This window comes from Nomascus leucogenys, chromosome 1a, assembly GCF_006542625.1.
Source record: "Nomascus leucogenys isolate Asia chromosome 1a, Asia_NLE_v1, whole genome shotgun sequence".
In the NCBI taxonomy this organism is placed as follows: Eukaryota; Metazoa; Chordata; class Mammalia; order Primates; family Hylobatidae; genus Nomascus; species Nomascus leucogenys.
In genome coordinates, this window is record NC_044381.1 from 23,050,388 (window position 1) to 23,338,745 (window position 288,358).

The window sequence follows — 288,358 nt, forward strand, 5'->3', positions numbered from 1 at the left end:
ATGCCTGTAATTCCAGCACTTTGGGAGGCTGAGGTGGGCGGATCATGAGGTCAGGAGTTCCAGACCAACCTGACCAACATGGTGAAAAACCGTCTCTACTAAAAATACAAAAATTAGCTGAGTGTGGTGGCACATGCCTGTAATCCCAGCCTCTTGGGAGGCTGAGGCAGCAGACTCACTTGAACCCGGGAGGCGGAAGTTGCAGTGAGCCGAGATTGCGCCACTGTCCTCCGGCCTGGGCAACAGAGGGACACTCCATCTTTTTTTTTTTTTTTGAGACGGAGTCTCACTCTGTTGCCCAGGCCGGAGGACAGTGGCGCAATCTCGGCTCACCGCAACCTCTGCCTCCCAGGTTCACACCATTCTCCTGCCTCAGCCTCCTGAGTAGCTGGGACTACAGGCGCCCGCCTCCACACCCGGCTAATTTTTTGTATTTTTAGTAGAAACGGGGTTTCACCATGTTAGCCAAGATGGTCTTGATCTCCTGACCTCGTGATCCACCCGCCTCGGCCTCCCAAAGTGCTGGGATTACAGGCGTGAGCCACCGCACCCAGCCCACTCCATCTCAAAAAAAAAAAAAAAAAAGTTCACTGCTTCTGTGACCTTAGACTTCTGATTTTTCGTCTTTAAAGTGAGGATAATAACATCTGTTTCATATACATGTTATACATTTATTTAAAACACCAGCATAGGCTGGGCGCGGTGGCTCACACCTGTAATCCCAGCACTTTTGGAGGCAGAGGCGAGGTCAGGAGTTCAAGACCAGCGTGGCCAACATGGCGAGACCCTGTCTCTACTAAAAATACAAAAATTAGCTGGGCATGGTAGCAGGTGCCTGTAATCCCAGCTACTCAAGAGGCTGAGGCAGGAAAATCACTTGAACCCAGGAGGCAGAGGTTGCAGTGAGCCGATATCATGCCATTGCACTCCAGCTTGGGCAACAAAAGAAAAACTCCATCTCAGAAAAAAACAAAACAAAACAAAACAACACCAGCATAATGCCTGGCATATATTAGGTAAGTGTTAGCTACCTCCCTCCCGGTATCAGTGATTTTGAAGTCTTAAGATTACCACCCCTATTGCTTGTGATTATGCCAGAGGAAATAATCACTGCAGGCGTACAGGGCTCTTAGGGCCAGTCCATACTGGTCCTCTACAGATGAGTCTAATTATTCAACAGACCAAAGAAGGAATCTGTCATTCACAAGAGCTGCACAAAAGATAACACACGGGAATGTCTATACATCTACAAAAATGTGAAAGATTTCTATGAAGAAAAACTTAAAACATTACTGAGGGGCCAGGCATAGTGACTCACACCTGTAATCCCAGCTCTTTGGGAGGTCAAGGTGAGAAGATCATTAGAGTCCAGGAGTTTGAGACCAGACTGGACAATACCCCGTATCTGCAAAATGTTCAGACAGCATTAGCTGGGTGTGGTGGTGTGTGCCTATAGTCCCAGCTACTTGGGAGGCTGAGGCAGGAGGATCACTTGAGACCAGGAGTCTGAGGTTGCAATGAGCTGTGACTGTATCACTGCACTCCAGCATGGGCAGCAGAGTAAGACCCTGTGTCTAAAACAAATTAAAAACAAAACAACAACAACAAAAGCAATATTACTGATGAACACAAAAGAAGACTTGAACATATGGAAAGGTACCATGCTCTTGGACAGGAAGAGTCTATATATATATATATATATATATATATATTTTTTTTTTTTTAGATGGAGTCTCACTCTGTCGCCCAGGCTGGAGTGCAGTGGTGCCATCTCCACTCACTGCAACCTCTGCCACCCAGGTTCAAGCGATTCTTCTGCCTCAGCCCCCTGAGTAGCTGGGATTACAGGCATGAGCCACCATGCCTGGCTAATTTTTTGTATTTTTAGTAGAGACAGGGTTTCACCATGTTGGTCAGGCTGGTCTTGAACTCTTGACCTTGTGATCTGCCCACCTTGGCCTCCCAAGGTGCTGGGATTATAGGCGTGAGCCACCGTGCACAGTGATTTTTTTTTTTTTTTTTGAGACGGTATCTCTGTCTCCCAGGCTGAAGCGCAGTAGCATGATCTCCGCTCACTGCAACCTCCGCCTCCCAGGTTCAAGAAATTCTCCTGCCTTATCCTTCCAAGTAGCTGGGATTACAGGCGCCTGCCACCATGCCCGGCTAATCGTTTTTTTTTTTTTTTTTGGGGGGGGGATGGAGTCTCGCTCTGTTGCCCAGGCTGGAGTGCAGTGGCCTGATCTTGGCTCACTGCAACCTCCGCCTCCCAGGTTCACGCCATTCTCCTGCCTCAGCCTCCCGAGTAGCTGGGAATACAGGCGCCCGCCACCACGCCTGGCTAATTTTTTGTATTTTTAGTAGAGACACCCTGTGTTAGCCAGGATGGTCTTGATCTCCTGACCTCCTGATACACCTGCCTCAGCCTCCCAACGTGCTGGGATTACAGGTGTGAGCCACCGCGCCCAGCCTAATTTTTGTATTTTTAGTAGTGATGGGGTTTTGCCATGTTGGCCAGGCTGGTCTCGACCTCCTGACCTCAGCTGATCCACCCACCTCGGCCTCCCAAAGTGCTGGGATGAGGCACTTTGGGAGGCATGAGCCACCGTGCCTGGCCAGAAGATTCAATATCAGTCAGAAAGATGTCAATTCTATTGATCAATTCTGCCATCATAGAGATAAGGGGTTAAATAAATTGTAGTACAATGAAACAATGGGGAGAAGAGTGTCTGTACAAAAACTCTGGAAAGATGTAATAAACTTCTAATATGGTTTGTCTTCAAGGAAGTTAACTGAGGAACGCCTGAAGGACAGGGATAAGAGAAAAAAAGTCCCTGCCCGTGTCCTCTTTTCTTACCAAACTATTCAATCCTAAAGACATTAGATGGAGCCAAGTAAGGTGACTGTCTGCTGAGGTATGGGGTGGGAGAGCCTCTATGGCCCACAGCAGAGCAAAGAGGTCATGCACCGAGGCTGGCTGCCCGGCACAGGGAGTCAAAGCCCAGCACTGTGTATGTGTGTGTTGTGTGTGTGTTATATATGTGTGTATGTTGTGTGTGTGTGTGTGTGTGTGTGTTATATATGTGTGTATGTTGTGTGTGTGTTATATGTGTGTTGTGTTGTGTGTGTGTGTGTGTGGACACTGGTGAGCAGGAAGAAGGAGGGGTTGGGCAGTGTGTTGTGGCCTGATGAGGGGAGTTGAAGCCCAAGCAAAATGAACATGGCTCGAGTCATAGCAGGGCTTCCCAGATGGTGTATCAGAGCCCAAGAACAGTGAAGTCATCCGTGTGGGTAGGGGAGGGACAGCAGGGCCTGACTGAGGGTGTCAGAGTCCAAGGAGGGTGAGAAGAGCATTGGAATTGCAGGGCTGCCTGGTGTGAGGAGTCAAAGTCCTGGAGTATGGAGGGCATCGCGCCCTGGGGGCAGCTCGGCATGGAGTGTAAGGGCCCAGAGTAAGGAAGGTGTGCATGTGAAGGGATGGCCTGGTGTGGAGTATGTGATCCCCAGCAGGGGTAAGAGGGTACCACGTGGGAGTAAGTGACCTAGTATGGGCGGTTGGATCCCAAGGAGGCTGAGGAGGTGCTGATGCATGGATAGCTTGGCACAGAGGTCAGAGCCTGAGGGGAGCTTCTACCTGGCAGCATGGCCCAGCATGAGCGGACAGAGCTTTGGCAAGGAAAGACTAACCACATGGGGAGGCCAGAGTAGGGGCCAGGAGCTGCAGGATGTCAGAGCTTGAGAGGAATGGAGGAGCATCTGCAGGAGTGGGGGTAGTGGTGGTGATAGAAGATGGTTACATACAGAAGGTTTGATCAAACAAGTAAATTAAAGATAAAGGAAGTCAGAGTTTCTTTCTCACTGTCAGAGAAGGGAGTTACAAACATGGGAAGAACCTTGTGGTGGTAGATTGGAATTGAAGGTATTGGTATGAACTCATGAATTTCAATGTATATGAGACAAAAAAATAGATGTGTGTGTGTATATATCATACGTACATAGACACACATATAAATCAATGTGTGTGCACATATATATATAACTCTGCCCACTAAGAGGCCCTGAAAGTAATGACACTCCAATAGCAATGAGCACACCTAAATTCCAGATTGTGGCTTTTATATATTATTCTCTACTAAAAGGAACCAGAAATGGCTTGTTCTGGGGCTGGGGTAGGGAAGATACAAGATGAGCTTGCAACATTTTCAGTTTTCTTTTTTTAAGAGGAGTCTTGCTATGTTGTCCAGGCTGACTTCAAACTCCCAGGCTAAAGCGATCCTCCTGCCTCAACCTCCCAACTAGCTGAGACAACAGGCATGTGCCACCATGCCCAGCCTGGAGCATCTTATACCATAAATCAAAGAAGTGCTCAGAGAATAATGAGGTCATGTCAAAAGAACACAGCCAATTTGAAAGGGCTCCCACTAGACAAATCATGGAAAATTTGAGCTCCATGTAGATAATGATAATTACAGATTATATACCATTGAATTAAAAAGGGAAACCATGAGTCCATACTGAGATAAATACCTGAATACACTGAAAGCTTGATGAGGAATGGAGTACTTCCATAGTTTTTGTTTTTTCCGAGACAGAGTCTTGCTCTGTCACTCAGGCTGGAGTGCAGTGGTGCGATCTTGGCTCAGTGCAAACTCCGCCTCTCGGGTTCAAGCAATTTTCCTGCCTCAGCCTCCTGAGTAGCTGGGACTACAGGCTCACACCACCATGCCTGGCTAATTTTTGTATTTTTAGTAGAGACAGAGTTCCACTATGTTGGCCAGGCTGGCCTCGAACTCTTAACCTCGTGATCTGCCTGCCTCGGCCTCCCAAAGCGCTGGGATTACAGGCATGAGCTACCACGCCCGGCCCTACTTCCATAGTTTTAACGTACTTCACCACAGAATACTTTTTAATTACCAAGGGTAAAGAAGTTTAAAGTGAAGAAGCCTACAACCACTTAATCAAGTGGTCAAGGTTAACATCATCAACAGAGACAAATCGGCCAGGCGTGGTGTCTCACACCTGTAATTCCAGCACTTCGGAAGGCTGAGGCAGGTGGATCATGAGGTCAGGAGTTTAAGACCAGCCTGTCCAACACAGTGAAACCCTGTCTCTACTAAAATACAAAAAGTAGCAGGGCATGGTGGCACATGCCTGTAATCTCAGCCACTCGGGAGGCTGAGGCATGAGAATCACTTGAACCCAGGAGGCGGAGGTTGCAGAGAGCTGAGATCAACGCCATTGCACTCCAGCCTGACAGAGCGAGACTCCGTCTCCAAAAAAAAAAAAAAAAAGATATTGAGTCTTCCTGTCCAATGGCATGGTACCTTTCCATGTGTTCAAGTCTTTTTTTTTTTTTTTACTGGAGACGGAGTTTCGCTCTGTTGCCCAAGCTGGAGTGCACTGGCACCATCTCAGCTCACTGCAACCTCTGCCTCCCAGGTTCAAGCAATTCTCCCACCTCAGCCTCCCAAGTAGCTGGGATTACAGGTGTGTGCCACCATGCCCGGCTAATTTTTGGATTTTTAGTAGAGATGCGGTTTCACCCCATTAGCCACTCCATGTGGTAGAAAAGAAAAATCCATTTTCTGGGGAGGAATTCAAGAAGGCTGCAGAAATTCTGCAGGAGGAGCCGAATGTTAATAGCCAAGACAATGGAGAAAATGCTTCCAGGGCATTTCAGAGATCTTCGCAGCAGCCCTTTCCATCAAACGCCTGGAGGCCTAGGAAATAAAAATGGGTTTTCACAGGCCAGGCCCAGGGCCGCACTGCTCTGTGCAGCGTCAGGACACAGAACCATGCATTGTGGCCACTCCAGCTCCAGCCATGGCTAACACAGGTGAAGGTATAGCTTGGGCTTAATTGACTCACAGTTCCACAGGCTATACAGGAAGCATGGCTGGGGGGCCTCAGGAAACTTACAATCAAGGCAGAAGGGCAAAGGGGAAGCAAGCACATCTTCATATGGCAGCAGGGGAGAGCAAAAAGGGGGAAGTGCTACACACTTTTAAACAACCAGATCTCATGAGAACTCACTATCATGAGAACAACAGGAGGGAAATCTGCCACCATGATCCCATCACCTCCCACCAGGTCCCTCCCGCAGCATTAGATACAAGCCCTAAACCTTGGCAGCTTCCATGTGGTGTTCACCGGCAGGTGCACAGAAGACAAGAGTTGAGGTTTGGGAGCCTCTGCCTAGATTTCAGAGAATGTATGGAAACGCCTGGATGTCCAGGCAGAAGTCTGCTGCAGGAGCACAGCCTTTGTGGAGAACCTCTACTAGGGCAGTGCAGAGAGATAATGTGGGGATGGAGCCCCCACACAGTGGAGCTGTGAGAAGATGGCCACCATCCTCCACACCCCAGAATGGTAGATCCACCAACAGCTTGTGCCATGCACCTGGAAAAGTCACAGGCACACAACAACAGCCTTTGAGAGCAGCCATGGGAATTGTACCCTGCAGAGTAACAAGGGTGGAGGTGCCCAAGACCTTGGAAGCCCACCCTTTGCATCAGCATGCCCTAGATGTGAGACATGGAGTCAAAGATTATTATGGAGCTATAAGATTAAATGACTGCCCCGCTAGGTTTTGGACTTGCATGGGGCCTGTAGCCCCTTTGTCTTGGCCAATCTCTCCTTCTTGGAATGGGAGCATTTACCCAATGTCTGTACCCCTGTTCTATCTTGGAAGTAACTAACTTGTTTTTGACTTGTGATTTTACAAGCTCATAGGTGGAACAGACTTGCCTTGTGTCAGAGGAGACTTTGGACTTGGACTTTTGAGTTAATGCTAGAATGAGTTAAGACTTTAAGGGACTATTGGGAAGACATGATTAGCTTTGAAATGTGAGAAAGGACATGAGATTTGCAAGGGGCCAGGGTGGAATGATATAGTTTGGCTCTGTGTCCCCACCCAAATCTGCTGTTGAACTATAATCCACAATGCTGCGGGAGGGACCTGGTGGGAGGTGACGGGATCATGGTGGCAGATTTCCCTCCTGTTGTTCTCATGACAGTTCTCATGAGATCTGGTTGTTTAAAAGTGTGTAGCACTTCCCCCTTTTTGCTCTCCCCTGCTGCCATGTGAAGATGTGCTTGCTTCCCCTTTGCCCTTCTGCCTTGATTGTAAGTTTCCTGAGGCCTCCCAGCCATGCTTCCTGTATAGCCTGCGGAACTGTGAGTCAATTAAGCCTCTTCATAAATTACCCAGTCTCAGGTAGTTCCTTATAGCAGTGTGAGAACAGACTAATACACATATTGTTTAGAGGAAAAATTTTATTAACAGAGCACAGTAGAAAATAGCACAACTGCCTTCTGATGGAGTACTAATGAAATATGGAAAGATTTAGGAGGTGGAGGCATCAGGTTTTCTGGAAGTAGGGAGGAAATCAGAGGCTAAAAAGAGTTCGAAAATGTGCATAGAACAGTTTGAGCTCAAAATGCCACTCCTACCTTATTTTGCCAGGTGATTATCAATTCACCACAATTCCCACAGGAAATGAGAGGCATTATCTTTTACCAAATAGAACTTGATAGGCTATTAACTTGGGTACCCTGGGCATGGAGGATAGAAATAAGATAGAAAACTAAAAACAGGATACTAAGTGGAAGTCTGAATAAAAGGGGATGAACTCCTATCTCACCATGTGGCATGCCTATGCCTGCTCCCCAGTAATGGTAGCCTGGCCAACAGTAACTGCTTACTATACAATGCCAGGCTGTGGTGTGAGCCGTAGTCCGCTACTCAGGAGGCTGAGGCAGGAAATGCTTGACCGGAGGGGGTTGCACTGAGCAGATCGCCACTGCACTCCAGCTGAGTGACGAGCAGACTCTGTTCGGAAAAACAAAACTATGAATCCATTCTCATCAGCTTTAGTTTATATATCCCATGCTGACTAGAACATCCTTCTCTGGGGGAAATTATAGAGCAGACCTCTGGGGAAATTACACTTCTCAAAGAAAAATTAACAGGCACTGACATTTAGGGTCCCAAAGGCAAAAAGTAGGTCACACTCAAAGCGTCTAACTCAAAAACCCTGGACTTCAGTTGTAAATCCTGAGCAGATTAGACTTTGGATTGTCTCTTTTGGGTAAAATACAGCAGTCTCCCCTTACCCAAAGTTTCACTTTCTGTGGTTTCAGTTACCCTCAATCAATCTTGGCCCCAAAATTTTAAATAGAAAATTCCAGAAATAAACAATTCCTAAGTTTCAAATTGTGTGTTGTTCTCAGTAGCTTGATGAAACTCTTTTTAGCCTCTGATTTCCTCCCTACTTCCAGAAAACCTGATGCCTCCACCTCCTAAATCTTTCCATATTTCATTAGTACTCCATCAGAAGGCAGTTGTGCTATTTTCTACTGTGCTGTTAATAAAATTTTTCCTCTAAACAATATGTGTATTAGTCTGTTCTCACACTGCTATAAGGAACTACCTGAGACTGGGTAATTTATGAAGAGGCTTAATTGACTCACAGTTCCGCAGGATATGCGGGAAGCATGGCTGGGAGGCCTCAGGAAACTTACAATCAAGGCAGAAGGGCAAAGGGGAAGCAAGCACATCTTCACATGGCAGCAGGGGAGAGCAAAAAGGTGGGGGTGCTACACACTTTTAAACAACACGGAGCATGCTGCTCCGTGCCTCCTAGGACACAGATTATCCCTTTGTCCAGCGTATCCACGTCATCTACACTATCTGTCTGTTAGTCACTTAGTAGCCTTCTTGGTTATCAGACTGACAAAACATAGAACACACAGGGTTTGGTACTGAGGTTGCAGGCATCCACTCGGGGTCTTGGAGCATATCCCCCATGGATAAGGGGGCTACTGTATGCATTATGTGTGGGAAGAGTTTGGTGACCGAAAGAACAGACTGTGGTAGAAATAATCTACGTGCTCACCACAACGAGGGGAAAGCTGTATTTCAAGCCTCCCTTTAAGTTAGGTTAGGGTTATATGATTAATCTCTGGGCAACGGAAGAGTAGAAGTGACTTCTAAGACAGAGGTTCACAAACTTTCTTAGTTACACGATCTGTAGTACCATGGCCATTTTTCCACAATGCTCCCAGGCAAACAAACAAAAAACCCATTAACTACCAATTCCATTTACTAAGTAGTTAGTTCCAGTAACATAATAGTAGTAGTTTGTGATGTCAATAGTAGTTGTGATAATCTCAAGATTTTAAAATATCCTGGGAAGCCCATGTGAGATCTCTACAGTGGAATGGGAAACTTTGGCACCTAGTTTGAAACCCGTGGTTCTCAGCTGTTTCTAGGCTAGTGCTTAAAAACACTGCACAATGCTCCAGTTCTTCCTTTCCCTGCCTCTGGGACGTTGGAAGTCATGTGCTCCACACAGCACGGCTACAAAATATGGGAAAGCAACAAAATGCTGGAAAGACCCCTGGGGAATAAACTTTCAGTTAAGCTACTCCAATTTGTTGGGTTCTCTGTGGCTAGGATTGCGTACAGCAACTTAATATGGTAGTCACTTGAGGCTAACGAGAAATGGAAATGCACACAGTGCCACATTTCACAATTTTAAAAACAGAAGCAGAGTCAAATACTTTTCCACTAAATGTATCTTTATTTTGATAGAGCTAAAATTCACTTTAACCACTGCATTGCATAGGACACTGTTGTATTATAATGCTTGTACAGGAACGTGCATTATCACTAGTGTTACACGTAAACACGTCACCAATCTAGTCAGTATCAACAGATTGATTGAGTTCAGATGATTTTTTTCTATGCACGGATGTAAAATCACAATGTGTTTACTTGGATATTTTATGCAGATAGCACAAGATAGAGTATACCTATGCAAACAGCACAAGTTACAGTGATACCTATGTAAATCAGAATCCTAAAATGAGATACTTAATATTTTCATTATAATTATTTTCTAGGTTAAAAAAATATGAAAAAATATTTAAATTTTAAACAAAGGCATATTACTGAGGCAGAATTCAGTGCAGATACAGAAGCTGGTACTACAACTGGCATAGTCAAGAAAGAAGACTAGAAGACAGTATAGTGCACATTTGATGAATGGCAATTGCAATTTACTGCAGCAGAGCAAAATGGAAAAGCTGTGTTGTATTCAAAAGTGTTAAAGATATATAGTAGATAATACTTAAGACAATATTTAAGACGTAATTTTTAGCAACCATTTATGAGTGTAAGTCAAAAAAGAATACACAAAATTACTCACGAACTGCAAGTTAAATTTCTAATGAAACAATTTAAACAGCTTTTAAAAGGGTCTGAGTTTGTAAACCTGGCAAGCTATAAAATAGCTTCTTATACATGCATATACAAAGAACCTTAGATGGAGAGATGAAGAAATTATCACTTTATCGTATTTAGAAAATTATGAGGAAAAGACCTTAAAAGACATTCACGAAAATTGAAAACGTCAACGAAACCATTAAACAATTTTGCTCTTGGATATACATGAACAAAATATATTTTTGCTAGTAGAATATTTATATTTTAATAATAAAGACCAATTAATTCAAAATTTGAAAAATTTCAAGTATTTTTCTTAAGCCTTAGATGAACTGTTTGATGTAAGACACTGCCCAAAGAAAACTCTGGGTATATTCTGTCTCAAAGAACCTCCAAATTTACAATGTCGATTCATGTAAAGGCAATGAAATGTGAATTCATTGCCTAAAGGCTCAAACTCATGGCAGATATTTTTGACAATCTTCCATCTGCCAAAGAATTTCAGTTAGAGACAGAAAAGTTCATTTCTATCACAAGGATGGAACTCCAGCTAAGTCAAAAGACCATCCGTGTTGGAATTTTAAAGCAAGAGGATAACTTTTCCCTCATTGCTTTATTCTATTGCATGATACATATTGAAAATATTTGTGTTCAATTTTCTGAAGCAGACTCCAAGAAACAAGTCATGGATACGTGTGTTATAATTCTTCAGTACATATGCACAAAAGCTACAGAATGTTGACAGTTTATGAAACTTCTGAAAAAAAAGATAATGTATCTAACGATCTTGTTTCTTTACCAGTGTTATTTGGATGACTTACAAAAAGAATTTTATAAGGATTTCCTGTACCAGAAAATCCAATTCAAGATTTCCTTGAAACAAAAGAAATGCTTACCAAATATTCAAAGACAAAAAGTAGCACTGTGATTCACATTTTCTCCCTAATATCACGCTGCATATGAACAAGCTAAATTTGAAGCTCCTAAAATGGGAAAAACTTGTGACCTGGCTAGACAGGTAAAAGAATTTATTTACAATAGAAACATTTCATAATACAAATAAAACAGAATAACTCACATATTTTTCAAATGAGTCAATATGCAGAAAATTTAAATGTAATAAATGGCTGCAAAAAATAAGCAAAACCTGAAGAATGGTATGTTGTACTGATAAACTGTTTTGTTTCCATTTATGCAATGCTTCATCAAATAAACTGAATTGATATGAGTTACTGAATGTACTTAAAAATAGTTTTGAAAGTGATATACTTTTGCCTAGATATTAAATGAATTTTGCTAATAAAAGTTTTGTTAATGTGGATGCAAATATCAAAAAAAATTGGGGTTGCGTGGGGCGGTTCACACCTGTAATCCCGGCACTTTGGGAGGCCAAGACAGGCAGATTGCCTGAGCTTAGGAGTTGGAGAAAAGCCTGGGCAACACGGTGAAACCCCGCCTCTACTAAAATAACTAGCCAGGCGTGGCAGCGTGCACCAGTAATCTCAGCTACTGGGGAGGCTGAGGCAGGAGAATCGCTGGAACCCAGGAGGTGGAGGTTGCAGTGGGCTGAGATCGTGTCACTGCACTCCAGCCTGGGCAACAAGAGTGAGACTCCATCTCAAAAAAAAAAAAAAAAATTGGATACTTGATTCAGTTATTGGAAAATTAAGTCTATTTAGAACAACAACGAAGTATGTTTGGAAGAACTACGTGAATCTACTTATCAACTCTACATTTTATAAATCTAAATGTGAGTTACGTTTTACAAATGAAAATTTTGTGTGTAGATTAAGACATGCTGTAACACATTACATACCAGATTTCAAAAATAGTGCAAAAAACAAAATGTCTCGGTAATTTTTTACATTGATTACATGATGAAATAATATTATGGATATACTGGATGAAGTAAAATACATTTTTAATTTTACCTGTTTTATTTTCTAAAAGTGGCTACTAGAAAATTTGAAATTATGTATGTGGCTCACATTGTATCACTGCTGGATGGTGCTGAAGTACCTAAAACACCTTCCAATCAGCTTTTTAGAGCTCTGCTCTTAAATATAAATAGTCAAAGATCACCAGAGGCTTCAGGAAAGCCTCCAGTGTGAGAGACAGAAAACAGGTAAAAACAACTCAAAGGAAACAGAGATAATGCAGGGAGCAGAGTAACACAGAAAGACACTATAATTAATATGCTCAGAGAAAAAAATATTTCACCTATGAAACAAAACCAATTAGAAAAAAGGAACAAAGAATCAGATAATGCACTTGGAAATAAAAATATGACAGCAGAGATAAAACATTCACAACATTTAATAGTAGAGCTGGAAGATAAAGTTGAAGAAATCTTCAAGAAAGTAGGAAAAATCAAAGACATGGAGAGAGTGGCCCAGGAATCCACCTCTCCACCTAAATAATAATTACACTGGCAGAAATTTCCTAAAGTGATTATTTTGGGAGCACATGAGTCCATCTGAACGCTTGTAGCTTCTAGGGGAAATCCTGACTGGTAAATTGCAGTTAACATTGGTGGATTTCAGCCTTCACTGAAGTAGCAGCTACCCGTCCCCACCCACTCCACGGGAGGCAGCTGTGGAGACACAACCCCACATTTCTGGGTCAGCTTGCTGCAGCCAGGGTGGACAATAAAAGCCACTTCCTCCAAATATCAGGGTTCTGATTGCAAATATCTACTTCTCATCACAGAGAAAGAGCAGACACAGAAGCAAGCTACCATTCTCCCAACACCCAACTGGCTAAAGTGGCTTCCAGGAGAAAAAGGGGATGACATCTGTTTTTCTGGACATTCAAAAAACTGTGTATCTAGGAGAATTCAGAAAGCCATTGCCCCTGCCCAGGGAAAAACGCAGGCTCTGAAAAGAATTGAGACAACTTTTGGCATTCAACACAGGCTGATCCCTAGCACAGAGACAGCCTATGACAGTAAAACAAAAATGAAAACAAAAAACACACAACACAAAAAACAACAACAAAAAAATAAACCCTGGGGGAAAAGGAATAATCTGATTTCCAGAGCTGCCACATTATAAAATTCAAATGTCTAGTTGTCAACAAAAACAATCACAATGCACACAAAGAAACAAGTATGGACCATTCAAAGGCACAAAATAAACCAACAAAACATGGACATGAGGAAGACCAAACATTGACTCGCTAGAAAGACTTTAAAGCAACTGCCTTAAAGATGCTCAAAGAGCTAAATGTTCTCATTGTGTTGACAGATCAAAAGAGAAAATGAAGACTAAAGCTTCAAAGCAGAAAAATGAGGGGAATATGTATCATTCACCATTACCTTAGAAGGCAAGGGTCTACTTTACAAAAGGACTCCAAACATTTAGAAAATCAATGAGGAACCCTGCCGCCGCCACCACCACCACCACCACCACCACCACTGCCACTCCAGAGGAGTTACAGGTAGGTTTAGCAAAGCTCGTAGATTATCGACCCACTCTGATAATCTACAAGGTAGAGAGACCTGAGAACTCCAACCTGGAAGAACCTCTCAACATCGGACTTCATAAAAAAGACTCTGAGAGAGAGATATCTCACCAACTTCTCAGGGTGAAAAACACTTGCTTGGAAATCACGACTTACTGAGCACCAAAAGATTCATTCAGCAGAGGAACCTCACATGTGTTCTGGATTGAGAGAAGTTCAGACCTTTATGGACACTAACATTTCCACACAAGGGAGAAACCCTAAAATGTGCTACATTTTATGAAAAGCATTTTGACAGTGTGTTTTCAGAATCGTAAGATTATTTCTCACCAGTGATCAAGAAATTCCTCATCTGATAAACTATTCCGAGGGGAAAACAAAAGAGCAAAACAAAATTAAATCTTTATTTATACACTCACACACACAGAGAACCTCCAGTGACTCTCTATTGCACTGATAATAAAGCAATAAACCACTCTACAGAACTGGAAAGGTCTTTGTGGTGCAGGTTCTGAACTATGGCAACAAGCACTGCAATTGACTCCTACCCTCACCCCACAGAGACACCAAGACAAGTTATAATCAAGCTGTTGAAATCCAAAGGCAAAAGGAGAATCTCAAAAGTATCAAGAGAGAAGCAAATCATCACATAAAAGGGATGCTCAGTGAGACTGCTGATTGCTCATCAAAAACCTTGGAAGCCAGAAGGCTGTGGCGTTGTTATACTCTTAATGCAGAAAGAAAAAAAAAAAAACTGTCAACTGAGAATTCTATATCCAGCAAAACTGTCCTTCAAACAGGAATTTATCAATAAAAGGAAATTACCTCAACATAATAAAGGTCAAATATGAAAAGACCACAGCTAACATCATATGGAATGATATAAAATTGAAAGCATTTCAGGAAAAGGCACAGATGCCTGCTCTTGCTACTTCTATTCAACACAGTACTGGAAGTCCTAGCCAGAGCAATTGGCAAGTTAAAGCCACCCAAATTAGGAAGAAGGAAAAATTATCTATTTGCAGATGCCATAATTTTATATTTAAAAATCCCAAAAATTTCACAAGAAACTATTAAGATTAATAAACAAATTCGGCAAAGTTGCAAGATACAAAATCAACACTCAAAACTCAGTTATGCTTCACTAACAAAGAGTCATTTACAACAGCATTAAAAACAATAAAATACTCAAGAATAAACTTGACCAAGGAGGCAAAAGGCTTGTACAATGACAACTATAACACATTGCTGAAAAAATTAAAGATGGCACAAATACATGGAAAGACACCTTGGGTTCACAGACTGCAATGTTTGATATTGTTAATATGTCCACATTACCCAAAGTGATCTACAAATTCAATGCAAGCCCAATCTCCATGCCATTTTCCACAAAAACAAACAAATCATCTTAAAATTCATTTGAAATCTTAAGGACCCCCGAATAACCAAAACAATTTGGGAAAGAACAAAGCTGGAGGCCTCACACTTCCTCATTTCAAAAACATACTACAGGAAACATAGTGTAATCCTGATTACAAAACATTACTGGAGTAATCAAAATAGCATGGTACTGGCATAAAGACAAACATATAGACCAAAGGAACAGACCAGACAGCCAGAAATAAACATGCATGTATATGGTCAAATGACCTTTGACAAGAGTGCAAAGAATACATGACGTGGAAAGGATAGTCTCTTCAACAGATGGGGCTGGGAAAACTGGATATTCACATGCAAAAAAATGAAGATGTACCCTTTACCATACATAAAAATCAAAATGGTTAAAAGACTTAAACATAAGACCTGAAACTATAAAACTCCTAGAACAGGAGAAAAGCTTCATGACATTGGATTTGGCCATGGTTTCTTGGGTATGACCAGAAAAGCACAGGGAACAAAAGAAAAAACAGAACAATTGAACTTCACCAAAATTAAAACCTTTTTTCAAAGGGCATTAGCAACAGAATGAAAAGGCAACCCACACAGAATGGAAGAAAGTATTTGCAAATCATTTATCTGAAAAGTTCTTTATATATTCTGGATATATAAAGAACTTCTACACCTAAACAACAACGGCAACAAAACCAATTAAAAAATGGGCAAAGGACTTCAATAAACATTTCTCCAAAGAAGAGATACAAATGGTCAATAAGCACATAAAAAGACAGTTAACATCACTAATCACTAGGGAAATGCAAAACAAAACTAGAATAAGATGCCACTTCATACCCATTAGGATGTCTATTATAAAAAAGAAAATAAGTGTTAGCAAGGGTGGGGATATTGAAACCCTTGTACATAGCTGGTGAGAATTTAAAATAGTGTAGTTGCACTTCCTCAAGAAGTTAAATATAGAATCATCATAAGATCTAGCAATTCCATTTCTAGGTGTATACTTAAAAGAACAGAAAGCACCACTGATTACAGCAATGTTATTCTTGATAGCCAAAATAGTGAAACAAATTAAATGTCCATTGGCAGATAAAAGGATAAACAAAATGTGGTATACAAGTAAAATGGAGTATTATTCAGCCTTAAAAAGGAATTAAATTCTGATATGTGCTACAACACAGTAGAACCTTGAAAACATAATGCTAAGTGGAATAAGCCACACACAAAAGGGCAAATATCGTATGATTCCATTCGTACCAAGTAATTAGAACAGTCAAATCTGTACAGACAGGAAGTAGAACAGTGGTTACCAGGAGCCTGAGGAGGAGAAAATGGGGAGTTATTGTTTAAGGAGTACAGAGTTTTAGTTTGGGATGATGAAAAAGTTCTGGAGATGGATAGTGGTGATGACTGCACAAAATGTCAATCTATCTAAATGCTACTGAGTTGTATAACCAAAAAGTATTTACATGGTTAATTTTATGCTATATATATTTTACTATATTAAAAAATAATTCTAAAATAAATAAAGTGACTTTATTGACCAAAACCTTGCCTTGTCCTGTGACGTGAAAAAAATTTATACAAGCTCATTAAGAAGAAACATTATTTAAAGCAAGGACTTCATTTTAAAGTAAAATGTGTCACAGTGCTCTTAATAAAAGCAATCCTATAATGAAATCAAAAGACATTTAAAGCCTTTTGATAATCTGACTTAATCCAAGAGTGAATTTAAATATTTGGGTGATGGGCCAGACTGAATGTGCTGCAGGCAATTATACAGACTTAGCTACTGGAATCAAGACTTTGATAAATATTATCCAACAGAGTTTGAGGCTGCCCTCTGTAGCTAGTACATGGTATTCAGAAAGTTCATATTGGATAAAGGACTTATATCCAGAATAAAAAGGACTAGAACACAATATCAGCAACTCCATTTTTAAATGGACAAAAAATCTGAATAAACATTTCACTAAGATACATGAATGGCTGAAGAGCACATAAAAGATGCTTTGACATTATTCACCATCAGGAAAATCAAAGTTAAAACCACAAAGGAATATTATTTCAAACACTAGGATGGGTATAATTTTTAAAAAACACACAACAATGACTGGCAAGACTGCAGAGAAATGGGAACCCTCGCACATTACTAGTCTGAACGTAAAATAATGCGGTCACTTTCAAAAACAATTTGGCAGTTTCCTAACAAAGTTAAACAAAAATTTACCGTATGACCTAGCAACTCCCCTCAGGCACCTGCCTCAGAAAAATGAAAACATGTCCACACAAAGACTTGGACACTAATGTTCAAAACACTTGCATACCAATGTTCAAAGCAGCATTATTTCTAACAGGCAAAAACTGGAAAAACCTCAAATGTTCTTCAACTAGTGAATGCACAAGGGATCCACATAATGTAATATTATTTATGATAAAAAGGAATAAAGTACTAGTATGTTACAACATGGATGAACTTAAAACACATTAATAAAAAACACAGATCACACATAAACATAAAATGTACAGAAAAAGACAACTCTAGAGACACAAAGTAGACTGAGTAGTGGGTATCTGGGATTAGACATTGGAAGGGAGATTAACTGTAAACTGGAATAAGGTATCTTACTGGGATGATGTTATAAAAAAATGGATTATGGTAATGGTTGCACAACTCAGCATATTTACTAAAACTCACTGAATTGTACACTTGAAATGGTTTTAATGATATGTAATTTGTACCTCAATAAATTCCTTTAAAAAAAGTTTATACTCCAGATTCCCAATGGATACTGGGATAAAACATTGTTATGAATGTTCGGAAGTCTAAGACTAATCATCCTGGAACAAGCCTCTTCTGAAGACTTTTACGTATTTCTTCAAGTCTTTCTATAAATTATATTTTTCAGAAAACAAAACTTAAACCAAGTTTTTTGTCTTTTCAGAAAAAAACTTAAAACCATTATGAATGATTCTCATAATAAACATTCCTTTCATGGCTAGAATGTGATTGGTTGGTCTGCTCAGCAATAACTATGCAGACCAATTTATCACACAGCAATATTTAAACTGCAGGCTTGGGGTTGGGGAGGCACCAAAAACCTTCTCCCAGAGGTAGCATTTCACACCTACATACGTTAGTCACAGTAAATGTTCCTGAGTCTAAGATCAGCATTAAGGATTGCTTTACTTCCATAAACCAAGAGTTTTCTGGTTTAGCTCTCTTTTTATAGGAGCTGTCTACAATTTCAACTTTAGGAACTTATTTCTAGACCACTGTTGAGTCCATGAAGTTCCTCCAGAACCCTATGACCTGAAGCCAAAACCTCACTCATTCAGGGCCTTAAGTTCCTTTTTCAGTTGGAAATTATTATTCAGACTCCATCAATGAAATTTATAAGGAATAATCCACCAATACCCGTATATTCCATTCCTCTGAGGTCTAATTTCACAAAAGAAAACTTAACTGAAAATTTTTTCTCTATCAATTCTACATTCATTCCCTGAACTTTACTTGCTATCAGTGGGGTCTCTTTAGATTTTAGGGTACCTATTCTCCAAATGGTAGGGGTTGTAATAGAACATTCCTACAGTGGGAAAGTTAGGTTACATACATGAGAGAACTAGCTAAGTCAGAAAGTCAATTCCCCATCAAAAGGTGGCAGCTGCTACCCAGGACCAGCTGAGTGCTTTACAGAAATATAAGCCTAGTGTCATTAGCCCTTATAATTTTTTTAAGACAAGCTTTGTTTTTAGTATGAAATGCCCTAAGTTTAGATAGCGGCAATAACGTGTACACACACACACACACACGCCCCAAGTAAATTGTTAGAACAGCTTTTAACTGTTGCCATACAGAATGTTTACACTCCAATTGCAAAAAAATGTACTTGCTACAGGCAAAATTGTTTAAGTAGAATTTTTGCAAACCAAAATCCATTCAGAACAGCTGTCTTCAGCACACTTCCTTACCCCCAGCCCCCATCTATTTTCCTAGGACTCTTACTCTCATGGCTGAGATGGCTCAGGTGCAAGCTCTCTGGTTTCTCAGTCCCCTTGGCCAATGCCAAAAGAGAGTACCCTTGTCCAATTACAATACTCCCTCAAGGAAAAGTCGTTTGAGCTTCACTGACCTATTCCTAATTACAGCATTTGAGGGATTCCTGCACGAAGTTTTCAAAAAGTATACTGCATTCTCACTAAGCTAGAAGTCCAGCATCCTAGGAAGCAGGCTTGGTGGAGTGTATCTGTAATGTCAGCTACTCAGGAAACTGAGATGGAAGGATCACTTGAGCCCAGGAGTTCAAGACCACTCTGGGCAACATAGTGAGACTCCATCCCAAAAAAGAAAAATGGAAAAAAAAAAAAAGAAAAGAAAAGAAGTCCAGCATCCTGAATAGTGGTATTTTTTACTACAGAAACTTGAAAGTAATGACAAATAAAAAAAATAAAACTTATGTCCACAGCTTCAGAGATTATCAGGAATACCAAAAAAACAAAAACTAAAAAACCAAAAAAGGCAAAAATCATTAGTCCCATCCCTTCATTCTGCTGGTGATGAAAAAAAAATTCTGAAAGGTCAAATGATTTGTCCAGGGTATATACAGCAAGTTAGTTGGCAAACTGGGACAGAATCCAAGTTCTCTGACTGCAGTCAAGTTCTCTTTCCATCACACTACATGGTAGTGGAAGAAATCAGAGGGAAATTCCCTGAAGAAAAGAGCTTTTCCAATTCGTTTGGCCTCAGAATCATTTTGCATTCTTCCCTTTCCAGTGACTTTACCAACTAATTACTGTTTACCAGCCGCTGCCATCCTTGAAAAGAAGAGGGATGAATGGGCAAAAGAATATTTTTCCTAACTGCCAATTTATGAAAGTTGCAGCTACTGATCAATATTGTAAGTTTACATCCCAGAGTTTCAGTAACTGACAATTTGAATTAAATTCCCCCCTCTTTAATGTAGCTCCATGATTACTCTGCAGAGTGAAATCCCCGATGTCTAATGAGGCCTGAATTACTTTTAAATGTCTTCTCACATTCGTTACATTCATATTCTCTCCTTCCGGTATGAATTTTTAGGTGTTCTACAAGGATTGAGCTTCGACTAAAGGTTGCACCACAATAGTTACACTCATAGGGTTTCTCTCCTGTATGAATTCGGTGGTGCTCATTAAGAGATGAACTCTGACTGAAGGACTTCCCACATTCTTTACATTTATAAGGTTTTACACCAGTATGAATTCTCTGATGACGACTAAGCAGTGAATGGGTTGGGAAGGCTTTCTCACACTGGTTACATTTGTAGGGTTTTTCTCCTGAATGAAGTCTTTGATGATAAATCACAGACGTAAAATGGCTAAAAGTCATTCCGCAATCATTACACAAATACGGTTTTTCTCCAGTGTGAATTCTCTGATGCCGGGTAAGGCATGAATTCTGTCTAAAGGCTTTTCCACATTCGCCACATTTATAGGGTTTCTCTCCAGTATGAATTCTCTGATGTTTGGAAAGGGATGAGCTATGACTGAAGGATTTTCCACAATTGTTACATGTATAGGGTTTTTCTCCAGTATGAATTCGCTGGTGTTGAATAAGAGATGAACTGTCACTGAAGGGTCTCCCACAGTCTTTACATTTATAAGGTTTTTCTCCAGTATGAATTCTCTGATGTTTAATGAGGTGAGCACTTAGGGTGAAACCTTTCCCACAATCATCACATTTGAAGGGTTTCTCTCCACTATGAGTTCTATGATGTGGCGTGAGTGATGAACTATCACTAAAAGCTTTTCCACATTCATTACACATATAGGGTTTTTCTCCAGTGTGAATTCTCCGATGTTTGGTGAGTGAGGCGCTATAGCCAAAGGCTTTTCCACATTTACTACATTTATGAGTTTTTTCTCCAGTCTCATTTCCCTCATCTTTCTTTAAGGCTGCTTCTTGACATGAATCTTTCCGACATTTCTCACACATAGGGATTTTTCTCCTAGAAAGAGTTGATCTTCTAATAAAGATTATCCCACACTTACTGCATTTTTGGGACCTATCCCCCAAATGAATCTTCTGACGTTTCTGATGTTCAGTAAGAGCTGAAGAGTGACTCAAGACTTTCCCACCGTCATTAGATTTCCATGACTTTTCTCCGGCGGTTTTCTCCTTGCGGTTCAGAACAAGGTCTGAATGAAAACTGAAGGGTTTCTTGCTTTCATTATACCTCCGAGATTTCTTCCTCAAATAGCCTCTCAGATGTTTAATTAAGTCTGAAGTTTCTTTGAAATTATGTCCAAAGGGGCTTTTATCTGGGTCAAATTTCTTACCCCTATTGCTGCTCCCAAGAGTTTTGTTTTGTGTGACTGTTCCCTTTGAATTTCCCTGATTACCGTGATCCTTCTCTGAGCTGCCACAATATTGCTGGAATTCTTCCATCAAGCCATGATCATCATCCCTGAGACATCTTTGTATTATTTTATCTAAAGCTGATTCATCTAAAAGAAATAAGAAATAGAGTATTTCCTGTTTGCAAGAAAGGAAGCTGTTGTATTTTGGGTCAGAAATAGGAACACATTAATAACTATAAGGAATACAGTTTTGATGGTTCTCAAAAAGAGCTTCATAAAATAGAAAAGGAAAAGGCAATATAGGGAAACAATGTAAACATATGGGTTAAGAAAAATATTGAGAAAGATGAAAAGTTTGTGCTTTATAGTTAGATGCAAGTTCTCACCCTGATTTTGAATTTTTGTAAGAGGTTCAGGATGGGTGCGGTGGCTCGTGCCTGTAATCTCAGCACTTTGGGAGGCCAAGGCAGGGAGATCATGAGGTCAGGAGATCGAGACCATCCTGGCTAACATGGTGAAACCCCATCTCTACTAAAAATACAAAAAATTAGCCGGGTGTGGTGGCATGCACCTGTGGTCCCAGCTACTTGGGAGGCTGAGGCAGGAGAATCACTTAAACCCAGGAGGCAGAAGTTACAGGGAGCCAAGATTGCGGCACTGCGCTCCAGCCAAGGCAACAGAGCAAGGCTCCACCTCAAAAAAAAAAAAAAAAAAAGTTCAAACCTATTGTCCCTATATCCTAACTTTTCTCTTTCCAACAATGATAGCACAAACATTTGTTGAATATTTACCAAATGCCAGGTCCCGCACCAAGCACGGTGTAATACAAGTAAGTACAATACACTGCACTTAATCTTCACAATAACCCTATGGAGTAGATTTTATTACCGTCTCGGTTTTATGGATGTGACAACTGGGAACACAGAGTATTAAGTAGCCTGCCCACGGTCACATGTATAATATGTGATAGAGCCAGATTTTCAACTTAGTCTGAAACCAAAGCCCATGCTCTTGATCCTTATATCATATCACCTCTCCCCAAAGCAGACAAATAACACTAATTTTGTTGAAAACGTTAAACACATCACAGACATGCAGCACCACCAATGTAGACTTTCAAAGATTACCACAAGCTGGCCCTATCAGCCTTATAGATAACACTAATCAGGCATCCATTTTAAGTCTCTCCTACACTGCTGCAGTTCCAGTACTATTCTTCTGACCTGCATACTTCCTACTACCTAGAATGCATTCCCACAGCACCCTCACTATCAAAAACATAAATTCAACAGGGCCTAGGGTTCAATTCCAACAATCTCCAGAGCTTTCTCCCATACCATACTCTCACTGATTATGCTATTCTCAGAATTCTGAATTCACTAATTAACTACATCCTGGCTTTTTACCACGAGGTCACACTGTCACTTTTACAAAACTATTTTTTCAACGGATAATTATAAAATACAAAATTACTCAAAGTCATATTACCTAGAAGTTAACTAATAGCTAATACACAATTCTGTGTATTTCCTTCAATGTTTCTATATAGTTTAAAACAGAAAAACTGCATAATTTGTATTGTTATTCTTTTCACTTTGTATTGTTACTCTTTTATGATTATTTCCCATTTTACTGCTAATTTTTCTTTTTAAAAATTTTTTAGAGACAGGGTCTTACTCTGTTGCCTAGGCTGGAGTGCAGTGGCATGATCACAGCTCACTGCAGCCTCAATCTCCCCAGCTCAAGCAATCCTCCCACCTCAGCCTTCCAAGTAGCTGGAACCACAGGCAGGTGCCACCACACCTGGCTAATTTTTTAAAATTATCTGTAGAGATGGGATCTCCCTGTGCGGATCAGGCTGGTCTCGAACTCCTGGCCTCAAGTGATTCTCCCACCACAGCCTCCCAAAGTGCTGGGATTACCGGTATGAGCCACTGCACCTAACTCATTAATTCTTCATAAAGATAATTTTAATTAGTGACATGATAATCATCATATAGATATAATTGTTCATTCTCTTTTTTTTTTTTTGAGACAGAGTTTTGCTCTTGTTGCCCAGGCTGGATGCAATGTGCGATCTTGGCTCACCGCAATCTCTGCCTCCCAGGTTCAAGCAATTCTCCTGCCTCAGCCTCCCGAGTAGCCGGGATTACAGGCATGTACCACCACGCCCAGCTAACTTTGTATTTTTAGTAGAGATGGGGTTTCTCCATGTCAGTCAGGCTGGTCTTCAATTCCTGACCTCAGGTGATCCACCTGCCTCAGCCTCCCTAAGTGCTGGAATTACAGGCATGAGCCACCGCACCCAGCCTCATTCTCTTATTGAACCTTTATCAAATAACACTTCCTAAAAAAGAGTCATAAAAGCAGAATTACTAAACCAAAGGGTAGAGAGGTTATACTGCTTTACATGACACATGAGGAGCAGAAGCCCCTGAGTACTATCTCTGGTCAAATATTCTTTAAATCTTTGCAAATTTAATTCATAATAAATAGTATTACTGCTTTACATGTACACTGCATTGTTAACCAATGAGTTTGAACATTTTTTCATGTTCGCAAGCTAAGCTATTTAAATTTTAAATTTTGTTCGTGATCCATTCAAGTTAGCCCATTTTCCTAACAGACTTAGTGTTCCTTATTGATTTGAATGAGGGTTTTTTTTTTTTTTTTTTTTTTTGAGACAGAGTCTTGCTCTGTCGCCCAGGCTGGAGTGCAGTGGCACAATCTCGGCTCACTGCAAGCTCCGCCTCCTGGGTTCATGTCATTCTCCTGCTTCAGCCTCCCAAGCAGCTGGCGCCCACTACCACGCCTGGCTAATTTTTGCATTTTTTAGTAGAGACAGGGTTTTACCATGTTGGCCAGGTTGGTCTCAAACTCCTGACCTCAGGTGATCCACCTGCCTCAGCCTCCCAAAGTGCTGGGATTATAGGTGAGCCACCACACCTGGCTGAGTTTTTTTTTTTTTTTTTTAATTATTGCCATTGACTCTGCTGTATCTGTCAAAAACTTTTTTCTCTGGTGTGTCATAAATAACTTTTAAAACAAGCTGTATATCAACATGAGGCATTTTTTTTTTATGTAAGATAATCAGGGAAGGGACACATATTTATACCAGTGCTGCTAGAACTACTCAAAACACTTTTAGAATCCATTTTTTAAATTCCTCTCCAAAATGCTACTTAAATATGATAAAACAAATGTTGTCCTTTATTTATGTAATCACAGTTGACCCTTGAACAACACAGATTTGAACTGCAAGTGTCCACTTACAGGTGTTTTTTTTTTCTAAGAGATGGGGTCTTGTTCTGTCATCCAGGCTGGAGTACAGTGGCATGATTATAGCTCACTGCAACCTCTAACACCTGGACTCAAGCAATCCTCTCACCTCGGCACACACCACCGCGCCTGGCTGATGTTTAAATTTTTTGTAGAAACAGGGTCTCACTATGCTGCCCAGGCTGGTCTCAAACTCCTGGCTTCAAGTGGTCTTCCTGCTTTGGCCTCCCAAAGTGTTGATTAGAGGTGGGAGCTGCCAGGCCCAGCCCGTGGATTTTTTTCAATAAACATGTTAGAAAAATTTTTGGAGATTTGTGACAATTTGAAACATTTGCAGACAAATTGAGTAGCCTAGACATGTCAAAAAAAAAAAACCCAAAAAATGTATGTCATGAATTTTTAAGATATATAGATAGACACAAGTCTATTTTGTCATTTGCTACTATAAAATGTACACAAATTATAAAGTTAAAATTTATCAAAACATACACACACACTTACAGGCCGTACTTAGCGTCATTCACAGTCAAGAGAAATGTAAACAAATGTAAAGATACAGTATTAAACAATAACTGGGCCAGACGCATTGGCTCACCCCCATAATCCCACCACTTTGGGAGGCCAAGGCAGGCAGTTTGTTTAAGCCCAGGAGTTGGAGACCAGCCTGAACAACATGACAAAACTCTGTCTCTACAAAAAATACAAAAATTAGCTGAACATGGTGGCATGTGCCTGTAATACCAGCTACTCAAGAAGCTGAGGTGAGAGGATTGCTTGAGCCCAGGAGGTAGAGGCTGTAGTGAGCCGTGATCATGCCACTGTACCCTAGCCTGGATGACAGAGCAAGACCCTGTCACAAAATAATAATAATAATAATAACAACTGCATAAAACTAACTATAGTACATACTATACACTGTAATAATTTCATAGGCACCTCTTGTTGGTACTGCAATGAGCTCAAATGTCTGCTCTAAGTATCCACTTAAAATGCCAGGTAGGCCAGGCGCAGTGGCTCACACCTGTAATCCCAGCACTCTGGGAAGCCAAGGCAGGCAGATCACTTGAGGTCAGGAGCTGGAGACCAACGTGATTAAACCCCGTCTCTACTGAAAATACAAAATTTAGCTGGGCGTGGTGGTGCATGCCTGTAATCACAGCTACTCGGTGGGCTGAGGCAGGAGAATCACTTGAACTCAGGAGGCGGAGGCTGCAGTGAGCTGACATCATGCCATTGCACTCCAGCCTGGGTGACAGAGTGAGACTCTGTCTCCAAAAAAAAAAAAAAGCCACGTAATGCTAATCATCTCCTTATAAGCAGTTTATGTCTCCAGGAAATTGCCTATCACAGTAAAAATGGATCTCTTGCAGTTCTCTCCTATTTTTCACTGTGTTTAGTGCAATACTGTAAATCTTGAATAACATCATGGGACCCATACAAAGTGCTGCTAGTGATGCTGGAAGTGCTCCCAACGAGCACAGAATAGTCATGATACTTCAAGAAAAAGCTGAACTGCTTGATATGTACCATAGACTGAGGTCTGCAGCTGCAATTGTCTGCCATTTCAGACAGACAACATAAACTTAGTGATCGATACACACAGTACAGTACTGTAAATGTATTTTCTCTTTCTTGTCTTAATAGCGTTTTTCTCTAGCTTACTAGAATATAGTATAAAACACACATAACATATGTAATTATGTTTATGTTATCAATAAGGCTTCAGGTCAACAGTAGGCTATTAGTAGTCACGTTTTTGGAGAGTTAACGGTTATATATGGATTTTCAACTGTATGGGGCGGGTGGGGGGGGGCACGGTCAGTTCCCCTAATCCTCATGTTGTTCAAGGGTCAACTGTATACTGGAAACAGCCAATAAGTTGACTACAATAAATGTTTGAGAAGATGGAATAGAGCAAGATGGATCATTGCTTCTTTCAAGATAAACCAAGGTATCGATACATGTAATAACTTATTTTTATTTTTATTTTTTTAGATGGAGTCTCGCTCTGTCGCCCAGGCTGGAGTGCTGTGGTGCGATCTTGGCTCAGTGCAAGCTCCACTTACCAGGTTCAAGAGATTCTCCTGCCTCAGCCTCCAGAGTAGCTAGGATTACAGGCGCCCGCCACCAAGCCTGGCTAATTTTTTTTGTATTTTTAGTAGAGACAGGGTTTCACCATGTTAGCCAGGATGGTCTTGATCTCCTGACCTCATGATCTGCCCACCTCGGCCTCCCAAAGTGCTGGGATTACAGGTGTGAGCCACCATGCTCGGCCTATTTTTTTTTTTTAATGTAAATTAAATATATATAAATTGTGGCCGGGCATGGTGGCTCACGCCTGTAATCCCAGTACTTTGGGAGGCCAAGGCAGGTGGGTCACTTGAGGTCAAAAGTGATCCACCTCCTTTCCATGGGGAAACGCCATCTATACTAAAAAAAAATACAAAAAAAATTAGCTGGGCGTGGTCCCAGCTAGCTGGGAGGCTAAGGCAGGAGAGAATTGCTTGAACCCAGGAGGCAGAGGTTGCAGTGAGCCAAGATCACGGCACTGCACTCCAGCCTGGGTAACTCTGTCTCAAAAAAATAAAAATAATAATAATATATATAAATTGTAAGATATAAGTATTAAAAAACCTAATCCTGGCCGGGCATGGTGGCTCATGCCTGTAATCCTAGCACTTTGGGAGGCCAAGGTAGGAGGACCACGAGGTCAGGAGATCAAGACCATCCTGGCCAATATGGTGAAACCCCGCCTCTATGAAAAATACAAAAAAAATTAGCCTGGCCTGGTGGCACATGCTTGTAGTTCCAGCTACTTGGGAGGCTGAGGCAAGAGAATCACTTGAACCTGGGAGGTGGAGGTTGCAGTGAGCTGAGACTGCGCCACTGCACTCCAGCCTGGCGACAGAGCAAGACTCCATCTCAAGAAAAAACAAAACAAAACAAAACAAAACCTAATTCTTCAAAGATAACCAGTGTTAACATGAATGTTTTCCAGATATTAAAAATCCATATATTCTATGTATTCAGGCATGTATTTATATGTATATTTTTTCCCTTTAACAAAAATGGAATTATTATACATGCTGTCCACTGGGTGAATTCCTACTTACCCTTCAAGATTCAACTCAAATGCGAATTAAAACCTTGCTCCTGTATATTCCCACAGCTCCTTATACACGTGCTTGATATAGTACGCATCAGTGTTAACACTCTTGTTTCGATACATCCTCTAGTGTCCATAAAAATGCACCACTCACACCTCCTCCTGTGGGGATATTACCTGACAATCCCTGCTGCTGCTCTATGAATCCAACACTGCATCCACACCAATTCCTACGAGCTGCTCCCAGTCAATGACGGAGTACAGGATACTTACACAGGCCCATTTCTTTGAGATACAGGACTCCTCTGATAGGTAACTATGGCAAGGACTCCTGTTTGGCCTTGCCTAAACTTTTTTAGAACTACACTTCAGCCGGGCATGGTGGCTCATGCCTGTAATCCCAGCACTTTGGGAGGCTGAGGTGGGTGGATCATGAGGTCAGGAGTTCGAGACCAGCTTGGACAACAAGGTGAAACCCCGTCTCTACTAAAAATACAAAAAATTAGCTAGGCGTGGTGGCGGGCGCCTGTAATCTCAGCTACTCGGGAGGCGGAGGCAGGAGAATCACTTGAACCCAGGAGGTGGAGGTTGCAGTGAGCCGAGATTGTGCCATTGCACTCTAGCTCGGGAGACAGTGCGAGACTCCAACTCAAAAAAAAAAGAAAAAAAAAGATAGAACGACACTTTAGTCTAAGACTTTTCCTACCCAATCTGCCCTCCTCCCTGTTCTCATTCACAGGGGTTAGACCAGCATTATGCTCTGATAGCTCTTCCGGCTTCTAGTTCCTTCCTCATTTTCCTTCACTGAATCTTTCTCCAGTAAAGATCTTACACGGCTAATCATGTCCTGGCATCTATTCAGAGGACCCAAACCAAGTCTCCCCCATTAAAATGAACACATTTCAGAAAGGCAAGGGCTCTATTCTAATCATCTTTGTATTTTAGTATCTAGGCAGCCCAACATTTCAAAGAGTCTTCTCAACAGACTTGTTAAACAACTGTTTTCATTTCGTTGTGTATTTTTCACCAACTCACCTGTTCGGGAGCCTTTTGAGACTTCTTCCAGCAGCCATGGCAATTCAACCCACTTTAGCTGGGAAATCAACTCTAATTTTGAAACTGGAAAGTCTGCTCATAGAGAAAAGAACAGAAAATTGCGGTTTTGCATAGAATAAAGATATCCCAGCATTCATATATAGCCTCTGGTTCTCCAAGGAAGATAAAACATGCTACCAAAATACACAGACATAAATACTGAAACTTGAGACAAAAATGGGAAAAGGTATTCCACTGATGAAATAAAAATGATGCTTCGCATTTCCAATTCAATAAAGCAAAGACCTTTTCTAGAAGATACACTGCAGAAAAGCACATTTTCATAACCGGTTTTTAGGATTAGTCCTATCAGTGACTGGGTCCCCAGCCAAAACCAAGTACTTCACATAGCACTTACCTTTCAATAAAAGGGGACAAAAAGAGACCCAAGGTTAAACGCTAGGTAATGAAGAAAAGGTGTCTTTACCCAGAAATTCTAGGTTCCTGAGGTTTTCCAGTAGCACTTCCTTATATAGCTCCTTTTGAAAAGGCTCCAGCTTCTTCCACTCTCCTCTTGAAAAGTTCACAGCTACATCCTTCAATGTTATAGATTCCTAGAACACCAAACAGCTCTTTTGTATTGGATTATTCCCAAATAGAATCTAAGTATTTTTTTCTTTTCTTTTTTTTTTTTTTTTTTGAGACAGGCTATTATTGCTCTGTCGCCCATGTTAGAGTGCAGTGGTGCTTCATGGTTCACTGCAGGCTCAACCTCCTGGGCTCAAGTGATCCTCCCACCAGTAGCTGGGACTGCAGGCACGTGCCACCATGCTTGGCTTATTTTTAAATTTTTCGTAGAGGCATGTCTCACTATGTTGCCCAGGCTGGTCTTGAACTCTTGCGCTCAAGTAATCCTCTGTCCTCTTACCTCCCAGAGCACTGGGATTACAGGCCTGAGCCACTGTGCCCAGCCTGGATAGGATATAAAGAATGGTTTTGATAGCATGCAAGTTTTTAAGAATTCCAAAGTAAGTTATGGAGCAGCTATTCATTCTATGACTGTTATAAGTGATTCAGAACAAGGGTATTACATAATCCCTGCTTCTTCCATTCAGTCTCTAGTGTTAAATACTGTAAAAGAATTATCTGGAATGTGTAACATTGATCAAGTTCACCCTAACACATCGATTTCTAGGACTAAAATATTAAATGAAGGGTATGATTTACATTCCTGAACCCTAAATTTGCAGAATTAATGTAAGCTTACTACAGGTAATAACTGTATAATAATATCTGCAACTACATTCCAAATTTTAACTTCCAATTATGAGCAGCAATTATCTTCCATCATATTCAGAGAATCTATGTACAACAACATACTCACACTTGCAATTACTTCACAATTACAAACAAGAATACTGACTCAGTAAAAATACACTTTCCTTTTTTTCTTTTTTTTTTTTTTTTGAGATAGAGTCTCACTGTGTTGCCTGGGCTGGAGTGCAGTAGCATGATCTCGGCTCACTGCAACCTCCGCCTCCCAGGTTCAAGCGATTCTCATGCCTCAGCATCTCAAGTGGCTGGGATTACAGGCATGCACCAACACACCTGGCTAATTTTTGAAATACACTTTCTATAGCATTCTCTGCATGCTTTTTGTAAGGCAGTAGAGCCGAATGGCTATTGGTACGTGTATTACCTTCCTCTGGAAGCTGTAACAAATTACCATAACCTTGGTCACTCAAAATAAGAATTTGTTCTCTCACAGTTCTAGAGGCCAGAAGTCTGAGATCTAGGTGTTGGCAGGGCTGTGATCCCTTCAGAGGCTCTGGGGGATAATCTGTTCCTTGCCTCTTCCTGCTTCTGGTGGCTGCCACAGTTCCTTGTCTTATGGCCCTATCACTCCAAACTCTGCCTAACTCTTCACATCACCTTCTCTTTGTGTTTTCAATCTCCTCCTCTTTGTGTTTTCAATCTCCTCCTGCCTCTCTAGCAAGGACACTTGGGATGGCATTTAAGGCCTACCTATATAATCCAGAATAAATTCCTCATCTTGTTTTCTTTTTGTGAGACAGGGTCTCACTTTGTTACCCAGGCTAGAGTACAGTGGCACAATCATAGCTCACTGCAGCCTCAACCTCCCAGGCTCAAGTGAAAGACTGTCTTTCCCCCTTACAGCTCTACCACCTCAGATCCCAGGTAACTGAGACCACAGGTATGTGACTGTGCCCCGCTAATTTTTAAAATTTTTTATATAGACAAGGGTCTCGCTATGTTGCCCAGACTGGTCTCGAACTTCCAGGCTCAAGCAATCCTCCCACCTCCGCCTCCCAAAGTGATGGGATTACAGGCATGAGCCACTGCACCCAGCCAAGGGTGTTCTTTATCATGTTAAGATTTAAGGACATGTATTTCTGGCTGGGCACAGTGGCTCATGCCTGTAATCACAATGCTGTGGGAGGCCAAGGGAGAGGACTGCTTGAGGTCAAGAGTTCAAGACTGGCCTGGGCAACACAGCAAGACCCCAACTCTACAAAAAATATTTTAAAATGAGCTGGGCACAGTGACGTGCACCTGTTGTCCCAGCTACTCATGAGGCTGAGGAGGGAGGATGGCTTGAGCCCAGGACTTCGAGGTTGCAGAGAGCTATGCTTGCACCACTGCACTCCACTCCAGTCTGGATGACAGAACAAGACCCCATCTCTTAAAAAGAAAAAAAAAGGAAGGCCGGGTGCAGTGGCTCACACCTGTAATCCCAGCACTTCAGGAGGCTGAGGTGGGTGGATCACCTAGGTCAGGAGTTTGAGATCAGCCTGGCCAACATGGTGAAATCCCGTCTCTACTAAAAATACAAAAATTAGCCGGGCATGGTGGCAGGAGCCTATAATCCCAGCTACTCAGGAGGCTGAGGCAGGAGAATCGCTTGAACCTGGGAGGCGGAGGCTGCGGTGAGCCGAGATCCCGCCACTGCACTCTAGCCTGGGCAATGGAGTGAAACTCTGTCTCAAGAAAAAAAAAAAAAGAAGGAGATGAACTTCTATTTCACCTAATTTTAACAGTGGTAACTGCTTGTTTCACTACAATCAGACTCATGGCATTCTGTGAACTGAAACAAAATTACAAGTGGAAAATGAGGCGTCAGTTCCTTGAAAGGGAGACTATATTTATTTTATTTTTTTAGAGATAGGGTCTTGCTCTGTTGCCCAGGCTGGAAGGCAGCAGTGGCGTGATCATAGCTCACTGCAAACCCTGAACTCTTGGGCTCAAGCGATCTTCCTGCCTCAGCCTCCCAAAGTGCTGGGATTACAGGTGTAAGCCACCATGCCTAGCCTTTTATTTTTATATCTTTATACCACTCAGTAGGAGCTCGATTAAGTATTCACTTAGGAATAAAAACCATCGAAGGAAACTTACACAGGACTCAGTATTGGGACAAACAGCGACCATTTTATCCTCTTTTGAGTTCTCCTCTTGGGACACAGTAGAATCTTGAGAGACTGGATCTAGGAAAGGGGAGAAAACCAGTCCAGTCGTTCATACAGATTCCTCAGACTAAAAATCATTATATATATATATATATATATATATATACACACTTCTAAGTGATGAACAGGAAAAAAACTAAGTCAGTTTCTCCTACTATACTCACAACACAAAATAATTCTCCAGATATGTGGGGGGTGTTTCTCCCATACCCAGCAGGCAATTCTGTGTTAGACTCCCCAGCAGGCACCAGCTGGGTGTCCTCTAATTCATTTCTAACACTATCTACCTGGAGATAGCATCAGTTCCCAAAGGTTAAGGCCTCAGTCTCACAAGACCGACCTCGACTTCAGATGCCAGTCTCATGTCCGACCCTCCAGGGCTTTTGACCAACAAGATACAAATTGGGGTTCCCATGAGCCCCTCCCTGGGTTCCAATAATTTGCTAGAGTGGCTCACGTAACACTTTACTTACGTTTACTGGTTTATTGTAAAGGGTATTACAAAGGATACAGATGAACAGCCAGATGGATGAGGCACTGCACAGGGCAAGGGGCTTGCTGCTTCCATACCATCTCTGGGTACACAGCTCTCCAGGAACTGCCACGTGGTTAGCTATCTGGAAACTCTCATGAGCTGTGTCCTTTTGGGTTTTTATGGAAGCTTCATAGACAGGCATGACTGATTAAATCACTGGTCCTGTGATCAACTCAACCTTCAGTCCCTCTCCCCTTTGACAGGTTGGGGGTGGGGCTGAGTTCCAACCCTCTAAGCACCAGGTTGGTTCCCCTGGCAACCAGCACCCTCCCCCAATTCCAGGGTTATCTAAGGACTTTCCAAAAATCACCTCATTAACATAAACTCCAGTGTGGTTAAAAGGGGCTTATCATAAATAACAAAAAGACTGTCTTTCTCCTTTATAGCTCAGGAGCTGTTTCAGGAACCACAGACAAAAGGCCAAATATTTTAACAAAAGATACTCTTACTGCTCTAATCACCCAGGAAATTACAAGGGTTCTAAGAGCTCTGAGCCTCTCTGGGTAAAAAGCTCAGAAGACACAAAAAGTTGTCCCACTCTTTTAAAACAGAGAACAGCCATAGATAAGTTTCCTGTGAAAACCTAGGCATTTCCTCTTAGCTCATATAAAAATCCTTCCAAATCCTAAGCTCACGAAAACTGGTTTTCTTCTTTCTATATACCCTCAGTTTAAAAATATTTAATTTGAACAATAATGAATTTTGAAGTATCCTAATTTAAAAGATGTGGTAAGGTAAAACTGTGTATTCTTCACAGTCCTAGTACAATGCCTTGCTCAAGAGTTGCTCAAACCTGATGACTGAATGAAAGCACCAGGTTAGTCTCAAGAGTTGACTCCACCAGATTCCTTAAGACAGAGAAGAGGCATCTAATAAACTCATAGGAACTAAATGTATCCAGTACCTTCAGATTGGCCCATTCTGGGCATACTGCCTATGAGTGATCCCTGCTCCACAAGAAGCAGTAAAAAATAAATACATAAAAACCCTCGGATGTCAACAGCTCTTTTTCAAATAAGAAAAATTATTTTTTCAAATCATACTCTACCTTCTTACGAAAAGAATTTTAGGCAACTTTAGTGATTAGACAATCAATAAAAATTAAGAATTAGAATTATGCAATCAAAGAGAAAAGTGGGGTGAATTTAAGAAAACTGGTTTTTGTTTGTTTGTTTTTTTTTTTTGAGGAGTCTCACTTTCACCCAGGCTGGAGTGCAGTGGTGTGATCTTGGCTCACTGCAGGCTCCGCCCCCCGGGGTTCACGCCATTCTCCTGCCTCAGCCTCCCACGTAGCTGGGACTCCAGGCGCCCGCCACCTCGCCCGGCTAATTTTTTGTATTTTTAGTAGAGACGGGGTTTCACCGGGTTAGCCAGGATGGTCTCGATCTCCTGACCTCGTGATCCGCCCGCCTCGGCCTCCCAAAGTGCTGGGATTACAGGTGTGAGCCACCGCGCCCGGCCAAGAAAACTGTTATACCCTACAGAATCCTAGAAATAAATCCTTTTTTTTTCTTTTGAGACGGAGTTTCGCTGTTGTTGCCCAGGCTGGGGTGCAATGGCGCGATCTTGGCTCACTCCAACCACCACCTCCCAGGTTCAAGAGATTCTCCTGCCTCAGTCTCCAGAGTAGCTGGGATTACAGGCGTGCACCACCACGCCTGGCTGAGTTTGTATTTTTGTAGAGACGGGGTTTCTCCATGTTGGTATGGCTGGTCTCAAACTCCTGACCTCGGGTGATCTACCCGCCTAGGCCTCCCAAAGTGCTGGGATTACAGGTGTGAGCCACCGTACCCGGCCCGAAATCAATTCTGTATTGCAGGGGCCTCCACAAAGAGGCCCTAATTTTGTAAAAGCATGACACTGCGGTGACAAATCACAGAAGAGTCAGGAAACCCAAATTTGAGATACACTAATTAGCTGCGTAATGGCAAATTAAGTGTATGGAGGTAAATACTATTTATTTCCCTATCTCAGAACTCTTCCAGAATACAAACTGTCACACATATATATCAGGAGCCCTATGGTAAATAATATGCTACAAATATTCCGAATATATTTGGAATGCAAATATTCCAAGTATTTGTAGCATATTACACTGCAAAATACAAATATTTGTATCATATTTGAGAACATGAATAGCTACAAATTTGAGAAAAAAGGCGAGCCACATTCCGTGAAAGGACTACTCACCCTAGAAGACTTTACATCAATATTTTATAATGATATCACTGTAATTCAGTTTATAGTTTATACATTTATATTCATAATACGTAATTACATACATATAATCCAGGTTTTCCTGCTCTAAGGCTGTGGAACTGCACTATAAAATAGTTACTAGTCGCATGTGGCTATTTAAACTTTAAATTTGATTTAAAAAATTCAGTTCCTTATTTGCAGTAGCTGCTTTTCATGTACTTAACCTGAATTGCAAAACAGTGCAGAAACATTTCCATCAGCAAAGACCCTGACAGCCATGCTCTAGCAACGTGCTAGTCCAAACAGTGGAACTAGACATTAGGGCCTGAGCTGGTTGATCTGCCTGTGACTCCAAACACTTTCACAGATAACTTGTGTTCTTGAAGGGGATGGGAAAGAAATTACTATTTCTTGAGCGTCCACCATATATTATATCCTATCTTGTCTCACCTTTACAAGAAAACTACAAGAAAGATAAAATCCCTTTTTAACAGATAAAAATATTTACATTCTGAGAGTTTACACAGCTTGCCCAAAATCACACAGTAAATGGCAGGGCTGATTCAAACCCAGTCCCAACTTCTAACCTCAGTAAATTGCTTTCTTTTGAGGAATTTACTTTCGGATTTTGAGGCAATGTCTCCCGCTTCCTCCCTCCATCTATAAATCTCACCTTCTTTTTCTTCAAGCATCTGGGTCAAATCTTCTATTAGGGTCACCACTTCCTCACTACTCTCAGGATGTTGCGACTTTACCCAAATCCTGATCTCCCCAGGCAAAATGGTCAGGAACTGCTCAAACACCAGAAGCTCTAAAATCTGTTCTTTCGTGTGAATGTCTGGTCTCAGCCACTGATTGCAGAGCTCCCAGAGTTGACTCAGAGCTTTCCTGGGTCCAGCTACTTCTGAGTAACAAAACCACCTAAACCTCTGTCTGAAAGACTCTGCATCAGCAGCATTTCCTCTTAAAGTAGCTTCTTGCTCCCCAGAAGTAACCACTCTTGGGACCTCATTTTGTTCAGTCGAGGCCAGAGTTTGAGGGTCTGGTGAGATGGCTGTCATCTTGTTCAAGGGTACTACAGCTTGTACTGTGTCTCAGGGGCAGGAATCCAGTCCCTTCACACTCTAGTTGAGTATCAGTACAGTCCACCAACAGGCACTATACACAGCCAGGAATATCAAAGGTTCCAGGAATCCAGTATACAGTCCTGCAGAAACTGTCAAGAAGAAATATTAAGGCATTAAATAAGTAAAACAAACTGTTGTTAGTCCTAAAAACATCATTCTTGGTTTGGTTCAGAGAAATATATCCACACACATACCAGCAAAGGCCTAGAAAAGCCCTGCTCAATTAAAAGGATAATTTTCCTTCTTTTTTTTTTTTGAGACGGAGTTTCGCTCTTGGTGCCCAGGCTGGAGTGAAGTGGTGCGATCTCGGCTCACTGCAAATCTCTGCCCCGGCCAGGTTCCAGTGATTCTCCTGCCTCAGCCTCCCAAGTAGCTGGGATTATAGGCGCCCACGACCACGCCCGGCTAAGTTTTGTATTTTTAGTAGAGAAGGGGTTTCGCAATGTTGGCCAGGCTAGTCTCGAACTCCTGACTTCAGGTGATCCACCCACCTCAGCCTCCCAAAGTGTCAGGATTACAGGCATGAGCCACCGTGCCCAGCCATAATTTTCTTTATAGTCAAAAGCCAGGGAGCTACTTAAGGGTTAAGGAAACAGTTGCTTTAGATTCAATACTCCTCCTAAACAAAATGTTACCAGAAAAGGTTCACAAGGGGACCCAGTCACAAAGCTATTTAACAACTCCTACCCTTTCTTAATGAAAGGGCACACATTTCTCACCAGTTGCTCAACTCAGAAGCCCAATTTAATATTTGACTTTCAAATTTCTCTTCCTCCTTACTTCTCCCATCATCGATAACCAAGTTCTGGCGATTTTATTTCCTAAGAACCTCTCCATTCTATCCCACTGAAACTGCCTAAGTACACGGTTCTTCAATCCAGTCTCACACTGTAGCCAAAAAATTCCTTCTAACCTGCAAAATATGATCTTATCATTCCCCGGCTTACAGTCCGTCACCAGCCACCAAACTGTCTCTTGATAAAGTTCAAATGCAGGGACCATGGCATCGTGATCTAGAGACACTGTCTGATGACCTCACCTCTTGAGCTCTAGCTACCCGACTGACACTACAGCCATAAATTATTATCTCCTCTTTCTCTACATACCCTCCTAGCCTTTGCACCAAGGCTATTCCCTCTCCTCGGATGTTGCTTTCTTTCTCCTACCAAACTTGTATTCGTTCTTTCAAGCCTGACTCCTTTCAACTGTCACTTCTTGTGTGATGCTCTGCTTGATCCCAAAGCACTCCTTTGCACACAGACTGCCCTGTGTTGCATGCATTCATTCATTCTACAAGTGACTGAGCAACTACAATGAGCTGGAACGGGACCAGGGGCCATGAGCTGCGGGGCCAGGCATGGATAGGCCTGAAAGGGTCCTCACGCTCACAGAGGGTCCAGGAAATGACAATACAGCCAGAGCGGGACTACAATGCGACAAGTGAAGGATGTGACAGCCTCGCATTGCAACTACCATACCAATAACAACCCACTTCCGAGTACAGCGCCCGGCACACAGCAGCATGACGTCATTTATTCCTCTGCCAAATATTAAGCGCCCACCATGTACCTGGCGCAGTGCTGGGCACCTGGGGCTCCGCGATGACTAAGACACTCGGCTCCGTCTACAGGGAGTTTACATTGGAGGCCCGGTGAAAATGTGACGCAGCCAGAGGATCTCAACCGGAGGGAGGAAAAAAGGAGAGATTTCACCCCCCAGCGGTCCTCTGGCAATGTCTGGACACATTTTTGGTTAGCGCGACTGGGAAGAGAGGTGGTACTGTTATCTAACGGGCAGAACCGGTGACGCTGTTACACATCCTGCAATAACGGGAGAGCCTCCCCTTCACCGCCACACCACACAAACAAAACAAGGCATTATCCCGCCCAAAATGTCAACAGTGCCCAAGTGGCGCAGAGAGGAATGGAGGGAAGCCAACGGCCCCATCCCGCAGCGGAGTGCGCACCTCCCACAGAAGCAGCAGCAGCGCAGCGCACAGCCCGTTGGTAGGCTGCTCCCGGCCCCCATCCCGCCCCAGGTGAGCCCTCGGAGCCGGCGACCCGGCCACGGCCCCGAAACTCGGGGCCCGGGACGACCAATACCTGCACCAGCATCCGCAAACAGCACCAACGCCACCGCAAAGAGCTTCCAGAAGCTTGTCCCGCAGCGAGTGCGCGCGCAAGCCCGCGGAGACCATTGCGCCTGCGCAGAGGCGCTGAACCGGACTCCCCGAACGCGCTCGTGCCGCTTTCCGAAAGTCCGCGCTTTCCATAGGCTCCCACCTGCCTGTTGCGCATGGTCACTGGGAAGCGGCTAGTGGGCTCGGCTGCAGAATTATTGCTGCGCCAGAGGCTCAGAGGCCTAGCATCACATGAGGTTTGCAGATCCAGGAGGCTCCATCTCTTTAGTAACCCCAGACTTTCCCTACCCGCTCCCATCACTTCCATTCCCTGAAATCTAAGGTGGAAAAATCCACCGCAGAGGCATATTAGCGATGCATTTAATGCAAGCCATAATTAACGCCACAACTTGAGTTAAACACTCAAAACATATTAATCTTAGGACTTCCACACCTGCCCCCATGGTCCACTCCACCCTCATGGCTCACCTGGATTATGGCAATAGCTTCTTGATTACACCTTACTTCTCTTGGTTATTCTCCACACCACAGCCAGACAGACGTTTTAAAAACGTCAAATTATGACCCTCCTTTGCTTAAAACCCTGCAATGGTTTCCCATTTCACTCAGAGTGAAAACCCAAGTCTTTATAGGGGCCTACAAGGCCTGATGGAATCTAGCCACCTGTAACCTCCCGCACCTCTTCCCCCACTTTCCTGCTCCAATCTTGGTAGACCCCTTCCTCTTCTTCTAACCTGCCGGGTACTTCCGGCTGACCTGCTCCTTCCCTAAGTGGCCATGCGGCCTGCTCTCCCATCCCTTCAGGTCTTCTCAATGAAGCTCTCCCACTATTCCACTTAAATAGGAATCCCACCTTACTCTCGTTTCCTCTTCTAACATGCCCTATAGGTTTGTTTGTTAATTTATTTTTTTACTACTTGTCCGCCTTCTCCACTAGAATACTAATTTCACAAGAGTAAGTATTTTTATTTCATTTGTTCTAGGTTGTGTGTTTAGGTCCTGGAACAGTACTTGGCCCTGGCAGGCACTCAATAGATATTTGTTGAGCTTATGAATATTTGCATAGATTATGGGGGGCATCGCAAAAAGGGCCGAAGAACTCCAGAAAAATTGTTCGGAGGGTTCAAATAACTGGATGATCCCTGAAGGGGTGGAGCTGGGAGGGAAAGACTAGATTCATTCTAGACTGAAGGAGCAAGGTGATTCAAGGCCCTGAGACTTTAAAAGGGCAGAGCAAGCTCAACTAAATGAATCATTCCTCTCAAAAGGAGTGGGCTTATCACAGGCAGCAAGTCAAGCTGAAGAAACAGGGCTGAGAATGGCCGGGCGCGGTGGCTCATGCTTGTAATCCCAGCACTTTGGGAGGCTGAGGCGGGTGGATCACCTGTAGGTCGGGAGTTTGAGACCAGCCTGACCCACATGGAGAAACCCCGTCGCTACTAAAAATACAAAAAATTAGCCAGGTGTGGTGGCACATGCCTATAATTCCAGCTACTCGGGAATCACTTGAACCTGGAAAGTGGAGGTTGCGGTGAGCCGAGATCAGGCTATTGCGCTTTAGCCTGGGTAACAAGAGTGAAACTCTGTCTCAAAAAAGAAACAAAACGGGCTGAGAATGAAGACAAAAGTTTTCTCAGTCCCGAGTCCCACGGCATATTCTCCTTTACCCACCTCCCCTTGGCTGGCTTTAGACACATCAGGAAGAAGCTGGAGAAAGCAAAGGAACAGGAAATGTCTATTGACTCATTATTTTAACCAGGCAAGTCAGAGGCACTTTACTTAGTGGTTCTCAAGCTTTACTGTACTTTAGAATCACATGGTGTTCTTTATTTGAATACAAATTTTGGAACTTTCTGGCCCTCCCCACCCATCAGCTTGTTGCAGGTGATCTTGTATTTTGAGAAACACAGTACTAGTTGAAATATTCTGTAAGTAAATGACATGCTGCCTATGAATAAATTACCAAGAAAGAATGGCATTTTTTTGGAACTGGTAGTCAAACTATAACTTTTGATTAAAAGTAACCATCATGGTAAGGAGTGAGGGACTGTGCATTAGGAAGGAAGCAGGAACTACAAATCAGTTAGTTTCACTGGTAAGCAATCTGGTGGGATCTCTAAACAGGAAAACATACTTAGGAAAACTTTAAATGAGCTGTTTATTTGTTCGTTTAACTGTTCTGGCTTCAGTATGGAGAGTAGATTAGAAAGAAGTAACACCAGAGATAAAAAACTTTGTCTTATCAAAATCCAGGTAGCATGATGGTGGCATAAAATAAAGGTGGTTTAAAAGGTGATGAAAGGCCCGGGCATGGTGGCTAACGCCTGTAATCCCAGCACTTTAGGAGGCCGAAGTGGGCGGATCACGAGGTCAGGAGATTGAGACCATCCTGGCTAACACGGTGAAACCCCATCTCTACTAAAAATACAAAACTTAGCCGGGCATGGTGGCGCCTGCCTGTAATCCCAGCTACTCAGGAGGCTGAGGCAGGAGAATCGCTTGAATCGCTTGAACCCAGGGGGGCGGAGGTTGCAGTGGGCCGAGATTGCGCCGCTGCACTCCAGCCTGGGTGACAGAGTGAGACTTCATCTCAAAAAAAAAAAAAAAAAAAAAAAAGAAGAAAGTAAAATCCTACAGTATATATTCTTCGTATATGATGACTTGTTTCAACATTATGTCTGTGAGGTTTATCAATATTGTTGCATGTAATTATACAGTGTTTATTTTCATTGCTGCATAGTGTTCTATGACCTGTTTTTTTGTTTGTATTTTTTTGTTGTCTTTTTTTTTTTTTTGAGACAGAATGTCGCCCAGGCTGGAGTGCAGTGGTGTGATCTCAGCTCAGCTCACTGCAACCTCCACCTCCTGGGTTCAAGCAATTCTCCTGCCTCAGCCTCCTGAGTAGCTGGGATTATAGGGGCCCACCACCACACCTGGCTAATTTTTGTGTTTTTAGTAGAGACAGGGTTTTGCCATGTTGGCCAAGCTGGTCTCAAACTCCTGACCTCAGGTGATCTGCCCACCTTGGCCTCCCAAAGTGCTGGGATTAGAGGGGTGAGCCACTGCACCTGGCCTGACCTGTTATTTATATTAACATTTCCTGTTTTCACAGACCCTTGCCCAGCCTCTGTTCCCCTATACAGAGGTGGGGAGGAAGTATGTATGAATGTTTGTGTATCTGGAGGGGAGAGTCTGTCTGATTTTCCTGTCTTCTTTCTTTTTTTCTTTTCTTTGTTTTTGAAACGGAGTCTTGCTCTGTCACCCAGGCTAGAGTGCAGTGGTGCGATTTCGGCTCACTGCAACCTCCGCTCCCGGGTTCAAGCAATTCTCCTGCCACAGCCTCCCAAGTAGCTGGGATTACAGGCGCCTGCCACCGCTCCCGGCTAATTTTTGTATTTTTAGTAGAGACGGGTTTTCGCCATCTTGGCCAGGCTGGTCTCGAACTTCTGACCTCGTGATCCACCCGCCTCGACCTCCCAAAGTACTAGGATTACAGGTGTAAGCCACAGCGCCCAGCTTCCCTGTCTTCTTTCTAGACTCACTCCCCTTTAAAGAAACTGAAGACCCAAGGTCCTGCCCACTCCTCCCCATGCCCTATTTTTTCGAAAATGAGACCCAGCGCAGGGAGGGGCTTGCCCAAGGTCACTCAACTGGTAGATTGGAAACTGACTGGCTCTGACTCGAAGGCTTTCAGGAGAAAGGAGCACATCTTCCCCATCGCTAGAGGGAGGAGGAGAGGCTGGGACTCTGATCAACGATCTAAGACAGGTGTTTTAAAACTAGTTGTTGTTTAATTGCCAAACTGTCCAAAAGAAATATTACAGATGAAAGAGGGGCATTCCTGATTGAAGTCCTGGCTTCCCCACCTAGCAGCGTTGGAGTTATCTCCTTAGGACCCTCATGGCTCTTGTGCATCCACTTTGGAGGTCTCTGAGCTCTAAAGGTTTGAGCTGCCTCAAGGACACCAAGTCCTTGCTTCCAAGTGCCTCCAGTCCTGGTTTAGCTGGGACTCCAAGGATCCCAGAGCCAGTTGAAGGTTATGATTTCCACTCTAGGGGAGCTGACCCTCTCCTGAAAAGATATAACAAAAAACTCCTCCTGCCTGGCTCTGTAGAGCCACAGAGGGTGGTATGTTCCAGAAAGAAAGAAAGAAAAAAAATAGCAAGCAAGTGAGCTACCAAGCTCCCATAAGGATCTACTAGAGAGAAAGGGGATGAAGACAGAGAGTGTGGGAATATGCTATAGAGTGAAGACTGAGAAACTAGGAGGAAGCACAAGTGGAGAAATTAGCCTTAAACTGCCAGAGCCAGGGTCCAGTGTTCATTGCAATAGAAGGGAAGGAGGCAAAGAAGGGGGTAGATGCAAGTGGATTTATAACTGGTATCTAACGGATCCTGCTGAGATGCACTATTGGGACCTCCCCAGAAGGGAGATAGGGGTGGGATCTGAAGTTTGATAAGAGTAGATTAGGTTTGGCCAGGCGTGGTGGCTCACATCTGTAATCCCAGCACTTTGGGAGGCCAAGGCAGGCAGATCACGAGGTCAGGAGTTCGAGACCAGCCTGGCCAACATAGTGAAACCCTGTCTCTACTAAAAATACAAAAAAAAAAATTAGCCGGGCATAGTGGCACACGCCTGTAGTCCCAGCTACTCGGGAGGCTGAGGCAGGAGAATAGCTTGAACCTGGGAGGTGGAGGTTACAGTGAGCTGAAACCACGCCATTGCACTCCAGCCTGGGTGACAGAGCTGATACTCCATCTCAAAAAAAAAAAAAAAAAAAAGAGTAGATTAGGTTTGAGATGGCTGCTGGGGAGAATATGAGTTGATCATAAAAACACAGAAGGATTTCCCTGCAGTGTTAAGGGCCCGTTTGAGGTTAGAAACCCCCATTTTATGTTACATCAATATGTACATTAAATGATTTTTCTCAAGGTACACAACATAGCTCCAGAATAGGTACAGGGAAGAGGGACAGTTGAATTGATCCAAGGGATGGGGGTTGTAGCGTAAGTTTGACAGGAAGACAATGGGATAACCAGTTGAGGATATGAGCAAAAGTTTGTTTAAAATGATTTATGATGGAGTCCAATTTAGGTAAGGAAGATGAAGATAAGAGTTAGTTAACACAAAAGAAGAAAAGAGAGCTGGGCATGGCGGTATGCGCCTATAGTCCCAGCTTCTCAGGAGGCTGATGCAGGAGGATTGCCAGAGGCCAGGAGTTCAACACCAGCCTGGGTAACATAGTGAGACTCTGTCTCTTAAAAAAAGAAAGAATGAGCCAGGTGTGGTGGCTCATGCCTGTAATCTCAACACTTGAGAGGCCGAGGTGGGTGGATCACTTGAGCCAGGAGTTCGAGACCAGCCTGGGCAACATAGCAAGACCCATCTCTATAAAAAATTTAAAAAAATAGCCGCGCATGGTGGTGCATGCCTGTGGTTCCAGATACTCAGGAGGCTGAGGAAGGAGGATCTCTTGAGCCCAGGAAGTTGAGACTGCAGTGAGCTCTGATTGTGCCACTGCACTCCAGCCTGGATGACAGAGTGAGACCCTGTCTCTAAAAAAAAAAAGAAAAAAAAGAAAGAACGAATGAAAAAGAAGAAAGTAGAGAGATTAAAGGATAAGAGAAATCAAAGCATCAAAGCTTAATAAATAATGTACTTATGGCTGGGCGCTGTGGCTCACACCTGTAATCCTAGCACTTTGGGAGGCTGAGGCAAGTGGATCACCTGAGGTCAGGAGTTCAAGACCAGCCTGGCCAACATGGCGAAACCCCATCTCTACTAAAAGTACAAAAAATTAGCCAGGTGTGGTGGCAGGCACCTGTAATCCCAGCTACTTGGGAGGCTGAGGCAGGAGAATCGCTTGAACCCGGGAGGCGGAGGTTGCAGTGAGCCAAGATTGCGCTGTTGCACTCCAGCCCGGGTGACAGAGCAAGACTCTGTCTCAAAATAATAATAATAATAATAATGATAATAATAATAAAGTCCTTATAAAGTTAAATATATACTTACTGTATGACCCAGCAATCCCACTCCTAGGTATTTACTCATGAAAAATGAAATCATGTCCACAAAAATATCTGTCTGGAAATGCTTATGTATGTTTTATTAACACTTGCCAAAAACTGCAAATAACTCAAATGTGTAGCAACTAGTGAACAGATAAATAAATTGTCTTACATTCATACAATGAAATACTACTCAGCAATAGAAAGGAATGAACTACTGATGAGGGAGCAGGGACCCCTCTTATGGGCCTGCAGGCCCCCCTCACACATGAAAATAAAGGAAAATCTTGAATTCCTTCAAGGGAAATTCCAGGCACTTAGCTAGCCCTGAGAAGTAAGTGAACCACTTGATAAGCAAGAAGGGGGTAATAGTAGCGTAAAACAATAGCCAAGGAAGTTAGAATCACAAGATGTTTGGTTCCCTATAGAAACTAAAGATAACATCATAACATATGTTCCTGAGTTGTTTTTCAGAAACCCAGACCCCCGCCAAACAGATCTGCTGTCTTGTAGAATTCAGATGAGGGGGAACTGAGGACTAAATTCTGACTGCTCTTCTTTGTTCTAAATTTCTTCCTGAGAGGCATAAAGGAAGTCATACCCGTGGGCCAGAGCTAACATTCTTTTCCGCTGATCCCAAATTTTTAGACTTTAAAAAAATTTTTTTTTTTTTTTGAGACGGAGTTTTGCTCTTGTTGCCCAGGCTGGCGTGCAATGGCACGATCTCAGCTCACCACAACCTCCGCCTCCTGGGTTCAAGCGATTCTCCTGCCTCAGCCTCCCAAGTAGCTGGGATTACAGGCATGCGCCACCACACCAAGCTAATTTTGTATTTTTAGTAGAGACGGGGTTTCTCCATGTTGGTCAGGCTGGTCTTGAACTCCTGACCTCAGGTGATCCACCTGCCTTGGCCTCCCAACGTGCTGGGATTTCAGGCGTGAGCCACCGCGCCTAGCCACTTTAAAAAAAAAAACTAAAGCTTTACCTCCTTAACCAATCAGAAATCAGAAAACTTTTGAATCCACCAACGACTTCTGGGCTTCTGCTTTGAGAGGTCTTGCCTTTTTAAGTCAACTCAATGTATAGCCTCCATATATTGATTTATGATAGTGCCTGTAACTTCTGTTCCCTGCCTTTAAAAACTCTTACATATAAGCCATCCAGGGGGTTGGGTCTTAAGCATGAGCTGCTCGGTTCTCCTTGCTTGGTGCCCTGGAGATAAACACCCTCCTTTCTCCTGCTACAAACCTCAGTGTGGATGTTTGGACTTACTTGCTGGGCAAGCAGACCCAGTTTGATTTGGTAACAGATACATGCAACGATGTGGCTGAATCTCAAAAGCAGTATGCTAGGTGAGATGCGAGATGCAAGAAGGTAGACCCTGTATAATTCCATTTATGACATTCTAAAAAAAACAGAATTATAGGGACAGAAATCAGATAAGTGGTTGCCAGGAGATGGGAGTGTAGAGAAGTGCCCAAGGGAATTTGGGGGATAATGAAAATGGTGATTACATGATTGTATTTACCTGTCCAGTTGAATATTGCATTGTATAGATTTGTCAAATGGAATTGTGCACCTTAAAAGTGTGAATTTTACCTCAATAGAAATGAAAGCATATTTCTACACAAAGACTTAGATATGATTGTTCACAGCAGCTTTATTTGTAATAGTCAAAACCTAGAACTATCTGTAATGTCCAGCAACTGGTGAGTGGATAAACAATGGTGGTCCATCCACACAATGGAATACTGCACTAGCCACTGATGAAAAGGAATGCACTATTGATACATGCCACAACATGGATGAAATCTCAAAGTGAAAGGAATGAAAAACATATAGTATAACATTCCATTTATAGAAAATTTGAGAAAATATAAACTAATCTATAGTGACAGAAAGATCAGTTGTTGCCTGTAAAGGGAGGAGGCGGAGGGAGGGAGAAATTACAAAGGGACATCAGAAAGCTTTTGGAGGTGACAGATATGTTCATTATACTATTGCAATGATGGCTTCATGGATGTACAAGTAAGTCAAAATTCATCGGCCAGGTGCAGTGGCAACTCATCAAATTGTACTCTTTTTGAAAATTTTTAATTTTTAATTTAATTTTTTTTTTTTGAGATGGAGTCTCACTGTCATCCAGGCTGCAGTGCAGTGGCATGATCTCGGCTCACTGCAACCTCTCCTCCCAGGTTCAAGCGATTCTCCCACCTCAGCCTTCCGAGTAGTTGGGATTAAAGGCACGTGCCACCATGCCCAGCTAATTTTTGTATTTTTAGTAGAAATGGGGTTTCACCATGTTGGCCAGGCTGGTCTCGAACTCCTGACCTCAGGTGATCCGCCCACCTCGGCCTCCCAAAGTGCTGGGATTACAGGCATAAGCCACTGCACCTGGTCTGTACTCTTTAAATATATGCAGTTTATTGTTCATCAATTAAGCCTAGATAAAGCTTTAGAAAATTATATGGCAATAAACTTGACTTTGGGAAAAGAAGGGGAGCATGGAAAAAACGTTCAAGGAAATAAAAGGCAGGATGGCTCCGTGGATGGATGTCAGCATCCAAGATACTCTAGGACTTGGGATGTAGGGGAAGATGTAAGCTAAGTGAGCACCGATGAGGGAGCAGCCGGAGGAGCAAGGGTGCTGAGCCTACCACCTGTCCCAGTGGCATGCCAGGTGTGAGAGATCTAGCAGTTTACACTAGTGAGGGCTGCACGGGGAAAAACATTATCAGATAAGGTAGGAAGTGATAATAGTGTTAAAAGAAAAACTTTAGACAAATTAAATTTGACAGAGTTTATTTGAGCAAAGAATCATGCATGAACTGGGCAGCCCTCAGAACCAGAAAAGGTTCAGAGAACACAGTGTGGGCAGTGTTTATAGACAGAAAATGGAAGTGAGGTACAGACACCGCTGGATTGGTTACAGCTCTGCTTTGCCTTATATGGGCATGGTCTGATCAGTTGGCAGCCTGTGACTGGCTGAAGCTTAGCTGCTGTGATTGGCTGCAATTCAGCTATTTGTTTCAAAAGTATACTCCCAAGTTAGGCTTTCAGTTTGTGTACGTGCCAAGCTAGGTTGCAGTTCCTTATGTAGGGACTCGAGGTACAGAGGCAGCCTCAGGCCAAATTTAGTTTAACAGTCCGTTCTGTAAAGCTGTTGAGGATGCAGGGGAATTTGTGAAGACTAAATCGGTTCCAGAGGCCTCAGTGGAGGGTTTGAGGGTGGTTGTGAGAGGTTGGGTCAGCCTGGGAAGAATGCATGAAAGCGTGGGGTTTCTAGCGCAGGAACAGAAATATCACACCTTCTCTTGGGGCAGGAGGGCAGGAGCAGAAAGGGACTGGGATTATCAGAGAGACAAAGCATTTCTTAGTCTAGGGTAAATTCAAACTGGATTCCAGCAATTATTTTCCCTCTGCCTGATAATATTTGTTGACCTAGAGGAAAGCAGCTTAGGCAAAATTAATATAAGCAGGGAGTTTATTTGAGCCAAGTTTGAGAAAGCACAGATTCATGTTGCCTTTTATACACTCGATTAGTAGCACTTACAAGAGGTTTTTGTTTTTGTTTTGTTTTGTTTTTGAGACAGGGTGTCACAGTCTCTGTTGCCCAGGCTGGAGTGCAGTGGTGTGATCGCAGCTCACTGTACCTCGACCTCCTGGACTCAGGTGATCCTCCCACCTCAGCCTCCCAGGTATCTGGAACCACAGGTATGCACCACCACTTGCACAGCTAATTTTTAAATTCAGTGGGATCTCCCTACATTGCCCAAGCTGGTCTCAAACTCCTGGCCTCAAGCAATCCTCCTGCCTCAGCCTCCCAAAGTGCTGGGATTACAGAAGTGAGCCACCTTGCCCAGATGGATTTTTAAAGGAAAAGAAGAGGTAGTTCCTAAGTTATTTACCAATAATTCACATTAAAATAACATATTGATTGGCTATACATAATTTTTTGTATCACAAATTTCAGGAGCATGAAAATAATGGGTGAGACAGCTAGTCAGGCTTTAAACAATTGCCACCGGGTATGGGTGTGGGGGCTGACTCATGTTTCTCTTGCAAACCTCACAGTGCTCGAACTGCCGTGAGCCATATTTCTTTTCTCATATTGATAGTATTGTTTGCCTGCAGATCTTCCTTACCTTGTAGATACTGGCCCAGTCCAATTACAAAGCTAATCTAGGCAGAGGCACAGTGGATGGCTATGGGTGGGCCTTGGAATTCTTTGAGGCCCCTTCCACCCCATGAAACACACTGGGCACTTATGTTGCTCTCACTTTCTCTGTCTCCTTTGAGGCCACATGACCTGGGAGTCATTTTCCATGCTCAACATTGGATGCCAGCCCTCCCCAAAAGTCCTCATTGGTTGGGCCCTGATCTGCCTGGGGACAAGAGACAAGGGCAGGCTGCAATTTAGCCAAATGATTTTCTAAGTGTGTCAACCTTACCAAGTCACAGTTGATGTCCTTGCTGGCTTAGAAATGTTCCCCTTGCTTTGGTCCTAGTTGGGCATGTTCCAATTTGCTTTACAACTTGGCTTTTGTCTTTATGAGTAATCTTTTTTCTTCGGTATCACTCCTCTTATTATAAGACACATCCACTAGTTTTTGAAAATAAGTGGCTGGGAGAGGGGAGATGATAAATAATTAATGTTTGTTTAGATAGCCCAACATTGCCAAAACCCATCTTAGCCTTTCCCTAGTTTCCTGTTAGTGGCATTATCTACTCTGTTCTCTAAACTGGAAACCTTGGGAATGATTTCCCTGCTTCTGAATTCCTACATTTATCTGTCTTTGAATTGTTTCTTGAGGCCAAGTGCGGTGGCTCATGCCGGTAATCCTAGGACTCTGGGAGGCTGAGGCAGGTGAATTGCCTGAGCTCAGGAGTTTGAGACCAGCTTGGCCAACAAGGTGAAACTCTGTCTCTACTAAAAATACAAAAAATTAGCTGGGTGTAGTGGCAGGCACCTGTAATCCCAGCTACTCCGGAGGCTGAGGCACAAGAATCACTTGAACCCGGGAGGGAGACGTTGCAGGCTGCACTCCAGCCTCGGCGACTGAGCAAGATTCTGTCTCAAAAAAAAAAAGGAAATGAATTGTCTCTTGAATTTGAAATCCAATTCTCTGTCTCTGTTACTTTCATCTGGAATATTGCATAGCTGTTTTCCCACTGTCCTTTCCTCCATTCACATTTATTTGAGTATACAGATGAATTAAATATGGTATGACAGTTTAATGCAATTGGACACTAACAGTTAAGATAAAGAACAAATCACAGTGGATTACATAATTCTTATTGTCTCATAAAAAGAATTATTGAAGTTTTCCTGATATTCACACTTTTTCCTGGCACTAGATTCTAGAAAAAGCTATTCCTTAGTTAAATTGACCTGTAGAAAACATACTGGTCATTTTTTTCAAAGGAATTTTCCTTCTTTTTTCTTTTTTGAGATAGGATATTGCTCTGTCGCCCAGGCTGGAGTCCAGTGGCGCAATCTGGGCTCACTGCAACCTCTGCCTCCCCGGTTCAAGCGATTCTCCTGCCTCAGCTGCCTGAGTCGCTGGGATTACAGGTGTGCATCACCATGCCCAGCTAATTTTTGTGTTTTTGGTAAAGATGGGGTTTTGCCATGTTGCTTAGGCTGGTGTCAAATTCCTGGACTCAAGTGATCCGCCCGCCTTGGCCTCCTACAGCTGGGATTGCAGGCATGAGCAAACGCGCCCGGCCAGGAATTTCCTTTTTTTAGAAATTTTAAAACATTTCTAGCTGTGATGGCTCATCACAGCTCATTGCTTGAGGACAGGAGTTCAAGACCAGCCTGGGCAACATCTTGAGACCCATCTTTAAATAGAAAGAGGCTACGTGAGGTGGCTCACAGTTGTAACCCTAGCACTTTGAGAGGCCAAAGTGGGAGGATCATTTGAGCCCAGGAGTTGGAGACCAGCCTGTGAAACAGAGAGAGACACATGTCTCTACGAAAAAAAGAAAAAGAAAATAACCAGGTGTGTTAGCATGCACCTCTAGTCTCAGCTACTCAGGAAGCTGAGTTGGGAGGATTGCTTGAGCCCAGTAGTATGATTGAGGCTGCAGTGAGCCATGATCATGCCATTGCTCCCTGGCATGGGCAACAGAGGAAGACTCTGTCTCTTGAAAAAGAAAAGAAAAACAGTACTGAAGCAAAACAGCTCTGCGAGCCTAAGTAAAACCTGAGGCAAAGCCCTACCTTTGAGAGCTAGTGGAGCTAGCTGAAGGAAACAGGCATTGAAATCTAGTCTGTGACAAGTTAAATTTCCCAAAAATGATATACCCAGAGCTGAATTTAATGGAACTTTGTGAACAATTAGCCCATGTATTCCATTCTGTGTATTTTACTAGAAGGTGTTTCAAATATGCATTTGATGTGTGTAATCTGTTCAAGACTGAGTTCTTAGACAAATGCCGCAAGGGAGGATCTTATGTGCTTTTGATTGAAGAAATCCATAGTGTACCAAATGATTAGGTGGTAATGTCCACTCTGTTATGAGTATTGTGAATAGAACTGCCTATACCCAGAGATAGGACTGTATATGGATCCTCACTCTCATGCAAGTCTTTTTTTTTTTTTTTTTTTTTTTTTGAGACAGAGTCTTGCTCTGTCTCCCAGGCTGGAGTACAGTGGCATGATTTTGGCTCACTGCAACCTCCGCCTCCTAGGTTCAAGTGATTCCCCTGCCTCAGCCTCCAAGTAGCTGGTATTACAGGCTCACGCCACCACACCTGGCTAATATTTGTATTTGTATATTTTCATTTTATTTTTTTGGAGACTGAGTCTCACTCTATTACCCAGGCTGGAGTGCAGTGGTGCAATCTTGTCTCCCTGCAACCTCCACCTCCTAGGTTTGAGCAATTCTCCCTGATTCAGCCTCCCATGTAGCTGGGATTACAGGTGCCTGCCACCATGCCCAGCTAATTTTTTCTTTTTGTATTTTTAGTAGAGACTGGGTTTCACCATGTTGGCCAGGCTGGTCTCAAACTCCTGACCTCAGGTGATCCACCTGCCTTGGCCTCCCAAAGTGCTGGTAACGGGGGAACCAGCCCCTAATGTTTCAACGTAGGTTCTTTCTATTTTCCCTAAGTGTTGGCCAGTCTGAGAAATAAAGAGAAAGAGTACAAAGAGAGAAATTTTACAGCTGGGCCTCCGGGGGTGTCATCATGTATTGGTAGGACCATGATGGCGACCCCGAGCTGCAAAACCAGCAAGTTTTTATTAGAGATTTTAAAAGGAGAGGCGGTGTACGAACAGGGAGTAAGTCACAAAGACCACATGCTTCAAAGGGCAATAAAGATCACAAGGCAAGGCAAAATTAGAATTACTAATGAGGGCCTATGTCCCACTGTGCACGCATTATCTTGATAAACATCTTAACAGGAAACAGGGTTTGAGAGCAGACAACCGATCTGACTAGAATTTACCAGATGGGAATTTCCCAATCCTAGTAAGCCTGAGGATACTGCAGGAGACCAGGGGTATTTCAGTCCTTATCTCAACTGCATAAGACAGACACTCCCAGAGTGGCCATCTATAGACCTACCCCCAGGAATGCATTCCTTCCCCAGGGTCTCAATTATTAATATTCCTTGCTGGGAAAAGAATTCAGCAATATTTCTCCTACTCACACATCTGTCTACAGGCTTTCTGCAAGAAGAAAAATATGGCTCTATTCTGCCCAACCCCACAGGCACTCAGACCTTATGGTTATCTTCCCTCATTCCCTGAAAATCGCTGTTATTCTGTTCTTTTTCAGGGTGCACTGATTTCATATTGTTCAAACACACATATTTTACAATCAATTTGTACAATAGTGGTCCTGAGGTGACGTACATTCTCAGTTTATGAAGATAACAGGATTAAGAGATTAAAGTAAAGACAGGCATAAGAAATTCTAAGAGTATTGATTGGGGAAGTGATAAATGTCCATGAAATATTCACAATTTGTGTTCAGAGATTACAGTAAAGACAGGCATAAGAAATTATAAAAGTATTAATTTTGGGAACTGATAAATGTCCATGAAATCTTCACAATTTATATTCTTCTGCCTCGGCTCCAGCCGGTGTCTCTGTTTGGGGTCCCCGACTTCCCGAAACATTCTGGGATTACAGGCATGAGACACCGCGCCCAGCCTCATACAAGACTTTTAATGCCCCAAGTTTCTTTAATCCTTTCTTAACCACCAAATGACATATTATTTTCCTTCCCCTGTGTTTCTCTCATTCAGAAATGCCACTTACTCATATATAACACCTTACTTATGCCAGGAAGATGTGCAGATAATATCAGAAAAAAAAGTCAAAAAACATATATGGAGTCTATAGGACAAATAGCTGAGTATAGTGTTTACTGCATGTCTTACAGTGTTTCTGGTAACAGTTCAGCTAGTAAGCATTGGACAACTAGTAAAGAGACAGGGCTGGGATTCCAAACCAGGCAGCACAGCTCCTGAACCTGTGTTCCACTATATACCACATAGTTGTCTGATGGTTTGGGGGTTTTTTTGTTTGTTTTGGTTTGGTTTTTTTTTTTTTTTTTTGAGACAGGGTCTCGCTTGGTTGCCCAGGCTGGAGTGCAATGGCATGATCATGGCTCACTGCAGCCTCCACCTCCCACCTCAGCCTCCCAAGTAGCTGGGATTACAGGCATGCACCACCACACCAGGCTAATTTTTGTATTTTCATAGAGATGGGGTTTTGCCATGTTGGTCAGGCTGCTCTCAAACTCGTGAGATGAAACAGTCTGCCCACCCCAGCCTCCCAAAGTGCTGGGATTACAGATGTGAGCCACCACACCTGACCTGTTTTTCTTTTTCTTTTTTAAGTTTTCTCTTCACTGAACATTCAGTTAACCCTATAGGGAACCCTATTTCTCTCTAGTCTATGCTCTTTCTCTATTTCTTAATACCGTAGTCTCCTCTGGGATTTTTATCCGTAGGCCTCTCCGCAGGGTAGCCACAAGGTTCATGAGATCAAGATGACCTTTCTTCCTGGAAGGGCAACCTAAGATGTTTCCTGTCCTCAGACGGAAGGCTTAGGTCTTTCACAATGAGACAAACTCACTTTTGTCTTGCAGATAGCCAGGTTTGTCCATTATAATTTATGCATTTGTTTTATTATTTTTTTGAGACAAGGTCTCACTCTGTTACCCGGGCTGGAGTGCAGTGGCACAATCACAGCTGACTGCAACCTTCACCTCCCATGCTCACGTGATCCTCCAGCCTGAGCCTCCCAAGTAGCTGGGACCACAGGCGCGCATGACCACGCCTGGCTAATTTTCATATTTTTTGTAGAGATGGGGTTTGCCATGTGGCCAGGCTGGTCTTGAACTCCTGAGCTCAAACAATCCACCTGCCTCAGCCTCCCAAAGTGTTGAGATTACAGGTGTGAGCCACCATGCCTGGCTACTTTTTTTTTTTTTTTTTTTTGAGACAGAGTCTTACTCTGTCGCCCAGGCTGGAGTGCAGTGGCACTATCTTGGCTCACTGCAAGCTCCGCCTCCCAGGTTCACGCCATTCTCCTGCCTCAGCCTACCGAGTAGCTGGGACTACAGGCACCCGCCACCATGGCCGGGTAATTTTTTTGTATTTTTTTGGTAGAGACGGGGTTTCACTGTGTTAGCCAGGATGGTCTGGATCTCCTGACCTCGTGATCCGCCCACCTTGGCCTCCCAAAGTGCTGGGATTACAGGTGTGAGCCACCTTGCCCGGCCACGCCTGGCTACTTGATGTGTTATGTTGCTAATAAATGATCTCTTGAGGAGGAGAGGAAGTACAGAACTGGGTAAAAGGGAATGGAAATTCCCAGAGGGCACAGTTTCCACTCTACAGGTATGCCACAAAGTTTCTGTAGGTCAGGCTGAACTTTGTTTCTGGTTCTTACCTGGAAAGATAGCCTAGATTCTTTTTTTTTTAGACAGAGTCTCGCTCTGTTGCCCAGGCTGAAGTGCAGTGGTGCCATCTGGGCTCACTGCAATCTCTACCTCCCGGGTTCAAGTGATTCTCCTGTCTCAGCCTCTGGAGTAGCTGGGACTACAGGTGCATGCCACCACACCTGGCTAATTTTTGTATTGTAGTAGAGACGGGGTTTCACCTTGTTGGTCAGGCTGGTCTTGAACTCCTGATCTCAGGTGATCCATCTGCCTCGGCCTCCCAAAGTGCTGGGATTACAGGGGTGCACCACCGTGCCCGGCCGATAGCCTAGATTCTTCTTTCCATAGCAGAAGGCTTAGATTTTTCAGATTCCTCAGAGAAGAACATCTATAAAACAGACTTTTGTCTTACTAACGTTGATGCATTGTTACACTACTGAAATCTACTTATTTATTACTTTGTTTTGCCAATAACTTCTACCTTCAGGAAGGAAAGGAGGGGGTGATAGAGGAAACCAATGCCATATATACTTCCATATTGGCTTGCCTTATTATGACTTAATTATATCCAGGACTCTGCCTCATGGCATATTTTCAACTGTGACCTATCAATTTACAGTGGTCACTTGATCAAATCAACAGATAGGAAGGGAAATATAGCCTATTAATGCAATTGTTTTGTGATAATTCTTTGGGAGTGTAATCTCATAATTGCAAGCATTGGATATGATTGTAAATAAACCTTTCATTTTGTTTTTGTAGTAAAATATTCATTATTTTGAAAATTCCAATCCTGCAGCAAAGTAGGAAGAATAGCACAAAATAATACCCTAATACCCTTCATCTGGTTTTGCCAGATGATGACATTTTGTGACATTTGTTCTCTCTGTCTCTCTCACACACACACAGCCACACACACACACACAGACACGCACACACACATCCACACATACACATTTTGGTTTTTCACACATCCACATTTGTTTCTGCATAGAAACTTTTTTTGGTTTTGCACACATTTTTTGCACACATTTTGCATTTTTTTGGTTTTTGCACACATACACGTTTTAAATTAAGTTGTGGACATTATTACATTTACTCCCTAAACATTTGTTTCTATTATCTAAGAGCAAGCACATTCTCTGACATAACCAAAGTATCACTATCACATATAAGGCATTTAGAATGAATACAATATTATTACCTAATACATAGTCTCATTCAAATTTCTTCAGTTTCCACAGAAAGGTCTTGAGAGATGCTTTCTAATGTCCAGTCCAGGATTTGGTTGCCTCTTTAGTCAACTTAACACAGACCCCCTCCAAAACACACATTTTATTTTATTTATTTATATGTATTTTTAATAGAGATGGGGTCTTGCCATGTTGCCCAGGCTGGTCTTGAGTTCCTGTGCTCAAGTGATCCTCCCACCTTGGCCTCCCAAAGTGCTGGAATTACAGGCGTGAGCCACCACTGCTGGCTTACTTTGTTTTTTAAAATCTTTCATGACACTGACTTTTTTAATTTTTATTTTTTGAGATGGAGTCTCGCTCTGTTGCCCAGGCTGGAGTGCAGTGGTGCGATCTCAGCTCACTGCAACCTCTGCCTCCTGGGGTCAAGCAATTCTCCTGTCTCAGCCTCCCAAGTAGCTGGGACTATAGGCGCATGCCACCATGCCCAGCTAATTTTTGTTTGCTTGTTTGTTTTTGAGATGGAGTCTTGCTGTTGTCGGCCTGGGTTGGAGTGCAATGGCGTGACCTCGGCTCACTGCAACCTCAGCCTCCTAGGTTCTAGCAATTCTCCTGCCTCAGCCTCCCGAGTAGCTGAGATTACAGGTGCCTGCCACCACGCCTGGCTAATTTTTGTATTTTTAGTAGAGATGGGGTTTCACCATGTTAGCCAGGCTGGTCTCCAACTCCTGACCTCAGGTGATCCACCTGTCTCGGCCTCCCAAAGTGCTGGGATTACAGGCGTGAGCCATCGCGTCCAGCCAACACTGACATTTTAAACAATCAGTCTAATTGTTTTGTGGAATGTCCCATAAACTGATTGGTCTGATTGTTTTCTTGTGTTTCGATTCAGGTTAAATTTTTTGGAAAGAATACTACCGAGGTGATGTTTTGTACTCCCCCTTGCGTTGCATCAGGAGGGATATATCAGTTTATCTCATTATGGGAAATACTAGATTAGATCATTCAGTTAAGGTAATGTCTTTCCCCTTTGTACTTAATAAATAATTTGGAGGTGGTATTTTGAGGCTCTTTGAATATCTTATTTCTCACTTACCTTTCACCAGATGGGGTTTGTAGCCATTGATATTCTTTGTTTAAATCAGTGACTACATTGGAGATTGCAAAATAATACTTTTTCTATTTCTATCATTTCTTCTGTATTTATTATCTGGCAGTCTTCTATAAAAAATCTTTTTCCAACTCTATTGCTTCCTTTCATTTTTCATATAATTATGGGCTCATGAGTTCTTTGAAAAAAATTCAATGTGCTATAAAACATTTGACATAATTTATCTCTGAGGGTAGGGACTAACACAAGATAATTAAAATTAGCTACCAATTAGATTCCAAATCTTTTCCTTAAAGGGTACAAAGTCTCTGGTCACCATAGCATAACTGAAGGCAAGAATAAAGCAACTTGGGTTGGGCGCAGTGGCTCGAGCCTGTAATCCCAGCGCTTTGGGAGGCCGAGACACGCGGATCACGAGGTCGGGAATTTGAGACCAGCCTGGCCGGCATAGTGAAACCCCATCTCTACTAAAAATACGAAAAAATTAGCCAGGCATGGTGGTGGGCACCTGTAATCCCAGCTACTTGGGAGGCTGAGGCAAGAAGAACCGCTTGAACCTGGGAGGTGGAGGTTGCAGTGAGCCGAAATCGTGCCACTGCATTCCAGCCTGGGCGACAGTGCAAGACTCCGTCTCAAAAGAAAAAAAAAAAAAGGAATAAAGCAACTTGTTGAAACCAGGTATTAATAATTAATGGTGAGACACCCAGTCCCCCTTTACTTCCACCTCTAGAATCCTGGTTAACATGTTTATAATAACTCCTAAGCAAAAGTTTGGGAGTTTTCTCTCTGGTAAAACCTACCGGTCCAAGAAAAATACCTAGATGTGCCAACATTGTAAATCTCCCAAAGACATAAATAGGAAAATCATGCATTCTAAGACTCATCAGTCAAAAAACCTCATCCTTGTGTCTAAAGATTCCAATTAGCTTTATAACGCCTCAGTCTTTAATATGAATGGAGAGTTGAGGATCATCCAACATTTGAGGAAAACATCTAACATAAAAGAGACCTAAGCAAATAGAAAAAACAACAAATATAACTTTATATTTATAGAATAGAAGCTTCCTTCTTTTTTTTTTTTTTTTCGATTTTTTTGAGACGGAGTTTTGCTCTTGTTGCCCAGGCTGGAGTGCAATGGCATGATCTTGGCTCACTGCAATCTCTGCCTCCCGGGTTCAAGCAATTCTGCCTCAGCCTCCCGAGTAGCTGGGATTACAGGCATGTGCCACAATGACTGGCTAATTTTGTATTTTAAGTAGAGACAGGATTTCTCCATGTTGGTCAGGCTGGTCTCGAACTCTTGACCTCAGGTGATCCACCTGCCTCGGCCTCCCAAAGTGCTGGGATTGCAGGCATGAGCCACTGCACCTGGCCTGAAGCTTCCCTCTTTTACAAGAGATATAACAGAAAAGATACTTTCTTTATCTGCACCATGTGGTGTAATGATATGGCCTGTAGAACTGCTATAGCCATTTTTGCCACTGCCAGGTGACAAATCCAACACACCAAGGAGGGTAAAGCTAAGAAAATCAGAGATTATGTGAGTCTCTGTATCACCTTTATCTTTGGACTATTGAGTTAGATGAGCCAGTAAATCCCATTTGTTGTTTAAGCTGTCTCTTTTTTTTTTTTTTTTGAGAGGGAGTTTAGCTTTGTCGCCAGGCTGGAGTGCAGTGACACGATCTCAGCTCACTGCAACCTCTGCCTCCCAGGTTCAAGCGATTCTCCTGCCTCAGCCTCCGGAGTAGCTGGGATTACAGGCACGTGCCACCACACCCAGCTAATTTTTGTATTTTTTTTTTTTTTTTTCAGTAGAGACGGGGTTTCACTGTGTTACCCAGGATAGTCTTAATCTCTTGACCTCGTGATCTGCCCTCCTCGGCCTCCTAAAGTGCTGGGATTACAGGCGTGAGCCACCATGCCCAGCCAGCTGTTTCTATTTTTTACATTTTATTTTGTATTACTATATAAGTGTTGTACATATTTTGGGATACATGTGATATTTTGATACCTGTATACAAGGTGTAATGATCAAATAAGGGTAATTGGGATACCCATCACCTCAAACATTTAACTTTTCTTCACTTTGGGCACATTGCAATTCTTCTCTTCTAGCTATTTTGAAATACACAATAAATAATTGTAATTATAATTTCCCTACCGTACTATCAAACACTAGAAGTTATTCCCTTTATCTGACTGCATTTTTGTAGCTATTACCCAACTTCTCTTCATGCACCTCTCTCCTCTTCCCTTCCTGGCCTCTTGTAATCACCATTCTACTCTCTACCTCCGTGACATCCACCTCTTAAGCCTCCACATACGAGTGATGACATGCAATTATTTGTCTCTCAGTGTCTGACTTATTTCACTTAACATGATGACCTCCAGTTCTATACATGTTGTTGCAAATTGCAGGATTTCATTCTTTTTTCTTTTCTTTCTTTTTTTTTTTTTTGTTTGTTTTTGAGGCAGGGTCTCACTCTGTTGCCCAGGCTGGAGCGCAGTGGTGCAATCATGGCTCACTGCAGGCTCAACCTCCTGGGCTCAAGTGCCCAGCTAATTTTTGTATTTTTTGTAGAGACAAGGTTTTGCCATGTCGCCCGCACTGATCTCAAGCTCCGGAGCTCAAGCCATCTGCCCGTCTCAGCCTCCCAAAGTGCTGGGATTACACATGTGAGCCACTGTAACTGGCCTCATTCTTTTTTAAGGCTGAACAATATTGCATTTTGTATATATGCCACACTTTATATATTCATCTATTGATGGACATTTAGGTTGATTCCACATCTTGGTATTGTGAATAATGCTCCAATAAACATGAAAGTGCAGGTATCTGTTTGCTATACTGATTTCCTTTCTTTTGGATATATACCCAGCAGTGAGAGTGCTGAATCATACAAGTTCTATTTTTAGTTTTTTGAGTAACTTTTATACTGTTTTCCATGATGGCCGTACTAATTTACATTCCCACCTACAGTATAAGTACATTCCCCTTTCTTTGAATTCTTGCCAGCATCTCTTATTTTCTGTCTTTTTGTTAATAGCCATTTTAAATATCATGAATGATATATCATTGTGGTTTTGATTTGCATTTCCCTGATGATTAGTGATGTTGAGCATTTTTCGTATATCTATTGGCCATTTGTGTGTCTCTTTTTGAGGTCTAAGCAGTTATGATTTGGGTTTCCTATTACTAGCATCCTAACTGATATAATAGTTCTCAACTTCCCAAAATATCAACTGTACTTCTTATCATAAGAAGAAGAGTATTGGGTGACTTAAAAAAAAAATGCTACGCCAGGCATGGTGGCTCACACCTGTAATCCCAGCACTTTGTGAGGCCGAGGCGGGTGGATCACCTGAGGTCAGGAGTTTGAGACCAGCCTGGCCAGCATGGTGAAACCCTGTCTCTACTAACAATACAAAAATTAGCCGGGTGTGGTGGCAGGCACCTGTAGTCCTAGCTACTCGGGAGGCTGAGACAAGTGAATCGCTTGAACCTGGGAGGCGGAGGTTGCAGTGAGCCATGACTACACCACTGCACTCCAGCCTGGGCGACAGAGTGAGACTCCATGTCAAAAAAAAAAAAAAAAAAGCGATTTATTAGTCTGAAAGAAATACCTCTTGAACGTACATCTCATGGATGGTCTGAATGCTTGTGTTCTCTGAAAATTCTCATGTCAAAATCCTAACCTCCAGTGTGATGGTATTTGGAGGTAGGGCCTTGGTAGGTGATGAGGTCACAAGGGCTCTACCCTCATAAATCAGATTAGTGCCCTTATGTCACAGGATCCCTTGGGTGTCTCTTTTCATGCCAGAAAAGCCCTGTGGTGGGTGATGCCTTTGCCTGAGTTTTGCTCAGTCTTGTTGGGCTTGTTCCGCTGACATGGCCTGGCAGGCTGTGCTTGGCTCATGCTGCTGGCCCAGATCCCACACCTGCCAAGGGCAAGCCAGGCTTGGAGCTGCAAGGGGTGCATGAGTGAGCAAGTGCAGGGTCCTACCACTGCACACAGCCAGGTATACTGGCTGCTGCAGCAGGGTGGCCAGCTCCAGGCGCCAGCTCTGTGCAAACCTGTGGCTGGATCTGATGCACCACAAACGGCTTCTGCTGTGGGCACCTGCATCCAGACAGGGGAACGTGGTGGTGCCCAGAAGCTTGGAGTCACCAGAAACCACAGAGCCCCAGAGAGGGTGTCACAGCCCTGGCTCAGGGATCCCCTAGGTCTGGGCTCCCTGGAAGGCCACTGCTCTTCTTTCTTTCTTGTCGCCCATAATGTGGCGAATCGGGGGTGGGTTAGGGGAGAGGGGAAAGTGCATTTCAGTCTTGTTTGTGTTACAGCTTTTTCAGTCCTGCTATTTGGTGGATCCTGAATTCTTATCTTATATGCAGGAATAATGAGGTACACAGACAACTGGAGGGTGAGCAAGGCAGAGAGGAGCTTTACTGAGTGACAGAACAGCTCTCAGGAGACCTGAAGTGGGTAGCTCCTTTCTACAGGTAGGTAGTCCTGCTGACAGCGGCCCTTAGCAGAGAGGAGACCGGAGTGGGTAGCTCCTATCCACAGGCTGGTCATCCCCAGGAGTTAAGGAGTTTAGTAGCTCCTTCCAACAGCTGGTAGTCTTTGTGACATCTGTGTGAGTCTGGACAGATTGGTGGGAGGTGGTTTATGGACTCAGAAGGGAGGAAGTGCACACTGATTGGTCCATGCGCAGCCATGAGTGGCCCGGAAAAAGCACTATAAGCTCTGAGTCCAGGCACCCACACCACTGGGAACTGATAGCCTGGCCCCCAGGCTTCAGGCCATCCCTGGCTTGAAGGCACGGTTTCACTGGGGACCCGCCCCTTTCCGCCCAGGAGCCTATCTGCTTCCTACTGCCATCAACTTGCCATCCACAGGCACCCACTGCGCCCAGGATGTTCATGCAGTGGGATGTCTGCAGGCCGACGCTGAGCTGCCCCAAGTTCCCCCTCAGCCTCCCTCCTGTGGGTGCTCCAAGTCTGCAGGGGGCCGAGGCTGCAGGAGGCTGGCATGTCAGCACTGCAAGTACATGCACACGTGGCCAGTTTGCGACAGTGCCTGGGCTTGGCCTCAACTTTGCTCCGAAATCGGAGCAGGTGCTGGGAGCAGGGAGACGCCAGGCAACGGAAGCAGGTACTTCGGAGCCTGTGGGGACAGGGGGCTTCTTGGACCCCCAGAGTGCAGGGATGCCCTGGTCCACAGTGGGGCTGGGCGGTGGCAGAGGCACCCGGGAAGGCGCCGCCAACTCAGAAGAGGGTGGGGCTCCCGCCTGTTCCCAGTACCTCTGTCTGCTCCCAGCCAGCTCCACAGACGATGCAGCCCCCATCGCACCTCCCTCTGCTGCAGCCAGGCGTCTTCACAGTGGCCGCTCTGGGTGGGCTGCCGCTGCCATCACTTATAAAAGAGCCTCTGAGGCCATGCACAGTGGCTCACACGTGTAATCCCTGTGTTTTTGGAGGATGAGGTGGAAGGATGACTTGAAGCTAAGAGTTTGAGACCAGCCTGGGCAACATAGCAAGATCCTTGTTTCTAAAAAAAAATTAGCTGGATGTGGTGGTGCACACCTGTAGTCCTAGCTACTTGGGAGGATCACTTGAGCCCAGTAGTTCCAGGCTGCAGTGAGCTATAATTGTACCACTGCCCTCCATTCTGGGTGACAGTAAGACACTGACTCAAAAAAAAAAAACAAAAAACCATGAAAAACACAAGCCTGGGCAACATGGTGAGACCCCATCTCTACAAAAAATATTTTAACCAGGCCGGGCGTGGTGGCTCACGCCTGTAATCCCAGCACACTGGGAGGCCGAGGCGGGCAGATCACAAGGTCAGGAGATCAAGACTATCCTGGCTAACATGGTGAAGCCCCGTCTCTACTAAAAATACAAAAAATTAGCCAGGCATGGTGGCAGGCGCCTGTAGTCCCAGCTACTCGGGAGGCTGAGGCACGAGAATGATGTGAACCTGGGAGGCGGAGCTTTCAGTGACCCAAGATGACGCCACTGCACTCCAGCCTGGGTGAGAGTGCCGACTCCGTCTCAAAAAAAAAAAAAAAATTTAAAAATTGGCTGGGCATGCTGGGCGCAGTGGCTCACGCCTGTAATCCTAGAACTTTGAGAGGCTGAGGTGGGTGGATCACCTGAGGTCAGGAGTTCGAGACCAGCCTGTCCAACATGGTGAAACCCCGTCTCTACTAAAAAAATACAAAAATTAGCCAGGCCTGGTGGCAGGCATCTGTAATCCCAGCTACTTGGGAAGCTGAGGAAGGAGAATTGCTTGAATCCGGGAGGCAGAGGTTGCAGTGAGCCGAGATCACGCCATTGCACTCCAGCCTGGGCGACAGAGCAAGACTCCGTCTCAAAAAAAAAAAAAAAAATTAGCTAGGCTTGGTAGTTCATATGTGTAGTTCCAGCTACTTGGGAGGCTGACGTGGGAGTGGGAGGATCGCTTGTGCCCAGGAGGTCGAGGCTGCTGTGAGCCATGATCACACCACTGGATTCCAGCCTGAATGGAGTGAGTGAGCAATAGAGCGAGACCTGGTCAAAAGAAATAAAAGGACTCTGGTGGACTCCCTGAACCCTTCTGTCAGTGAAGACACAATGAAGTGGCTGTCTGTGAATCAGGAAGTGGGCCCCCACTGGACACCAAGTTTGCTAGGCCTTGGTCTTGGACTTCCTAGCCTCCAGAACTGTGAGAAATAAATTTCTGTTGTTTATAAACCACCTAGTCTATGGTATTCTGTTACAGTTGCCAAAATGAGCTAAGACTATTGGCATCCCTGGAGAAATTGTATTATTCCAGGAGCCACCCTGAGACTGTTCCTCCACTAACCTCAGTTAGGGAGCTGAGGACTAGGGGAAAAGATAACCAAGTATTATTTAAATATCCCCTATCCCCCTCCCCAAAAACCCAGGGAATTTAAGCACACATAGATCAAAAGAAAATATCAAATCAGAATTTAAGAAAGTTATCAAATGTATATGTGCATAAAACTAACAGACTTTTCAAACTAACAGGCTTTTTTTTTTTTTCTTTTTTTTGAGACAGGGTCTCTCTCTGTAGCATAGGCTGAAGTACAGTGGTACAGTCTCAGCTCGCTACAACCTCTGCCTGCCAGGCTCAAGCAGTCTTCCCACCTCAGCCTCCCAAGTAGCTGGGACTACAGGTGTGTGCCACCATTCCCAGCTAATTGTCGTATTTTCTGTAGAGACAGGATTTTGCCATGTTGCCCAGGCTGGTCTCAAACTCCTGAGCTCAAGTGATCCACCTGCCTTTGCCCCCCAAAGCGCTAGGATTAAAGGTGTTAGCCACTGCACCCAGGTTTAACTAACAGGTTTTAAAGTTCTATCCTTTGTCTTCTCAGGACATTTTGACGAGAGTGATGTTCCATTCTGTTTGTTTTTTGTTTTTGTGTTTTCTTTTTGTAGAGACAGGAGTCTCACTCTGATGCTCAGACTGGTCTCAACTGGTCTCGAACTCCTGGACTCAAGCGATCCTCCTACCTTGGCCTGCCAAAGTGTTGAGATTACAGGCATGAGCCACCACACCTGGCCTAATTCCATTCTTGAAGCTCTCCGTGGCTTAAGGCTCTCTTCTCACTTCTCTTGCTAGTCCACCTGTCTTCTTTGCCAGTTCATTCTTCTCTGCTGAGCCAAATCTTTGTCCTACACTACCTTCCCTTGATTCCATACTATCTCCTTAACTGACTTCATTCATAATCTTAGCTTCAAATACCACATGTACCAGGATAATTCACAGATTTATATTCATCCCCACTACAGTGCAATATGACCTCCAGCTTCATTTATCTGTTTACTGGACATCTCTTCTTGAATATCTCAAAGTCACCTCCAACTCAACATGCCCCAAACCGAATTCCAGCATCCTCCCCTACACACCTGGTTTTCCTGTGTGCCACACAATTTTCTAAGTCAGGAGCATGGCAGTCATCCTTCATCTCCCTTATCTAGTCCATCATTGGTTTTGACTTTGACTTATTTTTTTTTTTTTTTTTTTGAGACGGAGTTTCACTCTTGTTGCCCAGGCTGGAGTGCAGTGGTGTGATCTCGGCTCACCGCAACCTCCGCCTCCCAGGTTCAAGCAATTCTCCTGCCTCAGCCTCCCTAGTAGCTGGGATTACAGGCATGTGCCACCATGCCCGGCTAATTTTGTATTTTTATTAGAGACGGGGTTTCTCCATGTTGGTCAGGCTGGTCTCGAACTCCCGACCTCAGGTGATCCGCCTGCCTTGGCCTCCCAAAGTGCTGGGATTTCAGGCATGAGCCACTGCACCCAGCCTGGTTTTGACTTTTAAATCTGTTTTGTGTTCATCCAAATCCCTCCATCTTTATCACCACCATCATAATTCAAATTTCTATTTCTCTCTGGAATTACTGAAATAGACTCTCAACATGTCATTACATTCATTCACTTTTGCTCTCCCTTTAATAATATATTTTTAAACTCTGTAGCCAGTGTAATCTTTTTGAAATGCACATTTGATCATTTCAGCACCCCATTACTCTAAGGTTAAGCAAAAACTTAAATGAGGTACATAGTTATCAGGAAGTGGAGAGAAGAATGGAAAAAGGTAGACTGTCGATTGATTGATTGATTGAGATGGAGTCTTGTTCTGTCACCCAGGCTGGAGTGCAGTGGTGCTATCTTGGCTCGTGGCAACCTCCACCTGCCAGGTTCAAGCAATTCTTCTGCCTCAGTCTCTCAAGTAACAGGAATTACAGACATGTACCATCATGCTTTACTGTATTTTCTGTCCAAATAATACAAAAATTTGTATTTTTAGTACAGACGGGGCTTCACCATGTTGGCCAGGCTGGTCTCGAACTCCTGACCTCAAGTGATCCGCCTGCTTTGGCCTCCCAATGTGCTGGGATTACAGGCATGAGCCACTGGACCCAGCCAAACAGATAGACTTTAGAAAGAAGAAAAATGTGTCAAGGCCAACAAGAAGAGTTGCATGAGGCATCTGATGTTTGATAGATGTCAGCAAGACTAAGCTGTCTTGAAAAATCACTAAACATCCTATATGAGAAGTCACTGGTAAACGGAGTGTCGACTTCAAAGGAAGAAGCTGAGGGATAATTAATATATAGAGAGTTTATCTGGGCCAAGGTTTAGGACTGCAGTCTAGAACATACTTCCAGGTTGTCTTGGAGAATGCTCCGGGGAAGAAAGAAGAGGCTCAAGTTTCTAAAGAAAGAAGAACAAATCAGGAGAAGGGGGTGATTACAAAAGCTGTTAGGAATTCCTATTGGTTTACAGAAATAACATTGGTTAGTGTTTGGCTACATATCAGCCATAGAGTATGCCATTTAATGGCTTTTTGGCATCAGTTAATCTAGAGCCCACATAGCAAGTGGCTTCAATAGGTAATTATTTAGCTCAAGGGAGGATGATGTGACTGCTCTTTTATTCCAGTGCTTCTCTGAGCCTGATTGTTTATTTATTTATTTATTTTGAGATGGAGTATCGCTCTGTGGCCCAGGCTGGAATACAGTGGCACGATCTCAGCTCACTGCAACCTCCGCCTCCTGGGTTCAAGCAATTCTCCTGCCTCAGCCTCCCGAATAGCTGGGATTACAGGTGTGGACCATCACACCGGCTAATATTTGTATTTTTAGTACAGACGTTGTTTTGACATGTTGGTCAGGCTGGTCTCAAACTCCTGACCTCATGTGATCTGCCCACTTCAGCCTCCCAAAGTGCTGGGATTACAGTTATGAGCCACCAAACCCGGCCTGGCCTGATAATTTAAAGGGGTTCCTATTCCTCAGGTAAGAATTTCTTTTCTTTTTTTTAACAAGAGTAACAGTGGTGATCTTCATCAGGGTAAAGAAGCCAGAAGCCGGCTAGGTGTGGTGGCTCATGCCTGTAATCCTAGCACTTTGGGAGATCAAGGCGGGCAGATCACCTGAGGTCAGGAGTTTGAGACCAGCCTTGCCGACATGGCGAAACCCCATCTTTACTAAAAATACAAAAATTAACCTAGTGTGGTGGCACACATCTGTAATCCCAGCTACTCGGGAGGCTGAGGTAGGAGAATCCCTTGAACCCAAGAGGTGGAGTTTGCAGTGAGCCGAGATTATGCCACTGCACTCCAGCCTGGGCAACAGAGTGAGACTCTGTCTCAAAATAATCATAATCATAATCATAATCATAATCATAATCAAATAAAGAAGCCAGAAGCCAAAATGCAAGGGATTAAAGACTGAGAACTTATTTTTACCGAAATATGCCTTAGGGAAAGTGGACTAAGGCAAGGCATTGAGACAAAGTGACAGTTTAGGGTCACTTTAAGCAGACTGAATATTTGCTGTATAGTGAGATATTGTATTAGTCTGTTTTCACACTGCTATAAAGATACTACTTGAGACTGGGTAATTTAAAAAGAAGGGAAGTTTCATTGACTCACAGTTCTGTTTGCCTGAGGAGGCCTCAGGAAACTCACATTCTTGGTGGAAGGTGAAGGGAAAGCAAGGCACATCTTACATGATGGCAGGAGAGAGACAGAGTGAGGGCAGGGGAAATGCCAGATCTTGTGAGAACTCCCTCACTATTGAGAACAGCATGGCGGGGAACCGCCCCCATGATCCAATCACTTCCTCCAGGTCCCTCTCTCTACACATGGGGATTACAATTTAAGATGAGATTGGGTGAAGACACAGAGCCAAACCGCATCAGATGTGGTTATTATTGTTTACCTTATTGTTCAACTTTCCTATCCCCATTCCTATATTAATATTCCCAACTCTCCCTGACAGGATGGATATGTGATCCAGACTAAACCAATCAATTCCAACCCTCCCAGGAGTTTGATCCTGATACTACTGTATAAATCAGCTTTGTATTGCATTGAAATCAGCTGTATCAGAGGTGACTTTAATATCTACAGCTATGGGAGAGGGTCACTCAAAATACTCTTGGTCTGACAATAGAATCTACACAGTATATATGTGAATACAAGGCTGGCGAACTCATTTATAGCGTGAATGAGAAAATTTACTTAAAACAGGAGTCTGTTGTTCTTTATTAAACATTAAAGAAGGCATGGTCATGATAATAAGAAATAGAGCATGCATAGATTTGAAACTTAAATATGACCTTCGTCTCTTAGAGTCAATATCTTGTTCATTGTGTTCCTGTAGTCATCAGAATGTAAATTTCCTCTAATCATCTCCTTCTTTTGTTGTTGAGAAATGTGGGGATCAGCAGTGTGGTTTGGATTCTTGAAGATTTATGTCAACAAGACTATTTACCTCCCATCCAATAGCATTGCAACCAGTGGTTTCTTTTCATTTTAACCAAGGTTGAATCAAAAGTTTGGAGTTTATAATTCTTATTCCACCTCATCCATAAATGAAAGGCTGCATTGTTGCTGAATTATCTGGGTGTAGTTCTCTGGGGGATGGTCTTCAAGCTCCTCTTGGGGAGAACCCTGCAGTTGCCTGCTTTCTACCCTTCATGAAGCCTAGTTCTTTAATTTTCCTTTGTTTCTGTGAACTTCTCTAGTAATCCTCTACAAATCTTGTTGTTTACATGAGTTGGTTTCTGTGCTAGGAACCAGAGAAACCCTAACTGATACTACCCAGTGACCATTGGCATATAGTGAGTAAAGGTGAGAGAGGATGGAATTATATACTGCTCCCAGGACTCTGGCTGGGTCGACTGGATGCTGGTTCCACACACTCTGAAGGATACAGGAAGCAGTTTTGAGAAGGAAGTTAAATTCAGCTGGAAACACATTAAGTTTGAAGCACAAATGGGACATGTAGGTGATGTCTGGGAGACCTAACTGGAGAGACAAATTAAAGAGTCATTTAAGTAATTGAAGATGAGGGAGTGGAGATTGCAAAGAAAGAGCAGGTAGAGTGATTTGCAGCTGAAACCCAGAAAATACTGACTTTCAAGGTGAGGCAGAGAAAGCCAAGTGCGGTGGCTCATGCCTGTAATCCCAGCAGTTTGGGGGGCTGAGATTGGCAGATGACCTGAGGTCAGTAGTTCAAGGCCAGCCTGACCAACGTGGTGAAACCCCGTCTCTACTAAAAGTACAAAAATTAGCCAGGCGTGGTGGTGGGGGCCTGTAATCCCAGCTACTTGGGAGGCTGAGGCAGGAGAATCACTTGAACCTGGGAGGCAGAGGTTGTGGTGAGCCGAGATTGCACCACTGCACCCCAGCCTGGGTGACAGAGTGAGACTCTGTCTCAAAAAAAAAAAAAAAATGGAAGAAGGTTCAGATAGGTTATTATTATTTTTTTAAAGGAGAGACTGGAACAAAATAGGATGAAAAGAAAGAGCATGGGAGATACACTGTTTTGGAACAAAGGTCCCCCAAAGATTTTCTTAGGATACATGGCCATGGATAATATTAGGGCAATCAATCTCTAGTTTGTGTATATTTTTTCTTCAAATTAATTTGCCTAAGAACACCTTCAAGGTCAAGGTGTCCTATTTCACAAGGTGAAGGGTGTCCTATTTCACAAGACACCCTTGTCTAGCTTTAGAAAAGCAAGCCATACATCTCAGTCATCTCTAGTCTAATTATGGTTCATTGCCCTTAGAGTAAAAACTCCGAGACCAATATCAATGGGACAATATTTTTTTTTTTTTTGAGTCATAGTCTTGCTCTGTTGCCCAGGCTGGAGTGCAGTGGCGCAATCTCAGCTCACTGCAACCTCCGCCTCCCGGGTTCAAGCAATTCTTGTGCCTCAGCCTCCCAAGTAGCTGGGACTAGAAGTGCCTGCCACCACACCTGGCTAATTTTTGTATTTTTAGTACAGACGGAGTTTCACCATGTAGGCCAGGGTGGTCTCGAACTCCCGACCTCAGGTGATTTGCCAGCCTTGGCCTCCCAAAGTGCTGGGATTATAGGTGTGAACCATCATGCCTGGCCCCAAAGGGACAATTTGACGTATCAAATTAGATAATGAGGATGTAAATGACTTAAATAACTGGGTATCATTTTCTTTTTTTTTTTTTTTTTTTTTTTTTTGCAAAAAGCAATATCCTTTCCTTTTTTCTTTTCCTTTTTCTTGAGACAGTGTCTGACTCTGTTGCCCAGGTTGGAATGCAGTGGCATGATCATGGCTCACTGCAGCCTTGACCTCCTGGGCTCAAAAGATCCTCCCACCTTAGCCTCTGGAGTAGCTGGGACCACAGGTGTGTGCCAGCATGCCCACCTAATTTTTTTTTTCTTTTTTTGAGATGGAGTCTTGCTCTGTCACCCAGGTTGGGGTGCAGTGGCATGATCTCGGCTTACTGTAACCTCCGCCTCCTGGGTTCAAGCAATTCTCCTGCCTCAGCCTCCTGAGTAGCTGGGATTACAGGCACGTGCCACCACACCCGGCTAATTTTTATATTTTTAGTAGAGACGGGGTTTCACCATGTTAGCCAGGTTGGTCTCAGATTCCATTCCTGACCTCGTGATCCACTAACCTTGGCCTCCCAAAGTGCTGGGATTACTGGTGTGAGCCACCGCACCCGGCCCATGCCCACCTAATTTTAAAAAAATTTTTTGTAGAGATGGGGTCTCTCTATGTTGCTTAGGCTGGTCTATCCTTTTTGTTAAAAGAGACATTTCCAATAAAATCTTCTTTTTATGTATAATGACTCTCAAAAGCTGTAACATAAAAAATTGCACGGGGCGTGGTGGTGCGTGCCTGTAGTCCCAGCTACTCAGGAGGCTGAGGTGGGAGGATTGCTTGAGGCCAGGAATTCAAGGCCAGCCTAGGCAACATAACAAGATCCCATCTCTAAGAAACAAAAAATACTCATTAATAGTTCGATGCCTAAGAAGGTTGTAACATATGTATGTTGTTTTGATAAACTGTGTACTGCAACTATATGATTACTCAATCTAAAATAATTTTTTAAATAGTCATAGAAAAATTTTTTTAAAAATGTAATTTGGCCGGGTGTGGTGGCTCTCGCCTGTAATCCCAGCGCTTTGGGAGGCTGAGGTGGGCAGATCACAAGGTCAGGAGATAGAGACCATCCTGGCCAACATGGTGAAACCCTATCTCTATTAAAAATACAAAAATTAGCTGGGCATGGTGGCATGCACCTGTAGTCCCAGCTACTCGGGAGGCTGAGGCAGGAGAATCGTTTGAACCCGGGAGGCAGAGGTTGCAGTGAGCTGAGATTGCGCCACTACACTCCAGCCTGGTGACAGAGTGAGACTCCATCTCAAAAAAAAAAAAAAATTAATTTATATATGTATTTTTGTTGACGAAAATAAGGAAGGGAATAAAACTTTAAAGGTTAAAACTGTATTGCATTCATTTAAATTATTGTGAGGGAAGTCAAATCAAACTACAAGTTCAAGGAGAAAGAGCAATTATGTAAAATGTCTTGTTCATGTATTTTTAAAATAATGATGATGGTAGATATCTGTGAAATCATATATATGTTTGCTTCTATGGTTCCTGGCTTATGACTCCAGTAGCCCTTGTTATAATGTTGGGGTGCTTTAGGCCTCAGAAGCAGGCCTCAGAAAACAGAATATCGGCCGGGTGTGGTGGCTCAGGCCTGTAATCCCAGCACTTTGGGAGGCTGAGGCGGGCAGATCATCTGAGGTCAGGAGTTTGAGACCAGCCTGGCCAACATGGCGAAACCCTGTCACTACTAAGAATACAAAAATTATCCGGGCATGGTGGCGGGCACCTGTAATCCCAGCTACTCAGGAGGCTGAGGCAGGAGAATTGCTTGAGCCCTGGAGGCAGAGGTTGCAGTGAGCCGAGATCTTGCCACTGCACTCCAGCCTGGGTGGCAGAGTGAGACTCTGTCACAAAAAAAGAAAAAAGAAAAAGAGAAAAAAGAAAACAGAATCTGTTTCTCTCTCTGACCTTCTCCTGCTCTCCTTTTTCTCCCCAAAGCAGGAATCTTCTTCCCCTACCGTTCCGTCTTGGAGGCTGGCAGTAAAAAAATTCTCTCACCTGCCTTGTCTAATTGTAGATCATAAGACTCTCATTTCAGGCCGGGCACGGTGGCTCATGCCTGTAATCCCAGCACTTTGGGAGGCCGAGGTGGGTGGATCACCTGAGGTTGGGAGTTCGAGATCAGCCTGACCAACGTGGAGAAGCCCCGTCTCTACTAAAAATTAAAAAAATAATAAAAATTAAAAAAGACTCTCATTTCAGAAGGGGTCCTGCCCCATATCTGGATGAAATAATGCTATACACAGTGAGGCAAAGAAGAATCTGAACAGACAGGCCTGGCTGGGTTTCAACTCAGTCTGTTAGTATTAGGTCATATCCTTTTTGTCCAGTCACATTTCTACAAGGTTGTCCATCTTTCAATCATGCCTCTGCAATGAAGTCTTCATAAAACGCCTAAGAGGATGGGGGTACAGACAGCTTCTAGGTAGCTGAACAAATAGAGGTTCCAGGAGGGTGTCATCCCTGGGGAGGGCATGGTAGCTCCACACCGCTTTTCATTCTTTGCCCCATGCAGCTTTTCATCTGTATCTTTCGTAACATACTTTATAATACACCAGTAAGCTGTTTCCTTGACTTCTGTGAGTTGCTGTAGCAAATTAGTCGAGCCAAGGAGGGGGTCATGGATCCCTAGTTTATAGCCAGTTAGTCAGAAGCATAGGTTAAATAACCTGGAGCTTGCAATTGGCATTGTAAGTTGTGAGGCGGTCTTGTGGGACTGAACCCTCCACCTGTGTGATCTGACATTATCTCCAGGTAGATGGTGTTGGAATTGAATTAGAGGCTATCTAGTAGATGTCTGCTGCAGAATTGCTTGCTTGCTTGTTGTATGGGAAGAACCTACCCCCCCGCCTCCATTTGGTCTCAGAAGCCTTCTGTTTTTTTTTGTTGTTGTTGTTTGTTTTTTGAGAGTCTTACTCTGTTGCCAGGCTAGGGTGCAGTGGCACAATCTCAGCTCACTGCAACCTCCTCCTCCCGGGTTCAAGCGATTTCCCGCCTCAGCCTCCTGAATAGCTGGGAATACAGGTATGTGCCACCATGTCCAGCTAATTTTTGTATTTTTTAGTAGAGACAGGGTTTCACCCTGTTGGCTGGGCTGGTCTCAAACTCCTAACCTCAAGTCATCTGCCCGCCTCAACTTCCCAAAGTGCTGGGATTACAGGCGTGAACCACAATGCCCAGCCTGAAGTCTTCTGTTTTGATTGTGATGTGAGCACAGAGAAAAAAATAGTTTGTGTTTTTAACCTCGCAGTATCAAATAAATAAATAAATAAATTCTAAATAAATTCAAATGTATTTAGAAAAAATCGTATTTAGATTCTACAGATACATTTTAAAAAGTGATAAAATGGTCTTTATTTTAAAATGCTGATATTTACAATATAATTTGTTGTCAAAATTTCCTCTTTTCAATTATTTAAGTTATGAGAAAAATTTTAGATGCCAACATAAAAATGCATTATTGGATTACAGTGTTTTTCAAAATTCTTTTAGGGGAACATGAACTTTGAAGTCATTGTCTAAAGGAAACCAGAAGAGATAGGATATTCTGGTACAGGGCTACATTTTCTTTTCTTTTTTTTTTTTTTTGAGATGGAGTCTTGCTCTGTCGCCCAGGCTGGAGTGCAGTGGCGCGATCTGGGCTCACTGCAAGCTCCACCTCCTGGGTTCACACCATTCTCCTGCCTCAGCCTCCCCAGTAGTTGGGACTACAGGTGCCCACTACCACGCCCAGCTAATTTTTTTTTTTTTTTTTTTTTTTTTTTGTATTTTCAGTAGAGATGGGGTTTCACTGTGTTAGCCAGGATGGTCTTGATCTCCTGACCTTGTGATCCACCTGCCTCGGACTCCCAAAGTGCTGGGATTACAGGCGTGAGCCACCGCGCCTGGCCTAGGGCTACATTTTCAAAAGGGGGAAGATTGCCTCCTAATAGCCATGGTTTAGTTTTATATTGGACCAGGTCAGCTTTTTGCCTTTTTTCCAATGGTATTTGAGAGGGAAAATAAAGTGGATGGTGGGGTTTGCCCAAGATTGGGAATTGACTGGCACCATCCGTAAGATAAAAACCCAGGGGAAAGAACTTGAAGGTGCTCTAGTAAGAATTCATTGCCAGGCCTGGCGCAGTGACTCACGCCTATAATCTCCAGCACTTTGGGAGGCTGAGGCGGGTGGATCACCTGAGATCAGGAGTTTGAGACCAGCCTGGCCAACATGATGAAACCCTGTCTCTACTAAAATTACAAAAAATTAGCCAGTCATGGTGGCGTGCATCTGTAATCCCAGCTACTTGGGAGGCTGAGGCAGGAGAATTGCTTGAACCCAGGAGGCAGAGGTTACAGTGAGCCGAGATCATGCCATTGCACTCCAGCCTGGGCAACAAGAGCGAAATTCAGTCTCAAAAAAAAAAGGAAAGAAAAAGAACTCATTGCCATCTCTGGGCTTTAGCTTAAGTGATATTCAGGAGAGGACATATGGACCAGAAAGCGGTTGAAACATTTCAGACGATGAGACTCTAAAATGTACTCTGAGTTCACAGGAATTAGAGAGTAAAATAGTGGAAGGATTCGAATCATGGTTGGAGATGGATGTTTCTGACAGTAATTTTTTAGAAAGTGCAATATTTTAAGTCATGACATGGCTTTATGTGCAGTGAAATATGTCTTTAATAAATGACTGAAAAGAGCAGAGATGAAGATCTTAGGTTTGAATTACATTGGCTGGTTGGACCCAGTCCCTGACTTTTTCAGCAACCAAAACAAATGGCATATAAGATTTATTTATGTAGAATTTTGGCTTGTCTGGAACTCTGGAGGTCCAAATTGAATTCAGTTCTAAATTGAATCACTTGGGATAATTTAATTTTCTAGATAGTTTAGAATTAATCCTTTTAGGCACCCAAAATTTCTTATTACAACTATTTTAGATGAAAAGCTTACTAAAATATGCTCCATACTTGGTTTTTTGATGCTAATATACTTGACATAATTTTACTATATTTTTTTTCCTTTTTTGTAGAGACAGGGGCTTGTTATATTTCCCTAGGCTGTTCTCGAACTCCTGGCCTCAAGCCATTCTTCTGCTTCAGCCTCTTAAAATACTGGTATTACAGGTGTGAGCCATCGTGCCTGGCCATAATTTTACTGTTTTATAAGGTTAGGATGAGCACCATGAATACCATCTGTTCAAGAGAAATGACTCAGTGCATTTCGTACTTTATAAATACCCCCAGAATTTACTTTTTATTTATTTTTATTTTTTAGACTGAGTTTCACTCTTGTTGCCCAGGCTGGAGTGCAATGGCGCAATCTTGGTTCACAGCAACCTCCGCCTTCCGGGTTCAAGCAATTCTCCTGCCTCAGCCTCTTGAGTAGCTGAGATTACAGGTGTGTGCCACCATGCCCGGATAATTTTTTGTATTTTTAGTAGAGACAGAGTTTCACCATGTTGGCCAGGCTGGTCCCGAACTCTTGACCTTAGATGATCCACCTGCTTCGGCCTCCCAAAGTGCTAGGATTACAGGCGTGAGCCACCGCATCCGACCCAGAATTTACATTTTGAGTTCTTATATGTTCATTCATTTATGATTTTATTGTACAGATGGGGTCTTGCTATGCTGCCCAGGCTGGTCTCAAACTCCTGGCCTCAAGTTATCCTTCCACCTCACCCTCCTGAGTAGCTGGGATTACAGGTGTGAGCCTAGTTGCTGTTTCTTCTTTCTTTTGTTTTCTTCTTTTCTCTTCTCTTTCCTGCCTCCCTCCCTCCCTCCCTTCCTCGCTTCCTCCCTTCCTCCTTTCCCTCCTTTCTTTTTTTTTTGAGACAGGGTCTCACTCTGTTGCCCAGGTTGGAGTACAGTGGCGCAATCTCTGCTCATGGCAACATCTGCCTCCCAGGCTCATGCAATCCTCCCATCTCAGCCTCTCCAGTACTGGGACCACAGGCGTGCACCACCACACCTGGATAACTTTTTGATTTTTTGTAGGGACCATGTCTTGCTAGATTACCCAGGCTGGTCTTGAATTCCTGGCCTCCAAGGATCCTCCTGCCTCACAGCCTTCCAAATTCCCAGGATTACAGATGTGAGCCATTGTGCCTGGCCCAGCCTAGCTTAATAATTTGTATGCTTCTTTGTTTTTAGGTGTCTGTTAGCACTTGTCATCCATGTATCTGCCCAGAAGAGGAATGCTTTCAAATATTCTGCTTTAACTCTGGAAACAAGATTTTAAAAAATCTTGTTAGAACTGTATATGTGTTTGATGTGAAGACAGCCTACATGAGAGGAGAGGGGACAGGTTTTTAGTTCTTGGATTCTATGATATCCTATTTTGGTTTCTCAGTAGCCTCTTCTCTGGCTCCCGTTTGCCTCCTCACCCCAACTCCTTCTTGCCTCTGTTTTTGAAAGCTGAAGTGAATTCTAGACAGGAACTATCTCAAGGCTGCTGTTATTCAAAACCAAAGTGTTTCATATGAACATGAAGCTATTTAGTGGGAAAAATGAACTATAAGTAGTTTGATGGAAGAAGCAAGTATTAAAAAGCTTAGAGCTTTACACAGCAGTGATCAGAAGTAGCACTGTTAAGTTGCTCTAAACTACTGTATGTAATGAGACCTTAAGACCTTTTTTTGCCTAACAGTTCCTCATCTACATATAGAAATATGTGATTACATAAAGATATGTATAAGAATGTTTTACAGTAGTATTGTTTACTTTAGTAAAAAATTGTAAACAATCTAACTGCTCATCAGTAGGGAAATGGTTAAATACATTTTGTTGGTACTTATTATGCAGCCATTTAAAAAAAAAAATGAGGCCAGGCGCAGTGGCTCACGCCTGTAATCCCAGCACTTTGGGAGGCCGAGGCGGGTGGATCATTTGAGGTCAGGAGTTTGAGACCAGCCTGGCCAACATGGTGAAACTCCATCTCTACTAAAAATACAAAAATTAGCTGGGCGTGGTAGTACACGCCTGTAATTCCAACTACTCAAGAGGCTGAGGCAAGAGAATTGCTTGAACCTGGGAGGCAGAGGTTGCAGTGAACTGAGATCATGCCACTGCACTCCAGCCTGGGGGACAGAGTGAGACTCTGTCTCAAAAAAAAAAAAGGTAGTTCCGTACATACTGATCCTAGTGATTAAGCAAGCTGACTCTGGATCCACACTGCCCAGGTTCAAATCCCAGCTCCATCACTTACCTTCCAGTTTGTGGCACATTAGATGTGTTCCTCAACCATCCAGTGCCATAAAAATCCCTATTTCATAAGATTGTTGTGGGGATTAGATGAATTCATCCAGGTAAAACACTAGAATGGTGTCTGGCATAATTAGTATTACATTAGCCATTATTATCCTTACTGATATGAAAGGACACCTGTAATATATTATTTGGCGAAAAGATAATGTTACATAATATGGGAAGTAGAGTTCCATTTTTGTCAAAACTAACAAAAATCTGTGTACACACATTCATGTGATTTGTACACGCAGAGAACCTGGAATTTCTACGTAGGAGGAACTAAAGATTTGTTAACTAGTCTTGCCTGGAGGTTAAAATTGCCTAACGGCCGGGCATGGTGGCTCACGCCTGTAATCCCAGCACTTTGGGAGGCCAAGGTGGGTGGATCACCTGAGGTCAGGAGTTGGAGACCAGCCTGGCCAACATGGAGAAACCCCGTCTTTACTAAAAACACAAAATTAGCTGGGCGTGGTGGCGCATGCCTGTAATCCCAGCTACTCGGGAGGCTGAGACAGGAGAATTGCTTGAACCCGGGAGGTGGAGGTTGTGGTGAGCCGAGATTGCGCCATTGCACTCCAGCCTGGGCAACAAGAGCGAAACTCCGTTTCAAAAAACAAAATAAATAAATAAAAAAATAAATAAAAAAATAAAATAAAATAACAAACCCATTGTTTTTTACTTATAGTCTGTATTTATCTGGGGTGGCTTTAGAAGGATCCATTCGAGATTATGGGAGGTCAAATTTCCCCAAACCAGTCTTTGGTGCAGCTACTTTCTATAGTCACGGAAATAGTCAGGAAAGGGTGAATGCACCAAACTGTTAACAGGGATTATTTATGGGCATGAGTGGGAGGAAGGGGGGATGGTGGGTATGGAGTTGGGGGAAGACCTGTATACACCTCTGGATTGTTTGTAAATAGTTCATTGTGTATTTATTTTGGAGGCAACATCAAATAAAAGAGGAGCGTACACGAAAAAAGGGGTTGGTTACCTTAGTGTACTATGAAGTTGCAAACAAAAAAGGGTGATGGTAGTGTAGTGTTTTGAATTAACATGGAACAATGTGTTTGAAGGAATAATTGATCCAGAACTTTATTGTAGAAACCTGCCCCCATCAAAGCCATACATGGGGCTGTATATATACGTCCAGAGAAAAGGTCTTCTGCACACTTAACTGTAACCGTTAGTCATAATTTCTCTGCAGAGTGGGATGGTGGGGCTAGGAGGAAGGACTTTCACTTTTCATTTTATGATACTCCAAATCGTTTGCATTTTTTTTTTTTACAAAGATCATGTATAATTTTTCTTTTTTTTGAGACGGAGTCACGGAGTCTCGCTCTGTCCCCCAGGCTGGAATGCAGTGGTGCGATCTCGGCTCACTGCAAGCTCCGCCTCCCGGGTTCAAGTGATTCTCCTGCCTCAGCCTCCCGAGTAGTTGGGATTACAGGCGCGCGCCTCCACGCCTAGCTAATTTTTGTATTTTTAGTAGAGATAGGGTTTCACCATGTTGGCCAGGCTGGTCTCAAACTCCCGACCTCGTGATCCACCCGCCTCGGCCTCCCAAAGTGCTGAGATTACAGGGGTGAGCCACTGCGCCCGGCCCAAGATCATGTATAATTTCTATAATAAAAACAATAAAGTAAATAAAAATGTCTTCAGTGTTGTACCTTGTACTTGGCCTATGTTACAACAGGAATGACATATATTCCATCTTCATGACATTACTTAGGGCTTTATAGATTTCTGCTTTAAGGAATAAATGCAATTTCAATCCATTTAAGACTTGATTGCTTCCTTATATAAAAAAAGTATCTGATCTTGTATCTAATTTGTTATGACAGTACCATCACTTAAAGTATAGCAATTATGCAACCCCTGAATTTGAATTTCATTTTGCAAGTGTGTAAGACCTCACGGACAAAGCGAAGGCAGAAAGTTAAAATCAGCATATCCAAAATAAATCACTCTGGTTACCGAAAAGAACATAGGGTATCTGAACAAAATCTCAGAGCTCACATAGGCATAGATACTTCCATGTGAACTTTAGGAATCTTGGCTCATCTAACTTTTGCAGTGCTGAGTGGACCCCCTGCTCCCGCTAGGCGTTTTGGGAGCACCAGCAACCTCCACACCAGGACGGGGCTGTCGGGGGCCGCTGCGGCGCAGGGGTTCGCCCGGGACTGAGTCAGCAACGGGGCCGAGAAGTTCGGCGGGAGGCGCAGGGCGGGGCTTCCTCCCTCCGACTCCGAGCCCGGCTCTACTTTTCTGAGTCCACGTCTCTTCCTTTGGACAGGCGTGTTTCCCCAGGTCGGGCCCAGCCAACGTGACAGTCGCAGACCTCGGAAAAGGGCGCTCCGGTCCCGCCTCGAGGATTTCCCCCGGCCGCTAAGGCAGCCCGGGCCCGCTCGGCCCAGTCCCTCACGGACTGCGGCGCGCGGCTCCCCGGGGCCCGGCCCGCCGAACGCCTCGCTCCACAGCCCTCACCTCGCGGCGCCGAGCGCAGCGTCCGCGGCATGGAGACTGGCTCCGACTCAGGTCAGAGGCCCGCCCCGGGGCCGCGGGGGGCTGGCTCTGCGCGCGCGGCGGTTAGGCCGGGCCGCCCGCACAGGCCGCCGCGTGTCGAGTCCGCGCGGGGAGCGCACGCGGGGCGGGCGGCGACAGGTGGGCAGGACGAGCCGCGAGCGAGCGAGGGCGGGCGGGCGCGCGAGGGGCCCGGCGGGGGGGCCGCTGGGAGGATGGCTCAGCTCTTTCTAAATATAAAACCGGCGTGAGTTGGGCGAGCGCGGCGGCGGAGTCGCAGAGCCGCCGCGCGGGCCTGGCGCACTGGGATTCGGCCGCACAGACGGCGGCAGCGGCAGCGGCAGCGGCTCCGCAGAGGCGCGAGGCTGCGGGAGCGCCTGAGTCGCGAGCTCGCGGGGGCAGCGAAGAGCGACGCTCGCGACGCAGGCAGGCGGCGGCGGCGGCGGGCGGGCCTCGGGGCACAGCGCGGTCCGCGGCGAGTGACCGGAGGCGGCTCGCGGCCCCTGCAGCACCGCGAGCCGCGAGCCCCCCGGCCGCGCCCTGCCCCCCCAGCTCCTCCCTCGTTCCCTCCCCGGCGCAACATGGCTGCGGCCGCCGCCTCCGCCTCCCAGGATGAGCTGAGTAAGTGCCGCGGCCGAACCTGCGGCCGCGAGCCGGAACGGGCGCCGCGCGGTGCCGGGGGGCGGCGGCCGCATCTAGGCTGGAGGTCTGGGGCGCCAGGCCCGGTGGGTGGGCGGCGGCCGCGGCGTGCGGGGAGCTGGGGAGCCCGGGCCTGGCGGGCGGGCGGGGCGCGGATCGTCGCCGCTGGCGTTTGTAGGCCTCAGGTTTGCACCGTCACGTTGCGAAATTGAAACCGGAGCCCCGGGCGGAGCCACCTCTGCCCGCGATCCGCCCTGGCCCGGGGTGGGGGGAGCCCAGCCCCCTGCCCACTGAGTCTCGGCTGGCAGGAGGGCCGGAGCCCCGGGGTGACGAGCAGTGTCCGCCCGTCCCGTCTGACCCCGCCTGGCCCCTGGTCCCCGACGGCTGGGCGAGTTCTAGAAATGGAGCTTTCGGGAAGGGGGAGAAGGTGCCTTTTTGTGACACTCTAGTAATCAGCCGAAAGGTCACGAATAGGCGGTGACCCTCAGATGGAGCAGGGAGGGCGGAGAGGGTCGCCGGTCGAACCGCAGGAGAAACCACGGGGTGACAGCGCTTTCAGAAAGGAGAGTTAGTGCCCCCTCGATCGTACGCGGTGCAGCCTTCCCGGGGACGGCGGTCCCTGTCTGGGGAGAGCGGTGGTCACCCTGAATCCCAGGCCGCCCCGCCCGCCGCCGGAGTTCGCCTCGATGCTTTGTGGGAAGTGTAGTTCCGGGGCGCCGCGGGCCCACGCTGGGGTCATAAATAACGTATTTTCATAGGACATAGGACATGTGAGATAATTTCTGATTGGGTTTTGAGTGTTCCCTCCCCCCCCAAGGGTTTTCTTTCTTTCTTTCCTTTTTTTTTTCTTCCCAATGTTGCCCTTCAGTTTATGGAAAAAAACAAGAAAGGTGTTATTTGGAGATGATGTGGGTTTTAAATGGAATAAAGCATGGGTGAGGTGTTGCAAGCTTTACGAAACTTATGTTGTTAAAGCCGCTTCTGAATTTCCATATGAAAGTAGTTATACACGTAATGTATGTTTCTCTGGTGCTTGTCAGTTTAAAGCCACTTTTATATACGTGATCTCACTTTTGCCCTCATAGCAACCTTGTGAGGCAGATAGGTAGGAATTATCCTTGTTTTAAAGAGGAGGCAGGTTTGGAGAGATTAAGTTCTTTGCTGCTTTGACACAGAACTGGTGGAGCAGGAATACTGTTTGCTCTTTTTGAAGCTGAAGTAAACACTTGGTGTGATCCTGAGCAGATTGGAGAGTCGGAGGAGACAAGGTCTCATGGTGCGATTAGAGGTAGAAGTGGGCTACGGATTGCTCTTCTGTCGGTTCCACGTGGAAGCACCACCAGGCCTTCTGAGAACAGTTCCATGTTTTGTTTTAATTGTGATAAAAATACACATACCATAAAATTTCCCGTCCTAGGCATTTTTTAAGTGTACAGTTCAGTGGGATTGAGTACATTCACACTGTTGTGCAATCATCACCACCATCCATCTCCAGAACTCTTCATCTTGCAAAACGGAAACTTGATACCCATTAAACAACAAACCCTCATTCCCTCTTCCCTTCAGCCCCTGGCGACCATCATTGTACTTTCTGTTCCTGTGATTTTGAGTATTCTTCCTACCTCGTGTGAATGGAATCATACAGAATTTGTGACTGGTTTTATTTTTATTTAGCATAATGTCCTCAAGGTTCATCCATGTTGTTGCGTGTGTCAGAATTTCTTTTCCTTTTAAAGGTTGAATGATATTCCCTTGTATGTATATACCACATTTCCTTGTCCATCTATCTGTCTATGGACACTTGGGTTGCTTCCACATTTTAGCTATTGGGAATAATACTGTTGTGAACATGGGTGTACAGATATCTCTTTGAGACCTTGCTTTCAGTTCTTTTGGGTACATACCCAGAAATGTAATTGCTGGATCATGTGATAATTCTAGTTTTAAATTTTTAAGGAACCACTGTACTGTTTTCTTTTTTCTTTTTTTTTTTTTTCTTGAGACCAAGTCTCGCTCTGTCGCCCAGGCTGGAGTGCGGTGACGCGATCTCGGCTCACTGTAAGCTCCGCCTCCCAGGTTCACGCCATTCTCCTGCCTCAGCCTCCCGAGTAGCTGGGACTACAGGCGCCCGCCACCACGCCTGGCTAATTTTTTGTGTTTTTAGTAGAGACGGGGTTTCACCGTGTTAGCCAGGATGGTCTCGGTCTCCTGACCTTGTGATCCGCTGTGACCTGCCCACCTTGGCCTCCCAAAGTGCTGGGATTACAGGCGTGAGCCACCGCGCCCGGCCCCTACTATACTGTTTTCGACAGTAGTTGTACCATTTTACATTCCCACCAACAATACACAGAGTTCTAATTTCTCTATATCCTGGCCAACACTTATCTATATTGTCAGTAGTAACCATCCTGATGGGTGTGAGGTCTGATTTTTTTTCAATTGCTATGCTGTATGACATATGAGTTCCTGTTGTATCACCAAACACATTAAAGTCTGAATTGCTAGCAGGAATGGGAACAAAACTAGAGGAAGAATTGGATATTCTGAAGTGGCTGAAGTATTTGTGTCTGTGCAGTGTGCTTCCATACATTCAGGTACTGGTTAAGATGCTGTTAAGAGATTTCCTGGCTCTAGTAGCTGATAGAAAGTTAGGAACAAATAATTCCAATCCTTGCCTTCTCTTTGTTTTGTTCAGTTAAATTGTCAGTCATCAGCCACAGATATCTGTGGACTTGGTTTCTGTATTTCTTCAGGAGAGACTGAATACGTGGCAGTTGATACCTTAGAATAATTTAACTTGAAAGCATATACATGTACACTCATTAAGAAGTTTCATATAAACCACTTTTAGTTTTAGAATGGCTATAATAAAACAGCAGATGCTGATAAAATGTGCTTTTGGCCAGGTGTGGTGGCTCACAGCTGTAATCCTAGCACTTTAGGAGGCCGAGATGGGTGGATCACCTGAGGTCAGGAGTTCAAGACCAGGCTGGCCAACATGGTGAAACCCTGTCTCTACTAAAAATACAAAATTGAGCTGGGTGTGGCGGCACGTGCCTGTAGTCCCAGCTACTCAGGAGGCTGAGGCAGGAGAATCACTTGAACCTGCGAGGTGGAAGTTCCAGTGAGCCGAGATTGTGCCACTGCACTCCAGCCTGGGCAACAGAGCTAGACTCCGTCTCAAAAAAAAAAAAAAAAGTGCTTTTAAGAATTTCACTAAAAAAAAGAGAGAATTATCTGAATATTTTCTGTTATTTATGACTAGTAGATGATAGTAAAAGCAAACTACTAAATGCCAGCATTGTTCTCTTCCACTAACATTTTATTGTAAAAAATCTTCAAACACACAGAAAAATTGAAAGTGAACATTCGTGTACCCAGCACTTAGATTCTATCATTGATAGTCGAATAACTTTATCATATTTACTATTATAGCAAACTTTGTCATTTGTCCATCTCAGTAGATTTTTAAAAATTGTTAAAGTTTTTTTTTTTTTTTTTTTTTTTAAACGGAGTCTCAGTCTGTCACCCAGGCTGGAGTGCGGTGGGGTGCGATCTCGGCTCACTGCAACCTCTGCCGCCTGGGTTTAAGCAATTCTCCTGCCTTAGCCTCCTGAGTAGCTGGGATTACAGGCGCCTGTCACTGCGCCCAGCTAATTTTTGCATTTTTAGTAGAGACGAGGTTTCACCATCTTGGCCAGGTTGGTCTTGAACTCCTGACCTTGTGATCCACCCACCTCGGCCTCCCACAATGCTGGGATTACAGGCGTGAGCCACCATGCTTGGCCAATTTTTAAACTTTTTTAGTTTTACTTTATTTTTTAAAAAATAGTAGTAAAATACACATAAAATTTACCACCTTAACAATTTTTTTTGTTGTTGTTTTTTTCTGGAGACGGAGTCTTGCTCTCTCACCCAGGCTGGAGTGGAATGGTGCGATCTTGGCTCACTTCAACCTCCACATCCTGGGTTCAAGTGATTCTCCTGCCTCAGTCTCCCGAGTAGCTGGCAATATAGGTGTGCACCACCACCAGGCCTGGCTAATTTTTTTTTTTTTTTTTTTTTTTGGTAGAGACAGGATTTCACTGTGTTGGCCAGGCTGATCTCGACCTCCTGACCTCATGATCCGCCCCTCTCGGTCTCCCAAAGTGCTGGAATTACAGGTGTGAGCCACTGTGCCCTGCCTGCCTTAACAGTTTTTAAGTGTACAGTGGTATTAAGTACTTATTACTCCATCTTTTTTTATGCATTTCAGAGTAAATTGGTGACATTAACACACCTTCCCCCTAAATATTTCAGCACCAGCATTGTTTTAAATGCTTTGTATGTATTATTCCTCAGAATAACCCTGAAAGGTAGGTAACATTATTATTGCTGCTTTATGGAGAGGGAAACAGGCTTCTTAGGTCCCCTGGGTCCTGCAGCTGGAAAGTAGTCCCGGTGTGTCTGGAATTAGTGGGTTCTTGGTCTCACTGACTTCAAGAATGAAGCCACGGACCCTCGCTGTGAGTGTTACAGTTCTTGAAGGCGGCGTGTCCGGAGTTTGTTCCTTCTGATGTTTAGATGTGTTCAGAGTTTCTTCCTTCTGGTGGGTTTGTGGTCTCCCTGGCTCAGGAGTGAAGCTGCAGACCTTTGTGGTGAGTGTTACAGCTCATAAAAGCAAAGTGGACCCAAAGAGCGAGCAGTAGCAAGATTTATTGCAAAGAGCAAAAGAACAAAACTTCCACAGTGTGGAAGGGGACCCGAGCGGGTTGCCACTGCTGGCTCGGGCAGCCTGCTTTTATTCTCTTATCTGGCCCCACCCTCGTCTTGCTGATTGGTAGAGCCGAGTGGTCTGTTTTGACAGGGCGCTGATTGGTGCGTTTACAATCCCTGAGCTAGATATAAAGGTTCTCCACTTCCCCATCAGATCAGTTAGATACAAAGTATGGACACAAAGGTTCTCCAAGGCCCCACCAGAGCAGCCAGACACAGAGTGTCGATTGGTACATCCAGAAACCTCGAGCTAGACACAGGGTGCTGATTGGTGTGTTTACAAACCTTGAGCTAGATACAGAGTGCCGATTGGTGTATTTACAATCCTTGAGCTAGACATAAATGTTCTCCACATCTCCACCAGACTCAGGAGCCCAGCTAGCTTCACCCAGTGGATCCTGCACCGGAGCTGCAGGTGGAGCTGCCTGCCAGTCCCATGCCATGCGCTCACACTCCCCAGCCCTTGGGTGGTTGATGGGACTGGGCGCTGTGGACTGGGGTGGCGCTCATCCGGGAGGCTCCGGCTGCACGGGAGCCCATGGAGGGGGTGGGAGGCTTAGGCATGGCGGGCTGCGGGTCCCGAGCCCTGCCCTGCAGGAAGGCAGCTAAGGTCCGGTGAGAAATCAAGTGCAGTGCTGGTGGGTCGGCACTGCTGGGGGACCCAGTACACCCTCCGCAGCCGCTGGCCTGGGTGCTAAGCCCCTCACTGCCCGGGGCTGGCAGGGCCGGCCGGCTGCTCTGAGTGGGGGGGCCCGCCAAGCCCACGCCCACCTGGAACTCCAGCCGGCCCGCAAGCGCCGCGCGCAGCTCCGTTCCCGCTCGTGCCTCTCCCTCCACACCTCCCTGCAAGCTGAGGGAGCCGGCTGCCGCCTTGGCCAGCCCAGAAAGGGGCTCCCACAGTGCAGCGGTGGGCTGAAGGGCTCCTCAAGTGCCGCCAAAGTGGGAGCCCAGGCAGAGGAGGCGCCGAGAGCGAGGAAGGGCTGTGAGGACTGCCAGCACGCTGTCACCTCTCACCGGTGTCCTCAGCCTCTAGCATGCACTCACAGCCATCCTTGAGGCCATCTTACCTCTTTGCACCATGGAGTGTGTATGATGAACAGTTCAAATCAGATGCATTGCCAGATTCTCAGCTAGATGTTACCTTAATCCAACCATTTGACTGTTGTTTATCACTGCTGTTGGGTACAAAAGAGACACCAAAGCCCACCAAAGGAATTACAATACTATTGAGGAAGAGGAAGAATATGTGTAAACAGATAAGTAAGGACCAAAATGTGACTGTATGATATGGATAATACTAAAGTAGTATCATCTGTAATTCCCAGGTCTGTTATTTTGAGATGCGTAGCTGGTAAAACTTCATTTCTATAGATTTCAAATGAACATTTTCCCCCTTGCACTTGAAGTAGTAGTAATTTATGTCATATCAATTTAAATGAAATCTGCAACTTTCAGTTATATCTGCTACCACACTTTGTAGGAGAAGCAAAATTGACTGTTAGGGTTCTCTTTTATTTATTTATTTGTTTATTATTTTGTTTTTGAGATGGAGTCTCACACTGTTGCCCAGGCTGGAGTGCCGTGGTGCAATCTCAGATCACTGCAACCTCTGCCTTTTGGGTTCAAGCGATTCTCCTGCCTCAGCCTCCTGAGTAGCTGGGATTAGAAGCGCGTGACACCGCGCCTGACTTATTTTTGTATTTTTAGTAGAGACAGGGTTTCACCATGTTGGCCAGGCTGATCTCGAACTCCTGACCTCGTGATCCACCGGCCTCTGCCTCCCAAAGTGTTGGGATTACAGGTGTGAGCCACTGTGCCCGGCCTATGGCCTATTTATTTATTTTTTTTTGAGTAATACCATTGAGCATGAAAGTTGCCAGAAGGCTGGGTGCGGTGACTCAAGTTTGTAATCCCAGCACTTTGGGAGGTCGAGGCGGGCAGATCACTTGAGTCCAGGAGTTCGAGACCAGCCTGGGCAACATGGTGAAACCCTGTTTCTACAAAAAATATAAAAATTAGCTGGGTGTGATGGCATACACCTGTAGTCCCAGTTACTTGGGAGGCTGAGTGGGGAGGATGGCTTGCGCCCAGGAAGTCAAGACTGCAGTGAGCTGAGATCACACCACTGCACTCTAGCCTGGGTGACAAAGCGAGACCTTGTTTCAAAAAAAAAAAAAAAAAGTTGCCAAAAATAGGTTAATTTTGGGTTGAGACTTGTTAGCATTTGTTATCCTTTCACTAACCTCATGTTTAAGTCAGTGATTATAATAGAAGAATAGTAAAGCTGTTTATTCATTGTGTGTTTACCGTGTGTTCTAATTGTTTTGCATGCATCAACTAATTGAATCCTCAAAACAACCCTGTGAGTTTGGTACTGGTACTGTCTCAGAGGTAGAGCTACCCTCAATAGACAGTTAGGACTGGAACTTAGATTGTCTGATTCCAAAATTTGTATTAATTCTGCCCTGCTATTACTGTGTTATTCCTGCATGGGAGAATATATAGTTCATAACAAGATCAAGATGGCTTTTTTTTTTCGTGTCTAACTAGTATCCAGAAAGAACCTTCTGTAGTGTATAAAATGTGGCAATCGGGGCCTGAGCGGTGCCTCACACCTGTAATCCCAGCACTTTGGGAGGCCGAGGCTGGGGGATAACTTAAGAGCAGGAGTTCAAGACCAGCCTGGCCAACATGGTGAAACCCCCGTCTCTACTAAAAATACAAAAAAATTAGCTGGGTGTTGTGACGTGCACCTGTAGTCCCAGCTTCTTGGGAGGCTGAGGCAGGAGAATTGCTTGAACCTGGGAACTAGAGGATGCAATGAGCTGAGAACGCACCACTGCACTGTAGCCTGGGTGACAGAGCTAGACTCTGTCTCAAAAAAAAAAAAAAAAAAAAAAAGACCAGGCACGGTGGCTCACGCTTGTAATCCCAGCACTTTGGGAGGCTGAGGCAGGTGGATCACCTGATGTTGGGAGTTCGAGACCAGCCTGACCAACATGGAGAAACCCCGTCTCTATTAAAAATACAAAATTAGGCAGACGTGGTGGCGCATGCCTGTAATCCCAGCTACTTGGGAAGCTGAGGTTTGGAGTTCCTGAGGTTTGAGGTCAGGAGTTGAAGACTAGCCTGGCCAACATTGTGAAACCCTGTCTCTACTAAAAATACAAAAGTTAGCTTGTGGTGGTGGCACACGCCTGTAGTTCCAGCTACTCGGGAGGCTGAGGCAGGAGAATCACTTGAACCTGGGAGGCAGAGATTGCAGTGAGTCAAGGTTGTGCCACTGCACTCCAGCGTGGGTGACAGAGTGAGACTCCCACTTAAACCTGGGAGGCGGAGGTTGTGGTGAGCTGAGATTGCATCATTGCACTCCAGCCTGGGCAACAAGAGTGAAACTTCATCTCAAAAAAAAAAAAAAAATTCTGATGTTATTGAACAGAACATAGTAGATTTTTGGGTAAGTTGCCAAAAAAGAAAACCATTAGTTTTGACTGTTAAAGGCAGTTCTGAAATCTAGTTTGTAAATTAGTTAAGGTCAGAGCCTGTAGCTTTCTTTCCTTATGCTTAGAGTGATTATAACTATTGCAAATGAAATGAAATTCAGTGCAAGACATGTGGCTAGTTTTTCTGCTAATATTATCTTCTGCCACTTTATGGAAAAGTTGACATTATAGTTAATATTTCAGCAGTGGGTTGAGAGATTTCCGACAGGGAAGGAAGCATTTGAGACTTTTCACCTGGTCAGCTGTTCAGTGGTTTCGTATTCTGGGCTTTATAATTATAAGGCATCCTTAGAATCTGATCTTCGTTGGGATAAAGGCAACTCATGAAGGAGCAACAGCCTATAATCTTAAAGGATGCACTATTCAATTTGACCATTTGACATAGCCATGGGAAACTTCAGTTGCAAAAGTTGGCCAGATAATCAGCATGTCAAGTGTCTTCTGAGAGAGCCTCTGCTAGTGGTGGGAATCCTGGTAGCTCTTTTAGAGGATGAGATGTGGGAAGCTGTGTGTTGAACATGATTCTGTGGCCATACTGAAATAGCCCCTAAGAGCCAATTGCTTAAATGACCAGAATACAGGCTTCCAAGCTGATCTTTGTAGAAAGGCCAAGGCAAGCCTGTATCATTTAAATTTTAGTTACTTAACCAAATAGGAAAGTGAAGATGGAAAACGGCCACGGATATTTCTATTTTTTATTAATTTCCATTCTGATTTTTTTACTTTTACTGCATTCTGGGTTGTTTTTTTTTGAAACAAGAGTCTCACTCTGTCACCCAGGCTGGAGTACAGTGGCACGATCTTGGCTCATTGCAACCTCTGCCTCCCAGGTTCAAGTGATTCTCCTGTCTCAGCCTCCTGAGTAGCTGGGACTACAAGGCGTGCGCCATCACAACTGGCTAATTTTTGTATTTTTAGTTCAGATGGGGTTTCACAGTGTTGGCCAGGCTGGTCTTGAACTCCTGACCTCAAGTGATCTGCCTGCCTCGGCCTCCCAAAGTGCTGGGATTATTGGCTTGAGCCACCGCACCCAGCCTACCACATTCTGTTTTGAATTATGCTTTCAGTAAACTATAATATGTAATAAAGGCCAGTGTCAGTGAGAATAGTTGGCACAGGAGCATTGACCTTGTTCAGAAGATAGATGTTAAAATTGAAGTCACTGCCAGTGTTCTCAGATGGTTTGATCCCTGTTGCTGAGCTCTCGTTTCAGGCCTGGCGTTGATGCTTCCCATCTTATATGGCTTGTTTTGGCCACGTATTTTTTTCAATTCAATAAGCAGACTTTTAAAATTGAGTAAATAATGTATGGTGCTGTCCTCAGAGGGCTTATAATTCAGTGCAGAGACAGATTTATGTGCAAATATAAATAACTTACACAAAGCACAGTAAGTAAACTGCCTAACACAGTTCTTTGGAAACCTCAAGAAATGAGAATGGTATTTGAGGCTAAAGGAAAAATAGCTTGAGCTGAGGCATGGAGATAGGGAAATATTATGCAAAACAAAAAAAGCTGAGTAAGTCTGTTATGATGGGAATGGGGGTGTTACGGCTGCGTGAAGTGCTGGGAAAGGGGATCAGCTGTGTGGTTTGAGACTTGGCCCATGCTGCCTTTATGATTTGAGATCTTGGACAAATTACCTTACCTTTGCAAGACTCAGTTTCTTCCTCATAAAATTGGAATGACAAGAATCACTCATAGTATTGTTAGGATTAATGTATGTGAAAATGTACTGTGTGAACACTTAAGCTCTTATAAATTATTATTATTTTTGGTGTGGGGTGTAATAGCAAATGATGCTGTGGAGATAGGTTGGGACTAGCATGTTGTAGGAATGCCAACAGAACTAGTTTGGACTTTGTTCTGTAGACAGTAGAGAACCATCAAAGCTTTTAAGCAGGAGCGTAACATGAGTAGATCTGTTTTGTAAGGGTAACAGGTGGCATTGGCGTAACACTGATTGCAAGGATCCGGAGACCAAGAGCAGCAAGACTAATTAGGAGGGTATCACAGTGGCCAAGTAAAAAGAAACTTAGGGTCTGAGTTGGGACAGTGGAAGTAGATTTGGCAAGGAGTTAATATAATCTAAAATCCCTAAAATAGGGAGAAATTGTTGGCTGACGAGATGAGGGTTATTAAAGAAGGGAGAAGTTAGAGATGAATCTAAATCTGACCTGAGACTAGAAGGTGGAGGAGTAAAAGAGATGTAGCCTCTAGACAGATTTAGGAAAGTGAAGGACAGAGAGAACAGATTCAACAGATAGGTAGTCTGTGTTCAGCAGAAAGATTATCTGTTGAATGAATGGGTTGAATTACTGAGGCCCCATGTTGTTTAGGGAGACTGTTTTGAGTAGTGGCTAAAACCTCTGGAATTGGAATCAGAGACAGTTTTGAATCCTGATTCTGATACTTCTTAATGTGTTCTTGAACAAGGGACCTAACTTGTAGGCCTTGGTTTTCTCATCTGTAAAATGAGATAATAAAACTTACAAGATTTTTTTCTTTTCTTTTCTTTTTTATTGAGACAGGGTCTCTCTCTGTCACCCAGGCTGAAGTGCAGTGGTGTGATTTCGGCTCACTGCAGCCGCAATTTCCCGGTCTCAATCTGTCTTCTGACCTCAGCCTCCTGAGTAAGCTGGGACTGCAGGCGGGCATCACCATCCCTGGCTAATTTTTGTATTTTTTGTAGAGACAGGGTTTGGCCATGTTGCCCAGGCTGGTCTCGAATTCCTGTACTCAAGCAATCTGCCCTCCTCGGCCTCCCAAAGTGCTGGGATTACAGGTGTGAGCCACTGTGCCTGGCCAGGATTGTTTTAAGAATGGGAAGAGATAACACATCTTGGCACATGGATTGCGGGTGTGTGGGAACCTTGGTTCTGAAGCTAGGGAGATAGTGTGGGAATGATTCCTATGGTAGAGCTGTGGAAATGGGCATATTGTTCAAAGGCAGCTGACTGGGAGCCACGCATATACGTATTTAAGAGCGAGAGGAAAATAATCAGAGAAAGGAGATAAAGAGTGCTAAGAGAGGTCAGCGGTGGCCAGGGTTGTGTCTGTCAGCCATTTATGTTCTCATATGTAATGTGCTAAAAACATGTATACATGTTTAGTAACACTTCTTATAAAACTATTGTATAATTGAAACACTTCTAACTAATGTAACAGTTTATATATTTATGATATATACACACATATACATATATGATAAAATATGTTGCATTGGTATTAGAGATTTTAAGTCTTCAGCGAATGATTATCAGTGTATTTTTTGAAGTATTAGCATGTTTTCAGTAAATTTGGTTTGTGAACATATGCCTTATTCTTTCTCAAATTTGGTAGTCATTATAATTTTTTTTCCTCATACTGAATTTGCAAAGCAGGGCATCAAAGATCTAACAAGAAATGAAAAGTGCTTATTTTTTTCTTAAAATTGTAGCTATGCATATACATCTGTTAATTGTATTTTTTTGGTGTTCTAAATAATAGATTCTTTATACAATTGCATATGTACGAGTGGATGAACATACCATTGGTGATCCCGAGGATTTTTGTCAAGATTGGATAAACCATGTATCACATTGATTGTAGAGGTTAGTAGATTTAGTTCCTTAGGATGTGTGCATTTTTTTTTTGTAGCAGCATTTAAAAATGCATAGGTTATCAGGTAGCAATTTCCCCCCAAGATCTTCATGTTTTTTTTTTTTTTCCTTTTCTAGCTACCCTGAGAAAATTGGTGAAGTTCATGTTAATTTACAAATGCCTGAAGCCTCTATTCTCTGTGATGCTAAACATAAAAAGAATTTGCAAAAAGAAGAAAAAGATAAAACTTGAAGTCTTTTTTTTTTTTTTTTGGAGACAGTGTCTCACTCTGTTCTCCAGGCAGGAGTGCAGTGGGACAGTCATGGCTTATTGTAGCCTTGATCTTCCAAGGCTCAAGTGATCCTCCTGTCTCAGCCCCACTGAGTAGCTGGGACTGCAGGCGCATGCCATTATGCCTGGCTAATTTTTATATTTTTAGTAGACATGGGGTTTTGCCATGAAGGCTGGTCTCGAACTCGTGGGCTCAAGTGATCCACTTACCTCGGCCTCTCTTGGAGATGTTATTTAGCACTGTGTACAAGGAAAAGATTATGGGTGATCGTTTACAAACAACTTTGTGTGCCACAATCACAAAAAATCATTTTACATGCTCGAGGAATGCCATCATGGTGGTTTTTTTTTTTTTTAATTTTTAATTTTTTTTTGAGACAGGGTCTCGCTGTGTCACCCAGGCTGGACTACAGTGGCACAATCATGGCTAACTGCCACCTTGATCTCCTGGGCTCAGGCGATCCTCCCACCTCAGCCTCTCTAATAGCTGGGACTATGTTTTGTTGTATTTTTATTTTTTGACACAGGGTCTTCCTTTGTTGCCCAGGCTAGAGTGCAGTGGCATGATCATGGCTCACTGCAGCCTTGACCTCCTGGGCTCAAGTGGATCCTCCCACCTCAGCCTCCCAAGTAGCTGGGATCATAGTTGTGTGCCACCATGCCTGGCTAATTTTTTTTTTTTTTTGGTAGAGACAGAGTCTCTGTGTGTTACCTAGGCTGATCTGGAACTCCTGAGCTCAAGCTATACTCCTGCCTGGGCCTCCCAAAGTGTTGTGATTTTAGGTGTGAGCCACCGTGCCCAGCCAGTTGTTCTATTTGTGAAAAGAGGTATGAAGGAGGCATCATCATGGTAATTGGATGTTCCTAATTCTGCCATTTTGTCATGCATTGTGATTTTGAGAAGAGCCATTTAATTCTACTTCATTCTAAGGCAGAATAAGAGTATAGTGTCATTTTCACTCTTGGGTGATATCAGATGGTCTTTTGATTGAAACTCTGTAAATTCAGATTGTAATTCTCTGATATCATGGACTCAATATCCAGTGAGTTCCTGGGATTTTGTAGCTTCAATCCAAAAGTGCCTTTTGTTGCTATCTTCTAATTTAACTGTTGGACCCCTTCTCCCCACCCCTCCTATGCATTCTACTATATTTTGGTATATATATTGCTGCTGATGATATAAAATATCTTATTCATTTAGGTGAAATTTTGAGGGATGGGATAATTTTAAAACCGGAATTCAACTTTAAAATGAATTTTGTCCTGTTTTTGCTATTTTCACATATGTTTATTCCTTGGGCGTTTAGAGAAATTGGGAGATGGGAAGAATTGTTTAGAAGAGCAGTGAGGACATTGTTTATTCCCTCCTAGATTCTTTAACTCCTAGAGCTTTTGGGCTTGTGATTGATGTGTTAATGTCATTATAATATACTGAAGGCAAAAGTGAAACTACGACTGCTAGGATTTAAATAGTGATTTAAATAAAGAACATTCTAGGGTTTACACACCCAGATGAGCATTGTTCTTCTAGGTAATTAGCTGCTTTGGGTGGATCTTAATGATTGTACATTAGACTTTTATGCAGTCTGAACTCCTGCATAGTATATATTATTTCCTCTAAGCTAGCTTTCACAAGCTGAAGTAATCTTTCCTGCTTGTCACCTCCTAAAACCGATTTCTAAATGAGTATCTCTGCCAGCTGCTGTCTCTGGGGGAAAGGGCCTTGTGGACCTCAGTGTTGGGAGTCTGGCACTTACTCATTAAATCTAGGGCTTCTGTCTTGTCACCTGGCCCAATCTTGCCAAGCTACTCTTATGGTTTCCTCCCCTTCCTCTGTGTGTGTGTGTGTGGCAGGAGGAGAGGACATGATGGGGTTGTGGGGAAGGGGGTGCGGGGTGGTAAGCAGTATGAGCAGGGAGGGGTAGCCTTGTTATGGGCTATGCTGGATTGGCAGGGAGTTTGAAGTAGCCTGGAATCATATGCAAAAGGCCAAGCACAGTGGCCCACACCTGTAATCCCAGCACTTTGGGAGGCCGAGGCGGGCGGATCACGAGGTCAGGAGTTTGAGACCATCGTGGGTAACACAGTGAAACCCCATCTCTACTAAAAATACAAAAAGTTAGCTGGGTGTCGTGGCACGTGCCTATAGTCCCCGCTACTCGGGAGGCTGAGGCAGGAGAGTCGCTTGAACCCGGGACGCGGAGGTTGTGGTGAGCAGAGATTGCGCCACTGCACTCCAGCCTGGGTGACAGAGCGAGACTTCATCTAAAAAAAAAAAAAAAGAAGGCCAGGGAAAGAAAGACTCTTTTCCTCTTCCCTGTTTAAAGAGCCTAGCCTGTAGTGGATCCGGATGCAGGGGTTTCCAGATTAGGGTATCTGCCTGGGCCCTGGGGGGACAGACTGGTGGACTAGGGAACAGAAAGATAATCTGTCTGATTGCCTTAATTCTGGGGGGCAGGGTTACTAGCAAAGGACTCCATCAGCAGGGACCTCGTGCTCAGGACTTTGTTGCCTGTGAAGGTACTCATTGCCATCTCTTGGGCCCTGGCTGGAGAGAGGCAGCTTCTGCAGGAACCATGATGGATTGCCTCTTTCTGGTAATGGATCTTCTCCCCACTCCCAAATTATATTTATGTTTACTGCTAGACTGCCTGACATTCTCCTTTTAAGTACATTTGCATCTGTTGAGTTCCTTAAAAAAGGCTGGGGATGGGGGTAACTCTTTAAAAACGGGAGTAGAGATCACATTTCTAGCCATTCTTTTTTTTGAGATGGAGTCTTTTTTTTTTTTTTTGAGACGGAGTCTCGCTCTGTCCCTCAGGTTGGAGTGCAGTGGCACGATCTCGGCTCACTGCAAGCTCCACCTCCCGGGTTCATGCCATTCTTCTGCCTCAGCCTCCTGAGTAGCTAGGACTACAGGCGCCCGCCATCATGCCTGGCTAATTTTTGTATTTTTAGTAGAGATGGGGTTTCACTGAGTTAACCAGGATGGTCTCGATCTCCTGATCTCGTGATCTACCCACCTCGGCCTCCCAAAGTGCTGGAATTACAGGCGTGAGCCACCGCGCCTGGTGGGACGGAGTCTTGTACTGTCGCCTGGGCTAGAGTACAGAGGCTCGATCTCGGCTCACTGCTCCACCTCCTGGGTTCAAATGATTCTCCTGCCTCAGCCTCCCAAGTAGCTGGGATTACAGGTGCCCGCGACCACGCCCAGCTAATTTTTTGTATTTTTTGTATAGACAGGGTTTCACCGTGTTGGCCAGGCTGGTCTCAAACTCCTGACCTCGTGATTCACCTGCCTTGGCCTCCAAAGTGCTGGGATTACAGGTGTGAGCCACTGCACCCGGATGCTTTGTTTTTTTTGGAGACAGAGTCTCGCTCTGTTGCCCAGGGTGGAGTGCAGTGGCACAATTTTGGCTTACTGTAACCTCTGCCTCCTGGGTTCAAGTGATTCTCCTGCCTCAGCCTCCCAAATAGCTGGGATTATGGGGGCTGCCGTCATGCTCAGCTAATTAATTCTTAAAGAAGCATCCTGCTGGCCTCATTTGGGTTTTGCCAAGTATTAGAGTGGCTTTTGGGGAATTGAGATGATATTTCAAATAGATGAAGCAGACTTTAACTTCCAGTTAGTATCTGGTTAGATTTATAATTCACAGGATTGATCTACCAGAAAATATTAGTATTACACACAAAATCTAGATGCCAGCTAGGGCTTCCTTACTTTTCCATAGTTTTAGCCTCAAACTCCTAATTGTACTGTCGGAGTCCATTCTCTTCCCTACCTTCCAGCGTGATATTTCCAATTTTTGTGAATTCCCTATACTTTAGTTTCTTATTCTTTTCTTAGTTTCTGGGCTCCCATTTCTGAAAATGTTTCAGCTTGGACATGAAACACACACACACACACACACACACTCACACACACACTCACACACACACACACTCTCCTCTCTCTTTCTTTCACACTCACTCACTCACTCACTCTCTTTTCCCAGAATTGGTATGTCCTAGGAAAAGGCGTTGTCTTAAGAGTGCTTGATTTTCTGCCCTTTTACTGGTTCACCTCTTCCTATTCATCTTTTCCTGTTCTCTTCCTTTCCTTCTCTCTGCAGTAACTGCTGCACCTCTGCTGGTTTGGAGTCACGTCGTATATAGTTGTTTAGTAAGATTTAGTATCTTCTCCACCTACTTTCTTGCTTAAACCATGTTGTAATTTGGCATGCTAGAAGGAGCACTGGACTGTCTAGGGTTTGAATCAGCCCTGTCACTTAGTAGCTTTGTAATCTTGGTCAACAGAATGTTTTCAAGGCTCTGTTTCCTCAACTGTAAATTGGAGCTAATACTACTTGCCTTACTAGAAGTTCTTTACAGGCAGGTACTGTGTTCCAGTGTGTGCTTGGAGGGTAAAGGCCTCTCTGGGTTCAGCTTATTTGTTTTTTGTTTGTTTGTTGGTTTCTTTCGTTTTTTGAGACTGAGTCTCATTCTGATGCCCAGGCTGGAGTACAGTGGTGCGATCTCGGCTCACTGCAACCTCTGCCTCCTGGGTTCAAGCAATTCTCCTGTCTCATCCTTCCTAGTAGCTGGGACTACAGTCACATGCCACCATGCCTGGGTAATTTTTATATTTTTAGTAGAGATGGGGTTTCATCATATTGGTCAGGCTGGTCTCGAACTCCTGACCTCAGGTCCTTGGCCTCCCAAAGTGCTGGGATTACAGGCGTGAGCCACCAAGCCTGGCCTGGGTTCAGCTTCTGAATCTGTGTATCATTCACATGGTGACCTTTGGCAGGTCAGTTAGGTGATGAGTCTATAAATGCATCTATAAGTGCACCTCACAACATTTTTCTGAGGCTCAGAAGGCCATGTGAAACTGCTTTGTGACTATGATGTATTTTTATATACTTGTATCTGTGAATCAGAAGAAAGTAAATACCATTAAAGAGAATATTTCTTTGTGAAATAGTCTATTATAGTGTAGTATATTTCCATAGTAACTTGATAGATCTTTTAAAAAATATCGTGTAGTGTTAGCAGTGGTCTTAGGTATTTTCAGCTTTCTCTTCACTTTCAGTTTCTACTTAAGACCTCTAACCTGATTTGTATTTTAAAATTTACTTTCATATTCAGAAAAAAAAATTCTTTGTAGAAAATTTAAGCAACCTTAAAAAACCTGAAACCTGTCACTCAGAAATAACTACTCATTCTAATTCACACAAGTAATTCGTGCTCATAAAGTAAGTTGGTAATGACACATAATTAAACAAACCAGAAAGAGTCCTCTGAAATTCAAACAGGGATAACATTACCTTAAATAGAATCCTTTCTCTATTTCTTTTGATAGTATGCTTTTTTTGCATAATTTTAAAGGAATATTTTGATGTTCAGGTTGTCCTGAAAGGAAACTGATTTCCTCTTCTGTTCTTTTTTCTCTTTTCTTTTTTCTCATCTCTTTTCTTCTTTTTTCTCTTCTCTTTTTTTCTTTTTTAACATGCTTTTTCCATTAATAATGATGTGAGGGAAAAATAAGTAATTGTAGGTTTATTGCCTTTTCTAGTCCTGTAAGAAAATAGCTTTTCCTCCCTAATTTAGAAGTTAAAGTTGTATTTTTGAGAGAGATCTGAAGAATATGCGATTTGTGTGGACAGTTTTATTTCTCAGGAATGATTTAATGTTTTCAGAAATATCAGTAGCTAAAGGTGGGCAACACTGAAGTCCTTAAACCTTTACTGGTCATTTTCTTTTTATGCAGGTGGGAGGAGGGAGAATTCCTTCTTCGTCTTTAGATAGAGAAACTAAAGATAGGCGAATAATATACATTTGAATTATTTAAAGGAAAATAAATGAGCTGGGTGTGGTGGCTTACGCCTGTAATCCCAGCACTTTGGGAGGCTGAAGTGGGAGGATTGCTTGGGCAAAACAGGATGACCTCATCTCTACAAAAAATAAAACAACTAGCTGGGTGCAGTGGCATATGTCTGTGATTCTAGCTACTTCCGAGGCTGAGGTGGGAGAATAGCTTGAGACTGCAGTGAGCTGTAACTGCACCACTGCACCCCAGCTTGGGCAACAGCAGAACTGTGTCTCCAAAATAAAAACATACATATATATATATATTATTTATATTGTTAGTAGATTTTTTTTCCTCCTACGTGAATGTCATAGTTAACATGAGCTAAACTGGATTTTTGTTTTGTTTTGGAATTTTAAGATTCTCAGGGTTTTGATACTTTTCCTTTGAAATCAAATGCTCTTTTTGTTCTTTTTTTTTTTTATTTTTTGAGACGGAGTCTCGCTCTGTCACCCAGGCTGGAGTGCAATGGCGCAATCGTGGCTCACTGCAACCTCTACCTCCCGGGTTCAAGCAATTCTCCTGCTTCAGCCTCCTGAGTAGCTGGGATTACAGACGCACACCATCACGCCCAGCTAATTTTTGTATTTTTAGTAGAGATGGGTTTCACCATGTTGGCCTGGCTGGTCTCGAACTCCTGACCTCGTGATCACTTAACCTCAGCCTCCCAAAATGTTGGGATTACAGGTGTGAGCCACTGTGCCCTGCCTTTTTGTTCTTTCATATGCTTTAAGGTTCCTTTCAAGCTTTAAAGTTCTGTGACTAAAAAAATTTTTTTCTTGTCTTTAAAACATGGATTTTTGAAAAATATTTGCTCTGTATACTTTTTTTTTTTTTTTGGGGGGGGGGGACAGGTCTTGCTCTGTTACCCGGGCTGGAGTGCAGAGGCATGATCTAGCTCACTGCAGCGTCAGTCTCCTGAGCTGAAGCGATTTTCCCACCTCAGCCCCCTGTGTAGCTGGGACTACAGGCACGCACCACCTTGCCTGGCTCGTTTTTCAATTTTTCGTAGAGACGGGGGTCTTGCTGTGTTGCCTAGGCTGGTCTCAAACTCCTGGGCTCCAGTGATTCTTCTGCCTTAGCTTCCCAGAGTGCTGGGATTACAGGAGTGAGCCACTGCATATGCTGGCCTGTATGCTGTTTTTTTCTAATCAAAAAATGTATTTTCACTGAAAAATATTTGAAAAGTATTAAGAAGAAAAATTACTGATGTATTTTCTTTTGCTTTTTATATAATTATAAAATAAAATTATCATGGAATATATATATTCTTTTAAAAATAATGAATTATTTCAACTATGAAGGAAAGTATGGAGAGTAATGTTGAGATGGAGTTTTTTTGCTCTTGTCGCCCAGGCTGCAGTGCAGTGGCGCGATCTTGGCTCACTGCAACCTCCTTCTCCCGGGTTCAAGCAATTCTCCTGCCTCAACCTCCCGAGTAGCTCAGATTACAGGTGCCTGCCACCATGCCCGGCTAATTTTTTTATTTTAAGTAGAGATGGGGTTTCACCATGTTGGCCAGCCTGGTCTCAAACTCCTGACCTCGAGTGATTCACCCACCTCGGCCTCCCAAAGTGCTGGGATTACAGGCGTGAGCCACCGTGCCCGTCTTGGAGAGTAATCTTACTTAACATTTATGTATGTCTGACTCATCTTTGTAAAATTTTTACATTTTTTGCTATTAGCTTCAGGTCTTTTATTTTAATTAATTAATTAATTAATTAATTCATTTTGAGACAGAGTTTTGCTCTAGTTGCCCAGGCTGGAGTGCAATGGGGTGATTTCGACTCACTGCAACCTTCACTTCCTGGGTTTAAGCTATTCTCCTGCCTCAGCCTCCTTGTATTTTTAGTAGAGACGGGGTTTCTCCATTTTGGTCAGGCTAGTCTCAAACTCCCGACCTCAGGTGATCCACTCTCAAACTCCCGACCTCAGGTGATCCACTCGCTTTAGCCTCCCAAAGTGCTGGGATTACAAGTGTGAGCCACCACACCTGGCTTTATTTTATTTTTTTAAAGAAATAAACATTGCAGATGAAATTCAAACCCCCTGTGTTTCTCCTTATCATATCATTTTTCTTTTCTTTCCTTTTTCCTCTCTTTCCTCCTCCCCTCCTTCCCTCTCCGTTCTCATTCAGAGATTGTCATTACTGTGATGTATATATCATACTCAATATATATTGCGTTTAAAAACTTTCCATAAATGGGACTAAACTGTACATACCGTTCTGCAACTTACTTTCTTTGATCTTAGGTTTTCCAGATATGGTCTTGTTGGCTCATGTGACATGTAATCCTTGTTTATTTCCATTGTTGTGTGACTCTGCATAATTTATTCCTTCTCCTGTTGACTGATATTTAGATTGTTTTTATATTTTTACTTTTACTAATCCTGGGCTGTGAACACTTTCAAACATGTGTCCTTGTGCTTGACTCTTCCTGGAAGAGTTTTTTTTTTTCTTTTGAGACAGGATCTTGCGCAGTTGCCCAGGCTGGAGTGCAGGGACACGATCACAACTCATTGCAGGCTTAAGGGATTCTCCCACCTCAGCCTCCCGAGTACTGAGTAGCTGGGACTACAGGTGCATACCACCATATCTGGCTAATTTTTTGTTTTGTTTTGTTTTGTTTTTTGGTAGAGATGGAGTTTTGCCATGTTGCCCAGGCTGGTCTTGACCTCCTGAGCTCAAGTGATCTGACTACCTCAGCTTCCTAAAGTGCTGGGATTAAAGGTGTGAGCCACCACACTTGGCGCCTGGGAGCATTTTTTTCTAGGACAGTGTTATATAAAATGTCTGAGCATTAGGGAATTATTTCTTGCAAATAAGGAACTTGCATCAAAATGTAAATCAACTATCACTGTTAATTTATTTAACACTTCTTATTCTAGCAGCACTTTTACAATAAAAAGTGTTCCTTATCTCTTTGCTGACTGGTGATAAACAGTTTGTAGATGGGCTTCTTGAATGGCAGAATTGCTAGGTGGTAGGGTATGTTCCTCTTCAACTTTGCTTGAGATGTCTTTACTGCAGAATTGCTCTTCAGAGATTGTATCAATATGTACCCCATCAGTAGTGGACCAGAGTCTTTGGTTTGTTTCCCATCTTTGCCAACATTTGGTACTGTTAGATTTGAGTCTTTTTTTTCTGATGTGTAGTCCGTTGTTTTCTTCTCTGATTCTTAATGGCATTTTTGTCAATCTCAAGTTTTCATGTATTCCCAGTTCTCTTTCTGTGTTCTCTGTTTTAATGTATTGATTTGTCTATTTGCTGACCGGTGCTTCTGCCACACTCAGTCTTAATTGTCATAGCTTTATAAGTCTTGAAATCTGATTGAGCCACTCCTACCTCACTTTTATGGAAAATTGACAGTTATTCTTGGCTCTTTGTTGTTACATACTCTGTTCCGTTCATATTCCAAAAGAATTTTATAATTTTTTTCAGCTTTCAGAAAGCACTCTGTTTTCTGTAGAGAATGTTTGACTGTTGGGGGCTTCCCATCTTTGCAATATTGAGTTTATTTGTGAGCATTAGTGCTGTTTACCAGATATTTCTAGTTCTCTCTTTTGGGCACAAAATAGAATTTAGTGCTGGGGACAGAGTGAGGGACATGTGATTCACCATAGAAGTTTCACCACAGAAGGGTTGAACTGAGCCGGAAGGATTGAGGATATGGCACCAACTAGCGGTGTTTGAGATGGTGTCAGCTCTATCAGCTGACTGCAGTGAGCAGAGCCCTCCTCCTCATCTATGATCGAGTCTAAGTGAGAAACTAATGTTGGTTGTTTTTAAGCCATGGAGATTTGGGGGTTATTATCACTAACCTATCCTGACATGGAAATCCATGAATGTAGTTGGGTGTGGTGGCTCATGCCTGTAATCTCAGCACTTTGGGAGGTCGAGGTGGGTGGATCACCTGAGGTCAGGAGTTTGAGACCAGGCTAACATGGTGAAACTGCATCTCTACAAAAAATACAAAATTAGCCAGGTGTGATGGTGCATGCCTGTAATCCCAGCTATTTGGGAGGCTGAGGCAGGAGAATCGCTTGAACCTGGGAGGCGGAGGTTGCGGTGAGCCGAGATCGCACTACTGCCCTCCAGCCTGGGGGACAGAGTGAAACTCCTTTCTCAAAAAAAAAAAAAAAAAAATCCATGAATGTTGTGCTTCTCCATTAATTTAGATCTTATGAATTATAGTTAGGATTATAATTTTCTCTGTAAAGGACTATGATATGTTTCATTAGATTTATTTCCAGATAACTTGTAGTTTTTATTGCCATTGTTAATTATGTTTTTAAAAACTACATTGATACTTTGTTCTCATTTATCTCAGTTGACTTCTGTACTCTGATCTTGTATGCAACATGAGTAACTTTCTTATTTTACGTACCCTATCCCATAAATATCATGTAATCTGTGAATAATAACAGTTTTTAGTATCTCCTACTTCCATATTGCATTTTCTAGCAGTTCCAGTTCAATTTGCTTAGAAGTGATAATAGTGTACATCTTGTTTCTGATTTTGTATGAGATATATTTGCTGTAGATTTTACATAGATGCTTTTTGTCAGATTATGAAAGTTTCTTTCAGTGATGGTTATTTCCAGCTCCACATTTATAAACTACTCTTTGGGACAGATTCTGCTAATCATATTTTTCAGATTCCCTTACCATCTAGCTTCTTGTTTTAAGATACCTTTTCCTATCTTGAGGTAATGAGAATATTCTTTATTTCTCTAGAAACTTTATTGTTTTACCTTTGACATTTAGATTTATGATCCATCTGGAATTGATTTTCTTTTATGTATGATGATATGGTCTGGCTCTGTGTCCCCATCCAAATCTCGTCTTGTAGCTCCCATAATTCCCACATGCAATGGGAGGGATGCGGTGGGAGATGATTGAATCATGGGGGTGAGTCTTTCCCGTGCTGTTCTCATGATAGTGAGATCTGATGGGTCTTAGGAGGGTCTTAGGAGATCCGATGGTTTTAAAAACGAGAGTTTGCCTGTACAAGCTGTCTCTTTGCCTGCTGCCATCCACGTTAAAATGTGACTTGCTCCTTCTTGCCTTCTGCCATGATTGAAAGGCTTCCCTATCCACATGGAACTGTAGTTCTCCATTAAACCTCTTTCTTTTGTAAATTCCCTAGTCTTGGATATGTCTTTATCAGCATCATGAAAACGGACTAATAGATATGGTGTGAGGTACGGATTAAATATTGTTCTCCCATATTGGAATATGGTGATCTAACACCATTTACTGAAAAGACCATCATTTACTTACTCTATTGCAGTGACACCTCTGTTGTAAACCAGGTGACTATATACATATTTGTCTTTTGTGCATTTTCTATTTTGTTCAAGTGGTCTACTTATTTTTTGTTAGCATAGTATACTTTTAATCATTGTAGTTTTTATTTTATGTGTTTATTTTTTTGAGACAAGGTCTTGCTCTGTTGCCCAGGCTGGAGTGCAGTGGCATGATCTTGGCTCACTGCAACCTCTACCTCCCGGGCTCAAGCAGTTCTCCCACCTAAGCCTCTCAAGTAGCAGGGACTACAGGTGCATGCCACCACACCCAGCTAAATTTTTTTTTTTTGGTAGAGATGGGGTTTCACCATGTTGCCCAGGCTGGTCTCAAACTCCTGAGCTCAAGTGATCAGCCTGCCTTGCCCTCCCAAAGTGCTGGGATTACAGGGCTGAGCCACTGTGCCCAGCCTACTGTAGTTAGCCTCGAAATCTGACCAAAGTCTTCTAGCTGTTTTTCCTCTTCAAGATAGTTTGGCAAATCTTGGTCCTTTGCATTTCTTTAAATTATAGAAAGAATCAACTTTTTTTTTTCTTCTAGTGGTATCCACACATTTAAAAATTATTCATCCACTCATTCATTGATTGATTGAGATAGTATCTTCCTATGTTGCCTAGGCTGGCCTGGAACCACTATAGGCTCGAGCCACTGTGCCTGGCTCTAGGATCAGCTTTTTAGTGTTACCCAAGATATCTGATGGATTGTGCTTGGATTATATTGTCTATAGGTCAATTTGGGGAGAATTGACATCTTGTTAATATTTTCTAATCTGTGAATATGGTGTATCCTTTAAGTTTTCCTTAATTTCTCTTAGCGGTGTATTTTAGTTTTCTGTGTAGAGGTCTTACACATTTTTCCCTAGATTAATTCCCAGCTATTTGATGTGTTTTGATGTCATTGTAATAGGTGTTTTCAAATTTTGTTTTCTAATGGTTTATTACTATTATATAGGAAACCAATTGATTTGTGTATTCTGTTATCCTATTAATTTTTCCATAGATTGTTTTGGATTTTTTGTGTACCAATCATTATCTTTAAATAATGAAAATATTATTTCTTCCTTTCTAATCTTAATGCATTTTATTTTTCTTTGTCTTATTGCTCTGAATAAAATTTGCAGTACAAATTTGAATAGAATTGGTAATAGTGAACATCTTTACCTTGTTCCTGAACTCAGAGGAAAAGTGTTTGGTATTTTACCTTTAGATATAATGTTTGCTGTAAGTTTTTATAAAAATCTCTTATCAGATTAAGGAAGTTCTCTTTTCTTCCTTGTCTATTCAACATGAATAGTTTGTTCCCATCTATTTAGCATGAAGAGATGTTGAATTTGATCAAATGCCTTTTCTGTGTATATTGAGATGATCATATGATTGTTATTCTCTATTGTGTTAATGTGGCAGATTACACTGATTTTAAATATTAAACCAACTTTGCATCTTTGGAATAAATCCAATTTTTGTATGATGTATTATCCTTTTTATATATCACTGGATTTGACTTACGTATTTTTTTACTTTTTCTATCTATTATGATTTAAATATTATTATCTCATTTGCCTCTATATTCATGAGAAATATCTTTTATTTGCTTTTTCTTTCTGGGGATACCCTTGTTTGGTATCAAGGTTATTCTGGCCTGTTAACATCAAGGATGTGTTCCCCTGCCATCCCCTTACCCCACCTTTTTCTCTTCTCTGGAAGAAGTTATGAAGGAGAATTTACCAGTGAATTAATAAGGTCCTGGCATTTTTTCGTGTGGGGAGGTTTTTAAATAATACAGTCCATATTTGTGGTAATTTAAAATGAACCAGTTTTTTAAAGCAGAATTTATAATTGCAAGTTGTATCATTGTGGTCTGTCTTTAGAAGTAATTAAAAAAGCCACTTAAAATCATGTAATTATGATTTTGTACTAAGTTATGCCTCCATATGATGAGCTCTTGTGTCTCTGAGGTATTGTCCCATGGGATTTTTAGCTTTCTGGCCTGGCTCAGTTTTCCTTTGGTGGTAGTAAATGGGGTTATTAACATACCTAGTGTAGGATTCCTACTGTAGGTGGGATTCTACTAATAATTCATGTTTTGCTCCCAGCTGGTGGAATGTGTGTTCTCAAATATTTCGTAGACTCCTGATTTATTAAAATACTTATTTTTGTAGTAGTAGTCAGCTTTATTTAAAAAGGAGGTAAAATTAGCCAGATATGATGGCTCATACTTGTAATTCCAGCACTTTGGGAGTTTGAGGCAGGAGAATCGCTTGAGACCACGAGTTCACAAGCAGCCTGGGCAACATAGACCTCATTAATACAAAAAATACAAAAAAGAAAAAGGTAATAATTTCTTCTTGCCACTGAGCTTAAGGGAAAAAAAAAGAAAAAGGTAAAATTAAAGGAATAATGTATTCCGAGAGATAATAATTATATATAATATTTATGTAACATGTAGAAAATATTTTATATATAATTACTCTGCCAAACTAACCAGTTAAGGGCATAGCCCTTCACTAGACTGAATCGACTTCATATGCCACCTACAAGTTCCTGTGATCCCAGAGCCACCCTCACTTTTGACCTGTTGGATACAGATTTGGGGGTCTCCATGGACCCCCTCATGTTTAATCATTAGCTAGAACGAGTCAGAACTCAGGAAAGCCCTGTATTTATGGTTATAGTTTTATAGAAAAGGATACAAGTTAAAACCAGCCAAAGGGAGAGACATGTAGGGCAAGGCCTGAGAGGGTTCCAGATGCAAAGCTTCTGTTGTGTCAGGGTACTTTCCCAGTATAGCAATGTGTGATAATACACACAATGCACTGCCGATCACAGAAGCTCACCAGCTCATCTGAACTTTGGTGTCCAGGGTTTTATTGACCAGGTGTGATTGATTGATTGAATCATTGCCCATGTGACTCAATTTCTAACACTCCCACACCCTCCTCTCCCTCTCCAACCCTTCCCCTTGCCCAACTCCCCTAATCACCTGGCTGAAACCTGCAAGATGATTAGTCTTTCTAGTCTGATCAACCCCCATCCTGAGTTATCTCTTAGCATAAACAATCTAGGGGCCCACTCTGAGTTACTTACAGTGTAAGTTATCAGATGTGATTAGAGGGTCCCACCATGAATAACAAAGGCACTTCAGTTACTGGGGAAATCCCAAGGTTTAGTGCTTACCTCTCAGGAACATGGACAGAGGTCACCTAAATTCTTTATTACACAAGAATATAAAAGTTACACTAATACAATATGATAGCCATGTATAACATTATATAATGTTTCACAACATTCTTGTGAAACAATCTTACGCTGTTCCTAATAGACAAGTTCGTTAATAACCTTAGAGAGGTTTAGTTTACTAACTAAAACCAGTAATATGTCTGACATGAAAATATAGATCCGTTGGCTCCTTTATATCATAGACTCTCGGAGAGAATCACTGGGCTTTCACAAGTCTATATTAATAATGTGTAGTTTATAAATAATAGCCCATTTAGAATTGTCCCCATAATATATGCAAAGGAGGAATTTTATACTTTTTTAATGTGTGTTTCTCATATGTGTGTATGTATATGCACACAAAATCTTGATACTTCTTTTAGCAGAAATTCTCCTTAGTTGGTTGATATGAAATAAAGGATATTTTCCTAAATCACATTTATAACTGAAGATTTGGAAAACCTTGTCTGTATATGTTTGTATTTTTCAGTGATTAGGCACTGATATAAATGCTATAGGGGTAGGGGGAAGAAAGGATAGGAGATTTATTTTTGATTTGTTTGTGTGGATTAATGCTGCTGTAAATTTATATTCACTAACCTTAACTGGGTCCTTTACACTTTCTTCACATTTGTAGTTCATTTTACCAATCAATTTTCTTCTCCTCTTCACTCTGGGGCAAGCCTTTTCCTACCATTGTCACACTGCCGACTTGCCCTCTGCTCTCCAAATCTTAGAAGAAGACTTTGCCTTCTATTTTACAGAAATAATAGATACCATCAGAAGGGAATTCTTTCAGGCCCTTCCATAAAATTTATAACATTGATTTTATCAACACCAGTCTTCCTGTTTCCCTCCTGTTATAATGGCAGAGATGGCCTTCCTGTCCTATCTAAGGTATTTCCTCAGACCTTGTGCTGAATCCTAATCTCTCCCATATTCACAGGGTCACAGTCTAATAATTTTTTCCCTTTTCAGTTTCTTTTTCTCTAGTGGCTTTTTCCTGTTGCTATTTAAATGTGCTCAGAGCTCTTATTTGATTGAAATAATGAAAAATAACTGTTCCCCTCCCTTTTCATAACTAAAAGTTTCTAAAGAGTTGTCATTTACCGTATTCCTCACATCCTTTTTAATCTTCCACTGATTCCTCTACCCTGTACAGTCTGCTTTTGTCTCTACCACTTCATTGAAACTGCCTGAGCCAAGGTCAGGTGTGAACTCTATTGCTAAATGAACTGGATTCTTTTCAATTCTTATCTTGCATAATCTTTTTGCATCATTTGAAATGGTTGACTGCTATCTCCTAGGAAAATCTTAATTATTCTGACCCCACGTTTTCTTTTTATTTTTGTCTGTTGCCTACCATTCCCTTTTTCAGACATTTCTTCTCCTGCATTTAAATGCTGTTGTTTGCAAACAGTCTGTCCCAGGCCTTCTGTTATTTTCTTTCTACATGCAGTTACCATATACCTGTGAGGTAAGCCTGGACAACATCCATGCCTTTTCCCTCTTCACTCTTTTTACCCATGACCACCAAGCTCTGGCGCATGGTAGAGTTTCAGTAGATACTTGAATGAGTGACCTAGATAGGAGAATGAGTGCTTGACTATGAAACTGGGAGGGTGCTGGGCCTTGAAGCAGGAGAGAATTTTGATGAGCAGGAAGGAGGAGGAGAAAGGTTGAATTGCAGCTGATCACGTATGGAGTTAGCTTCTTATTCATAGTAGTGAGTTCCCTCTAGTGTTGTTTTCTGACCTTTGAATTTGTATGTTTTTCCATTTTTGTAATAAATACTGCCTGAATGAGACACATTCTAGTGAACCTTTGGATATTCTTTCAAATGAAACTTCCTGTGTAAGGTATAGTATGTATAGTATGTGTACCTGATAGAAAATAGGGTCATTCTTGGAGACAATTGTATGGTATAGGCAAGGATTTTTAGACTAAAGGTCAGAAGACTCCATTCTTATTCTTACTCTGCTGCTAATTACATCTGTGACCTCGGGCAAGTCCTTAAAACTCACTGTGCTTTTTTATGTTATATAATCTTTCAGTCTTCTTCAGTTCTGTTTTCAGTCCACTACAAATCTTTCTTTATGCAGGCTTCAAAATAAATTTTCTTCTTGACTTGGGGGGTAGTCACAAGATTGTTTATAATAATTCATTAAACCGTGCATTTATGTTTTGAATGATTTTCTGTATGTATTATTAAACAGTTAAGAAGATTTTAAAGACCCACAAAAGACTTGTTTCCTACATCCCTCCATATACCAAAAGAAAATTCCAGATGGATCAAAGACTTGAATGCAGAAAGCAAAATCATAAGTGTACTTGAAAGAAAACATAGATCAATATACCTGCCAGGAGACTCCCAGTTCGCCCCTAGCTTCAGTGATTGTCTAGTAGGACTCACAGGATTCAGCATATATTTGTACTCCCAGCTAAGATTTAGTATAGCAGGGTCACCAAAGGGAAAAGTCATGTGAGTGAAGTCTGGAGGAAACCAAGTGCAAGCTTCCAAGAATCTTCTGGTGGAGTCACACAGCACATGCTCGATTCCTCCAGAAGTGAGTTGTGACAGCACCTGTGAAGTGGTATCCACCGGAGATGGTCATCAGAGACTCATTGCCTCAGGTTTTTATTTGGGGCTGGTCATGTTGGTACCTTCTTCCTAAAATGTACCAAAATTCCTCCCTGAAGGGAAGCTGGTGTTCAGCATAAACATTATTTGCACAGACAGGCACAGTGAACCACTCTTAGCGGTTCTGGGAATGGTGGGAACCCTGCTGAAATCCAGGTTTCCAGATGTCAGCCACGGGCCAGCCTCAGCTAGAAAGCACGTCCTTCTTTCTTTTTTTTTGAGACAGAGTCTCGCTTTGTCACCCAAACTGGAGTGCAGTGGTGTGATGTCCGCTCACTGCAAGCTCCGCTGCCTGGGTTCATGCCGTTCTCCTGCCTCAGCCTCCTGAGTAGCTGGGACTACAGGCACCTACCACCATGCCCAGCTAATTTTTTGAAATTTTAGTAGAGACGGGGTTTCACCGTGTTCACCAGGATAGTCTCCATCTCCTGACCTCATGATCCGCCCTCATCAGCCTCCCAAAATGCTGGGATTACAGGCGTGAACCACCGTGCCCGGTTGAAAGCAAGTGTTCCTACAGGTAGCAGTCCTAGGTCTGTGTAAACTCTTCTCTGCACAATATAATATTTAAAAATATTTTGCAGTGAAAATGACTTTTCTAAGCATGCCTAGAAACTCAGAAGTCATATAGGGAAGGAATGGTAAGTTTATACTCAAAAGACTTAGGCCGGGTGCAGTGGCTCATATACTTGTAATCCCAGCACTTTGGGATGCCAAAGTATGAGGATCGCTTGAGGCCAGGAATTCAAGACCAGCCTCTGCGTTGAGGCCAGGAATTCAAGACTAGGAATTCAAGACCAGCCTCTGCGTTGAGGCCAGGAATTCAAGACTAGGAATTCAAGACCAGAGAGCTCTGTCTCTACAAAAAATAAATCAGCTGGGTGTGGTGGCGTAGGCCTGTAGTCCAAGCTACTTGGGAGGCTGAAGTAGGAGAATAGCCCAGGTAGTTGAGGCTGCAGTGAGCTGTGATAGCGCCACTGCAGTCTAGCCTGGGTGACAACAAGACCCTGTCTTATTTAAAAAAAAAAAAAAAAAAAAAAAGGAAAAGAAAAATGTAGCAGTTGGTTATATCTGTAGATGTTGACCTTTCTTCCTTTTTGTGAAACTTGAACAAGCTTATCTTTTATTTAAGCATAGATGGGTCTGTAAAGATGACCTAACAGTGTTAGATTGATTCACCTCAAAGAAGGTAGAAGGCTTTACTTAAACTTTTCCTCTGGTGTACCCAGCTTGTTTTAGCAGGACCCTCTCACGTGGTGGTGGGTGCTCTTTCTTCCCATTCCCATGTTCTCATAATTTTATTGTGTTTAGGATGTTACATTTGCCTGTCTCGTGAGGGAGAGAAGATGTTAGGTGCTATGCTGGGCATACATAGAAGCATCCAAATGACTGCATGAAAAGGAACAGGGACCGGATATTCCACACCCTCCTGCCGTCGCACCCCCCCACCTCCCCCCACCGTTTTCTTTAGCTTTGACAGAGATTCTCTAGGTCAGTTTATTATGAAGAGTTTAATTTTCTGCCTTTGTCCACAGAAGAATTCTTTTACAGTTTCTGTAGCTCAAATTTGTAGTTTCTATGGCCTAAGAGCTGTAAGGCACTAAGGAGCTGCTCCCTTACCTGTAACTTCTGCAAACACTGGGAGTTGAACTCAGCATTCCTGAGAACTTCTTTTACAGCAGCATTCAGCATTTATCAAATAGAATCACTGGCAGTCTCAGATTGAGCCTTTCTTTCCTCCCTCCCTTCTTTCTTTTTATTATTAATTTTTTAAACTAAACTTGAGACTTTATTTGGATTTTACCAGTTTTTCCATTAATGTCCTTTTTCCCCACCAGGATCCTGTGCAAGGGACCATTTAGTTGTGATGTTTTTCAGCTTTCTCTGGTCTGAGACAGTTTTTTAGTCTTTTCTTATTTTTCATGATCTTGAAAGTCCTGAGCAGTACTGGCCAGGTGTCTTATAGAATGTCCCCCAGTTTGGGTTTTTCTGTTGTTTTACTCATGATTAGATTTGGATTACGGGTTTTTGTTATGAATACCAGAGGGGTAAAATGCCTTTCTTCTCACATCATTTCAGGGACACGTGATATCTGCATGACATCATGAAGTTTACCTTCTTACTGGACTAAGATAGTATTTGGCAGTTTTCTTTACTGTGAAGTTAACATTTCTCTCTTTTTGTATTCTAAGGAAGCAGTCACTAAATCTAGTCTACCCTCAAGGGGGAGGGTGGGCAGGAATTAAGCTCCACCTCCTGTAGGGGGAAATAGCCACATATATTATTTTGAATTCTTCCTATAAGAAAAATTTGCCTCTTCCCCCCTAATTTCTTTCATCATTCAATAATTATTTCCATCAGTATGGACTCATGTAGATTTACATTTTGGCTTATAATCCAATGCTGTTATTTATTTTGTTCCTTCTATTGTCATGGCTTGGGCCATTAGTTTTTTCAGATTGGTCCCTATATCCCTTTGACTTGTTCCATGTTCCATTTCTTTATTTTTGAGACAGGGTCTTACTGTGTCACCCAGGCTGGAGTGCAGTGGCACCATCATGGCTCACTGTAGCCTCACCCTCCCAGGCCCAAGCAATTCTCCTACCTCAGCCTCTGGAGTAACTGGGACTGTAGGCACTCGCCACCAAGGCTGGCTAATTTTTTCTTTTTTTTTGTAGAGGTGGGGGTGTCTCTGTGTTGATCAGGCTGGTCTTGAACCCCTGGCCTCAAGCAATCCTCCTTCCTTGGCCTCTGAAAGTGTTGGGATTATAGGCGTGAGCCACTGTGCCCGACCCCATGTTCCATTTCCTTTTAGGCACTACAAGACGCTTCAGGCTCATCTTGTTTTTGGCCTGCCCCAATCCCTAGACTCAGACCTTTTTCCCAGGAGCTTGGTTCCTTTTACTGGAGAATGGTATTGAAAAACAAGATCAATTCTGGGTGTTAGGTATGCTTGTTGCTACTAGGATGTCATTGCTTCTGCCCCTCTCAGGACTGATTGATTGATCTGTTGATCTGTCTGTCTATCCATGTATCTATCTACATCTCTGTCATTGATCCATCTATTGAGCAATCTATATCTATCTAATCTATCTTCCTTTAGAAAATTATTGTGGAAAATTTCTGGCAAACACAATAGTAATTCTCAGTATCTGTTATGAAGCTTGAATAATTATCAGTTAGTGGCAATCTTGGTTTTACTTATATAACCCCTCCCCAGTGTCTCCTCATTATTTAAAGAAAATTCTACTAGCTGTTATTTCACCTGCAAATGTTTCCATCTTTATGTGTAAAAAAAGACTCCTTTAAATATATATTTTAAATTGAAGTATAGTAGATACAGTAGAAGGTATGAAAGTGTAGAGTTTGATGAATTTTTATAAATGTATTTATCTCTATAATCATACAGATTGAAATATAGAACATTTTTAGCTCTTTAGAAAACTCCGTAATTCCCATTGACAATTTTTGTAGGGACCTTTAAAAAACAAACCAAACCACAATACCATTATAGTACCTAAAACAATTTTAACAGTAATTCCTTAAAATCAAATATCTAGTTGTTTGCTTAGGCTCCCCTTTCATCCCCATCTTCCCGCTTGCCACTGCAGTGTACTGGTTGAAGAAGTTGCCTTGTCTCAAGTTTATCACAGTCTGGGTTTTGCTGAGAGTATCCCCATGGTGTTACTTAACATATGTCTCTCATAGTGGCTTTCTTGGGGAAACTTGGCTGTTTCTTTTGAACTAGGTAACCCTAACACAGTAATGGGCAGTGATCCTGTCTTTGGAGAAACTTCATCAGTAAGATGATTTCACCAGTGATAGATATATTGTCCCTAATAACTGATGGTATCTGATTAAAGTTTTGCTGCCTCGCTCTACTAACTGGTTCCAGAAGATGCCTTCAGAAATATTGTATCCTTTCCAGTATCCAGTTAAAACTGAATAACGTTGCATGTGGGAGAGAATTTTTTTGTTCTTGGTTTTGTTTTCTTCCATTCTAAAGGGTAGACCAGGATAGAACAATTAACCTTTTTGGTGGTGTTTTGTTGCTGTGTCAAAATATCTGTACAGGGCTATGTATGGTTAAAGTCCTGACTGAAGGATTGCAGTACAGGAAAAAGGAATAGGCTATAAAAATAATTGGTCTTAGTTGTGTTTGGCTTGCTAAGTTCTCTTTTTTTTTTCTTTTTATGTTATAGATCAGCTTGAACGGGTCTTTTTACGACTTGGCCATGCTGAAACAGATGAACAATTACAGAATATTATATCTAAATTCCTTCCTCCTGTTTTGCTCAAACTGTCTAGCACCCAAGAAGGAGTACGTAAAAAGGTAAGCATGTTGGGACAGCTGGGGGAATTAAATGATGAATAAGTGAATATACATTATCAAGTGAGTTTTCTGTTCCCATTATTGAATTCTAGGTTTGTGATCTTAATTATGGCCTTTCAAAATGGAGAGTAAGTCTAGAACCAGCCTTTATGATTTAAAAGTAGCTTTTGTATCCTTAGCACAGCTGCATTTAGCACCAACTGTCAACTTGGCATCAGTGTCAGATAATATAATTGAGATAATTATCCTGGAATGTATGGAGACATCTCAAATCCATGCCATTGATTCCAATATGAAAGGCATGTGGTAATGGGGCAAACATATTCTTTAGTTAATTGTTGACAATGATTATAACCTTAACTAAAAGTAAGCAAAATAAAAATTTAAGCAAAATATTGTATAGCTCCTGTTTCAGGATTCTGCAAAGTACTCTTACAAAAAGTTGGATAACTGTCACATCAGATTTTGATTTTCTTTCTTTTTTTTTGAGATAGGATATCACTCTGTCACCCAGGCTGGAGTGCAGTGGCACAATCACAGCTCACAGCAGCCTTGATCTTCTGGGCTTAGGCCCTCCTACCTCACCCTCCCAAGTAGCTGGGACTACAGGTGCAGACCACCATGCCTGGCTAATGTTTAAATTTTTTGTAGAGACAGGGTTTCACTTTGTTGATCAGGCTGGTCTCGAACTCCTGAGCTCAAGCAGTCCACCTGCCTTGGCCTCCCAAAGTGCTGGGATTACAAGCATGATTCACTGTGCCTGGCCAGTATTTTCATTTTTTAACGAAACTGTTCTACATGGAACATTTTCCCCTTGATTTGTAGAATATTTCATTAGTCTTCCAGTATATTTATAATAGGTCATCCAGTCTTTGAGCTATGGTCAGGTTTTATTCCTTGGGCCACTGTAATTGGCAGTGACTTCCTGGAGGTCTGTCCTGAGAGGGATTCCAAGGTCTGATTTGGGTTCAGTGCAGAAAGAGTATCTTTAGGAATGTCTTTTATGTTTATGTCTCTTTACAGGAGGGAATGGGCATTCTTGTCATATATTTGGCATGTCTGCAGTTAATCCTTCTTTGCTGAGATAGATGTGCATTTGATTATGTCACTCTTCTATTTAAAACCCTTCTGTGGCCTTCTCTTACCATTAGGATAGCAAGGTCTAAAAGGCCCTTCATGAGTTGATTTCTGTTTACTTTCTTAGCCTTATCAGTTCTGTTATTTAGCAAATATTTACTGAGTGCCTTCTATATGCCAGGTCTTGGGAATATGGTGATGAATGATGACAACATCTAGTTGGGGAAATCAGTATAAAACAGTCAGGCAAATAGTACATAGTTATAATTTGTGATGCATGCCAAGATGGAAAAGGAAAGGATTTTATGAAAGAATATATTTGGGACATAATTTAGGCTAAGTGTGGGTTATAAGGGGAGGCCTCTGTGGCGTGCAGGCAGTAGCCAGGCCAAGAGATGGGGGAGGCCATTAAAGATAGGCCCTATGCAGGTGTTCTGAGCTGGGACAGAGTGTGATGCCTTCAGGAAATTGGAGAAGGCCACAGTGATGTCCCCAGTGCATGAGAGGAAGCCTGATAGGAGGAAAGAGGTATTCCAGGGGCACTGATTGAAAGGGTATTGATGGTAGTGCCACCATCACTCTAGCTGTTGGCTGGAGAAAGACTTGGAGTAGAGGCCAAGAGTGGAGACCTGGAGAGCAAACAGGGAACTTTTGCGTTAGTCCAGGCTTAGTATCGTCAGTAGTTTTTAACTCATTTACTTATCTTAGATTTTTTTTTTGTTTCTTTGTATTTTATCTTTTTATAGAAAGTCATTCATCTCTGTCCATCTACTTTAAACGTTCCGTTGTGTGTCATTCACTTCTGTCATACTATTATTCTTTTTTAAAAAAATAAATTTTATTATGTATATTTGAGGTTTACAACATGATGTTATGGAATACATATAGATTTTAAATGTTTACTGAAGCAGATGAGCGTATCTCACATAATTTTATACTATTCTTAATATTCTGTTATCATTATTTCAAATGGGAAATTCTATTCTTGTTTCTGATTTTATTACTACCAAAGTTTTAACCTTTTAATGGGCCATTTTAAAAGGAAACTCAGCTTTTAGATTAATGTTCCCTTTTTAACTGTATTTTTTTCTATTTTTATTCAAATTATTTCTTTTTTTAGATATGTTTTTCTTGTGTAAAGTTTTAATTTATATAATAACCTGGCAGTGGTTCTTATGTGTCAAGGAAAGTGCTAAGGACTCACGAGATTATGTGAGGTAGGCATCCCCATTTTACAGATGAAACTGAGGCTTGGAATGATGAATGAACTTGTTTAAGGTCAGATAACAAATGGTTGGGCCAGGATTTGAACCCAGGGCTTTTGAACTTCAAAATATAAGCTTGGCCATCAAGTTAAATGCTTTATTCTTTAATTATAATATGTTAAAAAAAAAAAGAACCCAAAATGACCTCAGTTTATGAATTTCTCTTTGATGACTATTTTAGTTATATATAATAGTTATATTGATGTGCAGTTTAGTCATTTTATCTTTGACTTATTTATAAGAGTGTTGTTTTTAGTTTCAAAATATTTGATATAAAATTTGCCTGGTTTTATTGCATTCTGGCCAGAGACCATAGTGTGCAAATGTTACAGTCCTTCAAAGTGTATTCTAATGTTTGTAAGAAAAGCCTTTCAGAAGATAAAAAGAATACTTCCTGTTTGTGGAATATGGAGCTCAGCATGCGCTAAGGCCATTCATTAGTAACATTGTGCATTCATGTCTTGAACCTGTCTTCCAGTCCTGTTATAAGTTGGTAGTACTGAAGTATAATGTCCTACTGCTGTTACAGTTTTTATGATTTTTCTTTCAGTTTTAATAATCTTGGCTTGCTGCATTTTGATGTACAAGTTTAACATCTTGTCTTTATTAATAATTATAGTATTTTATATATATTTTTTATCTTTTTAATTCCATTTAAGGTTTTTTTCTCCAAAACCTGTTTTATCCAAAATTAGTATTGTTAACCATTGTTTTCCTTATGTCTGCTTGATAAAGTATTTGCCCCAGCCTGCAATTTTAATCTTATTTACTTTGGCTGTATCTCTTAGTACAATGGAAATGTCACATATTTTTGAGGTTTGAGTTGAGGGCATTTACATCAGTTATTGTGATTATTAACCTATTTTTAAATTTTTAAGAAAAATTTTTACTGATACATAATTATACCATATTTATGGGGATACATGTGATATTTTGATACATGTATGTAATATGTAATCAAATAATTTAGTACTTAGGATACGCATCACCTAATTATTTATTGTTCCTTTGGGCTGGGAACATTTTAGATCTTCTAGCTATTTTGAAATATATGTGATTATTAACCTGTTTTATCACTTGGTCTATTTGTCCTTTCCCTCGCTCCCTTTCTTTCCTTCTCTTTCCTTCTCTCACTTTCATGTTATCAAACTGTCAACACCGGTGTCTTCGAGGGGCTGTGAAAGGACAAGGGAAGAGGGATGCTTAAGATTTTCCACTTGATTTATTATAATAAACGTATCTTTCTATTATAACTTTAAAAAGCAATAAAACAGAATAAAGTAATAAGGATAAATGTAATCATTTTGAATTTAATATATTTAATATATTTAATTTATACTAATAAAATAGCATTTTTATTTGTGCATGTCAAATTGGTTAAGTTGGAAAACTTTTGGAATAGGGGAAATGGAATCAAACAGCTAAAATAGCCTGTTATATATTAAGCATTGTGCTAAACTCTTTGACTTTTCATTTAATCTTTACAGTAGCCTTTGAAATGTTATCTGAATTCCACAAGTGATTTTTAAATCTTTCTTGGTTTATGGAGGATTCCAGACAAGATATAACCATATTTAGGAAATTTGCTAATATTTAACGTGAAAATAATGCTAGTAGAAAATTAAGTAATTAATCCACTTAAAATTCAAAATAGGCCAAGTGCAGTAGCTCATGCCTGTAATCCCAGCACTCTGGGAGGCTGAGCTTGGAAGATCTTTTGAGACCAGCCTAGGCAACATAGCAAGATCTCATTTCTACCAAAAAGAAAGAAAAAAACCATGCATGGTAGCATGTGCTTGTAGTCAGTCCCAGCTACTGCAGTGGCTAAGATAGGAAGATTGCTTGAGACTAGGAGTTCGAGGCTGCAGTTGGCTATGATAATGCCACTGAACTCCACCCTGACTGACAAGAGTGAGACCCTGTCTTGGAAAAAAAAAATCAAAATAAATTTATTATTAAAAAAAAGCATGCAGTTGTGGGCAAGATTCTCTGTCTCCATCGATAATAATTTTCTATAGAGTCTCTCTAGGAATCAGCCTAGATTAGAACGTCAGAAGAGGGCTCTTTCCTTTAGACTAGTTGTCCTGTTTTCTCTTGTCGCCTAGTGGTGTCACAGATCCAGGACAGGTAGGAAGTTCAGATGAAGTATGGATGACAATGCAAGTTTCCAGCTTCTTAGAAGGTATCATGTCTCACTGACAAACACTTTTGCTGATGTGAGTTCAAATATCAGTGTTTGAAAAGGTTAAAAAAAATGGGCTCTGGAGTCATATTTTGACTTTGCTATTTGCTGGCCCAGTATCCTTGGACAAGTTACTTTACTTGGGGCCTCTGCTTCCTCATCTATAAAATGGGAATGACACCACCTCACTGGTTGTCATGAGAATCATATTAGATAAGGAGTGCCTGGGGGAAGAGTGCATAGAAACTGTGTGATAAATATTAGCTATTTTATTATTACTATTTTATCATTCATTCAAGAAACATTGATTACAGAGTTGTTTTTATTCTTAAACATAATTCACCTATTTCATTATTGCTCTAGATCTCTTGGAATTTTTTGCTGTCAGTGTCAAACATCTCTACAGCTTTCCTTGTGCATGCTTTGAGGCTAGAGCACAAATTTCAGAAATGAGGGAGAATAGTGTAAACCTGGCCCTGCAGAATAATTATCTTAAACTCTTGAGTCTTTCTTAGGCAAGGCCTTCTAAAAATCTTCTCAATGCTCGATTTCTTTTCCGTTGGCAGATAATCTTTTTATTGTAGTATAATTGAGGCCATTTGACATGAGCCTCTGTACATCCCTTTCTATCCACGCAAACTGTTGACTTGTCAATTCCTATTTTGCTCTCTTTTCCCACTTAAAGGAGAGGAAGCTTGTTATTTCTTACAAATTATTTGATAGTATCAGATGATATTCAGAATACAATAAAAATGCCTCACACTATTCACAATAGCAAAGACTTGGAACTAACCCAAATGTCCATCAATGAAAGACTGGATTAAGAAAATGTGGCGCATATGCACCATGGAATACTATGCAGCCATAAAAAAGGATGAGTTCATGTCCTTTGCAGGGACATGGATGAAACTGGAAACCATCATTCTCAGCAAACTATCACAAGGACAGAAAACCAAACACCACATCTTCTCACTCATAGGTGGGAGTTGAACAACGAGAACATGTGGACACAGGGCAGGGAACATCACACACTGGGGCCTGTCGGGGGGTAGGGGCCTGGGGGAGGGATACCATTAGGAGAAATACCTAATGTAAATGACGAATTGTTGGGTGCAGCAAACCAACATGGCACACGTATACCTATGTAAAAACCTGCACGTTGTGCACATGTACCCTAAAACTTAAAGTATAATAAAAACAAACAAAAAACAACTCCCAGACAAAAATAAAAATGCCCCAGCATTTTGCCAGAATCCTTTTGTAATCCAGACCCTGCTTTTATGAACTCTTATCGTTCTGGGCTTCAGTCAGATGCAGTGTGCCCCGTACCTTCTTATAACTGATACTCTGCTTGGAACTCATTAAATCTTTAGGACTCAGTGTTGCTGTCGCTTCCTCCTTGAAGTCTTTCTTGATGTAGCAGATACTTTTGTCTTCTGGAAACCTACTGTATCTTGTATTTCTCTCTTTTCATAGTATTCATGGTGTGTTGCAATAATCCGTTCTTCTTGGGGAACATGCTTCAGTCTAGGCCCAACTTGGATTTCAACTTTGTTTAACTAAAGGACATTGTAAAAATAAATTCACTTGGCCAGGTGCGGTGGCTCATACCTGTAATCCCAGCACTTTGGGAGGCCGAGGTGGGCGGATTGCTTGAAATCAGAAGTTTGAGACCAGCCTGGACAACATGATGAAACTCCGTCTTTACTAGAATACAAAAATTAGCCAGGCATGATGGCAGGTACCTGTAATCCCAGCTACTCGGGAGGCTGAGGCAGGAGAATTGCTTGAACTCAGAATGCGGAGGTTGCAGTGAGCTGAGATCGCACCACTACATTCTAGCCTGGGCAACAGAGCGAGACTCCGTGTCAAAAAAAAAAAAAACCAGGCGCAGTGGCTTACGCCTGTAATCCCAGCACTTTGGGAGGCAGAGGCGGACAGATCATGAAGTCAGGAGTTCGAGACCAGCCTGGCCAACATGGTGGAAAAATACAAAAATTAGCCGGGGATGCTGGCACGCGCCTGTAGTCCCAGCTATTTGGGTGGCTGAGGCAGAAGGATTGCTTGAATTGGGGAGGCGGAGGTTGCAGTGAGCCAAGATTGTGCCACTGCACTCCAGCCTGCACGACAGAGCAAGACTCCGTCTTGGGAAAGAAAAAAAGAAATTCACTAGTGCATAGATTTTTGGGAGACAGTATTTTTGAACAAGACTCATATAGTGTTTACTCCCTTTCTGGGATGTAAAATTTACACCCTTTAAAAGAACAAAGTAGCTACTATTCACTAACATAGATAACATCTGAGAAATGAATTTTAAGGTGAGTGGTATTTAAGATATGATCAATAACTTCAGTTCCCATCTCTCTGTATTTTAGGTAATGGAACTGCTGGTCCATCTGAATAAACGTATAAAAAGCCGCCCCAAAATACAACTTCCAGTAGAGACACTGTTGGTTCAGTACCAGGACCCTGCTGCAGTTTCCTTTGTCACAGTGAGTGTTGTATTATCTGACTTATAGTAAATTTTCTTTCCTAACATTTATCAGATGTCATCAACATATTGGCAAGCTTAGAATTTCACCTTAGACCACTTCTAAATGAAACATGAGTTTTTTTTTTTTTTTTTTTTTTTTTTTTTTTTTTTAAATGACACACTGTTTTTCCACTGAGTAGCAATCCAGAGGAAATGCTACTTTACAGTAGCAGGGTGATGAATGGCTGTTTACATTGGGCAAAGGAATGTTGGTGAAATGATTTGTCAGGTATGTTGTTATATAAAAGAATGATTTGATTTTTGGTAAGAGACTATATGAGATGGGTCTGAATAGAGGGAAATGTTATATGGCTTGGGCACGAATAAAGCATAATGGAAGAAAAAAATGAGTAAAATGGCAAGAAGATACATGAAAGTGAATTAAAAAAATCTTTTGTGTTTTTGATGTATATATTCAGAAAGATATCTTTTTTATAAAGTGGAGTAAATCTGAGTCTGGTAAGAAACACTCCTTTTAAAGTGTTGTCTTCATAAAAATTAAATGTAAAAAATGTTGATGCTGTGTGATGGCAGGTGATTTTTTTTTCTGGTCCTTGTAGTTGCTAGCATTGAGGCAGAATCGATTGAATCTTATCTAACATCTGGAGTCACAAACCTTTTGGAGCTTGTTACTGGTCCAGACGTCATTTTGTCTGTGCCTGTTCTGGATATTTGGCTCAATTACACATTTCCTTTCTTTAAGCAAATAGGAACACTGTGTGCCAATAAAAATGCCAAATACAATTTATTTAAAGAAGTAATCTTATGAAGCCCATTTACTTTAGTAAAGAATTCTTCAGAGGCCAGGCATGTTGGCTTATGCCTCTAATCCCAGCACTTTGGGAGGTTGAGGCGGGCTGATCATGAGGTCAGGAGTTCAAGACCAGCCTGGCCAACATAGTGAAGCCCCATCTCTAGTAAAAATACAAAAATTAGCCGGGCGTGGTGGCGCATGCCTGTAGTCCCAGCTACTTGGGAGGCTGAGGCAGGGGAATCACTTGAACCTCAGAGGTGGAGGTTGCGGTGAGCCGAGATTGTGCCCTTGCACTCTAGCCTGGGTGATAGAGCGAGACTCCGTCTTGGGGGGAAAAAAATAAAAAAGCTTCAGAAGAGCAAATCTTAATCTTATCTGTAAATCCAATATGTATTTATGGGTTTGCTTAAAATCCAGTATTTACACAGATTATAGTGATACAGGTTGAGTATCTGTTATCTGAATTGCTTGGGACCAAAAGTGTTTTGGATTTTGGAATATTTGTGTTATACTTACCTGATTTAGCATCCCAGATCCAAAATCTGCAATGCCCCAAGGAGCATCTCCTTTGTGTGTCTTGTTGGCACTCATAAAGTTTCAGATTTTGTAGCATTTCGAATTTCAGATTTTCAAATTTGGGATGCTCAGCATTGCACAAACACACAGCACTCAGTTGCCTTTGGTTCATCATGCATTGGTGAGTTACTGGAGTGAGGAACCACAGAGTTCTGCACTATACTAAGTTTGTTTTAGTCATTTGACTGGTGGGAAATGGCAGCCTAGGATTTGTCAACACCTGATCTCCTCCTAGCTTGTAAGGATTAATGCAACAGGCTGGGAGATCTGATGCTAATATGTAGTGTGTAGGTGTAAATAGGTTGAATGATTATTTTTTTCTTCTCCATGATAAGGAATTGCATATATGAATGCTTTAGATTAGTCCATGCTACCTCACATTAGGCCTACTTTAAAGCAAGCATTTTGAATAAGTTGGACTGGAATTCTTCCTCTGAGATACAATAGTTGGTAAAGGTGCAATAAACATGTGGAGGGAGGATGAGTCACATTTACAATGTCTTTGTTGTAACCATAACTCTCTTAAGTTATCAATCATATATTTTCATTGAAATCATAGAGTATTTCCTTCACACTCACTCACTTTTCTCTTATTGCATCAGAATTTTACTATAATTTATGTTAAAATGGGCTATCCTCGCCTACCAGTGGAAAAACAATGTGAACTGGCCCCTACGCTTCTTACTGCCATGGAAGGGAAGCCTCAGCCACAGCAGGATAGGTATGGTTTCCTCAATTATCTAATTTCCCTCCTACAGGAGTCAACAACTGCCTTTCAAATATTAGTTCACATACTTGGTTTTACTTGAGCAAATGGGGAGGTCTTGAGCTGTTTTAGCTGACAAATAATAGAATTTTCCGTGGTACCTCAAAGTTACTGTTTTGTTAATACTATCATAAAATTTCTTGATGTGAACATTGAAAAATGTGCAGAACTAACATTTATCTAAGTCTATGCATTTTTTTGGCTAGTTATCTTGAAGCAGTTAATTTTACGTGATTGCAAAAATTAGAATTAAAAATCCTTTGCATCAAAACATTTCTATCTTGGAAGATATAGTTTCACAGTGGTTTTCTTAAGGAACAGAGCACTCGTTTGTATTATTTTGGGAGCTGGTGAAGTGAAAAGGGTTTTAGATAGCATCATTTGTTTCTAGGCTTAGGCAAAAGTTCTTTGTTGTAGCTCTGTCATAGTGAGAATCATGATAAAGAGTGCAGAAGTATAGAGGAAAGATGGAGTTAAATCATGTTTTCAGTTCACCTTTTAGAGCATATTCATTTTTAAAGAAACACTGTAATACAGAAGAAGTTTACAAGTAAAATTAATAGACATTACAAGCACTGTTTGAAATTATTTTCAGATGTTTTAACAGTATCAAAAGGTGTTAATGAAAGGAATTACTGAGGCCTGTTACTTAAATTCATGCAGTGGAAATTTTAATGTTGTATTCAAAATATTAATATGATTGATTTTTAATTTTTAGAATAACTTTAGTTGTGGAAAGTAATTTTTTTTTTTTTGAGATGGAGTCTTACTCTGTTGCCGAGGCTGGAGTGCAATGGCGCAATCTTGGCTCACTGCAACCTCTGCCTCCCGAGTTGAAGTGATTCTCCTGCCTTAGCCTCCTGAGTAGCTGAGATTACAGATGCCTGCCACCATGGCCGGCAAACTTTTTTGTATTTTTAGAAGAGATGGGGTTTTACCATGTTGGCCAGGCTGGTCTCGAACTCCTGACCTCAGATGATCTGCCCACCTTGGCCTCCCAAAGTGCTGGGGTTACAGGCGTGAGCCACTGTGCCTGACTGAAAATAATTCTTTTATTTTTATTTATTTATTTATTTTTGAGACGGAGTTTCACTCTGTCACCCAGGCTGGAGTGCAGTGGCACGATCTCGGCTCACTGCAAGCTCTGCCTGCCGGGTTCACTCCATTCACCTGCCTCAGCCTCCCAAGTAGCTGGGACTACAGGTGCCCGCCACCATGCCTGGCTGATTTTTTGTATTTTTAGTAGAGATGGGGTTTCACCATGGTCTCGATCTCCTGACCTTGTGATCTGCCCGCCTCGGCCTGCCAAAGTGCTGGGATTACAGGCATGAGCCACCGCACCCGACCTGGAAAGTAATTCTTTTTGAAAAGGCAAGTAAGTGGAACTTTACTTAAGAGTTCATATAAAATCTCTTGTGGAAACTTCAGATATTAACACTGAGCCCATTTGATGTATTTTTTTCGGATAATTTTAGTCATGAGCCAGATTGGCTAAATGCTAATCATCACTCAATATACTGAGCTTTCAATAAAAAAGAATTCTAGGCCAGTCCCTAGATTAGGACTTTGTAAATTAGTGGTGCTGAAAAGGAATGTCTCTTGCTTAAAACTGCCAGTTTTTGTTATGTGATTTTTATTTTGTCTGTGTTTTGCATGTATAAAAATCTCATTTTTTAAGTAGTTGCAATAAATGTAATTGTTTTTTCAGCTTAATGCATCTTTTAATACCAACCCTTTTTCACATGAAATACCCTGTTGAATCATCAAAATCAGCTTCTCCGTTTAATCTTGCTGAGAAACCAAAGACTGTGCAGCTGCTTTTGGACTTCATGCTAGATGTCCTTCTGATGCCTTATGGGTGAGTTAAAAAATAAAAACAAAGCAACCTTGTTCTTGACTGCTTTTACTGCAGGGAGTTAAGTACTATTTTAAATGATTAAACTCTCACTAGTAAATGAATGCATCTCAACATCCATTTACGTTTACAAAGACTTTTTTCTTCTAAACCTCTTCTAAACTTCAGCTCCACTGCTTATCGGCTTTACAAATGCTGAGTTGCCGTTGCGATTTTAGACTCTACCTGCCTAAGATGAAATCAGTCTTTCCCCATAAAAATAGTTCCTCTTAGGCCGAGATGGGAGGATCACTGGGGGCTAGGAGTTTCAGACCAGCCTGGGTAACAGAGCGAGACTCTCTAAAAAAAAAAAAAAGTTTCTCTTTTAAATTTACTATTAATGCTATGATGGTTCTCTTTGCCACCTAGCCATACAATGATAAATTGTCTCCAGCTTTTCTCTTCTTTGTTGCTGCAACATTATTTGCATAATGCCTCCTTCCTTCTCCTTGCTGTGTCTGGAACTCTTCCCACTGCTATCATCTAGTTTTGCCTCTTTTCAACTCTTGTCATAATTCTTTCCCAGCGGCTCCACTTCTTCAAATCTCTCTACGCCCCCTCTCTATGCTTTTCCCGATTTTGAAAACACAGATCTCATCAGGCAACACCTTAAAATCCTTGGTTTCTCATATCCAGTCATTAATACACTCATGCATTTCGTGCATGCTTATGTGTCCTTGCTGTTTATTTTTAAGAGAATGCCTTTCTGTCTGCCTAGAATGCTTCTTCAAAAAAGAAAGAAAGAAAACAGCAAAAAGACACTTTGAAAAACAACATCCTGGCCAGGTGCAGGTTACAGCTACACCTGTAATCTCAGCACTTTGGTAGGCGGAGGCGGAACAGATCCCTTGAGCCCAGAAGTTTGAGACCAGCCTTGACAACATGGCAAAACCCTATTTCTACAAGAATTAGCCAGGCTTCATGGCATGCACCTGTAGTCCAGCTACTTGGGAGGCCGAGGCTGGAGTATTGATTGAGCCTGGGAGGTTGAGGCTGTAGTGAGCTATGATCATGCCACTGCACTCCAACCTGGTGACAGAACAATATCCTGTCTCAAAAACAAAAAAAAGAAAAAAGCATCCCTAACTGGCTTAAGGGTCAACTCTGTTTGTCTCTGACAAATTTCTTGCCCTAGGCAGATATAATTGCACTATTTTCTGTGTCATAAAAACACGAAACACCCGCCTGTATGGCCACTGTGTGTTTTTGCTGCATTGTAGGCATTTCCATCCCCCCTAGTAGATGGTGAGCCCCTTGCAGTTGAGACCTGTTTCATGTAGCTTTGATCTCTGGCATGGAGCCCAGATTGTGATCTACTTCTGGTCTCCTTACTTTGTCCATCTGCCAGATAAATTTTTCCAAAATGCTGTTTTCATCTTGTTTCTTTCCTGATCACAAAAATATGTGTACATGATAAGCTAGGCATGTGGGGCTCCATATCATTTGTTTCTCAATCCAGAAATGAGAGTTCATGCGGTGTGATGAACACATTTGTTCTCCTCCTGCCCCTCCTATTTGGAAGCCCAGTTTTCTGGGCCTTCAGTCACTCCATGTTCACTCTCACCACCTGTTATTATCATTTCTTATTTCTCAGCAGTTTCTTTGCATCTGATAAAATGGCAGATGCTATTACATGTGTTAGGTTGTTACTGTCTCAGCTTACCCCAGATGGCAGAGACTCGATCTTACATCTCCTTATATTCCTCTGTCTTGTGTTTAGGATGATGTTTGTTTGTTTGTTTGTTTGTTTGTTTGTTTGAGATAGGGTCTCAGTCTGTTGCCCAGGCTGGTGTGCAGTGGTAACTCAATGCAGCCTTGACCTCCTGGGTTCAAGCAGTCCTCTCACCTCAGCCTTCTGAGTAGCTGGGACTACAGGCACGCACCACCACGCTCAGCTAATTTTTTTGTATTTTTTGTAGAGATAGGAGGTCACCAAACTCCTGGACTCAAGTGATCCTCCCACCTTGGCCTCCCAAAGTGCTGGGATTATAGGCCTGAGTCACCACACCCAGCCTTAGGATGTTTTATGCAGTATTAAGATGTATTAACTTATTGATTGATTTACTTAATGCCACCAGTCTTGCTATAACTTAGAAATAAAAAAAACTTCTTTTTGTATTTGTTAAATCAGGAGGCAGCCAGAATGACAGGTGATGATGGCTTTGGTAGATAAACCTTGAAATTCACATTTATCTTAGGAACATGATGTAACCAAGCCAGTGATTCCTCACATTTTTCTTACTAATGAGAACTTGGGTCATTCATATAATAACATTAAAGTGATTTCTTAAGAGATTTTTAAAAAATAGATAAATTTAGGAATTGAATGAATGTGATATGTAAGTAATGTGGAATAATTTACTATCCTATCAGGTTCTAAGTATTTTCTTGAGCTTGTATTATAGTGGATATTTTATTATAATATCCAATATGATAATGGAATTTATCAGCATAGATCTTTAATTTTAAGAGATCTGAATTAATATTTATATCAAAAACTTCATTTTGTAGATGAGTAATACCAGTTTAATTGGATCAAAATGAATTTCTTGGAGATCTTACTTCTCCATAGAAGCTAAAATGAAATAGGGATGATAAATTAACCAAAGTGGTGCAGAGGGCTTTGAACATGTAATGGGAAAAGTTAGTTCTTGTGTAACTTTTCTTCTTTGGGCCCTTTTGAGTTTTTTCATTTTGGGGACTTTATGTGCTTATGTGGTATGTGCTTATGTGCTTATGTGGCCGTTTGGAGGTTTCAGTGGGTTTTCTAATGTAGGGATAAAGACCTCAGTTCAGGGTGGATTGAAGGGGAATTACAACTTCGTAGAAATGAGAACGACTGTAAAAATACTCTGCTTTTGGTATAGTACAATAGCTACTCCCAGTCCCCTTTGTCTACAAACTTTTCCCCATATTTGGCAGCTCAAAACTCAAAATGTGGTGATTCTGGAGTAGCTATTAGAGCAAGGAGATTGAGAGTGATCAAAATATTTATATTCATTGTTGGTAACGGTTGTAGTTCACTTGTAACCAAGTTAAATGACGTGCTCTCTGGTTGATTTGCTGAAGATACACCTTTTCTAGATACCTTAAAATTTTTTTTTATGATGAAATTTTAATTTCAAGTGTTCATTCTTCTAGTAAAGTACAGTAGGAGGACAGTATATGATTGAATGTTTTGTATACATATGTAGATGTAAATGCTTGTGTTTTTATAGAGGGTTAAAGTGTTATTTCCTTTCCAGTTACGTGTTAAATGAATCCCAGAGTCGCCAAAATTCATCTTCAGCACAGGGTTCTTCTTCAAACAGTGGTGGCGGTTCTGGAATCCCACAGCCTCCTCCGGGAATGAGCTTTTATGCAGCTAAACGAGTTATTGGTGATAACCCATGGACACCTGAACAATTGGAACAGGTATCACAGAGTGCTTGCTCATAATAGTACTTGATTGTGGACACTTGCACCTATGAAGTTCATGAATCATATAAAACATAATTCTAGTATATTCAGGCTTTCCAGTGAAATGTTTGAAAGAAGCAGTTGATGTAATGTGTTGTTTTCATGTTAGTTATTTATTAAGCCCTAGGGGCAGGGAGGAGTGGGACATGCTGTTTAGTTTTCCTAATATTGCTTACATATTTCAAGTATAAAACACAACTCGCCTATAAATTGAATATGTTTAACTTTTGTCATTTTATTTTTTATTTTTTAACTTTTGTCATTTTAATTTTTAAATTATAGGTTTAATTATCATCTAGCTTTTATGGTGCAGTTAAAATACAATTTTTCTTACATTATTCAACTTTTAAGGGCTGTATATTTTATGTAAAGTGAGGAGCCCCAGCACCTCACAGGTGACAATGTGGGGAAAAGCATGACTCCCTGTTATATTACTCCTTGGGAATTTAAAAATTGGTGTTAAGAATTTTATTCTGGATTTAAACAGGACACAGATGTTCTCTGAGCAGCTTTTAAAAATGGTGCTCTACAGAGAAGGTGCCTCACTGTGTCTGTCATCAGGCACTTCAGGGAAGAACAGATGAGATCAGTATGTAATTATTTTGGAATTCAAGCAACATGGGTTAGTCTTCTAATCCTTCCTTTATTTCTCCATGGCAGTCTAAATGATTTGATCCTTTTTTTTTTTTTTGGGAAATGTAAGTGACCATTGATTAAAACAGTATTCCCAGGAGAGGGAAAAAGAGGCAAGTGGGGCATTCTTGCCATTCACAAATTTATAGAATGTTTTATTGAGTGAGGGATATAATTGATTTGATTTCCTTCTTCATGTTTTATGGATCTTTTTTTCTCCTTAAACTATTATGTAAGTAAGAAAGGTAAAGAATTAACAGAGGCCGGGCGCAGTGGCTCATGCCTGTAATCCCAGCACTTTGGGAGGCTAAAGCGGGCAGATCATGAGGTCAGGAGATCGAGACCGTCCTGGCTAACATGGTGAAACCCTGTCTCTTCTAAAATATACAAAAAAAAAAAAAAAAGGCCAGGTGTGGTGGCTCATGCCTGTAATCCAAGCACTTTGGGAGGCCACGCTGGGCAGATCGCTTGAGGTCAGGAGTTCAAAGCCAGCCTGACCAACATGGCAAAGCCCCATCTCTACTAAGAAAACAAAACAAAAACAAAAATAAGCCAGGCGTGGTGGTGTGTGTGCCTGTAGCCCCTGCTACTGGGGAGGGTAAGGCACGAGAATTGCTTGAACCCAGGAGGCAGAGGTTGCAGTGAGCCAAGATTGCACCACTGCACTCCAGCCTGGGCAACAGAGGGAGACTCTGTCTCAAAAACAAAAAAAAAAAAAAAAAAGTTACTTGGAATCCTTTCACACTAGTTTGTCATCTGTCTACAGTTTGCTCTGTGCATGTGTGTGTGTTCACAGTTTTAAACAATACATTTCTACTTGTCATGTAATACATTATTTGTAGTTTGCTTTTTATGTGGAACAGTATTTTGGATTTTTAAAAAAGTAATTCTTTTTAATGTTTGTATACAATTATATGTGATATTTTTTAACCAGTCTCCTATTGATGGACATCTGTATCATTTTCAGTTTTCTTTACACATTTTTTGTTTAGTTTATATCTTTGTGTACTTGACTTCCATGTGTCCTTTTTGTGGCTGTACAAATGTTTGAATCTTTTCTGTTGTAGCTATTGTTAAAAGTAAGTTGTATTGAGCAGGGGAGGGAAGGCAGGCCCTTTTTTGATCTGTTATGCTTTTTTAAATTGCATTTTTTTCTCATTTAATAATTGTAAACTTTATTAATCCTAGTATATGTAAAAACTATTATGTGGCTGATTTTTTAAGATGAAAATGAAATTTTATTTTTTCAGGTGTATTTATCCTAAATAGTCATTTGTAGTGAAATTCATAGCATCTTCACATTGCATGAAGTTCTAAGCAGAATCTCTCTAGTCTGTTTCATTTCAGCCAGTCAATTAAATTGAAAACTGTTTGATTAGAATTTCACTTGCATTGAGTAGCTAACATTTGAAATCATATCCTTTGTATGTAAGCAATAGAGTGAGACTCCATGGAATGTGAGTTGTTTAGTTCTTTTTTGAACTGTCAGAAAAATCCGTGGAGCACTATATTCCTAGTATACCACCCTCTTACCTGGAGGCCCCAGATTTGGACTTCAAGACCTCATCACTCTAGAGAGGCTGTGTAACCTCACTAGGGAGGCTGTGGATCATAATAATTTTGGAGTCAGAGAGACTTGAGTTTGAATCCTGCCTTCATCGTTTACCAGTGTCTTAATCTTTTAAGCCTTGCCTCAGTATTTTTAGCTAAAAAATGGGTATAATGATTTATTAGATTGTGAGGATTAAGTGAAATTATGAATATATATGCTTTAGTACAGTCCCTGGCACATTGTAAGCCTAAGTAGGAGCTGCTACTGTTGTTACTGCTCATCTTTGGCTTGTGACCACACTGATATGTTAAGCAGTACTTTGAGTGGGTGTCCTTTGCTCCCCTGACCATTCTTTCTCCTTCCCTTCATTTATCTACAGTGCAAATTGGGAATCGTGAAATTCATAGAAGCTGAACAGGTGCCTGAACTCGAAGCTGTTCTCCACTTGGTGATTGCCTCTAGTGATACACGCCACAGTGTGGCAACAGCAGCAGACCTGGAATTGAAAAGCAAACAGAGGTAACTACTTCCCTGTAAGCTTTCAAGATTGAAAGGACTAGATTTCTAAAAACTTACTTGCCACATTTTTTTAAAGGATTTTTTGTAATGAGGCATTCAACTTAGAGGAGATTATTAAATATACCTAGTTTGTAATAAAGTTTGCTAAAGAGTTGAATTCTGTGTAAGACAGAAGAAAATCTGTGTGGAGATGCTGCTTATAGCTGGAATAGGTTAGGAATGGCATCACAATCAATGAGACTTTTGGCTAGGTAGATGAACTTAAAGAATTGTTGTTAAGAAAAGTGTCAGTTCCAAGAAGTTACCAATTTGTATTTTTTTCTCTGTCTCAAACCACTTGAGATTACTTTTAATAAAGACTATGTATGTATTATGGTTAATACAGTGAAAATTACATTCATGAAAAGACTTGCTGAATAGATTCTAATTCACACACGAGGAGATACAGATAGGAAATAGACTTATAGAAAATATTCCATATAAGAAATAAAGTCAATGAAAAATAAATGAATGGGATACCATAGCAGTGGATAAACCCATTTACATTTCTATTGAAACTGCGATTTTTATTTTTATTTATATATTTATTTTTTGAGACAGGTTCTCTCTCTGTTGCCCAGGCAGGAGTGCAGTGGCACGATCTTGGCTCACTGCAACCTCCGCCTCCCAGGTTCAAGCGATTCTCATGCCTCAGCCTCCCAAGTAGCTGGGACTACAGGTGCTGGCCACCACGCCTGCCTAATTTTTGTATTTTTAGTAGAAACGGGATTTCACCATGTTGTCCAGGCTGCTCTCAAACTCCTGAGCTCAGGTGATCCACGCAGCTCGGCCTGCCAAAGTGCTGGGATTACAGGCGTGAGCCACCACGCCTGGCCAAAACTGCTATTTTTATACCCTGTTGATTGGCATTATAAATTGAAATGAAGTTTTGGAAAGCAGTTTGCAATAAGTAATGAATCATAAAGATATTTCTATCCTTTTATCTCAATATTCTTGGAATTTATCCTAAGGAAATTATTCAAAAGCAGAAGGAGATTTAGAAAAATTTTATAGATTTGTTCATTATATCATTTTCTATCATTGTTAAAATATGAAAACAAATTCAGTTTTCCATAATGGGGATATAGTTAAGTAAATTACTGTATGTATCTTTATGGAATATTATATATTTGCCAAAATATGAATGAAGTTAATTACTACTAAGTTTTTAGTTTGTTTTACTAAAGTGTTTTTTTTGTCTGAAATCTCTAAACCACAAGTATTATGAAAGAAAAGCAATGGCGGAGCTCGAGGATTAATTAGTAGCAATCAGCTGAGGAAAGATGTAGGTGAATCATATCTAAAATAGAATTGTAGAATGCCTCTGAGGATAGCGGAATTGTGGCTGTTCTAAGAAGAAGCATATTTATAAACTATGAAAGAGAAAATAAATCCGAAAAGCAGTTAAAGTAGCTTCATCTGTTGTGTTTGCACAAACACAGGATAGCTTGAAAGCAGAACCAATGTCAAAGGGCAGAGAGAATATAGTATGGTAAACCAGTCAAATGAAAGGAAGGATTACATTATTGCTAGGTTTATGAAATGAGTGGGTGGGATCTGCTGCAGAGGGTGGGAACGAATCACCAATCGCCTTTTTTTTGTTTTCTGAGACAGAGTCTAGCTCTGTTACACAGGCTAGAGTGCAGTGGCGCAATCTCGGCTCACTGCAATCTCCGCCTCTCGGATTCAAATGATTCTTGTGCCTCAGCCTCCTGAGTAGCTGGGATTACGGGCGCACAACACCGTGCCCAGCTAATTTTTGTATTTTTGGTAGAGATGGGGTTTTGCTGTGTTGGCCAGGCTGGTCTTGAACTCCTGTCCTCAGGTGATCCACCCGCCTCGGCCTCCCAAAGTGCTGGGATTACAGGTGTGAGCCACTGTGCCCGGCCTTCACCAATCATCTTATACCTGAATTCACCTTATTGTGGGGCCCAAATAGAATTAAGTCTTAGTGACTAATAGCAACATAACTACTCTGCAGAATTAAAACTGCAAGTGTGTACTGGTAGATAAGGAAGGAGGGGGAGGCTGGGAATCACAGTGACATAACATTAGAGAAATAGAGTGGCTTGCAAGCTTCCTAGATGTGGCTTTAATTTCATGGGTACAAATTTTTTTGTCACTTTCCTTATCACTTTTGAATTGCCAAATGGTTAAACAGACGAATCCTACCCTGCCCCAGGCCTCTTTGAACAAGTGTAGTAAAGCTCTGCTCTGTTGGAGTTGTCCCATGCCGTTGGCCCTGAGAACCCATCTTTGTAGGAACAGTGTCCAGTTTTCTTGTGGTACCAAGACCACGCCACCGCACTCCAGCCCGGGCAACACCGAGCACCGAGTGAGCGACACTCTGTCTGCAGTCCCAGCACCTCGGGAGGCCGAGGCGGGCAGAGCACTCGGGGTCAGGAGCTGGAGAGCAGCCTGGCCAACATGGCGAAACCGCGCCTCCAGCCAAAGGAGAAAAAGCAGGCAGCGGTGGTGGTGCGCGCCGGCAGTCCCAGGCAGCTTGCAGGCCGGGGCAGGAGAATCACGGGAGCCGGAGGCAGGGAGTCTGCAGCGAGCCGACTAGATTCCAGCCTGGGCCACAGAGGGAAGAAAAGAAAAGAAAAGAAAGAAAAAAGAAAAGAAAGAGGGAAGGGAGGGAGGGAGGGAGGGAGGAAGGAAGGAAGGAAGGAACGAAGGAACAGTGTCAATTGCCCATTTCATTTGTGTGTTTCTAACATTTTCTTTTGTTAAGAAATGTTGGGGCTATAATTTTTTTGAAATCACTGAAGGAGGAGGAAAAAATAATTTTAACAACCTGTTTTGAAACCTTTCATAGCTTAATTGACTGGAATAATCCTGCCATCATTAATAAGATGTACAAGGTGTACCTTGGAGATATACCACTGAAGACAAAAGAGGTAGGGGTTGTTTTGATTTATTCTCACATCAGCGTAAAAAGTAGTTTGTTGACATGAACTATATATTTATACATTTTCTTCTAGTTTCATTTAAGCTGAATCTGTGCTATAACAAAATGCTAGTTTTAAGTCATGCTAGTTTAGATGAATTAAAACCTGGTAATTTAGTTTACTGGATCTGGTGTTGTAAATTCAGATTCCTAAATAACAATGACAAACTGTCTAGAGTAGGGATTGACAAATTTTTTCTGTTAATTTTGTAGGCTTTGCAGGCCTTATGGTTTCTCAGGTTGCAGCTGCTCAACTCTTATAACATGAAAGCAGCCATAGGCAATACATAATGGAATGAGCATGATTGTGTGCTGGTAAAACATTGTGGATACTGATGCTTGAATTTCGTGTAGTTTTCATGTATTACAAAATATATTCCCTTGATATTTTTTAACCATTAAAAAATGTAAAAATGATGCTTAACTCATAGACCTTATCAGAATAAATGGTGGGCCAGATTCGGACTGTGGGCTATAGTTTGCAGACTTCTGGTCTAGAATCTAGAACAAAAGATGGGTTCTTGTAAAGCCTCAAAGTAAGACCTTTGCCTTAATAATGTGAGGTCTTTTTAGTTCACTGTGTTTAAAAGTATTCCAGGTCCAAACCCAGACATACAAGGATTATTTGTTTGCATGCTTACATTCTTGCTCTTTTTTGTTTGAGATGGGGTCTAGCTATGTTGCCTAGGCTGGACTTGAACTTGTGGGCTTAAGCTGTGCTCCTGCCTCAGCTTCTTGAGTAGCTGTGACTACAGGTGCATGCCACTGCACCTGTCTGCTTTTTTGCTTTTTAAACCATAAATAGTTGTTTTAAAAATCAGTATTAGCCCTGGTTAGATTAGATTGAGTGTGGTAAAGCAGAAATAACAATGAATTGGGAATCAGGACCTCTGAATTCTAGCCCCAAATGGCTGTAACACATGAATGTGTTGAGGAGGAAAGGTTTGGCTGATCACATAACTTTTCCTGGCCTCATGTTCTTCATGTAGAAAATGAAGGGGTTGGATTAGATTAGTGGTTCTCACAGTGTGTTCCATGGACCTTTTTAGGGTCACAAAAAACATTTTAGGCAGTCTGTGAAGGCCTTTTCTTTTTGTACTGTGTCAATATTTGCACTCATGGTACAAAAGCAATGGTGAGCGTACTTGCTAGGTTCCTACCACACATCAAAGCCATGTCACCAGATGACTAACAGTCATTCTATTCTTCAGTGTTATGTACTCATTTAAAAAAAAAAGAGAGAATAAAACTTAGCTTTACTTAAGAACATCCTTCATGAAGCAGTAAAAATGACTTTACTTGAAGAGTAGAAAGGCAAATTATAGCTACTGAGATGGGTATTTGGCACACATTTTCTCTGAAAGGAAAAAAATGAACTTGTTACTTCAAGAAAAACAACATGATTTATTGGCAATGATAAAAGTTAGCTTTTAAGCAAAAATTAGAATTTTGAGAAACTTGTATTCACCACAGTGATTTGATAGCTTATCAGTACTTAGTGGATTTTTCTGATGTGATTAGAACACAGGTGATATGAGCACAGGCTTTGTAAAAAAATGTATGTATGAAGAAACATTTGCTTAACTCAGTGAGCCAGTATTGTGCACATGAGGAATGATGTTACAAAAGCGTATAAGGACAAGGGAGCCATTCAGAGTAAGATAACCAGTGGAATATAGTATAAGAGTATACAAAAGTTCATTGATATGGTTTCAACTCCAAATTGCAACTTTTTTTTTTTCATTTTTTAAAAATAAGCAATTAACTGTTAAGAAATTATTACTTGTCAAGTTTTGGTGTAGTATCAAAAAAGAATATCCACAATTACCTAAGAAAGCTAAAATCATCTTCACTTTTCCAGCCACACATATCTGTGCAAGCTAGGTTTTTGTTACTTACTTCAACCAAAACAATGTATTATAGTAGATTGAACACAGAAGAATATATAAAAATTCATTTCTCTTGTAGTAACATTGAAGAGATTAGTAGACAATGTAAAACAGTGCTTCTCCCTCAGTACAATTTTTTTTTGCTTTGGAAAATAGTTATTTTTTATAAAAATGTTAGTTTTGAAAATAATGAGTTTATTAATAATTCTGAGTAAACAAATATGTTAAAATTTCTCAGTTTTAATTTCCAGTATAGTAAATATTGATAGGTTACACAGATATAAACAGAAGCTCTTTGGAGAGTTCAGTAATTTTTAAGAGTGTAAAGGGATCTGAAACAAAGTTTGAGACACCACTGATATAGATGAATTCTCATGACATTTTCAGTTCAAAATAATTTTGAATTGCTGAGTTATAATCGAGCATATTTTCAACAGGGTGCAGTTCTGAAGCCAGAGTTGAAAAGGGACCCTGTCAGTACGAGAGTCAAGTTAAAGATTGTCCCCCATCTCCTCCGCTCTAGACAAGCTGCTGAAACGTTCCCAGCCAACATTCAGGTAATTTGTTTTTTTCCAGAGAATATTGGCCTGTCTGCAACTTTTATGTCTATTTAATTAGAGAAAGAACTGTGTTAATGTATATTCAGTGGGTAGGTTGATGTATATAACAAGATTAATGAGATTCTTTTTTTTTTCTATCTTAAATTTGCTGCACTATGATTTTTAAAAAATTATCAGAAAATATATATAGGTTGAGCATCTCTAATTAGAAAATCTGAAATCCTAAATGCTCCAAAGTCCAAAATTTTGTACTGACATGATGCTCCAAGTGCACAATTCCATACTTGGTCTCATGTGATGGATTGCATTAAAACAGTCAAAACTTTACTTCATGCACAAAATTATTTAAAATATTGTATAAATTACCTTCAGGCTATGTGCATAAGGTGTATAGAAAATGTCAATGAATTTCTTTAGATTTGGGTCTCATCCCCAGGATATCTCATTATGTATGTACACATATTCCAAAATCTGAAAAAATCTGAAATCTCAAAACACTTCTGATCCTAAGCATTTCTAGTAAGGAACACTTAGCCTATACTATATATGGCTTCCATTTATCTTAAATGTATGGTAATAATCCCTTTCAAACAAGGTTTTTTTTTTTTATGTGTGGCTTTTCTCCAAAAATGGTATCATTAGCAACTTAGTCACTTAAATGAAAAAGCTGAGTCATCCTTAACTGAAAGCTCACTTGAAGGCAGTGGCCAAATCCTCTTGATTTCATCATCTTAATATCTTCACTTCTCTATGCCTGTAATGCTGATATTAATTCAAACTGTTACTTCTTGTTTTGGTTATTGCAGTATTCTTTTAACTTACCTTCCTGCCTCTAGTCTTGGCCCACATCCAGTCTGTTTTCTTTTTCTTTGCTTGTGTTTTTTTTTTTTTTTTTTTTTTTTTGAGACAGGGTCTCACTGTGTTGCTCAGGCTGGAGTGCAGTGGCACAATCTTGTCTCACTCAGCCTCTACCTCCCGGGCTTAAGTGATCCTTCCACCTCAGCCTCCCGAGTAGCTAAAAAAAAAGTCTATTTCAAATAATGTAGCACTTGGTTATATTTTGTCCTTATCTTTTTGTGGTTTTTTTGGAGACAGAGTCTTGCTGTACCACCCAGACTGGAGTGCAGTAGTGGTATGATCTCGGCTTACTGCAGCCTCTGCCTCCCAAGCTCAAGTGATTCTCCCATCTCCGGGCCTCCCAGGTAGCTGGGACTACAGGCACCTGCCACCACGCCTGCTAATTTTTGTATTTTTTTGTACAGATGGAGTTTCACTTTGTTGCCCAGGCTGGTCTAGAACTCCTGGGCAAGTGATCTTCCTGCCTTGGCCCCCGAAAGTGCTGGGATTTTTTTTTTTTTTTTTTTTTTTTTAAGTGAGACAAGATCTTACTATGTTGCCCGGACTGGCCTTGAATGCTTGGGCTCAAGTGATCCTCCCGTCCCAGCCTCCCTAGTAGCTGGGACTATAGGTGTGAGCCACCATGCCTGGCTCTGTATCATTTTAATGTGTGTATCTCTTAACTCTTCAACAAGATTGAGTGCTTGTTCTTTTTTATATCTCTTGGTACCTAGCACAGTGGCAATTATAAAGCAGATACTCAATACTAGTCCGTAACTCACATGTTATTATTAAATAAGATCAGAATACTGCTGGCAGTTTTAGGAACAAGAGTGTATAGATTTTTTTTTTTTTTTTTAGTGTAAGTAATCTTTGTCATAAAAAGGAACTTGAGGGATTTAGATATTTTTGATGTTGATGGTTAATACTGAACTTGCTAGATGCTGCACAGGACTCATCTACATGATCTTTTTGCCTTCTAGATGTGGTTTCATAATACTTGAAGCACCTTTACCCCAATGGGACACTTGTAGAATATTTCCATTTGTATGTTTTCCCTGAAGCTTTTATTAGAATTTGTCCTGAATCATATGATTAAGAAACATAGGGAATAGCTGAGTGGTGACCCACTGCAGTGTGTACTCTTCGTTTCCTCACTGTGGAAGACCCACAATCTTTGCAGACTTGTGAGATCAACCATTGTGTTTGTTACTCCACAGACTATTTATAGGAGTTTCTGATTGGCTTTCTAAGTTGGTCAGCTAATAATGTGTATCTGCATTAATGTTGAAGAACGAGATGTAGTATGAAAGGTTTGCTGCTGAATTCTGATTACTATTCAAAAATATTAAATTCTTATTTTTGTTAATTGATGTTCTAAACTCTTCCTTTCACATAGGTGGTGTATGATGGACTTTTTGGTACAAATACAAATTCAAAGTTAAGAACATTATCCCTGCAATTTGTGCATCATATTTGTATAACGTAAGTTTTTAACTATTTTAACTATAAAGTTTTCAAGCTGCTGGAATGATTGAGTGCTTCAAGTATATCTTTCAAAGAAATCATGTTTGCTCATCTTTAAAAATTTTTGTATTTTAATAGATTATTTAACTTATTTCTGTTATGTTTCTCATTATTTTATGTAATCATCCGTAAAGATATGTAGTTATGAGATTCTTATCTTGCTTTGTGTATGTGTGTTTTATTTAAAGCTGTCCAGAAATCAAGATTAAGCCATTAGGTCCAATGCTTTTGAATGGCCTCACCAAGCTAATCAATGAATACAAAGAGGTAAGTGACTTGTCTTTTAAATTTTATCAACATTTTGTATCTTAAATTATTTTCTATAATATTTCTGGTCTGTCAATGTAGTTAGTTAAGTTTATTAAAGTTTAATTGTTCCTTAACATTTTTACTTGAAATAGTACAAATTTCAGAAATTACTGCCCTTTTTTATTTTTTTTGTGGGGAAATACTTAAAAACTGATATGAGGTCTTACTGTGTCCTTTTTTTTTTGAGATGGAGTTTTGCTCTTGTTGCCCAGGCTGGAGTGCAATGGCATGATCTCAGCTCACTGCAACCTCCGGCTCCTGGTTCAAGTGATTCTCCTGCCTCAGCCTCCCGAGTAGCTGCCACCACCACACCCAGCTAATTTTTTGTATTTTTAGTAGAGACGGGGTTTTACCATGTTGGCCAGGCTGGTCTTGAATTCCTGACCTCAGGTGATCCGCCCTACTCGGCCTCCCAAAGTGCTGGGATTACAGGCATGAGCCACCACGCCTGGCCTGCTGTATCTTTAAATAGCATTTTTTCAGCCAGCACCTTTTGTGCTACTTCTAGCTATTGTGCAAAAATGGAATTAAAGGAATTGAAATTTATGTTGATTTCCATTTGTGACTATTTGGATTTGGCTTGTGTTGGGAAACTGTTAATTCTCAGGGGCTAAGATACTGTTTTTCTTTTATATTTTTCTCTGGTAAATAATGGGGCTGAGATTTTAATGATTCAAAATTTTGTCAAAACATGCATTCAGTAAATTTTTGATTCCTTAAGCTAAATGGGATGAGAATTCCTTGGATTGTGGATTTTTGAATCCTATTTTTCCCTGCTGTGTTTCTCTTACTATAATATCTCCAATATTTAAAAGGAATTTGCTTAAAAAGGTAATATTTCAAGAATCATTAGTATTATTTTCCCCAGCCTAAGCTAAACATGAATGCATGTTTGCAATAGTATAGTGACATCAAGATCTTACCATCTGAAATTAGAACTGAGTTTGAATCCTAGTTTTGTTCTTTGGTGAGTTACTTAAATTCTTTGCACCTTCTTATTAGAAAAATGAAAATAGTAATACTTCATTAGATTACTGTGAAGATTAAATGAGTTAATCTACCTAAATTGTTCACCATAGTCAAGGCACATTAGTAGGTATTATTAGTGAAAGGCACTTTATTTACTGTGCATCTGTGCTTTGGGGGTGGTAAGTAGGCCTGGTTCTCATAGCTTCTTTCTCCTATTGAGTGATGCTTGCATGGTTAAGATCTAGGGGACCGCTCAGATTATTTTATGGCATAGATAGTGAAGTGCTTTAGAGTCATTGGTAGAAATAAAAATGTGCTGGGGCTTTTGGGGAGAAGCTGTGTATTTAAATATAAGTTAGAGAGGCCAGACAAACCACAGGGTGTGAGCCCCCTTACCTGCAGGTGACATCTGCATGTCTTCCCAACAGATGAATCCATAAGAGTAGCCATTTAGATGTGGAAGGGCAAATCCTACATAAACTTTAACTGGTAGAAGTTTAGTGTGTTCTGAGTAATCAGATTATTAGTTTTCGTAAAACCACGTAAAACTCTGTCTGTATCTTGAGGAGAGAATCTCACTAATTCACCTGGTGACTATGACCCTCTTAATTTTTTATGGTAGAAAATATGATAGGAAGCTGTTCATTACAGTGTAGATTTTTAGAAAATCACACTACAGTTTATTGCAATTTTGGTGAGAGATGGAGGATCCTAGTCTGTTGGACCAGTGATGTATTTTCTAATGAGTTAAAATGTTTTTTAGTGTGTTGAAGGTGAACTTTGGTGTTTGGAGGTTACATAGTGTTGAAATACCTTGAACTCAGCACCAGCTAAGAGAAACCTTTCATATCTATGACCACCGCATTTTCTTTTTGGAGCGATTGGGGATGCAAGGTTTTGTCTTGTGTTTCCTTTTAGTGGTGTGATGGATTCTGGGTTTGGACATTTTTGTTGTTGTTCAGGTGCTAACACCATGTAATTAGACAGAGTGAGGCCTAGGTTTAATAAGGAGTAAAATAATGCATGTAATTGCAGCGAAAAGGTTTTACTGTTTACTGTATTTTTTTGTTTTGTCTGTTTTTTGTTCTTTCTTTTCTTTTTTTAATTTCAAGGACCCTAAACTACTGTCAATGGCATATTCAGCTGTTGGAAAACTCTCCAGGTGAGTAAACTCTTTTTTAGTGAGAGATATGGTGTTGGTAAACAGAGAAAAATTATGTGGCATTTAATAATGGTGGAGAATAAATTTGTTGTGATTCTGAAAGGCAATGTATTTAATGGTCATAGGTTGTTTAGAAATGTCTTCTGTGTAGAAGGAAAAAGATGTGAGACATTTTAATTTACATTTGAAGGTATGTTACTGTATTAAATGGTGGTCTTGAAATGAGAGTTTGAACTTAATTGTGTCATAATGGGTTACTTTTTTTGTACCCTGGAGACTTTCTATTGACCTTAAGTGTTTTTGTTGCTACTTGGCACTAATCTTTATAAACCCAGTGATCAAGGTTTTTCTAGTGATTCTCTTTTCTGAGAATGGTGTTTATGATTCTGAGTGGCCCTGACAGATTTTTTTTTTCTTCTCAATGTGATTTCCTCATTCCAGTTCCTCCTGGCTTCATCTTCCTTCACTGTATTTCAAAGCAGGGAGATAGAGATGAAGCATCCTCAGTGGCACCATGTGCTGCTTCCACCCCCAGTGCAGGTTTTATGTTGGCCTGTGTAGACCAGGTCTTGCTCTTCTCTACAGTGAAAGGAGCTTTGGGGTTTGGAAGAAAGCCACCCCAGATCAGTGGATATAGTGCACGGTTGTCAGCCAACCTTGTCCCTTGTCTGTTGGCATGAAGTAACAAAGCCCCTTTCAGCGACAGTCATTAGTTTAGATCACAGTTTGGTCTTATCTAATTTCTTCATGTTAAAATCAGAAATGTTAACTGAATGCATGGAATATTATAGAGGGGATATTTGGAAGATGTGCGTATTAATCAAGGGTTATTTGGATTAAATAATTAAATACTTAGAAAAATTTTTGGCTCTCGGAGGAGGTGATATAATGATGCTGACCTTGTCTTCAGAGAGTTTAGGAAAATTTGTGTTTAGTTTCATTTTTTCCCTTTTTCATCTCTTGGAAATTTATGATAGTAACAATATTTTTACATTGTTTTGCAGTCGAATGCCGCATTTATTCACTAAGGATATAGCTCTTGTGCAGCAGCTTTTTGAAGCCCTGTGTAAGGTAGGGAAACAGCTGTTAAGTTTATGCTTTCTATTTGGATGTTCCCCTGGGAACCCAACAGGGAGGGAAACATTTTTATCATCTTTATAGGAAGAGCCTGAGACTCGACTTGCTATTCAAGAAGCTTTATCTATGATGGTTGGAGCGTATAGTACTTTGGAAGGGGCACAGCGAACTCTCATGGAGGCACTTGTGGCTTCATACTTAATAAAGGTAGGTCTGTGTGAACTACAAAGCCTGGGTAGTATATGGTTTACATTTTTAAGAACAAAATTTGAATTGCTACTTAACTGTTTTGATAATTAAGATGAATATGTGCTTTCACTTGGGCCGTGATTTAGGATCTATTTTTAATTCTTCACGATGAAAATTTGACTTTAGGGGAGAAGCAGTGGTAGTATTCATAGCGATGCTTATGTTTAGAGCTTTCCATATGGGAAAACTATTCTTAATGCCATGTCCTCCGAGTTAGAAGTGTTTTGTTTTTGTAACTGGTAGCTGAGCACTACTGTCTGCTGGGGTAGAGTTTGATAGGTAACATTTTCAAAGAAAAGCAGAAGGGATGAAAGACAAGTTCCATATGTCAAAGTGAGTCTTTAGGAAGTGAGCCAGTACTATCATACATGTTCTTCCTCTGGTCCTTGTTATTTGGTTTTCAGGGGAATTTGTAGGAGGATTTTGAATATCTGTAGATACATAAACACACATATATATGTAATATGTAAAATATTATATATTTGCTTTAGTCAGTTCTTTGTCCCACATTTTTAGGAGTAGAAAGAGAGGGAGATTGGAAGACAGAATGATACTAAAAAGTGTCAGTGAGATTAATATAAATTGTGTCCTAATGGAATTAGACTGACATGATTTAATATTTTGAGGGAATTTTAAATGTTCAGAAAGGTATCTGCTTCCTATTAAAATATGACAGAGTTAAATATGCTATTATATACATTCAGAAAGCTTACTATAATGGAGTCCTATTGTCAAGTGCTCTTAGTGTGCAGTGCATGTGGTTCATGGTCATACATTATGGACAAAGGTGTGTAGGCATATTTGGAAGCTCATCAGAATAGAATACTTAAACTTTCTCTAGGTAACTTTACAAGGAAGTGTGATGCTTGTATAAACACTTATAGATACTGGTTCTGTGCATGAAGATCAAATCATGTAACACTATTACCAAGACAAAGCTAATTTCTTTTCACAGACAACATTTAAAGCAACCAAATTCTAGGTTAGTTATGTAATTTAGGCTAGTCTTTAATATCCTCACTCTTTAATGTAGTGCAAGGAATGCTAAATAGCAAGAATACCAGAATGAGTGGGACAATATATATATTTTTAGTGTGTCTCCTATTTCACTTATGTTTGTGGCTAGAGGAGTGACCTGGGGAAGGTACATAAGAGTAAAGCTTTAGGCCCGGCACGGTGGCTCATGCCTGTAATCCCAGCACTTTGGGAGGCCGAGGTGGGTGGATCACAAGGTCAGGAGATCGAGACCATCCTGGCTAACATGGTGAAACCCTGTCGCTACTAAAAATACAAAAAGTTAGCTGGGCGTGGTGGCGGGCGCCCGTAGTCCCAGCTACTCAGGAGGCTGAGGCAGGAGAATGGCGTGAAGCCGGGAGGTGGAGGTTACAGTGAACCGAGATTGCGCCATTGCACTCCAGCCTGGGTGACAGAGCGAGACTCCATCTCAAGAATAAAGCTTCAGCATGGTGGTGGGCACCTGTAGTCCCAGCTACTCGGGAGGCTGAGGCAGGAGAATGGCGTGAACCCGGGAGGCGGAGCTTGCAGTGAGCCGAGATAGCGCCACTACACTCCAGCCTGGGCGAAAGAGTGAGACTCCGTCTCCGAAAAAAAAAAAAAAAATAAATAAATAAAGCTCCAGGATCAGTAGATTATAAAACTACTTTTCTGGTTGAACTTTGTAGTTATAGATTATTAATCTCAGTTAATTGAATATATTTCTGTAGTTGAAACTGCTTTGGAGTCAGTTTCAACTTTAGAGCTAATCTGAGAACATTGGAAGTATTTTGCTTCAAATTGGTGGGGATTCCAAGTAGGCTCTGTTTGTAATTTCTGCAAAATACCTGAGTTTCACTCATGTGACTGACAGTTTGAGAGTTGGGGTGGCAGAGGTGGTGGCTAGAAACTGTCACAGTGACCCTGGTCCCAAGGTTTGGGCTGAGGATGTGCAGAGATTCTCTAGTTATGGTCTTCGGAGGTCTTCCTGCTTTACCTGGAGGATCCTCTAAAATTATAAGAATACTCTTTAAGTAATGCCACTGTCCAAAAGACTTAAACAACATGATTAAAGATCTTGAACAAATGATTTAATTTATTTAGATACACATTTACTAAAATGTCACCTTAGAATTTTGAACTGTCTACAAGAAGACTCATCTTGATTGGAATGAATGGCTGGTAATTGATTTTTTTTTTCCTTTTTCTTTTTTGGATCGGGGTGATCTGTGTATGTTTACACATCAAATAGCCTGAAGTTCAAGTTCGACAAGTGGCTGTGAAATTTGCCAGCACGGTGTTTCCCTCAGATCATATCCCTTCCAGATATTTGCTGCTACTGGCTGCAGGAGATCCGTAAGTTTCAAAAGGTGTTAATTTGAATTTTGGTTTATTTTGAATGTATTTGAAAATTACTAAAAGTTGTATTGTTTACAGTGTTGGTCTATATGAAATTTAGAAGCTATTTATTAAAGAAAGTATGGCTCTTGATATGATATAGACCTGTACTTATATACCTATATATTTATATAATAATACAAATATTACATTTATATCTGTATATAATATATATTATGTAGATATATGTGTAATATATGATATATAGCTAATACAGAAAATGCTTATGAAATGGTCAAGTATAAATAAAGCAGATTATATAATTGCATGTGTAATATAATTATATCTCTAAAAACAAGCCCTGTGTAGGGAGAAAAAGGCTAATGTTGATGGTTTGACATATGTATTAATATTTTATTAAATATGGAGTATCATTTTATATCTAATATACTTATATTTTTAAATGAGGTATAAGTTGCATTTTATATTAATGAATTATACTACTGCATTTTCTAGAGTGTATAATGCATTTTAAAAGAATGTTTAAATGGTTTTGAAATTGGGACATGCCTTTAAAAGTCATGTATATATAATGAAATATATGTGGACATGTTAAAACAACTCTTTTCAAATCTGTTACATATCTTATAATCAATGCCATCTTAAAATCCATGCAGCACTTTATTTCATAATATTAAACCATTACTACATTTAACGTTCAGAATTTTTGCATCCTTTAAGTGAGATTCTTGTATATGTTTTTGTTGTTTGTTATCAGGGATAGCCTTATTTGGGAAGATGAAAAGCCTCATTTATACTGAGGAATAGTTTAAATAAAATTATGCGTTCTGTGATGATTTGAACACCCTTGCCCATAAACTTTTATGGTCCATTTGTTAAAAATGGGTAATTCCTTGATAACTGTTTCAGTGTTCTAGTTGGCCAACTGTGTGCCCCTCATGCCATTTATTTTCTTTACTATAAGTTGTATATATTTTGCTGTTATTTATTTGGTTGGTATTTTAATTGGACATCACAGGTTATTACCAGGCCCTGATTTTTGACTTCTGATCTTGGCTGCTGCTTCTCATAGAGCACATTTCAATCTGGTTAAAGTGGCTTTGGATTGTTAATGTTGATTCTGGTGCTCTGTTGCTTCTTAATTTTTTTACATTAGTTTCCCAACCACAGGCCAGATGTACTGGGGTCTGGCAGCCAAGGTGTCAGTTCATGTTAGAGCAAGGATTCAAGTCTAGGGAGTTGGACTGCCAAATAGAGCTCTTAACTGCTATATCTTATTCTGTAAGTGCTGAAAATTGTTTTTATTTAAGAAACCAAAACCAAAGCCTAACTAATTCAACAGTTTTCCTTCTTAGGTTAAAACCGTTCAGGTCAAATGAAAATCCTCTGACAACTTAAGGAATTATTTATTAATTCTTTCTTTTCGACCCTTTATCTGTTGTTTGGAAAATGAGACATGAACAGAGGCAGCTGAACAATTAAAAGGCCTTTATGTGGTATCTGGATAAGACTATTGCTGAGATCAGTCTCTAGGTGGTCTGAAATTGGTTGGGGTTTATATTTTTACACTTTAATGTCACTTATCAGTTATTAGTTGTACAGAAGTGTAGCTGAATACATAGAGATGTAAGAGTTTGGGTGGAGTGTGTAGGCCACTGGATAGTCACTGAATTTTAAAATATGTATTATAGTTGTTTATGATTTAACTCTACGAGGTAAAGCATACACATATAAATTTACATAATAATTTACTTAAAGTACCCTATCTTGTTTTTTAATGTGAGTCAAATTCAAAGATGTAAGCCAGATGACTCCCGGGCCTCATGCAATTTCTAAAAAGAAGTGATTTCTTACAATGTGTTATGTTGACTCTGCTTAGATAGCCAAGAATGTATTTAAGACATTTTCTGAGAACTCTGGCTGCCAAATAAAATTGCTGTTCTTATTCTTCAAATGATCATTTCCAATTGGTGACATTTATTTTTTATTCTTATTTGTCTTTTTCTGAAAGACGTGAAGAAGTTCATGGAGAAGCACAGCGTGTTTTAAGGTGTCTTCCAGGTAGAAACAGGAAAGAAAGTACTTCTGAGCAGATGCCTTCCTTCCCAGAAATGGTTTATTACATCCAAGAAAAGGTATGGCATGCAACTTAAGGTAATTAGTCTAAATCGTAATGGATAATGAAAATAAAAACATTCATCTTTAAAGTGAAAAATGTAATCACTAAATGTTGACTCACAAAATTTCTTTTTTTCTTTTTCTTTTCTTTTTTTTTTTTTTTGAGATGGAGCTTCGCTCTTGTTGCCTAGGCTGGAGTGCAATGGCATGATATCGGCTCACTGCAAACTCCACCTCCTGGGTTCAAGTGATTCTCCTGCCCCAGCTCCCGAATAGCTGGGGTTATAGGCGCCTGCCACCAAGCCCAGTTAATTTTTTGTATTTTTAGTAGAAACAGTGTTTCACCATGTTGGCCAGGCTGGTCTTGAACTCCTGACCTCAGGTGATCCACCCGCCTTGGCCTCCCAAAGTGCTGGGTTTACAGGCGTGAGCCACCATGCCCAGCTGACTCATAAAATTTCTAGCATTAATACTTACAGTAAGAAGGAGATACAAAGTGAGGAAAAAAAATTATAATCCTCACCTGTAATTGATCTGTTTTGCCTAAACTTGAATTACTTATAATTCCTTTCATGCTTGGCAACATTTTGGCTGTGTTAAATATTTTTTCCCTTAATATGACATGCTTAAAAATACATCTCCTTTTTTTAAAACTTTTTTTTTTTTTTTTTTTTTGAGACAGGGTCTTGCTCTGGTCACCCAGGCTGGAGTGCAGTGGTGTGGTCTCAGTTCACTGAAACCTCCACCTCCCAGGCCCAAGTGATCCACCCTCCTCAGCCTCCCGATAGCTGGGACTACAGGTGTACACCACCGCGCCTGGCTAATTTTTGTATTTTTTGTAGAGACAGGGTTTTGCTATATTGCCCACGCTGGTTCTCCTTTTTATTTTTAAGGGCACTCTTTAGGGTAGTATAAGTTTAAGGATGCTTCAGGGAACAATTCATGTTCATCCCACCATGTTCATAAGAGAGCATCCCATCTGCTTTTGTAAGTCTTTGCTTGTGCACAGTGTTTTCTGCTGGTAGATCCAGGATATTGGCAGTAATGACCATCCACCCCCTCCAGGCCTTGACTCTGTCCCACTTTGCCGGAGGACATCTTCCTACCTTTTACCTCCACTGGTGATCCTAACTCTTTGCTAGGTAGGCACCTTAAGGGAGTTGAAGGTCAGTATGTAGTGGCCATGATTCTGTTTTCCACATAGCAGCACAGTCTATTGTGGTCAGAAGATTATCTGCTTGTAGTTTCCTCCTACTTTCATTATTAATGAAAATAAATGGCATGCAGTGACCTGAGATGACCATATTAGTAGATGTCTGGAATAGGTTTATTATTTTTAAACAAACCAGAACAAACATGGAAAAAGGGCAACACATTTGTCATTTAGTGTGTGAGGAACATGCACGATCAGCATGGTTAATAGGAAAGTGGAAAGTGATCAGAAAAAGAAGCAAACTTAGGACATTTAGCTAGAAATACAGTTGTTTTTGAGTTGAGGAAGGGCAGGTATGCTTCATTTTTCAGTAATTCTGTCTGTTTTGGACTTTTTAAACTTAGGCTTCTCATCGAATGAAAACTCCAGTTAAGTACATGACCGGGACCACTGTCCTTCCATTTAACCCAGCAGCCTTTGGAGAGGTAGAACTTTCATATATTTCTATTTACTTTTTGTAAATGTTTTAAAAAGATCACACCACACCCAAAGAGGGGTCTGTCATTTTGTTGTGTTTTAGGTAAACCCATATTGTGGTGTCATTGTTCTTCATCGGGTTGCTTATTTAAAAAAACGGTATTGGGAAATTGGTATTATTTTAATTCATAGTGAAGTATGTAAGTATATTTATCTCAGTGAGATTCTTTTTGTGAAAAAACTGGATGTTCTGTAGTGATTACTGTTGGGATTTTGCAGCAAGTTAGATTTGGGTTTTAAAGCCAACCTGTTGTTGAGGTTGTTAGGGTTATTTAGTTTTGAAGGTTGGAGAGGATTAACTGATCACACTTATTAAGGGAAATTCTGTTTTTTTTTAGATTACTGACTAGCACTAGGTAAATTACAAGAAGTAATCTTGTTCAGATTAAGAATATTCACAGTGAATTTGCTGCCTATCCTAGTTTAATGATCAATGAAAAAGCTTCCAGAGGATGGACTCCTTGGTATCCTGTTTATATAAGGGTTGTTTTGTTTGTTTGTTTGTTTGTTTTTGAGAAGGAGTCTCACTGTGTTGCCCAGGCTGGAGTACAGTGAATGGTGTGATCTCAGTTCATTGCAACCTCGCCTTCTGGGCTCAAGTGAACCTCCTGCCTCAGTCTCCTGAGTAGCCAAGACTACAGGCGTGCACCACCACTCCTGGCTAATTTTGTTATCTTTTTGGTAGAGATGGGTTTCACCAGGTTTCGCAGGCTGGTCTTGAACTCCTGGGCTAAAGCAGTCCTCCTGCCTCAGCCTCCCAAAGTGTTGGGATTACAGGCGTGAGCCACTGCGTCTGGTCTATATCAGAGGTTTTTATGGTGTTATGTCTATTTTTCTGTAGATGAATTGAACCCATTTTCTCAAATTCTTGTGTCAGTGGAGTAAACACAACTGGAATTCTACAGGAATAATAGGCCATTTGCTTCAGATTTCTGTCCTCTCTCACTGTCTGTCTCTCTTTCTGTCTTTCTCTCTCTCTCTCTCTCACACACACACACACACGGCTTTTAAAAAATAATGATTTTTATTATAATTTTTAACTTTTAGGCTTGAGGGTACATGTGAAGTTTTTTTATATAGGTAAATATGTGTCGTGGGGGTTTGTTGTATATACTATTTCATTACCCAGATATTAAGCCCAATACCCCATAGTTATCTTTTCTGCTCCTCTCCCTCCTCCCACCCCCTCTCCTCAAGTAGACCCCCGTGTCTGTTGTTTGCTTCTTTGCATTCAGAAGTTCTTATCATCTAACTCCCACTTATAAGTGAGAACATGTGGTATTTGATTTTCTGCTCCTGCGTTAGTTTGCTAAGGATAACAGCCTCCAGCTCCAATTTCTGACTTTAAAAGTTCAGTTTGTATTTTAACAATCTTAAAAAATTCTTTGAATTTGCAAACCTTGTTACACAAATTTTGCTCCATTACGGCATATTTTCTGCCCTCTATGAGGATTGGAATAGCTTTATAAAGAAGTGTGGGTGAATCAAAACTAGAAATTGTTACTTTGAAGAGTATCTTCCCACACTGACTTTTCGAGAAGCTTATGCAGTCTTCCTCTCCGTTCTGTTTGTAGATCGTTCTGTACTTGCGCATGTGCCTTGCGCACAGTGCGGGGGTGGTGCCCACCTCTCAGAGTTTGGCTGATATGCAGGATCATGCCCCAGCCATTGGACGCTACATACGGGCTTTAATGTCAAGTGGGCAGACGGCACCCTCATCATCTAACAAGAGTGGGGAAAGTAACCCTGTCCAGATCTACATTGGCCTGCTTCAGCAGCTGTTAGCAGGTGTTGGAGGTAGGAATTTGTGATGCGAAGGAAAGATATTAAAGCACTTAAGCAAAAATCTAATTTTAAACTTAGCTAAGAATTTATAGCAAAATTATTCTTTCTCTTCACTTCTGTAACTGAACATTAGCCTTTGTTTCTTTTTTAAACTTATCTGATTCATTCTGGATACACTACTTCTTTTTTCAGAAAGAAATGCTAACAATAGATAAATACATTTTTACTTTGGAAGTGGATGTGAAGAACAGGATATCTTTTTTATAGATAGCTCATCTGTAAATTTGCTGTAGTGAATCACATACTATATTTAGGTTGTGTAGGTTTTTTTTTTTTTTTTTTTTAATAGAACCGAAAGAATGCGTGCTAAAGCAGTGGCCTTATACTTTAAAGGAATTTAGTGATCCCTGTATATTCATTACTTTTCTTGAAATTTAAAGTGGTTCTGAATTCTTATTTAGGTTTGCCAGTTATGTACTGTCTATTGGAAGCTGTGTCAGTGTATCCAGAAAAGCTGGCTACCAAATTTGTAGACAAAACAGAATGGATAAAGGTATGTTCTGCATGTACCTTTTTTAAAACAAATTCTATTTCAGACCTTAACCTCATGATTTCTTTTTCCTGCCAGCATCCCTGTGACCTTTTCTGCCTTTAGGTCGTTTTGAAAACTCTCTCATCATCAGACACTTACTGGGAAGCATGTAGGTCACTACGTGTCATTGACACATCCGGAGGAGATTGGGAGATGAATTGAGAAGCATAGGATTAAAAATAAAATTCTGTTTCAAAAGTTTTTTTTTTTTTTTGAAAAAATAAGCAATAGATTTGTGTAGTTTAAATAAAAACTATGTAAAGTGTCTCCTTTACATAACCATCTCCAACCTACCCAAGCCTTCTAATTTTTGTCCTTTCGTCTCCCCTCTGACAAACATATATAAGTCACCACTTATATATGGCATGCTTTCTAGAGTTTACTTAACGTACATACACATAAAAACATGCATTTAAAATTTTTGTCCCATCTTTTTATCAAAAGCAGCATACTATTCATACTGTTGTATACATTCTTTCACTTAATAGTAGAGAGATATTCCACTACAACTATGGAGAGAGCATCTTCTTTAACAGCCTCAGTTTTTATTGTATGAATGTACTATCATGTATTCTAGATCTTTATAGATGGTCATTTAGAATACTTCCATTCTGCTGCAATGAATAATCTATCATCTTGCATATTGAGGAAGTATATGTTTTAGATGGATTCCCCAGAAGTGGAATAGCTGGATCAGAGGACATGTGTTTTTGTAATTTTCATAGATAATGTCACACCCTCCGTGTGTGGTACCAACGTACACTTCTACCAGTCATGTATGGGGGTGTTCCTGTCCCATGGCCACACCAAAAGGGATGCCAGGCTTAGAAAATAAAAATACAAGATACTCAGTTAAATTTGAATTTCAGATAAATAATGAATAATTTTTTTTAGTGTAAGTATTGGCCCATACAGTTTTCTGTATCTCCATGTGCTACATATTGCGGTCCTTTTTTTGGAAAATACAGCTTGAATGATGGTAAAAATGTACAAATTATGTCTTTAAGTGTGAAAACATGAATGAAATTTACCAAGAGGTGTGAGTTTTGCACATTTCTGGATAGTCTGGTCTTATGAAATTGCTTCTAGTTTAAAAAGGTTTTTTTATTTCTTATGAATATTGACTGATTTTAAAATGATTTTATAGTTTTTGAGCTTTGATGTTTTAGATGAGAGGTGATCATACTATAGTCAAAGGTCCAAATAGGGCCTGCCTCCTGTTTTTGTATGGTTTGCAAGCTAAGAATGGTTTTTACATTTTTAAATGTGGAAAAAAACATTAAGAAACGAATAACGTTTCATGACACAAACATTGTCGGGTCCACATTTTACTGGAACCCAGCCACGCTCATTCGTTGTGTATTGTCTGTTGCTGCCTTTGTACTGCAGTGGCAGAATGGAGTAGTTGCAGCAGAGACCAAATGGCCCATAAAGGCTTTTTGTTTTTTTACAGAGGTTTGCTGACCCTTGTTTTAGATCATCTGTGAATAAATTTCACCTGTTTTGTACTTGTGTATCTTTAATGAAAATGGACCTAAGATTTTGTTATATAATTCATTCAGCTTTCATTTTGTTTTCAAATAATGGCTTGCTTTTTTCTCAATATCCATCAACAGATTGAACATTCTTTTAATTTTAAAAGATGTTGTCATCAGGCACGTGGTTCTGTGTCATGTATATATTTGTTTTTTTTATCCCGCTCAGAGTCTGATGAATAGCAGTAAAGAAGAAATGCGCGAACTGGCAGCATTGTTTTATTCTGTGGTGGTATCAACAGTGTCGGGGAATGAGTTGAAATCAATGATAGAACAGCTTATAAAGACTACAAAAGACAATCACGTATGTTATTTTGTTTTCATTTTTTTTTGTGGGAGATAGGGTTTTATAAAAGGATCTAACTTATTTTTGATTTTTATGTTCTCATTTGTAAAATGAACTTATAAATTCCTTGCTTTTATGACTGTAAAGAGTAAATGAGATAGGTAATGCATTGGTTCAGTCAGCTCACTTAAAATACCAGTGCTGTGTCTGATAAGCACTGTTTTAGGTGCTAGGAGTACAGTGAGTCATAAATACATGAGAATCCCTGGTACAACAGGATGCCCAGAGCCTGTAGCCATACCACCGTGAACACACCTAATCTCATCTGATCTTGGAAACTAAGCAGGGTCGGGCCCGATGAGTACTGAAAGCAAGAAATGTTAGCTCCTTTTTTCTTCCTCATCTACTGCTGCCAGTGAAAAAACAAGTTTTACTTCACATAGTTTGTTGGTAAGCTTGTGTTTGGAGGTTTTGGCAATTAGAAATAGGATGTGTTTATTGTCTTTTGTTGGCAATAGGAAGACATTATGTGTGAAAGTTATGGTATTCTAGTTACATAAGTGCTGTAAGCTAGAAAGTGGCGTAGGAGCATGTAGGAAAGTCATCTCACCCGGAATTGGAGTAGGCATGGAATTAGAGAATGTAAATCTTAAAGTGAATCAAGATTCAGCTTCTCAAAATTCCGTTAGAAACTCAAGGTTTCTCTTGTTCCCTAAGCTTGATGCATTAGCATCCAGTGAAACCTCGAATGTTCACTTTATTCTTTAGCCTTATGTTTTGTTGGAGAGATGATCCTAGTAGACACACTTACTGCCATGTATTCTTGCGTATATGGGAGAGAGCCAGAGATTTGCTATTGTTTTGCTAAATTCAGAGCCCGGAGATACAGCATGGATCCTTGCTTGCATTGGGATTCACGGTGGGAAGGTATTTGGCTAAAAAGAAAATGAGAATGTCAGAGCAACAAGACCTGGAGAGAAATGCTGACACCCTCCCTGATCAAGAGGAACTCATTCAGAGTGCCACAGAAACAATAGGTAATTAATGTCTTTATGCCGACTTGGGTGTTGCAGTTTTTGAATTATGTTAAATTTTAATATGGCGTTTCAATTTCTTTTTATGGCATTGTACTTTAAAAGACACAAGCTTTTTCACGAAAAACTTACTTGATAAATTCTGTATTTTTAATAACAACGAAGGGTGGGTGTGGTGGCTCATGCCTATAATCTCAGTACTTTGGGAGGCCAAGGTGGGAGGATCACTTGAGTCTAAGAGTTTGAGACCAGTCTAGTCAGCATAGTAAGACCAAGCCTCTACAAAAAAATAAACAAAATTAGCTTGGTATGGTGGCGTGTACCTGTAGCCTCAACTACTGAGGAAGCTAAGGTGGGAGAATCACTGGAGCCTGGGAGTTCAAGGCTGCAGTGAGCCGTGATCATGCCACTGCACTCCCACCTGGGTGACAGAGCTAGACCTTGTATCAAAAAACCAAAACAAAACAAAGCAAAAAACAAAGCAATGAAAGCACTCTATTTTTTTTCTCTACATTTTTTCCCTACATGTTTTTATAAACAGGGATGATCCTATTATGGGAACAAATTTATACATTAAAAAAAATACTGCTCTATCCTATGTTGCCATGTTGTCTTTCCACTGAATAAATGTTAACAAATTGTCAACTAGAAGATACCGTACACTTTGATTTTATTTTGCCGTCTTAAAAAAAAATCTTGAGTACGTCACTGGTTCCTTTGGGTCATTAAGGATAATGGTATATAATTCTCTTTTTGGCTAAATGTGCTTACAGGCTCATTTTTGGACAGTACATCACCCCTCCTGGCAATTGCTGCTTGCACAGCCCTGGGTGAAATTGGCAGAAATGGTCCACTTCCAATCCCCAGTGAGGGATCTGGCTTTACCAAATTGCATCTTGTAGAAAGCTTACTAAGTAGAATACCTTCCAGTAAAGAAACAAATAAGGTAAGTTTTTTTCTTATTTCTTCCCTTCATGGAATTCTGTCTTTCTATGCATAAATGAGCAAAAACAAATTATAATGAGAATAGATGGCATTATAGCTGGAGGAAGGATTTAATGTAAAAATGGGTGATAAAGCCCCGTCCGGGAAGAAGTGAGGAGCGCCTCTGCCTGGCCGCCCCGTCTGGGAAGAGGTGAGGGGCGCCTCTGCCTGGCCACCCATCGTCTGGGAAGTGAGGAGCGCCTCTGCCCGGCCGCCCCGTCTGGGAAGTGAGGAGCGCCTCTGCCCGGCCACCCATCGTCTGGGAAGTGAGGAGCACCTCTGCCCGGCCACCCATCGTCTGGGAAGGGAGGAGCGCCTCTGCCTGGCCACCCATCGTCTGGGAAGTGAGGAGCGCCTCTGCCCGGCCACCCATCATCTGGGAAGTGAGGAGCGCCTCTGCCCGGCCACCCATCGTCTGGGAAGTGAGGAGCGCCTCTGCCCGGCCACCTATCGTCTGGGAAGAAGTGAGGAGCGTCTCTGCCTGGCCGCCCCGTCTGGGAAGTGAGGAGCGCCTCTGCCCGGCCGCCCCGTGTCTGGGAAGAAGTGAGGAGCGCCTCTGCCCGGCCACTCCGTCTGGGAGGTCTACCACGGAGGCCAGAAGCAATGTGGGGGCTGGACGTGGTGGCTCACGCCTGTGGTCCCGGCACTCTGGGGGGCGAGGCGGGTTGACCACTTCGGGCTAGGAGTTCGAGACCACTCTGGCCAACTTGGCGAAACATGAAAAATACAACAGACAAACCAACCAACCAACTCAGTGACAACAAAACAGGTCTACCCTGGAGTCATACTCCAATTTTTTCTATTTTCCTCCCTTTCTGATCCTTTATCCCACTTTCTTTTTCTTCCTCTTCCTTCTCCCTCTTCTTTGTCAAATAGAGGATTGAGTTATTATCACTGATCCATATAAAGTCCCTCTCTCATTTATTTTAACTCCCACTCCCCATTTCTATTCCCCGACTTCCCATGTGTAACCTTCCTAATATGTTTGATACGCATCTTTTTGTTTGTATGTATTTTTAGAAAATGTTTATTGTTTTTGTGTGCAAAAAAAATTAATAAAAAAAAAATGGGTGATAAAGAAGCAAGTCTAAGTGTTTACTTTTGAGCTAGAGGTTATCTGTATATAATCTTAGTGTGTACATCTTTTGACCCAGTCATTCCAATTTAGGTCTTTATAACTGTTAAGATTTGAGTGAAGTATTAAATTCATCAGGAAATAACTTTTGTCATGCAAAAGGTGTGTAATAAAATGTTAAGTAATTTTACGATTTTTTTGATTTTAGGCCAAATATAAATCCTAACCTCCTAAAGCCAGTTTTGTGATCAAAACACCTCAATTTTGAGGTGTAAGATGATTTAATGAGCAGAAATATCAGTTTACTACTACAAGTTTAATTGATACAATCTTTTTTTTTTTTTTTTTTGAGATGGAGTTTTTGCTCTTGTTGCTCAAGCTGAAGTGCAATGGCGCGATCTCGGCTCACTGCAACCCCCACCTCCCAGGTTCAGGCGGGTGATTCTCCTGCCTCAGCCTCCTGAGTAGCTGAGATTACAGGCGCACACCACCATGCCCAGCTAATTTTTGTATTTTTAGTAGAGATGGGGTTTCACCATGTTGGCCAGGCTGGTCTCGAACTCTTGACCTCAGGCAATCCTGCCCGCCTCAGCCTCCGAAAGTGCTGGGATTACAGGCTTGAGCCACCGAGCCTGGCCTAATTCCTATTATCTTAATCTTGGTCTAGCTACTGTTTAAAATTTTCTGAGAAGATATACAGTATAGGTTTTATTAGCTATTAACTAATCATTGCCAAACATTGTTAAGCACTTCTAATGTGCCAGAGAGTATGTTAAGTGCTTTGCATGCATTGACTGAATCTTCTAAAAGGCCTAGTGAAATAGGCACAGTTGTCATCTCTATATGAGATAACATGAGGAAACAGTCACAGAGAGGGGAAGTAACTTGCTTAAGGTCACACACCAGTATAGGCTGAAATGGTGGAGATGTGATTTGGTCCTAGGTCCTCTGGGCCCAGAACCCACATTTTAAATAGTTATAGTTTGAAAGGTAATAAGCCTGGTTAAAGGCTTTCTTCTTTCTTTTGCAGCTGTGGATCCTTAGTGGACTCAGATTTGTGTGTTTCTGCCTTCAATGACTTATAGACATACGACTGTAAAATTTGATGCTTTTGTAAAAACTTTTGCATTGATGTGTTAGATAGACTGCCCTTCCCTGTCATCTCATTTGGGAAATACTGTACTGGGGAAAAGCTATTATATACTCTGTTTTCTGTTTAAAAGAAAAAAATTTGGTGTTCTTCCAGATGAAAGAACGAGCAATCCAAACACTGGGATATTTTCCAGTTGGGGATGGAGATTTTCCTCACCAGAAACTCCTCTTGCAAGGTCTGATGGATTCTGTGGAGGTATTTATATTGCTACCTGATTGTTAGTTATTCAGAGAATAACTAGGTGCAGTTTTGCATGCTGCGAGATTTTTAATTAAGCATTTACTCGTTTATTCACCAGATAGTTGAGTACTAGTTTTGTGCTCATCACTGTCCTAGGTATAGCATTGACTAAATCACCTATGAGGGAAAGACCTTTTCTTAAAATTTTTGAGCAAAGCACGGTGCAGTGTGGGTAGAAGGGGAAACATATCCACATAGCCCGTCAGCCAGAAGTGTGGAGTGAGCCACTAAAAAACAGTAGTTCTTGAGTGTTTCAGTTGGCATTTCAGTTGTTTTCAAGTCTGACGATTTAGCTTCTGTCCTCTAGATGCCTAGTGTTTAGTGGAGAAGACCTACAAGTAGGCAAATGCCAAGATAGTGTACTAAGTGTCTCAGCATGGCCTGATCTGGCCCTGCTTTTCCTAGCCTTGATTCTTGACATTCACTCACTTTCTGTATACCATCCCCTTTGGCTGCCTTGCACTGAGCTTTTGAAAGCCTCCTACTTCCTTCTCAGCTTGTTGCTGTGCTCCTTGAAAAGCCTTCCCTGACCCATCATACTAGGGTAGATTCTTTAGTTACTTGTGCCGTCATGTCTCTCATTCTTTTTCTTCACAGCATTTATCACAGTTTCTAATTGCCCACTAGACTGAATGCAGACTCTGTTTTGCTTACTGCTATAAAACAAGTGCCTAGCAGTGTGATTGGTAATAGTGGGACCTCAGTAAATATTGGCAGACTAAGTAACCGAATGAAGAGACATTTGCATGTAAGGCAGTGGAATCACAAAGGAAGGTGTAATTCTGTCAGGAAGAGTTAGTGTATGTCTTTGGAGGAGAGGTTTCTGCTGGGCCTTAAAAGATGGAAGGAGGGGGAGAGAATTGAGGCTAAGGACTGAGGCACCTGAGTAATTGAGCTGATATTAGTCTGGATTCTGAATTCAGTATTTTTAAAAAGTGAATTTTTTTAGACAATCTAGGTCTCCTGGGATGTCATTAACATTGTAACCACTTGGAGAGAAACTTATGATGCTGGTTTTCTCATCTTTTTCCTTTTTTAAATTCCTGAGTGAGGTGGGTTTCTTCTAGGTTTGTTTTTTTTTTTTCTGAGATGGAGTTTCGCTCTGTCTCCCAGGCTGGAATAAAGTGGCGCGATCTTGGCTCACTGCAACCTCCGCCTCCCGGGTTCAAGCGATTCTCCTTCGTCAGCCTCCCAAGTAGCTGGGATTACAAGTGCACACCACCACGCCTGGCTAATATTTGTATTTTTAGTAGAGACAGGGTTTCACCATGTTGACCAGGCTGGTCTTGAACTTCTGACCTCAGGTGATCCACCGGCCTCGGCCTCCCAAAGTGCTGGGATTACAGATGTGAACCACTGCACCCAGCCTGTTTTGTTTTGTTTTTTTAATGAAGGCTTGTCTGGATTCTTAACTTACTTTTAATGCCATTATTTTAAGAGTTTAGAAATACATGAAAAGCTAGAAGTATGGAAATAAGGTAGAGAGATTAAATGATGAGAATAATGAAAAGTATGAAATGGAAGCAGAATATCTTCACAGTCGAATAGGACACAGTGCTGAAGGTTTTTTTGGTTTCTTTTAACTTTTTATTTTTTATTTATTTTATTTTTACAATAGGATCTCATTCTGTCACCAAGGCTGGAGTACACTACATCTCCCAGGCTCAAACTATCCTCCCACCTCACCTCCTAAGCAGCTGGAACCACAGGCATGCGCCACCATTCCTGGCTAATATTTTAATTTTTTATAGAGACAGGGTATCCCTGTGTGGCCTGGGGTGGTCTTGAACTCCTGGGCTCAAGTGATCCTCCCACCTAGATCTCCCAAAATGCTGGGATTACAGGCATAAGTCACTGTGCCTCGCCCATTTTTAATTTTTTAAATTGATACATAATAGTTGTACATATTTATGGGATATATGTGATATTTTGATACAAGTATACAATGTATAATGATGAAATTAGGGTAATTGGGATATCCATCATTTTAAGCATTTATCATTTCTTTGTGTTTGGAGCATGTCAGATTTTCTCTTCTTGCTATTTTGAAATATACAGTAAATTCTTACTAACTGTTATTGCCCTGTTGTGCTGCCAAACACTAAAACTTAATTTTTGTAACTGTATTTTTGTTCCCATTAGCCAAGCTCTGTTCCCCCCTCTACAGTACCTTTCCTGGCCTCTGGTAACCACCATTTATTCACTTCCATGAGATCAATTTTCTCACATATAAGTGAGAACATAGGATATTTGCTCTGTGCCTGGCTTATTTCAGTAAATACAGTGTCCTCCAGTTCCATCTATGTTGCTGTCAACAACAGGATTTCATTCTTTTTATGGCTGAATAATATTCCATTGTGTATATATACCACTTTTAAAAAATCCATTCATCTGTTGCTGGACACTTAGGTTGATTTCTTGTTTTGGCTATTGTTAATAGTGCTGCAGTAAACATTGGAGCACAAGTACCTCTTCAGAATACAGATTTTCTTTCTTCTGGATATATACTCAGGATACATACTGGAATTGCTGGGTTATATGGTAGTTCTAGTTTTAGTTTTTTGAGGAACCTTCATACTGTTTTCCCACCAACAGTGTAGGAATGTTCCCCTTCACATTCTGACTATCATCTGTTGTTTTCTGTCTTCTTGATAATGGCTATTCTAACTAGGGTGAGGTGAGATCTCATTGTGGTTTTTCTCTGCATTTCTATCATGATTAGTGATGCCGAACTTTTTGTCATATACCTGTTGGCCATTTATATACCTTTTTTTTGAGAAACAACTGTATTCAGATCTTTTGTCCATTTTCAAATCAGATCGTTTATTTGCTATTGAGTTGAATTCCTTACTTATTGTATATTTTAATCCCTTGTCAGATGGATAATTTGCAGATATTTTCGTCTATGCCATAGGTTGTCTCTTCACTCTGTTGGATGTTTCATTTGCTGTGCAGAAGCTTTTTAGCTTGATATAATCCCATTTGTCAATTTTTGCTTTAGTTGCCTGTGCTTTTATGATCTTACTTGAGAAATCTGTGCCCAGACCAATATCCTGAAGTGTTTCTCCATTGTTTTTTTGTAGTAGTCTTATAATTCAGGTCTTAGATTTAAGTCCATTTTGGTTTGATATGGTGAGACAAAGGGGCCCAGTTTCATTTTTCTACATGTGGATATCTACTTTTTCTAGCACAACTTATTAAAGAGACTGTTCCTTCCTCGATGCCTTTGTTGAAAATTAGTTGACTGTAAATGAGTAGATTTATCTTTGGGTTCTCTATTCTGTTCCATTGGTGTATGTGTCTGTTTTTATTGCCAGTTCCATGCTATTTTGCTTACCATAGCTTTGTAATATATTTTGAGGTCAGGTAATGCAATGCCTCTGGCTTTATTCTTTTTGCTCAGTATTTTTTGCTCATTCTTCAGGGTCTTTGGTGGTTTCATACCAATTTTAGGATTGTTTTTCTAGTTCTGCTTTGATGAACGTCATTGATATTTTAATAGGGATTATATTGAATCTGTAGATCTTTTTCAGTAGTATGGAAATTTTAATAATATTATTTCAATCCATGAACATGGGATATGTCTTCTCTTTTGTGTGTTCTTTTTAATTTCTTTCATCAATGTTTTATAGTTTTCATTACAGAAATCTTTTGCTTCTTTGGTTATAATTTATCCCTAGGTTTTTTTTTTTTTTGGTAGCTATTATGAGTGGGATTGCTTTCTTGATTTCTTTTACAGATGTTTGGTGTTGGCATACTAGTCTATTCTCGCACTGCTGTAAGTGGGTAACTTGAAAAGAGGTTTAATTGACTCACAGTTCTGCAGGCTGTACAGTAAGCATGGCTGGGAAGGCCTCAGGAAACTTACAATCTTGGCAGAAAGCAAAGAGGAAGCAGGCATGTCTTACATGGCAGGAGCAGGAGAAAAAGAACAAAGTGGGAGGTGCTACACACTTTTAAACAACCAGACCTTGTGAGAACTCACTCACTGTCAGAACAGTAAGGGGGAAGTCTACCCCCATGATCTGGTCACCCCCCCACCAGGTCCCTCCTCCGACATTGGGGATTACGATTCAGTCATGAGATTTGGGCAGGGGCACAAATCCAAAGCATATCACATATAATGCAACTGTTTGTATGTTGATTTTGTATCCTGTAACTTACTGACTTTATCAGTTCTAATAATTTTTTTGTTTATCTTTTAAAGAACCCAGTTTTTCATTTCATTAATCTTCTGTAGTTTTTGTAGTCTCAATTTCATTTACTTCTGTTCTGAATTTTATTATTTCTTTCCTTTATTAATTTTGGGTTTGCTTTGCTTTTGCTTTTCTAGTTCTTTAAAGTGCATTGTTATGTTGTTTATTTGAAGCCTTATTCTTTTCTGATTTAAACATTTATTACTATAAAATTCCCATTAGCACTGATTTGCTGTATCCCATAGATTTTGGTATGTTGTGTTTTTATTTTCTTTTGTATCAAGAAATTTTAAATTTTTCTTTCTTAATTTTTTCATAGATCCATTGGTTGTTCAGGAACGTGTTGTTTAATCTCCATGTATTTCTATAGTTTCCAAAGTTCCACTTGTTATTGATTTCTAGTTTTATTCCATTATGGTCAGAAAAGATACTTGATATGATTTTGATTTTTTTTGAATTGCTTGAGACTTGCTTTGTGGTCTAACATACGGTCTATCCTGGAAAATGTTCCATGTGCTGATGAGAAAAGATGTGTATTCTACAGCAGTTAGATGAAATGTTCTGTAAATGTCAGGTCCATTTTGTCTAGAGTGTAGTTCAATTTTGATTTGGGTTGCTTGATTTTCTGTCTGAATGACCTGTCCATTACTGAAAGTGGGGTGTTGAAGTCAGTCTTCAACTGTTATTGTGTTGCAGTCTGTCTCTCCCTGTAATATATCTATTATGCTTTATACGTTTGAGTGCTCTAATACTGTTTGCATATATATTTATAACCTTTATATGCTCTTGCTGAACTGAGCCCTTTATCATGATGTAATGACCTTGGTCTTTTTCTAGTTTTTGACTTGAAATCTATTTTATCTGATGCAAGTATAGTTACTTCTATTCTTTTTTGGTTTTCATTTGCATGGAAGTATCTTTTTCATACCTTTACCTTCAATCTATTTGTGTCTTTATAGGTGAAGTGAATTTCTTTTTTTTTTTTTCTTTCTGAGATGGAGTCTCGCTCCATTGCCCAGGCTGGAGTGCAGCAATCTCAGCTCACTGCAGCCTCCACCTCCTGGGTTCAAGAGATTCTCCTGCCTCAGCCTCCTAAGTAGCTGGGCCTACAGGCAGAAGCCACCACGCCCAGCTAATTTATTTATTTATTTATTTTTTTAGTAGAGACGGGGTTTTGCCATGTTGGCCAGGCTGGTCTCGGACCCCTGACCTCAGGTGATCTGCCCACTGTGGCCTCCCAAAGTGTTAGGATTACAGGTGTGAGCCACTGTGCCCGGCCAAAGTGAATTTCTTGTAGGCAGCATATAATTGGTCTTGTTTTCTTATTCATTGCGCCATTCTGTATCTTTTAATCAGATAAGTTAGTCCAACAACAGTCAGTTTATTATTGTTAGGTAAAGACTTAACTACTGCCAGTTTGTTTTTTGTTTTCTGGTTGTTTTGGAAGTCCTCTCTTTTTTTCTTTCTGCCTTCCTTTGTGGATAAATGACTTTTTTCTCATAGTAGTTTTACTTTTTATTTTTAGTTTATCTGTTTAGACTGTTTTTTGAGTTGTGGTTTCCCTAAGGGTTTCAGAAAATATAACAAGTTTGATGACAACTTCACTTTGATCACAAGAAACGAACAAAAACAAGCAAAGAAAAAACTTAAAAACTCTGTTTTAATTCTAGTACCCCCATTTTTTGGCTCTTTGTTTTCTCAACTTACGTCTTTTTATATTGCCTATCTTTTAACAAATTGTTGTAGTCATTATTTTTGAAAAGTTTATGTTTTAGTCTTCATACTAAAGATTCTATGGAGTATTAGATAAGGATACTGAAGATACTCTAATACAAAGATACTCTTAATACTCTACAGCATTAGAGTATCTTTAAATGCAGTATTAGAGTGTCTTTAGTATCTTTAGAATACTCTATACAGTATTAGAGTATTTTGAATTTGTCTGTGTATTTACATTTTTTGTTGCATGCTAGAATTCTTTTCTTTCAGATTGAAGAACTGTAGCATTTTTTGTAAGACACATCTGGTGGTGGTGAATTCCCTCATCTTTTGTTGACCCAGGAAAGTCTTCATTTATCCTTTATATTTGAATGTTGTGGGAAGTCAGGGACCCCGAATAGAGGGAGCGGATGAAGCCGTGGCAGAAGAACATAAATTGTGAAGATTTCATGAACACTTACCAGTTCCCAGAATTAATACTTTTATAATTTCTTATGCCTGTCTTTACTGCAGTCTCTGAACATAAATCGTGAAGATTTCATGGACATTTATCACTTCCTCAGTCAATCCTCTTATAATTTCTTATGCCTGTCTTTACTTTATCTCTTAATCCTGTCATCTTCGTAAGCTGAGGATGTATGTCAGGACCCTGTGATGATTGTGTTAACTGTACAAGTTGTTTGTAAAACGTGTGTTTGAACAATATGAAATCAGTGCACCCTGAAAAAGAACTGAATAACAGCGATTTTCAGGGAACAAGGAAGGATAACCATAAGGTCTGACTGCCTGTGGGGTCGGGCAGAATAGAGCCATATTTTTCTTCTTGCAGAAAGCCTGTAGACAGATGGGTGAGTAGTAGAAGTATCACTGAATTCTTTTCCCAGCAAGGAATATTAATAATTGAGACCCTGGGGAAGGAATGCATTCCTGGGGGGAGGTCTATGAATGGGTGCTCTGGGAGTGTCTGTCTTAAGCGGTTGAGATAAGCACTGAAATACCCCTGGTCTCCTGCAGTGCCCTCAGGCTTACTAGGATTGGGAAATTCCAGCCTGGTGAATTCTAGTCAGACTGATTGTCTGCTCTCGAACCCTGTTTCCTGTTAAAATGTTTATCAAGACAATGTGTGCACAGCGGGACACAGACCCTCATCAGTAATTCTAATTTTGCCCTTGCCTTGTGATCTTTTATTGCTCTTTGAAGCGTGTCATCTTTGTGACTTACTCCTTGTTCGTACACTCCCCTCCCCTTTGAAAATCCCTAATAAAAACTTGCTGGTTTTGCGGCTCAAGGTCGCCATCACGGTCCTACCAATATGTGATGGCACCCCTGCAGGCCCAGCTGTAAAATTTCTCTCTTTGTACTCTTTCTCTTTATTTCTCAGACCAGCCAACACTTAGGGAAAATAGAAAAGAACCTACATTGAAATATTGGGGGCTGGTTCCCCTGATATTTGAAGGATAGCTTTGCTGTGTACAGTATTCTCAGTTGAAAGGGTTTTTTTCTTTCTTTTCTTTCTTTCTTTTCACACTTTGAATATGTTATTCCACCCCCTCCTGGCCTGTAAGGTTTCTGTCGCCAGACATATCAGAGCTCCTTTATATCTTACTTGCTTCTTTTCTCTTGCTACTTTTAGGATCCTGTCTTCGTCCATTACCTTTGTGAGTTTATTATATGCCTTGGGGTAATCTTATTTGGGTTGAATCTTCTTGGTATTCTTTGACCTTCTTTTACCTGGGTGTTCATGTTTTTCTAGGTTCTGAAAGTTCTCTGTTGATTATTTCTTTGAATAAACTTTCTACACCTGTTTCTTTTCTCTGTTTCCTCTTTAAGGCAAATAACTCTTAGCCTCTTTGAAGCTGTTTTCCAGATCTTGTAAGTGTATCATTCTTCTGCACTTTTCTTCTCTGACTGTGTGTTTTCAAATAGCCTGTCTCAGAGCTCACTAGTTCGTTCTTCTACTTGATCAGTTCTGCTGTCGAGACACATTGAAGCATTTTTCAGTCATCCATTACATTTTTCAGCTCTAAGATTTGATTTTTTCCTCCATTTTAATCTCTTTACTAAATTTCTCTTACAAGTTTCTGAATTCCTTCTCCATGTTTTCTTGAAGTTGTTGAGCATTCTTAAAACAGCTATCTTGAATTCCCTGTCTGTCACATATCTACGCCACTCCAGGATTGGTCACTGGTGCCTGCTTATTTATTCTGTTTGTTTAGGGTGAATGTTTTTTCGAACATATTTTCTCAAATGTCCTTGATGCTTGTGAACATTCATCAGTGTTTGGGCATTGAAGAGTTAAATATTTATTCCAGTCTTCACAATCTGGCCTTGTTTGTACCTGTCCTTCAGAGGGCCTTCCAAGAATTCAAATATGACTTGAGTGTTGAGTTCCCTAAGCCTGTGGTCACTGCAGTCGTTTCAGCACTAGAGGGCACCCTAAGCCCATGTGTGCTGCAACTCTTCCAGATACCGAGATACCCAGCATTGATGGACTTGGGGAAGATAAGGGAGCATTCTCTGGGTTCCCAGGCAAAGTTTCTTGCTCTCTTCCCTCTCTTTCTCCCAGGTAGAGGGAGCGTCTCTCCACGATGAGCTGCCTGAAATTAGGGGAGGGGTAATGTGGGCACTTCTGTGGCCACAGCAGCTAGCACCATGCTGGGTTACACCCAAAGCCCATGGCATCCCAGACCAGCACAGTACCAGGGCTCACCCAAGGCCTGTGGCCACCTGACTGCTGCTGATGCTTTTTCAAAGATGAGGCTGCTTTAGTGAGCAGGTGTTGGAGCCAACCAGGACTTGGGACTTAGGTTGTTCATGCCACATGAGCAGATTCCCTTCTTGCCTGGGGTGGGTCTAGAAGTGCTCTTCCACAGCAGCATCCTGGAAGTGGGGCTTTCGGACTCTGCCTGGTCCTTTGTTTTATTGTGGGTGGGCTGGTGCCTGGTTGCGAGACAAAGTCTTCTGTATTTTTGCTTTTCCTCCATCCAAGTGTGGCCTAGCTGCTGGTGAAATTTATTTGGGGGCCTGAGGCCATTTTAGTCAGCTGACTTGGGTTCCTCTCACTGAAGAAGCTGATTTCCCTCTGGCCCAGGTTTGGTCTAAGTGGGCACTGGCAGAATTCTGCCTGATGCTGTGACAGAGTGGCACTGAGTTGTAATGCGAAGTATCACACTCATTTAGCTCTCCTTCACCCAAGCACACAGGTTCTCTTTCCAAGCTGTGCTGCCTGGGACTGGGGGAGGGGTGGTGTAGGCAGTGTGTTCTTCCCACCCTATTCAGTGAGTCTCCTCTTGTTATTATGCTGAAGCCGGGTACTGTGATGTCTCACCTGATTTAGTTTTTATGAAGGTGCTTTTTTGGTGGATAGTTCAGTTCGATGTTCCTGCATTAGATGGGGAGGGGATGAGATTCTGTTGGACTTTTTTTTTTTCAATTTTAAGTTTTTGTAGGTACATGGTGGATGTATATATTTATGGGGTATGTGAGATGTTTTGATACAGACATGCAATGCTTAATAATCACATCATGGAGAATAGGGTATCCATCCCCTCAAGCATTTATCTTTTGAGTTGCAAACAATCCTATTATTTTTTTTAGCTATTTTAAAATGTACAATTAAATTATTGTTGACTATAGCCACACTAGTTTGCTATCAAAGAGTAGTAGGTCTCATTCATTCTTTTTTTTTTTTTTTTGAGATGGAGTCTCACTCTGTTGCTCAGGCTGGAGTGCAGTGGTGCAATCTCAGCTCACTGCAACCTCCACCTGCTGGGTTCAAGCGATTCTCCTGCCTCAGCCTCCCAAATAGCTGGGATTACAGGCTCACACCACCATGCCCAGCTAATTTTTTTATTTTTAGTAGAGACGGAGTTTCACCATATTGGCCAGGCTGGTCTTAAACTCCTGACCTCAGGTGGTCCACCCACCTTGGCCTCCCAAAGTGTTGGGATTACAGGTGTGAGCCAGTGCACCTGGCCTGAATTCATTCTTTGTAACTATTTTTTTTGTACCTTTTAACCATTTCCACCTCCCCCTGTTCAGCCACTTTGCCCTGCCCCCTGCTCCCTCTTGTAACTTTTTATTATAGGAAATTTCAAACATACACAAACATAGAATAATAATATAATGAATCCCCATGTATCTGTTCTTATTTTCTCTATTGAACCCCCCTTTATTTCTGGATTATTTACAGCAATGTCCAGATAGTATATTATTCATAAATGTAGCTATGGAGTTTTGTTGTTGTTTTTAATGCCAGCTGTGTTGTTATTAACTATAGGAAACATGCAAAAACAGGTACAGGTACATAAAATGAACCCCTAATAAGGATTATGTTGAAATACCTTTTTTCAGCTTGAAGTTGCCAAGAGAAGCTTTTAACCAGGGAAGCTGTAGGACTAAAGCCTTTAAATCTTTTTTCCTCAGACTAGGAAGCATGTGGCATTAGTACTTGATGCCTCATCACAACTAGAGCATTGTTGATTGGCGTGGGAAAGTCTCAACTGTTGTCTTTGTGCTTTGAAGAGTAGCGTGTTCATAGCCTTCACATGCTCTCTGTTCATTCCCTTATTTCTCCTATTCCTCCTAAATTTCTTCTGGTTCACAGTAAAAAGTGGAAAATGCAGGTCTAGGTAGTTACATGTTGGGTCAGTGACTCCTACTAGTGAATCATGTCAGCATTTCTGAATAAAGTTTTAAAACACTTCAGTGAGTACTATATAGAATTTTCAAATGTTTGACTTTTGAAATGCTTTCAAACTTACAGTGAAGCTGTAAGAATAGTGTAAAGAACTCTTATTTGCCCTTTATCCAGATTTACCAAATTTTAACATTTCACATGTTTTATTGTTCTTTTTTCTGAGCCATTTAAAAGTAACGTCAAGATATCATATAATTTAAGAGTGCAAAGAGTTAAATAATTGTTAAGTAAATGTTAATAAAATATAATGGCTACTATTTATTGTGGAGTAACCACAATCAAGCATACTATATAATAATTTTATGTACATTAACCTCATTTAATTCTTAAAGCCTAATGCTGTGGATGATGATATTATGCCCTTTTTACAAATGAAGTTTTTGAGGCTCATAGAAGTTTAAATAAGGGTTTATAGCTGGTGAGAGATAGCTAGAATTTATATTGAGACTTACATGGCTTCAAAGTTTATGGGATTTTCTGTCTTCCTTAGGTGAACCATATTATGCTTCCAGAGATCATAAATCACTGTCTAGTGGTTCTCTACTGAGGGTGAGGAGGGCAGCAAAGACTTTGAAAAATATCTTCAAGGGATTCTTATATCCTCCACTCCCTCACCATCCCTGGCCTTTGAGCCATTGAATTAGCCGAAAGCAAACTAGGGCAAAGAGTGAAAACAAAACATGCTCAGAAACACACTCTTAAGCAGGCTTTCTGTAGAAATGGATGTTTTTGGGAAGTGTGTTTTCTCATTCATGGTTTTTACTTCCTTCGTTGCAGGCCAAGCAGATAGAACTTCAGTTCACTATTGGCGAAGCCATTACCAGTGCTGCAATAGGAACTAGTTCTGTGGCTGCCCGAGATGCCTGGCAAGTGACTGAAGAGGAATATACTCCACCTGCTGGTACCAAATATTCGGCTAATCGATTTATAATTATCAAGTAACCCTTTTTTGTTCTCTTCATCACATTTGAGGCAAAAACATTATACATTCCATATTACTTTTTTCAAATATTTATATCTGTTTTACCAGTTTCATTCAGTCAAGAAAAATAGTTGAGTGAAGAAGACAGCATGAGGCTGGGCACAGTGGCTCATGAGTGCCTGTAATCCCAACACTTTGGGAGGCCGAGGTGAGCGAATCACCTGAGGTCAGGAGTTAGAGACCAGCCTGGCTAACATGGTGAAACCCCATCTCTACTAAAAATACAAAACTTAGCTGGGCATGGTGGCACAAGCCTATAATCCCAGCTACTCAGGAGGCTGAGGCCTGAGAATTTCTTGAACCTGGGAGGCGGAGGTTGCAAGTGAGCTGAGATCGTGCCACTGCACTCTATCCTGGGCGACAGAGTAAGACTCTGTCTCAAGAAATAAAAAACAGACAGCATGAAATTAGTAACTTCTTTTTCTGACCCTTTGGCAAGCAAGCAGGGGAGTCAGCTCTGGATTACCTTGAAGCTTGTGCTCTTTTCATGAGGATTTATGTATTTAGCCAGTTTCAGAATTCAAGGTATAGTTATTTTCAGATGATGTGTCCTCTAATCCTTTATTACATAATGAAGCCTCAGTGCCTTCTGCTAGCGCTCCAGGTACACTGGCTTTTAGTGACAGCGTGTAGTTGAGGGAACATGTGGTTTCTGACTTAATGTTTTATATATTATGATTTCAACTTTGTTGTGGTTTGATTTGAATTTGGAATTGAAAATACATTTTAGTATTTGAGCTAGAATAAAGAAAAATTTAAACAGAAGGAAAAGTCACCAAGTTTTCATATTTTATCCTTTCAAGTGAGGAAGTTAAAAGAGAGTATTCTCATGGTAACAATTTTATTGTATGTTGTGTTTCATCATGAATAATGCATTAATTTAGTTATTGCACTTAGTGTTACAGTTAACATTTAACTTCACAGTAATGCGTTCACCTATTATTTCATTAGCCACCATAAAGAGATTTAAAGGAAATAGAAAAACACACTTTTGCTTGCACTGTAATGACAGTTATGGATTGACGGAAGCTGAATCAGAGTCAGTTCTTTGAGATTTTTCTTTGAACACACATGAAGCAAGGCAAGGAGCAGTTTGTATAGAAGGAAGGAGGGAAGGAAGGGAAGCAACATTGTTAACAAGAGGACAACCAAGCCTGAAGTGGGAATTTTCAGGTTGCATGTGAGAGGTGGTAACAGAGGGTTGACAGCAGGGAGGGCTCACACTGAGGGGTGGGTTTGCTGTGAGAGGGACGTTTCTGACTGCATGGGGTTTTACATAGTGACTTAAGCAAGTAGAGGTTAGTAGAGAGGCATCTGTGCCAGTCTTCATCCTCTGAACTCTTGTATTGCCTCAAACTCTTCTTGGAAGATTGCATCCTGCTTGGCTTTTTACTCATCCAAAGGAATCTCAAATTGTCCATTAAATGTTGAAGTTCTATTTTTGTCTGTTTTGGGAAAGGAAAACATAAAATACTGTGGAGAAGGGAGGGATGATGAATCTCTGCCGTGAATTTTGATCATGCATGTTCTATGTCATTCTCATCTGAGTGCTTCTCAGCCTTTGGATGTCGTTGTTGGTTACAGTGTACCAATCTTGCTGTGAGTAGAAAGAACAGCATTTGAGAAACCACTTAGGGCCCAGGTCTTAGCCATCTTAACATCTCTACATAATATCCTGGGCATGTTATGGGAATCTAGTAAGGATTTGTTGGTTTTGTAATTGTAGGTGCCCAGATAGCAGAACTGCTGGCAGCTAGAGTTGTGGTTACGGGAATTAAAAAAAGGGATTCTGACTTAGCAACAGGAAAGTCATTCGTGATTTCTATGACTGATTTCTATGGGGAAGAGAAGGTAAAAGGCTGATTTGGAGTGGGCTCAAAAAAGAGAAGAGCAAAGTCTGAACATGAGTTTAAACAACTATTTTGAAGGGTCTTAATGTAAATCAGTGGTTTGTCACTGGAGGAATGAGATTTTTGCCCCTAGACATTTGGTAATGTCTAGACACTGGGGAGGGTGGGTGCCACTGGTCTCTAGTGGGTGAATGCACAGGATGCTGCTAGACATCCTGCAGTGTATAGCACAGCTTTGTATGATAAAGAATTATCCAGCCACAATGTCAGTCATGTTGAGGTTGAGAAACCCTGGAGTAATAAAGGAAAGGAGAAAAACAGTATGGTAGCTGGAGGAGGAAAGTTAAGAGCAAAAGAAGTTTAGTTAGTTTTTAGATGGAAGAGGAGAAACATCTAGTAGACAAAAATTGCTGACACTAGAGAGATTAGGGATAAGTTTTCATTCTCAGGAACTAAAAAGTTACTTGAGTACCTTTGAAATGTAATTTTGTTTACACTAGGTTCTAGAGTGAATAATTATTGATTCCTTCAGCAACTTTAAACACCTTAGTCATTTAGATTTTAATATAGGATTGTTCTGTTGAGTAAATGTTGATTTGAATTTAATTTTTTCAGGCAACTGTGTTTAGTTATTTTAATTCTTTGTTATTTTTATTTGCTTTTCCCCAGGAGCCAAAGTGAATGATGTGGTTCCATGGGTGTTGGATGTGATTTTAAATAAACATATCATCAGCCCCAACCCACACGTGAGGCAAGCAGCCTGCATCTGGCTCCTTTCCCTTGTGAGGAAGCTAAGTACCCACAAAGAAGTGAAGGTGAGCCATGCTGTATGTGGTCAGCCCTGTTGAAAACCACAGTATTATAAGTAGCAAGGAAAGCATATGAGGGTGAAGGTCATTAACCAATAGTAGGTATTTTGAAATACATTGTACATGAAGGAATGAAGGATGGTGGCCTGATATATATAGGCTGGAAGATGATTCTAGCCTTGAAGGAATGAAGTCAGAAGTGCTTGAGATGGGAAGGCTCAGTTGGGGCAGTGGTCAGCTTGCATGTGTTAGACTCCCTGTAAGTGGTGCAGCTCCAGGTGATTTGGGCCACCTGTAAAGATGAGAGCAAAACAGCGATTGTAACTGGCTTGGATAATAAGACTACAAATTTTGTACACGGTGAGAGCAAGACTCTGATTCTCTCAAAGAGATAGAGTTTCAGTGTTCTAATGCCTTTTTTCTTTTTTCAGTCTCATCTTAAAGAAATTCAGAGTGCATTTGTTTCAGTTCTATCAGAAAATGATGGTAGGTTGTTGGTTAATATTTGATTTCTAAACTTAATTGAACTTGTATTTTAACTGTTCAGATACCTGGATTAATGAACATAAAAGAAAACTTTCTTGAGCTGTATGATTAAAACAATTATTAAACCTTATTTGTTAGTAGTAAGGATAAGCATTATGTTAATGGCTTAGAAACCAAATTTTCTAGTTAGGATACAGGAAACTTAGATTGTTTCTCATTTATTCGTTTATATATTAGAACATGTTCTTCAACTCTGCATTTTAAAATGGAGCCGAGGCCTTCTTTAACATTAGTATCTCTCCTAATAGCTTTTTTCTACCTCTGGTTACTTTTCCTCTCTGATTTAAGCTAGGAGAGAGTGAACGTATATGTGTTAAATCTTTCCATGGTAGCTTTGTTTTATAACTCGTTTTAAACATAAGGTCTTGCATTGACTTTTAAAAGTTAGGTCGGAGTGTCTTGAGATCTTGTGAGGCTGTTTTATCTCTGATATGTGACTTACAGCCCATGGATAATCTGTCGCTGCACTGTCCAGTGACACTGTATAGGTCCATCAGTATTGTCTAGGTTTGTGAACTGGATCTTCTGTGAATATGGTTCTCATTTACAATAACTTGTATGGTGCCATGTCCACTGAAATGATTTATTATTATTTTTAACCAAATAGGCATATTGATTCTGTTTTTATATCTTTACTTTGATATCATTTTGGGTCAGTGTCAACATAACTTTTTAAAAATTTTGATTTCATAGCAAGGATACAAAATTTTTTTTAAGTGATACAATCTTGTCTGACTTTCTTGTAGAACTTAGCCAAGATGTTGCATCAAAGGGCCTTGGGTTGGTTTATGAACTAGGCAATGAACAAGATCAACAGGAATTGGTTTCTACACTTGTGGAAACACTTATGACTGGCAAAAGGTATGGTGAACTTGAAAATTTTAGATTCAAGCCCATAGAGGAAGTCTCTACTCATAGTGAGAATATGCTGGAGAAGGAAGATTCAGCTTTCCATTTTTTCGCTTATGAAGCCTTTTCTAAATTGCAAGTCCGTAATTGTTGTGCTGTGGATAGCACAATTATTCCAGTGTATACTGTTAAGTTTAGGAGCATGCCACTAGGTCAAGCTTCGAAAGTTTAATGGTCTCAGACAATTAATGTATTGGATTAGAAAAATGCTGTAATTACTGTTGGCTAAATGGAAGTTAAGATACGGAGAAGAAGCTTGCATATCATTTATAGTCTAATCCGTGAAGAGTGTGAGGGGAAATCATCTGTGTAAGGGATTGCTGCTTTATGTTGCCTCCCTTGTAGGAAGGATAGTTTTTCATGTGCTACCACATTTAATTCAGTGGAAATTATGTGAAATGTCTTTTTCATCTATTAATTTGTTCATTCTGGATTCATTTTATAAAATCTGCAGCCTGATGGAAAGGGCTTTTTTTTTTTTCGTGTTGGAGTCTTGCTCTGTTGCCCAGGCTGGAGTGCAGTGGCACGATCTCAGCTCACTGCAACCTCTGCCTCCCTGGTTCAGGCAATTCTCCCGCCTCAGCCTCCTGAGTAGCTGGGACTACAGGCGCGTGCCACCGTGCCCAGCTAATTTTTTGTATTTTTAATAGAGACAGTGTTTCACCATCTTAGCCAGGATGGCCTCGAACTTCTGACCTACTGATCCACCCACCTCGGCCTCCCAAAGTGCTGGGATTACAGGCGTGAGCCACTGCACCCGGTCGGAAAGGACTTTTATATCTTGTACACAGTAAATGCTTGATAGGAAGTTTTATCACTTTGTAAATGAATTGCATTGGCTAGTTGAATGTTGGTATGAAAAGCTTGAAGCTTATTGAAATTATTGTTTTGGTTTAGAGTTAAACATGAAGTTTCTGGAGAGACAGTGGTATTTCAAGGGGGAGCTCTTGGCAAAACACCAGATGGGTAAGTATGTTAAATCCATTGAATGGTAAACATCTTTAAATATATATATATGTATTTATTAGTCTAGTAAATAGAGCAGTCATGAAGTTGATTTCTACCCTCTTAGGAAACGTTATCTATTTTATCTATTGGTGGAGGAAGAAAACTTACATGGAAAAAAGTCTGATGTCTTTTTTTTTTTTTTTTTGAGATGGGGCCTCACTCTTGTTGCCCAGGCTGGAGTGCAGTGGCATGATCTCGGCTCACTACAACCTCCGCCTCCTGGGTTCAAGCAATAGATTCTCCTACTTCAGCCTCCCAAGTAACTGAGATTACAGGCGCCTGCCACCACGCCTGGCTAATTTTTGTATTTTAGTAGAGACGGGGTTTCACTATGTTGGTCAGGCTGGTGTCAAACTCCTGACCTCAGGAGATCCACCCACCTCGGCCTCCCAAATTTCTGGGATTACAGGCGTGAGCTACCACGCCCGGCAGGCTGATGTCTTAAATTGAGTATCCTGGGAAACAAACTCTGAGATAGAGATTTCTGTGTGGGAAATTTACTGGGGAGTGCCCTAGGGGTCACTTTGGGGGGATGAGGAAGCAGGATAGGGCCTATGACTGAGGGAGGGGTGAAACTGCTGCCATCGTTTCAGTGGATACTGGCCTCTTGAGGAGCTCTGAGCTGGCATGGGTGGCCTTTCGGAGTTGTTCTGCTTTGAGGCATGGAGCCTGGCCCTTTATGTCCTCTCAGTGACCAGCCGTTGGTGGTGGGCTGCTGCGTGGGAGCCCATGATGTTGGGCTCTAAGGGCAGTTGTGGGAGACTGACTAGGCCAAGAGCTGTTAGCTCTCAGGCAGCTGAATGCTGCGAGCACCTGGAAGCATAGCTAGGTGCACCCACTGCCGCTAGTTTTTGGGTGGGTGTAATTCTTTATCTTAGAGACCACTACTTTAGCATTTAAAATAAATTCCTTGAGCTTGACCTCTTTTATTTTATCATGCTTTATTTCTACGAATTGTTAGGCAAATCTTTGCTGGTTGCAAGGCCTTGCTGTGGTATCACACACGAGCCTGCTTCATTGTTGTCTGCAACAGGAGAAAGCTGCAGTTTGTTCCGTCGTTGACGTTCCCCCATAGTACACTGTTATCACATCAAAAGTTGTTTTCATTCTACTTACTCTCCTTGTAGGCTCCTTCTAAGTTTTTAAAAAAGTGCTTACATTTTACAAAATAACAAACCGATTAGATATTTGAGCAAATATTATTTGTTCAGAGGAAAGTTAACAAGACTCAAGTTAATCAGAATTAGGGTGGTCTAGCTTAGAAAAGACTAAGGGAAGACAGATGTTGTCTTCCAATGACTCTCTTATGATCATGTGAGATTATGCATAACATAATCAGGAATTATTGAGTTGCATCTCCAGGTGGTGAGCAGACCATGTCTATGGACTTAGAGGTGCATTTAGGTCATTTATCAGCAGCAATGTAGAGGGGCTTAGGAATTGCTAATAGTTGAATTAGGTGACTTTTTATATTCTTCCCAACCTGTTTTCTGTCTCCATGGTGATAACTCAATATTAGAAATTGAGTGAAAATTTGATTTTAGTATGTCCCAGTAATATTGATGATGTAATTTTTTAGGCTGGAGAGAGAGAAGTATATTATTGCCTACCTCTTTTTCTTTGTTTCCAAGTCAGGGCCTTTCTACTTACAAGGAACTTTGTTCTCTGGCAAGTGATCTTAGCCAGCCAGATCTGGTGTATAAATTTATGAATTTAGCCAACCATCATGCAATGTGGAACTCTAGGAAGGTAAGTTGCTATCACTGGACATTTTTTTTTTTTTTCATGCAAACCAAATATGCTACATTGGCAGACAGTGGCAAATGATATGTAGTACATTTTGTGAAAGTCTGTGCCTGATGAGAAAGCTGAACCCCACAAAGCTGCTATTGATTGGAAATCCCATTAAATCAGGCTGTGTTTAGGCATAAGTTTGGGAGGGAGAATTTTTTGCTATGTTAATATTTTACTATAATGGGTGCCTATTATTTTTAGGGTGCTGCTTTTGGTTTTAATGTAATTGCTACCAGAGCTGGAGAGCAGCTGGCTCCTTTTCTGCCTCAGCTAGTTCCTCGACTTTATCGTTACCAGTTTGATCCCAACCTTGGCATTCGACAGGCCATGACAAGTATTTGGAATGCGTTGGTCACTGACAAATCCATGGTAAGTATCTGTGAACCCCTGTGTTAGGAAAACACTGTAGACTGTCCAAAGTCATGCATAGGATTTAAACCCAGTGTCCCCCTTCCTTTCTACTTTTTATGCTTACTTGCTTAAACAAATAAATTGTCTTCCATTCCATGTTTTCTTCCTTCTTTCAAGGTATCAAAGATGTGTATGGCAACATTTATTGAAATCTCCAAAATGGAAACAATATAAATGTCCACTGGGAAGATGGTTAAGGAAATGATTTTATATTCACACAGATGGAATAGTAAATGTGGATAGGGACTGTTGATGCAATGAAGAATGGGTCATAGTCCCATCTCCAATGAATTCAGTTAACTGGGGAGACAGACAAGGAAGCAGGCAATTGCCATTTTGTTTTCTCTGTTGGTGTCCTCTCATCTGGCTGTTAATCATGTTCTATCCCACTTTTATGTACTAAGATTTCTCAGGGCTTGTCTCTGAGTATCTTTTGCTCTCTGAGCCTTCTCTATATCAATCAGTTCCAAGGCATATAAATGTCATATTTATTGTGAAAGTTCCCAACCTTACACTTTTGGTCCAGATGTCACTTGCACTTTAGACATGCATATGTAACTATTTACTTGAAAATTTCACTTCAGTGTTGTTTCAGAATACCATAAACCCAACATGCCCAGAACAGGACTTGAAAAATAACCTCCCCCCTCTATTCTCACTGTTCACCTATTTGCCCAAGCCAGAAAACTTGGTGTCATACTTTATTTTGATCTGTGTCTCACCACCACCCCCAATTGAATCTAGTAGCAAATTCTGTTGATTCTGCTTCCAAAGTATTCCTTGAATCTACCCTCTTCTTTCCCTAATTCTTTACTGATGAATAGGTCATCATCGTCTTTTTTTTCTCTTTGCCTTTCTTCATTTAATTATCTACATAGTAGCAAAAGTGATTTTTAAAAATGCAAGTTAGATTGTGCCACTTTGGGTTAAAATCCTTTACAGCTCACTTTAAATAAATTCCATGATCCTTACTATGTCTTACAAGTCCCTGCCTGTAATTTGGCCCCTTCCTGTCTCTCCTATCTGGTACTAGGCTGAATATGTTTCTATTCTTGGTGGTAGGTACTTGAGGGTTCAGCTTTGAAGACTCAGTGAGTTTTGCTTGCTCCAGGAGAACATGTGGCACTGTTGGGTCAGCCAAGATCTAATAGGCCAGTGGGCTTTGTAGGTCTGAGCTCAGGACACAGGCCTAGACCCTTGAGACGTGAATGTCATCTCTATAAGTGAAAGGATTAAGCCACAAGTGTGGATGAGATCATCCATGGAGAATGTTGAGAGAAGCAGACATAGGAAGACATCAGTTTGTTATTTACCTCTTTGTCTTGGTTTTCTTACATGTAAGTAAGGATAACAAAACCTTTCCTACCTATAAAAATGGAAAAGCCGTAAATTTTTGAGCATGTCAGCATTGGTGTAAAACTGATTCTACCATTATTTTGTCATTACTACAAAGTTGCTAAGTGTATGTCAAAACAGAACAGAGGCTTAAAAAGTAAAACTCATCTTTCATTCTGAACAGTCATGAACCAGGCACTGGGTAAGGTACTGGGGATAAAAAGATGAGTGAGACTCTGTCCCTCAATAATTGCACTGGTGATGAGTGTGAGACTGTCCCTCAATAACTGCACTGATGATGAGTGAGAATCTGTCCCTCAATAACTGCACTGATGATGAGTGAGAATCTGTCCCTCAATAACTGCACTGATGATGAGTGAGACTCTGTTCCTCAATAACTGCACTGATGATGAGTGAGACTGTCCTTCAATAACTGCACTGATAAGTGAGACTCTGTCCCTCAGTAACTGCACTGATGATGAGTGAGACTCTGTCCCTCAATAACTACACTGATGATGAGTGAGACTGTCCCTCAATAACTGCACTGATGATGAGTGAGACTCTGTCCCTCAATAATTGCACTGATGATGAGTGAGACTGTCCCTCAGTAACTGCACTGATGATGAGTGAGACACTGTCCCTCAGTAACTGCACTGATGATGAGTGAGACTCTGTCCCTCAATAACTGCACTGACGGTGAGTGAGACTCTGTCCTTCAATAACTGCACGGATGATGAGTGAGACTCTGTCCTTTAATAACTGCATGTCCTGTACAATAACTGCACCCGACCCCCTTGAGGATCTCCAATATCGTGGAACAGTGCAGTTATTGTATGGTTTTGTGTGATGCTCCTTTGGAAGGTGCTACGGGAACAGAGAGGAGAGTACCCAAGTCAGTCTTCTCTGAAAAGAATGGCTAATATGAACCTTGAGGGACAAGCAGGAGTTAGCCAAGCAAGTAGGACCTGGGAAGGGGATTGTAGGTAGAGGTGGCATGTGCCAAGGAATGGAGGTGAGACACATTATGGTACTTTTGGGTCTGGATGAGTCATGGAAGGCTTTGTGTGCGTGCCCAGGTGAATGGACTTCATTCTCATGCACTGAGGAAAATAAGAGCATCAAACGTACATTTTAGAATGATCACCTGGCAGCTTTACAGCGACCAAAGTGGGAAGAGATTTGTGGGCTGAGTGGCCTAGAGAGACATGGAGGCTGTAAGATATAGAAACATGGTCAGTGTGGTTAAGTGTGGTTAACCAGTGTGGTTAAGAGTTGAATAATTTGATTATTGATGGATTTTGCATTTTAAATTTTATCTGTTTGCTTTCATTAGGTGGATAAATATTTGAAAGAAATTCTTCAAGATTTGGTTAAGAACCTTACAAGCAACATGTGGCGAGTTCGAGAATCCAGGTACCATTTTTAGGAATATAAGTTTAGTCAAATAAAACTGAATTTTTTCCCTTCAGAATTTCCAGGTTTTACACTTTGTGCAAAAGGAATAAATTAAAACTACTAAAAAGCTGGCTGGGTGTGGCGGCTCACACCTGTGATCCCAGCACTTGGGGAGGCCGAGGTGGGTGGACCACCTGAGGTGAGGAGTTCAAGACCAGCGTGGGCAACATGGTGAAACCCTGTCTCTACTAAAAATACAAAAATCAGCTGGGCCCAGTGGCATGTGCCTGTAATCCCAGCTACTTGGGAGGCTGAGGCAGGAGAATCACTTGAACCCAGGGGGCAGAGGTTGCAGCGAGCCGAGATCGCGCCACTGCACTCCAGCCTGGGTGACAGAGTGAGACTCTGTCTCAAAACAAAACAAAACAAAACAAAAAACTACTAAAAAGCATATTTCTTGTTGGCTACATTAGATAGTTATTTTTCTTTAACTATTTAAGCTTTGGTTAATGATTTTACTAAATTGTCGTAGTTTATATAAGTATGAAATCAAGGAAGTTGAAGATTACCTGTTAAATTGGTAGACACCAAGATACATTTTTGTACTGTCATGACTTTATAGTGTAGCATTTCTGTATACAAATTACATTCATTTGGTGCCCAGTGTGTACGTGGCAATGTGCTAGGCCCTGGGGAGACACTGGTGAATAAAAAACGATGTGTCATCTCAAAGGGATTATATTATAGTTGTGAGAAACAAACATTTTATAATTGTAAATTCCATATATATATGGTGTATTTGAGGGACCTGGAGAGAAGTCATTGCTGTTTTGGGGTGAGGGGATGAGAACTCGAATTAGAGGCAGAATCTGTATTCTTTTTTAGTATAAATGTTTCATAGTAAAATACTGACCTTCATCATGTATTGAAATGAAATTTTAATTTTCAGCTGTTTAGCTTTGAATGATTTATTGAGAGGAAGACCCTTAGATGACATCATTGATAAACTTCCAGAAATTTGGGAAACGCTTTTTAGAGTACAAGATGATATCAAGGTATTATAGAAATAAATCAGCATTTATATATACAAAAAGTTAAATTGGAATTATTAAAATATTTATGTTGTATATGTCAAAATTCCATTTCCAGATAATTTTAAGAGACCAACATTTTCCCCCAAAGTTTCAGTCTTAATGTGTCTGTGAAGTTGCAAGGTTGGGTATCCTTGGATCTAAATTAAATAGACTTAGGGAAAAAAAGGTGGCTGTATACCTTCTTTCAGTAGAGATCTCATGATTCTATTGGATTAGGGACAAATAACAGTTTTGGACATAGTAACAGTATTTTTTTAACGTGATATGAAATGTAAGTTCTGTAAATGGGATTAATTATTCTCAAGTAATGTGGCCAATTCCTCTGAATTTTTCTTGGGCAATCTTAATTTTAGGTATTTTGATATTTTACCATTAAAATTAGGCACTTCAGTTTTACCTTTCTTTTTGCTTTATTTATTGGAGGCTTTTAAGTGTTTCAGAATGCTCACATAGATCTTTATGTATTTACTTTTATAATACATTTACTTTCTCAGCTGTTAATAGCTAAATTTTTTAAGGTCAAAATAGGTTACAGTTAATGTTTAAAAATTAATAGTATGGCATGGTAATGTGTTCCTTGATGGGCAGAGAGTCTGATGAGATACCAATTTTTTTAAAGTGATATGAAATGTAAGATTTTCCACCAGTCTCTATAGGGCCTGAGGCAATTAAGTTGCAAATTGTAGAGTAGATGATAGTGAAACTCTCTAACTTGTATGATGTCACACTTTTGTCATTTTTAGGAATCTGTACGAAAAGCAGCAGAACTAGCTCTGAAAACTCTGAGCAAGGTGAAAATCCCTGTCTTACATTGGGAATGGAGTGGGGCAGGGTTCTGGGTGACCATGACAATGATTTACTTACTGTCATAGGAAATGACATTTAGTTGCAGTATGATTGGCTTCATGTTGTGGTTCAGTACTCTTAGAATGAATGAGAAAGTGAGTGCTGTAAACACTGCAGTGCTAGTATGTTGAACAGGGTATACTTGTGGTCTCTTTAAATGGTGAAATTAAGATAAAACTTTGACTTAACCCTGAAGAACACATCACTCAGATCAAGCAACACCTATCTTTTCTCTTGCTTTTGCTATGTTTATATATAAAGCTACCTTTCATATCTGTGAGGTCGGAAAGCTTTTTGAAACTAAATTATCTCCCACTTGAACTTGATTTTGTGATATATCAGGAACTTTACATTCTGGTTGCACAGACCTTGCCATAGGTCACATAAGTAGTAAAACCAGGTTTTAAATACAGGTGTTTTCTTGTTTCAGATGTGATCTTGACCACTATATTGTGCTGTGACCCAGCGTTATTGATGATGATGATGATAACACTTCAAAACTTCTTTTTTTTTTGTTTTTTTTTTTTGAGACAAGGTCTCACTCTGTCACCCAGGCCGGAATGTAGTGGCGTGATCATGACTCACTGTAGTCTCGACCTCCCGAGCTCAGGTGATCCTCCCACCTCAGCCTCCTGAAGAGCTGGGACCACAGGTGTATGCCACCATGCCTGGCTAATTTTTCGTGTTTTTTGTAGAGACAGGGTCTCTTCATGTTGCCCAGGCTGGTCTCAAACTCCTGGGCTCAAGCAATCCACCTGCCTTGGCCTCCCAAAGTGCTGGGTTTATAGGCATCAGCTACTGCACCCAGCCCTAAACCTTTTTAAAAGTGCTTTCTTACATATTTTCTCATTTGATCATCATCTATTTTGTTCTGTATTTCACAAATTGGAGGACCAGTGCTTAGAGAGTGAAATGTGTTACCAGATTTTCTGTTTAGTTCTTGGCAGACCTAGGACTCAATCTCCGATCTCATTCCTCTGTGTCTCTGTAGTGTCAGAGAAAGTAGATTCACTTATTCTTCTCTGTGGATATGTGAAGTAGAAAGTCTTTTGTCAGATGAATGCTTTACTGGATGAGCGGTCACTTTCACTAACATCCATGCTTTTTATATGTGAGGTCTGTGTGAAAATGTGTGACCCTGCCAAAGGAGCAGCTGGCCAGAGAACCATCGCTGCCCTTCTCCCTTGCCTTCTGGACAAAGGAATGATGAGCCCTGTGACGGAAGTTCGAGCCCTCAGGTGTGCATCCATTGATGAAATGAATGTATTGGATTTGCTCAGTTCCTAGAAATTGTGTTTCTTTCAAGGTTAGATTCTGGAAAATATGGAGAAAGAGGTTTAGGAGAATGACCCTTGGGTCATTTGTGAAAACTTGTGAGTCAGAATATTTTCACAGAAACATTCTCATGAGACCTTATTTTTGCCCAGCATTCTGAATCAAGCGTGTTGTTCTGTTGTCCTCAGCCTCTGCTCCCAACAAGCACATCTTCCTGTTACACTGTAGGTCCTCAGGAGCATGCTTGTTCATTATAATATTTAGTAATATTTCACAGATTATTAGATTTAAGAGAAGCTGTTTACCACCTGCAACAATGAAATATTCAAAAAATGTACTTACACTTTTAAATATAATATATGGCTACTTTAAGTTAAAAGCAATAGTGTAGGATTCTAGTTTGTATATTTTGTTTGTTTTTAAACTACAGTGCTGTCTAGGAACTTTATCTGTTCCATTTTTATTTCACTCTTAAGAGTAGAACAAATTATTAATAATAGTGCCAGCACTATTTCATGGCAAGTAGATAGTTCATGAGAGAAAGTTTTTTTTAGAAGGACTTACCTAACAAATGCAAAGGCATGATGCAATTAAGAGTGTCACTTTGGCTGGGCACGGTGGCTCATGCCTGTAATCCCAGCACTTCGGGAGGCCAAGGTGGGCGGATCACCTGAGATCGGGAGTTCGAGACCAGCCTGGCCAACATGGAGAAACCCCGTCTCTACTAAAAATACAAAAAAATTAGCCAGGTATGGTGATGCATGCCTGTAATCCCAGCTACTCGGGAGGCTGAGGCAGGAGAGTCGCTTGAACCCGGGAGGCAGAGGTTGCAGTGAGCCCAGATTGCGCCATTGCACTCCAGCCTGGACAACAAGCGCGAAACTCTGTCTCAAAAAAAAAAAAAAAAAAAGTATCACTTTTTGCTCTCCTTAGTAAAATAATCTAAGTAGTGATCATTAGATGCCCCTAAATCCACTGGGTGAATGGCTGAAGAGAACTTTATAATGATTCAGGGCAACCAGACCTGAACCTACCAGTCACTCCTCACAGCACAAAAAGACAACCAGTGCATGGTGATGTGATGGAATAGGAGGAATAGGACACACGCAACATTGCCTAGGAAGGATTCTTTGTGTGTGTGTGTGTGTGTGTGTGTGTTTTGGTGTCGTTAGCTGTGTGTACAGGAAAAGAACATGTAAAGAATGATGAAAAAAGGAAAAAAAAAAAAAAGAAGTGGAACTGTTAAAAAAGATTTAAAAATAGATGCAATGTGTGATGAGCTTGATCCTGATTCAAATGAACTGTTAAGAAGCAATGAACAGAGAATTGATATGAAAAAACATTAATATTTTTATGTGAAATTATTTTTTTATAAGACTTTTTTAGATATCTAGTGAGTTAGTAAGGATATGCTTAAAGTCAACGTACTGTGACAGATATTCTGGAAAGTGCGTTAGGACATGTGTACAATAACATGAGTTGGAAATGCATTTTTTTTTTTTTTTTTTTTTTTTTTTTTTTTTTTTTTTTTTTTTTTTTTTTTTTTTTTTTTTTTTTTTTTTTTTTTTTTTTTTTTTTTTTTTTTTTTTTTTTTTTTTTTTTTTTTTAGGCAACATATTGGAATAGGCTAATTAAACCATATGCCTGTTAATGAAGGAAGAGGCTGCCATTAAAGAAAGCTAGAAATGATAAGAGAAAAGATGAAAGCTGAGATAGGCTGAAAGCTAGGCCTCTTGTGCCAAACAGCCAAGTTGTGAATGTAAAGGAAATGTTCTTAAGCGAAGTTTAAAGTGCTATATTAGCCAACACACAAATGATAAGAAAGCAAAACAGCCTTTTGCTAACAAGGAGAAAGTTTGAATATTCTGGATAGAAGATCAAATCACCTACAAAATTCCCTTCAGCCAAAGCCTAATCCAGAGCAAGGCCTTAACTCTCTTCAATTCTGTGAAGTCTAAGAGAAGTAAGGAAGCTGCAGAAGAAAAGTTGGAAGCTAGCAGAGGTTGGCTGATGAGGTTTAAGGAAAGAAGCTGTCTTCATAACATAAAGATGCAAGGTGAAGCAGCAATTGCTGATACAGAAGCTGCAGCAGGTTATCCAGAAGATCTAGCTAAGATCACTGATAGAGGTGTCTACACTCAACAACAGATTTTCAATGGAGATGAAATAGCCTTTTGTTGGCAAAAGATACCATGTTGGATTTTCATAGCTAGAGAGAAGTCAGTGCCTGGCTGCAACGCTTCAAAGGCCAGGCTGACTGTCTTGTTAGGGGCTAATGCAGCTGGTGACTAAGTTGAAGCCAGTGCTCATTTACCATTCTGAAAATCCTAAAGCCTTAAGAATTCTGCTAAATCTGCTCTGTGCTCTAGAAATGGAACAACGAAGTCTGGATGACGGCTTATCTGTTATAGCATGGTTTACTGAGTATTTTAAGTCCACTGTTGAGGCCTACTGCTAAAACAAAAAACAAACAAAAAAAAAAACCAACCAAACAAACAAAAACAAAGATTCCCTTCAAAGTATTACTGCTCATTGACAATGTGCCTGGTCACCCAAGAGCTCCGATAGAGAGGTACAAGGAAATGAATGTTTTCATGGCTATTAGCATAACACAACATCCATTCCGAAGCCCATGCGACTTTCAAGTCTTACTATTCAAGAAGTATATTTTGTAAGGCTAGAGCTGCCATTGATAGTGATTCCTTTGATGGATCTGGGTAAAGTAAATTGAAAACCTTCTGGAAAGTGTTTACCATTGTAGGTGCTGTTAAGAACATTCATGATTCATGGGAGGAGGTCAAAATGTCATTAATAGGAGTTTAGAAGAAGTTGATTCCAACTTTCATGGATGACTTTGAGGGGTTTAAGACGTCATTGGAGGAAGTCACTGCATATGTGGTGGAAATAGTAAGAAAAGTAGAATTAGAAGTGGGGTGTGAAGACGTGACTGAATTGTTACAATCTCCTGATGAAACTTGAACAGAAGAGGAGTTGCTGCTTATCGATGAGCAAAGAAAGTGGTTTCTTGAGATGCAAGCTACTCCTGGTGAAGATTCTGTGAACATTGTTAAAATGACCACAGAGGATTTAGAATATTTCTTGGCTGGGCGCGGTGGCTCATGCCTGTAATCCCAGCACTTGGGAGGCCGAGGCGGGCGGATCACGAGGTCAGGAGATCGAGACCATCCTGGCTAACACGGTGGAACCCCATCTCTACTAAAATTACAAAAAAATTAGCTGGGCATGGTGGCAGGCGCCTGTAGTCCCAGCTACTTGGGAGGCTGAGGCAGGAGAATGGCGTGAACCCAGGAGGTGGAGCTTGCAGTGAGCCGAGACGCGCCACTGCACTCCAGCCTGGGCGACAGATCGAGACTCTGTCTCAAAAAAAAAAAAAAAAAGAATATTTCTTAAACTTAGTTGATAAAGCAGCAACAGGGTTGGAGAGGATTGACTCCAACTTTGAACGATGTTCTAATGTGGGTAAAATGCTATCAAACTGCATCTCATGCTACAAAGAAATATTTTGTGAAAGGAGGAGTTGATTGATGCCGCAAACTTCATTGTTGACTTATTTTAAGAAATTACGACAGCCACGCCAGCATTCAGCAAACACCACCCTGATCAGTCAGTAGCCATCACCATTGAGGTAAGACCCTCCACCAGTAAAAATATAATGACTTGCTGAAAGCTGAGATGATCAGTAACATTAAGATATTTTAAAGTTAACTAATATACTTTATTTTAGACATAATGCTAGTGCACACTTAATAGACTACAATATAGTGTAAACAAAACTTTTATATGCACTGGTAAACTAGAAAATTCACATGGCTTTCTTTATTGTGGTGGTCTGGAACAGAACCTGCAGTATCCCCAAGGTATTCCTGTATGATCTTATGGGACCACTGCTGGACATTGTGGTCTGTTGTTGTTGACTGAAATGTCTCATGCAGCACATGACTGTAATACAGTGGCAGGGGGGAATAGCGGCTGTATGTGTGGAGGAGGTATAAATGAAACAAAATTGGTCAAATGTTGCTAATTGTTAAACTGGGTGGAGAATACATGGAATTTCATGCCTACTATAAATTCCTACCATAAAATTTCACTATAAATATAAATTCCTACTATAAATAAATACATGGAACTTCATTCCTACTATTAATGAAGGTAGGCTTTTCCTACTTCATTTATCGTTCTACCTACCTCTATATATGCTTGAAAGTTTCTTTAATAAAAGTTAAAAAAAAAAATGCCCAGACCAGGCTCTGCAACCATGTGAAAATATGCTTTAATGCAGTGAACTGCAGAACATCCTCATGGTTAGATTTGTAGGTCTTCTCATTTTTGTTAAAACGACTCAGGAGTTGTGTTCCATATGTTTGTAGCATTAACACCCTTGTGAAGATCAGCAAAAGTGCAGGAGCCATGTTGAAACCGCATGCACCAAAACTCATTCCAGCGCTGCTGGAGTCCTTAAGTGTATTGGAGCCCCAAGTTCTCAATTATTTGAGCCTCCGGGCGACAGAGCAAGAAAAGGTGAGTGGATAGCACAGGCATATTGGTAAGTATCATGAGGGAAGAGCCCTGTTAAGATACCAAGGTTCATTTGAATGACACTGTCACTACTGTTACCAAAACTCACCCTCTGTCACCACATGCAGTGTTTTACTCTTTTTTGGAGAGAGGTTGTCAGCTCATACGCTGTCTTGTGAATTGGATGAAAACTGACACTTCCATCTAAAAAATGAATTAACATTTGTTTAACATAGTTTTTTGTATGTTTCAATTTTGTTAGGGCTTGGATCTATACCTTCAGAGTCCTTCCATGGGCTCCCTCGCCCTGTAAGCAAAGAGTATTTGCACCTAGACTTTGGCATATCTCAAAATCGTTCTGCTTTTTAGGTGTGATGGAGTCACCTGGTCTCTGATCAGGGTCATTTTTATTTTTATTGTTTTGGAGACGGAGCCTCACTCTGTCACCCAGGCTGGAGTGCAGTGGCACCATCTCGGCTCACTGCAACCTCTGCCTACCAGGTTCAAGTGATTCTCCTGCCTCAGCATCCCGAGCAGCTGAGATTACAGGCGAGCGCCACCACACCCAGCTGATTTTTTTGTATTTTTACTAGAGACAGGGTTTCACCATGTTAGCCAGAATGGTCTTGATCTCCTGACCTCGTGATCCACCTGCCTCAGCCTCCCAAAGTGCTGGGATTACAGGTGTGAGCCACCATGCCCGGCCTGATCAGAGTCATTTTTTAAAAGTTCAGATGAAACATATTTATTGTGAAAAGTTAATACAGAAGGATAGAAAGTAACCCATAGAAGGTCTCCCCATCACCACAGTATCATTCCCTGAGGAGCGCCTGCTGTCAAAAGTTTCCTGTGCCTTCTCTCAAATTCCTTTTTAGTCATAGGCTACCAAACCAAACAAACATACTAACTTAAAAATAGTATCAGACTGTGAATGTTGTTCTGTGATTTGTTTTTTAAATTAACAGTATATCATGTCTATATATACACTTATTTTTAATGTATATATAGTGTTCTACGGTGAGGTGATTTTGAATTTTTGATGGAGAGGTTTTGCAGCCTCAAAGGTTTTAAGTGTTCTTTTTTTCTCCGTACCTTTGGCACTGTTGAATAACGTATGTGTGATAACAGGAATCTCATTTTTCTGATTTGCACTCCTTTCCTAACATTGTCCATTGCCTTTTCATATTGTATTAGGCGTTTATATTTCTTCTGTGATTGTGTTTATATTCCATGCCTATTTTTCTATTTGACTTTTTTAATTTATATTTTTTTATTAGAACTGTTAAACTCTATTATATACAACATGTTTCCTCTGTTCACTATTTGATCTTTAACTTGCCTAAACTTCTCTCATAACGTACTCTCTTTACCCTTTGCCTCTAATATTGCTGTTTCTTCTTCATTCATTATTTTTCCCTCTTTCAGCAGTAGACTTGCTCCTTCCTGGGTGCCCATAGGATGTTTACTAAGCATTGAGAATTTGGAAACATAAATTCTAGTCTAAACTTTGTAACCCTAGGCAAGTCACTTGTGTATGCCTTACTTTTCTCCTTTATCATGTCTGGATAGTATTAACCTCTCCTTCAGCACAGTTGTTAGATTAAAATACCTTCTTAGATACGAAGGGTGATTACAAAGTTAAAGAACTGCACGTATAAAATTTTCTACTGCTTAGACACAATTTTAAAAACCTTAGAAATTTATTTAGTCAGTTCCTTTATTTAGTGGATGGAGAACTTCAGCCTCAAGAAGGCTGGATGACTTGCCCAGAGCCATACTATGCTAATTTCTTAACTGTTATCTGAATTTCTCACATGTAGTGTGGTGCTGGTTCCCCTGGTAAATTGTTGAGTGTAGGTCAAAAGAAATTAGAGTTAGACTTGATGTTTGCCTTTGTTATAGCTACGGATTATTTTTTTTTTAAAGTTCTTTAGTTTGGAAATGAAAGTCTTTTATGGGTGTTTGTGCGGATTATTCCTAATTAATTGAATGTGCCGAGTGACTTTAATTTCTCTTTTTTAGGCTGCGATGGATAGTGCTCGGCTTAGTGCTGCCAAATCTTCTCCAATGATGGAAACAATCAACATGGTGAGTGTCTTAAATAATAATGAGAGGGTTTGTTTGCTTACCTGAAAGTGTAATTCTTCAAAGTCTTCAGGCTATGTTAAATGAAGCAGAGACTTAATGGGATGAGTCAAGCAGCTGTTGTGACTCCCGTTTTTTCTTAGTATATTTCTCTTTTCTTATCTCTTACTAAGTGGAATAAATAATTCCCCAAATACCGGAAACAGTTGGTCCAAATTTGTATTACAAGGGACAACAGCATATCAAGAGCTCTCTATAAATTTACATCTGTAGTCTTTTGATCTGCCTATGCAGAAAGGTTCAGAGTTGTGCCTGTGCCTAATAGTTATCTTTGGGAGGAACTAGGAAAGTTATAAGCTGGAGGTATTTAGTGAAGTAGGTAACATAAAGGTAGGTGAAGAGATTGGGCAATGTCAATACGTTGTTTTAGTCATAGGAAGGCATTTGCAGTAAAGAGCTGCTTGGCACTCTGAGGTTCTGATTTCTAAAGTTCCTGGAGTCTTGGTAAAGTTACTCTGTTGTGCATTCCCTGTAGTGGTGAGTTAGCTATGATTGTGTTTACTGGAAATCAGTTTGCTAAGCAGATCTGTACCTTTAGCAGGACTCTGAAGGTATAGATCCAACCCCTAAAAAAACTGAAGTGTACAAAAAACTATGTTAAACTGGTGAAGAGAAGTAGTTATTTTTTAGTGCCTGCTGGGGGACTATTACCAAAATTTGGTCTAAGAATGTTATGTCTTAGTTGGATTATTGGGGGGAAATAAAAATTTAAAGAAATAGGAATAGTTAGTGAATACCATTTAGTTATATTCATTAGTAATAGAAAACATGTTAATTGCATTTTCAGAAATAAAGGTCAGCAACTTATAGGAAAATTCATCTAAGAAGTTGACTCATTAGAGGGGGTTTGGTAGGGTAGGCCCACTGCAGAAGATCAATATTTAGTTTAGGCTTTTTATACTAAACATGGATTGATAAAGAGGAAGTAGGCCCAGAAAGATTCTTCATTCTTGAGTAATCATTATTTTTCTTTTTTAGCAAATTGATGTTTTTCATTTTTTTTGTTTGTTTTTAGTGTTGAATCACTGATGAATAATTTTTGTTTGTAGTACATTAGTGGTTTTAATATTGAAATCAGAGCAGAAGCAAACAGTGATTTTTCAACTTCATGTCAAATCCAGTGGGTACACGTTTGACAAGGGCAGTTTTTAATTGAAGATGTGGTCCTGACTTATTTGCCAAGGCTTACCTTTGTATTTGTCCTTTTTCAAAAGTGCCTGCAATACCTTGATGTGTCAGTGCTGGGCGAGCTAGTTCCTAGGTTGTGTGAACTGATCAGAAGTGGTGTAGGTCTTGGAACTAAGGTAAGTGTACTTTTCACAAGATGAAATGTGCATCTTCATTAGTTTTGGCCATAAGGATATAACAGCCATCATGTTTGAAATTCATGTTTTACCACAAAATCTAATATTATTATACACTAACCATTTTATTTCTGTGGTTGCACTGACAACTGAAAACATGTAACTGGTTCAAGAAATAAAATATCTAACTGGAGTTCCAGTAAGTATTATCTTAACTTATTTAGTGGAATCATTTCTGTTCTCTGGTTACCGTGTACGTACCCTCTGGGTTGTCATTCATTAGCAGTTCATGGAAATGCACATCCAGTTATTAGGGCATAGATTGTTTTAGGTGGCAATTGCATTTTTCACAGAGGGGTCAGCAGTGTTTGAATAGAAAAATGTCCTAGTTTTCAAGATCTTTGAAGGATCAGACACCCCCCTACCACCCTTTTAACAACAAATTAATAATTCACATTTTATCTTACGACAAAATTAACACTTGCTGGTATTTTAAAATTTTAGCGTTTATTGATTAGGAGAAAGTTAAAATAAAAATTGTCCAGAATTTTGCCATACAGAGATAACTGCTGTTAATATTTTGAAGTGTTTCCTTCCAGTCTTTTCTGCACATGTATCTTCTGCAATGTCCTCTTCTAATGGCTGTATGATACTCCGCTGTATGGATGTAACATCATTTATTTTACTCCATCAAGGAACATCTGATTTGTTTTCAGTTTTTGAAAAAGTAGTAAAGCACTGTGATGAATATCTTCAGGCACACCTGAAGATATTTGGTTAAATTTCTGGAAATGGAAATGTTAGCACAGTGATGGATAAGATGACATATTTTGCCTTTCCAGAAGATTGTACCAGTTTTCTTTCTTTTTCACAATGTCTGAGATCACCCATCTTTTTCTTGGAGGTTTTAAAAAAAAAAATCTCCGCATTACTAGTTTAGGAGTTTTCCTTTTTCTGTATTGAATCCTGGAGGGGGTATTAGGCTTCATGTATTTTATATGTTTAAATTTTTGGCACCTAAGCCAATGGTTTGGTAGGTAGAACATTGTGACCATCAGATTTAGACCTTTGCTTTTGTAACCCTGTAGGGCGGCTGTGCCAGTGTCATTGTGTCATTAACTACTCAGTGTCCTCAGGACCTAACACCTTACTCAGGTGAGTTTGTCAAGTGATGTGTGGTGATATTTTTGCACAGCCCTGTCTTGTGTGACAGAGTTTTAAAAAGGAAAAATACTTATCATTCAGACCTGCCTGTGATGCTGTGTGCCTTTTCTCCCCTTAGTCCCCTGACTCCTTCATTTCTTTGTCCGCAGGAGGTGCAGAGTTTATCAAGTTTAGCAACTTTTCACTGTTCATAAACATTTGATTATTCCTTAGTGGTATAAGGAGGTAAAAGTATCCTCTATTCCACAGGACTTACCATTCATAGCTGATTTTACATCAGCATTTTTCTCTTCTTAGATTGGCTTCTAGACTGGACTAGTGTTCTTTATATACCTGGCTCTCATTTTTGCAACTTTTTCCACGATATTCTAGTTTAATTTTAACTTTATATCAGGTGAAAGGAAGCAAATGGATATATAAATAGAACATTCAGAAATCTAAACTACTGTGGAGTAAATCAGATGTTAATTACAGGGTTAGGTTTGTTTGGGTTCTGGGAACAGAGTGGCACATTTGGTCAACCAAGTATCAGATTTTTTTCTCTTTATTTCTGCTAGGTAAACTTATGAGTGCTTTGCTGAGTGGCCTGACAGATCGGAACAGTGTGATTCAGAAATCTTGTGCATTTGCCATGGGCCATTTAGTTCGGGTGAGTTAAATTTCTTGGTTGGTTAAATAAAACTCTTTGACAGTTATAAAGAAATACATAGGATTGTTTCTTTTTCAGACCTCACGGGATAGCAGCACTGAAAAACTCCTGCAGAAGCTCAATGGGTGGTATATGGAGAAAGAAGGTACCTTTCTTTTTCTATTTTATGTCATTTTAAATTTAGATGTTAACAGCCCAATAAAACAGTACAAATTAGGTCTTACCCTCCATGATTTTATGTGATTTGCTAGAAACATTTGTTTCTTTTCTTTTCTTTTTTTTTTTGAGATGGTGTCTGGCTTTGTCGCTGAGGCTGGAGTGCAGTGGTGCTATCTCAGCTCACTGCAACCTCAGCCTCCTGGGCTCAAGCGATTCTTGTGTCTCAGCCTCCTGAGTAGCTGGAACTACAGGCACGTGCCACCACGCCTGGTTAATTTTTGTATTTTTTGTATAGGTGGGTTTTTGTCATGTTGCCCAGGCTGGTCTTAAACTCCCAATCTCAAGCTATCTGCTCACCTTGGCCTCTCAATCACACCTGGGATTACAGGTGTGAGCCACCACAACCCAGCCTGCTAGAAACATTTCTGATTTACCTGTTTGTTTTGCTATTATATGAGTTGAACAACAGCCTGTTTAGATCAGTTACCCTTAAAAACAATAAATATCATAAAGATTTTGGTTTCTCCTTTTCAGAACCTATCTACAAGACCTCTTGTGCTTTGACTATTCATGCTATTGGACGATACAGCCCTGACATATTAAAGAATCATGCAAAAGAAGTCCTGCCTCTGGCATTTTTAGGCATGCATGAAATTGCTGATGAGGAGAAATCCGAAAAAGAAGAATGTAATTTATGGACTGAAGTGTGGCAGGAAAACGTACCTGGTTAGTAGTGTGGCCTGAGTTAAACCTGCCTCTTAGAAGAATCACAGCTAGAATTTTTTACTTGCACTCATTATTCATAAACTCCTCTAAAGTTACTTTCCCAGGACCTTAGTATGCATCCTATTTAGTTTTAAACCCATCCAAATTGCTGAGTTCTCAAGGTTGGCACTCAGAATTTTTGTCTTTACTCATTCATCACTGCCCACATGAGAGAATATAAACTCTGTGAGCAAGGAGAGCTTTACATTTTTAATTAAGAGTGTGATTTTATGTGGCCTTAGAGTATTTTAGGGTAGTTTTCTAAATGTGTTTTTCACCTTGTCACGTATTAATGGATGATGTCCATTTGTGCGATACATTCCTGTGGGCACCCAAGTTCGTAAAGTTCTACTGTTGTGAGAATAAGTCACAATACCAACACACTTTCTCTCCCTTTGAGAGAGTGGTGTGTTTTAACAGTTGAGAATCATTGCTTTTAGACTATTGGTCACTGACTTTTTTTCAGGCTTAGAAAAATCAGTTACTTTTTCTTGCCACTTAAAAGTTGTTTTAATTTTGCTTTCCTAGGTTCCTTTGGTGGCATTCGATTATACCTGCAGGAGTTAATTACTATTACCCAGAAGGCTTTGCAGTCTCAGTCCTGGAAAATGAAAGCCCAGGGTGCAATTGCCATGGCATCAATTGCAAAGCAAACTAGCTCTCTAGTACCTCCATATCTTGGAATGATACTGACTGCATTGCTGCAAGGCCTGGCTGGAAGAACGTGGGCAGGAAAGGTAAAGGAACTATTCATGCCCAGTTAAAGGGATTCTGACTTCATCTTTCATTTCGCATAATAATAACAATCTGGTTTTGTGTAACTTCTAATGGATTATTTTCACGAACCAGATTTCCTAGACAGTGGAAGCTTTGGGTAAACCTTGCCTGATTAACTGTGGTATTTCCTCTCAAACTGTAACCCATGTGGCCTTGCATAATGGACAGTAATGCTGGAGATAGATACATTTTTCATATTCAGCCTTCCAAGCTACATGTTAAACCAACTTGTCAGCATTTTGTACCTGTTGACCTCATGAACAGATCAGGATTGGGCATAAAAAGATCAGGAGTGGGCATATGTGAAATAGAGTAGCAAGGTAGCCTGCCTCTAAACCTGGGGCTGAAGATGCCCATCTCTGGGACCTATGAATTAGTAAGTTATTTTTTTACACAAGGGCTTTAGTAGGATTCTTACAGTGAACATTCAGTGGGGAACATGAGATTGTGGTAACCTAATGATCTTTATGTTGTAAAGGTCAATAGTGGCCCATGCAAGACTGAAGTAGTACTGGACATCATTCTAATTCTGTGGTTGACACTGTTTTCTGTGAGACCTGGGTCAAATCAGTTTTTTAGGCTTCTATGAAATGGAGGTGAAGATAATTATCCTGCGTCCATGGTTTGGAATAAAACTTGGTGGATGTGCTTAAAATTATGCATTAAAGATAAGGTGACTATTGTTAATTTTTGTTGTCGTAGTTATCAAAAATTCCTAAGGTAATTGTAATCATAGTGTAGAGAGTGTAAATGACATGTTTGGGCTTAATAGTATTTCCTCATCTTTCAACTCTTTAGGAGGAGCTATTGAAAGCCATTGCCTGTGTGGTGACAGCTTGCAGGTAAATGTTCTTTCAATGAAGATGCCATTTCTTAAACTGAACCCGAAAACTGCAGCCTTTATTAACTTAACTTCTGATGCTTTTGTATGGACCCTGTAGTGCAGAGCTGGAAAAGTCTGTGCCCAATCAACCCAGCACAAATGAAATTCTTCAAGCTGTTCTGAAGGAATGTAGCAAAGAGAATCTCAAATACAAGATTGTAGCAATCAGCTGTGCAGCTGATGTCTTGAAGGCCACCAAAGAAGACAGATTCCGGGAGTTTTCTGACATTGTCATACCTCTCATCAAGAAGGTAATACCACCTGTATCCTCAGTTCTGGTTTATACTTTAAAAAGAAAAAGTTAAAAAATTATTTTCCCCTATGTCCTGATTATTAGGATTAGTTTAGGTGCAAGTAGCAGAGAAATTCCAAAATATGGCCTTAAACAAGATAGTCAATGCTATGTTTCTCACAAAGCGTTGGGAGCATCACAAAGCGTTCAGGTATTCCGGCTCTTTACAGCTCTGAACTCTGCCATTTCTAGGGTGTGGTCATCATCCTCATGGTCCACAGTGTGTTTGTGTTCCAGGCAGGAATGCAGACGAGGTGAAGCAAGGATGAAGGATCACAGTCAGCATGCCAATTCTCTCTTGGGGAGAGTTCCTGGGTACCGCTAGATGGCACTTTGACTTATATCCATCCTGTTGGTCAGTACTTAGCCACACCTGGCAGCAGACTGAGTCTTCATTCTGGGTGTCCATTTGCCCTGCATGGGAGAAGGGGAGAGTGGATTTGGTAGTGAATGAACAGTTTATGTCATAATAAGCTTTGCCTTGGCTAGTAAGCTAAGCCACCCCAGGCATCCTAGAGTAAAGGCAAGAAGCTCAGTGTGCCATGTGAATTGCCTCTGCCATATAGTGGAGGATTTGGGTCAGAAAAAGACTCAGGTTTCACGTGGAAAATGGAATACTCATTTTTTTTTTTTTTTTTTTTCATTCAGTTGCCATGTTTCTTTTTTTTTTTTTTTTTTTTTATTATACTTTAGGTTTTAGGGTACATGTGCACAATGTGCAGGTTTGTTACATATGTATCCATGTGCCATGTTGATTTCCTGCACCCATTAACTCATCATTTAGCATTAGGTATATCTCCTAATGCTGTCCTCCCCCCTCCCCCCACCCCACAACAGTCCCCGGAGTGTGATGTTCCCCTTCCTGTGTCCATGAGTTCTCATTGTTCAATTCCCACCTATGAGTGAGAACATGCGGTGTTTGATTTTTTGTCCTTGCGATAGTTTACTGAGAATGATGTTTTCCAGTTTCATCCATGTCCCTACAAAGGACACGAACTCATCATTTTTTATGGCTGCATAGTATTCCATGGTGTATATGTGCCACATTTTCTTAATCCAGTCTATCGTTGTTGGACATTTGGGTTGGTTCCAACTCTTTGCTATTGTGAATAGTGCCGCAATAAACATACGTGTGCATGTGTCTTTATAGCAGCATGATTTATAGTCCTTTGGGTATATACCCAGTAATGGGATGGCTGGGTCAAATGGTATTTCTAAGTTGGGCACTGGTCCAAAAAAAAAAAAGGGGGTGTGGTTTCCCTATTTATTTGTGAAACATGAAATATTTTAAGTAACATTCTTATTTCTTATTGCTGCTATTTTGCAGTTGTTTTCTTTCAGTAATAAGGCTATTTAAATAATTTCCATTACAAACATAGTGATAGCATATGGATTTGGGAGACTCGTGTTTTAAGTTGATTACATCACTAGCAAGCTGGACCAGTTGCTTCTCTTAGCCAGTGTTTCTCTGTCAAGAAAGAGTTTGGATTTAGATCATTACTGAGTTTCTTCCATCTTTAAAATCTGATTCTAATGCAAGTCTTTTCATGTTATGCTCAAAAGACTACATATGCAGTATTTTTTAGCTTTTGTTTACAGATTCCTGTAAAGTATTGCCTAAATTTATTAGAGATACAGTATTCTGGTTATAAATTCTTGTTGTAAATAGGGAAGCTTATGGTAGAGAATTTATCATTTAACTCTTGGTTAATAGCTCCTGCCCTGGTTGGTACCTTGATAGCTTTAATAGTATACCTGTAACTTTGAAGAAGAAAATATTACATTTTCTTTTCTTTGATATATCCTAGAACTCACTTGAAAGCAGTGGGGTCCGGACAACCAAAAATGAAGAGGAGAATGAGAAGGAAAAGGAGCTCCAGCTGGAATATCTGCTGGGTGCCTTTGAAAGCCTGGGCAAAGCCTGGCCCCGAAACGCAGAGACCCAACGTAAGCACCAGAAACCGCATTTGAAGAAGTGCTGTAACCAGAGGTTACTTAATGAGAGCGAAGATTTTCTGTATGACAAATTATACTTATTGTTTCTTATTGAGCCTGATTGATTAATAATGAGAATTATCCAGTGAAAGTTTTTTGTCTACATGAGTCTATGATCTCACCGATCATTGTACCGCTGCAGCTAGGGCTGCTGTAAGAAAGTATTACAGACTGGGTGGCTTAGCAGAAATTTATTTTCTCACAATTCTGGAGGATAGAAGTCAGATTTCGAGATCAAGGCGTCAGCAGGGTTAGTTTCTCCTGAGACCTCTCTCCTTGGCTTGGGAATGGCTGTCTTCTCCCTGTGTCTTCACATGGTCTTTGGTGTCTCTGCGGCCTAATCACCTGTTCCTATAAGGACACCAGGCACGCTGGATTAGGGCCCATTCATATGACCACTTTAAAGGCTCTGTCTTCTATTTAATAATAATACAGTCACATTCTGAGGTACTGGGGGATAGTATTTTAACATACGAATTTTGGGGGCACAGTTCCACCTATAATAACCATGATACATTTTATGCAGATAGTTTGGTAGAGGAGTTGCACTGATCTTCTTGATGATCATAGCTCTATTTGGAGGAATGCACAAAGTTTATTAGCAGGGTCTCTTTATCCTGAAATGAATGGCCTTGTTACCAAGTGTTCAATAAGCAACTGAAATCCCTGTTTCAGTGAAAAACTCATTACTATTTGGACAATTTTCAGAACTGGACATGTATTTCCCAAAGATTAAATAAACAGTAAACCTTTATTATTGGATGAGGTTGCAGTTAGTTTGGAGTCCCCTGACAGAGCCTTAACCTTGGGATGATACTACCCTTTACACTTGATCTTAGCCAAAAGGCCAAGAAGTGATGATGCTACTCTTTAAGCTTACCTTGTGTTGGGTCCTACAGTGCATCCTGCTGAAGATCTTAGTATTCTTTTTTTTTTTGAGACAGGGTCTTGCTCTGTTGCCCAGGCTGGAGTGCAGTGGTGCAGTTCTTGCAGGCTTTACCTCCTGGGCTCAAGTGATCTTCCTGCCTCAGCCTCCCAAGTATTTGGGTCTACAAGTGCATGCCACAACACCCAGTTAATTTTTTTTGAAGAGGTGAAGTCTTGCTATGTTGCCCCGATTGGTCTCAAACTCCTGGGCTCAAGTGATCCTCCCACTTTGGCCTCCCTCTCAAAGTGCTGGGATTATAGGTATGAGCCTCCATGCCCAGTGACAATATTATTGAATGTTATAAAAAGTATTGTTGATTATTTGTGATTGGATATGTCTAGAATCAGTTAAGGTTCTCTTTGAGCCCTGTCATCCTTTGTGTGAACTTACATATTTGCTATGTTTATAGGAAGGGTTTCCCAGAAGATACAAATTTGAAAGTGGTTTTATTTCTTAGTATTATGTTACAGACTGCAGTGGAAGTCCACTAATATGATGCTATAAAGAATATTAACTTTTCCTTGATAGGTAGAGAAAGCTAAAGTAGGGAATTATATGAGAAAGATTATACAAACATAAAGCAGTTTATTTTAATATAAGACATAGAAGGTTGTTAATAGAAAGTGCATTTATTGAGAACCAAGGCCTTTTCTTTAAGAACTTAACTGTTACACATTGGCTTCTCATATATATCTATAATTTCTGGGTTTTGTTTCTTTAAAACAGAGAAAAAAATTTCAAGCTCTTATGAGACAATCCTAGTGCAGAATTTTAGATTTTTTATTGCCTCCCCCCATTTTTACATTTGTTTGAGCCCTATGAAATCCCACAGTAATTAAAAATAACTTCGTTGTTGAGTTTTCTGCTGATTCATCAGTTGGCATAATATTAATTATATAATTATAATTACAGTTGTAGTTGGCATAACAGGTTTATAATAAAGCACTGTTGACTCTTGGTAAACCTGCAATTTGCAGAAGCTTGTGAGCATCTAGAGAGGAGCTTCTGACCTCCAGAGTTCTCCTTTCTGTGGCTGTCAATTCAGGGAGTTTTGAGGGGCAAAGGGAGTGTAAAGTGCTTTCTCAGTTCCATGGAAAACCGTATGCCTTGAAAGTGAATATTTGTGAACAATTACATTGCACCTTTGTGGGGGCAGTTTCTGATCTAGGAAATTTGTTTGGGGATTGAGTACAAAGTCATGCTGAAGTTTTGGGGAAATTTCAATGGCTTTAATTAAAAGTATTTGTTGTTTTATTTCTCTTTTTCCTGCTTTTCTCTCCCTTATCCTCCCCACCTTCTCTCTTTCTCTTTCCCTCTGCCTTTCTCTTGCTCTGTCTGTCCCTCATTTATTCCATCTCTTGCTCTTTTATACTATCTCCTGCTCTGTCCCACCTTGTCTTTTTTTCCCAGGTTGTTATCGTCAGGAGCTGTGCAAACTGATGTGTGAACGGCTAAAACTCAGCACATGGAAAGTGCAGCTAGGAGTCTTGCAATCAATGAATGCCTTTTTTCAGGGGTAAATTGCTTCATGGCTCAGTTTTTTATTTTGTTCCTCCCCACAGCATTTTATATATAATCAATGGAATTTTTATACATTTAAAAACTAGTAGCTAAAGTGTCAGTGATACGTACAGATAGAAATTGTGACAGGAAAGTTTTAGACTGTTTCTTAATAATTAGCATTTGTACTTTGCTTTCTGATTTGTATAGGTTAATGCTTTTGGAAGAAGAACATGCAGATCCTGAGGCTTTGGCTGAAATTCTGCTTGAAACTTGTAAATCAATCACATATTCTTTAGGTGAGTGTAGTAAACTAAAACTGATGAAGGAGTCCTAGTTTTAAAGCTAAGGAGCTGAGCTTCAAATATTTCCTACCTTGTCTTAGGAACTAAATTTCTGAAACAGCTACTGGACTCTGCTACTTAATATACTCCATGTGTACCCCTTAACTGGAATATTTAAATCTGGAACTATAACAGGATTTTAGCATCTAGTTTAGAAAAACCTTCGTGACAAGTATTTTTACAAAATTGTTATTTGAAAGTAATTTCAAACTTACAGAACAGTTGCAACGACAGTACATATAATACTCTGCGATATGCATACACTTTACGCAGAATCATTTGTTAACATTTTGTGCCATTTGCTTTGTCATTTGGACTTCTATATACGTGTTTTTCTCCTGAACCATTTGAAAGTATGTTGCTTACATCAGGCCCCCTTGTTCCTCAATTATTTAGTGTGCCACAGTACAGTTGTCAACTTTAGGTAGTAAACATGGATGCAGTTTTTAAAATCAAATGTTTATCGTTCATATTCTAGTTTGTTCAGTTGATTCGGTAATGTTCTTTATTTTATTTTTTTGAGATGGAGTCTTGCTCTGTCACTCAGGTTGGAGTGCAGTGGTGTGATCTCAGCTCACTGCAACCTCTACCTTCCAGGTTCAAGCAGTCCTCCTGCCTCAGTCTCCCAAGTAGCTGGGATTATAAGTGTGCACCATCACGCCTAGCTAATTTTTGTATTTTTGTAGAGATAGGGCTTCACCAAGTTGGCCAGGCTGGTCTCAAAACTCCTGAGCTCAAGCAATCCACTTGCCTTGGCCTCCCAAAGTACTGGAGTTATAGGCATGAACCACCACACCCAGCCAGTAATGTTCTTTATAGGATTTGTTTCCCCTCCCCTCCATTAGGGAATCCAGTCCAGGATGATGATGATGATGATGATGATGATGATGATTATGATGATTATGTTGATGATGGTTATTATTATTTTTGAGACAGAGTCTTGCACTGTCACCCAGGCTGGAGTGCAGTGGTGCGATCTTGGCTCACTGCAACTCCGCCTCCCGGGTTTAAGCCATTCTCCTGCCTCAGTTTTCCAAGTAACTGGAATTACAGATGCGTGCCATCACGTCTGGCTAATTTTTGTATTTTTAGTAGAGACAGGGTTTCACCATGTTGGCTAGGCTGGTCTCGAACTCCTGACCTCAGGTGATCTGCCCGCCTTGGCCTCCAATTCAGGATTATTTATTGAATTTTGTTGTCATATATTTTTAATCTCCTTCAATCTGGAATACTTCGTCAGCCTTTCTTTGTCTTAGGACATTGACAATTTTGAAGAATAAAGTCCCCCCAACTTCCCTTTTTGAAAAAAACAGAATGTTTCTCATTTGGTGTTTGATGTTTTCTCATGATTATATCCAGGTTGTGAATTCCCAATTGGGATACTTACATAAGTGATGTGTCCTCACATTAAGAGGCACACAGTGTCCATCTGTCATCATTTGTGATGTTAATTTTGATTACCTGGTCAAGGTACTATCAGTTTTCCCTACTGGATAGTTACTATGTTTTCTTTTTGTGTCTAATAAGTAGCCTGTGGGAACAGATCTTAAGATCATTCAAGTAATCTGTTTCTCTTCTTTAAAATTTCTTCTCTATATTTAGCATGCATTGATGATTCTTCCCTGAACCAATTTTTACTCAGATGATTTTGCACCTCTAGTACTTCGTCCACATTCACCATTTGATAGTTGGAATTCTATTGTAAGCAAGATTCTTTTCTTCTGCCCATGTTTTTATTTATGTTACTGGCATTGATTCATGGATTCTTTCCCCCTTCAAATGGTTTATAATTTAATTTTTTAAATTTAATTTGTTACTCAAATTGTCCCAGATTTGGCCAGTGGAAGCCCTTTCAAGCTGACTCCTGTGTCCTTTTGACAGGTCACTGTCAACTCTTTGTAGCACTTTTGTACTTCGTAGCGTAACAAGATGACAAGGCCCATCTCATGCCTACCCTGCTTTGGGCTTAGTTGTGTGTTGATTTTTTTGGTAGACAATTTCACTGTGAACCAGACGCCATGTCAAAGAGTGGATGCCAAGGAAGCATGTTTCATTTGCAGTTGTTGGCAGCAGCATCCTTTTATGGATAAAGAACAGGCAGCCAACAGACCTATCTTTGCTGGGTTCCAGGTGTCCCTGATGGGCTTAAACACTGGGTCGTATAATGTTCTTTGGTAAAATGAGGAGGGTCATGTAGACCTAAGGATTGTTCTTATGTGTGATACGAAGATGATTTTGTGTTTGAGATAGTTTTTTCATCTCCCACTTCTAAAATGGATCATTTAAATATTGCCATTTGTTGTGGTGATTGGTATACTTGGCTGACAGGTTTTTGTTTTTCCAAAGTAAAGACTGTGGACATTAGCACACATTTCAAGTATTTGATATTTAGCAAAGGGAAGCTTCCTTTAAAAAAAAAAAATCAGATGTACCCTTCCCTAGAGTGGTAATTTCTGGACATGTTTCTTTCAGCAACACAAATTTAATCTTGGAGGTTGTGTTTTTCAGGCAGCCCATATGAACTGTTTGATTTTTCTTTTTAGAAAATAAGACCTACTCATCTGTGAGAACAGAAGCTTTATCTGTGATAGAATTGCTGCTTAAAAAACTTGAAGGTAAGTTGTTGTTAGTTCTGACTGGAGGACCACAAAGCCATGTGGCATATGTTTTAGAAATTTTTTGTTTCGTTTTTGCTTATACTCTAAGCATGTATTCTGAAATACAAATCAGTATGTATGCACATGCAAGAAGAATGGACAAAGCCAAAACTATTAAATTTTACTAAATATTTAAATTTGATACACTTTTATATATTTTTGATATATTATTAAGCTATAGTTGTCTTAAAGTAATAAAGTTTTTGTTTTCATCGTGAATCCTGATTTAATCTTGGTTAATTACAGGAAGTGGTTGACAGTGGCATGTGTACATGTAAATAAGCAGAACGACACACTGAAAAGTGGAGTTGGAAAAACATTTTTAACAGTTATCTGCCTGAGTCATCAAATCTGATAGTAGCAATTTTCTTAATCCTATTTCTTCTCCCCTAACCTCGTTTTCTTCTAATGGTCTATCAGTGGGCGGGGTGGGGGGGAACTGTTAGCATTTTCTCCAGTGGTGTATCTGTTACTGATTTCAGAAGGAGGACCCTCTCCTTTTTTCTCTCTCTCTCAAATTGTTTTCATGGATTAAGAATGTAGAAGATGGAAACGCTTTTCCTGCAACCTTGTGTGTTTGCTCTTTCTACATCTCTATCTTTGCTTAGCAATTAAAACACCTCTCTTAGGGCTCCATCAAACAGAACTTTTAGACTGAGTAACACTAAACATCTCCCAATCCCTTTTTTCCTTGTTGAGATAAAAGAGCTAGGCACTTAGTCATATTACCGAATTCTCAGTTTGCCAGATACGTCCTAATATAGTCCAGATGAGGAAAATAAGGCTGAAGGCAAGCTAAACTTGCTTGAAGCCACATTGCTAGAAAGTGGCAGAACCTTGTAAACAAGATTTAAGATTTGATATACTTTCTTATTTTCTAAAAATTTCAATGTACATGTAGTTCTCAAATGCTTTCCTCGAAGAAAAGGGAGTGTCATCTACTTAATCTGACCTTGCAATTATGACATTTCTTAGAAGTTTTTCTTTTTTTTTTTTTAACTGACTGTATCTTATGAAATGGCCTTGCGATGGTGTTGTTGAAATGACTTTTTTGCTACAGTGTGCCTTTCTCTGATAATTCCTTCTTCCTACTATGCTTCAGTGTAATTATTTCTCTTTCTCCCACTGATACTGGGGGAAGGAGAGGAAACTCCCTGATGTGCCTCTACGCTATTGTCAAGAATTAGGTTTTGAGACACATATTGAACTTATCATTATATACTGATCTGTTATCAAGCGGTTGCTTTGCATTTATTTGGGGGATAGGATATTTTTAAATTTTTTTCTTGCTTGTTGTATAAGGATTCTTTGGGGTTTTTTCCTTTTGCTTTGTTTTTTGTTTGTTTGTTTGTTTTTTCATGCAGAATCTAAACAGTGGGAATGTTTGACATCTGAATGCAGAGTGCTCCTAATTGAGTCTTTAGCTACTATGGAGCCAGACAGCAGACCTGAACTGCAGGAGAAAGCAGCGTTACTGAAGAAAACACTTGAAAATCTGGAATAAATTAGAAGGGGAAGAAACAAACAAGTGCCATGTTCATTGGGGGTTGAAATGGTGGTGTTCTTTGAAAAACCAAGTGGGAAAGAGTAAAGATTAATCTGTAGCATGCATCATTCCTTGGCTGAAATAAAAAGAAAAAGCCTTAAATTTTGTTCCTTATTAGCTTTATTTTACTTTATGTTTTTAAAGTATCTGGGCTGAGTGAGCTTAATGGAACCTTGGATGTTTGAGGGGTGGTTGTAAAGGAAACTGGCAAAAATAGTTATTAAGAGAGTTCAAGCTGTTATTAAACGAATTAATAGACAAAGTTGCAGAGCAAGCTGGATAAAAATCTTAGAACTGCATTCAAATTAGTTATTTCAGGAAGGGGCCCTATAAATAACTTATTTTAACCTCCCTCTTACACCTGAAAAAATAGGAAGCTGTGTCATCTCAGAGGCTTTCTGAGGCCTGTGCCAAAGTCAGAACCCAGGTGTTTAATGTCTGGCCCTGGATACTTTCTTTTATAGCCATCTGCCAAATCAGTGCTAACCCTGGCTTACCCAAGAAACTTCCAAGATGAGGTACGTTTAGGGCGGCACACGACATTCCTTGTGCCAGAACTAAACTGACCCTTATCGTTGGGTTTCTGAAAGTCAGAAGCTAAACATTGTCTTGTCATGTGTTTAGATGGTTGATTTGGAGAAAATGATTGTTTAGCATCTTTACAGATGGAGAGGACAGATTCAGTTTCCTTAGGATAATTCCAATTGTCTTCCTTTTACAGGCGGATAAAGTAGATTAAGACAAGATCACACATTCTGTCTGTGTCTGTGGCTGCATATTTTGCAAAACCAGAAACAAAATCGCAGACTGCCTTGGTTTAGACCATTTATAATCTCAAAACTGTAATGACAACTTAAAATTTCTGTTCACTTTTATGCTACCAGTATGACTTTATAGGGGAGAAGGAAAGTCTTTTAATTAGCCACCTGGGAATTACTCTTTTAAAAAATGCTTTTCTCGAAATAACATGATACCACTCCAAGTAAATCATTGCCACTAGGGGTTTTCCTCCTTCCTTCTGTTGCCCTTGCCCCTGCCTGAAAGTGTAGGGTAAGAGGAAAAACAAGTAAAACCTTAGTGTTTATGGTAAACTGAGAACTCTGTAGCTTACCTTGGATTCCAGAGCAGAAGATTGGTTTACATTCAGTACTCATCCTTATTGACATTAACACCAGGAATCTCCCTGTTTATTATTTTTCGTGGAAACTCCATGTTTATTATTTTTGGTGGTCTCTATTGACCAATGTATTTCAAACTTTTTTGACTGCAAGTCATAATAAAAATAACTTTTTACATCATGACCCAGAACATGTGTGTTTGTGTGTGTATATATGTGCATGCCTAAATATAAAATCTTTAAAACATTTCATGAAATAATACATAACTGTGTGATACCCTTTAATGTCTGCTCTCGGCCCCCTGATTTAATGCTCTTCAGACTCTCTAAATTCATTTCCTGACTCACAACGGGGTTGCTACTCACAGTTTAAACAACACTGCTGTAGATAGCACCTAGGCTTGGCTGAATATGCTGGGGATTTGTTTCTGATTGAAAAGGGAGTTTACAAATAAAAATTTAAGTGTTTATTACCAAAACATCCTCTTTGCTGATACTGACATGTGAGTTTTAGTAGCATCATGAATTTTAAGGAATCTATCGGATTTTCATTTGAGAATGGCATTTGCTTGGGGAAAAATCAACTTCTGATGTTTTTTATAAAGCTTATGGCATCTTTTAGGACTTGGTGTTTTTCATATCAGTATTTCCCCCTCCACCAAGTACTCTCTGACTTTCATTTATGGAACCTGGGATATTCTTCCTTGGCAAGAATGCAGTGCAGTTTGGATGTTTTCAGAAAGTAGGATTATAAAGGCAAGAATTATGCTCTGAGTCTATATCAAATGTTAACACCTTGTCAAATGTTACGCTTTTTAAGCTTTTTGTTTTTTAATATTGGGAATTTCCCTTGGTGCTAAGAGTGGTACTGAGGCACTCGAACCTTTGTGCTTAGTGCTATTGAATTCCTGTACATTAGCTTTCTAAGTACATTTCTAATTTGTACACTTAATGCCTTCATCTTGACCAGCCTAATCATTCACACAGCTAGTAATGCTAAATTATTGTCTCACAATGCCCCTTATCTTTGCCGTGCATGTGTACCTGTATTTATTTAAAAGGGTTAATAACAGAGCTTGTAATTGTGGAATGTTCACTGGCGAACAAATGGCAGAAGGACTCATGCAAGTTTATATCATTGGCCTTTGTTTTCCAGAGCTCCCCCAAGCAGATTTTGATACTTTTCTCCCTAGAAATAGTCAGTGTTACCTGTCATACAAGCAACTGATTGGTAGGGTCTACTACTGAATTCCTTATTCCTAGACTTAGTGCACAAGATGTATCGTCTCAAATGTACTGATATGTGAAAAGGAGATACCCAAAGTGTGGCAAGTTGGAAATCAGAATCATGAAAGTAATATATAATTGTCTTTTTGGTGATAAAGAGCAGCTGTTTCCTTAATGAAGTTTGTGTTGAATTTATAATTCCATGTGTCTCCCTGTAATACAGTCTACCTGCACAGCAAAACTGCCACTGCATTCCCATTGCTTCCCCTTTCCATCTTTTACTGTGTACTTACTAATAAGACAAAAGAAAAAAGATGTGCACTTTTTGGTCTGCGCTCTGGTGGCAACTGCACTGTACGCAGACTGTCTGCCCTTCATGGGGCATTTCTACCTGCTGCTGCCACAATATATTCATGCTGCTTGTTAAGTCCAGGGAGTTACTTTGACATTGGCCTCATTGTAATGTACAAACTCTTGTTAAATGGATGTATATGTAACAGAATTTTGTATTTTATATGCGACTTTCACAGAATCGTCTGCAGTATGTCCCAGCTAGCTAAGTGTCTGATAGATATTTGAAAGGAAAATTCCATCCATGCCCAAGAAGATATTAAATGGCAAATAAAAGCTGCATGATCTGTTCTTTTGAAGTAGTGCATTAATTTTTATTAATTCTCCAGGAAAATAGCTCAACTGCCAAGGCATTGACTAGTTATACTTAAAAAAAGTAAAATAAAAAACCCTACTGCCTGCCATATTCTGAGCTAACTCCGGTAAGTAGAAATTGCTGGCTTAAGTGTTTAGGAGTTCCAAGGCAAAGCAGAAACAAAAGGAAGACTCCCTGAACAACTGCTGTCAGATGCTTGGAGAAAAGGTATCATGGAAACATTTGATTTTCTCATAAAAGTAATCCCTTAGGAACATACAAAAACAACAGACAGTTCTCCTTTTGACCAAGATTAAGATACATGGCTATGAATGTAAAATGTCAAGAGGTACAGGCACATCCTATACTGTGAACTGCCAAGCAAGTGGAAGATGGCTAAATATTTTCTTGGCAGTTTACAGTATAGGATGTGCCTGTACCTCTGACATTTTACATTCATAGCCATGTATCTTAATATTTAGACTGTGAAAGTGAGTTACCTTGCTTATTCTGTGGAGCAGCCAACAAGCCTATGCTGTTCCCTCCTGGTATGCTTTTCTTTTTCCTTTCAAGCAGGTTCCAAATTAGCTTACTATAGGGACTTTGTTGTTGTTGTTGTTGTTGATACGGAGTCTCACTGTCACTCAGGCTGGAGTGCAATGGTGCGATCTTAGCTTACAGCAACCTCTGCCTGTCAGGTTCAGGGGATTCTCTTGCCTCAGCCTCCTGAGTAGCTGGGCTTATAGGCACCTGCCAACATACCCAGCTAATTTTTGCATTTTAGTAGAGATGGGGTTTCACCTCATTGGCCAGGCTGGTCTCAAACTCCTGGCCTCAAGTGATGCACGTGCCTCAGCCTCCCAAAGTGCTGGGATTACAGGTGAGCTAGAGTAACATTTTTTTTAAGTGAAACATTATAATGTTACAAAAGTTGGAAACAGCCTTTCAAACGATAGTTTCTGAAAGTTTTAAGTGTTTGTTTACCTTTAAAAATGATACATTTCTTTTACATTCAAGTAGTATTGAAAAAGCCTTTATGAAAAAGATAAAGGACAGTGAGAAAACAGCTAATAGGAACATCTGTATCTGGGCATTCTTGAAAAGAGTAAAAGCATTGTTGGGTATTAGTGGTTAGATGTATAATTCTGTTATGCTACCTTTGATTCCAGAACAGTCTTCAAATACAAGATGTTTTCTGAACATCAGTATTTTTGAGTATTTGTTTTATTTTAGCACTGTAAAGATCCCCACTGATTCTTGGCCTTCAGGGTTTCCAGTATGATTTCTGAGGCCATTCAAGTTGTTGCTCTCTGGATGTGGTGTGTAGTTTTTTTCTGTCTGCTTTCATGATTTTTCCTATTTTTGGATTTCAGCACTTTGACTATGATGTACCTAGGTGTGCTTTTCTTCATATTTATCCTCAAGTTTTGCTTTGATTTTTGAATTTCTAAATGTATGCATTTTACTGAATTTGAGGTTTTTTTTTTTTTTGGTCATTTACCCACGTGTTTTTTTTCCCTGTGCCATCCTCTCTCCTGTCTTTCTAGAACTCTAGTTAAACATATGTTAGATCTTTTGATACTGTTCTACAGGTCTTAGTCATTTTTTAAAAATTCTCTTTAAGTTTACTGACTCTACCATGTCCATTCTGATATTAAAGCCCATCTAGTGAGTTTTTATTTCAAATATCTTAATTTTCCATTCTAAAGTTTCCATTTTTTAAAAAATTTTCAATTTCTAATCTTTAACATTTTTAAAAACTTAATGAAGCATAATTATAATTGCTTTTGAGTTCTTATTTGATACTTACACATCTGGATCATCTTGGCTTTGGTCTTTTTTGATTGCCTCCCCCAGGCCTCCAACATCATTTCCTGGTTCTTTGTATATCCGGTATTTTGGGACTGTATCCCAACATTCTTAGACATTGTGCATATTATGTCGTGGAGACTCTGGACTGTTCCTCCAAAGAGCTGCTTTTCAATTGAGCAGGCAGTGAACATGGTTAAACTCAAACTGCCAACTATCTCCCCTTTGGTAGGTGGCTCAGATCTCAGTTCAGCTCTTTTTTTTTTTTTTTTGGCTGAGCTGTTCTCAGTCTGCCATGAACATAAGTGGTTCAGAAGTTAGTCACAGACTTGGGCAGAGTTACACGTAGAAGCTTCGGTTCTCCTTCTCTGCTGTTTTATATCCAGGATTTTCCCCTTACTTTGTAGTGGGCTCTGCCTCCCTCAGGCTAGAGAGAGGGTGATTTTCAGTGGGAGCTTCCACTGTTCTGTGCCATGCTGTGACTGTGCTTTACCCTAAGGACAAAGCCACAAAGCCCCAAAACTCACCCCCTGCCGGCCCCTTCCATGTTTTGGCTCTCCGCCGAAATCTACCTGACTCTAACTCTAGAGCCTCAAGAAAATGGTTTTTTTGTTTGTTTGCTTTGTTTTGAATGCAGTGTTTATAGTTTGTATATGCAAGGCAGTCTTCTGGGAAGTTACTCCACCATACTGGACATAGAATTTGAGAATATTTGTTGTTTTTAAAAAGCTATACAAAGCTAAACGTACTCTTACCATTGAATTGTGCTCATTGGTATTTATGCAGGTGAATTGAAAACTTACGTCCATGCAAAATCTGCACATGGATATTTATAGCAGCTTTATCCATAATTGCCAAAAATTGGAAGCGACCAAGATGTCCTTCAGTAGGTGAATGGTAAAATATAAAATAAACTGATACATCCAGAAAATGGAATATTATTCAGTGCTAGAAAGAACTATCAAGCCATTAAAAACATGGAGAAAACATAAGTTTATATTACTCAGTGAAAGAAGTCAATCTGAAAAGGTTACATCCTATGTGATTCCAACTATATGGCATTCTGGAAAAGGCAAAGCTGTGGAGACAGTAAAAATATCAGTGATTGCCAGGAGTTGGGGGAAGGGAAGGGTAAATAAATAAAGCAGAGAGGATTTCTGAGGCAGTGAAAATACTCTATATAATACTACGGTTGTGAATATATGTCATTGTACATTTGCCCAAACCTATAGAATGTACACCACCAGGAGTGAGCCCGAAGGCGAACTATGAACTTCAGGTGATAACTGTATGTCAAGTTCATCAACTGCAACCAGTGTACCCCTATGGTGCAAGATGTTGATAGTGGGCAAGGTTGTGCATGTGTGAGGGTAGGGGGCATATGGGAACTCTGTACCTTCCTCTCAGTCTTGCTTTGAACCTGAAACTTCTCTAAAAAGTAATGCCTGTTTGAATTGTTTTAGATAAATCTAAAAAAAATAAGATTTTTTTTTTTTTTTTTTTTTTTGAAGCGGAGTCTCGCTCTGTTGCCCAGGCTGGAGTGCAGTGGTGCGATCTCGGCTCATTGCAACCTACGCCTCCTGGGTTCAAGCAATTCTTCTGCCTCAGCCTCCCAAGTAGCTGGGATTACAGGTGCCCATCACCACACCCAGCTAATTTTTTGTATTTTTAGTAGAGGTGGGGTTTCACCATGTTGGCCAGACTGATCTCTAACTCCTGACCTCAGGTGATCCACCCGACTTGGCCTCCCTAAGTGTTGATATTACAGGCGTGAACCACTTTTTTTTTTTTTTTTTTTTTTTTTGAGACAGGGTCTCACTCTTGCCGAGGTTGGAGTAAAGTGGCATGATCATGACTCACTGCAGTCTCAAACTCCTGGGCTCAACTGATTCTCCCGCTTCAGCCTCCTAAGTAGCTGGGACTACAGGCGCACACCACTGTGCCCAGCTAATTCTTGTATTTTTTGTAGAGATGGGGTTTCACCATGTTCGTTGCCCAGGCTGGTCTTGGACTCCTGAGCTCAAGTGATCCACTTGCCTTGGCCTCCCAAAGTGTTGGATTACAGGCGTGAGCCACTGCACCTGGAATACACGTGCGTTTTAAGCGAAGAGGAGAATATGGGTAGGTAATTTTGCCTCTGGTCAAAAAATGAGAGTTCAGGTTTTTAAAAGTTAATTCTTCAAATATGGAGTGTGGAATATGGTATATTTATTTGCACTTGTAACTACTGCTTTCTCTCATTTGAATTCCTAGGTATTGGATTCTAGCTTATTCTTTGCTGATATGATCTTTCTAATTTGACATTGAATTCTGGCCATTTCAGGAATTTTAGAAATAGAGTTTTGAAACGAAGGTTTACATTGTTGAGAACTATTCTCCAGAAATAAAAAATGTAAGGGAAGAAGAAAAATACGAAAAACACCTTTAGAATATGTCTTTCAAAAAGGGAGGTTTATTTCCATATACTCCCTTTCCTCACACATGCACAACCTCACCCACTATCAACATCTTATACCACAGTGGTGTATTTGTTGCAGTTGATGAACTTACATTGACATATAGTATCACCTGTCTTGGGGCAGGGATTAACAGTCCATAGGTCGTAAAACAAGCCACAACTCCCAAGTTGATCTACAGATTCAATGCAATTCCTATCAAAATGTGAAAGTATTGAAACTGTAGAAAATATACTCTATAATCACAATTAATTGAAAATAGAAATTAATAAGTGAATGAAACTGGAAAATTTATATAAACATGGAAATTAAGTACATACTTCTGAATAACCAGGGGAACAAAGAAATCACCAAGGAAATTAGAAAATACTTTGAGATGAATGAAAATGACACAAAATTCCAAAACTTGTGAAGTGCAGCTAAAGCAGTGCTTAGAGGGGAATTTATAACTGAAAAAAAGGCCATCTTACTAGAGTATGAATAATAATAATAATAATAATAATAATAATAATAATAATAATAAAAGACCAGGTGCAGTGGCTCATGCCTGTAATCCCAGAAGTTTAGGAGGCCGAGGTGGGAGAATTGTTGGAAGCCAGCAGTTCAAGACCAGCCTGTGCAATGTGGCCAGACCATGTCTCTCTGAAAAATTTTAAAAATTAGCCAGGCATGGTAGCACGCACTTCTAGTCCAAGCTACCTGGGAGGCAGAGGTAGGATTGCTTGAGCCCAGGATTTTGAGGCTGCGGTGAAGCATGATTGCACCACTGCACTCCAGTCTTGGTGACAGAGTGAGACCTGACTCAAAAAACCAAACCAAACAAAAAACCTATCCCAAACCTTTCTCTTGAAGCACTGGAAAAGAAAAAGCAAATTAAACCTGAAGGGAGGAAACAAAGATCAGAGCAGAAATGATGAAATTGAGAATAGGAAAGAAGAAGAAACTGAAAGTTGGTTGTTTGAAAAGATCAACAAAATTGTTGATCAGCAAATCTGTAGGAAGACTGACCAAAACCAAAACCCCCTGAATTACTAAAACAGGAATGAAAGAGATACTGCTACTTGCTAATCTTAAAAAATAAACCAAAATATAAAGGAATACTATGAGCAACTGTATGGCAACAAATTAGATAACTTAGATGAAATTGACATATTCCTAGGAAGCTACAAGTCAAAAAATTAAATCTGACTCAGAAGAAATAGAAAATATGGATAGACATGCAGCAAGTAAAGAAGTTGAGCTAGTACTCAAAAAGCCACCTGCAACAAAAAGTCCAGGCCCACATCAGAGAAATGCGAATCGAAACCACAATGAGATACCATCTCACACCAGTTAGAATGGCCATCATTAAAAAGTCAGGGAACAACAGGTGCTGGAGAGGATGTGGAGAAATAAGAACATTTTTACACTGTTGGTGGAACTGTAAACTAGTTCAACCATTGTGGAAGTCAGTGTGGCGATTCCTCAGGGATCTAGAACTAGAAATACCATTTGACCCAGCCATCCCATTACTATGTGTATACCCAAAGGATTATAAATCATGCTGCTATAAAGACACATGCACACGTATGTTTATTGCTGCAGTATTCACAATAGCAAAGACTTGGAGCCAAGCCAAATGTCCAACAATGATAGACTGGATTAAGAAAATGTGGCACATATACACCATGGAATACTATGCAGCTATTAAAAAATGATGAGTTCATGTCCTTTGTAGGGACATGGATGAAGCCGGAAACCATCATTCTCAGCAAACTATCGCAAGGACAAAAAACCAAACACTGCATGTTCTCACTCATAGGTGAGAATTGAACAATGAGAACACATGGACACAGGAAGGGGAACATCACACACTGGGGCCTGTTGTGGGGTGGGGGGTGGGGGGAAGGATAGCATTAGGAGATATAACTAATGTAAATGAGTTAATGGGTGCAGCACACCAATATGGCACATGTATACATGTGTAACAAACCTGCACCTTGTGCACGTGTACCCTAAAACTTAAAGTATTAAAAAAAAAAAAAGTCCAGGCCCAGATGGTGAATTCTACCAAACATTTTAAAAGAATGCAAGTTCTTTTTAAAATTTTTAATTTTTTAATTTTAAATTATGGATACATAGTTATGCCTGTATCAAAAGAATATCAATTATTTACACACTCTTCCAAAAAATAGAAGAGGGAGTACTTCCTAACTTGTTATATGAGACCAGTATTACCCTACTACCAAAATTGGACAAAGACATAGATGAAAAACTAAACAAGTTACAGAGAAATTTGTAAGTATAGACACAAAACTTGCAAACAAAATACTAGAAACTGAGTGAGGCAATATAGGAAAAGGATTTTACATCATGACCATGAGGGATTTATCTCAGGAATACAAGGTTGGTTTAACATGAAATCAAATTATATTAATGCCTCATACCAATAAAATAAAGGAGAAAAACCATATTATAATCTCAATAGATGCAGAAAAAGCATTTGATAAAATCCAATACCCCTTCATTTTACACACACACACCCCACTCAACAATTTGGAATAAAAGGGAACTTCATCAGCTAATAAGGGGAATCTACAAAAAACACATAGCTTACACCGTAAGACTACATGATAGTACATAATAGGGTTATATGATACCTAATGAAGAAAGACTGAATGTTTTCCCTCTAAGCTCAGGAATGAGATAAGGATGTTTACTCTTGCTACTTCCTTTAAACATTATGCTGGAAGTTCCAGCTAGGAAAATTAGTCAAGTAAACAGAACAGAAGATATCGAGATTGGAAAGAAGTAAAATAACAATATTTTCAGATAATATTATGTTGTATATAGAAAATCCTAATGAGTTCACTAAAAACCTATTGGAACTATAAATGAGTTCAGCAAGGTTGAGGATCCATTAATCATTGATTGATTTTTATAAGTTAATTACAAATATCACATTTCTATGTTGTACCAATGGACAACCTGTAAATGAAATTAAGAAAACTGTTTCATTTGCAATAGAAAATTATTTGTTCAAAATGAATTTTTAGGAATGAATTTAATGAAACACGCAAAAATTACACTCTGGGAAATTACAAAATATTGCTGAAAGAAATTAAGGAAGAGCTAAGTAAATGGAAAGACATCCATGCTTATGATCAGAATACTTAATGCTGTTAAGATGACAATACTGACCAAGTTGATTTACAGATTCAATAGACAAACTAATTCTAAAATTTATGTGGAGTGCAAAGGACCCAGAATACTTAAAATATTTTGAAAAAGAACAAAAGTGGGCCGAGCGCAGTGGCTCACACCTGTAATCCCAGCACCTTGGGAGGCCGAAGCGGGTGGATCATGAGGTCAGGAAATCGAGACCATCCTGGCTAACACGGTGAAACCCCGTCTCTACTAAAAATACAAAAAATTAGCTGGGCATGGTGGCACACACTTGTAGTCCCAGCTACTTGGGAGGCTGAGGCAGGAGAATTGCTTGAACCCGGGAGGCAGAGGTTGCAGGGAGCTGAGATGGTGCCACTGCACTCCAGCCTGGGTGACAGATGGAGACTCTGTCTCACACACACAAAATAAAAAGAACAAAAGTGGATTACTCCTCTTTCCTGACTTCAAAACTTACTAAAAAACTATGGTAATTAAGACTATGTGGTGCTGGCATAAGACTGGACATACAGTTCAAAGGAATAGAATTGACAGTCCAGAAATAAACCTTTACATTTATGGCAAATTGACTTTCAACACGGGTGTCAAATTCACTCAATGAGGAAAGAATAGTCTTTTCAACAAATGGTGCTGGTACAACTGGATATCTCATGCAAATGAATGAAGTTGGACTTCTTCCTCACATTGCACACAAAATGAACTCAAAATGGATCAGACTTAAATGTCAGAGCTAAAACTGTAAAACTCTTCAAAGTAAATCTAGAAGTAAATCTTCCTAACCTTGGGTTAGGTAAAGACTTCTTAGACATGATACCAGAAGCTCAAGTGACAAAAGAAAAAAATATATAAATTGAATTCCATTGAAATTAACATCTTTTTGTGTTTTCACAGGAAACTATCAAGAAAGTAAAAAGACAACCTACAGATTGGGATAAAATATTTGCAAATTCTATATCTGATAAGGAACTCGTGTTCAGAATATATTAAAAAAAACTCTTATGACTCAAAAAGACAACCTAATTTCTAAAATGGGTGAAGGATCTGTATAGACATTTACCCAAAGAAGATATATGAATGGCCAATATATACATAAAAATTGCTAAAAATCAGTAACCATTAGGGGATTGCAAATGCAAACCACAATGAGATGCCACTATAAACTGTCTAGGATGGCTATATAAAAAGAAGACACATAAGTATTGATAAGGAAGTGGAGAAATTGGAAACCTCAAGCATTGCTGGTGGGAATGTAAAATGATACAGCTGCTTTGGGTAACAGTTTTGCAGTTTCTCAAATGTTTAAACAAAGTGTAACATATACTCAAGAGGAATGAAAACATATGTCCCACGAAAAATTATAGATAAATGTTCATAGGAACATTATTTATAAAAACCAAAAACTGGGAACAACCCAAATGCTCAACTGATGACTGGATAAAAATTAAATGTGGCATATCTATACAATGAGATGTTTGGTATGTATCATTATTTCATTCCTTTACTTGCCAAATATCTCATTGTATATGGATATCCATACAATGAGATGTTATTTGGCAAGTAAAGGAATGAAATAATGATTCATGCGATGACTTGGATGAATCTTGAAAACATATGATAAGGGAAAGAAGTCAGCTTTAAAGACCACACTTTGTGTAACTCCATTTATGTGAAATGTCCAGAATAGGCAAATCTATAGAAACAGAGTAGATCAGTAGTTTCCTAGGGTTAAGGGGTTGGGGGAAAATAGAGAATTTCTGCTAATGAGTGTGAGTTTCTTTTAAGGGTGATGTTCTAAAATTGTTTGTGTGCTGATAGTTGTACAACTCTATGAATCTACTTAAAACTATTGGATTGTATATTTTAAATGGGTAAATCGTATGGTATATGAATTATATCTCAATAAAACTTTTTAAAAAAACATTTGGAACATGTTGGGGCATTTTTGAATATAACTCATAGATACAAAAACATGTGTTGGTTATTTTCTATACACACTACTTGTTAAAATATGTTAGTAAATCATACTTCCTTGAAAAAAAAAATCAACATGAGACATCACACATTGAAATGACAAATCAAAGAGTGACAAAATCAAGCGTTCACACAGATGTGGAGCAACAGGAATTCTCATATCGCTAATGGGATAGCAAAATAGAACAGCATCTTTGAGAAACGGTTTGACATATAATATGAAGTTAAGCATACACTTGTACTATGACCCATAAATTTTACACCAGTGTATTTACCTAAGACAAGTGGAAATCTATGTTTGCACAAAGACTCATAAGTAAATATTCATTATAGGTCAAAACTGAAAACCATCCAAATGTCCATCGAGTAGTGAGTATATCAACAGTTGTAAATCTACACAATGGAATACTACTCAGCAATAAAAGAAATGACTACATAAACATAAAACATCTTGCTAAGTAGAGTGACTGCATACTATACATAGTTCTATATATGTGAAATTCTAGATAAGGAAAAACTACAGTGACAGAAGTCAGGTCTGTAGTTGGGGGTATGGGGTCAGGGGAGATAATTGACTGTAAATGGGCATGGGGGAACTTCTCGATTCAAGAATATTCTACATCTTGATTTGGTCATAAACCAAATTATACCTCTATCTTATTTAAAACAGTTCTCCATTGTCCCAGAATTAATTTCAACTTACTTAATATGGCATTAAACCCATTTATGATGTCAGTACTGCCTACTCTTGAAGTCTTACCTCATAAATAAGTTTATGCTTTCATCTGTCTCTTTTGACAATCAAAACAACTTTCAAATGCAAAAATGTGCTAAGCTAGAAGTTCCGTGTTTAGAAAATAAGGCTCTGGAAACTTCCTTGTTCACCTTTATTTCCAGTGTGTGCTTGAGATTTTTTTTTTCGGGGGTGGGGGGTGATCTGGAGAGAAGCCTCTGCCAACCAAAAATTAAGGAGACTGAGGCAGAAATAATTTGATAAAGATTTATTGGAAGTCAAATGTAAGGACCAACTTGGGGAGGCACACTACCAAAGTTGGCCATGTTCCGGAGTCAGCTACAACTTGAAAGGCTTTTCTGGGAAAGTTCAGGAGTAGGGAGAGGGACTCCTTATATGGGAGTTATCTTTTTTCATTGGTGATTACAATAAAGAGTTTGCAATCATTGGCTACAGATTACAACGTACAGGCTAAAATATTCTATGTGCAGGGCAAGCAGTAAAATTGCATGATTCAGAAACAAATCAGTGTTCTTTGCAACGTCAATAGGTTATGTATTAATCAGTATGTCAACAGTTGGAGGAACTCACGATAAGATTCTTTACTCAGTAAACAGGATGTAGGCCACAAAGACTTATAGACTTTCCCCAGGCAGTTAATTTGGGAGTCTGCTAGATGTGACCTACAGATTGTCACCTCCATGACCCCTCTATAGGTTTATGCTCACATAATTCCATCATGAAAGATATAAAATTGGAGGTGTTCTTTTAGGTATTCTTTTTACATGTAACTCCTAATATTAGACAATAAATTATTATTATTTTTTTTTGAGATGGAGTCTCACTCTGTCACCCAGGCTGGAGTGTAGTGGCACGATCTTGGCTCACTGCAACCTCCACCTCCTGGGTTCAAGTGATTTTCTTGCCTCAGCCTCCTGAGTAGCTGGGATTACAGATGTGCACCACCACGGCCAGCTAATTTTTGTATTTTAGCAGAGAGGGGGTTTCACCATGTTGGCCAGGCTGGTCTCAAACTCCTGACTTCAAGTGATCCACTGGCCTCAGCCTCCCAAAGTGATGGGATTACAGGTGTGAGCCACCGCATCTGGCTAGACCATAATTCTTTCGTGAAATAACTTTCTCTTAGATAATTCTCCTAGAGAATATTTATTCACAGAGTGAATCCTCTCCTTTCATTTTCATTTGTTTTAAATATCTGATTTTCAACAAAAGATTATAAGACATGTGAAGAGACAGGAAAGTATGGTCCATATTTTTATGATAAAAGTGTCCCAGCCTGCCCAACATGGTGAAACCCCTTCTCTACATTTAAAAATACAACAAAAACAAAAACAAAAAAACAGCCGGGCATGATGGCGCACGCCTGTAATCCCAGTTACTCGGGAGTTTTACCAGTCCTTTTAATTCTGAGGATTATTAGCTCATCAGCTTTGACCACAGTTGAACCAACTCCTAAAAGAAAAAAAAATCTACCCACAAAAATTAAAAATAAAAAAGTTTAAAAAGTGAAAAAAAGAGAAGTTTCTAATCCAAAATCTTTGCCAAACTTATACTGTACAATCTCTCACAAATACTTCCATTAAGTAGTCTGAATTTCTGACTCAGACATCCATGATATATAGGAAAATGGCTATTGTTTAAGTCACTAAATTTTGATTTAGTTTGTTATGCATCAGTAGGAAACCTTGAGGTTTATCTGAGGTTGTAAATTTTCATAACATATTGGAAAATCATGTAGCACTATCTACTAAAGTTGACTTCAGCATGTCCTATCACCTATCATTTCCACTCCTAAGTATACACCGGAGAGAAATGTGTATGCATGTGAATCAAAAGGCATATGCATGCAGGTTTATAATGACATTGTTGAAATAGCCAAAAAGTGAAGACAATTCAAATATCTAACAATAGGACAACAGATAAAGTGTGTTGTTTATAAAATAGACAATAACAGCAATAATATGGACAAGCTGCAACCACATATGTCAACATGGATGAATCTTGCAGGCATACTATGGAGAGAAGGACACCAAACACACCATAATGCATATCATATGCTTCCTTTTTTTTTTCTTTTTTTTTTTTGAGGCAGGGTCTCACTCTGTTGCCCAGGCTGGACTGCAGTAGTGCCATCATAGCTCACTGCAACCTCAACCTCCCAGGCTCAAGCAATCCTTCCACCTCAGCGTCTGAATAGCTAGGACTTTGGTCACGTACCAATGAATGTTTTTATTTTTTGCAGAGACAGGATCTCACTGTGTTGCCTGGACTGGTCTCAAACTCCATGGACTCAAGCAATCCTCCTGCCTCGGCCTCCCAAAGTCCTGTGGTGATAGGCCTGAGCTACTACCCCTGCCCTGATTCCATTTTTTAAAAATGCAATAACAGGCAAACTAACACAGAAAATAGAATAATTCTCAGTCATCTTTGTGGAGAAAGAGCATACTGACGGGCATGGGCACCAAATCAGCTGGTAATGTTGCGTGAGCGCTGGAGAAGAATGTGCAGTGAGTGGGTGTGTGCGGTGGCATGGGATATTCTCTAGAAGCTGCTAGGTCTGTAGGTTTGTAGTGTAGTTTCAGCCTTCTACATCCTTGTTGATCTTCTGTCCAGTTCTACCAGTTATTGAAAGTGCAGCATTAAAATCTCCAACTATTGTGCTCAATTGTCTATTTTTCCCCCAATTCTGTCAGTTTTTTTTCAAATATTTTGGAGCTCTGCTTTAGGTGTATATACATTTATAATTATGTCTCCTTGGTGGATCAGTGATTTTTTTTTTTTTTTTGAGACTGAGTCTTGCTCTGTCGCCCAGGCTAGAGTGCAGTGCTGCAATCTCAGCTCACTGCAACCTCTGCCTCCTGGGTTCAAGTGATTCTCCTGCCTCAGCCTCCCGAGTAACTGGGATTACAGACATGCGCCACCATGCCTGGCTAATGTGTTTTTTTTTTGTTTTTTTGTTTTTTTTTTGTATTTTTAAATGTAGAGACGGGGTTTCACCATGTCACCATGGCTCTGTTCTGTTCCATTGATCTATGTCTCTGTTGTGGTACAAGTACCATGCTGTTTTGGTTACTGTAGCCTTGTAGTATTGTTTGAAGTCAGGTAGCATGATGCCTCCACCTTTGTTCTTTTTGCTTAGGATTGTCTTGGCTATATGGGCTCTTTTTTGGTTTCATATGAAATTTAAAGTAGTTTTTTCTAATTCTCTGAAAAAAGTCAATGGGAACTTGATGGGGATAGCATTGAATCTATAAATTACTTTGGGCCAAATGGCCATTTTCATGTTATTGATTCTTCCTATCCCTGAGCATGGAATGTTTTTCCATTTGTTTGTGTCCTCTCTGATTTTCTTGAGCAGTGGTTTGTAGTTCTCCTTGAAGAGGTCCTTCATATCCCTTGTAAGTTGTATTCCTAGGTATTTTATTCTCTTTGTAGCAATTGTGAATGGGAGTTCACTCATGATTTGGCACTCTGTTTGTCTATTATTGGTGTATAGGAATGCTTGTGATTTCTGCACATTGATTTTGTATCCTGAGACTTTGCTGAAGTTGTTTATCAGCTTAAGGAGATTTGGGGCCGAGATGATGGGGTTATCTTAACATACAATCATGTCATCTGCAAACAGAGACAATTTGAATTCCTGTCTTCCTATTTGAATACTCTTTATTTCTTTCTCTTGCTTGATCGCCCTGGACAGAACTTCCAATATTATGTTGAATAGGAGTGGTGAGAGGGGGCATTCTTCTCTTGTGCTGGCTTTCAAAGGGAATGCTTCCAGCTTTTGCCCATTCAATATGATATTGGCTGTGGGTTTGTCGTAAATAGCTCTTATTATTTTGAGATATGTTCCATCAATACCTAGTTTATTGAGAGTTTTTAGCATGAAGGGGTGTTGAATTTTATCAAAGGCCTTTTCTGCATCTATTGAAATAATCATGTGGTTTTTGTCATTGGTTCTGTTTATGTGATGGATTACGTTGATTGATTTGCATATGTTAAACCAGTCTTGCATCCTAGGGATGAAGCTGACTTGATTGTGGTGGATAAGCTTTTTGATGTGCTGCTGGATTCGGTTTGCCAGTATTTTACTGAGGATTTCCGCATCGACGTTCATTAGGGATATTGGCCTGAAATTTTCTTTTTGGTTGTGTCTCTGCCAGGTTTTGGTATCAGGATGATGCTGGCCTCATAAAATGAGTTAGGGAGGAGTCCCTCTTTTTCTATTGTTTGGAATAGTTTCAGAAGGAATAGTACCAGCTCCTCTTTGTACCTCTGGTAGAATTCTGCTGTGAATCTATCTGGTCCTGGGCTTTTTTTGGTTGGTAGGCTACTAATTACTGCCTCATTTTCAGAACTTGTTATTGGTCTATTCAGGGATTTGACTTTTTCCTGGTTTAGTCTTGGGCGGGTGTATATGTCCAATAATTTATCTATTTCTTCTAGATTTTCTAGTTTATTTGCATCAAGGTGTTTATGGTATTCTCTGATGGTAGTTTGTATTTCTGTGGCATCAGTGGTGATATCCCCTTTATCATATTTTATTGTGTCTATTTAATTCTTCTCTCTTTCTTCTTTATTAGTCTGGCTAGTGGTCTATCCATTTTGTTGATCTTTTCAAAAAACCAGCTCCTGGATTTATTGATTTTTTGAAGGGTTTATCTCCTTCAGTTCTGCTCTAATCTTAGTTATTTCTTGTCTTCTGCTAGCTTTTGAATTTGTTTGCTCTTGCTTCTCTAATTCTTTTAATTGTGATGTTAGGGTGTCAATTTTAGATCTTTTCTGCTTTCTCTTGTGGGCATTTAGTGCTATAAATTTCCTGCTACACACTGCTTTAAATGTGTCCCAGAGATTCTGCTATGTTGTATCTTTGTTCTCATTGGTTTCCTATAACTTATTTATTTTTGCCTTAATTTTGTTATTTACCCAGTAGTCAATCAGGAGCAGGTTGTTCAGTTTCCATGTAGTTGTGCAGCTTTGAGTGAGTTTCTTTATCCTGAGTTCTAATTTGATTGCACTGTGGTCTGAGAGACTGTTTGTTATGATTTCCATTCTTTTGCATTTGCTGAGGAGTGTTTTACTTCCAATTATGTGGTCAATTTTAGAATAAGTGTGATGTGGTGCTGAGAAAAATGTATATTCTGTTGATTTGGGGTGGAGAGTTGTGTAGATGTCTATTAGGTCTGCTTGGTCCAGAATTGAGTTCAAGTCCTGAGTATCCTTGTTAATTTTCTGTCTTGTTAATCTAATATTGACAGTGGGGTGTTAAAGTCTCCCACTATTATTGTGTGGGAGTCTAAGTCTCTTTGTAGGTCTCTAAGAACTTGCTTTATGAATCTGGGTGCACCTGTATTGGGTGCATATATGTTTAGGATAGTTAGCTCTTCTTGTTGCATTGATCCTGTTACCATGATGTAATGCCTTTATCTTTTTTGATGTTTGTTGCTTTAAAGTCTGTTTTATCAGAGACTAGGATTGCAACCCCTGCTTATTTTTGCTTTCCATTTGCTTGGTAAATCTTCCTCCATCCCTTTATTTTGAGCCTATGTATGTCTTTGGATGTGAGATGGGTCTCCTGAATACAGCACACAGATGGGTCTTGACTCTTTATCCAATTTGCCAGTCTGTGTCTTTTAATTGGGGCATTTAGCCTGTTTTACATTTAAGGTTAATACTGTTATGTGTGAATTTGATTCTGTCACTATGATGCTAGCTGTTTTTTTTTTTTTTTTTTTCAAGATTTAATAGAGTGAAAACAGAGCTCCCATACAGAGGGAGGGGACCCAAAGGGGGTTGCCATTGCTGGCTTGAATGCCTGGGTTTATGTCCCGATCATTGTCCCTCCCACTGTGCTCTCAGGCGATAGATGATTGGCTATTTCTTTACCTCCTATTTTTGCCTAATTAACATTTTAGTGAGCTCTCTTTACTATCTGATTGGTTGGGTGTGAGCTAAGTTGCAAGCCCTGTGTTTAAAGGTGGACATGGTCACCTTCCCAGCTAGGCTTAGGGATTCTTAGTTGGCCTAGGAAATCCAGCTAGTCCTGTCTCTCAGTCCCCCCTCTCAACAGGAAAACCCAAGTGCTGTTGGGGAGGTTGGCCAACCACCACTCTAACTGCTTACTGCTGAATTGGGGTGTAGTAGGGGTTGTGCAGCTGAGATTTCCTTGAGAGGGGTGCCTTCGATGTCATTAACATTGGAGCATGGGCTAGCAGGCCGGTCCAGGGGTCCATGGTAGATCTTAATCATGGACTGCATCTGGGGCTCCATTTGAAGAACCATTTGTAGTTTTACAGCTTCAATTCTGGAAGAGACAAACTTAACAAGGAGGTTAAAGATACAGGGTCCAAAGAGGAGTAGCAATATTATAGCTGCAAGAGGTACTAAGAAGGGGAGAATCCAGGGCATCCATTGGCTGAGGAGGCCTCAGAGTCCAGTGTTTTTAAGCTCCTCTGCTCTACATTATAGTCGATCTCGAATTTCTTTAACTTTCTCAGTGACGATTCCAGATTAATTAACATAATAACAGCATTCTTCCCCTAAAAATAAACAGGTTCCCCCTCTTTCGGCGGTTAGCAAGTCTAAAGCTCTTTGATTTTGAAGGACTACTGCTGCTAGGGAGTTAAGTTGATCTTGCAAGGTGACCAGGGAGTCAGTGACCCGTTCCATGTCACCATTTAGTTATTGAGATAATTTGTAGTAGAACTGAGTAGAGACTGTGATACCGCCAATGCCAGTACCTAGTCCACCTGGCACTCCTGCTCCGATAACAAAAGGATTGAAATGTATGGCCTGAGGCGAAGGGGGAGTCACACCCAACAGTTAGTAGAGTTTTGGGCTGAGACCTCATGGAGCCCAGTGAGGGTGGTATTAAATAGGTTTACCAGGCGAGTATGGGTATGGAGTGTTTCATGTAGTTTTGAGAGATACAGTCCTTTGTAGGGGCTAGGGGTGCTATGTACCTGGGTCAGTTAGGAGATTACTTCCTGTATGTGTTTTTCTCTTGCCTGATCTTGAACTCCACCCCCAACAGACATACCAGTATGGGTGAAGTAAGTCCAACAGACAGTGGCTCCAAGTCCTCCAGGACAACTAGGATTAATCATTTTTCCTGTCCAATAATGAGTATTTGCATGCTAGCTGGTTGTTTTGCCTGTTAGTTGATGCAGTTTCTTCGTAGTGTCGATGGTCTTTACAATTTGGTATGTTTTTGCAGTGGCTGGTACTGGTTGTTCCTTTCCATGTTTAGTGCTTCCTTCAGAAGCTCTTGTAAGGCAGGCCTGATGGTGATAAAATCTCAGCATTTGCTTGTCTGTAAAGGATTTTACTTCTCCTTCGCTTATGAAGTTTAGTTTGGCTGGATATGAAATTCTGGGTTGAAAATTCTTTTCTTTAAGAATGTTGAATATTGGCCCCCACTCTCTTCTGACTTGTAGGGTTTCTGCAGAGAGATCTGCTGTTAGTCTGATGGGCTTCCCTTTGTGGGTAACCTGACCTTTGTCTCTGGCTGCACTTAACAGTTTTTCCTTCATTTCAACCTTGGTGAATCTGACGATTGTGTGTCTTGGGGTTGCTCTTCTCGAGGAATATCTTTGTGGTGTTCTCTGTACTTCCTGAATTTGAATGTTGGCCTATCTTGCTAGGTTGAGGAAGTTCCTAGATAATATCCTGAAGAGTGTTTTCCAATTTGGTTCCATTCTCCCTGTCACTTTCAGGTACACCAATCAAACATAGGTTTGGTCTTTTCACATAGTTCCATATGTCTTGGAAGCTCTGTTTGTTCCTTTTCATTCTTTTTTTCTCTAGTCTTGTCTTCATGCTTTATTTCATTAAGTTGATCTTTAATCTCTGATATTCTTTCTTCTGCTTGATCAATTTGGCTATTGATACTTACGTATGCTTCATGAAGTCCTCGTGCTATATTTTTTAGCTTCATCAGGTAATTTATGTTCTTCTCTAAATTGGTTATTCTAGATAGCAATTCCGCTAACCTTTTTTTCAAGGTTCTTAGTTTCCTTGCATTGGGTTAGAACATCCTCCTTTAGCTCAGAGAAGTTTGTTATTACCGACCTTCTGAAGCCTACTTCTGTCAGCTCATCAAAGTCATCCTCCATCCAGCTTTGTTCCGTTGCTGGCAAGGAGTTGTGGTCCTTGGGAGGAGAGGAGGCATTCTGGATTTTGGAATTTTCAGCCTTTTTGTGCTGGTTTTTCCTAATCTTTGTGGATTTATCTACCTTTGGTATTTGATGTTGGTGACCTACCGATGGGGTTTCTGTGTGGACATCCTTTTTGTTGATGTTGATGCTATTCCTTTCTGTTTGTTAGTTTCCCTGCTAACAGTCAGGCCCCTCTGCTGCAAGTTTGCTGGAGTTTCCTGGAGGTCCACTCCAGACCCTGTTTGCCTGGGTATCACCAGCGGAGGCTGCAGAACAGCAGAGATTGCTGCCTGTTCCTTCCTCTGGAAGCTTCGTCCCAGAGGGGCACCCACCAGATGTCAGCCAGAGCTCTCCTGTATGAGGTGTCTGTTGACCCCTGCTGGGAGGTGTCTCCCAGTCAGGAGGCACAGGGATCAAGGACCCACTTGAGGAGGCAGTCTGTCCCTTAGCAAAGCTCCAGTGCTTTGCTGGTAGATCTGCTGCTCATTCAGAGTTGGCAGGCAGGAATGTTTAAGTCAGCTGAAACTGCACCCACAGTCACCCCTTCCCCCAGGTGCTCCATCCCAGGGAGATGGGAGTTTTATCTATAAGACCCTGACTGGGGCTGCTGCCTTTCTTTCAGAGATGCCCTGCCCAGAAAGGAGGAATCTAGAGAGGCAGTTTGGCTACAGTGGCTTATGAGCTGTGGTGGGCTCCGCCCAGTCTGAACTTCCTGGCTGCTTTGTTCACACTGTGAGGGGAAAACTACCTACTCAAGCCTCAGTAATGGGGGATGCCCCTCCCCCATCAAGCTTGAGCATCCCAGGTTAAGACTGCTGTGCTGGCAGTGAGAATTTCAAGCCAGTGGATCTTAGCTTGCTGGGCTCCATGGGGGTGAGATCCGCTGAGCTAGACCACTTGGCTCCCTGGCTTCAGCCCCCTTTCCAGGGGGAGTGAATGGTTCTATCTCACTGGAGTTCCAGGCGCCACTGGGGTATGAAAAAAAAAACTGCAGCTAGGTCGGTGTCTTCCCAAACAGCCGCCCAGTTTTGTGCTTGAAACCCAGGGCCCTGGTGGTGTAGGCACCTGGGGGAATCTCCTGGTCTGCAGATTGCAAAGACTGTGGGAATAGTGTAGTATCTGGGATGGAGTGCACCATTCCTCACAGTATGATCCCTCACAGCTTCCCTTGGCTAGTGGAGGGAGTTTCCCAACCCCTTGTGCTTCCTGAGTGAGGCAACACCCCACCCTGCTCTGGCTCCGCTCCCTGGGTTGCACCCACTGTCTAACCAGTCCCAGTGAGATGAGCCGGGTACCTCAGCTGGAAATGCAGAAATCACCTGCCTTCTGGGCTGATCTTGCTGGTTGCTGCAGACCAGAGCTGTTCCTATTTGGCCATCTTGCCAGGTCCGTTTGGAAAGAGCTGATTTCTTGACAATATTGTCTTCCTAGCATCCAAGAACATGAAATAGCTCTCCATTTATTTAGTTCTTCTTTGATTTCATTTATCAGAGTGTTTTTTTCTTTTTTTTTTTGAGATGGAGTCTCGCTCTGTCGCCCAGGCTGGAGTGCAGTGGCGTAATCTCGGCTCACTGCAAGCTCCGCCTCCTGGGTTCACGCCATTCTCCTGCCTCAGCCTCTCCGAGTAGCTGGGATTACAGGCACCCGCCACCATGCCGGGCTAATTTTTTTGTATTTTTAGTAGAGACAGGGTTTCACTGTGGTCTCGATCTCCTGACCTCATGATCCGCCCGCCTCGGCCTCCCAAAGTGCTGGGATTACAAGCGTGAGCCACCGTGCCTAGCCAATGTTGTGTTTTTAATTGCAAATTCCATTTCTTCTTTGCTGGTATACAGGAGAGCAATTGACTTTTGTACATTAACCCTGTGTCCTGAAACCTTACTGGGAATTGCTTATTGTTAGTTCCAGCAGTTTTTTGTTGATTCTTTCAGATTTTCTACATGGACGGTCATCTCATTGTCAATGTTCTTATAAAATTCTCGTTGTCTTGTTGCCTGATGGTGGGAGGGATTTGTCATGAGTGCTGACTTTTAGAAAAATGAAGTTTCAAGATTAATATTATTAAAACTTCAAGTCATTAGCGATCATGTTTCCTATGTTTTACAATCAAACAAGCCTATTGGATTTAGCCAGTTTCACTATTCCAAGCTCATGCTGTATGGGCCACTCTAGCCCATTATCCCTAAAATATAATCCTACCACTTAATTAGCTCTATTTTATATTTTTATATTATTCAATATAGTTGTTGTTTCTTCTTTTCCTAAGAAGGAAACAATTTGCCTATTCATGTGGTAGGACCAAGTTCTTCTGAGGGTCTTCTTTCTGGACGTTTGCCATCAGTGATCCAGAGTAAATGAACTGTTATAAGGACGCAGAAAATATGGAGAAGTCATGACTTGCAAAAAGAATGTGGCAATAAGTGCATTTTCTCTCCACACACAACTTTTAAAAAATATTTTTACCAGTGATTTGAGGGTAAATTGGAGACATTTTGCCCTTTTAACACTAAATGCTTCAGTGTGTATTTCCTAAGAATAAGAGCATTATCTTACATAACCATAGTACAGTGATCAAGATCAGGAAATATGATATTGATAGAATACTAATATCTAATCCCCATCCCATTTTCAAATGTTGTCAGTTGTCCTAATAATGTCCTTTATAGCCCATTTTTTCCTAATCTAAGATTCATGCTGGGGCATGTATCGTATTTAGTTGTCCTGTCTCTTTCAGGTACGGAACATTTTCTTGGTTTTTCTTTTTGTTTCCTGATTGTGACACTTTTTTTTTTAATTAGGAGTTTTTTATTTTATGATTTCTTCTTTTTTATTTCAGTAGGTCCTGGGGGAACAGGTAGTGTTTGGCTACATGGATAAGTTCTTTAGTGGTGATTCCTGAGATTTTGGTACACCCATCAGTGTACATTATCCCCAATGCGTTGTCTTTTGTCCCCCAGTCTCACATCCTTTCCCCTGAGTCCCCAGAGTCCATTGTGTCATTCTTATGCCTTTGCATCCTCATAGCTTAGCTCCCACTTATAAGTGAGAACATAGGATGTTTGATTTTCCATTCCTGAGTTACTTCACTTAGAATAGTGATCTCCAATTCCGTCTAGGTTGCTGCAAATGCCATTATTTTGTTCCTTTTTGCGGCTGAGTAGTATTCCATGGTGTATATATATATGTGTGTGTGTGTGTGTATATATATATATATCTATATCTCACATATTCTTTATCTGCTCATTGATTGTTGGGCATTTGGGCTGGTTCCATATTTTTGCAATTGCAAATAGTGCTGCTATAAACATATGTGTTCAAGTATCTTTTTTGTATGATGACTTCTTTTCCTCTGGGTAGATACCCAGGAGTGGGATTGCTGGATCAAATGGTAGATCTACTTTTAGTTCTTTAAGGAATCTTCACACTGTTTTCCATAGTGGTTGTACTAGTTTATGTTCCTACCAGCAGTGTAAAAGTGTTCCCCTTTCACCCCATCCATGCCAACATCTATTATTTTTTGATTAAGGCCCTTCTTGCAGGAGTAAGGTGGTACTGCACTGTGGGTTTGATTTGCATTTGCCTGATAATTAGTGATGTTGAGCATTTTTTCATATGTTTTGTGGCCATTTGTATATCCTTTTTTGAGAATTGTCTGTACTTTTGGAAAGCACAGGCTGATTATGTTGCATAATATCCCTAAATTTAGGTTTGTCTGGTTTACACTCATGGTTAGATTCTGGTGATTTAATTTTGATGGGAATACTGCAGAGGTGATAGTGTGTTCTCAGTACCTCATATTAGAAGGCACATGGAGTCTATTTGTCCCAATACTGGTGATGTTAACATGATTATCCTTCAGGCCTCCCTATCATAAAGTTATTATTTTATCTTTAAACTTACTGAGTAATTTGTGGTGAGATATTTTGACACCATGTAAATATCCTGTTCATCCAACTTCTACCTTCAAAAACGACACTGCCTACATTAACCTAATACAACATTTTACCTATGGTAATCTATTGCCTACAAAACCCTTAACTGTGATTGATTATTTTCTGACCTCATTCCTCCAAATTTATATTTTTTGGCATCCTACTGTGAGTAAAAGCTTTCTATTCCTATTTACATAATAATGAACATGTACATTTTTATATTATTCTATGAATTATGATCAATTATTATCATTTTTATTTTGATGCTCCAAATAATATGTCCTAAATTTAGCAATGGGAGCTTCATCAAGTGGGCGTCTATGACCCTTTGCTATATTCCTACCATTCTTTGCATATTTCTTACTTTCTGGTACGATAAGATACTCTAAGTTAATCTTGTTCTTTCTGTATCCTAGCTCTGGTATTAGTCATTTTCCCAAAGAGCCGTGTTTCCTTCTAGTTGAGAATGGTGTTTAGAAACTAATATCTGGGGCTGGGGGTGGCGGCTTATGCCTGTGATCCCAGCACTTTGGGAGGCTGAGGTGAGTGGATTGCTTGAGCTCAGGAGTTCGAGACCAGTCTGGCCAACATGGTGAAACCCTGTCTCTACCAAAAATACAAAAATTAGCCTAGTGTGGTGGCACATGCCTGTAGTCCCAGCTACTCAAGAGGCTGAGGCAGGAGAATCCCTTGAACCTGGGAGGTGGTTGTTGCAGTGAGCCAAGATCCTGCTACTGCACTCCAGCCTGGGTGACAGAGCCAGACCCTGTCTTAAAAACAAAACAAAACAAAATAAAGATCTAGGATGTGCCCATTACTACCGAGGTTTCATTCATTACCTTACAATCCTCTCAATATGTGTATATTGAATAACATTTCTGATCAGTTGTTGGGGCAGTCAGTGATTGCTCTGTGGCTTTAAGAAATAAATGTTCTTTCCCTAATTTCTGAAAACCAGGAAGTAATTTCACAAATGCACAAAATGTGTTTTAGTATTATAAGGACATCTTTTCTCTGTATTCTGTTAAGTATTCTACACTGAAATCATTCATTAAAAAAATCTTGACATAGCTAAGGATTGACAAGAAGAAAGTGAATAGAAAACCTTGTTTTCTGAGTTTTTCCAAAGTATTTTGGAGGAACTGTGTGGTTCACTCTCTATTTAACTTTTTAAAAGTTTGATATAATTGGATCTTTGGGACAATATCCCTGAAGGATCTGAAGTTTCAAACCTCTGTATATCTTAGCTGCTGAACTTTAAATTGTTCAGGGACAACAGGTATTCCCCCAAAACAACAAATGATTTAAATTTACCTAATATTTCAGTTGCTATCCTTTGGTATTTTTAGTTATGGTAGTAAGAATTAATAATTTCGAAAGAAATGAATTGCACCATTGATTTTTACATAATATTTAACATTTTAAAATGTGAATTAATTTATTATTTCTTGGACATAGTTAACTTTATGAAGTGCATCATAAAACAATATTTTATTTGAAGTTGGTGACACAGAATTCAGATGGGAGGACACAGAATTCAGATGGCTACTATTAAATACTTTTGAATGTCAAATCTCAGGTAACTGGGCTGATTTTTTCATTTAAAAACTTTTGTGCTTGTTATTCTTAAGAGTAGCACAAAAATTAAGCTTCTTTGAAGTAATGTTTTATAATAATCTAATAACTTTTTATTATTAGAGAAGTCTGTTAAATATAAAATTTGGCAGAGAAATTCATAAGATGAAAGTGATTTTTAAGAACATGTATATTTGAAAATAGGAAAGACTCAGTGGAGAAAGAAAACGGTTGAAGGTTTATTAAAAGGCAATATGAGTGCAGAAGCAAGGTAAATTTTCTGTAATAATTTTTTGTTAACAATGTGAAATGTAAGAAAAAAAATACAACTTTAAGTTTCTGCCTGTCCTGCTAGAAACTAGTTTTGCCCTGCAGCGACCCCTCTGTGGGAATCTCATCGATCACAAGTGAAATTCTGGCAGTGCTAAAGTTAGTTTGCACAAGTTCACTGCTTATGGATATGATCATGATGGTGGTCAACATTCTTCTCTTGCCAGTTCCAATGTTCTTATTTATAACTACATGCTCTGTAATCTTATTTTCAAAGAGATCTTATGGTAATCTTCCAAGGGAGTTTAGTTTCTGCATTTCCTGGATATGTGGGTTTTCATGTATTGCCTGGCTATACTTTTTAGAACTCTTTAAACACTCATAAAGATATGGGGCTCAACAATGAATGAAATTGTACACTGGATGAATTAGTATTAAATGTATTAGTATTAAATTGTGTGACATAAACTGGCTCTTAAATATAATCACAAATTAGAATCTACAATGCTTCGAGCATGTTGTCCTTTATGAAATCAGTGTACAGCCCCCACAAACTGTTAGCTGGAAAGGGCAGAGTTCATTTAGACCCAGAGCCTCCGACTATGAAGTTGGTTTAAATTTTTTTTTCTTTTTTTTGAGATAGAGTCTCACTGTCACCCAGGCTGGAGTGCAATGGTGCAATCTCGGCTTACTGCAACCTCTGCCTCCCTGTCTCAGCCTCAGCCTCCTGAGTAGCTGGGACCACAGATGTGCGCCACCACATCTGGCTAATTTCTGTATTTTTCATAGAGACAGGATTTCACCATCATGTTGCCCAGGCTGGTCAAACTCTTGAGCTCAAGCAATCCACCCGCCTCAGCCTCCCAAAGTGCTGGGATTACAGGCATGAGCCACTGTGCCAAGCCTAAAATTTATTTGTTTCTTTCAAGGTTCCTCCTCTTCTTTTAGTGAAGATCAATATTGCTTTTTATTGTACATTTGAGTTTTCTTTTCCTCACTTATCTGGATTACTTTTCTGATTTGAGCTCAATAACTTCTTCAATGTACATTCATATTTTTCCTCATTCAGTCACTTTTGAATCTTTATTAAAGACTTACTGTGTGCCAAGGATAGGTTTAGGAGCTCAGATTCAAGTATTAAATATGTATATTCTTTTTTTCAAATTTGCTGTTTTCTAAATTTTGTTGTGGAAGAATCAACTTATATACATCAAACTGCTTCCCCCTCTTACATCAATAAATACACTATCCTGTGATTTCTTGTAGTAAAATTGCATTTATAGTAGTGAAAATAAGTTTGAGAGGATTTTCCTAACTAAATGAATATCACACTTTGTTCATTTCTTTATGTCCTCAGATTAAATGAAGGGAATAATACTGGAATAAATATAGATGAAAGAAAGAAAATGCAAGGAGAAAACTTCACCATTTGGAGCACTTTTTTCTTGGAGGGATTTTCCCAGTACCCAAGGTTAGAGGTGGTTCTCTTCGTCTTCAGCCTTGTAATGTATCTGACAACCCTCTTGGGCAACAGCACTCTTATTTTAATCACTATCCTAGATTCACGCCTTAAAACCCCCATGTACTTATTCCTTGGAAATCTCTCTTTCATGGATATTTGTTACACATCTGCCTCTGTTCCTACTTTGCTGGTGAACTTGCTGTCATCCCAGAAAACCATTATCTTTTCTGGGTGTGCTGTACAGATGTATCTGTCCCTTGCCATGGGCTCCACAGAGTGTGTGCTCCTGGCCGTGATGGCATATGACCGTTATGTGGCCATTTGCAACCCGCTGAGATACTCCATCATCATGAACAGGTGCGTCTGTGCACGGATGGCCACGGTCTCCTGGGTGACGGGTTGCCTGACCGCCCTGCTGGAAACCAGTTTTGCCCTGCAGATACCCCTCTGTGGGAATCTCATCGATCACTTCACGTGTGAAATTCTGGCGGTGCTAAAGTTAGCTTGCACAAGTTCACTGCTCATGACCACGATCATGCTGGTGGTCAGCATTCTCCTCTTGCCAATTCCAATGCTCGTAATTTGCATCTCTTACATCTTCATCCTTTCCGCTATTCTGAGAATCAGCTCAGCAGAGGGAAGAAAGAAGGCTTTTTCTAGCTGTGGTGCCCATTTGACTGTGGTGATCTTGTATTATGGGGCTGCCCTCTCTATGTACCTAAAGCCTTCATCATCAAACGCACAAAAAATAGACAAAATTATCTCATTGCTTTATGGACTGCTTAACCCTATGTTGAACCTCATAATTTACAGTTTAAGAAACAAGGAAGTCAAAGATGCTATGAAGAAATTGCTGGGCAAAATACCATTGCATCAAACACACAAACATCTCTGATTGGGTCCCTACGGTTTTACCAGAGATGTGCCCCTGGCAGAGCTCACCAGAGAAATTCTAGACAACATACAACCTCTTAGAACTCTGATCAGATCTTATCTCTACATAATTTCACAGTTATGAGATGCATACACAGAGTGATTGCCTATTAACAATAGGAGGTTTCAATTTGCATTTGTTAATATTTCCTTCTTGTGTTTTGTGGTTGTGAGGTTTTGAGTTAGAGAGTCATTAAATGTTTGCTCCAGAAGAAATCTTGTATATCTTCTGTGCTTTAATCCTTTCTCAAAGGAGGTGGGAGCATAAAGAAACAGATAAAGACTGGCCTTAATTGTGCAAGTGAGAAAACAGAATTTAAAAATGTAGAAGACTAGCTCAACATCACACAACTGTAGAACTGGGACTACGACATCCTTCCGATTTCTTGGCCAGAGCTTGTTCTGCCACATGATGGTGGCTCTCTAATTACCCTTCGTTATTCAAAACTCCTGATTAAAACTCCTTATCTCCCTGAGCAAGGCGTTCAGTGATGCCTACTTGATTTTTCCACTTGCCAGCCTTGCTTTTCTAAGCACATAAATACTTGTGCAAATTGCATCTGCTTTTATGCCAGCATACTACTCATATACTAATTAAGTCTTTTTCATTCATGTTTGTCTTTTTTCTTCATTGGATGATTGACTTCACAGAGACACGTATTCTTGTTATTTTGTACCTTTTCTGTTTACAGCAGTCATTCAGTAAATTAACACATTTATCAGCTTTACACCAGTCACTTTATTTGAGAAGAAAGTACCACTTGTGAAAATTATAAAGAAACAAGGGCAATGAGGTATATTGCTTTATAAATACTTAAACATTATAGAGACAATATTTATGTCAGTTGTTTTAAATATTTTATTTGCATACAAATATTGCTTGTTAAAAATGCCTTCACTCCCAGATACTCTGATTCAGTGACTCTAGGGTGGTTCCTCAATAGTCTGTAGTTATAGGTGGAGCCCCAAGAAATTCTGATATAGATTGTGCAGTGACCATACATTGGGAGACATTATTTCCAGCAAAAATTTATCTTTCAAAAAGAAAAGTAGGATTAGTTCTTATTTCTCTCTTTTTCCGTTTTTATTTGATTTTTTCCTTCATTCTTTCTGCCTCCATGTATACTTTCTTACTTGTCTATCTCTACTTCTAGAGTAGGGAAGGGAAGAGGGTTTTGACTGGAAGAATGTAAACTCACTGGACAAATTAAAAATATAAAATACTTTAAAAGTTTTAGCATTAGATGTTGAGTTTTGGATTACTTAACTCTAGCATTGGGAGAAATACCTAATGTAGATGACAGGTTGATAGGTGCAGCAAACCACCATGGCACGTGTATACCTATGTAACAAACCAGCATGTTCTGCACATGTATCCCAGAACTTAAAGTATAATAAAAAAATAAAAAAAAATACATCTAGGACTTCTGTTACATGTTCCTAGATGTGTAACCCATATATAAAGAAACTCAAAATAACCATATAGCAAAAATCTGGAGATGAAGCAATGAAACAATTTTTTTTTTTTTGAGACAGGGTTTCACTCTGTCACCCAGGCTAGAGTGCAGTGGCACGATCTCGGTTCACTGGAAACTCTGCCTGCCAGGTTCAAGCGATTCTCCTGCCTCAGCCTCCCAAGTAGCTGGGATTACAGACATATGCCGCTACGCCTGGCTAATTTTTTGTATGTTTTGTAGAGGCGGGGTTTCACCATGTTGGCCAGGCTGGTCTTGAACTCCTGACCTTAGGTGATCTGCCCACCTCGGCTTCCCAAAATGCTGGGATTACAGGTGTAAGCCAATGTGCCCTGCCAACAACAGGACAAATTTGATGCCAGATTTTGCTGCCAAGAGACATTTGATAGTAGAGAATGGAATTATGCCCTGAGTAATGGTTTTGGAATGGTAAGGGAAAGCTGACTGGGAAGCATTTATCCTAGAAGTAACCATGTTTCTTCCTAGATACCTCAATCTTCCCGATGCAATGGGCACAATCATTGCCTGGCAATTTCAGTGTTATGTTGCAGTGTAATTTTATAGTAGGCTTTTATTCGAGTAGAGCTAAATTTTGTTGTAACAGAACTGAATTGTCTGCTTTCTGGAATTCGTTATGTGTGGTTCTAAATATAAACAGAAATAGCTAGAGCTATAGAAATAGCTGAAAGCTTTACTTCAAAGAGGGAACTATGAGAGACCTTGGAGACACAGACTGAACACCCTCTGTAGTCAGTCTGCCAGCTTTGACACAAGGAACTGAGCAGATTGGCATGGAACCAAGTGTTTTAGAATGGGATGTAGACCAGAATGGGACAACAAAACAGATGAGAAATAACCCAGATGTCAGAAGAGGACCCAGAACAGAACCTGGGTGAGTATCTCCTTGCAGATCTTGGCTAAGAGAGTGGTAGTTAAAGCCATATGTTCCATAACATTGCTGTGCACAACTATATATATATGTGTGTGTGTGTGTGTGTGTGTGTGTGTGTGTGTGTGTGTGTGTGTGTGTGCTTTATATATAATATGCAATACTAAAGTTAATTATTGGTAAAACGGTGCATTCAGAAATCTTTGGCTCTCAATCAACACTAATTTCACTTGTTACTTTTGTACAGCCTCAGGTAAGAGATCCTTTTGAGGTACTGTTAAAGTCAGGAATGTATTTGACAGAGAAATTAGAACTAACTCTGATGGAGAACCAATTCCTGCATGAAGGATTATGTGACTAGATTTATGCTTTCGAAAAACCTGGTTATGCCATTTCTCTGCTTAAATCCATTAGCACTGTTTCACTGCCCTAACATTTGAAGTCCTTAAGATGACATGCAAAAACTTTTATAATCTGATTACTCACCATTCACATCTTTTGCTTTAAGCACACCAAAATTCTCTTGTTTCATGAATGTGTTATGCTCTCTCTTGTTCCTTTTTTCTTTTCTTTTCTTTTTTTTTTTTTTTTGAGACAGAGTCTCACTCTGTCGCCCAGGCTGGAGTGCAGTGGCACGATCTCGGCTCACTGCAACCTCTGCCTCCCTGGTTCAAGCAATCCTCCTGCCTCAGCCTCCTGAGTAGCTGGGACTACGGGTGCACACCACCACACCTGGCTTTTTTGTATTTTTAGTAGAGACAGAGTTTCACCATATTGGTCAGGCTGGTCTCGAACTCCTGACCTCAGGTGATCCACCCACCTCGGCTTCCCAAAGTGCTGAGATTACAGGCGTGAGCCACCACACCTGGCCTCTTGTTTCTTTTTTTAATTAATAGCATTTATCATAATTTGAATTCAATAATAATTTGTGGGTTTCCTTGTTTGATGGCTACGTCCCTCACTGGTCTGTAGGTTCACTGAGGCAATGACCATATCAATTTCATTTACTACTGTATACCCAGGACCTAGCACAAGTCTGGCATAGAGAAGACAGACATTCATTGCATACTTTTTATAAAAAATCAAGTGCTTACTGAACATTGTTTGAATAAAAATATGCATGTAATAAGCTTTTAATAGCTATTCAGTTTGGTACTTGACCATTTCTGTGTCGAATGCCTCTCTTTGACTGCTAGTGGTGGTTAGGTGATGGTGGTGGTGGTAAGAACGTCTATCTAGATTTAAAGAACAAAAATGTCATTAGTTCTTAGCATGGAATCTTTAAGACTAAAGCATTTGATTAACCATCTTTACTTTTCCAATAGAAATGGCACATTGTTAAAAAAGGTAAATATGCTAGAAATTATTGTTTCAGGCCTTTGGCCTCTGGTACTGTGTTTGATGCAAATTCTAATGATCAAGATGGAGCATTCTATGTACATTTATGAATGACTCATAATTTGAGTGACTCCAGGGTGGGTCCTCAATAATCTGTCGTTATAGGTGGAGCACCAAGAAATTCTGATATAGATTGTGAGATGACCATACACTGGGAGACATTATTTGCAGAAAAAAATCTATCATTCCAACAGAAATGTAGGATTAGTTCTTCTTTCTCTCTTTATGAGAAATAAGATGAACACTGAAAGAGTGTTGGATCTGATGAACACAGGAAAAGTGCTCACAATAGAATCAGTACTTGGTCTGTTCATAGAAGGGATTCAAGTATCACATGAATGATTGGGCCGTATGTCCCTTACAGCCTTGACTCATTTGCAAAATAATAATTATAACATAATAGGCTTTTAGCATTCCTTCATTCTCAGCAATATAAATAGCTGTAATTTTTAGGTCTATCTAAACTATCTAACCTTAGAACTTGTCTCAGTGGATAGGAGAAAAGAAGATAAGTATCATTTGTAGGTAAGTGAGCTGGACATGAACAGAAGCTCTTGGACTGACTTGGGTTATAAAAGTTTTACTTTCTCTTCTTTGATAAGGCACAGAAATAGGAAGTAAATATTGGGTTGATATGTGAAGAAAAAGTTAGATGATGTGAGGAAGGGTAGAGAGTATCTCTGGCAAGGGAGCAAAAGAAAACATGGCATGAAGAACCGAAAGAAGACAAACGTGTAGAGGCACGGAAAGAAAAGGGAGGAGTGGGGCTGAGTGCAGTGGCTCAGGCCTGTAGTCTCAGTACTTTGGGAGGCCTAGGTGGGTGGATCACTTGAGGCCTGGAGTTCAAGACCGGCCTGGCCAACATGGTGAAACCCCGTCTCTACTAAGGATACAAAAATTAGCTGGGCATGGTGGCACATGCCTGTAATCCCAGCTACTCTGGAGGCTGACTCAGGAGAATCGCTTGAACCCAGGAGGTGGAGGTTGCAGTGAGCTGAGATCACGCCACTGCACTCCAGCCTGGGCAACAGAGCAAGATTCCATCTTGTAAGCACATTGAACAGCCATTGAAATGGCTTGAATGGGGGTTTAGCAAGTATTTTCATAGAAAAGTCATTCTGGCCGCCATATGGAGAACTGATTATAGAGAATAGAAGTGGACACAGGGAGAGGAAGTTGGAGAAAATTGTAGTGGTTCAGGTGAATGTTACTGGAAGCTTGGACTAGCATGGGGCAGTGGAGAAAGTAGGCAGACTTGAGAGCTATTTAAAAAGTAACCTCTTAACAATTTGAGAGGTAGCATCAACAAGATTAGACATAGGCAGAGAGAGAGGCAAAAACATCAAAGATGACTCCTAGGTTTCTTGTTTGTAGAACAGAAGACTGATGGTGTCATTAACTGACACAGGGAATCCTGAAAGAGGAGCAAGTTTGAGGTTGAAAGGTAGGTCATGATTTGTATTCTAGACATGCTGAATTTTCTCATGATTTTGAGATATATGGTGGAGATATCAAGGAGTCAGTTGGATATGCTAGTCTGGAATTAAAGAGAAAGATCAGTTTGGAGATACAAACTTTGCATGTACGTGATAATTTAAGTAATGAACATGGTTAACATTAACTAAGGAGAGAAAGTAGAGTGAGAACATTGCCTAAAATGAGCCTAGGGGAATGCTAATATTTAAAGCCAACCAATTAGGAAAAGTTAGCCAAGGGGCACTGAGAAGAAACAACCCCTGAAGTAGGGGGAAGATAAAAACTAGGAGACCGCTTCCAGCTTTGGTCGAGATGAAGTAAGCACATTCCACTCTGCCTGTCCCCCTGATAGCCATTTAAAACCCTAGACAGAATGCATGGGGCAGTTGAGGACTCCTCCACCCCCACCCCCAATATGTCTTGGCTGGGTGACTCCAGTGCAACCTGAAACCCAAACTTACACACTGGGGAGAGATGGAAAGTTCTAAAAGAAGCTCTAAGAGAAATCTCCTTAAAAAGAGGGAAATGGGGTCCCTATGCATCAGAAAGAGTGAAGTAAATGCCCTGATTTTTTTCTATTATACCCAAATCCCCAGGAAATCCTGTGGTGGCAGTGGCAGCATCAACAGTGGTGGCTGGACAGGCACCTAGAATTCTCAGGACGAAGAACTCTTTGACCAGAGGAATCGTGGTCCCAAGAAGATGGGGGAGTCCCTATTCTTCCCTTTCCCCCCTCTATCCTCTCACCATTTGGCTCCTGAGACAGATGCAGTTGTGAGACGTGCACAGAAGAGTGGAGAAATACCAGCCCTGGCTTTTTAGCTAGAGAAGGAGGACTTCTGGGGAGTGGAAAGTTTCAGAAAGATCATAGAAAGGAGGGAGTCAATAAAGCAATCCCATAAAATTGTATATAAACACTTGGGCCATCTTCAAGTGGAACATGAATTGCTATGACCCTAAATAGTGTAACAAAGGCTTTGAGAACTAAACTCTGTAAAGTAGGCCACTTTTAAGTCCCAAATATGCCACTGGATGGCATGCATACAGGGCAGATTTAAATAATGCTGTAAAGTCTCTGAAAATTTGGGTAACCATACCTTAAAGAAGATGGGTAGAACCTCATAGCCTGAGCCCAACCAGGTCAATGGCTTGTTGAAACATACACACACAAATCATAATTTTCTTTTGGATTTAAACAAGAGCCAGAGTATCATGACATAATATTCAAAATGTCCAAGATGTAATCCACAATCACTCAACACATAAGGAATTAAGAAAATCTCACTATCTTGCAAGGGAAAAGGCAGCAAATACCAACCCCAACATTACAAAGATGTTGAAGTAATCAGATAAAGGCTTTAAAGCAGCTATTATAACCATGCTCCAGGTCGTAAGGGCAAACATTCTTAAAATGAATGAAAAGAAAGAGAACCTCAGCAAAGAAACAGAACTTAAGAAAAGAAACAAGTGGAAATCTTGGGATTAAAAAATACAACTAAAATAAAAAGTGTACTTAATGGGCTCAATTATAGAATGTAGATTACATAAGAAAGAATCTGTGAACTTGAAGACAGATCAACAGAAATCATCTAAACTAAACAACAGAGAGAAAAGATTGAAAAAATATGTCTGAAAAACTAACACTTAACTTCCAGTTGTTTTTTGAAGAAAAAAATGGTAATCCATGGCTGGGCGTGGTGGCTCATGCCTGTAATCCCAGCACTTTGGGAGGCCGAGGCAGGCGGATCACCTGACGTTGGGAGTTTGCGACCAGCCTGGAAAAATCCCGTCTCTACTAAAAATACAAAATTAGCTGGGCATGGTGGCCCAGCTACTCAGGAGGCTGAAGCAGGAGAATCGCTTGAACCCGGGAGGAGGAGGTTGTGGTGAGCTGAGGTCACGCCATTGCACTCCAGCCTAGGCAACAAGAGTGAAACTCTGTCTCAACAAACAAAAAAGGTAATCCATGAAAAAAGTGATACTCAAACAAAACAACTGAACAAATGCTTTTCCTCAAGGTGATTATGAAACTTCCAGATGCAGCAGAGCTGCATCCTTCCCATTTTGTCACAGTGACTATTAAAAACACATGTGCTCAAAGGTCAAGATTTAATAATGTTATTATTATTATTTTTTTTTACTGCTTCATCATGTATGCTTAAGTGAAACTGGATTTTTTTCTATGAGTGTGTTATGATGAAGAATATAATAATTACTAGTATAGTTAGGTGCCAGTGCTTTTATTTCTACTACAGTGCCATCAGTTTTATTCACGATTGCTTTAGCAACATTTGCAACCATTGAAAATACCATCAAGGTAAAAAAGTAAGAGAAACTTTTTTGTATAATTATAAATGTTGTTTTGACCTCACAGAAAGGGGATTGAAGACTTTCAGGGGTCTGCATAGCATTTGTGTTAGTTTTCTATTGTTGCCATAACAAATTACCCCAAACTTAGTGGTTTAAACAATATATATTTGTAATCTTACATATACATAGGTCAGAAATCTGAAATGAGTCTCAATGGACTAAAGTCAAGGTATGGGCAGAGATGTATTCCTTTTAGTAGGCACTGGGTAGCAATTGTTTCCCTGCCTTTTCCAGTTTCTGGTGGCCACCCACCATTTCTTGGCTCATGACCCCTTCCTCCATCTTCTAAGCTTTCTCATAGAGCAACGTCCTGACTCTGCTTCTGTCACTTCTCTTTCTCTGACCCCCTCTTATGCCCCTCTTGTCCACTTTTAAGTCCTCTTATGATTGCATTGGGCCAAGCTCGATCATCTTTCTGTCTTACGGTCAGCTGATTAGCAACCTCAATTCTATCTTCAACCTTACTTTTCCTTTGCCATATAACTGAAATATTCACGGATTCCATGGATTAAGACATGGACTTCTTTAGGGGCCATTATTCTTTTTGCCACAACTTGATTTCAAAATAACTGCAGTAAAAAACTAGAACATTCAGAACTTTTGGACATATATAAATATATATATTATATTATAATATATTTTATATATATTTATAATATATAAATAAATATATATGATATACTATATAATATATAAATATATAATATAATATATAATACATATAATATAATAATATATTATATATTTATATATTATTATGTAATATATAAATATGTATTATATATTATTATACATAATATAATATATATTATATATAATATATAATATATATTTATTTATATATTATATATTATATATAATATATTATTTATAATATATAATATATATTTTATATTATTTATAATATATAATATATATTTTATATATATAATATATAATATATAATATATATTTTATATATATTATTTATAATATATAAAATATATTTTATATATATATTTATAATATATAAATATATATATTATATATACATTTATAATATATAATATAAATATATATCATATATTATTTATAATATATATTATATATAATTATATAATATATATATAATTATATATAATTATATAATATATATATAATTATATATAATTATATATATATATAATTATATAATATAAATATATATACATTATATAATATAAATATATACATTATATATAATATATTATGTATTATATATTATTTATAATATATAATATATATATTATTATAATATATAATATATTATAAATAATATATTATATATTTTATTATAATATATTATATATTATTATAATATTATATATATATTATATATTATCATATAATATATAATATATTATATATTAAATGTATATTTAATTTAAATATATAATATATTAATATATTATATATTAAATGTATATAATATATATAATATATATTTATATATTATATAATAATATATATTATATATTATATATATTATATATATATTTATATATATATTTATATATTATATATATATTTATATTATATATATATTTATATATAATATATAAATATATTTTATATATAATATATATATTATATATAATATATAATATATAAATATATATTATATTTATATATAATATATAATATATAATATATAAATATATAAATTATATATAATATATAAATATATATAATATATAATATATAATACATAATATGATTATATAATAAAATAATATATATAATATTATTATATAATATATATTATATAATATTATATATTAAATGTATATAATATACATATATATTTATATATTATATATAATATATTTATATATAATATATAATATATAGTTATATATTAAATATTATATATTATATATTTATATATATTTATAATATATTATATATATTTATATATTATATATATTTATATATAATATATAAATATATAATTATATAATATATAAATATATAATTATATAATATATAAATATATATAAATATATATATTTATATATTATAATATATAAATATATATATATATTTATATATTATAATATATATATAAAAATATATATAAATATATATAAATATTATATTATAAATAATATATAATATTATTTATATATTATATATAATATATTATTTATAAATTTATTTTTTATTTATAAATATATTTATATAAATATATATATAATATATAAATATATATTATATATATATATAATATATAATATATATATAATATATAAATATATATATATATATATATAATATATAATATATATATAATATATAAATAAATATATATATAATATATAAATAATATATTATATATAATATATAAATAATATTATATGTTATTTATAATATAATATTTATATATATTTATATATTATATAATTATATATTTATATATTATATATAAATATATATATAATATATAAATATATATAATATATTATAAATATATATAATATATAAATATATATAATATATTATAAATATATATAAATATATAATATATAATATATAATATATAACTATATATTATATATTATATATAAATATATAATATATAATATATAAATATATATGTATATTATATACATTTAATATATAATATTATATAATATATATTATATAATAATATTATATATATTATATTATATAATCATATTATATTATATAATCATATATAATATATATTTATATATTATGTAATTATATAATATATTGTAACATATAAATATTATATAGTATTTAAATTAAAATATATTTAAATATAATATAATTATTATATAGTATTATATAGTATTTAAATTAAAATATATTTAAAATAAAATAAATATAAATTAACAATAAATTAAAATATACAATACACAGTATTATATAATTAATATATATAATATATAATTATATATAATATATAATATGTAATATATATAATATATGGTATATAATAACTATTATATATTATATAATTATATAATAACTATTATATATAACTATAATTATATAATTATAATTATATAATTATTATATAACTATCATATAATTATATCATAACTAGTATATAATTATATAATATATAACAAAATATATATACTATCATATGTAATAATATATATTATATATGTAAATATAATTATATATATTATATATAATTAACTAAAAATAGATCAACGACCCAAATGTAAAAGCTAAAACTCTTTGAAGAAACAGAGGGGCAAATATTTATGACTTTGGCTACAATAATGGTTTCTTAAATATAACAGCCAAAGCCCAAGCAACAAAAGAGAAAATAGATAAATTGGACTTGATCAGAATAAAAGACTTGTAGTATCAAAGGACACTATTAAGAAAGTGAAAAGGAAGCTCACAGAATGGGAGAAAATGTTTGCTAACCATAAATCTAGGTCCTGGATTTATGCTAATCATAAATTAGATTCTAGTATATAGAATATATGAAAGTCCTATAACAAAAAGAATCCAATTAAAAAGCAGGTAAAGGGCAGGCTTGGTGGCTCATGCCTGTAATCCCAGCATTTTGGGAGGCTGAGGCAGGTGGATCACCAGAGGTCAGAAGTTTGAGACCAGCCTGGCCAACAGGCTGGTCTCTACTAAAAAAAAAAAATTAGCTGGGCATGGTGGCACGCACCTGCAATCCCAGCTACTCACAAAGCTGAGGCAAGAGAATTGCTTAAACCTGGGAGGCAGAGGTTGCAGTGACCCGAGATCAAGCCACTGCATTCCAGCCTAGGCAACAGAGTGAGACTCCATTTCAAAAATTAAAAAATAAAAAATAAATAAATAAAAAAAGCAGGTAAAGGACTTGTATAGCTATTTTTAAAGAATATATACATATGGTCAACAAGCACATGAAAAGGTACTCAAGTTATTAGTCATTAGAGTAATGCAGCTGGAAACCATATTAGGATTCCCACTGGAGTGGTTATAATTAAAAAATGGAAAATAACAAGTGCTTGTGATAATGTGGAGAAATTGAAACTTTCATACATTGCTGATGAGAACATAAAAGGGGCCAGCTGCCGTGGAAAACAATTTAGTAGTTACTTAAAAAGTTAAACTTAGAATTATAATGTGCCCTAGAAATTTCATGCCTAGATATATATCTAATAGAACTGAAAATATGGGTTTAAGAAAATACTTGTACCTGAAAACTCATTGTAGCACTCTTCACAATCATAAAAATGTGAAGAAAACCCAAACATCCATCAACGCATTAATGGATAAACAAATGTAGTATATCCATACAATGAAAATATTATTCAACCATAAAAGGAATGAAGTACTGATATGCTACAACATGTATGAACCTTGAAAACACTGTTAAATGAAATAAGCCAGACACAAAATGCCATATATTGTGTGATTCCATTTCTACAAAATATCCAGGTTAGGCACATTCATAGAGACAGAAAGCAGGTTAGTGGTTGCAATGGGCTGGGAAGAGTGAGAAGTAGGGATTGCCTGCTTAATGGGGTTTTCTTTTAGGGTGATAAAAATATTCTGGAAATAGATTGTGGTGATGGTTGTACAACACTGTGTATGTGGTAAATGCCACTAAATTGTACGTGTTAAGGTGTTTAAAACGACTATATGAATTTTACTACAATAAGAAAATAAGAAAATACTGTGAACACTAATGTCAAAAGCTTTGAAAAATTAGACGAAATAGACAACATTGTTAGAAAAATATAACTTGTCATAATTCAGTATGAAATAGAATACTTGAGAGTTTATTACCTAGCAATTAAAAATTTTTCTTACTAAAAAATTGTAAATTTTACCAGAAATTTAGGGAATAAGTAACTCTAATCTTAGAAAAAACAATTCCAAGATATAGAAGTGAGAATGCTTCCAAACTCATTTTGTGAAGCTATCAAAGTCTTGATACCAAAATATAAGGAAGAGTATATAAAAAATGAAAATCATAGGCCACTTTTATTCAAGAACATAAATGCAAATGTCAGAGATAACCCATTTACAACAGCTACAAAACCAGAAAATATCGAGGAGTCAATCTAACCAAAGAAGAGAAAGGAGTGTAAGGAAAATGATAAAACTCTGGTGAAAGAAATTGAAGAGGACACACAAAAAAGGAAAGATATTCCAAACCCATGGATTGGTAGAATTAATATTGTTAAAATGACAATACTATCCAAAGCAATTTCCAGATTCAGCGCAATCCCTATCAAAATACCAATGACATTCTTCACGGAAAAAAAGTCCTAAAATTTATGTGGAACCACAAAAGACCCCGAGTAGCCAAAGCAATCCTGAGCAAAAAGAACATGGCTGGGGGTATCACACTACCCGATTTCAAAATTTACTACAAAGCTATAGTAACCAAAATAGCATGAAAACAGACATATAGACCAATGGAACAGAACTGAGAACCCAGAAACAAACACACATTTACAGTTCACTTATTTTTGACAAAGGGGCCAAGAACATCCAATGGGGAAAGGATAGTTTGCAATAAATGGGGCTGGGAAAATGGGACATCCATATGCAGACAAATGAAACTAGACTCCTATTTCTCACCATGCACAAAAATGAAATAAAAATGGATTGAAGATGTAAATCTAAGACCTAAAACTGTGAAACTACTAGAAGAAAACATTGGGGAAATGCTCCAGGACATTTGGGCAAATTTTTTGTGTGTAAAACCTCAAAACCATAGGCAACCAAAGCAAAAATAGACAATTTAGCTTGATTACATCAAGTTAAAAAGCTCTGCACAGCAAAAGAAACAATCAGCAGAGTGAAGAGACAACCCACAGAATGGGAGAAACTATTTACGAACTACCCATCTGACAAGGGATCAATAGCCAGAATATATAAGGAGCTCCAAAAACTCAGTAACAAAAAAACAAGTAATCTGATTAACAAATAGCCCAAGGAACTGAACAGACATTTCTCAAAAGAAGATGTAGAAATGTCCAACAGGTGTATGAAAAGATGCTCAACATTACTAATCATCAGAGAAATGCAAATCAAAACCACAATGTGATTAACATGCAGATAAAATGGTTTATATACAAAAGGCAGACAATAACAGATGCTGGTGAGAATGTGGAGAGAGGAGAACCTTCACACTGTTGGTGGGAATGTCAATGAGTACAGCCACTATGGAGAACAGTATAGAGGTTCCTCAAAAAACCACAAATAGAATTATCATATGATCCAGCAATCCCACTGCTGGGTATATACCCAAAAGAAAGGAAATCAGTATATCAAAGAGATATCTGCACTCCCATGTTTATTGCAGCACTAATCACAATAGCCAAGGTATGGAATCAAAGTGTCCATCAGTGGATGAATGATAAAGAAAATGTGGTACCTATATTCAATGGAATATTATTCAGCCATAAAAATGAATGAAATCCTATGATTTGCAACAATATGGATGGAATTGGAGGCCATAGGTTAAGTGATATAATCCAAGCATGGAAAGACAAATATTGCATGTTCTCAGTATTTCGTGAAGATAGAGAATAGACTGGTGGTTACTAGAGGCTGAGAGGGGGAGGAGGGAGGGAGGGATGAAGGGAAACAAAAAGAATATATGTGTATTTATTTACTATTACCACAGAACTGTACACTTGAAAATGGTAAAAGTGAAAACTTATATATGTATATTTTACCTCAACAAAAAGTTTTAAAGTCAGAATTAAACAAGTAATGAAATCCAATCATGTATAAAAAAAGGTAATACATGGAAAACTTGTATTACATGCAAAACATACCCCAGATATGCAGTTTTTGTTTGTTTGTTTTGTTTTGTTTTTGAGACAGGGTCTCACTCTGGTGCTCAGGCTGGAGTGCAGTGGTGCAATCTCAGCTCACTGCAGCCTTGACCCCTCAGGCTTGAGAGATCCACCTCTGCCTTCCGAGTAACTGGGACTACTTGTGTGTGCCACCATGCCCAGTTGATTTTTGTATTTTTTGTAGAGACACGGTTCACCATGTTTCCCAGGCTAGTCTTGAACTCCTGGGCTCAAGTGATCCACCTGCCTTGGCCTCCCAAAATGCTGGGATTACAGGTGTGTGCCATTGCACCCAGTCCTGCAAAGTTGTTTTAATAAAAACATCAACTACCACATTACTAGATTAAAGGAGAAAAGTTATATTGGCACCTCAACAGATGAAAAAAATCCCATTTGATAAAATTAACATCCTTTCATGATTTTACAAAACTGCTAGCAAACTTAAAATAGATATGAACTTCCTTAACTTGGACAAAAGTTATTATGAATTTTGAAAGCATTTTGTTTTTAGTTTTGCACAATTTGTTGGCTCATAATTTAATTGTTTGAGATAATATTTGTACATTTTTATGGGGTACATGTGATATTTGGTTACATGCATAGGCTGTGTAATGACCAAGTCAGGGTATTGAGGATACACATTGCCTCGAGCATTTATCATTGCTATGTGTTGGGAACATTTTTTTGAGACGGAGTTTTGCTCTTGTTGCCCAGGCTGGAGTGCAATGGCGCGATCTCGGCTCACCACAACCTCCGCCTCTTGGGTCCAAGCGATTCTGCTGCCTCAGCCTCCTGAGTAGCTGGGATTACACACACGCACCACCACGCCCAGCTAATTTTGTATTTTTAGTAGAGATGGGGTTTCTCCATGTTGGTCAGGCTGGTCTTGAACTCCTGACCTCAGGTGATCCACCTGCCTCGGCCTCCCAAAGTGCTGGGATTACAGGTGTGAGCCACTGCCATTTCAAGGCCTCTGTTTTAGCTATTTTGAAATATACAATACATTGTATATTACAATACATTGTGGTCACCCTACTCTGCTATCGAACAGCAGAACTTATTCCTCCTATCTGTTCCTGTATGTTTGTACCCATTAATCAACCTGTCTCATTCCCCCGACTCCCCCACTTCCAAGCCTCTGGTAACTATTATTCTACTCTCTACCCTCATGAGATTAACTTTTTTAGCTCCTACATATGGGTGAGAACATGCAAGATTTGTCTGTAATTTTTCTTTCTCAGGCTGGATTTATTGGGTTTGGATATAAAAGAATGCTAGCACCATAAAATGAGTTCGCAGGTGTTTCCTTTTCTCTATTCTCTGAAAGAGTATGTATAAAAATTGGAATTATATTTCCTTAAGTATTTGGTAGAACTCACTGGAGTTTTTCTTTTTCTTCTTTTTCTTTATGGACCATGGGTGAATAGAATTGTAGTAATTATACTCCTTGGTTCATTAAACAATTTCATCATTCAAGTCTCATTGTTTATTTTGAATAATAGCATGAACAGTCATGAGCTCATTTATTTGCATATAAATTAGAATATTGACAAAATAACTTGTGTCTACCTACAGGCTCATTCCCAGCCTGTTCCTTGACCTCCCTATTAAGGTAAACACTGTTGTGAATTTTGTGTTTATCATTCTTTTGCCTTATTTTTATATGGTTTTGTCATATATAATGAGGTGTATTTAGGGTCTTCTTTGCCATTGTGTGCAACATTCTCTCTTAAAGGTGTTTGCTTTTTCATACTATATTATATTCTAAGAGGCATCTCTATTATGTTTTGTGTGAGTAGGTATTCATTCTGACTTCTGCATAGTATTCCATTGTGTGAACATACCAAAATTTACACACTTTACTGTTTTGAGCATTGGGGCTATTTTTTCAGTTCGTTTGTTTGTTTTTTGCTATCACGAACAGTGTCGTTATAAACAGTCTTGAACATTTCTCCTGGTATAAATGCGAAAGTGTGCCTGTTGGTTTTTACTGAATGGAATTACTAGCTTGTATGAAATGTGAATGTTCAGTTTTAAAGAATAATCCCAAACTGCCCATTCAAAAGAGGGCCTCACCCGAAACACTTCCTATTAGGCTCTACCTTCCAATGCTTGCACTGGGGATTAAGATTCCAACAAATATATTTGAACGGGGACAAAAATGTTGAAACCATGGCACCATCAGATGATAGAGTTCCAACATAGCTAGGCCAGAAGATTGGCAGCAGGAATATGGTAGGAAGGTTAAATAGAAACATTTTGACTTTGGTAATTCTCTGATGCCCAAGAAATGTAAAGAAGGTAAAAGGTATTACCTAGGACTACGATGAGGGCTGTGTGAAAAAGAGGCAGCCCTAGATAGAGTTAAGAAGCCCACCACCTCTTAGAAATCCTTGTAGAACTATGACTTTATCAGAGACAGAAGGTTCAAGAATCTTACTAAGGTTAAAGCACACTGAACAAATAAACTAAGATTTATCAACGAAACAAATTGAGGATGTTTTGTTTTGGCTTTCTGGGAGCCAGTGGTTCTTAGTGCTTGATTTAAGGAGTGGTGTGGGTATTATCAGATACTTGTGGGAAATAAAACTAGAAGCAAATAGCTTTCATTTGCCCATTAAGTTTTTTCCAATTTTGGTATGGACATCTCTGGAGGCATAATGTCTTTGCGTGGTTCATGGAGATGGTGCTGGGAAATTAATTATAGGGAACTGCTAATGTATTTGGGCAGTATAGCTATGCCTGGAAGAGCTTTGTAGGTTCATAGGAAACTACTTATTAAAGAGTTTATCTTCTTAAACAGAATGTGTTGAAATTGTCACTGGACAAATATACATTCTACTGCAGTTTATTGAAATATTTATGGCATCTTTGTTCCAGATATGGGTGAGTACAAAAGTAGCCAAAATGCCAGCTTAATCTCACTAGTCCTAGAGAAATGAAGCCATTTTATGCTTGGTTCAGGTGCTATTAGCATTTTATTAAAAAATTAACATGCATTTCTAACTCACCCAAGGATATGAGGACAGACTTTAGGCTCTAAAGCCAGATAGTGGATATAAAACCTAGAAAGAAGAGCATGGATCAGTTTGCAGAAATATGGGACATGCCTATGAGCTGGCATTCATAATACTTGAGAACGGTTAATCACCATTGAGATATTAACTTTTGTAGACCTTCAAATCTCTTTACAGTAGACACTTATGTTAGCTGGAAGGGTGTAGGGAGGATACAAGGATGACTCTGGGGAAGACGAGAGCGTGAAAGCAGACCTGACGGTGAGCTAATAACCTAGCCATAAACTGGACTACACATAGATACATTCAATATGCATATGGAGTAGTCTTTCAAATGGCTTGACCTAGTAATGATCCTCTCTGTTCTGACATGAGCTAAACTGAATGCTACAGCCCAATGCTTTCTGGCTGCTTTAGTTTACTGTAATTGTAGTATTCTATTTTGTTGGGTGCTAAGAAATAGAGGCAGTTTCTTTTACCTAAAGAAGGATCCAATTCAGGACATGGATATTATGCCAACTGAGATAATAAAATGGTCACTTCTGCTAAAGAGGAACAGCCAGAGCTTACCCTGAAGGATGTGCCCCAAATAATCTGAATTACATTATCCTATATTAATTGCTCCTGCCCCAGGAAAGGCGTGGGGAGCTGCAGAGCAGAGCACAGTGGGCTGATTTAGGGACTAGGTCAGTAATGGAGGAAAATATAGCCCTGCCTGTGGGAAGGAGGTGAATTTCTTCCAAATGCTTGAGAGTTCTGCTTTGAGATGGGCAGAAATCAGCACTAAGTAGAAGGGATTGCATAGATTATTTTTGTGGATTGTGGAAGCCCAGACATTTATTTCTTGCCTTTCTCTGCTTCAGTGTGGATAACATTCACCTGTGGGACTTGTTATAAATGAAGACTCCTGGGCCTCATTCTCAGTAATTCTGATTCAGTAGACTTGCGGTGGAACCGAAGAAACTGCACTTTATGAACACACCAGGTGATTATACAATGCATGTAGTTCAAAGGCCACATTTGAAGGGACAGGGTTCTAGAGCAAAGTCCACCGTTTCCAGTAGAAACATTATTGTACTCACTGTCATCCCCCTGTGAAACTTCATAGTATTTGCAATATATAATATAAAGCAAATTTCTTAAAGTTGAGAGTGACTTTTTCTTTTTTTGAGACTGAGTTTCACTCTTGTTGCCCAGTCTGGAGTGAAATGGTGCGATCTTGGCTCACCTCCACCTCCCAGGTTCAAGTGATTCTCCTGCCTCAGCCTCCTGATTAGCTGGGATTACAGGCATGTGCCACGATGCTGGCTAATTTTGTATTTTTAGTAGATAAAGATTTAGTAGCAAAACCTCCGTGTTTGTCAGGCTGGTCTCGAACTCCTGACCTCAAGTGATCCTCCCCTTTTGGCCTCCCAAAGTGCTGAGATTATAGGCATGAGCCACTGTGCCTGGCCGAGAGTAACACTTTTATGCCACTCTTTTATGGACCCTTTTATGAACACTTTCAACTACTCTCACTTCTCAATATTTCATTGTTACTCAAAAGGAGAAATCAATTTCACCTTGAATCCACTTCAAATTCCCCTTAGGAAACTTTCTGAGAAGAAAAGTTATCTTACTAATAAGTCCCAGTTGTATTTGTACATACTCACTCCTATGCTATTGCCTACCCTCGGGTCTGAGTCTCATGGTATCTTATTTAACCTGTGCACAATTCCAGGGCAGCAGTGCCTCTTGTTTCTAACCTGTAATGAAGTCTCTTGAAACTCAGCTCCCTCCAGAACAGTGAGGATTAGTCTGTAACTTGTACTTGGTGTAGTGGGAATACAGTCATAATGAACTGAGGTGCCAAAGAAAAAGAAAAGCATTATGACTGTGTTGGTTTGGTATATTTTGTCAACAAAGGTATACAATTGGGCTATTTGCAGAGCTCAGCCAAGTGGCTGCTTCTCCCAGAAGGCCACAGGAAGGTCTTCTGAGAGGACTGGTGAAGTGAGAGACAGGCTAGGTGGAGTGGGCTGCATGCATTTTGCTGCTCCCTGAGCAAAGAAGCCCTTCCCATAGGACTCTAGCTCCTTTCCCCATCTTCCGTTCTTCTGCCTCTAATGCACCTGCAGATTAACCAAAATATTTTCTTTTACCTTCATGCTCTATTGTTCAATTGTTAGGGAAGAATGATTCCTAAACATTGTATTAATATTAGCACAGTGCCCAGGACAAGTCAAGGGCTAGTTCCGTTCTACCCTGCATGGGTCAGAACTATTTCCACTGTGTCTGCTAAGTTGAGGTGGAATGTACCACCTACTTTAGTAATTATTCTGAGCAGTCCTGGTCCACAGGAGGCTACTCCTAGTACCAGATTGCCTGGCAGCTGTGCTTAGAGGAAACGAATTTAGGCATGGCATCAAAATCCATTTTAATTTCCCTTCTAGTATTTGTCTTTCAGCCATAGGCCAAAGTTAGCAATGGATGAAATTTACATCTAGAGAGTAGCATTCCTATTTACAAGACACATTGATAAAAAATGGGGGCTATGCCATATTTTATGCAAATATTTCTTGAGTACATTATCCTTGAAAAAAATTATTTCAGATTTTGTTGTATTTTTTTTTAATTATACTTTAAGTTCTAGGGTACATGTGCACAACATGCAGGTTTGTTACATATGTGTACATGTGCCATGTTGGTGTGCTGCACCCATTAACTCATCATTTACATTAGGTATATCTCCTAATGCTATCGCTCCCCCCTCCCCCCACCCCATGACAGGCCCTGGTGTGTGATGTGCCCCACCCTGTGTCCAAGTGTTCTCATTGTTCAATTCCCACCTGTGAGTGAGAACATGCGGTGTTTGGTTTTCTGTCCTTGCGATAGTTTGCTGAGAATGATGATTTCCAGCTTCATCCATGTCTCTACAAAGGACATGAACTCATCCTTTTTTATGGCTGCACAGTATTCCATAATGTATATGTGCCACATTTTTCTTAATCCAGTCCATCATTGTTGGACATTTAGGTTGGTTCCAAGTCTTTGCTATTGTGAATAGTGCAGCAATAAACATACGTGTGCATGTGTCTTTATAGCAGCATGATTTATAATCCTTTGGGTATATTTTTAAATAGCACAAGCAATGGGCTGAGCGCAGTGGCTCATGCCTGTAATCCCAGCACTTTGGGAAGCTGAGGTGGGAGGTTTGCTTGAGCCCAGAAGTTTTAGACCAGCCTGGGTGACATAGGGAGACCCTGTCTCTACAAATAATTAAAAAGTTAGCTGGGCATAGTGACGTGCACCTGTGGTCCCAGCTACTCAGGAGACTGAGGTGGGAAGATTGCCTGAGCACAGAAGGTCAAGGCTGCAGTGAGTCGTAATACTCCCACTGTGCTTTAGCCTGGGCAACAGAGTAAGACCCTGTCTCTAAAGAAATAAGTACATAAATAAATAGCTAGCATAAGCAATGAACCAATGTATTCTTGTAAAAACCACTAAAGCGATATGCTTTACCAGAGTTCTCCTTTGACCCCATTCCCACCCCATCCCAGCCCTACTCCTAGAGTTAATTTCTCTAATTAGTTTGGCATGTATCTCTCTGGAACTTTCTTAAGTCATATTATAATAGTTCTCAACTTTACTGTGTTTGAGAATCACCTGGTGTTGTGGGCTAAATTGTGTCTTCCCAGAATTTATCTGTTGAAGCCCTTGACCCTAGTACCTCAGAATGTAATTATTTGGCAATAGGGCTTTTAAAGAGGTGATTGAGTTAAAATGAGGTTCTAATTCATACAAAGCAATATTAAAATTATGACATACTCTCAGAATATCATGCTGTAATTAAAAATGATGTATATCTGTATTTATTCAACTGGGGAAAATTCATGTCACATGAAAAGGCAAATATATTTATATATGAAACATTTTTATATTACTTTGAGGTAATATGTCCTGAAACCTGTCAAGGCAAACAAACTGGAAAAAAGCTAGCATCCAAAGTTAGCAGTGGATGAAATTTACATCTAGAGACTAGCATTCCAATTTGCAAGACACATTGACAAAAAATGGGGGCTATGCCATGTTTTATGCAAGTATTTCCAGAGTACATTATCCTTGAAAAAAATTATTTCAGGTTTTGTTGTGTTTTTAAATAGCACAAGCAATAGGCCAGGTGCAGTGGCTCATGCCTGTAATCCCAGCAATTTGGGAGGCTGAAGGTCTTTATGGGAAGGAGAAATTTAGGCATACAAAGAAACACCAGAGATGCTCAGACACAGAGAGAAAATGCCATGTGAGGACACAGTGAGAAGGTGGACATTTGCAAGCCTGGGAAAGAGGCCTCATAAGAAACCGAGCCTGGCAGGGCACGGTGGCTCACGCCTGTAATCCCAGCACTTTGGGAGGCCGAGGCAGGTGGATCACGAGGTCAGGAGTTCAAGACCAGCCTGGCCAAGATGGTGAAACCCCATCTCTAGTAAAAAATTAGCTGGGTGCTGTGGCAGGTGCCTGTAATCCCAGCTACTTGGGAGGCTGAGGCAGGATAATCGCTTGAACCCAGTGGGTGGAGGTTGCCCTGAGCTGAGATCATGCCACTGCACTCCAGCCTAAGCGGCAGAATGAGACACTGTCTCAAAACAAAACAAAACAAAACAAAACAAAACAGACAAAAAAAAAAAAAAAAAGAAACCGAGCCTGCTGACACCTTGATCTTGGGCTTCTAGTCTCAAAACTGTGAGAAAATAAATTTCTGTTGTATAAGCCACCCAGTTTATGGAATTTTGTTATGGCAGCCCTAGCAAACTAGTACACTAATAATCATGTTGGGAAAACATGATCCCCCAGCCCACCCTAGAAATTCTATTCAGTAGGTTTGGAGTGGAAGGTGAGAATATGTATTTCTAACAATGTCCTAGATGGGACTTTATGTTTCAGGAATGCAATATTTTCTTTTACTTCTCTTAAAATACCTTGTTTCCCTGCATACTTTTAAAAAATTATTCTAAATTTTTGTGGGTACATATTAGGTGTATATATTTATGGGGTATATGTGAGATATTTTGCTACAGGCATACAATGTGTAATGACCACATCAGGGTAAATGGGGTATCTATCACCTCAAGGATTTATCTTTTCTTCTTGTTACACACAATTCAATCATACCTTTTTCGTTATTTTTAAATGTACAATTAAGTTATTATTAACTATAGTCACTCTGTTGTGCTATCAAATACTAGATCTTATTCACTTTTTCTAACTATTTTTTTGTACCCATTAACTAACTCTACTCTCCCACCCTCCACTACCCTTCCCAACCTCTGGTAACCATCATTCTACTCTATTTCCATGAGTTCAGTTGTTTTAATTTTTAGCTCCCACAAATAAGTGAAAACAACCTGTATAATTTCTAATTTCTCTGATTTGATTTTTTTCCATTTTGTTTGCCTTGACAGGTTTCAGGACATGCTATCTCAAAATAATATAAAAATGTTTCATACATAAATATTTTTGCCTTTTCATGTCACATGACTTTTCCTCAGTTGAATACAGATATATATCATTTTTAATTACTGCAAGGTATGCTATTATGACAGTAGGTCATAATTTTAATATTGCTTTGTATGTCTCTGAATACTCATTGTTTCTCCTCTTGAGTAATTTCAATTTGCCCAATGGTCAAGGAGCAAATTTTGTCCCAGTGTTCTCTGACTCATTATTTCCACATTGGCTGGATTCAGTCTGGATGATATTTGCTGTTCTTCATCAGCTTTGTCTTTTCTGTTTAGAATTGCCACATATCTGTTTACTGTGGTGGAACAAAAAGAAATTCTTAATTCTCTGTGATGTTGCTTTTACTAAAGACAGTCCTTTAACTCAACAGCTTTAATATGCTTTGTTTACTCAAAACATGCACCCTTTTATGACTTTCATGCTGGTTTAAAAACTGCTGAAGATCTTTCACTATTGTGTCTTGTGGTTTTATGATATAGAACATACACACACATAAGTAAGAATTAATTCTATTAATACAGAATGAGTCTGCCTACCTGTACTCCCCTCCTGTTTTGAAAATGGGATATTGAATCAATATCCCAAGCATGATTGACTTCATCTAAATATATTTCCAAAGCAGTACATGGAAGGAGTCTTTAAACTTTTTGAAGATACAAAAATGAGGAGTGTATAATCTAATAGTCAACATAAGCAGAATCATATGCAATAAACTATAAATCATATCCAGTGGGATTTTGATATTAATTTACAAGTAGTGTGTAACTATGAGAGTTTGCCTTATTCTATCAGGCATAGATTTCTCTTTTCACATGATGTAGATCCTGCTGATCTTCCTTACAGGAGTCGTGATAAAACTTAATGCAACAGAATACCGAGAAAAAAGTCCTCTTTAAAATAGTGAAGGGAATGTTGACAACATGAGGATTCAAACAAGGAGGGGATAAGTAGTCTACATAAACTCTTGGTGAAACAAGAGAAGAATGAAGATATGAGAGCCAATATGCATGACAAATGCTCCATCTTGGGACATCAATTGGGTCCACTAAGGAGAAATTCTTTAAAGCAAGACACACTCCAGGGTTGTTAGGCGGAGTCTTTGGCTTGGCTGAGTACCTTCTTGTCTGGCTTCATAACATTCCTTTTTATGATTCCAAAGTATTATAATTCTCAGGGATCGGAAACTTCTGGAAAGAGCTATGATTATTTAAGCAAAGAAGACTAATTTCCAACTTCCCAAGCTTTGGCGGAACAAAAGCACAAATTATTACATAGAAAACTGAGGCACACTGGTGGCCAGAGGTCATCAGTGCTAGCAGGTGGTCAAGAAGAACTTTACAAGGAAACAACAGCCCTGGGTATTGGCTCAGAGAATAATACCATATTACTATTACCCGAGTTCTTGCTATTCCTTCTAGCTGGTATGCTTTGGTGGCAATCCATTCTCTTCCTCCTTCTCTCTCTCTTTCTTTCAAAATGTGCATTGGTACTTTTCATTGTCTCCACACACCTTGACACCATTGCCTCCCACTTGAATGTGATCTTTTTGTTAATTTTTATTTTTTAAAAATTTTACTTTAAGTTCTGGGATACATGTGCAGAATGTGCAGGTTTGTTATATAGATATACATGTGCCATGGTGGTTTGCTGCGCCTATCAACCCATCATCTAGGTTTTAAGCCCCGCATGCATTAGGTATTTGTCCTAATGCTCTCCCTTCCCTTGCCCCCACCCACTGAGAGGCCCCGGTGTGTGGTGTTCCCCTCCCTGTGTCCATGTATTCTCACTGTTCAACTCCCACTTGTGAATGAGAACTTGCAGTGTTTGGTTGTCTGTTCCTGTGTTAGTTTGCTGAGAATGATGGCTTCCAGCTTTATCCGCGTCACTGCAAAGGACATGAACTCATTCTTTTTTATGGCTTCAGAATGTGATCTTTTTAATGCCCTATTATTAGTTGAAAATAATATATGTATCTTGATAAAGTAAATAGGTTTACCCCAAAAGACAAATTCCTTGATAGTTTAAAAGGATAATTTCGTCAATGTCTTCTAATTTACTTTTCTGCAGCCTGTTATCTTTTGGACTCACACTAGGGGGCACTGTTGAGTTATAAACGCTCTCAACACTGTTTGCCTGTTTTATATTAATGCTGAACTTGCAACTCCTTTCATTTATGTCAATATTTCACCTTCTGTACTAACAGGAGGATATGAAAAAGACGTGTGGATTTGCTTCCAGCACAGAAAAAAATAATGATGACTTAAAACAGTGCTTGTTGGAAGGTGGGGAAAGAAAAAATGCATATTTGTGAAGGAGTGCTAATTTTTTTCTTTTGGCATTTTTGGATTATAAATTCACATTAGTGATACAGCCAATATACAAACCACAGTTGTAGCAACCAGAGAAAGAAACAGGATATGACCCCTTTTGTAAGATGCTCATAACATTCCCAAGGAAGCAGGAGAAAACTCCATTCATCTGTAGTTTATTCAGAATGTTCTTTTCTGTTGCTTGTCATTTTGGAATGGATTTAACTGTTGCTAAAAAGTTACAGGAACAACAGCCTCATAGCCAGAAATCATCTGTTTCTTTACAAAACAAGTTCATCTCAGATCAGCCACGTGACTTGCCCCAGCAGTGCCCAGCCCTCTGACCCCAGTCTTGCTGGAACAGCGTCTCTTTTGGGACTGAGAAAGAATTTACGTTCTAAGTTCTTCCTGCTATTTCTCTCAAGTTTGGTGCCTGCTGTGATGGGGAGTTCTTTTTCCTTTAAACCAGATACTGAAAAGTAAACCTAAAAACCCAAATCCATTCAACAGAGAATTAAATGTGCAGATTTGGGATAAAATAAGCCACAAATATTTGACCACTATCATGATATACCAGTGCAAAAATTTACAAAAATTGGCCAGGATGATTGAGTTTTCTCACTAGTAAAGCTAACATAGCATCTAAACTGTTTGCAATATTATTTAAGCTGAACTTCAAAAGATTCTTACATTAATTTTTGACCTTTTGTATTGAGTCAGATCTAAGTCTGTTTTATTATCTATACTTAATATAATTATTATCATTTTACAAATATTTTAGAAATGACATGCCCTCATTAACTTCCACTAAAAACCATTTATTACAAACACACATTTGTTTATGTAGTCGCCATGCACAACCCGTTTTTTGTGATTCTTGTTGACCCGGTGTCCACTCTCCACTAAGGCACCAAATATACCCGGGTTTGCATCCCAGCCCAGCGGGTGTATTTGATTCTCTGAGTCTCACATTAATGAGGATAATAATACCTTCATCATAGTGGCTTTGTACGAATTAAATGATGCATTAATGTAGAGTAGCCAAGTTGGCAAAGTATTCAATGGGATCTAGTGTGCTCCTTTTTGCATTCACTTAAGAGCAGCAATGATGTAATATACAGAAACAATGAGTCCAATCTGCTGCATTGTTTTGTGTTCCCACGTGATCCTAGAAAAGTATCACAAAGGCAAAAAAAAAAATTACAAAGGGGGAATGCTTATTTCTTGCATTATGATGTCAAAGAAAAAACATATATGCTGTTTAAAACCTAGAACAAATTTGAGCTATCTATAGAATAAACGAACTATTTATACTCCAGAATATTTTAATCAAAGTCTTGTGAATAACTTTAGATCAAAGAAATGAATCAAATAATCAACAGAAGTGCAGCCTGTATTTCTTTAATGCTTCATATTCATATTTAGAACATTTAAGTACTTCATACTTACATGAAGTACAGCCATTCCGGAAAACAGTGTGGAGGTTCCTCAAAAAACTAAAAATAGAATTGCCATGTGATCTAGCAATTCCACTTCTGAGTATATATCCAAAGGAAATGAAATCAGCATGTTGTAGACATAGCTACATTCCCGTGTTCATTGTAGCATCATTCACAATAGCCAAGGTATGGAAACAACCAAAGTGCCCACCAGTGGATGAATGGATTAAAAAACTGTGGTATATGTATACAATGGAATACTATTTAGCCTTTAAAAAGCAGAAAATTCTGTCATTTGCAACAACATGGATGAACCTGGAGGGAATTATGCTAAGTAAAATAAACCAGGCCCAGGGTAACAAATACCACACGATCTCACTTATATGTGGAGTTTTGAAAAAGTTGAACTTGTAGAAATAATGAGTAGAATGATAGTTACCAGAGGCTGGGAATTGGGGAGGTACATAGGGAAAGAGGAGATATTGTCAAAAGATACAAAGTTTTGATTAGACAGGAGGAATAAGTTCTGGTGATCTATTGCACAGCATGTTAACTATAGTTAGTAATAATGCACTGCATACTTTAAATAGCTAAAAGAGAGGACTTTAAATGTTCTGGCCACAAAAATGGTAAATATTTGAGGTGATGGATATGGTAAATAGCCTGTTAAGTGTAACAATGTATACATGTATTGAAACATCACATCATACCCTATAAATAGACACAATAAAAACAGGAAAAAAGATAGTTTAAATTTCTAATTACATTAATTAGTGTGAAGGAAAAGTTAAAGAAAGGCATTGTAATAAAAGTGCATTTTCTTAATTTAAAAAATATGAAAAAATATAAAAAATAAATTTTGAAAAGGTAGTAGGGCTTGAGGTCCAAATTGTACAAATGAATGTAGTATAAATGGATATACAGAAAATAGTTTTTCTTTCTTCCTTGTACTCCACTATCCATTGTCCTTCCCAGAAGCAGCCTCTGATAGATTTTTGGGTGTCTTTCTATGGAGAGAGATAGACCAATGGATATGAATATGGATATAGATATAGATGTAGACAAAATCTTTTCACACATTTGGGATATATCTTTAGGATAAATTACTAGAAGAAATTGCTGATCAAAGTCTTTGTGCATTTTTAATGGTTATATGGCTACACTGCAATCTGTAGAGGATAAAAGGGCAATGTAGCCATATATTATATTATAAATATAAACATATATCTTTCTATAATTCCATACACACATGTGCACATGAATATATTCTTATCAGCAATACCTATATTCTTCAGCAGCATTTTTTTGATCATTCGTTATTTTATAGATTAAAGTATTTTAGTGTAGTTTCATGACAGAAAGCACTCTTTTTTTTTTTTTTTTTTTTTTTTGAGACAGGGTCTCACTCTGTCACCCAGGCTGGAGTGCAATGGTGCGGTCATGGCTCGCTGCAGCCTCAAACTCCTAGACTCAGGTGATCCTTTCACCTCAGCCTCCTGAGTGGTTGGGACTACAGGCACAGGGCACCATGCCTGGCTAGTTTTTGTATTTTCAGTAGAGGCAGGATTTTGCCATGTTGCCCAGGCTGGTCTTGTGCTCCTGGGCTCAAGCGATTCTTCCACCTCAGCCTCCCCAAATGCTGAGATTACAAGAATGAGCCACTGTGCCTGGCTTTGTAAACACCTTTTAAGAGCTATTTTCACTTTTTTTTCTGTGAATTGTCTTTTCATATCCTTTACCTATTCTTAATTGGACTTCACCTTTTTCTTACTAATATTTGAATATATTAGGAACATAAGACCTTTGTAATCTCAATTACATTTTTTCCAGCTTTCTATTTATCTTTTGTCCACTTATATGAGTTTTAATATGCAGACATAAACAATTGTTTTGTAACCAAACCATTCTAAGATTATAAAAACATAGAATTTGCCACATGCTGAATCCCTGTGTGTATTTTGATGTGTTTAGTGTTTAGAACATTGCATTTTAAGAGAAATTTTTCTTCCTTTCTACTGGAATTATTATCTTTTACTCTAAAAAAATAATAAAATATTTCTAAATGGGTTGGGAGAGACCAATTTGAATTATAGGAATGGATTGTATTAAAGAACACACAATATCAAAGAGTAGAGTAAGGCTTGATGAATAGAGGTAAGTGATTTTAATTGGCACATTGATTGTATGTCTGTGAATGAATGCTTCTGATGAGCCTGAAACTAGTCCTTCTCTTGATTGGTTCTTTTAAGACAACTTTAGTTTAAGAAGAACGTTTGTGAGGTATTCTGGCACTGGCTTTAGAAATATCCCATTTGTATGGCCAATTACTTTTTAGTATTCCTGGGAATATCTGTTGTATATGACAGGTGCATTTTGCCCTGCCCAACAGCACAAAGTTACACTCATTAACGTAAGGTTGGAGAAATGTTTTTTTAAATGACCTTGTTTACATTCTTGATATATGTATGTATGTGTGCACACACACACACGCATACATTTTCCTATAAAGGAGAATGCTGAACATCAGCAGACAATTTCCAAGATATTTTTTAAAAACCAGGGGAGTGCAATCTGATGAGATTTCTCTACACTACTTGCAGCACTTCAAGCCATCATGTGTTATATTTGTAAATATTTAAACAGTGTCACTGGGAGAGATTTTGACTTATGAAAAGTTATTGTAGAAATGTGCTTGAAAAGCATTTATGTAATTGTGAAAAGAGTTTCTCAGTGATTAAAAATGGTTGAAGAAAGGTGAGAAGCTGGTTCTCTTTACTGGTTTCTTCTCAGCCCCTTTCAGAAGTCTCTGGTTTGTCCTACTAAATGGCTACCCATGGTTTTACTCAACGGCTGTAACTTAAGATCGTCAAGGCTTGTTTCTTTGAGTGAAGGCTGCTGAATTGCTCTTTTTCCAATAAATATAGAGTCTAATTTTTTTTCATGTTAACCAGACAAAGATTCCTTTTGAAACATGTAGTCTAAGCAGCAAACACTGGACCCATTGTCTCTGAAACAATAAGTGCCACATTCAGTCTTTAGAAATGGTGACCAATTTGCTTGTATTCAAGAACCATAGAAGTTTTACACGTCTAGAAAAGTGATTCACAGCTGAGTTTTCAATAATGCTAATACTGCATGTAGGAGTGTGATTTAATGCTGTGATGTGTACAGTATTGTATCCTGCCTGTTATATATCTGCCACTCATGGATCAGCTTTGGACTTTTAGTGATGAATTACTAGTAATTCAACCAGTGACTTCAAATGAGTAGAACGAATTCTTGTGGATGTTCGGTTTTGCATATAAGCATATAGAATTTGATTATAACTGTCGTACACATTCTGGATGTAATGAGGCACTCAATATTAGGGATTGTCTTGTAGGAGTTACTGCAGCGGCAGACACTGAATCGAGGATTTATGTGCAAATTATATTAGGAAATTGCTCCTAGGGAAAAAATAGTAAAGAAGTAAGAGAAGCAGATCAGGGAAAGGAAGGAATCCAGCCAAGGGTAAAATTTCAGGCAAAATTGTAGCCTCAGTTATATTATACAGATGAACAGTGGAGATTAAATTATAGCTCAGAATTTGTCCCAGTTTGAGGCAAGGGAGCTGGACCTTCACAAGTCAGACGTTGTCGAAAGGACACTTAGGAGTCTTAAACTCTCAAATCTTTCCAACTAACTGTGCAGGCAGGCCGAGTGGCATCTGTGGCTGAGGGCAGTCTTCCGAAGATGGTCATAGGTGCAGGCCCATGGAAGTAGAAGCACAGAAGAGCTCGGGGTGTGTTGAAGTGGGTACAAAGAAATGGCAGAAGGGTTTCAGGGGGATCTGGGTCTAGTACCGGTAGTTGTTTACTGCAAAGGTATTTGGGTAATAATTCTGAAGAAATTCTTTTCAGTAATTAAAAATAATGTATTTAGTGATTCTAATACATTTTATATTTTAAAAAATTGTTAGGTAAATGATTCTGATCAGATACTCACTTAGTCAAGGGCTACACTACAGAAAATCTTACTCCTCACTGTTTCTCAAATACACCACACATGCTTCTGTCTCAGGGACTTTGTATTTGTATATTTTGCCAAGGTTTCACCCCACAGATTGATTTTTGGTAAAAAGCAGGAAAAACATAACTTTGTGATTGGTCTGTTTCACTTTGATCCAGTCCTGCTGTCATTGACTAGATGTTGTATACCTCCTGGTGTCAGGCAATATGAAATATACATGTTCGTGAAGCGTTCTTGCCCAAAACTATTTAAACAGAACCTGATCAGACCTTTCCCTAACTTCTGGTTTAGAATACAAATATTTTTATTTTATTTTATTTATTTTGTTAGACAAGTCTGTCTCTGTAGCCCATCCTGGAGTGCAGTGGCGTGATCTCGGCTCACTGCAACCTCCACCTCCTGGGTTCAAGCGATTCTCGTGCCTCAGCCTCCCAAGTAGCTGAAACTACAGGCATGCGTCAACATGCCCAGCTAATTTTTGTATTTTTAGTAGAAATGGGGTTTCACCATGTTGGCCAGGTTGGTCTTGACCTCAAGCGATCTGCCTGCCTCAGCCTTCCAAAGTGCTGAGATTACAGGTGTGAGCCACCACGCCTGGCCCAAGTATTATTGTTATATATAGTCAATGTTGTCTTAGAACATTGGATTTACCCACATATTTACCACTTGCTTTCCTCAACCTCCCTTGTTGCGTGTCAGCCCTTCCATCTGAAATCACTTCCTTCTATCTAAAGTGTATCTTTTAACACGGTGCTGACCAATATAGTGATCACTAGTCATGTGAATACTGAGTGCTTGAGTTATTACTAGTCTGAATTGAGATTTGCTGTAAGTGTAAAGTACACACTGGGTTTCAAAGGAAGTACCAAACCCAAAATATCTTACTAATGATTCTTATATCGATTACATTTTGAAATGATAATATTTTGGATATATTGGATTAAACAGACTTATTAAAATTAATTTTACCTTTTTTTGCTTTAAAAATGTGGATACTAGAACATTCAATTTACATATTGCTCACATTATATTTCTATTGGACAATTCTGTTTTAGAATTTTCTTTAATGATGGCAAATTACGAAGTTTTGTTTTGTCTGAAAATGTCTATTTTGTACTTTCTCTTGAAATTTTTTTCCACTGGATCTACTGTGCTAGGTTGAGTTACTTCCTCTTATCATATTGAGAATATTATTTTACTGTCTGCTTCCATTTTTGCTGTTAAGATGTCAGTTAATGTTGTTACTCCTTTGGCATTAATTTGTCTTTCCACTTTAGTTCCCGTTTGAAAAATCTTCTCTTGGTTTGTAATATCCTGATATTTTATTATGATGAATTTCGCTATATGTTTATTATTATGTATCCTGCTTGGATTCACTATCGATTTCTTCTATAAATTCTAGGAAATTACTCATTATTATCTCTTCAGGTATTACCTCTTCCCCATTCTATTTCTCCCTTTTTATGAAACTCCATTTACTCTCAAAAGAAGACATTTATGCAGTCAACAGACACATGAAAAAATGCTCATCATCACTGGCCATCAGAGAAATGCAAATCAAAACCACAGTGAGATACCATCTCACACCAGTTAGAATGGCGATCATTAAAAAGTCAGGAAACAACAGGTGCTGGAGAGGATGTGGAGAAATAGAAACACTTTTACACTGTTGGTGGGACTGTAAACTAGTTCAACCATTGTGGAACACAGTGTGGCGATTCCTCAGGGATCTAGAACTAGAAATACCGTTTGACCCAGCCATCCCATTACTGGATATATACCCAAAGGAATATAAATCATGCTGCTATAAAGACACATGCACACGTATGTTTATTGCGGCACTACTCACAATAGCAAAGACTTGGACCCAACCCAAATGTCCAACAATGATAGACTGGATTAAGAAAATGTGGCACTTATACACCATGGAATACTATGCAGCCATAAAAAATGATGAATTCATGTTCTTTGCAGGGACATGGATGAAGCTGGAAACCATCATTCTCAGCAAACTATCACAAGGACAAAAAACCAAACACTGCATGTTCCCACTCATAGGTGGGAATTGAACAATGAGAACACTTGTACACAGGAAGGGGAACATCACACATTGGGGCCGGTTGTGGGGTGGGAGGAGTGGGGAGGGATAGCATTAGGAGATATACCTAATGTAAATGACGAGTTAATGAGTGCAGCACACCAACATGGCACTTGTATACATATGTAACAAACCTGCAGGTTGTGCACATGTACCCTAGTACTTAAAGTATAATAAAAAAATTAAAAAAAGGAAACTCCATTTACATGTATATTACACTTTAACTTCCATATCTCAACCTTCTTTTTATTGTTTTCCATCTTTTTGTCTCTCTAAGGAGCATACTAAATTAATTCTGTATAACTAGCCTTTTGCTAATACTTTTATATGTGTCTAACTTTCTGGTTCAACTCCTTCATGGAATTTGTTTCATTTCAATGATTTTATTTTATGTTTTGATACTGGGAGCACAATTTGGCTCTTTTTCAAATCTGCTTACTCTTATAATCCCTTGCTCTTTGATCATATTTAAAACACTTCATTTCTTTGAATTTATTTTAAATCAACATATTTAAAAATATTCTATTACCAATAATTCCAATGTCTGAACTCTTTGCAGGACTGATTTTGTTGTCTGTTATTATTGCAGGCTTTCTCAGATGGTAGCTTCTTTCCTTGTGTATTTTGTAATTTTTGACTGTAAGCTGCTCATGGTCCTTGGAATATCTTTGGTAGGAATTCTTTGAGGCTTCTGTTAAGGGTTGGTTCATGGAAAAAATATTTACATTTGCTTCTTCCATGAGCCTAGGGACACTGAAAACCCAGGGGGATAACTTTAAATTAAGTTCTCAGGTTTGTTGGATCATCTAGGTAGAGAAAATCAGGCTCCTGAGGGGGTTAGCTGTGGAATGAATTTGCATATCTTCTTTACCCCATCCAAGGTTTCAAACAGGCAATTTTCTCTGTTATGCCCTTGGTGTGTGAGGTGTTTGATTCTATTCATCTTACACTGACATACAAGTAGTTCTTTGGGAACCCACTTGTTATTTGGCCAGTTTTCCATGAGACTGTGCATCATAGGTGAGCTTTGTCCTCTGTCCTCTGCAACCCATGAGCCTGTGAAAACAGAAGCCTAAGATCACCTGGATTCAGAAAATGTCTCAAAACAAAGCCAGGTTTATTTCTCCACTTATTCCTCTAGGTATTTTTTTGTGCTCTTCAGTTTTTATTGTCCAAAGGTTGTCTATTTTCTTACCAGCTTACTGAGTATTTAAAAAGAAGTTTAAAAACTATATATATATTTAAGGCTGGGCATGGTGGCTCATGCCTAGCACTTTAGGAGGCCAAGGCAGGTGGATCACTTGAGTCCAGGAGTTCAAGACCATCCTGGGTAACATGGCGAAAGCACATCTCTACAAAAAATACAAAAATTAGCTGGGTGTGGTGGTGCATACCTGGTCCCAGCTATTCCAGAGGCTGAGGTGGGAAGATAACTTGAGCCTGGCAGACTGAGGTTGTAGTGAGCCATGATCACGTCACACTGCAGTCCAGCCTGGGCAACAGAGTGAGATCTCGTCTCAAGAAAAAGAGTAATTAAAAATATATATTTAACCTAGCATTTTTAGTCATTTTCATTAGGAGAGTCAATCATGGTCTTTAGTCCATTATGATACCATAAATGGCAGTCTTATGTTTGCTTTGAGTGAAATTTTAAACTTTTATTTGCAACAGGTTTTGTAGTTATTTTCTGTATTATATTGTCATGTTATCTTGTCTGTACTGACACTAGTGCTTTTATATTTTGACTTTTGACTTCTTGAATCCTCTTTCAATTACTTTAGCTTTAGAATGTAGTTTAAGACTTTGTATCAAAGGTGCATTTGTGGAATTCTTGCTATATCTTTGCACGAGAAATTTTTTCTGTTGCTTTTGTTTGTGAAAGAAAGTTGACAAAGTTCAGAATTTTAGTTCACTATGTTTTTCCCCTCAAAATCTGGCAGACACACCTCCATTTTCTTCTGGAATTTACACATGTGATGAAGCTTGAATTTTTTCCATTTCTAGATAAACTTTTCTGCTTCTTACACTCTATAGTATTTTTCTTTATCCACATCATTAAAATAGTTTGCCTTTTGTGTTGGAATGGTTTCTAGTTCAATAATTTTTCCCAGAACATCCTGAACCCTCTTTTTGAATAGACTCAGGATTTCTATTTTTTTAATTCCAGAAAAATTTTTTTCTTTCTTTTATGTTTTTTGTTCATTTTGTTTTTGGGTCCTAATATTTCTGACTTCCCTGTTTTTAAAAAATATTATTTTTCCTATCATTATTTAATTTTTGTTCTTATTTTCTCTCTGTGCAGTGATAGATTCTCAAGTTCGTCTTCAATATTATTGTTCCAGTTTTATTCAATGTCACTTCTGCTCATTACCTTCTTCAATGGAGATTTTAATTTTATTATAATATATTAGATTTTTTGTACTTTTCTCATTTCAGCTAGTTCCTTCTGCGTCTCTTTCTTCATTTAACTATATTCCCCATTCAAACTTGGAGTTTTTGTTTTACAAAGGTCATGTCTTCTTGTAACTCTGGGAACACTAGGAAACTGTACCATAATTTTCTTCTGATTCTTCTGGAAGTCATTTTATTATTTTTTAGAGTCCACTTTTCTCCTGAGTTTTCATGCCTTATATCTGGCTTCCTTCTTTATTGCAGTATCTTTTCATGGATTCTATATTGATTTATTTGTTGTTCGTTTAATTTTGAATATTTAGATCTTTCCAGGCATGGCATGGTCTACAAATCAGGGTAGAAGTTTATCTATCTATCTATCTATCTATCTATCTATCTATCTATCTATACACATATGCACACATATAGTATTTAAATAATTCAGATTCTGTTAGCACAAGTGTTTTTAAAATGTGCTCTACAGGTTCCTAGATTTCTAGAAAGGTCCTTCTGGACAGCCTCGGTGGACAAGAATGAGCACAAGCCTACCCATCTGTGTTCTCTTATCCTGAAAACTGAGGCACTCCACACTTACCTGTTTTATATATCAAGCGTCTGCATTAAAATTTATTTGAAGAAAGGAGCAAGCTGTTTAAGATATTTCTGAAAACGATTCCTCTGATGTATGAGTAACATCTTAGGTTAAGTTAGTCACTTTGGAAACTTTGCTGTTTCAGGATGTTAGAGTACCAAAAAGTATAAATGCTGAAGGAAATAGGTCCCAAGAGAAAACAATGGACTACTAACTGCCTAAAAGGACTTAAAGGAGGGGCAAATGACTTAATAAGAGGAAATGGCTGTAAATTACTTGAACAAAAATGAGCCAGCTACCATGAAGATATGCTTAGCTAAAGTGAAATAAATATGACTTGTATCTGAACTCTGAAATAAAGAGTGAGTCAGCTTAGAGGTTGATGAAGTTTCAGCTCCTTTGGTTTCTACTTACTCCCTTGTGACAGCATCTAAAATACAACTGTTCCAATGAATGCTCCAGGATTTGATAGTTTCTGCAAAGGCAATCCAAGGGCACTGATTGGCGGGAAGCAGGGCATAGGACTTGAGAATGTCCATGGTGGAAACATTGTGGACAGCAGTGGGATTGACGTCTCAAGATAAAAGACTAAACTTCAGGAACATTCAGTTCCACTAAGAAAGGAGATTTTCATATCACACTTTTTTTTCTTTTCTTTCTTTTTTTTTCTGAGACAGAGTCTCGCTCTGTCGCCCAGGTTGGAGTGCAGTGGCATGATCTCGGCTCACTGCAACCTCTGCCTCCTGGGTTCAAGCAATTCTCCTGCCTCAGCCACCTGAGTAGCTGAGATTACAGGTATGTGCCACCATACCTGGCTAATTTTTGTATTTTTAGTAGAGACAGGGTTTCACCACATTGTCCAGACTGGCGTTGAACTCCTGACCTCAGGTGATTCACCCACCTTGGCCTCCCAAAGTGCTGGGATTACAGGTGTGAGCCACCATGCCCCACCTCACACATATTTTCATAAGTGTGTTTATGTGATAGGAATTGAGTGGATCAAAAATATAAGATAAAATTTGAGTAAGGAACTAAAATGAACATTAATTTAGGGTTTGGACACATGGTAGAAGGTGGAGGTGGGGGTGTAGTTCTGGGAGCGTGCTAATTTTCTGTTTGGCTCTTGTCATTGGCTTCTGCTGGGATCAGTTTACATTTGGGAGTAAAAAGCACAAACTGCTCCTCTTCCCTGTCCTCTGTGTTCTTCTTCCTCATTACTTCATCTGTTATCTTACGGGTAATCACATGTTATCTTACAAAAGCACGTTTTTGCCTAAAAGCCTTCCTTTTCTATGCAAAGAATTAATTTAATTTTTTTTTTGAGACAGGGTCTCAGTCTGTTGCCCAGGATGGAGTGCAGTGGTGTGATCATAGCTCATTGTAACCTTGAACTTCCGGGCTCAAGAGATCTTCCTACCTCCTGAGTAGCTGGGATTACAGGCACGTGCTTCTATACCCAGGTAACTTTTAAAATTTTTGTAGAGACAGAGGTCTCACCATGTTTCCCAGGTTGGTCTCAAACTCCTGGCCTCAAGAAATCTTCCCACCTTGGCCTCCCAAAGTGTTGGGATTACAGGAGTGAGCCACAGTGGCTGGCCAAAGAATTGATTTTTTTTTTAAAAAGGAATAGTCTCACGTAATAATCTTAGAATATGTGTGTACATATGTATGTGTGTATATACATAAATATATATGTGTGTATCTATATATCTATGTGGACACTTTATCTGTAGATAGTTGACGAACTTTGAGATATGTCATGGCTAAGTGGCAGGAAATGATTGGGCCACCTCAAAGGAGTGACTCAAGGTTGCCTTGAAGCTTAGCAGAACCTTAGCCAGAAGGACGCTGGCCCCTATGTGAATGCATTCCAATGCTTCCAATGCATTCCAATGCTTCCAGCCTGAATCATTTGAGGCAGAGGGAGAAAGATCATCAAAAGTCCTGGAGATCCATCTCTGAGAGAGTTGATTTCTCTACTGAATGTGTGCTAGGAAGGCTATGAAGACCAGACCAGAGGTCAGACCCTCTGTTTCTCAGGCTGTATCATTAGGAGAAAAGTGAGGCTGCCCCATGTGGAGAAATCCTCTGTTTCAGGTGAGAACCCTGCTACTGTCTTGAGAGGTGGCTCAGATGTTCAGAGGGACCTGCTCAGAAGGACTGGTTTACACCCTTCAGCGAGCCACATTGGCACAGACGAAACAGTATCACTGTCCTTGATACGGCACCACCTAGAACAAGGTGCTTAAACTGTGGCTGCACCTAAGAATCAGCTGGGGAAACTGTTAAAAACAGACTTGTGGGTCTCACCACACACCTGCTAAATCAGAGCTTTTACTAAGGCAAAGGAAAATGAGGTAAACCTAAGACATAATTGTGCACGTATTTGTACCTTGTTGAACATATAACTCATCTTGCTAACCAGTCATTATGATCGAGTAAAAGGTGGCATTGTAGTCTAGTGAAAAAGCACGGGAGACTAATCACCAGAGAAACTCAAGTGTAAATAACACTCAATTATGTAATAGTTGAATGACCTTACACATTTTACTTAACCTTCAGAGCTTCAGTTTATTTATCTCTTCTCTCTCTTTTTTTTTTTTTCCTCTTTTTTGAGATAGAGTCTCGCTCTGTCTCCCAGGCTGGAGTGCAGTGGCAGGATCTCGGCTCGTTGCAAGCTCTGCCTCCCGGGTTCACGCCATTCTCTTGCCTCAGCCTCCCAAGTAACTGGGACTACAGATGCCTGCCACCACGCCTGACTAATTTTTTGTATTTTTGGTAGAGACGGGGTTTCACCGTGTTAGCCAGGATGGTCTGCATCTCCTGACCTTGTGATCCTCCCGCCTTGGCCTCCCAAAGTGTTGGGATTACGGGCGTGAGCCACCGCGCCCGGCCTATTTATCTCTTCTTAAGAATTATAGGCCAGGCATGGTGGCTCACCACTATAATTCCAGTGCTGTGGGAGGCTGAGGTGGGAGAATCGCTTAAGGCCAGGAGTTTCAGACCAGTCTGGGCAACCTAACTGATCCTATCAGCTAGGTAGATCCTATCTCTATATAAAAATAAAAATATTAGCTTGGTATGGTGGCACATGTCTGTAGTCTTCACTACTTGGGAGGCTGAGAGGACTGCTTGAGCCCTGGAGTTTGAGGCTGCAGTGAGCTATGATCAAGCCACTGCACTCCAGCCTGGGCAACAGAGCCATACCCTGTCTCTAAAAAAAAAAAATAAAAGCAATAGGAACTGAGAAAGTTTAAGTTTCTGTCTCCTTCTGTGTGGATCCAAAGAAATAGACCTTCTGAGTTTCACTGTAACTATATTGTACGGAATTTGTATGTTCTCCATGTAACAATTCTACCATATTGAGTAAGAAGTTTGTGATATTCTGCTTTGCTTCCATTGTACTACAGAAGTTAAAAGCATATTCCTTTGAATGTGCTTTTTTAAAAAAATGATTTCCCAAGGTGAAATAGTAAAGTTTATTCATCTGCCAAACAAATTAGCTGAATACTATGTTGTGCCTTGCACATGGCAAATTTTATGAGTGGACTTGGAAAACAGATTAAAACTATGAAATACAAAAAAGTTTCTTTACATTGACCTGACACTAAGCGAGACTTAACTGTGTTTCTTCATATGCCAGTAAATTTACAAGCTTTTCAAGTTTGGAATATCATTTTTTTTCCCACCTCAGTAGGAAAGGGGTTGTATTTTAGGTACCTATTAGTTGAAAAGAATGTGTATACCATACTGATTTGCAGACAACTTGCAGCCCTCCACAATCTCAAATTTCTCAGATTGGGAAATATTGTCCTTTGGGGACATTTTGGGATTGAAGGAGACTTATTTAGGTCAGAAAATTCAAATCCTCTTCTTAGTTTTATGCTGCAGATTCATTTTTAGGACATTGGAGCTTTCTCACATTCCAGATGAATCCTTAACATTCAGATAATGGGGACCAGTTTCAGCACCTGCACCTGCAGGTTCAGCACTCAGTTGGGGTCAGATGGAAGGGCATTTTTATATCTTCCTATTTGATCTATCACAATCTATACCTAACAATGTCTCCCAGGTGTACTGGCCAGTCAGTGGGCCTATAATTTGCAGTTTCTACAGTAAAAATATGAGAAAAGCATTACATTTGTTTGGTCACAATAATGACTCACAAGTCCTTTCAGTGTGTGTGTGTGTGTGTGTGTGTGTGTGTGTGGTGGGGTTGGTAAGAGAGGCAGTTGGGGGAGGCTGTACTTTTTGCTTTGCCTAATTTTGGCTCACTGGTAATGGTAATGGTGTAAATGTGTTTTTCTTTTTATTACAACCTAAATGTTGGAACTCATCAGAGAAATCCATACATCTAAAAATCAATGCAAAATACAAAAATCTAACTCAAAAACATTTAAAAAATGATGATCCTTACTGTTGTTTTCTTGTGAAGACGGGGGAAGGGTTTCAGTGCATACCTTAGAACAAAACTCCATGAAAGTCCTCTGTAAGCATCTTTCTTCTGTGAAGTTAGTTTCACTCCACATAGCAGCTGCTCTATTTCTTCCCTTTTCACTTTCTGTTTCCCACCATTTGCCTGAAGCTCCTCATCCCCTTCCTTGTGCCTCCTCAGAATTCTACCAGTGCACCTCATTCAGACATTCATCAAGAAAAAGGCCAGCTGAAGGCAGACAGCCAACAAAACCCAGTCGTTAGCCACAGCCCTGGCTGTCCTCATCCATCAAGCCTGCCCATTGGGAGCTTCCATTCATCTTACCAGTCTGTTATGGAAGAGCTCAGAGGAGTGGAAAAGGCACAGAGGACTCAGAAGACCTGCTACCAAGAAGCAGTGTGGTAAGCTTATTTAATGCTGAGCCCCATCTTCCTCATTCTACAATGAGGCTAGTAATTCCCACCTTATCTACCCAATAGGGCTGTATAAGGGCCAAATTCAATGATGCATGCGGTGAAAGTGCTTTAAGAGCTGGAAACACTTTGATACTGCTATGAGTTTTAGAATAAGAATGTGATCACTGGATGGGAGTCTTAGAGTTATCTAGTCCTACCCTTTACTTTAACAATGAGAAAATTGAAAACCCAGAAAGTGGTGTAACTCACTCAAGGCCATATAGGCAGGTAGAAGCAAAACCAGGTTAGAGCTAGTTTTCCCAGTTTGATGGCCTAGAGTTAGAATGAGTTTTCAACTGTTCAATAATGGAACAAACACAAATTGATCAAATGGCTTTCAGTGTTGGAAGTGACGCTAGCAGATTAAGGATAAAACGGAGGAACAGAGTCAGCAATATTGCTGATAGTGGACAACAAGGGAAAACCACATGAAACAGGGCATCAATATGGGAAAGAGTGATCGAATTCTTTGAGTTGTTGGTCAAGGTTGATAGGGAGTCAGTAACATTTGTTATCCTACCTATTCTAAAATGCCACACAAAGATGTATTTTCTTTGGAGTATTTATTTATTTTGAATGATTAATGATAGGTTATCATCTCAAATTGAACTCCCTAATTTCCAGTCTTAATTATGGCTCTACAACAGCTGTGGATGTGTTTCAGAAATTCATTTACTGGAATGAGAAAATTCCCCTTACCCATGAGTCATAAGAATCTTCTTGCCATTGGAGTTTTATTTTAATAAATCCAGTGTTTTTTTTGTTTTGTTTTGTTTTTTTTTGATATGGAGTCTCACTCTGTCGCCCATGCTGGAGTGCAGTGGCATGATCTCGGCTCACTGCAACCTCCACCTCCTGGGTTCAAGCAATTCTCCCAGCCTCGCCTCTTGAGTAGCTGGGATTACAGGTGCCCACCACCACACCTGGCTAATTTTTATTTTTGTGTGTGTAGATTTTAGTAGAGAATGGGTTTCACCATGTTGGTCAGGCTGGTCTTGAACTCCTGACCTCAGGCGATCCGCCCACCTTGGCCTCCCAAAGTGCTGGGATCTGCACCTGGCCAGGCAAATTATTAGGTTCGTGATGTCCAGATTCTCACAATCTGCCTACACATGTTGCTTACCTTTTATTTGGGATTCTCCATCACTTGGGTGAATAGACCTCAGATAAGGCAGATGGCCAGGTCATTCTCTCCTTCTAAATGGCAATGTCATGAGACACCTGATGACCAGATGGTGGCTAGGTGAGGATCTGGTGCTCCCAGGTAACAGATTGATATGCATTAGGAATGAAGTGAGCTAGTTTACTCTATCTCTTTGCTTTTGTGTTTCTTCTGTTTACATGTCACATGATGTGTGCTCTTAAAGCTTACTCTGTCATCAAGTGTTACCATTTTTCTTAAGCAATTCCTTCAAGGGAAGTTTCATTACCTCTTTCTTTGAAATGATACTCTGCATCTGTTTTTGTTGGCAACACATGGAACAATTTCCAGTACCCAATTAAAGTTATGCAGGCTGATTTTCATTAATATGTTGCCAAACATTTCTGACTCTTGTGCATTTTTTAAAAATAAAAAATCAAGGTCCCTTGGTAGTCACTTTCTGAACTTTCTAGAGCTTACATTTGTTCCGAGTCCTCTTTTTGGAGGTACTAATTTTTATTTCTTGTTATGGAGACAGCATTTTTTTTTTTAATGTGAAGGACAATTCCTTGAAGAGCTCTGATAATGCTCATTCAAGTTCTTACCATGAACAGTAGGCCAGAGTATATGTATATTGCCATGGTTAAAGTATATAACTTTAATATACATTCACAGTTTTGATTATCTTCTTGTACATTTTTGAAATTCTCATGTCTGAAAGCATGTTTTGTCTCATCACATCTTAAACTCTTGGACCTATTCTCAGAATGGACTTAAGGACAATAAGAATTTATCTGCTCATTGTCATATTTACAATTCATCACAATTAATTTCATTTGATATAAAACAGATTCTGAAAGAAACTTTTTCAATTTGAACATGGTTGGATATTTCATGGAAAAAAAAGCCATACAGAAGCTAAAAAGAGGGGGCAGATCTGGAGAGTGAGAAGAAATTATATATTCTGATTGTAGGCTCTATGGGGGAGAGGGGAGGGAGGGAAAGAGAGAGAGACAGAGGGAGACAGAGAGAATGAATAAATCTTAGATGGCAGGTGCTGAGATCTGAAACTCCCTTGGATCCAGTCATCCTTGTGCTGAGTGTATCCTGGGGAAAATGACTACTTGCAGGTGTGTCAAAATAAGTAAGGCACAGGGTTGAGTCTGGGCTATTGGTTGAGAGTTCTAGGAATCTGTGAACCCAAATGATATGGACCACATCCAAGCATGTGTCTGTGTTTCCTTTTTTATTTTTTTGCCCAATAAAGTCAACAATTGCACAAGTGGTAAATTATTGGTTAATGATGTCCAGGTACTCACAATCTGCCTACACGTATTGCTTATCTTTTAGCCTTGGGTTCTCTACTATTTGGGTGAATAAACTTCAGATGACATCTGTTGCCATTGGTAGAAAAGCCTGAACTAAGGGGTCTATGCCTAGAAGTGGAGCACAGTTATCACAAAACTGATGGGTTGGCCGGGCGCAGTGGCTCACGTCTGTAATCCCAGCACTTTGGGAGGCTGAGACGTGTAGATCCCCTGAGGTCAGGAGTTCCAGACCAGCCTGGCCAACATGGCGAAACCTCGTCTCTACTAAAAATACGAAAATTAGCCGGGCATGGTGGCCTGTGCCTGTAATCCCAGCTACTGGGGGGCTGAGGTAGTAGGCTCACTTGAACCTGGGAGGCGGAGGTTGCAGTGAGCCGAGATTGAGCCACTGTACTCCAGCTTGGGCAACAGAGTGTGACTCTGTCTTAAAAAAAAAAATGCTGATGGGTTGCAAGATTTTGATAAGGGTGTGGGCCCATTTTGCCATAAATCTAGCAGGAAAAAAAGCTGGATCATACCCAAGTTACTGAACCACCTGGGCTTCACTAGTGACCTTATGTGGCAGTGTCAGCCCCAGAGGCAGTAGAGTATGGGGCCATCTGGTAGACAAAATTTTCTTTCTGGCTCCATCCATGTTCCTGCAAAGGAGATGATCTCACTCTTTTTTATGGCTGCCTAGTATTTCATGGTGTATATGTACCACATTTTCTTTATCCAGTCTACCATTGATGGACATTTAGGTTAATTCCATATCTTTGCTATTGTGAATAGTGATGCAATGAACATATGCATACATGCGTCTTTATGATATAACAATTTCTATTCCTTTGGGTATACATCCAGTAATGGGATTGCTGGATCGAATGGTAGTTCTGTTTCTAGCTCTTTGAGGAATCACCACACTGCTTTCCATAATGGTTGAATTGATTTATGCTCCCACCAACAGTGCATAAGTGTTCTCTTTTCTCCACAACCTTGTCAGGATTTGTTATTTTTTGACTTGTTATTAATAGCCATTCTGGCTGGTGTGAGATGGTATCTCATTGTGGTTTTGATTTGCATTTCTCTAATGATGAGTGATATTGAGCTTTTTTTCATATGCTTGTTGGCCACATCTGTATCTTCTTTAGAAGTGTCTGTTTCGCATCCTTTGTCCACTTTTTAATGGGGTTGCTTGTTTTTTTCTTATAAATTTGTTTAAATTCCTAATAGATGCTGGATACTAGACCTTTATCAGATGCATAGTTTGCAAATATTTTCTCCCATTCTGTAGGTTGTCTGTTTTCTCTGTTTCCTTTGCTGTACAGAAGCTCTTTTGTTTGATTAAATCCCATTTGTCAATTTTTGCTTTTGTTGCAATTACTTTTGGCATCTTTATCATGAACTCTTTGCCTGTTCCTATGTCCAGAATGGTATTGCCTAGATTGTCTTCCAGGGTTTTTATAGTTTTGGGTTATACACTTAAGTCTTTAATCCATCTTGAGTTGATTTTTGTATATGGTGTAAGGAAGAGGTCCAATCTTCTGCATATGGCTAGCCAGTTATCCCAGTACCATTTATTGAATAGGGAGTCCTTTCCTCATTGCTTGTTTTTATCAGCCTTGTCAAAGATCAGGTGGTTGTAGATGTGTGGCCTTATTTCTGGGCTTTCTGTTTTGTTCCATTGGCCATTATCCTTAGCAAAGTGACACAGGAACAGAAAATCAAATACTGCATGTTCTTCCTTATAAGTGGGAGCTAAATGATGACAACACATGGACACAAAGACGGGAACAACAGGCGCTGGGGCCAACTTGAGGGTGGAGGGTGGGAGGAGGTAGAGGATCAGAAAAAATAACTATTGGGTACTAGGCTTAGCACGTGGGTGACAAAATAATCTGTACAAAAAACCTCTGTGACATGAGTTTATTTGTATAACAAACTTGCACATGTACCCCTGAACCTAGAATAAAAGTTATTTTTTTAATCTCTCTAAAAGGCATTTGTAACCAGGAATGAAGCTTTGAATTGAACAGTTCATTCTTGGGGTTGGTGGACTTATCTTGGATGTGATAGTGGTGTGTTGAAGGAGGAAGAATAAAAGTCATGCTTTAAAGAGAGATGAAGGATTCAGAAATAAGTGACTTTGTTTTATATCCTAAGCTACTAAAGCAGGAACTATCTGGTGCATAATATTAATTCTATGAGATTTTCCTTAAAACTGGAAAACAGAGAAATTACTTTACAATTGTAAAGGATGCTTATGTTTTTAATTATTACATTCAATCTAGAATATGTAAAAATCCCATAAAAGGGTAAAATGTCAATATTTAGATAACAGAGGTCATGGTATTATGCAAACATGGTGAATCCTAGAAGGCTTTAGGCAGATTTTCTCTCTCTCACTTGGGAGAAAGAGCGCATCCTAACAGTCTCTGGTCAGTGTTACTTATCTGAAAGTGGAATTTCTACTTGTTTTGAATGGAACAAAAATATCTAGGGCATACTTTGATAGGTAGAAACAAAATGTACAATTTTGGGGTCTTAGTATTTCTGTGGTATTTGTCTAATTAGAATCTCATTTGACTGCACATATTCCCAAGCTAGCATAGAATTCTTTTTTTTAAAAAAAGCCATAAAATTACACATCACAGAACGTAAATTCTGAATATAAGACTCGAGCAGGAAATAGGAGTTTTATGGCCTTTTAACTCTTTTGTATGACTTACCTTGCAACTCAGTGGTGAAGAAGAGCATCATGGGAGGGTTATGACTTTGAAATCATACTGATCAGGGTTTGAATTGTTGCTGTAGCATTTGCTAGCAAGTGTGACCTTGAACCTCAGTTTCCTTACTCATAAAATTGACCTTGTTATAAGAATAAGAAATCTGTGGCCAGGTGCAGTGACTCACACCTGTAATCCTAACACTTTGGGAAGCTGAGACAAAAGGATCACTTGAACCCAGGACTTTGAGACCAGCCTGGGCAACAGGGCAAAATGCTTTCTCTGCAAAAGATAAAAAAAAAAAAAATAGCTGGGCATGGTGGCGTGTCCATGTAGTCCTGGCTAGTTGGGAGACTGAGGTGGGAATTACTTGAGTCCAGGAGGTTGAGGCTGCAGTGAGCCGAGATAGTGTCACTGCACTTCAGCCTGGGCGACTGAGCAAGACTCTGTCTTAAACAAACAAAAAAAAGAAAAAAGAAAAATTTGTTTAATAAAGTTCCAGGCACCTAGCAGTTACTCTTTAGTGGTAGCTATTATTATGAGGACATGTGTTTTTTATTCATGAGTTGTACTTTTATGTGTATACATTAGTATAAAATCTATACATAATATTTTTTAGGTTCTTACATCTTTTGCCATCTTTTCAGAAATCATATACATCATATTAGTAAGCATCAACAATTGATTACATTAATAATCAACCCCCTTTGTCCAACAAGACAGTATAAAATTATAAAAACTGTAACTTATTTTATGCATTGTTTATATAGATATTATTTTACATTCATTTGTAATCTGCATCTTTGATTCCTTTTGTACTTGGGCACAAAGTCTAAAGATTGTATTTAGGGTTATCTAAAACCTATGAAAAATTATTAGAGGGTAGAGTTCAACATAATTTTAAGGAGCAAAGGAAATAAGATAATTTGAAAAGATAATGAAGTTAAGTAAATGTGAAAAAAAAATCTCCATTGGAAATCAAGGGAAAGGAAGCAATAAGATGCCACTCCCCACTTAATGAAATAACAAAGAAAAGAAGAAAAATTGTAAGATAGAAGTTGAAATTCTTAAAATGACAATACCCCAAATTTGAAGAAAAAGTAATTAAAATGATTTTTTTGTTATTTTTGGTAAGAGCACATTTTGAAGGAAAAAATAATCATAGAAAGCTGATTTGATTATATATATTTATTGAGAATGAAAATTGTTTATTTACTTTGACTCAATATCCAACTCCTCCCGGGAATTTAGAATGCATTGATTCAGGGAAAGACTATTGAAGATACATGTTCTTTACAACATTCAAAGCAACGTAAATATTTAAATTTGGGGGATGGTTAAGCAAATCTCAGCATAGTCATTTAATTGGCTATTGTGAAGTGGGTGAAAACTCATGAAGACTATAAAGCATATTAAAAATTGCTAATGACAAACTTTTAAAGAGAAAAGAAAAACATAAAAATTGATTATAGGCTATGACCACAGTATGTTTTTTAAGTGGTCCTTCTTCTCTATGCTGGGAAGAGGCTGGTTTGGCTCATTTCTCAAGTCCTTGACATCCCCAGGTCCGGTGAGAGATGTTCTCCCTTGAGTCCTCCTTCCCTACCCCTAAAGCCAGCTTGCTGATTACAGAAAATACCTTTTGCCCTCTCTCCGGTTCCTTTGACCCACACTTCAGTATACAGACTAAATTCTTTAAAGAACAATTCTGCCTTGTGTTTTAGTGTCCTCATAGATGTCTAAATCCAGTCCTTTTCTGTTTACCATTTAGTATCCACAGGGCTCCAGCACAGATCCTTAGGGGAAAGGGATCGTGCTGGAGAAAAATCTGAGTTGGCATACACAACACTCTACTGAAAATGACACCTTCCTTCTGGTCCTTACCAAGTGTGCTTCGCCTAAGCATGCGTGCCACATATTTCCTTTCCTTATGATAGGTTTTTAGCAAAGAAGCTTCTCCCTTTTCTAGTAAACAGCCCTGCATGGGCGATTCCACCAAACATCCAGTTATGCCCAAACCCATCTGAATTTAGATTGAGCATGTTCCAATGCTATTCCACTGAAACCACCAGTCCTCCCCCGGCCCTTGACATAAGGTTTTGAAGGGTATCTGTGTTGCATATTGTGAGCTTTGAATAGACTATATTATTATGTAAAATCCTTACACATTTTTTTTTTCTCTTCTGAACTAGTTTGGTAATTTCCAGGATAGTTTTCACAGAGTCCATTTGTTTCTATGTGTTTTGACAATATAGTCTTAGTTCTGCTACCGGATAGTTATATAAACTTAGATAACTGTTTAATTTGCAATTCTGAATTTGCAAAAAGAGCAGGTAGACTTCAATGTGTTTAAAGCTCTCTTCAGAAAACTCTGGGAACTCTTGATTAAGGATAAGATGAGCTTCCTAAGGGGACCTTTGGTCATCCTCTCAAATCCCCAGGGACTCAGCCCGTATTCTTACTTGCCACTGCCTACTTTCTCTTTTGGGGTTGAATAGCCTTCAGATTTTCATCCGCATGAGCTTTTATATTTTCAGATCTTATTGTCTTTTTTGTGTGTGTGCTGAAAGGAAGCAAATATGTCCTTATAGCTTTGAGTTTTCCTGTTGTAGGGAGACAGACAAAATATAACCAAGGCAATAGTTCCAGAAAGTTAAAAAATAATCATAGTTGCATTCGTAATCTATGTTTCCCAAGTTCCTTTTTTTGTTTTGTTTTGTTTTCAGGATAAAGCATGAACATAGTCCCAAGTTCCCTGTTCAGTTGGTAGCTGGAAATGCATTTTAGATGATGCCGAAGGTTGCTTTTAGACAGCTGAGTTTCAGAGTAAGCTACTCATAAGGTAGCCTGTGATAGCAGCTACTGCCAGGTCTGGTGGTACACTGTATTTTCAATTTGTTTTCTGATCTTCTTTCATTTACTGTTTTCATCCATTGTTCCATTCGTCCATTCATCTATCAATCTATTTCATATTGAATCTCACAACTTGCTATTCAGAAATGAGTAAGATTCATGGCCAGGTGTGGTGGCTCATGCCTGTAATCCCAGCACTTTGGGAGGCCGAGGTGGGCAGATCACTTGAGCTCAGGAGTTTGAGACCAGCCTGGGCAACTTAGTGAGATCCTGTCTCTACTAAAAACACAAAAAATTAGCTGGGCATGGTGGCACGTGCCTATGGTCCCAACTACTCGGGAGACTGAGGTGGGAGGATCGCTGGAGCCCAGGAGGCAGAGGTTGCAGTGAGCTGAGTTCACGCCGCTGTACTCCAGCCTGGGTGACAGAGTAATACCCTGCCTCAAAACAAAACAAAACAAAACACAACAAAACACAGCATGGCCAACATGGTGAAACCCCGCCTCTACTAAAAATACAAAAATTAGCCAGGCATGGTGACACGTGCCTGTAATCCCAGCTACTTGGGAGGCTGAGGCAGGAGGATTGCTTGAACCTGGGAGGCGGAGGTGGCAGTGAGCTGAGATCGCACCACTGCACTCCAGTCTGGGCTTTCAATGAACTTACAGGATATAAAGGCACAATGTATTGCTGAATGTGAGAAATATAACAATTCAATCATGCACAAAATGAAAAAGCAGCACATTGCAGCCAGTATCTGGCTAGGTTTTAAAGAAGAAAACTTTTTTTTTTTTTTTTTTTTAATGAAGACAAGGAAGTACAGAGATTTTCAGGCAGAGGCAATAGTATATGCAAAAGCACTGGTATAGAAAGTAGTGTGGTATGTCGGGGCCATAATGAGAGATCAGCTGGCTGAACAGGGGCCACATCATGAAGAGCTTTGAGTGTCTTGCTAAAGAGCTTTGATTTGATCCTGTAGAGAATGGGGAATCATTGAGGGATTTCAGACAGAGGGAGGTGTGATTCTATTTGTGCTTTGGAAGAATGGATTGACAGTAGACAAGGCTAGAGGTGGGAAGAGCAGCTATAAACATGTCCAAGCAAGAGAAGCAGGACCCAGGCATTATTAGTTAGGATTAGAACAAAGATGGACTAAAATATTTAGGAGGTAAAATGGACAGAAATGGGCATGTTTGGTATTGGACATGAAGAAGAGAAAGGAAGTCAGGGATGACTTATTTGTTCTGGCTCAGAAAACTCAGAAACTTTTGTGGTCATATACTTAGAGGCACTGGAGAGGTAGTTAGGGTTCCTGGTTAAGGTGTTATGATAGATATCTCCAAATACAATTACTGAAAGAAAGATAAAGTTTATCTTTCAGTTCTCTAAATGTCAGAATAGGTGGCTCAGGCAGCTCAAAACTTTTGGATACCTAGGCTCCTTCTACCCTTTTTTTCTGTCATTCACGACATGTGGTTTCCATATCAAGATCTGGGATAATTGCTCCAGCCCTGGCCATCACGGAAACACTGCACACACACCTTCTTTTTAGGGGAATGATTCAGAGGCTGAGCTCATCATTTCTGCCTACATCCACTCTGCTCACATTTGTTGACCAATCTTAATCAAAACGCCATAGCTAGATGTAAGAGAGGCCAGAAAATGTTTTCACTTGGGCGGCTATGTACCATTGAAAATTCTGGTGTTCCGTTATTAAAGGAATCAGGGGAGATTAACGGAATCTGGAGGACAATCAGCAGTGTTTGTCACATGTATGCTGTTTCAAGTGCCAGTTGGATATCCAAGTGGAAATGTCCTGTATGTATTTTGAATATGTAGGCTTAGAGACCAGGGAAGAGTCTAAACTGAACAAAAAAATTTCAATTCAGGGCATTAACACTCTTCATTCTTCTTCCCTGCCCCCCCAGCAGAGATTGCCAATTCTCCCTAAGTATCCATTCTCTCCACCTTCCTATTAGTGATAGGAATTGCAGAAGGCCAGGTGACTGCTCAGCTGCAGACTCCACCTACCAGCCTCCCTTGCAGATAGGTATTGCCATGTCATGAAGGTCTGAACTTCTTTAACTATATATATATATATATATTTTTTTTTTTTTTTTATATATATATTTTTTTTTTTTTTTGAGACAGGTTCTCACTCTGTCACCCAGGCTGGAGTGCAGTGGCATGATCATGGCTCACTGCAGCCTTGACCCCCTGGGTTCAAACCATCTTCCTATCTCAGCCTCCTGAGTAGCTGGGACAACAGTTGTGTGCCAGCATGATTGGCTACTTTTTAATTTTTTGTAGAGATGGGGTTCTTACTATGTTCCCTAGGCTGGTCTCAAACTTCTGAACTCAAGCAATACTCCCTCCTTGGCCTCCCAAAGTGAGAACTGAACTTTTTTTTTTTTTTTTTTAAGATGGAGTCTTGCTCTGTCACTCAGGCTGGAGTGCAATGGAGTGATCTCGGCTCACTGCAACCTCTGCCTCCTGGGTTCAAACGTTTCTCCTGCCTCAGCCTCCTGAGTAGCTGAGTTTATAGGCACATATTACCAAGCCTGGCTAATTTTTATTTTTAGTAGAGACAGGGCTTTACCATGTTGGCCAGGCTGGTCTCGAAGTTCTGACCTCAGGTGATCTGCCCACCTTGGCCTCCCAAAGTGCTGGGATTAGAGGCGTGAGCAACCACCATGCCCAGCCAGAACTGAACTTTTTAATGAAAAAAAATTTTTTTTTAAATTTCCTCTCCAAGCATAGTGGCTTATTCCTGTAATCCCAGTGCTTTGGGAGGCTGAGACAGGAGGATCACTTGAAGCCAGACCAGCCTGGGCCACATAGTGAGACCATCATCTCTACAAAAAACTAAAAAACTAGCTGGGCTTGTTGGTGTGCACCTGTAGTCCCATTTATTGGGAAGCGTGAGGCAGGAGGTTGAGCTCTGGAGTGTAAGCAGCAGTGAGCTATGATCACACCACTGCATTCCAGTCTGGGTGACAAAGCAAGACCTTGTCTCTATTAAAAAGAAAAATCTGAAATCCTAAATGGAGAAGGAAGAGAGATGTTGAGTCAGCCCACTAGAGCAGTAGTGGAGAAGAGAATGCTGGCAACTTGAGATCCTGCACAGTTTGGCCTGATGCTTCCAACTTTCACATTTAAATTACTTTTCTTTAACTTTCTTAGTTCTTTTTCCAACCATCAAACTGAAGGTCTTAGAGTCACAGAGTTTCTTTATTCCCATTTAACCAAGAGCAATGCCATCGTAGTACAAAAACAATTCTTTAATGTAACTATCACTTAAAAAAATACCAGGGAAATAATTGTAGCCTTCATTTCTCTCTGCCTTGTTCTGTACTTAGGTATGTGACACTTTCCACCATAAAATTGCAAGTCCTTAGCCCCATTTCTTATTTATTCATCTCTGTACCCTTATGTCTATCATGTTGTAGGTTCTGCATAAACGGATTTTGAAGTGATTAAAACCACCATTATTCCTGGCTCAATCAGCTGGTTGAAGAAGCAGCTCTCCTATTTCACCTTTCCTCTCTCTTCCAGCCCCATTGCAATCAGAAGATTATTTATGGAAAAAAGCAAAATGGAGATATTTAAAAGACTGAGAGAGAGAGCAGAAAGCTGCTTAAGAAATTGCTTTGAGTCCACAGGAGGGAAGCACAAAGGAAATGGGATAATAGTGTTATACACTACATGGTAAGTGTAATAAACTCCAAGCTGGGAGGACAGCAAGGGCACTCTGTGTGGGTTAATTGGTGCCCTGCCTATGCTCGAGAGAGAATCAATTTTCAACCACATCAAAGTCTTCTCCAGAAACAAAAAAGAAGCTCATTAAAAATCCCATTTCCAGGAACACTGGTAGCCAGACAATAAGAAGGCTAAAAAAAAACAAAAACAAAAACAAAAAACCACCTCTATTTGGCCTACTACTCCCTCAAGCAAACTATTTGCCTTGAAAAGAACAAAGAAAGTATGTAAGTAATATGTTTAAATTCAGCTTCTTAGAAAGTGGAGTGATTTAGCTAGGGTTGGCTTCGATCAATCTGAGACCTCCCAAAGCCTCAAAATGTATTATTTAGAACTGTGAAAAAATTCACCTTTAGATACTCCTCTGTCCTGTCCTCATGAAATGCTTACAGTGTGGTACATAGATGCATACAAAATTGTACAACTCATGATGGGGAAAAAAGGCAGATTGCATTCATTTTTGATGGAAGAATCGGTAGTTCATAGTTTTTCTCCCACAATTTGCTTCATTTATCCCAAGATTGTGTATCACTGTGAGATCACTGATGGCAGGGAACATACCTTACTCAATTTTTAAGACTTTTACAATTTGGAATAATTTTAGATTTATGGAAAAATTGCAAAGATATTATAGAAAATTCTCATATATCCTTCACCCAGCATCCCCTAACATTATCATTTTACATAACCATGGTACATTTGTTAAAACTAAGAAGTTACATTAGTACAATGCTGTTAATTAAACTACAGACTTTATCCAGATTTCACCAGGTTTTCCACAAATATCCTTTCACTATTCTAGAATTCAAGCCAGGATACCACATCACATTTAGATCATTGTTGCATTTAGATCATTTTTGCATTTAGACCTTATTCACTTTTATATTTCTGGTACCCAGGATGGTGACTAATAGGTACTCAATGTATGTTTGCCGAGAGAACAAGCCAGAAAATACAACTAGAATTGAATGCTCAGATACTGAAGAGAAGACTGGGGTGGGGGCCATGGACATAGCAGACCTGGATCTAGCACTCAGCAGGGCCTACTTCTGTCTGAAAAGCTTCAAAAGGGTGGAGGGGGCAGGAGACAGTTTCAATGAGCTGAAGAGTGAGTGGGAAGAGGAGACTGAGTGTAGAGAACTTGCAAAGCAGATTGTCAACGAAAGCAAAGGCAGAAAAGGTACAGTAATTGAAGGAGAATCAATGTCATAAAAGTAGTTTTAGGAAAGGGAATAGTGAGCTGTTTTGTAGTCTGAGAAAAGGGAAACTCGAAATGGTGGGGGTGTGTTGGGGCTTGAAGACCCAGTAAAGAAGAGATGATTGCTGAAATAAGGCCCAGGAAAAAGCAGGGGGAATATGATTTGGAGTCTAGGTGGAAATGGGGTCTTGCAGAGACTGATGAAAATTATTGGAATATCTGCTATGTAGTAAGGAAAATTAAATCAACTAAGAATGAAAGAAAAGAATGACATCATTATTGAAAGCCCAGAGATAATCAGGTTATTATATTTTGGGTCTGGCGCTAATGACACTTCGTGCCACTCTTAGATGGCCAGACTCCCTGAGGACATGCAGTTTCAGGGAGTCTGGTAGTTTAAGTGTGGCACCAATGTGTGTCTTTTTAAATTTGCTTTTTCATTTCTGTTCATATGACTACATCATTGGTAAAATCATTTACTTCGTCCCAGGATTTGGTAACAGGCTTCATTGAATTCATAATGAATAATTTTTGTTTTGTGTTGGGATTCCATAGAGTAACTTGGATATATTAACACTGGAATTTTTCTACGTTGTTTATGGCAAATTATCCTAGTACTATTTATCCTAATAAAAACAGTAACTATAATCAGAATTTTTTGAGCAGCTACGATGTTATAGCAATGTACTAGACATTTTGTGGACTCTACAAGGCATCTCCATTTCAAATGTGGGAACTGAGTCTTGGAGAGAGTCATTCTTTCAACAAGTATTCATGAAGCATCCTCCATGTGTCAGGTTTCACCTGAGGCAGTTGGGATACATCAATGAGAAAGTGAGACAAAGATCTCTGACCTGTGATGTCACATTTTAGCAGAAAATCCAAGTGGGTAAATGATTTACCTAAATTCACAAATGTAATAAGTAGCTGCAATGACCTTTACTAAGTTTTGGCTGCCTTGTGTCCATTTCACCTTCTTTTGGAGGGGAATTTTACTTTCCCTATTTGATGCAGTTTTGTAGGAGTGTTAGTCAAGGTATCCTGTTTTCCCTAATTCCTATATACTACGTATATGAATAGTCTTGACTAGGCCAATTGAATGCTTTTTTTCTGTGAAATATGACTTCTGTATATAGAAAAAAAAAGTATTGAGAATGATTGAAACTTATCCACCCTTCTAGTTTCCTAAGATTTTTTCTAAATGAGATCCCTTGGTGTGTTTATAGGGTTTGTCTTTTCCAAGTCTGATTTACTAGATTTCCCTTCAATTCAGAGAGCTCCTCCAAAGCATTCCATCATCATCAATCATCATCATCATCATCATCATCATCACTTTTGCTTACACTAGCTTTTGTTAGTTTCTGTTGCTTACTATCAGGACCTGGATTTGTGATTCCAGAATCAACCCTTTGACTACACTTAGCTTCACTAACATACGTTCTGTGATACATTGGAATTCCTGAGAGATTGTCCAAGGATTTTTTTGTTAGCATATATATTCTGACTGGAAAATTTTCTGTCTTTAGACAGAACTGGGCATTGACTTATCTCTGTTTCTTGATTTTGAGCATGACTTAGAAAGGATGTCCTCTGGTTCATTTCTCTTGGGATATGGAACAGGCTAGGCAGAATACCCAATCAGCTTTTGCTCAGTTGGCCTTCCTACCATTGTGGAATCTGGCATTTACAAGTGATTGATGTAACTTTATTTCAGCATGGGCCCAGTCAACAGCTCCC

The 288,358-nt window shown here is 39.9% G+C and overlaps 3 protein-coding genes and 1 pseudogene across 6 annotated transcripts; 2 read left to right on the forward strand and 2 right to left on the reverse strand.

The window, feature by feature from the left end:
- Positions 1 to 16,240: 16,240 nt before the first annotated feature.
- ZNF483 (zinc finger protein 483) lies at positions 16,241 to 38,390 on the reverse strand. The gene is made up of 6 exons (XM_003260352.4): positions 38,287 to 38,390; positions 35,731 to 36,273; positions 32,253 to 32,341; positions 29,326 to 29,452; positions 28,839 to 28,931; positions 16,241 to 21,565 (listed from the first exon to the last, which is right to left on the reverse strand). The coding sequence occupies exons 2-6, from the start codon at positions 36,116 to 36,118 to the stop codon at positions 20,052 to 20,054; spliced, it is 2,211 nt and encodes a 736-aa protein (XP_003260400.4). The 5' UTR covers positions 36,119 to 36,273; positions 38,287 to 38,390; the 3' UTR covers positions 16,241 to 20,051.
- Positions 38,391 to 78,323: 39,933 nt separating this feature from the next.
- ECPAS (Ecm29 proteasome adaptor and scaffold) lies at positions 78,324 to 204,802 on the forward strand. 4 transcript variants are annotated; one of them, XM_030822293.1, is made up of 50 exons: positions 78,324 to 79,272; positions 91,642 to 91,745; positions 113,240 to 113,370; positions 120,270 to 120,386; positions 122,360 to 122,478; positions 124,232 to 124,381; positions 127,663 to 127,831; positions 130,441 to 130,580; positions 133,438 to 133,519; positions 135,896 to 136,015; positions 138,255 to 138,340; positions 138,571 to 138,649; positions 140,773 to 140,822; positions 141,827 to 141,893; positions 141,984 to 142,106; positions 144,394 to 144,497; positions 146,512 to 146,635; positions 148,176 to 148,256; positions 149,883 to 150,105; positions 150,555 to 150,646; positions 152,390 to 152,524; positions 153,381 to 153,543; positions 154,314 to 154,486; positions 156,846 to 156,947; positions 168,384 to 168,507; positions 171,108 to 171,253; positions 171,679 to 171,733; positions 172,540 to 172,654; positions 173,600 to 173,668; positions 175,342 to 175,459; positions 175,706 to 175,873; positions 178,584 to 178,663; positions 179,595 to 179,700; positions 180,483 to 180,530; positions 181,702 to 181,823; positions 186,249 to 186,399; positions 188,419 to 188,484; positions 189,756 to 189,845; positions 190,934 to 191,000; positions 191,567 to 191,658; positions 191,737 to 191,803; positions 192,352 to 192,543; positions 193,111 to 193,319; positions 194,158 to 194,201; positions 194,301 to 194,493; positions 196,343 to 196,481; positions 198,868 to 198,973; positions 199,168 to 199,256; positions 201,845 to 201,916; positions 203,323 to 204,802. In XM_030822293.1, the coding sequence occupies exons 2-50, from the start codon at positions 91,724 to 91,726 to the stop codon at positions 203,460 to 203,462; spliced, it is 5,520 nt and encodes a 1,839-aa protein (XP_030678153.1). In that variant the 5' UTR covers positions 78,324 to 79,272; positions 91,642 to 91,723; the 3' UTR covers positions 203,463 to 204,802. The 4 variants fall into 4 exon arrangements, with proteins under 4 accessions (XP_030678153.1, XP_030678192.1, XP_030678094.1 ...); XM_030822234.1 differs by lacking the exon at positions 78,324 to 79,272 and adding an exon at positions 79,327 to 79,878; XM_030822332.1 differs by lacking the exon at positions 91,642 to 91,745.
- On the reverse strand, positions 197,174 to 197,388 carry LOC115836136 (annotated as a pseudogene).
- A 25,390-nt stretch (positions 204,803 to 230,192) lies between the features above and the next one.
- Positions 230,193 to 233,190, forward strand: LOC100580715 (olfactory receptor 2K2). Its single transcript, XM_003282611.3, has 2 exons — positions 230,193 to 230,313; positions 231,937 to 233,190. The coding sequence occupies exons 1-2, from the start codon at positions 230,300 to 230,302 to the stop codon at positions 232,934 to 232,936; spliced, it is 1,014 nt and encodes a 337-aa protein (XP_003282659.2). The 5' UTR covers positions 230,193 to 230,299; the 3' UTR covers positions 232,937 to 233,190.
- The last annotated feature ends 55,168 nt before the right edge of the window (positions 233,191 to 288,358 follow it).

Excerpts from the sequence above, each read along its gene's own strand:
- ECPAS (XM_030822180.1), top strand. The coding sequence starts at position 79,839 with ATGGCTGCGGCCGCCGCCTCCGCCTCCCAGGATGAGCTGA. Across the intron at positions 194,494-196,342 it reads TCATACCTCTCATCAAGAAG|AACTCACTTGAAAGCAGTGG; the intron begins GTAATACCACCT and ends GATATATCCTAG. Across the intron at positions 196,482-198,867 it reads CCGAAACGCAGAGACCCAAC|GTTGTTATCGTCAGGAGCTG; the intron begins GTAAGCACCAGA and ends TTTTTTTCCCAG.
- ZNF483 (XM_003260352.4), bottom strand. The coding sequence starts at position 36,118 with ATGACAGCCATCTCACCAGACCCTCAAACTCTGGCCTCGACTGAACAA. Across the intron at positions 29,453-32,252 it reads GTCCCAATACTGAGTCCTGT|GAATCTATAACATTGAAGGA; the intron begins GTAAGTTTCCTT and ends TTGGTGTTCTAG. Across the intron at positions 28,932-29,325 it reads CAGGAACCTAGAATTTCTGG|ACTTTCCAGTTTCAAAATTA; the intron begins GTAAAGACACCT and ends CTCTATGAGCAG.